The 281,469-nt window shown below is 51.4% G+C and overlaps 6 protein-coding genes and 7 long non-coding RNA genes across 14 annotated transcripts; 2 read left to right on the top strand and 11 right to left on the bottom strand.

Moving 5' to 3' along the window:
- Positions 1-9,766: 9,766 nt before the first annotated feature.
- Positions 9,767-10,567, bottom strand: LOC135307095 (uncharacterized). The gene is made up of 3 exons (XR_010367829.1): positions 10,495-10,567; positions 10,309-10,407; positions 9,767-9,865 (listed from the first exon to the last, which is right to left on the bottom strand). It is a non-coding gene; the product is annotated as an uncharacterized LOC135307095 (long non-coding RNA).
- A 4,005-nt stretch (positions 10,568-14,572) lies between these two features.
- On the bottom strand, positions 14,573-18,874 carry LOC135307583 (uncharacterized). The gene is made up of 2 exons (XM_064431992.1): positions 17,477-18,874; positions 14,573-14,809 (listed from the first exon to the last, which is right to left on the bottom strand). The coding sequence occupies exons 1-2, from the start codon at positions 18,524-18,526 to the stop codon at positions 14,774-14,776; spliced, it is 1,086 nt and encodes a 361-aa protein (XP_064288062.1). The 5' UTR covers positions 18,527-18,874; the 3' UTR covers positions 14,573-14,773.
- Positions 18,875-19,585: 711 nt separating this feature from the next.
- LOC135307094 (uncharacterized) lies at positions 19,586-20,898 on the bottom strand. The gene is made up of 5 exons (XR_010367828.1): positions 20,824-20,898; positions 20,635-20,736; positions 20,089-20,205; positions 19,703-19,774; positions 19,586-19,614 (listed from the first exon to the last, which is right to left on the bottom strand). It is a non-coding gene; the product is annotated as an uncharacterized LOC135307094 (long non-coding RNA).
- An 82,871-nt stretch (positions 20,899-103,769) lies between these two features.
- Positions 103,770-104,766, bottom strand: LOC135307513 (uncharacterized). Its single transcript, XR_010368256.1, has 3 exons — positions 104,657-104,766; positions 103,932-104,003; positions 103,770-103,843 (listed from the first exon to the last, which is right to left on the bottom strand). It is a non-coding gene; the product is annotated as an uncharacterized LOC135307513 (long non-coding RNA).
- Positions 104,767-118,118: 13,352 nt separating this feature from the next.
- On the bottom strand, positions 118,119-126,018 carry LOC135307582 (EF-hand and coiled-coil domain-containing protein 1-like). The gene is made up of 3 exons (XM_064431991.1): positions 125,482-126,018; positions 124,894-125,004; positions 118,119-119,254 (listed from the first exon to the last, which is right to left on the bottom strand). The coding sequence occupies exons 1-3, from the start codon at positions 126,001-126,003 to the stop codon at positions 118,844-118,846; spliced, it is 1,044 nt and encodes a 347-aa protein (XP_064288061.1). The 5' UTR covers positions 126,004-126,018; the 3' UTR covers positions 118,119-118,843.
- A 1,646-nt stretch (positions 126,019-127,664) lies between these two features.
- LOC135308317 (uncharacterized) lies at positions 127,665-130,983 on the bottom strand. The gene is made up of 6 exons (XM_064433257.1): positions 130,843-130,983; positions 130,415-130,486; positions 129,715-129,813; positions 129,173-129,286; positions 128,438-128,612; positions 127,665-127,911 (listed from the first exon to the last, which is right to left on the bottom strand). The coding sequence occupies exons 1-6, from the start codon at positions 130,937-130,939 to the stop codon at positions 127,665-127,667; spliced, it is 804 nt and encodes a 267-aa protein (XP_064289327.1). The 5' UTR covers positions 130,940-130,983.
- Positions 130,984-143,933: 12,950 nt separating this feature from the next.
- LOC135307581 (complex I assembly factor ACAD9, mitochondrial-like) lies at positions 143,934-154,904 on the bottom strand. Its single transcript, XM_064431990.1, has 15 exons — positions 154,803-154,904; positions 153,990-154,090; positions 153,251-153,329; positions 152,170-152,344; positions 151,498-151,571; positions 150,202-150,277; positions 149,442-149,512; positions 148,992-149,111; positions 148,238-148,366; positions 147,405-147,484; positions 146,789-146,915; positions 146,008-146,085; positions 145,393-145,521; positions 144,579-144,651; positions 143,934-144,128 (listed from the first exon to the last, which is right to left on the bottom strand). Exons 1-15 carry the CDS (start codon positions 154,884-154,886, stop codon positions 144,028-144,030), a joined length of 1,497 nt encoding a protein of 498 aa, XP_064288060.1. The 5' UTR covers positions 154,887-154,904; the 3' UTR covers positions 143,934-144,027.
- A 4,671-nt stretch (positions 154,905-159,575) lies between these two features.
- Positions 159,576-160,839, top strand: LOC135307093 (uncharacterized). The gene is made up of 2 exons (XR_010367827.1): positions 159,576-159,800; positions 160,569-160,839. It is a non-coding gene; the product is annotated as an uncharacterized LOC135307093 (long non-coding RNA).
- Positions 160,840-165,480: 4,641 nt separating this feature from the next.
- Positions 165,481-173,205, bottom strand: LOC135307579 (histidine-rich glycoprotein-like). The gene is made up of 2 exons (XM_064431988.1): positions 172,859-173,205; positions 165,481-171,455 (listed from the first exon to the last, which is right to left on the bottom strand). Exons 1-2 carry the CDS (start codon positions 172,919-172,921, stop codon positions 171,003-171,005), a joined length of 516 nt encoding a protein of 171 aa, XP_064288058.1. The 5' UTR covers positions 172,922-173,205; the 3' UTR covers positions 165,481-171,002.
- A 5,763-nt stretch (positions 173,206-178,968) lies between these two features.
- LOC135307580 (IQ motif and SEC7 domain-containing protein 1-like) lies at positions 178,969-274,834 on the bottom strand. Of its 2 annotated transcripts, none has more exons than XM_064431989.1 (3): positions 274,756-274,834; positions 180,066-180,227; positions 178,969-179,237 (listed from the first exon to the last, which is right to left on the bottom strand). In XM_064431989.1, exons 1-3 carry the CDS (start codon positions 274,784-274,786, stop codon positions 178,984-178,986), a joined length of 447 nt encoding a protein of 148 aa, XP_064288059.1. In that variant the 5' UTR covers positions 274,787-274,834; the 3' UTR covers positions 178,969-178,983. The 2 variants fall into 2 exon arrangements, 1 of the variants encoding a protein (XP_064288059.1); XR_010368305.1 differs by lacking the exon at positions 274,756-274,834 and adding an exon at positions 183,737-184,714 and having other exon boundaries at positions 179,057-179,237.
- LOC135307587 (uncharacterized) lies at positions 190,339-190,860 on the bottom strand. Its single transcript, XR_010368307.1, has 3 exons — positions 190,799-190,860; positions 190,525-190,596; positions 190,339-190,437 (listed from the first exon to the last, which is right to left on the bottom strand). It is a non-coding gene; the product is annotated as an uncharacterized LOC135307587 (long non-coding RNA).
- Positions 194,855-195,945, bottom strand: LOC135307277 (uncharacterized). The gene is made up of 4 exons (XR_010367981.1): positions 195,884-195,945; positions 195,611-195,682; positions 195,422-195,523; positions 194,855-194,962 (listed from the first exon to the last, which is right to left on the bottom strand). It is a non-coding gene; the product is annotated as an uncharacterized LOC135307277 (long non-coding RNA).
- Positions 247,812-250,125, top strand: LOC135307092 (uncharacterized). The gene is made up of 3 exons (XR_010367826.1): positions 247,812-248,576; positions 249,149-249,319; positions 249,850-250,125. It is a non-coding gene; the product is annotated as an uncharacterized LOC135307092 (long non-coding RNA).
- Positions 274,835-281,469: the final 6,635 nt, after the last annotated feature.

Below are 281,469 nucleotides of genomic sequence, written 5' to 3'. Positions count from 1 at the left end.
CCATTGGATTTCCCTGCTTTCAGTTGCAATAAGTTCATATAAGGGCTTAACAAACAGTCCATAGTAACAGATCCATAACCTGCACCACCTCGTCATTGCCAGGAAAGTTCCTAGTTCTTTTGCAGTCTGAGGTTTTGGGGTCTGGCATATTGCCTCCTTCTGGCTTTGGCCCAGGGTACATTGTCCAGTACTGACTTTGTATCCCAGATAAATTAATGTCTGTTTTACTGCTTGAGCCTTTTTCTTTGATACCCGGCACCCTTGGAGTCCCAGAAAGTTCAAGAGGCTTACTGTCCAGGCCACGCATGCTTCACTTGTCCGTGTGGCTATGAGGATGTCATCTTTGTAGCAGCTTCGCTTCCTCTGGAGGGGCTTCCCAGGCCTCTAATTCCTTTGCAAGTTGTTCTCCAAACAAAGTGGGTGAGTTTTTAAATCTCTGTGGGGGTACTGTCCATGTAAGTTGAATTCTTTGCCCACTTTTAGGACTTTCCCATTCAAATGCAAAAATTTTCTGGCTGGCTAGGTGGATAGGAAGGCAAAAGAAGGCATCTTTTAAACCTGAAACGGTAAACCAAGTTAGTTCAGGTGTTAAGCAATTTAATATCGTGTAGGGATTGGCCACCACAGGATACAGATCCTCAGTTATCTTGTTCATGGCTTGCAGATCGTGTACTAACCTGTATGACTCATCAGGTTTGCTGGCTGGTAGGATAGGGGCATTAAAATCAGATTGACATTCTTTTAATAATCCTAGATGCAAAAACTTCTCAATTACTGGGCTAATTCCTTCCTTATCTTCCTTCCTCAGAGGATACTGTTTAACTCTGCCAGGTTGCATTCCCTCTTCTAGTCTGATCTGAACAGGCGGAGCATTTTTTGCTCTCCCTGATACATCAGAGGCCCATACCCCAGGGAACACCTGATTCATTACGTCTTCATCGATTTCAGTTTCCCTTGTGACTTGACTAGTGGTTAATATCAAACTCAATATTTCTACATACTTTTGATCATTTCCCTCCAGAGTAATTTCCCCATTTTTGAACGCAATAGTTGGCTGTCATTGTCCCAGCAAATCTCTGTGCAGAAGTTGCTCAGGGGAGTTGGGCATATATAGAATTTTGTAGATCCCCCACTGCTTTCCCAGTTTGTATTTTAGTGGCCTAAAGACAAATGCCTTTTCAGTTTGGCCAGTCGCTCCCGTAACTGTAGCATAATCATCGCCTACGGGCATCAAGGCTGTATTTAGAACTGAGTACCTTGCCCCAGGAAGGTACTCGCTTCTAAAGGTTGACTAGGAATTTCCCTTCATTTTCCATTTCTCCCAGCTTTAGTTTTACAACCAGAGAGCCTGCTGGGGTAGTCTCCTCCAGTCCCCCCTAATCCTCTTGCACATGGGCAACCACCCCTCCTCTCCTTTGATTCCCTTCACCATTCTCTTTCTGCTCTGGACAGTCCTTCTTCCAATGGCTCTGTTTCTTACAGTTTGCACATTGATTTCTGCCGGATCGAGGAGGGCCTTGCCTGGGTGCTCCCTGCCCGCTTTCACGTCTTTCTTTCCGTTCCTCCTGCACTATTGCTATTAAGTTTTTCATCCCTTGTTTATCCCCTTCTTCTCTGTTGCTAAAGACTCTCCAAGCCTCCACCAATAAAGTTTCTAAATTCCGTATATCTTCTTCTCAGACTTTTTAGAGTTTGCACCAAATATCCCCCTTGGACTGTCCCAAAAATAGATTAATTACTTGTTGTATCCCTCTCGGGTTTCCTGCAGTCAGGATGACCCCCCCCGAGAGTTCTTTTTTCCCAGCCCGACGGTGGAAGAAAGAGTCGGAATTCTTCAGCTCTGGTTCACAAGGTTGTTTATTGTCTCTTATCTAAACCATTCTTTTTCAGACCTGCAGAGGTCTGATCTGCAGGTCTGTCATGGGCACGCTGCCCGCCCCTGGGCTGGTATCTACATTTTATACGAGGAATTACATGTACTTTATTTGTCATTATTTTCCAATACCTATCACCTCTGTTAGACTGTCTACTTCTAGTCTAAACCAATCCAAATGTGCCACCATCACCAAGAAGATGGAAGCTAGGAAGAAGAAGGAAGAAAAATAGGACAACGCCCAAATCCCTCCATCTTGCCTCCTAGACCCCCTCTAGTAAAATCCCTGAAATTCCACTTTTCACCCTAGGATTAATTCATTATCACTCCACTTAAACTTCTGTGACTTGTGATTCTTCACACAAGGTTGGTAATTTGCTCCATGGGTTAAGATCAAAATCCCAAGTGTCTCTGGCTTCCTGCCAGGATTCCCCAGCCCTCTGCCAGGGGCACGTGTCATCCAGGGCACCCAGAGGGGTGTCCTGGGTTCCAGCATATCCCCAGATCAGATGCAGGGTCCAGTGGTGCATAGCGTCGCATTGTGTTTCTCAGGTGGTCTAGGAACTCTCTGGGGGATTCTGAGGGTGCCTGTTTAATAGCATATAAAGCTGACCAATTTATAGTTTCAAGTGTTGCTCTTTCCACTCCCAATAGAAGCCAATCCTGATAATTTTTTAGCCTCTGTCTTTGTACTGGTTGGTTCAGGTTCCAGCCTGGGTCCTGAAGTGGAAAATGTTCCTTTAGGTCCACTAGTTGTTGTCTAAAGTGATCTGCTCCCTGGTTCCTGGCTGTCTTTAAAACCATCTAGCTTTCTGTTTCAGTGAATGTGTTTAATAACAATTGAATATCACCCCAGTCTGGATTGTGCTGCTTCATAATGTATCCTAGATGTTTAGCAATGTTTATTGGGTCATTTTGGTAATTTCCTGCAATCCTTTTCCTAGCTTCCAAATCAAGGGTGGAGAAGGGCACCTTAACTAATATCTTTTCTCTGCCTGGTTTTACTGTCACCTGCAAAGGGGCCTGCAGTATTTGTCCTCTGGTTCGGGATGCTATTGGGCTGCCTGGAGGGGTTGGAGCTGGTGTCTTCTCCAAAGGAGGAGGAGTAGGAGTAGGAGGAATAGTGGAAGAGGTTGACTAGCTGGTGTAGGTGGTGTAGAAGGTGTAGGTGGTGTAGATGGAGCCCCGCCCAAGTCTCCACCACTTCCTCCCTGCCCTCCCAAGTGAGGGCTAAATAGGTCAGCTAGGTCTTGTTCTTGTTCCTCTAGTGCTGTGCGATAAACTTTATCTGTCCTGCTGCATCTCTGTCTTATGCTACAGGCCGAGCAGCCCCATTTGAGTTCTCCCATTTTGCTTCTGTTTTCTCTTTCAAGAGCCAAAACGAGGGGGTCAGAGGGGGCTCTGATGCCACAGTCCCTTTGCCAATCAGGGTTATTTTGGAGGGAGGAAAAACATATCACAATAAGAAACCTCCTTCCATTTCCTTCCCTCTATGGAAACAACATTAGCTGTAACAGGGTATTCTATTCCAATGTACCTGTAGGAGGCCACCTTGCCCCATCCTCCAGGTGATATAATTGCCACCAATGGGAGCAATATATAATTAGGCTTTTTTAAAATTTTGCCTGCCCCCTTTGCCTGCTATTTCTCTCCAGTGTGCTAAGACACACCCTAATGGGCTGGCTTTAGGTACTTCCTTACTCTGCCTCGTTCCCATGATGTCTTTTTAGAGCAAGCTTTAGTTTACTCATTTCCAAATGTCCAGATGTGAGTCTCAAATCAAAACTCCTTTTTTCCCCTTCTTCTGAGTTATTTTTAAAAAGTAATAATTAATCAAATAATCAATGTACAGAAATATTTATAACCCATTTAACAATCAATAATACTTCAAATAATTAAATGTTATTAACATTAAATAGAAATTAATTTAATAATTAATATATAACAATCCACCATTAACTTTTACTTGTTTGTTGTTTTCTTAGTCTCACACAAAGTTACAAACTCCTAAGGGTACAATCCAAACCACTGGGGAGAAAAGAAAAGAAAAAAAATTCCTTAATCCTTCCTTTTGATACAGCTGTGCCACTCCTTTATCCTTTCCCAGTCCTCTTCAAAGATGTCTTCCCATGTCTCAGGGTCTAGGTGACTTTTTCCATAGATTAAATTCACTATTTCACACCTTGCATGTACCTCTTGGTTATAGTATCTTGGCAGTTCAGGGGTACATGCACGGCATGCAGGTCTCTGTCTATATGAAACACAATACCACCTCCTCTGACACTTTCTGCACTGAAGGAGAACCCAAGCTGTGTGCCAGTCTGGCTCCCAGTGAAAAGCTGTCAGTCTGCACACAAAACAGGGAATCACCCCTTCAAGCCCCCAGGTCAAGGCGTTTCTAAGCACTCTTTCAGCTGCGGGGTGTTCCCAGTCAAAGGCTCGATAGCAACGTGTTGAACGGCAGTATATTCCTCCCAAGAACACTCTGTCTCTCCCTCCGTCCTCCCATTCTATGACTACCCAGCACCTGATGGATGAAGAGACTGACTGGGTTCAAGCTGAAACCACCTGCGTAGAGCATGTCTCGGAGGCCGGGCTCTCCCAGCCCAGGCTTGAAGTTAGGCAGCCACCGTGGGCAAATCACCTCTGGCTTGCGTTATGAATAAAAAGTTATCTATTTTTTTTCAGATTGCAGAGTTAAAACAAGTTGGACCAGTTGCTGTTAAGTTAGCTTCATTGTTAAGAGTTCTTCTTCAATTACCTGTTAATGGTTGGTGATTAACCATTGTCCCCCTGAGGCTTGCCAGGGAGGGACGCCGGGACCCTACGAGTACCAGGAGAATGGGAGTGGCATCAGAGCGAGTATGCAGATGGCAAATGCATTGCACCAAATTTTGCAGTTTTCCATGAAAACCCCTAAAAACAATGAGCCAACATAGAACTATGGGTACGTAGGTGATGTCTAAGGATGGGAGCATAGTCCAGTGCCTGCTTGGATCCTTTTTGCTTCTCACCCTAACCGGAAAGAATGTTGACTAGAGAGAGGAACCAAGGTGATGGACCAAAAAGGTGGAATCTCCTAATCTCTCATGAGGATGGAATCCCCAGCTCTGCCTGCAGACCAGCAGACAAAGCTGCATCACCCTCCTCCTCTGTGCCACTTCTGGGAGCAACGGCGGCGTGGGCATGATCCGTCGATTGCTCTCAACCTGAGCTGATCCTTTTAAATAACGGCGTTAAAGAGGAGAAAGATCTCCTGCCCATTTATTTCAGCTTGTAGGAAAAAAAAAAAAAAAAACCACAAAAAGCAGCAAAACCCTTAATGCAAAGGCTCTCCTAGTAACAGCTGTCAAGACTGAAGGGCAGTGTTATCGCACTGCAAACACTTAACTCTTAGCCCAGGCGGGCTTGCTGGCTGCCTTCAGGTGGTTCCTGCCCCTTACCAACCAGCGGCGCTTGCTTGCAAATGCCGACTTGTACCGTGCTCCTGCTAGCTGTGCTATCAGCTAGCGGTGTTCAAAGCAACCCTACAAACCGCGGCTGATGCCCCGAGTGCCTGCCAGCCGTGCTGTCGGCCCGCTGCGCCGAGAGCAATTTGGCAAGGCCCGGCTCATGGCCCTGCACCGTGCTGGCCCCGCTCGTTAGAGCCGCCCTGCACCACGCATGTGCTGCCGGCAAGGGGCTGCCTGCGCTGGGCATGCGCTGCTTGCTCTCCCAGGCGCTGCCGGCTGGCGGCCGCTGTCCCGGCTTTGCGCCGCCTCTGCCCGCCGCGCCGACCTGCGCCACGCTCACGGCGACCCGGCGCCCTTGAAATGTTCTTTGAAAAACCACAGTTACCAGAGAAACTAAACCAAGACCTCACTCCCCGCAGCGTGTATCACCGTTCACTCACACCCACACACACACACAAGCACGCCCGTCCAGACGTGATAACCATACACAATCACAGTTCAAACCAACGCTCCGCCAGCTGCTCTGTCAGCTGGGGACCCCCCACCACCGGCCTCTCCCCGGCAGACGATTGCTTGCAAACTGCTTGTGCAAAACTGCACACAAAGGCGTCTCTTGTGCGACTTATCAGTAGCCAACCCTAGAAAAAGGAAAGGAATACATACCACTTCTGTCCATCAGCTTGGAGACAGAGGAGCTCCTTAGTCTAGGTTTCCTGAATTCCCTGGTCTTCTCCTGGTCTTATGAGTAAAAAAGTTATCTGTAGCTATGATATTTTATTAAAAATCCTTTTCTAGGATTTTTCCCCTCCTGAGGAGCTGAGGGCCCCAGGAAAGAAATGCAAACAATAACTATCTGCTGCTGTGGAATGCAACAGGTGCATCTTCCATTGCTCCATGTGGATTGTTTTCACTTGATGACCAATCACAGCCAACTGTGTTGAGCCTGTGAGCAGTCACAAGATTTTTGTTATGCATTCCATTCTGTTCTTCTTCTTTGTAGCCTTCTGGTCATTTTTTCCTCTCTGTTGTTTTAGTACAGTTTTACTGTAGTATTTTAATAGAATATATAATAAATCAGCCTTCTGAAATGGAGTCAAGCCTCGTGTCTCCACACCTGGGGTGTTCGCCCCAGCAAATTATGCATTTTTTTTAAGGCTGCAAAGTTAAACAGGTTGGGCCAGTTGTTGTGAGTTGAAATGTTGACTATTTGTTGTTGATAGCTTCATGTAGCAATCACCTCTTGTTAATAGTTTTTCTTCAATTACCTGTTAATGGTTAGAAATCAAGCGCAATTGTCCCCCTGCTGCTTCCCCAGAGCCTGCAGATAGCAGGGTGGGGGGGTGACATCAGAGCTAGTATGCAGATGAGAATGCATTTCACCAAAGTTTGCAATTTTCCAGGAAAAAAACTCCTAAAAACAACAAGCCAACATGGAATTATGAAACCTAAGTAATGTCTAAAGGTGAGGAACTTAATCCTTAGTATCTGCTAAAATCCTTTTCACTTTTCACCCTAACCTGAAAGGATGTCAGCTAGAAAGAGGATCTGGAATGTTAGACCAAAAAAGCAGAATTCCCACTACTCCCTCGAGGACGGAAGCCCCAGCTCTGCCTGCATACCAGCGGACACAGCTGCATCATCCTCTTCCTCCGTGCCACTCCTGGGAGCAGCGGGGGTGCGGGTGACCTGTCGTTTCCCACAACCTGAGCTGAATTTTTTTAATAAAGGCATTAAAAAGGAGAAAGATCTCCGGCCCTATTTATGACACTGGTATTGTCCTTCATAGCAAGAAGCTTCAGAAATTTGCATTTTCCTATGCCCTTTGTACCATGGCAGAGGTTTCTTAAGTAAAAGGTTAAAATTCAACACATAATTCTACAATTTAATATTTAAATGCTTAGTCCATATATTGCTAACTTAATTGAACCCGCCCAAAAACCTCCATTTCATCAGCAGGCCCGGCCTGGCTTCTGCCTGCCCACACCGTAGGCATCCACGGCTCCTCCTGGGCATGGAGCTCAGTCAGTGCTGGTGCTGGGTGGGCTTTGCTGCTGCTGCCACCTGGACACTGGGGTGACCACTTGTCCTGGGTTGCAGTGTAAAGATGTATTCTAATGCCATCCTCAAGAGCTGCTGAAACCAGGAGGGGCATTGTTTCTTCCTTATCTCCTGTTAATGGGCCCATCAATGTCTTGCCACATGACTTAGAGATAACTCCCTCCCAGAGCCATTTCTGTTTAATGGCTAATCAAGGACCCACAGCATGAGGCAGAATGATATCAGCCCACTGTGAGATGCTCTGCCCACGGGGGAGGAGCTAAGCATCCCCAGCTGGATATAATCTGGGTTTTGGGACACAACAAGCAGTCTTTCCACTGGATTCCCAGAGGAACCGCCGCCCTTACCCACTGCTTTTCCAGAGGATGAGAGCTACCAGATTGTTTCTACAGGATCACCACTTCCACAAATCCATTTCGTCTGGACTGCTACCACCACCCTAACTAGCAGGGTGTCAGCAGGCTGTATTCTGAGCCTGTCAGTGGTTTTTTTTTTGTATCATTGCATGTGTTTTGATTTTTTTCCCTTTTTCTAATAAATTGTATTTCTGACTTGGAGTCTCTCGCTGGTTTTGCTTTCCAACCAGAACAAAGATCCTTCTCTTTATTTAAACAGAAGAATGGGCCATTGCCTACCCTGCAAGCGGGGGGGGTGGGGTGGGGTGGGGTGGGGTGTCACCTTCAGTGATTCCTAGAGGGCAAGGCCGGGGGGCTCAGGGGCAGAGGAAGGGATGTGTTTGTCTGAGGAGGGGCTGGAAGGTGCTGGGCTGGTCCTAGGGTCCCTAGAGGTACTTGAGTTGGCTGGGATGGGACAGATGGAGAGAAAAAAAGGGATGAAGGCAGCTTGGGGAGGCCCATGGGGAGAGCAGGTGGCAGTGGGATCTACGGGGCAATAAGAGGCTTCCTCATAGACGTTTGTTCTGGGGTCCTCTTCACAGAACACTTGAGAGGGCTGTCCGGGCCGTTCCTGCTGCTGGAGGAGCTGCTCACGCTGTCTGGGTGTCAGGTGCAGCCACCGTCTTCCAACTCCTGTCCCGAGGTGCTCCTGTGCAGAGAGGAGGTGGCTGAGGCCCCAGCTGCCAGTGGCGCACAGGGACCCTCATGCACAGCAGGGCCCAGAGCTGGCAAGGCTCCCCAGCATGGCTGGAGCTGCTGGCACAGCTGGGCCCAGCTGGACAGCTGCCCCTCAAGGCCCCGGCCAGCAGGGCACGGCTCTGGGCAGGGTCCCTGGCCAGGAGCGGGCCCCAGAGCACCTCTGCCTTTCAAGGGCAACCTCGGCCCTGCTCTTTCTCCTCCCCACCTGCCTCTGCCTCTGCCCCGTGCCCCTGGGGCTGCTCTTGACCAGGCAGCCTCAGTGGGAGCCAGCACTGGCTGCAGCCCCAGCGGGGCCCCCAGGACAAGGCCCAGCAATTGAGAGGCCAATGGAAGCACTGGGCAGCAGCAGAACCCTCAGCAGAGTTATTTGGACAATCATGGGCTGGCCACAACTCCACTGCAGCCTCAATGGGAATGCTCCCTGTCCATGCTGGACTTTGAAAAGAAGCTGTTGGAGGGGGCGGGCAATAAAACACTCACTGTTTTCTGTTCCAGGAATACCAGAATCCAAAGCAGCAGAATAGGAAGACAAGCTCGAAATAAAGCATGCCTGCCAGAAACACTAGCCAGCAGTCGGTTCCCTGACAGAAGCCCCTTCCGAGGCCATCCTGGGCATCGGGAACAGGTCTTGTGGTGCCGGCTGCATCTGTGGGAGCGATGGGGAGCGTGAGCCCGTGCTGTGCTGCACTGCTGAGCTGGCAGCACGGTGAATACGGGCAGGACGTTCTCTGTTTCCCCCAGAGCTGGGGCCTGCAGGCACCTTGCCGGCCCTTGGCACAGGCTGTGCCAGCCAACAAAGCCCAGCAGGCCGGGAGGAGAGCCCGGGGGCAGCGCAGCTGCTTGGGCAGTGGCTGCTGCCAGGGACAGGGGCCAAAGCCATCCCTGAGCAGCCACTGCCAGCCCTGGCACTCCCTGCCCCGTGACAGCTCCCCCAGCCCCAGGGGACAGGCTCAGGCCCTGTCAGGACCCAGCGCAGCCCCTGCCCAGTCGGGAGCCAGGGCTGGCTCTGGCCCTGGGCTGGTGGCAGGGCTCCCGCTCGGGGCTGCTCCTGTGCCTTGGGCCTCTGGGCACTCAGGGCCAGCTCCGCAGCGGCTGCAGCGCCAGGGACGTTGCTGCACCAGTCCCATTTCCTCGGGGCTCTGAACCAGCTCCAGAGGCCTGGAAGCCGAGGCGCCTCCAGCTTTGGCTGCTGCCAGGCCGGGCAAGGGCAGGCCCTGGGGGAAGAGCTGCTGCCACACAGCCCCGGCCAGGGCTGAGCCTGGCACAGCAATTACCTGCTGTGCCTGTGCCCGTGTCTGGCATCGCCTTCCTTCCTGCAGCAGGGGCTGCCAATGAGCCACTGCTTCTCCCTGAGTGTTCCTCCTCCTGAACAGCCTTTTGGTCCATCACTTGAAAAAGGAAAAAAGAGACAACTGGATCAAATGGAAACATTCCCACTGGGGATGTGTCATCTTCATCAGGAAATGCTTGTCAAAGTCACGGGTAAAGATCAGGAAAAAGCCCAGGTAATTGGGGCTAGGCCAGTGCACTCCCATGAGCAAACAGCTACACCACCTGATCTTCTCAGAGACTGGGAAATGGCAGGGGATCTCAGGCCCACAGTACAGTTGAGGCACCCTATCAGCTGATGCTAAATTCCATCCTGCAGAGGCTGGGCAGAAGCTGCAGCCAGGCCAGGATGGGAAACAGCCCTGCAAGACGTCAAAGCAGCAGCGGGGCAGCGAGGCTGTCATGGATCCCTTCCCACTGTGGTGGGCACGGCGTGTCCAGATGTGCAGCCAAAGCCCCCAGCTGCTGAGTCCCAGGGGAAGCATGAGGGAAATGCACCCACCTTGTCCTCCGGGTGCTTCCTTCTGTGTTTCTCTCAGGAATTCATCTGCCTCATGAGACATTTTGGCTGCAGTATCTTGGGTCTTCCCTTTTGGAGGACCTTAAGAAAAAGTAGTTCCATTTCCCAGGAATGGGTCCCACAAAAGCGGGGCTCAGCCTGTGTGGTTAGCAGGGACACACTACTCACCCCTGCCATGGGAGCTGGGTTGGGGCCAAGCATCCAGCCCTGGAGCTTGAGAAGTCCTCCCTGCAGACACACCTGTAACTCAACAGCCACAGAAGCTTCTGCCATCTCTGCTGATCTGTACGGGCACCACTGAGCCGCAGGAGCGGTGAGGGAATCACACAGGGCGAGGGCACACACGTGCATGGTTCTGTGCTGGCACCTGCAGCGCTGCCTCCCTGGCCCAGCTTTGGGCTCTGAGCTGGCAGCTCTCCCAGGGGAAAGGCCTTGACCTACCCTCAGCATCTCCCACAGCCTCAGTCCTGGATGTGGGGCCTTCACCGGCAGGTTCAGCTGCAAAGAAAGGCAGGAGAGAAGAGCTCCTGTGGCACTGCAGGAGATCCTCAGGCTGCCCACAAGGCTCAGGGGCACAGCCCTGGGCCCGGCCCCTTCCCTCTCTGCTCTTCTCTGTGATTGCACAGAGCACATGGAAGGACACACTGGCATTGCACACTGGAGGAAGATTGAAAGCTAAATGCTCCTTCCTCCCACTGACAGTGATACTGTGCGACTCCTCAGGGATCCAGAAGGGAGCAGGGCAAGATTTTCAGAATCCTTCAGCCCTTAAATAATGTTAAGGGAAATGGCTTATGAGTGAGCTCTTGTCACATTGATCCTGATTATTCTGTCAAGAAAGGCACACGGAGGAATAGCCTCCAGCATCCTCCAGGAATTTCAAGCCATTTTCCAGCAGGGCTTCCAAAAAATCCAAGACATGATTCCAGTCTTGAAGGGATCAGAGATCAGAACGATATCAGTGGCATTCTGGGATCCCGTTCTGGCACAGGGAAATGGGCACTGCCAGGGTGTCGGGTAAGACCGTGGGAGCCAGATGGGAATAGACATGGCCAAAGGTGCACAGGGGCCTGGGGAGCTCTGGGCTGGCTCCTGGTCACTCTCCACACTCTTTCCCTGCCCTCAGCAACATCCCTGGGAGGGGTGGCTAGAGCACCACAGGGCCCCGGGGCTCTCTTCTTCACATACAAAAGAAATCCTCGCAAAAGCCCTGGGGAAAACTGCAGCAGGCAGTGCCACAGCTATCCATCCCTCCGTCCCTCTGTCCCTCCTGCCCTCCTTCTGCTGGGACAGCTCCCAGATCCCAAGGGCAAACAGCCAGGCCCTCTTAGGACACACTGGAGCCTTGCTCTCCCCCTCTGTCCTTTCCCCACCATGGGCACCCCGTGCAGTCGCTGCCAGGATTCAGGACATGTCTCCCATGGAGGGACCCCAGCAGGACTGCTCAGGACCCGAGTGCCCTGAGCCTGCTCGGGATAATTCCCCTGGGCTGTGCCTGACTTGTCCAGGCTGTGCCCGCACTGCCAAGCAGCAGAGAGGGCAGCTCAAGCCTCAGCAGGGCTCAGGCCCAGAGGCACGGCAATTACCTCCTGTGCCTGTGCCTGGCATGGCCTCCCTTCCTGCAGCAGAGGCTGGCACGGAACCACTGCTTCCTCCGGCAAATGCTTCCTTCTGCACAGGCTCTCCTTTCATTTCTGGAGAATGGAAAAGAGACAGCTGGATCAGATGAAAATATTCCTGACTGGGAATGGGGAAGGTGATAACTTCAGGAAGCATCACTTGTGAATGGAATGCATAAGGATCAGAAAACACCCAGGATTTTGGGACAACCCAAGGCTGCTTCCTTCCCCAAACAGCCCCAACATCTGATCTGCCTGGACACCAGGAAATTGCAGGGGATCTGAGGGTGGGCATGGCCTGTGGTGCAATTGGGGCTGCCTGTCAGCTGATGCCAAATGCCTTCCTGCAGAGGCTGGGCAGAAGCTGCAGCCAGGCCAGGCTGGCAAACAGCCCTGCAGGGCGTGAAAGCAGCAGCAGGGCAGCAAGGCTGCCATGGATCCCTTCCTGCTGTGCCGGGCACGACGTGTCCAGATGTGCAGCCAAAGCCCCCCGCTGCTGAGTCCCAGGGGAAGCATGAGGGAAATGCACCCACCTTGTCTTCTCTGCAGACATTCCTTCAGCATTTGCCACATGACTTCTAATGGGTCCTGGAATTTCTTGCCTGCCATGTCTTTGGTCTCTCCTGTCGGAGGACCTTAAGAGAAAGTAGTTCCATTTCCCAGGAATGGATCCCACAAAAGCAGGGCTCAGCTTGTGGGGTCAGCAGGGACACACTACTCACCCCTGCCATGGGAGCTGGCCTTTTGTGCAGCATCTGAGGTAGGAGTTTGCCGGGGTCGGCTGTTGCTTGTCTCTGCCCCAGCACGGGAAAAAGTGGTTCTGGGTAGGCCGCGCTCTCGAAGAAGGAGTCTGGACTCTTGCTTTCGGTCTTCAGTCGAGTTTATTATTTCTTATCTACAAAGATTTTCTGTCTGTCCAGCCGAGGTCTGTTCGGCAGGACAGCCAAAGGCACTCTCCCCCGCCCACGAGGCGGTTGTCTCTTTTATAATGAAAATTACGTATTCGATATTTACCTTTACTTCCCAATACTTTCTGCCCTTGTTGGCAAGTGTACTCTTTCTATGAACCAATCCACACATGCCAACATCATCCTGAACATGGATGCCAAGGAGAAGAAAGAAGAAGGACAGGGCACGCCCAAATTCCTCCATCTTGGGACTCCTGATCCATGTACAGAATTCTAGACCCCCCTGTACAATACATAAAACCCCCCTGTACAGTGCATTCTAACTTAAGTTCTAACAAGTGAATAACATCCCCTCTCTATTTAGACATGAAATTTTCTCATCTCCTCACCTTCAGGTGTCATTTCTTTAAAAGGATCAAAGTCAAGCCACCAGGTACTTTTGGCAACATTCCAGGGCCTCCGAGCCCCCCAAGGGTTGTCTCGGTAGCTCTGGACATCCGGAGTGATGTACTGAGCTCCCACATCTCCCCCTTCTGTTTGCACCAAAAGCACCCTCTTTACAACTCGACTCATGACACCCCGCACACACAAAAGAATGCATGGAATTACAATCAAGAGGACTATGAGAATCACCAAAATTTGAAACCCTATCTTTAAAATTTCTTTTTTCCCAAAGGTGAAAGATCAAAAAACTTTGCCATGTCCTCAATCCAAGATCCAGTGATTTCGCCAAGTTTCTTCACACTCTCCTCTATTTTTTCAATATTTTCATGAATTGACCCGGAATGGTCGGAGAGATTCATACAGCACATTCCTTCAAATTCTTTGCACCCATGGCCGTGAGCAAGCAAAAGATAATCGATTGCTGCTCTGTTTTGCAGAGTTGCCTGTCTTACACTGTTCATGTCTTGCAACATGTCACTCAGTGCAAGAGAGACTGATCGAGCATGCTTGCTCAGCCAACAACCCATACGATCCAATTGAGTCAAAGCAATTCCTGATGCTGCCTGAGGTGAGAAAATTGCTATCGCAATTCTCCTTGCCTTGCTCCAAGTGTAAACCCTGTCATCACAATTCTCATCGAAATACTGTAAAGATCTTTTTTCTTTATGTTTTTGTTCTCTCTGCATCTTTAAATCTGGCGTCAGCATTGAAATTCTTCCAATGCTGCATGGACCTCCCTTGGCATTCGCAGGAATACCATGCCAAATCCTGTCTCCACAAATCAAAAAGAATCCCCTTGGCAGTTGCACTGGGACTTGGAGTGACCCTTTGTCTGTCACCATGGTGTTGTTGCACCAGGCTGACGCATTTCTGTAGAATTCATGACTGGGAGTAACATCAATAGTTTTGTTTGGCTTTGCTGTACCTGAAATTTCCAATTTCATGCATACATTCATTGTCATGGACCCGAAAATCTCCAATTCCTGAGGTTCAGAAGAAGCCACAGGAAGAGAATGTGTCCAAGTATACCATTCATTCACAGGATCTTTAACGACCTGTGAGATCTCGATTGCAGTGTGTCCTGGAATTGGCCATTCACTCACTGGCAATCCAATCATGCATGCTGAAAATGGCCTCCCTGGTCTGGAGTGCGTCAGGCAAATGCTATCTAAATTTGCTGCCTGGGCTAAAGCTTCCCAAACATTTTTCTTTGGTTGATTGACTGGTAAATTTGCTTTGTTTTTCAAAACCATTGGCAATGAGACAAAACACATGAACATTGCAAAGTTTATCACCCCACCTTTCTGACTAAATATCACCATTTTCCACCTAAAGTTTTTCAGAAAACCCCCAAAGTCTTTTATTCTTCTGTTTTTTCTAGATTATTGCTTGTAGTTTGAGTCTCCTCCTCTGTCTGAGTACTTGTCTCTCTGTTTCCGGGATCTGTGTTCTTTTGTTCTTGCGTTCGAAATGGCTTCACGTGTCGTGCCGACACCCACTTCGGACCTTGCTCTGTGGAAACACAAGCGAAACCCTTGCCCCAAGTGATTAGTTTGAAAGGACCTTCTATCTGTCCTGATTCTGGGTTTCTGACCAAAACTAAAGGATTCTCCCTTAATCTTGCCTGTGAACTGTTTGAGAAATGTCTCAAGATTGGAGGATTGGGTTCTGAGGATGAACTATTTAGAAAATTCAACACATACAATGTGAAATGGGCATTGTCAACCTGTCTGCTCGAGCATTCCCCTCTGCTAAAAATCCTGGAAGTGTTGTGTGAGCTCTGATGTGTGTGATAAAATATTCATGTTCCCTATTTTCCAACAAAGTTTTCATGCTCACCAAATGTGAATACAATACTTCATTGTTGGCCTCTTTCAAGAGTGAACCTTCCAAGCGTCTGACTACCCCCGCGACATATGCGGAATCCGTAATCAAATTGAGAGGTTGTTCAACCAACTGAAATGCTCGAGTGACTGCTGCCAATTCCACAATTTGTGGAGAACCCTGAATCATCCTCACATCCGAGTCCCATTTCCCTGTTTCTGAGTTCACCCATGTGATCATTGACTTGTGTGTCTTCCCTGAGCCATCAGTGAATACTGTGATCCCGTCCAGAGGTTCTTCACTTATTCTTGGCTTTGCCCTGTAACATATTTGCGACTGCAGCACTCTGTGTTGTGGAAAATGAATTGTGCAAGTTCCTGGGAAAGCTAACAATGCAATTATTAAATCTTTTGATTTCTGCATCGCCCATTTAAAATTATCTTTTTTCAATGGTACATGAATGATTGAAAATTCTCGTCTTGCCATTGTCAACAATCTTGTTCTCCCCTTGATGATGATTTGCGCCATCATTTCTAGATCTGTAAGAATTGTTTTTGAAGGCCTGTGTCACTGTCCTCTTGGTGGATTGTTTTTCTTTTTGATGATTGCAAGAATTTCATTCTGCTGTTGAAATATTTTGTCCAGCATCTCTTCTTTTGATCGTTTTCCCGAGTGTTCTCTCAGCTGGCTTTCCCACTCTCCTCTCAATTCATCTCTCACGATCGACGCAACATGCTGAGGTGTTCCCACCTTGCTGCATGCTTCCACCATCTCTGCCAAGGATGGTCTTCCTGGCATTGCAGTGATGACTCGTTGGCAATCCGGGTTGGCATTGCCGAATGCGAGACTTTCCAAGAGTGGTCGCTTCGCAGCTTCAATGGTCACCTGCCGATCCACCGCTTGCGTGAGTCGATCTATGAATGATGAATATGGTTCTGTGGGACCTTGCCTGATGGTTGAAAATGGGACATCTGGAACTCCTGCTGGAGCGATCTGCAAGATCGCTTTCCGCGCCGCTTCCTTGATGTCATTCAACACTCGCCTTGGAAGACGTACCGCTTGTTCTGCTGGATTGTCATCTGGAGGATCTCCTGCCAACTGTGCTTCAGTGAGGTTTGCGTTTGGCCCGCCTTGATAATTGTTCCTCAACTCTGTGAGATATCTTCGCCATCTTCTTTCCCAGATGAGATTCTGCGTGTCTGTGAGGAGCATTGACACAAGGCTTCGAATATCAAATGGCGTCAGGTCATACATGTTAAATGTCCCCCTCAGGAGCTGTTTAAAGTATGGTGAATCCAGTCCATTGCGTTGAACAGCTCTCGCTAAGTCTTTGATCACATCGTGATTCAATCTTTCCCATCTTGGATTCTGCCCCTGCGCATCATATGTCACTGGCATTGTAAGATCTCCTGATCCTTGCAGCAAAGCTTCTTCTGTCAGTTCCTTTTTGACTTGTTTCCAATCCACCATTTTCATTGGTTGTTCCTCTTCTTCCTGTAGAAATTCTTTTGGCAATTGCATGCACAGTGGAGTCTTTGATGTCAGCAGTGATTGTTTTTCAAACAGTCTTTGACTCGAGGTCTTTGGCCTCGCTCCTGGACTTAAATAAGGAATTTGAAACTCTTGTGTCTGCATCCTTTCCATCGCATCAAATGATGGCATATATCCTCTTCTTGCTTCTGCTGCTGAAAACATCCATGCCGGAATTCCCTCTGATGCTGCGATTCGTATCACGTCTTCTTCTTGCCCTTGATCCTCGTATAATGTATCTTTAAGTTCTAACTGTGGTACTGTTTTCTTTAACGTTGCCTTCCCTTTATACGTTGTTGGAAAAAACTGCTGCATGGTTGCAGTCCTGCCACGAGATAACGTTGTGGCTCTGCCCTGCATTTCGGTCATCCCCCCACTGGGTTGCCTGGACAGGTGCGATGACGTCACGAGCTCGATCGGCTCTTCAGCCGTATCGATTGGCTGCAGCAGTTGTGTTTGTGGAACCTGAGCCTGCACGGATTTTGACTGAGCCAGCAATGGAGGTTGAACACCTGAGCACCGCCCTGAGATGGGAGTGGTCTGAACCACAGGGGTTGGGATCGAGGAAACTGGAACCGGAGAAGGGGTGGAGCCCCGGGATACGGAGCCCCGAGATCGGCCCCTCCTCGCCTGGGACGTCACCGAGGATCGGACCCGCCCCCGACCGCGCTCCGTCCGCATTTTTCGCGTGTGCGCTTTTTCGGGAATGCTTTCCGTCTCCCCTGGACTGACGTCACTGTCTCCGCCCCGCTCCCCTTCTGATGTCTCCTCCCCAGTGTCTGTCCCCGACTCCTCCCTCTCTGATGCTGTGTCCATACCCCGTACCCGTGTGTACGATCCCTGCTTCGCCCGTGCCCGTGTTTGCTCCGCGATGCGAGCTGACCGCCGCGGTTCGACTTCCGGGTCCTGCGTCACCGCCGTGCGTCCCCTACGTCTACTTACGGGTGCTGCTCGGAGTTCCGCGGCTGCTCCGAGCTTGTTCCCCGCGTCTGACGTGGACGCTGTGATTTGGGAGCCCTTCCCGGATGTCCCGCGTGTCTCGCCCCCCGCGTGCGTCTTTGGCACGGCGCCCGCCAAGGCCGCCACCCCCGGTGTGGGTCCCCCAAAACCCGTGCCAAAACTCGTGTTCCCCACCGCTTCCGCGCCCCCCCCGCCGGTCGCGACCGCCGCCGTCGCCGCCACGCCGCCGCGAGAAAGCGTTTCCCCATCCCCCTTCAATCCCCCGCGGACCCCCCTTCCTGATTCTTCCGCCTCCCCCGCCCCTTCGTTCCCCGAGATCCGAAATTCAGGAACAATCGTCCCCGACCCCTCGATCTCGCTGGGTGAAGATCTTAGCTGTTCTGGGGTTGGGATTGTATTCGCGTCTGAATCGGAGCCTGAACCTCCCTCAGTTTCTGGGGTCTCAGGGCGTTTTGGAGGTCTCCTGGGACTTTGGGATGACAGGGCTGAAAGCAGTGCCTTTTCCCCTTGCTCCTCTCCCTCGGGAGCTGTCCCCCCCGGGCCAATTGGAACCAGAGCCAATCTCTGCACCGAGCCATGCTCTGTTTTCCCCGCCCTTGTGGGAGTTGTGGAACCTAATTCCCTGGCTGATCTCCGACACCTTGCAGAGATAGCCTCTAACATAATTCTTGCTGGAGATAACAGCTTGAAAGCCGTCTCTTCCTTTCTAGCAGCTAAAAAATATAAATGTCTGTTAACTTCTTGCCAAAAGCCCACCTCAAACAACACATGTGTTTCTGCAAACGGATAATTATATCTGACCCACAATAATAACTCTTTGAGCTCCTTTTTAGAAACCCCCTCTGCGTACGCTTCTGTCACGCCTTGTAAGGCTGACAATGTTTCTATTTGTTCCTGTGTGAGTGTGTTCCCCATGTTTCTTAATTTTGACCTTCTCACCGAATTTGTGTCGTCAGAGCAGTCTGGATGCTCCCGGTTCCCGTCCAGCAGGTCACAGGAGATGGATTCGGAGGCGCCTTTCCGATTCCGATCCGGGCTGTTCTGATACGAGGTTTCTTCGGGAGAAGTGGAGTGCGGTGTTCTCTCTTTGGCTGCTGCTTCTTCAGACTCTTCTGGCTGCCTTCCCAAGGAGTTATCAGTGTTCTCCTGGGAATGAGTCCAGCTCCGGGAACTGCCCGCCTGGGAGCTGCCCGCTCGGGTGCTGCCCACCTGGGTGTTCTCTTTGCAGCTCACTCTTCGGCTCTCCGCTTGAGCTGTCGCTCTTCGTGCTCACCTTCGGGCCCCCCTTCGTGCCCACCCAGGGACGCCAGATGCCGGGGTCGGCTGTTGCTTGTCTCTGCCCCAGCACGGGAAAAAGTGGTTCTGGGTAGGCCGCGCTCTCGAAGAAGGAGTCTGGACTCTTGCTTTCGGTCTTCAGTCGAGTTTATTATTTCTTATCTACAAAGATTTTCTGTCTGTCCAGCCGAGGTCTGTTCGGCAGGACAGCCAAAGGCACTCTCCCCCGCCCACGAGGCGGTTGTCTCTTTTATAATGAAAATTACGTATTCGATATTTACCTTTACTTCCCAATACTTTCTGCCCTTGTTGGCAAGTGTACTCTTTCTATGAACCAATCCACACATGCCAACATCATCCTGAACATGGATGCCAAGGAGAAGAAAGAAGAAGGACAGGGCACGCCCAAATTCCTCCATCTTGGGACTCCTGATCCATGTACAGAATTCTAGACCCCCCTGTACAATACATAAAACCCCCCTGTACAGTGCATTCTAACTTAAGTTCTAACAAGTGAATAACATCCCCTCTCTATTTAGACATGAAATTTTCTCATCTCCTCACCTTCAGGTGTCATTTCTTTAAAAGGATCAAAGTCAAGCCACCAGGTACTTTTGGCAACATTCCAGGGCCTCCGAGCCCCCCAAGGGTTGTCTCGGTAGCTCTGGACATCCGGAGTGATGTACTGAGCTCCCACAGAGTTGGTGAAGGCGTCCCTGCAGACACGCCTGTAACACAACAGCCACAGAAGCTTCTGTCACCTGGTTCTTACCAATCAGTCAAACATTACGCCTTGGTGGGACAGTGAGAACATACCTGCAGAATGCTCGGAGGGCTTCACAACTTCAGTTTGCCAGGCTAATGAAGAATCCTTCCCAGCATCCCAGTCTGGAAACAAACCAAGATGAGAACTGTTTCCATTGTGTGCTAGGGCTGGCTCTGGCCCTGGGCTGGCGGCAGGGCTCCCGCTCGGGGCTGCTCCTGTGCCTTGGGCCTCTGGGCACTCAGGGCCAGCTCCGCAGCAGCTGCAGCGCCAGGGACGTTGCTGCACCAGTCCCATTTCCCCGGGGCTCTGAACGAGCTCCAGAGGCCTGGAAGCCGAGGCGCCTCCAGCTTTGGCTGCTGATGGGGAAGGGCAGGCCCTGGGAGAAGAGCTGCTGCCACACAACCCCGGCCAGGCCTGAGCCCGGCACAGCAATTACCTGCTGTGCCTGTGCCCGTGTCTGGAATCGCCTTCCTTCCTGCAGCAGGGGCTGGCACCGAAGATGGAGTGCTTCCTTCAAGAAATGCCACCTTCCACTGAAGCACTATGTCCATCTCTTGAGAAAGGAAGGGAGACAGCTGCATCAGATGGAGCTGTTCCCCACTTGGGTGGTGGCATCAGAGGTAATATTTGTGAAATTTATGGAGCAGGAAAATGGCCAGGTTACAGTGGCATGATGAGAGCACTTGCAGCTCCAAACAGACACCCTTTTCCTAATCTGCAGGGCTGGATATTGTGGGGGATTTCAGGGTGTGTTACAGTTTGGGCTGCCTGTCAGCTGATGCCAAGTGCCTTCCTGCAGAGGCTGGGCAGAAGCTGCAGCCAGGCCAGGCTGGGAAACAGCCCTGCAGGGCGTGAAAGCAGCAGCGGGGCAGCGAGGCTGCCATGGATCCCTTCCCGCTGTGCCGGGCACGGCATGTCCAGATGTGCAGCCAAAGCCCCCGGCTGCTGAGTCCCAGGGGAAGCATGAGGGAAATGCACCCACCTTCTCTTGTCTGCAGGGGTTCCTTCAGCTCTTGCCTCATCTGTTTGAATGGTTCCAGGGATATCTTATCTGTTGTGTCTTGGATTTTACCTGTTGGAGTACCTTAGAGAAAAATATTTCCATTTCCCTGGAATGGATCCCAGAAAAGGAAGTCTCAGCCTGTGGGGTCATCAGGGACACACTACTCACTCCTGTGATGGGAGCTGGGCTTGAGTGCAACATCCAAGGTAGGAGCTGGATAAATCCTCCCTGTAGAGACATCTGTAACACAACAGCCACAGAAGCTTCTGTCACCTGGTTCCTGCCCGCTTGTCTACAATTCTTCCTTGGTGGCACACTGAGAACATACCTGCAGGAGGCTCCAAAGGCTTCAAAACTTTATTCATCCAAGCTGATGGAGAAGCCCTCCCAGACACCTCATCTAGAACGGATCACAGATGAGAACATTTTCCAGAGTGTGCTGGGATCCCCTTCTGGCACAGGGAACTGGGCACTGCCAGGGGTTCGGCTAAGGCCATGGGAGCCAGATATGAATGGACACGGCCAAAGCTGTTGGGGCCTGGGGAGCTCTGGGCTGGCTCCTGATTACCCTCCACACTCTTTCCCTGCCCTCAGCAACATCCCTGGGAGGGGTGGCTAGAGCACCACAGGGCCCCGGGGTTCTCTCCCTCAGACACAGAGGAAATCCTCTCTAAAACCCCGGGGAAAACTGCAGCAGGCAGTGACATAGGTATCCATCCCTCCCTCCCTCCCTCCCTCCCTCTGTCCCTCCTGCCCTCCTTCTGCTGGGACACCCCCCAGATCCCAAGGGCAAACAGCCAGGCCCTCTCAGGACACACTGGAGCCTTGCTCTCCCCCTCTGTCCTTTCCCCACCGTGACCAACCCGTGCAGTCGCTGCCAGGTTTCAGGACATGTCTCCCAAGGAGGGACCCCAGCAGGACTGCTCAGTTACCCGAGTGCCCTGAGCCTGCTCAGGATAATTCCCCTGGGCTGTGCCGCTCTAGTCCAGGCTGTGCCCGCACTGCCAAACAGCAGAGAGGGCAGCTCAAGCCTCAGCAGGGCTCAGGCCCAGAGGCACAGCAATTACCTCCTGTGCCTGTGCCTGGCATGGCCTCCCTTCCTGGAGCTGAGGCTGGCACGGAACCACTGCTTCCTCCGGGAAATGCTTCTTTCTCCACAGGCTCTCCTTTCATTTCTGGAGAATGGAAAAGAGACAGCTGGATCAGATGGAAACATTCCTCACTGGGAATGGGCCATGGATCCCATCCCTCTGTGCCGGGAACCATGCGTTCAGATGTGCAGCCAAAGCCCCCGGCTGCTGAGTCCCAGGGGAAGCATGAGGCAAATGCACCCACCTTGTCCTCCCTGCAGCATTTTCTTCAGCACTTGCCTCGTCTGTTTGGATGGTTCCAGGGATATCTTGTCTCTTGTGTTTTGGATCTTCCCTATCGGAGAACCTTAGAGAAAAATACTTCCATTTCCCAGGAATGCATTCCACAAAAGCAGGGCTCAACTTGTGGTGTCAGCAGGGACACACTACTCACCCCTGCTATGGGAGCTGGTCTTGTCAGCAATAACTACCAAAGGACGTATGAATCTCCTCCCTGCAGACACACCTGTAACTCAACAGCCACAGAAGCTTCTGCCATCTCTGCTGATCTGCACGGGCACCACTGAGCCGCAGGAGCGGTGAGGGGATCGTGCAGGGCGAGGGCACACACATGCATGGTTCTGTGCTGGCACCTGCAGCGCTGCCTCCCTGGCCCAGCTTTGGGCTCTGAGCTGGCAGCTCTCCCAGGGGAAAGGCCTTGACCTACCCTCAGCATCTCCCACAGCCTCAGTCCTGGATGTGGTGCCTTCACCAGCAGGTTCAGCTGCAAAGAAAGGCAGGAGAGAAGAGCTCCTGTGGCACTGCAGGAGATCCTCAGGCTGCCCACAAGGCTCAGCCCCGGGGCACAGCCCTAGGCCCGGCCCCTTCCCTCTCTGCTCTTCTCTGTGACTGCACAGAGCACACGGAAGGACACACTGGCATTGCACACGGGAGGAAGATGGACAGCTAAATGCTCCTTCCTCCCAATGACAGTGATCCTGTGGGACCCCTCAGGGATCCAGAAGGGAGCAGGGCAAGGTTTCCGGATTCTTTCAACCTTAAGTTTATGTTAAGGGAATTGGTTAATAAGTGAGCTTTTGTTGAACTGATCCTGATTATTCTCTCAGGAAAGGCAGAATGAAAACTTACCTCCAGCATCCTCCAGGAACTTCAAACCATGCTTCATGAGGACTTCCTGAAAACCCATGTCACGATTCCAGGCTAGAAGGGAGCAGAGATGAGAACCATTTCCATGATGTGCTGGGATCCCCTTCTGCCACAGGGAACTGGGCAATGCAGGGCTGTTGGGTAAGGCTGTGGGAGCCAGATGAGAATGGACATGGCCAAAGCTGCACAGGGGCCTGGGGAACACTGGGCTGGCTCCTGGTCACTCTCCAACCTCATTGCAGGCCCTGTGCATCCCTGGAAGGGTGGCTGGAGTAGCCCAGGGCCCGTGGGGTCTCTCTCCCTCCCACAGAGGAAACCCTCCCTAAAGCCCGGGGCAAAACCATCCCCAGCGCTTCCCAGGGAGCAGGGAGCGCTGTTCCGGGAAAGGGCAGCCAGGCTGCCGGCTCACCTGCTCGCCGCGGCTGCAGCGGAGCAGCCTGGGCAGCCCTGGCAGGCAGGGCCACGGCCAGGAGCAGCAGGAGTAGGAGGCGCAGAGCAAGGGCCATGCTGCCTTGTCCTCCGCCAGTCCCGCAGCTCCTGCTGCCACCGCTGTCCTGTCACCACTGTCCCAACGTCAGCACCGCTGCTGCCACCGCCGCTGCTGCCGCAACAGTTGTGCTCAGGGACTGACTGCTGGCTCCTTGTGCTGCTGTGCAACCACGGGGCTGTGGCACCTCTGGCACCTCTGTGACCTCAGGGCCTGCTGAGAGCTCAGCCTGCTGTGACCCCGGAGCCCTGCTGTGACCTCATGGCCTCAGCTGTACCCCCAGAGTGTGCGCCCGTCTGCATGAATGGACTGCCCTGACTGTAAATGTTTTGCTTCATCAAAGGGCCATTGCTCAGCAAAACCTTTCTTTTGCCTGCTGACATTGCTGGTCAGGCTGCGTCCCTCAAGATGCTCTTGATTGTTGCAGTTCAAATTTATTTTATTGATTTCATTTTAAGTCTTGTTTAAGGGCTCTGTTGTGCCCCCGTTTTTTTCCTGAGTTGGTTCACCTGTGGGTTTTACCCTCCCTCCAAACTGTCCCTGGTGTCCTTCCCCACCCCTTGTTCCAGCTCTTTCCCTGCCTCTCAAGGCAACCCAGCCCCTTGGTTCCCCAACCTTTGGGCCAATCTCTGACTGCAACTCCCCTTTGGAATTCCCCTACTCCTGGAAGCCCCATTGGCCCTTGTGACCCATCCTCTCCACCCTCCTACCCCAATTGGCCCCAGACACTTGATGTAATCCCCTCACTCCTCTCCTGAGCATTCCCTATTGGTTCATTGTTTGCATCCACCCCATGACTTGTATGTGTACAAAACCCCTTGGGCAGTACAGCTAGGGGCTTTTCATCCTGTTCTCTTCACCTGGACTAAGCTGTTCCTTGAAGAACCTGAAGACGGGACGCCTCCTCCTTTCTCCTGTGCCTCGTCCCTGTCGTGGCTTGTGTCTGGCACTGGAGAGCAAGTGGCACTAAAGGTTCTGCCTCTGGTAAATGCCCATAGCGAGGCAGTTCCCGACTCCTGCCGTAGTGCCGGAGTTGTAAGAGCTAGCCCAGGTTCCAGCACTCACTTCACTAATGTACCGAATGCCCCTTCTTCAGTGCCTGCTCTGGTGCTCTGCCATCTCACACAGCAGAGTGTGATTCACATACTGCAGCCCAGAGGTAGGTTGTTGCAACATTGAAATGGGTGTGGTTGGCAGGATGGCTGGGCATAAATCACTACAGAACTAAAGCAAATGTGTGCACTGTCCCAGGCTGGACTTGAATAGGCACAGGAATTGTGGAAAGATGAGGACAAGATAGCAGAGAACAATGGAAACACCAGCTGAAAAGGAGGACATGCTGAAGGAGTTATTTGTGCACATTTGGGGGTATATTTTCCTTGGGTGCAAAGCAAAATCAAAAGCTTCTAAATGCCCAAAAGATGAGAACTGTGTGTGGTAAATAGATATGATTCATGCTGACAAAATTGAAACAGTAATCAATATTGATAATTAATATTTGGAAATAAAAAACCAGTTAAAGGAGTCATGCCAAGCAAGAAAGGGAGAGGAGGGGTCCACCCCCAACCTTCTCCTGCAGATGTTCAGAACAGGAGGAAGCAAGAGATAACTATGACTAAATTTTGTTGGAAGAGAGGAGAATTTGGTTAGACACCAGGCAAATGTTGATTATATGAGATTCACTGCTTTAATGTTAGAACACAGTATTGGTTTATACTGTAGCAGCTTGGTGCGCATGTGTAATCCAAAAGGTGAACTCCAGGACTCCATGGAGGAAGAGGAGAGGCCTTCCTCAAAGAAGATCCCCAAAGAGTGGTACAACTTACTTAAAGAAGTGTGGAGCATGCGTGGGGAAGGTGATGATGAGGGCAGTGATACAAGTGTGACGAATCGAAAATGGGAGGAGATGGTAATGACATGCAGCATAAAAAGGGGAATTTGGGCTTGACACGCTAGTACGTGAGGTGACGGGGGTCCAAAAGCCCTGCACCCGTACCCCACGCATACCCCGCGAGGTTATTTTTGATTATACGCTATTATCAGAAACAAATTATTCATAATTTAAAGCAAATTATATTGTCAATATTTTGAGTGTATTCAATTGTATATATATTAAGCTACATAATTAAAATTGCTGTTACATTTCATTTTGTTTGGGTTTGTTCTTTCCGTTTTTTTGATTGGATAATTGGGCAAATATAACATGTGGAATGTCCTCCACAGCAGAGTGTCAGACCTCTGGATCTTTTTAAACAATTTTATCAAGGTGGAGCTGTGGCGGCTTCAGCTGGTGCCTCTGGGGGACCTTGAACAAAGAACCCCTGAGCTTTTCTACCCTCCCAGGTGAAGTGTGATAATCTCAGGTCTTCCTGCTGTGTCCGAGTGCCGGGCCACTGGCTGGCACCACAGGTCCCCAGACCCTCTGCTGAGGCATCCCTCTCCTACAGTCAAGTTTAGTCTGTCACATTTGGCTTTTCTCTCTGATCCACCACCAGGACCAAAGATCACATGGTCCTGAGGATGTAAAAATGCCTGTTCCTTCTGGAACATTGCTGTTGTGTGACAGCCGTGCAGGCAGAGCGGGCAGCTGTAGGGATACTGACTCGTTTCCCTGGTGCCAGCCGTGCTGCATCCATCGAGCTGCTGGGTGTTGGTGCTCGCTGGGACGCGGCCCGGCCCGGCACCACGGGAGTTAGGAAGGGTCTTGAAGGAATCCCCACGCGTTAAAGCAGACGATTTAGCCTGGGATTTTAAGTTGTTTCTCAGTTAACCTTGTAAAAGGCCAAAACAAGTCTCCTATGAATTCTGTCCCTGTCAAGGTCAGTTCTGCCCCGAAAGCCCGTCAGCATTCTCAGGGCAGTGGCAGGAGCCGGGTGCTGGCCCGGAGCCCCGCTGGCCGGGGAGAGCGCGGCCCAGAGCGAGCCCCTGCTGCCCGGGATGGCCACAGGCCCGGGGGAGCCAGGCAGGCAACGCCAGGGCCCTGTCCAGGGCTCCTGGGGCTCCTCTGGCATCTGTTCCGTCCCCTCAGGTGCTGAGCGGTGCCCGTCCCGCGGAGCTGTCTGTGCCCGGCCCCAAAAGAGGCAGGGCCGGGGCTGTGGCCCCTGGGCTGGCGGTGCCGCCTGCCCAGCGCTCAGCACTGCCCGTGCCGTGCCGGTGCAGCGTGACCCGGCGGGGCAGCTCCGCCTCGGCGCCTCGCCACCGCCATCCCGGCACGGCGGCTGGCCCTGGGCCGCGGCAGCCCCGAGCCGCACGGGCCCGGGAGGGACTGTTGGAGGTCCCCGTCCCCTGCATGCCTCAGCAGACACTCCAGCCCCACTGCATGCAGCAGGAGGGACACAAAGCACCTGCACGCTTACGAGAGTCCACAGCCCTTTCTACATGTGAAATGAGACCCCAGAACCATGACATGTGCCTCAGGAGAGATCCCAGCACCCTGCACACCTTGGGAGAGATCCCAAACCCTCTGCATGCCTCACACAGGATTCCAAATCCCTTGCATGACTTGAAGTGGACCCCAGTGCCCTCCATGCCTCAGAGGAAACCTAAAATATCCCTGGGTGTGCCGCAAGGGACCCCATCCCCTCATGCACCTTAGGGGGACTCCAAAGCCCCCACATGCCTTACAGGGAAGTCCAGGCCAGCTACGCCGAGTGTTTTGACCTGGAAATCAAGCCTGGTTGCACCTGGGTTGTTGTGTCTCTGGGGCTGCTCACCAGCTCTGTCGAACCCCAAGGCCACACAGCCCTTCCCTTCCCTTCCCTTCCCTTCCCTTCCCTTCCCTTCCCTTCCCTTCCCTTCCCTTCCCTTCCCTTCCCTTCCCTTCCCTTCCCTTCCCTTCCCTTCCCTTCCCTTCCCTTCCCTTCCCTTCCCTTCCCTTCCTTCTGGCCCTGGCTGAGAGCAGCAGACCCTGTGCAGCACCCTGCATTGGTGATGGCCCATCAATTAGGTCCTATCAAGTGTGTGTTAATTAGGGAGGAGCTTTGTTTTGCCTGCTGACATTGCTGGTCAGGCTGTGTCCCTGGAGATACTCTTGATGGCTTCCCTCTTTTCCTGGGCATGGCACTGGAGGAGGTCTGGGCCCAGATGATCCCACGGAAGGAAATGTCCCTCAGCCCAGGGACGCTCAGCATGGGCTGCCCCATCCCCTCGGGGCCCCACCGCTGGTCACAGTGAAGCCATCTGCAGAATAAATAGACTCCACTGTCGCCCTGGTTTTTAATGTTCTTCTAAGCCTTCTGATGTTTACATTCTTGTAGCAAACTTTCCCAAACACTTTATGTAAATAACTTATTGTTTTGCATTCTTTTCTGCAGAGGAGAAATTTGATGGACTGTTGGTTTGTCCAGTGTCATTGGAGAGGTGGCACTTTCACCCTCCAATCCACTGTCACTTTTGGAAATCTGTAAATGTTGGAGTCAGAAATTCAACTGCCTTCTTTTTTACCTTGGAGAGATGCGTGTCTGCGTTGTTTTATTTCATGTCCTACAGCGGCACTCCACAACCTGATGTAGTTGTGAAGTGGGTATGCGTGTCAGGGCCTGGCACAAGCGAGACGGCTCTCGTGAAAACTTGTGCCCCGAGCCCTGGACTGAGCCACATCTTTGTTCACAAACATGTTCCATATGCAATACCTTACACAATCTCGTCATGCACATTCAACCCCTGGCCCCGCCTGTCCTCCCCTCACATGGCGATTAGATCCACGGCCTTCTGGGCACGTGTTGTTTCCTGTGGTGGTCACACTGGGGTCATTGGTGGTCTCTGAGGTCGAAGGCTGTGGTCTTGCTCATGACTGAACTTTTGAACTTTTCTCCTTTGTGCATGCACTGTGGTCCCCTGGTGCTTATCTGAGTAGGTCTGTTGGTTTGGATCAGCTTGGAGACAGAGGAGCTCCTTAGTCTAGGCTTCCTGCATTCCCTGGTCTTCTCCTGGTGTTATGAGTAAAACAGTTATCTGTAGCTATGATATTTTATTAAAAATCCTTTCCTGGGATTTTTCCCCTCATGAGGAGCTGAGGGCCTCAGGAAAGAAATGTAAACAATAACTGTCTGCTGCTGTGGAATGCAACAGGTGCATCTTCCATTGCTCCATGTGGATTGTTTTCACTTGATGACCAATCACAGCCAACTGTGTTGAGCCTGTGAGCGGCCCAAAACCTCCATTTCATCAGCAGCCCCGGCCTGGCTTCTGCCTGCCCACACCGTGGGCATCCACAGCTCCTCCTGGGCATGGAGCTCAGTCAGTGCTGGGGCTGGGTGGGCTTTGCTGCTGCTGCCACCTGGACACTGGGGTGACCGCTTGTCCTGGGTTGCAGTGTAAAGATGTATTCTAATGCCATCCTCAAGAGCTGCTGAAACCAGGAGGGGCATTGTTTCTTCCTTATCTCCTGTTAATGGGCCCATCAATGTCTTGCCACATGACTCAGAGATAACTCCCTCCCAGAGCCATTTCTGTTTAATGGCTAATCAAGGACCCACAGCATGAGGCAGAATGATACCAGCCCACTGTGAGATGCTCTGCCCATGGGGGAGGAGCTAAGCATCCCCAGCTGGATATAATCTGGGTTTTGGGACACAACAAGCAGTCTTTCCACTGGATTCCCAGAGGAACCGCCGCCCTTACCCACTGCTTTTCCAGAGGATGAGAGCTACCAGATTGTTTCTACAGGATCACCACTTCCACAAGTCCATTTCATCTGGACTGCTACCACCACCCTAACTAGCAGGGTGTCAGCAGGCTGTATTCTGAGCCTGTCAGTGGTTTTTCTTTTGTATCATTGCATGTATTTTGGGATTTTTTCCCTTTTCCTAATAAATTGTATTTCTGACTTGGAGTCTCTCACTGGTTTTGCTTTCAAACCACAACACAGATCCTTCTCTTTATTTCAACAGAGGAATGGGCCATTGCCTACTCTGCAAGCGGGGGGGGAGGGTGGGGTGGGGTGGGGTGTCACCTTCAGTGCTGCCTAGAGGGCAAGGCCAGGGGGCTCAGGGGCAGAGGAAGGGATGTGTTTGTCTGAGGAGGGGCTGGAAGGTGCTGGGCTGGTCCTGGGGTCTCTAGAGGAACTCGGGTTGGCTGGGATGGGACAGATGGAGAGAAAAAAAGGGATGAAGGCAGCTTGGGGAGGCCCATGGGGAGAGCAGGTGGCAGTGGGATCTACGGGGCAATAAGAGGCTTCCTCATAGACGGTTGTTCTGGGGTCCTCTTCACAGAACACTTGAGAGGGCTGTCCGGGCCGTTCCTGCTGCTGGAGGAGCTGCTCACGCTGTCTGGGTGTCAGGTGCAGCCACCGTCTTCCAACTCCTGTCCCGAGGTGCTCCTGTGAAGAGAGGAGGAGGCTGAGGCCCCAGCTGCCAGTGGCACACAGGGACCCTCGTGCACAGCAGGGCCCAGAGCTGGCAAGGCTCCCCAGCACGGCTGGAGCTGCTGGCACAGCCGGGCCCAGCTGGACAGCTGCCCCTCAAGGCCCCGGAAAGCAGGGACGGCTCTGGGCAGGGTCCCTGGCCAGGAGCGGGCCCCAGAGCGCCTCTGCCTTTCAAGGGCAACCTCGGCCCTGCTCTTTCTCCTCCCCACCTGCCTCTGCCTCTGCCCCGTGCCCCTGGGGCTGCTCTTGGCCAGGCAGCCTCAGTGGGAGCCAGCTCTGGCTGCAGCCCCAGCGGGGCCCCCAGGACAAGGCCCAGCAATTGAGGGGCCAATGGAAGCACTGAGCAGCAGCAGAACCCTCAGCAGAGTTATTTGGACAATCATGGACTGGCCACAACTCCACTGCAGCCTCAATGGGAATGTTCCCTGACCATGTTAGACTTTCAAAAGAAGCTGTTTGAGGGGGAGAGCAACAAAACACTCACTGTTTTCTGTTCCAGGAATACCAGATTCCAAAGCAGCACAACATGAAAACAAGCTCCAAACAAAGCACGCCTGCCAGTAACCCTAGCCAGCAGCCGGTTCCCTGACAGAAGCCCCTTCCGAGGCCATCCTGGGCATTGCGAACAGGTCTTGTGGTGCCGGCTGCATCTGTGGGAGCGATGGGGAGCGTGAGCCCGTGCTGTGCTGCACTGCTGAGCTGGCAGCACGGTGGATATGGGCAGGACGTACTCTGTTTCCCCCAGAGCTGGGGCCTGCAGGCACCTTGCCGGCCCTTGGCACAGGCTGCGCCAGCCAACAAAGCCCAGCAGGCCGGGAGGAGAGCCCGGGGGCAGCGCAGCTGCTTGGGCAGTGGCTGCTGCCAGGGACACGGGCCAAAGCCATCCCTGAGCAGCCACTGCCACCCCTGGCCCTCCCTGCCCCGTGACAGCTCCCCCAGCCCCAGGGGACAGGCTCAGGCCCTGTCAGGAGCCTGTCGGGAGCCAGGGCTGGCTCTGGCCCTGGGCTGGCGGCAGGGCTCCCGCTCGGGGCTGCTCCTGTGCCTTGGGTCTCTGGGCACTCAGGGCCAGCTCCGCAGCAGCTGCAGCGCCAGGGACGTTGCTGCACCAGTCCCGTTTCCCCGGGGCTCTGAACCAGCTCCAGAGGCCTGGAAGCTGAGGCGCCTCCAGCTTTGGCTGCTGCCGGGCCGGGCAAGGGCAGGCCCTGGGAGAAGAGCTGCTGCCACACAGCCCCGGCCAGGGCTGAGCCTGGCACAGCAATTACCTGCTGTGCCTGTGCCCGTGTCTGGCTTTGCCTTCCTTCCTGCAGCAGGGGCTGGCACCGAAGATGGAGTGCTTCCTTCAAGAAATACCACCTTCCACTGAAGCACTATGTCTATCTCTTGACAAAGGAAGGGAGACAGCTGCATCAGATGGAGCTGTTTCCCACTTGGGTGGTGGCATCAGAGGTAATATTTGTGAAAGTTATGGAGCAGGAAAATGGCCAGGTTACAGTGGCATGATGAGAGCACTTCCACCTCCAAACAGCCACCCTTTTCCTAATCTGCAGGGCTGGATATAGTGGGGGATCTCAGGGTGTGTTACAGTTTGGGCATGGCCTGTCAGCTGATGCCAAATAACTTCCTACAGAGGCTGGGCAGAAGCTGCAGCCAGGCCAGGCTGGCAAACAGCCCTGCAGGGCGTGAAAGCAGCAGCGGGGCAGCAAGGCTGCCATGGATCCCTTCCCGCTGTGCCGGGCACGGCGTGTCCAGATGTGCAGCCAAAGCCCCCGGCTGCTGACTCCCAGGAGAAGCATGAGGGAAATGCACCCACCTTCTCTTGTCTGCAGGGGTTCCTTCAGCTCTTGCCTCATCTGTTTGGATGGTTCCAGGGATATCTTATCTGTTGTATCTTGGATTTTCCCTGTTGGAGTACCTTAGAGAAAAATATTTCCATTTCCCAGGAATGGATCCCAGAAAAGCAGGGTTCAGCCTGTGGGGTCAGCAGGGACACACTACTCACCCCTGAGATGGGAGCTGGGCTTGAGTGCAGCATCCAAGGTAGGAGCTGGAGAAGTCTTCCCTGTAGACACATCTGTAACACAACAGCCACAGAAGCTTCCGTCACCTGGTGCCTGCCCGCTTGTCTACAATTCTTCCTTGGTGGCACACTGAGAACATACCTGCAGGAGGCTCCAAGGGCTTCAAAACTTTATTCATCCAAGCTGATGGAGAAGCCTTCCCAGCACCCTCATCTACAATGCAGCACAGATGAGAACATTTTCCAGTGTGTGATGGGATCTCTTTCTGCCACAGGGAACTGGGCACTGCCAGGGAGTCGGGTAAGGCCATGGGAGCCAGATGTGAATAGACATGGCCAAAGCTGCCCAGGAGCCTGGGGAGCTCTGGGCTGGCTCCTGGTCACTCTCCACACTCTTTCCCTGCCCTCAGCAACATCCCTGGGAGGGGTGGCTGCAGCAGTGCAGGGACCTGGAACTCTCCCCCTTACACACAGAAGAAATCCTCCCTAAAGCATGGGGGAAAACTGCAGCAGGCAGTGCCACAGCTATCCATCCTGCCCTCCCTCTGTCCCTCCTGCCCTCCTTCTGTGGGGAAACCCCCCAGATCCCAAGGGGAAAAAACCAGGCCCTCTCAGGACACACTGGAGCCTTGCTCTCCCCCTCTGTCCTTTCCCCACCGTGGGCACCCCGTGCAGTCACTCCCAGGTTTCAGGACATGTCTCCCATGGAGGGACCCCAGCAGGACTGCTCAGTGCCCTGCGCCTGCTCGGGATAATTCCCCTGGGCTGTGCCGCTCTAGTCCAGGCTGTGCCCGCACTGCCAAACAGCAGAGAGGGCAGCTCAAGCCTCAGCAGGGCTCAGGCCCAGAGGCACAGCAATTACCTCCTGTGCCTGTGCCTGGCATGGCCTCCCTTCCTGGAGCTGAGGCTGGCATGCAACCACTGCTTCGTCCGGGAAATGCTTCTTTCTCCACAGGCTCTCCTTTCATTTCTGGAGAATGGAAAAGAGACAGCTGGATCAGATGAAAACATTCCTGACTGGGAATGGGGAAGGGGACAATTTCAGGAGGCATCACTTGTGAAAGGAATGCACAAGGATCAGAAAACACCCAGGATTTTGGGACAACCCAAGGCTGCTTCCTTCCCCAAACAGCCCCAACATCTGATCTGCCTGGACACCAGGAAATTGCAGGGGATCTGAGGGTGGGCATGGCCTGTGGTGCAATTGGGGCTGTCTGCCAGCTGATGCCAAATGCCTTCCTGCAGAGGCTGGGCAGAAGCTGCAGCCAGGCCAGGCTGGGAAACAGCCCTGCAGGGCATGAAAGCAGCAGCGGGGCAGCAAGGCTGCCATGGATCCCTTCCTACTGTGCCGGGCACGGCGTGTCCAGATGTGCAGCCAAAGCCCCCGGCTACTGAGTCCCAGGAGCAGCATGAGGGAAATGCACCCACCTTGTCTTCTCTGCAGACGTTCCTTCAGCATTTGCCACATGATTTCTAATGGGTCCTGGAATTTCCTGCCTGCCATGTCTTTGGTCTTTCCTGTCAGAGGACCTTAAGAGAAAGTAGTTCCATTTCCCAGGAATGGACCCCACAAAAGCAGGGCTCAGCCTGAGGGGTCAGCAGGGACACACTACTCACCCCTGCCATGGGAGCTGGCCTTTTGTGCAGCATCCAAGGTAGGAGTTGGTGAGGTCGTCCCTGCAGACACGCCTGTAACACAACAGCCACAGAAGCTTCTGTCACCTGCTTCTTACCAGTCAGTCAAACATTACGCCTTGGTGGGACAGTGAGAACATACCTGCAGAATGCTCAGAGGGCTTCACAACTTCAGAGCGCCAGGCTAATGGAGAATCCTTCCCAGCATCCCAGTCTGGAAGCAAACCAAGATGAGAACTGTTTCCATTGTGTGCCAGGGCTGGCTCTGGCCCTGGGCTGGCGGCAGGGCTCCCGCTCGGGGCTGCTCCTGTGCCTTGGGCGTCTGGGCACTCAGGGCCAGCTCCGCAGCAGCTGCAGCGCCAGGGACGTTGCTACACCAGTCCCGTTTCCCCGGGGCTCTGAACCAGCTCCAGAGGCCTGGAAGCCGAGGCGCCTCCAGCTTTGGCTGCTGCCGGGCCGGGCAAGGGCAGGCCCTGGGGGAAGAGCTGCTGCCACACAGCCCCGGCCAGGCCTGAGCCCGGCACAGCAATTACCTGCTGTGCCTGTGCCCGTGTCTGGCTTTGCCTTCCTTCCTGCAGCAGGGGCTGGCACCGAAGATGGAGTGCTTCCTTCAAGAAATACCACCTTCCACTGAAACACTATGTCCATCTCTTGACAAAGGAAGGGAGACAGCTGCATCAGATGGAGCTGTTTCCCACTTGGGTGGTGGCATCAGAGGTAATATTTGTGAAATTTATGGAGCAGGAAAATGGCCAGGTTACAGTGGCATGATGAAAGCACTTCCACCACCAAACAGCCACCCTTTTCCTAATCTGCAGGGCTGGATATAGTGGGGGATCTCAGGGTGTGTTACAGTTTGGGCATGGCCTGTCAGCTGATGCCAAATAACTTCCGGCAGAGGCTGGGCAGAAGCTGCAGCCAGGCCAGGCTGGCAAACAGCCCTGCAGGGCGTGAAAGCAGCAGCGGGGCAGCGAGGCTGCCATGGATCCCTTCCCACTGTGCCGGGCATGGCGTGTCCAGATGTGCAGCCAAAGCCCCCGGCTGCTGAATCCCAGGAGCAGCATGAGGGAAATGCACCCACCTTGTCTTCTCTGCAGACATTCCTTCAGCTCTTGCCTCATCTGTTTGGATGGTTCCAGGGATATCTTATCTGTTGTATCTTGGATTTTCCCTGTTGGAGTACCTTAGAGAAAAATATTTCCATTTCCCAGGAATGGATCCCAGAAAAGCAGGGTTCAGCCTGTGGGGTCAGCAGGGACACACTACTCACCCCTGAGATGGGAGCTGGGCTTGAGTGCAGCATCCAAGGTAGCAGCTGGAGAAGCTGGAGAAGTCTTCCCTGTAGACACATCTGTAACACAACAGCCACAGAAGCTTCTGTCACCTGGTGCCTGCCCGCTTGTCTACAATTCTTCCTTGGTGGCACACTGAGAACATACCTGCAGGAGGCTCCAAGGGCTTCAAAACTTTATTCATCCAAGCTGATGGAGAAGCCTTCCCAGCACCCTCATCTACAATGCAGCACAGATGAGAACATTTTCCAGTGTGTGATGGGATCTCTTTCTGCCACAGGGAACTGGGCACTGCCAGGGAGTCGGGTAAGGCCATGGGAGCCAGATGTGAATAGACATGGCCAAAGCTGCCCAGGAGCCTGGGGAGCTCTGGGCTGGCTCCTGGTCACTCTCCACACTCTTTCCCTGCCCTCAGCAACATCCCTGGGAGGGGTGGCTGCAGCAGTGCAGGGACCTGGAACTCTCCCCCTCACACACAGAAGAAATCCTCCCTAAAGCATGGGGGAAAACTGCAGCAGGCAGTGCCACAGCTATCCATGCTGCCCTCCCTCTGTCCCTCCTGCCCTCCTTCTGTGGGGAAACCCCCCAGATCCCAAGGGGAAAAAACCAGGCCCTCTCAGGACACACTGCAGCCTTGCTCTCCCCCTCTGTCCTTTCCCCACCGTGGGCACCCCGTGCAGTCGCTGTCAGGTTTCAGGACATGTCTCCCATGGAGGGACCCCAGCAGGACTGCTCAGTGCCCCGCGCCTGCTCGGGATAATTCCCCTGGGCTGTGCCGCTCTAGTCCAGGCTGTGCCCGCACTGCCAAACAGCAGAGAGGGCAGCTCAAGCCTCAGCAGGGCTCAGGCCCAGAGGCACAGCAATTACCTCCTGTGCCTGTGCCTGGCATGGCCTCCCTTCCTGGAGCTGAGGCTGGCATGCAACCACTGCTTCGTCCGGGAAATGCTTCTTTCTCCACAGGCTCTCCTTTCATTTCTGGAGAATGGAAAAGAGACAGCTGCATCAGATGAAAACATTCCTGACTGGGAATGGGGAAGGGGACAATTTCAGGAGGCATCACTTGTGAAAGGAATGCACAAGGATCAGAAAACACCCAGGATTTTGGGACAACCCAAGGCTGCTTCCTTCCCCAAACAGCCCCAACATCTGATCTGCCTGGACACCAGGAAATTGCAGGGGATCTGAGGGTGGGCATGGCCTGTGGTGCAATTGGGGCTGTCTGCCAGCTGATGCCAAATGCCTTCCTGCAGAGGCTGGGCAGAAGCTGCAGCCAGGCCAGGCTGGGAAACAGCCCTGCAGGGCGTGAAAGCAGCAGCGGGGCAGCAAGGCTGCCATGGATCCCTTCCTACTGTGCCGGGCACGGCGTGTCCAGATGTGCAGCCAAAGCCCCCGGCTGCTGAGTCCCAGGAGCAGCATGAGGGAAATGCACCCACCTTGTCTTCTCTGCAGACGTTCCTTCAGCATTTGCCACATGATTTCTAATGGGTCCTGGAATTTCCTGCCTGCCATGTCTTTGGTCTTTCCTGTCAGAGGACCTTAAGAGAAAGTAGTTCCATTTCCCAGGAATGGACCCCACAAAAGCAGGGCTCAGCCTGAGGGGTCAGCAGGGACACACTACTCACCCCTGCCATGGGAGCTGGCCTTTTGTGCAGCATCCAAGGTAGGAGTTGGTGAGGTCGTCCCTGCAGACACGCCTGTAACACAACAGCCACAGAAGCTTCTGTCACCTGGTTCTTACCAGTCAGTCAAACATTACGCCTTGGTGGGACAGTGAGAACATACCTGCAGAATGCTCAGAGGGCTTCACAACTTCAGAGTGCCAGGCTAATGGAGAATCCTTCCCAGCATCCCAGTCTGGAAGCAAACCAAGATGAGAACTGTTTCCATTGTGTGCCAGGGCTGGCTCTGGCCCTGGGCTGGCGGCAGGGCTCCCGCTCGGGGCTGCTCCTGTGCCTTGGGCCTCTGGGCACTCAGGGCCAGCTCCGCAGCAGCTGCAGCGCCAGGGACGTTGCTGCACCAGTCCCGTTTCCCCGGGGCTCTGAACCAGCTCCAGAGGCCTGGAAGCCGAGGCGCCTCCAGCTTTGGCTGCTGCCGGGCCGGGCAAGGGCAGGCCCTGGGGGAAGAGCTGCTGCCACACAGCCCCGGCCAGGCCTGAGCCCGGCACAGCAATTACCTGCTGTGCCTGTGCCCGTGTCTGGCTTTGCCTTCCTTCCTGCAGCAGGGGCTGGCACCGAAGATGGAGTGCTTCCTTCAAGAAATACCACCTTCCACTGAAGCACTATGTCCATCTCTTGACAAAGGAAGGGAGACAGCTGCATCAGATGGAGCTGTTTCCCACTTGGGTGGTGGCATCAGAGGTAATATTTGTGAAATTTATGGAGCAGGAAAATGGCCAGGTTACAGTGGCATGATGAAAGCACTTCCACCACCAAACAGCCACCCTTTTCCTAATCTGCAGGGCTGGATATAGTGGGGGATCTCCGGGTGTGTTACAGTTTGGGCATGGCCTGTCAGCTGATGCCAAATAACTTCCGGCAGAGGCTGGGCAGAAGCTGCAGCCAGGCCAGGCTGGCAAACAGCCCTGCAGGGCGTGAAAGCAGCAGCGGGGCAGCGAGGCTGCCATGGATCCCTTCCCACTGTGCCGGGCACGGCGTGTCCAGATGTGCAGCCAAAGCCCCCGGCTGCTGAATCCCAGGAGCAGCATGAGGGAAATGCACCCACCTTGTCTTCTCTGCAGACATTCCTTCAGCTCTTGCCTCATCTGTTTGGATGGTTCCAGGGATATCTTATCTGTTGTATCTTGGATTTTCCCTGTTGGAGTACCTTAGAGAAAAATATTTCCATTTCCCAGGAATGGATCCCAGAAAAGCAGGGTTCAGCCTGTGGGGTCAGCAGGGACACACTACTCACCCCTGAGATGGGAGCTGGGCTTGAGTGCAGCATCCAAGGTAGCAGCTGGAGAAGCTGGAGAAGTCTTCCCTGTAGACACATCTGTAACACAACAGCCACAGAAGCTTCTGTCACCTGGTGCCGGCCCGCTTGTCTACAATTCTTCCTTGGTGGCACACTGAGAACATACCTGCAGGAGGCTCCAAGGGCTTCAAAACTTTATTCATCCAAGCTGATGGAGAAGCCTTCTCAGCACCCTCATCTACAATGCAGCACAGATGAGAACATTTTCCAGTGTGTGCTGGGATCTCTTTCTGCCACAGGGAACTGGGCACTGCCAGGGAGTCGGGTAAGGCCATGGGAGCCAGATGTGAATAGACATGGCCAAAGCTGCCCAGGGGCCTGGGGAGCTCTGGGCTGCCTCCTGGTCACTCTCCACACTCTTTCCCTGCCCTCAGCAACATCCCTGGGAGGGGTGGCTGCAGCAGTGCAGGGACCTGGAACTCTCCCCCTCACACACAGAAGAAATCCTCCCTAAAGCATGGGGGAAAACTGCAGCAGGCAGTGCCGCAGCTATCCATCCTGGCCTCCCTCTGTCCCTCCTGCCCTCCTTCTGTGGGGAAACCCCCCAGATCCCAAGGGCAAACAGCCAGGCCCTCTCAGGACACACTGGAGCCTTGCTCTCCCCCTCTGTCCTTTCCCCACCGTGGGCACCCCGTGCAGTCACTCCCAGGTTTCAGGACATGTCTCCCATGGAGGGACCCCAGCAGGACTGCTCAGTGCCCTGAGCCTGCTCGGGATAATTCCCCTGGGCTGTGCTGCTCTAGTCCAGGCTGTGCCCGCACTGCCAAACAGCAGAGAGGGCAGCTCAAGCCTCAGCAGGGCTCAGGCCCAGAGGCACAGCAATTACCTCCTGTGCCTGTGCCTGGCATGGCCTCCCTTCCTGGAGCTGAGGCTGGCATGCAACCACTGCTTCCTCCGGGAAATGCTTCTTTCTCCGCAGGCTCTCCTTTCATTTCTGGAGAATGGAAAAGAGACAGCTGGATCAGATGAAAACATTCCTGACTGGGAATGGGGAAGGGGACAATTTCAGGAGGCATCACTTGTGAAAGGAATGCATAAGGATCAGAAAACACCCAGGATATTGGGACAGCCCAAGGCTGCTTCCTTCCCCAAACAGCCCCAACATCTGATCTGCCTGGACACCAGGAAATTGCAGGGGATCTGAGGGTGGGCATGGCCTGTGGTGCATTTGGGGCTGTCTGCCAGCTGATGCCAAATGCCTTCCTGCAGAGGCTGGGCAGAAGCTGCAGCCAGGCCAGGCTGGCAAACAGCCCTGCAGGGCGTGAAAGCAGCAGCGGGGCAGCGAGGCTGCCATGGATCCCTTCCTGCTGTGCCGGGCACGGCGTGTCCAGATGTGCAGCCAAAGCCCCCGGCTGCTGAGTCCCAGGAGCAGCATGAGGGAAATGCACCCACCTTGTCTTCTCTGCAGACATTCCTTCAGCATTTGCCACATGATTTCTAATGGGTCCTGGAATTTCCTGCCTGCCATGTCTTTGGTCTTTCCTGTCAGAGGACCTTAAGAGAAAGTAGTTCCATTTCCCAGGAATGGACCCCACAAAAGCAGGGCTCAGCCTGAGGGGTCAGCAGGGACACACTACTCACCCCTGCCATGGGAGCTGGCCTTTTGTGCAGCATCCAAGGTAGGAGTTGGTGAGGTCGTCCCTGCAGACACGCCTGTAACACAACAGCCACAGAAGCTTCTGTCACCTGGTTCTTAACAGTCAGTCAAACATTACGCCTTGGTGGGACAGTGAGAACATACCTGCAGAATGCTCAGAGGGCTTCACAACTTCAGAGCGCCAGGCTAATGGAGAATCCTTCCCAGCATCCCAGTCTGGAAGCAAACCAAGATGAGAACTGTTTCCATTGTGTGCAAGGGCTGGCTCTGGCCCCGGGCTGGCGGCAGGGCTCCCGCTCGGGGCTGCTCCTGTGCCTTGGGCCTCTGGGCACTCAGGGCCAGCTCCGCAGCAGCTGCAGCGCCAGGGACGTTGCTGCACCAGTCCCGTTTCCCCGGGGCTCTGAACCAGCTCCAGAGGCCTGGAAGCCGAGGCGCCTCCAGCTTTGGCTGCTGCCGGGCCGGGCAAGGGCAGGCCCTGGGGGAAGAGCTGCTGCCACACAGCCCCGGCCAGGCCTGAGCCCGGCACAGCAATTACCTGCTGTGCCTGTGCCCGTGTCTGCCATCGCCTTCCTTCCTGCAGCAGGGGCTGGCACCGAAGATGGAGTGCTTCCTTCAAGAAATACCACCTTCCACTGAAGCACTATGTCCATCTCTTGACAAAGGAAGGGAGACAGCTGCATCAGATGGAGCTGTTTCCCACTTGGGTGGTGGCATCAGAGGTAATATTTGTGAAATTTATGGAGCAGGAAAATGGCCAGGTTACAGTGGCATGATGAGAGCACTTCCACCTCCAAACAGCCACCCTTTTCCTAATCTGCAGGGCTGGATATAGTGGGGGATCTCAGGGTGTGTTACAGTTTGGGCATGGCCTGTCAGCTGATGCCAAATAACTTCCGGCAGAGGCTGGGCAGAAGCTGCAGCCAGGCCAGGCTGGGAAACAGCCCTGCAGGGCGTGAACGCAGCAACGGGGCAGCGAGGCTGCCATGGATCCCTTCCCACTGTGCCGGGCACGGCGTGTCCAGATGTGCAGCCAAAGCCCCCGGCTGCTGACTCCCAGGGGAAGCATGAGGGAAATGCACCCACCTTCTCTTGTCTGCAGGGGTTCCTTCAGCTCTTGCCTCATCTGTTTGGATGGTTCCAGGGATATCTTATCTGTTGTATCTTGGATTTTCCCTGTTGGAGTACCTTAGAGAAAAATATTTCCATTTCCCAGGAATGGATCCCAGAAAAGCAGGGCTAAGCCTGTGGGGTCAGCAGGGACACACTACTCACCCCTGAGATGGGAGCTGGGCTTGAGTGCAGCATCCAAGGTAGCAGCTGGAGAAGCTGGAGAAGTCTTCCCTGTAGACACATCTGTAACACAACAGCCACAGAAGCTTCCGTCACCTGGTGCCTGCCCGCTTGTCTACAATTCTTCCTTGGTGGCACGCTGAGAACATACCTGCAGGAGGCTCCAAGGGCTTCAAAACTTTCTTCATCCAAGCTGATGGAGAAGCCTTCCCAGCACCCTCATCTACAATGCAGCACAGATGAGAACATTTTCCAGTGTGTGATGGGATCTCTTTCTGCCACAGGGAACTGGGCACTGCCAGGGAGTCGGGTAAGGCCATGGGAGCCAGATGTGAATAGACATGGCCAAAGCTGCCCAGGGGCCTGGGGAGCTCTGGGCTGGCTCCTGGTCACTCTCCACACTCTTTCCCTGCCCTCAGCAACATCCCTGGGAGGGGTGGCTGCAGCAGTCAGTGCAGGGACCTGGAACTCTCCCCCTCACACACAGAAGAAATCCTCCCTAAAGCATGGGGGAAAACTGCAGCAGGCAGTGCCACAGCTATCCATGCTGCCCTCCCTCTGTCCCTCCTGCCCTCCTTCTGTGGGGAAACCCCCCAGATCCCAAGGGGAAAAAACCAGGCCCTCTCAGGACACACTGGAGCCTTGCTCTCCCCCTCTGTCCTTTCCCCACCGTGGGCACCCCGTGCAGTCACTCCCAGGTTTCAGGACATGTCTCCCATGGAGGGACCCCAGCAGGACTGCTCAGTGCCCTGAGCCTGCTCGGGATAATTCCCCTGGGCTGTGCCGCTCTAGTCCAGGCTGTGCCCGCACTGCCAAACAGCAGAGAGGGCAGCTCAAGCCTCAGCAGGGCTCAGGCCCAGAGGCACAGCAATTACCTCCTGTGCCTGTGCCTGGCATGGCCTCCCTTCCTGGAGCTGAGGCTGGCATGCAACCACTGCTTCCTCCGGGAAATGCTTCTTTCTCCACAGGCTCTCCTTTCATTTCTGGAGAATGGAAAAGAGACAGCTGGATCAGATGAAAACATTCCTGACTGGGAATGGGGAAGGGGACAATTTCAGGAGGCATCACTTGTGAAAGGAATGCACAAGGATCAGAAAACACCCAGGATTTTGGGACAACCCAAGGCTGCTTCCTTCCCCAAACAGCCCCAACATCTGATCTGCCTGGACACCAGGAAATTGCAGGGGATCTGAGGGTGGGCATGGCCTGTGGTGCAATTGGGGCTGTCTGCCAGCTGATGCCAAATGCCTTCCTGCAGAGGCTAGGCAGAAGCTGCAGCCAGGCCAGGCTGGGAAACAGCCCTGCAGGGCATGAAAGCAGCAGCGGGGCAGCAAGGCTGCCATGGATCCCTTCCTACTGTGCCGGGCACGGCGTGTCCAGATGTGCAGCCAAAGCCCCCGGCTGCTGAGTCCCAGGAGCAGCATGAGGGAAATGCACCCACCTTGTCTTCTCTGCAGACGTTCCTTCAGCATTTGCCACATGATTTCTAATGGGTCCTGGAATTTCCTGCCTGCCATGTCTTTGGTCTTTCCTGTCAGAGGACCTTAAGAGAAAGTAGTTCCATTTCCCAGGAATGGACCCCACAAAAGCAGGGCTCAGCCTGAGGGGTCAGCAGGGACACACCACTCACCCCTGCCATGGGAGCTGGCCTTTTGTGCAGCATCCAAGGTAGGAGTTGGTGAGGTCGTCCCTGCAGACACGCCTGTAACACAAAAGCCACAGAAGCTTCTGTCACCTGCTTCTTACCAGTCAGTCAAACATTACGCCTTGGTGGGACAGTGAGAACATACCTGCAGAATGCTCAGAGGGCTTCACAACTTCAGAGTGCCAGGCTAATGGAGAATCCTTCCCAGCATCCCAGTCTGGAAGCAAACCAAGATGAGAACTGTTTCCATTGTGTGCCAGGGCTGGCTCTGGCCCTGGGCTGGCGGCAGGGCTCCCGCTCGGGGCTGCTCCTGTGCCTTGGGCCTCTGGGCACTCAGGGCCAGCTCCGCAGCAGCTGCAGCGCCAGGGACGTTGCTGCACCAGTCCCGTTTCCCCGGGGCTCTGAACCAGCTCCAGAGGCCTGGAAGCTGAGGCGCCTCCAGCTTTGGCTGCTGCCGGGCCGGGCAAGGGCAGGCCCTGGGGGAAGAGCTGCTGCCACACAGCCCCGGCCAGGCCTGAGCCCGGCACAGCAATTACCTGCTGTGCCTGTGCCCGTGTCTGGCTTTGCCTTCCTTCCTGCAGCAGGGTCTGGCACCGAAGATGGAGTGCTTCCTTCAAGAAATACCACCTTCCACTGAAGCACTATGTCCATCTCTTGACAAAGGAAGGGAGACAGCTGCATCAGATGGAGCTGTTTCCCACTTGGGTGGTGGCATCAGAGGTAATATTTGTGAAATTTATGGAGCAGGAAAATGGCCAGGTTACAGTGGCATGATGAAAGCACTTCCACCACCAAACAGCCACCCTTTTCCTAATCTGCAGGGCTGGATATAGTGGGGGATCTCCGGGTGTGTTACAGTTTGGGCATGGCCTGTCAGCTGATGCCAAATAACTTCCGGCAGAGGCTGGGCAGAAGCTGCAGCCAGGCCAGGCTGGGAAACAGCCCTGCAGGGCGTGAAAGCAGCAGCGGGGCAGCGAGGCTGCCATGGATCCCTTCCCACTGTGCCGGGCACGGCGTGTCCAGATGTGCAGCCAAAGCCCCCGGCTGCTGAATCCCAGGAGCAGCATGAGGGAAATGCACCCACCTTGTCTTCTCTGCAGACATTCCTTCAGCTCTTGCCTCATCTGTTTGGATGGTTCCAGGGATATCTTATCTGTTGCATCTTAGATTTTCCCTGTTGGAGTACCTTAGAGAAAAATATTTCCATTTCCCAGGAATGGATCCCAGAAAAGCAGGGTTCAGCCTGTGGGGTCAGCAGGGACACACTACTCACCCCTGAGATGGGAGCTGGGCTTGAGTGCAGCATCCAAGGTAGCAGCTGGAGAAGCTGGAGAAGTCTTCCCTGTAGACACATCTGTAACACAACAGCCACAGAAGCTTCCGTCACCTGGTGCCTGCCTGCTTGTCTACAATTCTTCCTTGGTGGCACGCTGAGAACATACCTGCAGGAGGCTCCAAGGGCTTCAAAACTTTATTCATCCAAGCTGATGGAGAAGCCTTCCCAGCACCCTCATCTACAATGCAGCACAGATGAGAACATTTTCCAGTGTGTGATGGGATCTCTTTCTGCCACAGGGAACTGGGCACTGCCAGGGAGTCGGGTAAGGCCATGGGAGCCAGATGTGAATAGACATGGCCAAAGCTGCCCAGGGGCCTGGGGAGCTCTGGGCTGGCTCCTGGTCACTCTCCACACTCTTTCCCTGCCCTCAGCAACATCCCTGGGAGGGGTGGCTGCAGCAGTGCAGGGACCTGGAACTCTCCCCCTCACACACAGAAGAAATCCTCCCTAAAGCATGGGGGAAAACTGCAGCAGGCAGTGCCACAGCTATCCATGCTGCCCTCCCTCTGTCCCTCCTGCCCTCCTTCTGTGGGGAAACCCCCCAGATCCCAAGGGGAAAAAACCAGGCCCTCTCAGGACACACTGCAGCCTTGCTCTCCCCCTCTGTCCTTTCCCCACCGTGGGCACCCCGTGCAGTCGCTGTCAGGTTTCAGGACATGTCTCCCATGGAGGGACCCCAGCAGGACTGCTCAGTGCCCTGCGCCTGCTCGGGATAATTCCCCTGGGCTGTGCCGCTCTAGTCCAGGCTGTGCCCGCACTGCCAAACAGCAGAGAGGGCAGCTCAAGCCTCAGCAGGGCTCAGGCCCAGAGGCACAGCAATTACCTCCTGTGCCTGTGCCTGGCATGGCCTCCCTTCCTGGAGCTGAGGCTGGCATGCAACCACTGCTTCCTCCGGGAAATGCTTCTTTCTCCACAGGCTCTCCTTTCATTTCTGGAGAATGGAAAAGAGACAGCTGGATCAGATGAAAACATTCCTGACTGGGAATGGGGAAGGGGACAATTTCAGGAGGCATCACTTGTGAAAGGAATGCACAAGGATCAGAAAACACCCAGGATTTTGGGACAACCCAAGGCTGCTTCCTTCCCCAAACAGCCCCAACATCTGATCTGCCTGGACACCAGGAAATTGCAGGGGATCTGAGGGTGGGCATGGCCTGTGGTGCAATTGGGGCTGTCTGCCAGCTGATGCCAAATGCCTTCCTGCAGAGGCTGGGCAGAAGCTGCAGCCAGGCCAGGCTGGCAAACAGCCCTGCAGGGCGTGAAAGCAGCAGCGGGGCAGCAAGGCTGCCATGGATCCCTTCCTACTGTGCCGGGCACGGCGTGTCCAGATGTGCAGCCAAAGCCCCCGGCTGCTGAGTCCCAGGAGCAGCATGAGGGAAATGCACCCACCTTGTCTTCTCTGCAGACGTTCCTTCAGCATTTGCCACATGATTTCTAATGGGTCCTGGAATTTCCTGCCTGCCATGTCTTTGGTCTTTCCTGTCAGAGGACCTTAAGAGAAAGTAGTTCCATTTCCCAGGAATGGACCCCACAAAAGCAGGGCTCAGCCTGAGGGGTCAGCAGGGACACACTACTCACCCCTGCCATGGGAGCTGGCCTTTTGTGCAGCATCCAAGGTAGGAGTTGGTGAGGTCGTCCCTGCAGACACGCCTGTAACACAACAGCCACAGAAGCTTCTGTCACCTGCTTCTTACCAGTCAGTCAAACATTACGCCTTGGTGGGACAGTGAGAACATACCTGCAGAATGCTCAGAGGGCTTCACAACTTCAGAGTGCCAGGCTAATGGAGAATCCTTCCCAGCATCCCAGTCTGGAAGCAAACCAAGATGAGAACTGTTTCCATTGTGTGCCAGGGCTGGCTCTGGCCCTGGGCTGGCGGCAGGGATCCCGCTCGGGGCTGCTCCTGTGCCTTGGGCCTCTGGGCACTCAGGGCCAGCTCCGCAGCAGCTGCAGCGCCAGGGACGTTGCTGCACCAGTCCCGTTTCCCCGGGGCTCTGAACCAGCTCCAGAGGCCTGGAAGCCGAGGCGCCTCCAGCTTTGGCTGCTGCCGGGCCGGGCAAGGGCAGGCCCTGGGGGAAGAGCTGCTGCCACACAGCCCCGGCCAGGCCTGAGCCCGGCACAGCAATTACCTGCTGTGCCTGTGCCCGTGTCTGGCTTTGCCTTCCTTCCTGCAGCAGGGTCTGGCACCGAAGATGGAGTGCTTCCTTCAAGAAATACCACCTTCCACTGAAGCACTATGTCCATCTCTTGACAAAGGAAGGGAGACAGCTGCATCAGATGGAGCTGTTTCCCACTTGGGTGGTGGCATCAGAGGTAATATTTGTGAAATTTATGGAGCAGGAAAATGGCCAGGTTACAGTGGCATGATGAAAGCACTTCCACCACCAAACAGCCACCCTTTTCCTAATCTGCAGGGCTGGATATAGTGGGGGATCTCCGGGTGTGTTACAGTTTGGGCATGGCCTGTCAGCTGATGCCAAATAACTTCCTGCAGAGGCTAGGCAGAAGCTGCAGCAAGGCCAGGCTGGGAAACAGCCCTGCAGGGCGTGAAAGCAGCAGCGGGGCAGCGAGGCTGCCATGGATCCCTTCCCACTGTGCCGGGCACGGCGTGTCCAGATGTGCAGCCAAAGCCCCCGGCTGCTGAATCCCAGGAGCAGCATGAGGGAAATGCACCCACCTTGTCTTCTCTGCAGACATTCCTTCAGCTCTTGCCTCATCTGTTTGGATGGTTCCAGGGATATCTTATCTGTTGTATCTTGGATTTTCCCTGTTGGAGTACCTTAGAGAAAAATATTTCCATTTCCCAGGAATGGATCCCAGAAAAGCAGGGCTCAGCCTGTGGGGTCAGCAGGGACACACTACTCACCCCTGAGATGGGAGCTGGGCTTGAGTGCAGCATCCAAGGTAGCAGCTGGAGAAGCTGGAGAAGTCTTCCCTGTAGACACATCTGTAACACAACAGCCACAGAAGCTTCTGTCACCTGGTGCCTGCCTGCTTGTCTACAATTCTTCCTTGGTGGCACACTGAGAACATACCTGCAGGAGGCTCCAAGGGCTTCACAACTTTATTCATCCAAGCTGATGGAGAAGCCTTCCCAGCACCCTCATCTACAATGCAGCACAGATGAGAACATTTTCCAGTGTGTGCTGGGATCTCTTTCTGCCACAGGGAACTGGGCACTGCCAGGGAGTCGGGTAAGGCCATGGGAGCCAGATGTGAACAGACATGGCCAAAGCTGCCCAGGGGCCTGGGGAGCTCTGGGCTGGCTCCTGGTCACTCTCCACACTCTTCCCCTGCCCTCAGCAACATCCCTGGGAGGGGTGGCTGCAGCAGTGCAGGGACCTGGGACTCTCCCCCTCACACACAGAAGAAATCCTCCCTAAAGCATGGGGGAAAACTGCAGCAGGCAGTGCCACAGCTATCCATCCTGCCCTCCCTCTGTCCCTCCTGCCCTCCTTCTGTGGGGAAACCCCCCAGATCCCAAGGGCAAACAGCCAGGCCCTCTCAGGACACACTGGAGCCTTGCTCTCCCCCTCTGTCCTTTCCCCACCGTGGGCACCCCGTGCAGTCGCTCCCAGGTTTCAGGACATGTCTCCCATGGAGGGACCCCAGCAGGACTGCTCAGTGCCCTGAGCCTGCTCGGGATAATTCCCCTGGGCTGTGCCGCTCTAGTCCAGGCTGTGCCCGCACTGCCAAACAGCAGAGAGGACAGCTCAAGCCTCAGCAGGGCTCAGGCCCAGAGGCACAGCAATTACCTCCTGTGCCTGTGCCTGGCATGGCCTCCCTTCCTGGAGCTGAGGCTGGCATGCAACCACTGCTTCCTCCGGGAAATGCTTCTTTCTCCGCAGGCTCTCCTTTCATTTCTAGAGAATGGAAAAGAGACAGCTGGATCAGATGAAAACATTCCTGACTGGGAATGGGGAAGGGGACAATTTCAGGAGGCATCACTTGCGAAAGGAATGCATAAGGATCAGAAAACACCCAGGATTTTGGGACAACCCAAGGCTGCTTCCTTCCCCAAACAGCCCCAACATCTGATCTGCCTGGACACCAGGAAATTGCAGGGCATCTGAGGGTGGGCATGGCCTGTGGTGCATTTGGGGCTGTCTGCCAGCTGATGCCAAATGCCTTCCTGCAGAGGCTGGGCAGAAGCTGCAGCCAGGCCAGGCTGGCAAACAGCCCTGCAGGGCGTGAAAGCAGCAGCGGGGCAGCGAGGCTGCCATGGATCCCTTCCTGCTGTGCCGGGCACGGCGTGTCCAGATGTGCAGCCAAAGCCCCTGGCTGCTGAATCCCAGGAGCAGCATGAGGGAAATGCACCCACCTTGTCTTCTCTGCAGACATTCCTTCAGCATTTGCCACATGATTTCTAATGGGTCCTGGAATTTCCTGCCTGCCATGTCTTTGGTCTCTCCTGTCGGAGGACCTTAAAAGAAAGTAGTTCCATTTCCCAGGAATGGACCCCACAAAAGCAGGGCTCAGCCTGAGGGGTCAGCAGGGACACACTACTCACCCCTGCCATGGGAGCTGGCCTTTTGTGCAGCATCCAAGTAGGAGTTGGTGAGGTCGTCCCTGCAGACACGCCTGTAACACAACAGCCACAGAAGCTTCTGTCACCTGGTTCTTACCAGTCAGTCAAACATTACGCCTTGGTGGGACAGTGAGAACATACCTGCAGAATGCTCAGAGGGCTTCACAACTTCAGAGCGCCAGGCTAATGGAGAATCCTTCCCAGCATCCCAGTCTGGAAGCAAACCAAGATGAGAACTGTTTCCATTGTGTGCCAGGGCTGGCTCTGGCCCTGGGCTGGCGGCAGGGCTCCCGCTCGGGGCTGCTCCTGTGCCTTGGGCCTCTGGGCACTCAGGGCCAGCTCCGCAGCAGCTGCAGCGCCAGGGACGTTGCTGCACCAGTCCCGTTTTCCCGGGGCTCTGAACCAGCTCCAGAGGCCTGGAAGCCGAGGCGCCTCCAGCTTTGGCTGCTGCTGGGCCGGGCAAGGGCAGGCCCTGGGGGAAGAGCTGCTGCCACACAGCCCCGGCCAGGCCTGAGCCCGGCACAGCAATTACCTGCTGTGCCTGTGCCCGTGTCTGCCATCGCCTTCCTTCCTGCAGCAGGGGCTGGCACCGAAGATGGAGTGCTTCCTTCAAGAAATGCCACCTTCCACTGAAGCACTATGTCCATCTCTTGACAAAGGAAGGGAGACAGCTGCATCAGATGGGGCTGTTCCCCACTTGGCCGGTGGCATCAGAGGTAATATTTGTGAAATTTATGGAGCAGGAAAATGGCCAGGTTACAGTGGCATGATGAGAGCACTTCCACCACCAAACAGCCACCCTTTTCCTAATCTGCAGGGCTGGATATAGTGGGGGATCTCAGGGTGTGTTACAGTTTGGGCATGGCCTGTCAGCTGATGCCAAATGCCTTCCTGCAGAGGCTAGGCAGAAGCTGCAGCAAGGCCAGGCTGGGAAACAGCCCTGCAGGGCGTGAAAGCAGCAGCGGGGCAGCGAGGCTGCCATGGATCCCTTCCTGCTGTGCCGGGCATGGCGTGTCCAGAAGTGCAGCCAAAGCCCCCGGCTGCTGAGTCCCAGGGGAAGCATGAGGGAAATGCACCCACCTTCTCTTGTCGGCAGGGGTTCCTTCAGCTCTTGCCTCATCTGTTTGGATGGTTCCAGGGATATCTTATCTGTTGTATCTTGGATTTTCCCTGTTGGAGTACCTTAGAGAAAAATATTTCCATTTCCCAGGAATGGATCCCAGAAAAGCAGGGCTCAGCCTGTGGGCTCAGCAGGGACACACTACTCACCCCTGAGATGGGAGCTGGGCTTGAGTGCAGCATCCAAGGTAGCAGCTGGAGAAACTGGAGAAGTCTTCCCTGTAGACACATCTGTAACACAACAGCCACAGAAGCTTCTGTCACCTGGTGCCTGCCCGCTTGTCTACAATTCTTCCTTGGTGGCACACTGAGAACATACCTGCAGGAGGCTCCAAGGGCTTCAAAACTTTCTTCATCCAAGCTGATGGAGAAGCCTTCCCAGCACCCTCATCTACAATGCAGCACAGATGAGAACATTTTCCAGTGTGTGCTGGGATCTCTTTCTGCCACAGGGAACTGGGCACTGCCAGGGAGTCGGCTAAGGCCATGGGAGCCAGATGTGAATAGACATGGCCAAAGCTGCCCAGGGGCCTGGGGAGCTCTGGGCTGGCTCCTGGTCACTCTCCACACTCTTTCCCTGCCCTCAGCAACATCCCTGGGAGGGGTGGCTGCAGCAGTGCAGGGACCTGGGACTCTCCCCCTCACACACAGAAGAAATCCTCCCTAAAGCATGGGGGAAAACTGCAGCAGGCAGTGCCACAGCTATCCATCCTGCCGTCCCTCTGTCCCTCCTGCCCTCCTTCTGTGGGGAAACCCCCCAGATCCCAAGGGCAAACAGCCAGGCCCTCTCAGGACACACTGGAGCCTTGCTCTCCCCCTCTGTCCTTTCCCCACCGTGGGCACCCCGTGCAGTCGCTGTCAGGTTTCAGGACATGTCTCCCATGGAGGGACCCCAGCAGGACTGCTCAGTGCCCTGAGCCTGCTCGGGATAATTCCCCTGGGCTGTGCCGCTCTAGTCCAGGCTGTGCCCGCACTGCCAAACAGCAGAGAGGGCAGCTCAAGCCTCAGCAGGGCTCAGGCCCAGAGGCACAGCAATTACCTCCTGTGCCTATGCCTGGCATGGCCTCCCTTCCTGGAGCTGAGGCTGGCATGCAACCACTGCTTCCTCCGGGAAATGCTTCTTTCTCCGCAGGCTCTCCTTTCATTTCTAGAGAATGGAAAAGAGACAGCTGGATCAGATGAAAACATTCCTGACTGGGAATGGGGAAGGGGACAATTTCAGGAGGCATCACTTGCGAAAGGAATGCATAAGGATCAGAAAACACCCAGGATTTTGGGACAACCCAAGGCTGCTTCCTTCCCCAAACAGCCCCAACATCTGATCTGCCTGGACACCAGGAAATTGCAGGGCATCTGAGGGTGGGCATGGCCTGTGGTGCATTTGGGGCTGTCTGCCAGCTGATGCCAAATGCCTTCCTGCAGAGGCTGGGCAGAAGCTGCAGCCAGGCCAGGCTGGGAAACAGCCCTGCAGGGCGTGAAAGCAGCAGCGGGGCAGCGAGGCTGCCATGGATCCCTTCCTGCTGTGCCGGGCACGGCGTGTCCAGATGTGCAGCCAAAGCCCCTGGCTGCTGAGTCCCAGGAGCAGCATGAGGGAAATGCACCCACCTTGTCTTCTCTGCAGACATTCCTTCAGCATTTGCCACATGATTTCTAATGGGTCCTGGAATTTCCTGCCTGCCATGTCTTTGGTCTCTCCTGTCGGAGGACCTTAAAAGAAAGTAGTTCCATTTCCCAGGAATGGACCCCACAAAAGCAGGGCTCAGCCTGAGGGGTCAGCAGGGACACACTACTCACCCCTGCCATGGGAGCTGGGCTTTTGTGCAGCATCCAAGTAGGAGTTGGTGAGGTCGTCCCTGCAGACACGCCTGTAACACAACAGCCACAGAAGCTTCTGTCACCTGGTTCTTACCAGTCAGTCAAACATTACGCCTTGGTGGGACAGTGAGAACATACCTGCAGAATGCTCAGAGGGCTTCACAACTTCAGAGCGCCAGGCTAATGGAGAATCCTTCCCAGCGTCCCAGTCTGGAAGCAAACCAAGATGAGAACTCTTTCCATTGTGTGCCAGGGCTGGCTCTGGCCCTGGGCTGGCGGCAGGGCTCCCGCTCGGGGCTGCTCCTGTGCCTTGGGCCTCTGGGCACTCAGGGCCAGCTCTGCAGCAGCTGCAGCGCCAGGGACGTTGCTGCACCAGTCCCGTTTTCCCGGGGCTCTGAACCAGCTCCAGAGGCCTGGAAGCAGCCGAGGCGCCTCCAGCTTTGGCTGCTGCTGGGCCGGGCAAGGGCAGGCCCTGGGGGAAGAGCTGCTGCCACACAGCCCCGGCCAGGCCTGAGCCCGGCACAGCAATTACCTGCTGTGCCTGTGCCCGTGTCTGGCTTTGCCTTCCTTCCTGCAGCAGGGGCTGGCACCGAAGATGGAGTGCTTCCTTCAAGAAATGCCACCTTCCACTGAAGCACTATGTCCATCTCTTGACAAAGGAAGGGAGACAGCTGCATCAGATGGGGCTGTTCCCCACTTGGCCGGTGGCATCAGAGGTAATATTTGTGAAATTTATGGAGCAGGAAAATGGCCAGGTTACAGTGGCATGATGAGAGCACTTCCACCACCAAACAGCCACCCTTTTCCTAAGCTGCAGGGCTGGATATAGTGGGGGATCTCAGGGTGTGTTACAGTTTGGGCATGGCCTGTCAGCTGATGCCAAATGCCTTCCTGCAGAGGCTAGGCAGAAGCTGCAGCAAGGCCAGGCTGGGAAACAGCCCTGCAGGGCGTGAAAGCAGCAGCGGGGCAGCGAGGCTGCCATGGATCCCTTCGTGCTGTGCCGGGCATGGCGTGTCCAGAAGTGCAGCCAAAGCCCCCGGCTGCTGAGTCCCAGGGGAAGCATGAGGGAAATGCACCCACCTTCTCTTGTCTGCAGGGGTTCCTTCAGCTCTTGCCTCATCTGTTTGGATGGTTCCAGGGATATCTTATCTGTTGTATCTTGGATTTTCCCTGTTGGAGTACCTTAGAGAAAAATATTTCCATTTCCAAGAAATGGATCCCAGAAAAGCAGGGCTCAGCCTGTGGGGTCAGCAGGGACACACTACTCACCCCTGAGATGGGAGCTGGGCTTGAGTGCAGCATCCAAGGTAGCAGCTGGAGAAGCTGGAGAAGTCTTCCCTGTAGACACATCTGTAACACAACAGCCACAGAAGCTTCTGTCACCTGGTGCCTGCCCGCTTGTCTACAATTCTTCCTTGGTGGCACACTGAGAACATACCTGCAGGAGGCTCCAAGGGCTTCAAAACTTTCTTCATCCAAGCTGATGGAGAAGCCTTCCCAGCACCCTCATCTACAATGCAGCACAGATGAGAACATTTTCCAGTGTGTGCTGGGATCTCTTTCTGCCACAGGGAACTGGGCACTGCCAGGGAGTCGGCTAAGGCCATGGGAGCCAGATGTGAATAGACACGGCCAAAGCTGCCCAGGGGCCTGGGGAGCTCTGGGCTGGCTCCTGGTCACTCTCCACACTCTTTCCCTGCCCTCAGCAACATCCCTGGGAGGGGTGGCTGCAGCAGTGCAGGGACCTGGGACTCTCCCCCTCACACACAGAAGAAATCCTCCCTAAAGCATGGGGGAAAACTGCAGCAGGCAGTGCCACAGCTATCCATCCTGCCCTCCCTCTGTCCCTCCTGCCCTCCTTCTGTGGGGAAACCCCCCAGATCCCAAGGGCAAACAGCCAGGCCCTCTCAGGACACACTGGAGCCTTGCTCTCCCCCTCTGTCCTTTCCCCACCGTGGGCACCCCGTGCAGTCACTCCCAGGTTTCAGGACATGTCTCCCATGGAGGGACCCCAGCAGGACTGCTCAGTACCCGAGTGCCGTGAGCCTGCTCGGGATAATTCCCCTGGGCTGTGCTGCTCTAGTCCAGGTTGTGCCCGCACTGCCAAACAGCAGAGAGGGCAGCTCAAGCCTCAGCAGGGCTCAGGCCCAGAGGCACAGCAATTACCTCCTGTGCCTGTGCCTGGCATGGCCTCCCTTCCTGGAGCTGAGGCTGGCATGCAACCACTGCTTCCTCCGGGAAATGCTTCTTTCTCCGCAGGCTCTCCTTTCATTTCTGGAGAATGGAAAAGAGACAGCTGCATCAGATGAAAACATTCCTGACTGGGAATGGGGAAGGGGACAATTTCAGGAGGCATCACTTGTGAAAGGAATGCATAAGGATCAGAAAACACCCAGGATTTTGGGACAACCCAAGGCTGCTTCCTTCCCCAAACAGCCCCAACATCTGATCTGCCTGGACACCAGGAAATTGCAGGGCATCTGAGGGTGGGCATGGCCTGTGGTGCATTTGGGGCTGTCTGCCAGCTGATGCCAAATGCCTTCCTGCAGAGGCTGGGCAGAAGCTGCAGCCAGGCCAGGCTGGGAAACAGCCCTGCAGGGCGTGAAAGCAGCAGCGGGGCAGCAAGGCTGCCATGGATCCCTTCCTGCTGTGCCGGGCACGGCGTGTCCAGATGTGCAGCCAAAGCCCCCGGCTACTGAGTCCCAGGGGAAGCATGAGGGAAATGCACCCACCTTGTCTTCTCTGCAGACGTTCCTTCAGCATTTGCCACATGATTTCTAATGGGTCCCGGAATTTCCTGCCTGCCATGTCTTTGGTCTCTCCTGTCGGAGGACCTTAAAAGAAAGTAGTTCCATTTCCCAGGAATGGACCCCACAAAAGCAGGGCTCAGCCTGAGGGGTCAGCAGGGACACACTACTCACCCCTGCCATGGGAGCTGGCCTTTTGTGCAGCATCCAAGGTAGGAGTTGGTGAGGTCGTCCCTGCAGACACGCCTGTAACACAACAGCCACAGAAGCTTCTGTCACCTGGTTCTTACCAGTCAGTCAAACATTACGCCTTGGTGGGACAGTGAGAACATACCTGCAGAATGCTCAGAGGGCTTCACAACTTCAGAGCGCCAGGCTAATGGAGAATCCTTCCCAGCGTCCCAGTCTGGAAGCAAACCAAGATGAGAACTCTTTCCATTGTGTGCCAGGGCTGGCTCTGGCCCTGGGCTGGCGGCAGGGCTCCCGCTCGGGGCTGCTCCTGTGCCTTGGGCCTCTGGGCACTCAGGGCCAGCTCCGCAGCAGCTGCAGCGCCAGGGACGTTGCTGCACCAGTCCCGTTTTCCCGGGGCTCTGAACCAGCTCCAGAGGCCTGGAAGCAGCCGAGGCGCCTCCAGCTTTGGCTGCTGCTGGGCCGGGCAAGGGCAGGCCCTGGGGGAAGAGCTGCTGCCACACAGCCCCGGCCAGGCCTGAGCCCGGCACAGCAATTACCTGCTGTGCCTGTGCCCGTGTCTGCCATCGCCTTCCTTCCTGCAGCAGGGGCTGGCACCGAAGATGGAGTGCTTCCTTCAAGAAATGCCACCTTCCACTGAAGCACTATGTCCATCTCTTGACAAAGGAAGGGAGACAGCTGCATCAGATGGGGCTGTTCCCCACTTGGCCGGTGGCATCAGAGGTAATATTTGTGAAATTTATGGAGCAGGAAAATGGCCAGGTTACAGTGGCATGATGAGAGCACTTCCACCACCAAACAGCCACCCTTTTCCTAAGCTGCAGGGCTGGATATAGTGGGGGATCTCAGGGTGTGTTACAGTTTGGGCATGGCCTGTCAGCTGATGCCAAATGCCTTCCTGCAGAGGCTAGGCAGAAGCTGCAGCAAGGCCAGGCTGGGAAACAGCCCTGCAGGGCGTGAAAGCAGCAGCGGGGCAGCGAGGCTGCCATGGATCCCTTCCTGCTGTGCCGGGCATGGCGTGTCCAGAAGTGCAGCCAAAGCCCCCGGCTGCTGAGTCCCAGGGGAAGCATGAGGGAAATGCACCCACCTTCTCTTGTCTGCAGGGGTTCCTTCAGCTCTTGCCTCATCTGTTTGGATGGTTCCAGGGATATCTTATCTGTTGTATCTTGGATTTTCCCTGTTGGAGTACCTTAGAGAAAAATATTTCCATTTCCCAGGAATGGATCCCAGAAAAGCAGGGCTCAGCCTGTGGGGTCAGCAGGGACACACTACTCACCCCTGAGATGGGAGCTGGGCTTGAGTGCAGCATCCAAGGTAGCAGCTGGAGAAGCTGGAGAAGTCTTCCCTGTAGACACATCTGTAACACAACAGCCACAGAAGCTTCTGTCACCTGGTGCCTGCCCGCTTGTCTACAATTCTTCCTTGGTGGCACACTGAGAACATACCTGCAGGAGGCTCCAAGGGCTTCAAAACTTTCTTCATCCAAGCTGATGGAGAAGCCTTCCCAGCACCCTCATCTACAATGCAGCACAGATGAGAACATTTTCCAGTGTGTGCTGGGATCTCTTTCTGCCACAGGGAACTGGGCACTGCCAGGGAGTCGGCTAAGGCCATGGGAGCCAGATGTGAATAGACACGGCCAAAGCTGCCCAGGGGCCTGGGGAGCTCTGGGCTGGCTCCTGGTCACTCTCCACACTCTTTCCCTGCCCTCAGCAACATCCCTGGGAGGGGTGGCTGCAGCAGTGCAGGGACCTGGGACTCTCCCCCTCACACACAGAAGAAATCCTCCCTAAAGCATGGGGGAAAACTGCAGCAGGCAGTGCCACAGCTATCCATCCTGCCCTCCCTCTGTCCCTCCTGCCCTCCTTCTGTGGGGAAACCCCCCAGATCCCAAGGGCAAACAGCCAGGCCCTCTCAGGACACACTGGAGCCTTGCTCTCCCCCTCTGTCCTTTCCCCACCGTGGGCACCCCGTGCAGTCACTCCCAGGTTTCAGGACATGTCTCCCATGGAGGGACCCCAGCAGGACTGCTCAGTACCCGAGTGCCGTGAGCCTGCTCGGGATAATTCCCCTGGGCTGTGCTGCTCTAGTCCAGGTTGTGCCCGCACTGCCAAACAGCAGAGAGGGCAGCTCAAGCCTCAGCAGGGCTCAGGCCCAGAGGCACAGCAATTACCTCCTGTGCCTGTGCCTGGCATGGCCTCCCTTCCTGGAGCTGAGGCTGGCATGCAACCACTGCTTCCTCCGGGAAATGCTTCTTTCTCCGCAGGCTCTCCTTTCATTTCTGGAGAATGGAAAAGAGACAGCTGCATCAGATGAAAACATTCCTGACTGGGAATGGGGAAGGGGACAATTTCAGGAGGCATCACTTGTGAAAGGAATGCATAAGGATCAGAAAACACCCAGGATTTTGGGACAACCCAAGGCTGCTTCCTTCCCCAAACAGCCCCAACATCTGATCTGCCTGGACACCAGGAAATTGCAGGGCATCTGAGGGTGGGCATGGCCTGTGGTGCATTTGGGGCTGTCTGCCAGCTGATGCCAAATGCCTTCCTGCAGAGGCTGGGCAGAAGCTGCAGCCAGGCCAGGCTGGGAAACAGCCCTGCAGGGCGTGAAAGCAGCAGCGGGGCAGCAAGGCTGCCATGGATCCCTTCCTGCTGTGCCGGGCACGGCGTGTCCAGATGTGCAGCCAAAGCCCCCGGCTACTGAGTCCCAGGGGAAGCATGAGGGAAATGCACCCACCTTGTCTTCTCTGCAGACGTTCCTTCAGCATTTGCCACATGATTTCTAATGGGTCCCGGAATTTCCTGCCTGCCATGTCTTTGGTCTCTCCTGTCGGAGGACCTTAAAAGAAAGTAGTTCCATTTCCCAGGAATGGACCCCACAAAAGCAGGGCTCAGCCTGAGGGGTCAGCAGGGACACACTACTCACCCCTGCCATGGGAGCTGGCCTTTTGTGCAGCATCCAAGGTAGGAGTTGGTGAGGTCGTCCCTGCAGACACGCCTGTAACACAACAGCCACAGAAGCTTCTGTCACCTGGTTCTTACCAGTCAGTCAAACATTACGCCTTGGTGGGACAGTGAGAACATACCTGCAGAATGCTCAGAGTGCTTCACAACTTCAGAGCGCCAGGCTAATGGAGAATCCTTCCCAGCATCCCAGTCTGGAAGCAAACCAAGATGAGAACTGTTTCCATTGTGTGCCAGGGCTGGCTCTGGCCCTGGGCTGGCGGCAGGGCTCCCGCTCGGGGCTGCTCCTGTGCCTTGGGCCTCTGGGCACTCAGGGCCAGCTCCGCAGCAGCTGCAGCGCCAGGGACGTTGCTGCACCAGTCCCGTTTTCCCGGGGCTCTGAACCAGCTCCAGAGGCCTGGAAGCCGAGGCACCTCCAGCTTTGGCTGCTGCCGGGCCGGGCAAGGGCAGGCCCTGGGGGAAGAGCTGCTGCCACACAGCCCCGGCCAGGCCTGAGCCTGGCACAGCAATTACCTGCTGTGCCTGTGCCCGTGTCTGGCTTTGCCTTCCTTCCTGCAGCAGGGGCTGGCACCGAAGATGGAGTGCTTCCTTCAAGAAATGCCACCTTCCACTGAAGCACTATGTCCATCTCTTGACAAAGGAAGGGAGACAGCTGCATCAGATGGGGCTGTTCCCCACTTGGCCGGTGGAATCAGAGGTAATATTTGTGAAATTTATGGAGCAGGAAAATGGCCAGGTTACAGTGGCATGATGAGAGCACTTCCACCACCAAACAGCCACCCTTTTCCTAATCTGCAGGGCTGGATATAGTGGGGGATCTCAGGGTGTGTTACAGTTTGGGCATGGCCTGTCAGCTGATGCCAAATAACTTCCTACAGAGGCTGGGCAGAAGCTGCAGCCAGGCCAGGCTGGGAAACAGCCCTGCAGGGCGTGAAAGCAGCAGCGGGGCAGCGAGGCTGCCATGGATCCCTTCCCACTGTGCCGGGCATGGCGTGTCCAGATGTGCAGCCAAAGCCCCCGGCTGCTGACTCCCAGGGGAAGCATGAGGGAAATGCACCCACCTTCTCTTGTCTGCAGGGGTTCCTTCAGCTCTTGCCTCATCTGTTTGGATGGTTCCAGGGATATCTTATCTGTTGTATCTTGGATTTTCCCTGTTGGAGTACCTTAGAGAAAAATATTTCCATTTCCCAGGAATGGATCCCAGAAAAGCAGGGTTCAGCCTGTGGGGTCAGCAGGGACACACTACTCACCCCTGAGATGGGAGCTGGGCTTGAGTGCAGCATCCAAGGTAGCAGCTGGAGAAACTGGAGAAGTCTTCCCTGTAGACACATCTGTAACACAACAGCCACAGAAGCTTCTGTCACCTGGTGCCTGCCCGCTTGTCTACAATTCTTCCTTGGTGGCACACTGAGAACATACCTGCAGGAGGCTCCAAGGGCTTCAAAACTTTATTCATCCAAGCTGATGGAGAAGCCTTCCCAGCACCCTCATCTACAATGCAGCACAGATGAGAACATTTTCCAGTGTGTGCTGGGATCTCTTTCTGCCACAGGGAACTGGGCACTGCCAGGGAGTCGGGTAAGGCCATGGGAGCCAGATGTGAATAGACATGGCCAAAGCTGCCCAGGGGCCTGGGGAGCTCTGGGCTGGCTCCTGGTCACTCTCCACACTCTTCCCCTGCCCTCAGCAACATCCCTGGGAGGGGTGGCTGCAGCAGTGCAGGGACCTGGAACTCTCCCCCTCACACACAGAAGAAATCCTCCCTAAAGCATGGGGGAAAACTGCAGCAGGCAGTGCCACAGCTATCCATCCTGCCCTCCCTCTGTCCCTCCTGCCCTCCTTCTGTGGGGAAACCCCCCAGATCCCAAGGGCAAACAGCCAGGCCCTCTCAGGACACACTGGAGCCTTGCTCTCCCCCTCTGTCCTTTCCCCACCGTGGGCACCCCGTGCAGTCACTCCCAGGTTTCAGGACATGTCTCCCATGGAGGGACCCCAGCCGGACTGCTCAGTGCCCTGAGCCTGCTCGGGATAATTCCCCTGGGCTGTGCTGCTCTAGTCCAGGCTGTGCCCGCACTGCCAAACAGCAGAGAGGGCAGCTCAAGCCTCAGCAGGGCTCAGGCCCAGAGGCACAGCAATTACCTCCTGTGCCTGTGCCTGGCATGGCCTCCCTTCCTGGAGCTGAGGCTGGCATGCAACCACTGCTTCCTCCGGGAAATGCTTCTTTCTCCGCAGGCTCTCCTTTCATTTCTAGAGAATGGAAAAGAGACAGCTGGATCAGATGAAAACATTCCTGACTGGGAATGGGGAAGGGGACAATTTCAGGAGGCATCACTTGCGAAAGGAATGCATAAGGATCAGAAAACACCCAGGATTTTGGGACAACCCAAGGCTGCTTCCTTCCCCAAACAACCCCAACATCTGATCTGCCTGGACACCAGGAAATTGCAGGGGATCTGAGGGTGGGCATGGCCTGTGGTGCATTTGGGGCTGTCTGCCAGCTGATGCCAAATGCCTTCCTGCAGAGGCTGGGCAGAAGCTGCAGCCAGGCCAGGCTGGCAAACAGCCCTGCAGGGCGTGAAAGCAGCAGCGGGGCAGCGAGGCTGCCATGGATCCCTTCCTGCTGTGCCGGGCACGGCGTGTCCAGATGTGCAGCCAAAGCCCCTGGCTGCTGAGTCCCAGGAGCAGCATGAGGGAAATGCACCCACCTTGTCTTCTCTGCAGACATTCCTTCAGCATTTGCCACATGATTTCTAATGGGTCCTGGAATTTCCTGCCTGCCATGTCTTTGGTCTCTCCTGTCGGAGGACCTTAAAAGAAAGTAGTTCCATTTCCCAGGAATGGACCCCACAAAAGCAGGGCTCAGCCTGAGGGGTCAGCAGGGACACACTACTCACCCCTGCCATGGGAGCTGGGCTTTTGTGCAGCATCCAAGTAGGAGTTGGTGAGGTCGTCCCTGCAGACACGCCTGTAACACAACAGCCACAGAAGCTTCTGTCACCTGGTTCTTACCAGTCAGTCAAACATTACGCCTTGGTGGGACAGTGAGAACATACCTGCAGAATGCTCAGAGGGCTTCACAACTTCAGAGCGCCAGGCTAATGGAGAATCCTTCCCAGCATCCCAGTCTGGAAGCAAACCAAGATGAGAACTCTTTCCATTGTGTGCCAGGGCTGGCTCTGGCCCTGGGCTGGCGGCAGGGCTCCCGCTCGGGGCTGCTCCTGTGCCTTGGGCCTCTGGGCACTCAGGGCCAGCTCCGCAGCAGCTGCAGCGCCAGGGACGTTGCTGCACCAGTCCCGTTTTCCCGGGGCTCTGAACCAGCTCCAGAGGCCTGGAAGCCGAGGCGCCTCCAGCTTTGGCTGCTGCTGGGCCGGGCAAGGGCAGGCCCTGGGGGAAGAGCTGCTGCCACACAGCCCCGGCCAGGCCTGAGCCCGGCACAGCAATTACCTGCTGTGCCTGTGCCCGTGTCTGCCATCGCCTTCCTTCCTGCAGCAGGGGCTGGCACCGAAGATGGAGTGCTTCCTTCAAGAAATGCCACCTTCCACTGAAGCACTATGTCCATCTCTTGACAAAGGAAGGGAGACAGCTGCATCAGATGGGGCTGTTCCCCACTTGGCCGGTGGCATCAGAGGTAATATTTGTGAAATTTATGGAGCAGGAAAATGGCCAGGTTACAGTGGCATGATGAGAGCACTTCCACCTCCAAACAGCCACCCTTTTCCTAAGCTGCAGGGCTGGATATAGTGGGGGATCTCAGGGTGTGTTACAGTTTGGGCATGGCCTGTCAGCTGATGCCAAATGCCTTCCTGCAGAGGCTAGGCAGAAGCTGCAGCAAGGCCAGGCTGGGAAACAGCCCTGCAGGGCGTGAAAGCAGCAGCGGGGCAGCGAGGCTGCCATGGATCCCTTCCTGCTGTGCCGGGCATGGCGTGTCCAGAAGTGCAGCCAAAGCCCCCGGCTGCTGAGTCCCAGGGGAAGCATGAGGGAAATGCACCCACCTTCTCTTGTCTGCAGGGGTTCCTTCAGCTCTTGCCTCATCTGTTTGGATGGTTCCAGGGATATCTTATCTGTTGTATCTTGGATTTTCCCTGTTGGAGTACCTTAGAGAAAAATATTTCCATTTCCCAGGAATGGATCCCAGAAAAGCAGGGCTCAGCCTGTGGGCTCAGCAGGGACACACTACTCACCCCTGAGATGGGAGCTGGGCTTGAGTGCAGCATCCAAGGTAGCAGCTGGAGAAACTGGAGAAGTCTTCCCTGTAGACACATCTGTAACACAACAGCCACAGAAGCTTCTGTCACCTGGTGCCTGCCCGCTTGTCTACAATTCTTCCTTGGTGGCACGCTGAGAACATACCTGCAGGAGGCTCCAAGGGCTTCAAAACTTTCTTCATCCAAGCTGATGGAGAAGCCTTCCCAGCACCCTCATCTACAATGCAGCACAGATGAGAACATTTTCCAGTGTGTGCTGGGATCTCTTTCTGCCACAGGGAACTGGGCACTGCCAGGGAGTCGGCTAAGGCCATGGGAGCCAGATGTGAATAGACATGGCCAAAGCTGCCCAGGGGCCTGGGGAGCTCTGGGCTGGCTCCTGGTCACTCTCCACACTCTTTCCCTGCCCTCAGCAACATCCCTGGGAGGGGTGGCTGCAGCAGTGCAGGGACCTGGGACTCTCCCCCTCACACACAGAAGAAATCCTCCCTAAAGCATGGGGGAAAACTGCAGCAGGCAGTGCCACAGCTATCCATCCTGCCCTCCCTCTGTCCCTCCTGCCCTCCTTCTGTGGGGAAACCCCCCAGATCCCAAGGGCAAACAGCCAGGCCCTCTCAGGACACACTGGAGCCTTGCTCTCCCCCTCTGTCCTTTCCCCACCGTGGGCACCCAGTGCAGTCACTCCCAGGTTTCAGGACATGTCTCCCATGGAGGGACCCCAGCAGGACTGCTCAGTGCCCTGAGCCTGCTCGGGATAATTCCCCTGGGCTGTGCCGCTCTAGTCCAGGCTGTGCCCGCACTGCCAAACAGCAGAGAGGGCAGCTCAAGCCTCAGCAGGGCTCAGGCCCAGAGGCACAGCAATTACCTCCTGTGCCTGTGCCTGGCATGGCCTCCCTTCCTGGAGCTGAGGCTGGCATGCAACCACTGCTTCCTCCGGGAAATGCTTCTTTCTCCGCAGGCTCTCCTTTCATTTCTGGAGAATGGAAAAGAGACAGCTGCATCAGATGAAAACATTCCTGACTGGGAATGGGGAAGGGGACAATTTCAGGAGGCATCACTTGTGAAAGGAATGCATAAGGATCAGAAAACACCCAGGATTTTGGGACAACCCAAGGCTGCTTCCTTCCCCAAACAGCCCCAACATCTGATCTGCCTGGACACCAGGAAATTGCAGGGCATCTGAGGGTGGGCATGGCCTGTGGTGCATTTGGGGCTGTCTGCCAGCTGATGCCAAATGCCTTCCTGCAGAGACTGGGCAGAAGCTGCAGCCAGGCCAGGCTGGCAAACAGCCCTGCAGGGCGTGAAAGCAGCAGCGGGGCAGCGAGGCTGCCATGGATCCCTTCCTGCTGTGCCGGGCACGGCGTGTCCAGATGTGCAGCCAAAGCCCCCGGCTGCTGAGTCCCAGGAGCAGCATGAGGGAAATGCACCCACCTTGTCCTCTCTGCAGACGTTCCTTCAGCATTTGCCACATGATTTCTAATGGGTCCTGGAATTTCCTGCCTGCCATGTCTTTGGTCTCTCCTGTCAGAGGACCTTAAGAGAAAGTAGTTCCATTTCCCAGCAATGGACCCCACAAAAGCAGGGCTCAGCCTGAGGGGTCAGCAGGGACACACTACTCACCCCTGCCATGGGAGCTGGCCTTTTGTGCAGCATCCAAGGTAGGAGTTGGTGAGGTCGTCCCTGCAGACACGCCTGTAACACAACAGCCACAGAAGCTTCTGTCACCTGCTTCTTACCAGTCAGTCAAACATTACGCCTTGGTGGGACAGTGAGAACATACCTGCAGAATGCTCAGAGGGCTTCACAACTTCAGAGCGCCAGGCTAATGGAGAATCCTTCCCAGCATCCCAGTCTGGAAGCAAACCTAGATGAGAACTGTTTCCATTGTGTGCCAGGGCTGGCTCTGGCCCTGGGCTGGCGGCAGGGCTCCCGCTCGGGGCTGCTCCTGTGCCTTGGGCCTCTGGGCACTCAGGGCCAGCTCCGCAGCAGCTGCAGCGCCAGGGACGTTGCTGCACCAGTCCCGTTTCCCCGGGGCTCTGAACCAGCTCCAGAGGCCTGGAAGCCGAGGCGCCTCCAGCTTTGGCTGCTGCCGGGCCGGGCAAGGGCAGGCCCTGGGGGAAGAGCTGCTGCCACACAGCCCCGGCCAGGCCTGAGCCCGGCACAGCAATTACCTGCTGTGCCTGTGCCCGTGTCTGCCATCGCCTTCCTTCCTGCAGCAGGGGCTGGCACCGAAGATGGAGTGCTTCCTTCAAGAAATGCCACCTTCCACTGAAGCACTATGTCCATCTCTTGACAAAGGAAGGGAGACAGCTGCATCAGATGGGGCTGTTCCCCACTTGGGTGGTGGCATCAGAGGTAATATTTGTGAAATTTATGGAGCAGGAAAATGGCCAGGTTACAGTGGCATGATGAGAGCACTTCCACCACCAAACAGCCACCCTTTTCCTAAGCTGCAGGGCTGGATATAGTGGGGGATCTCAGGGTGTGTTACAGTTTGGGCATGGCCTGTCAGCTGATGCCAAATGCCTTCCTGCAGAGGCTAGGCAGAAGCTGCAGCAAGGCCAGGCTGGGAAACAGCCCTGCAGGGCGTGAAAGCAGCAGCGGGGCAGCGAGGCTGCCATGGATCCCTTCGTGCTGTGCCGGGCATGGCGTGTCCAGAAGTGCAGCCAAAGCCCCCGGCTGCTGAGTCCCAGGGGAAGCATGAGGGAAATGCACCCACCTTCTCTTGTCTGCAGGGGTTCCTTCAGCTCTTGCCTCATCTGTTTGGATGGTTCCAGGGATATCTTATCTGTTGTATCTTGGATTTTCCCTGTTGGAGTACCTTAGAGAAAAATATTTCCATTTCCCAGGAATGGATCCCAGAAAAGCAGGGCTCAGCCTGTCGGGTCAGCAGGGACACACTACTCACCCCTGTGATGGGAGCTGGGCTTGAGTGCAGCATCCAAGGTAGCAGCTGGAGAAGCTGGAGAAGTCTTCCCTGCAGACACATCTGTAACACAACAGCCACAGAAGCTTCTGTCACCTGGTGCCTGCCCGCTTGTCTACAATTCTTCCTTGGTGGCACACTGAGAACATACCTGCAGGAGGCTCCAAGGGCTTCAAAACTTTATTCATCCAAGCTGATGGAGAAGCCTTCCCAGCACCCTCATCTACAATGCAGCACAGATGAGAACATTTTCCAGTGTGTGCTGGGATCTCTTTCTGCCACAGGGAACTGGGCACTGCCAGGGAGTCGGGTAAGGCCATGGGAGCCAGATGTGAATAGACATGGCCAAAGCTGCCCAGGGGCCTGGGGAGCTCTGGGCTGGCTCCTGGTCACTCTCCACACTCTTTCCCTGCCCTCAGCAACATCCCTGGGAGGGGTGGCTGCAGCAGTGCAGGGACCTGGGACTCTCCCCCTCACACACAGAAGAAATCCTCCCTAAAGCATGGGGGAAAACTGCAGCAGGCAGTGCCACAGCTATCCATCCTGCCCTCCCTCTGTCCCTCCTGCCCTCCTTCTGTGGGGAAACCCCCCAGATCCCAAGGGCAAACAGCCAGGCCCTCTCAGGACACACTGGAGCCTTGCTCTCCCCCTCTGTCCTTTCCCCACCGTGGGCACCCCGTGCAGTCGCTCCCAGGTTTCAGGACATGTCTCCCATGGAGGGATCCCAGCAGGACTGCTCAGTGCCCTGAGCCTGCTCGGGATAATTCCCCTGGGCTGTGCTGCTCTAGTCCAGGCTGTGCCCGCACTGCCAAACAGCAGAGAGGGCAGCTCAAGCCTCAGCAGGGCTCAGGCCCAGAGGCACAGCAATTACCTCCTGTGCCTGTGCCTGGCATGGCCTCCCTTCCTGGAGCTGAGGCTGGCATGCAACCACTGCTTCCTCCGGGAAATGCCTCTTTCTCCGCAGGCTCTCCTTTCATTTCTGGAGAATGGAAAAGAGACAGCTGCATCAGATGAAAACATTCCTGACTGGGAATGGGGAAGGGGACAATTTCAGGAGGCATCACTTGTGAAAGGAATGCATAAGGATCAGAAAACACCCAGGATTTTGGGACAACCCAAGGCTGCTTCCTTCCCCAAACAGCCCCAACATCTGATCTGCCTGGACACCAGGAAATTGCAGGGCATCTGAGGGTGGGCATGGCCTGTGGTGCATTTGGGGCTGTCTGCCAGCTGATGCCAAATGCCTTCCTGCAGAGACTGGGCAGAAGCTGCAGCCAGGCCAGGCTGGCAAACAGCCCTGCAGGGCGTGAAAGCAGCAGCGGGGCAGCGAGGCTGCCATGGATCCCTTCCTGCTGTGCCGGGCACGGCGTGTCCAGATGTGCAGCCAAAGCCCCCGGCTGCTGAGTCCCAGGAGCAGCATGAGGGAAATGCACCCACCTTGTCTTCTCTGCAGACGTTCCTTCAGCATTTGCCACATGATTTCTAATGGGTCCTGGAATTTCCTGCCTGCCATGTCTTTGGTCTCTCCTGTCAGAGGACCTTAAGAGAAAGTAGTTCCATTTCCCAGCAATGGACCCCACAAAAGCAGGGCTCAGCCTGAGGGGTCAGCAGGGACACACTACTCACCCCTGCCATGGGAGCTGGCCTTTTGTGCAGCATCCAAGGTAGGAGTTGGTGAGGTCGTCCCTGCAGACACGCCTGTAACACAACAGCCACAGAAGCTTCTGTCACCTCGTTCTTACCAGTCAGTCAAACATTACGCCTTGGTGGGACAGTGAGAACATACCTGCAGAATGCTCAGAGGGCTTCACAACTTCAGAGCGCCAGGCTAATGGAGAATCCTTCCCAGCATCCCAGTCTGGAAGCAAACCAAGATGAGAACTGTTTCCATTGTGTGCCAGGGCTGGCTCTGGCCCTGGGCTGGCGGCAGGGCTCCCGCTCGGGGCTGCTCCTGTGCCTTGGGCCTCTGGGCACTCAGGGCCAGCTCCGCAGCAGCTGCAGCGCCAGGGATGTTGCTGCACCAGTCCTGTTTCCCCGGGACTCTGAACCAGCTCCAGAGGCCTGGAAGCCGAGGCGCCTCCAGCTTTGGCTGCTGCCGGGCCGGGCAAGGGCAGGCCCTGGGGGAAGAGCTGCTGCCACACAGCCCCGGCCAGGCCTGAGCCCGGCACAGCAATTACCTGCTGTGCCTGTGCCCGTGTCTGCCATCGCCTTCCTTCCTGCAGCAGGGGCTGGCACCGAAGATGGAGTGCTTCCTTCAAGAAATGCCACCTTCCACTGAAGCACTATGTCCATCTCTTGACAAAGGAAGGGAGACAGCTGCATCAGATGGGGCTGTTCCCCACTTGGGCGGTGGCATCAGAGGTAATATTTGTGAATTTTTGGAGCAGGAAAATGGCCAGGTTACAGTGGCATGATGAGAGCACTTCCACCACCAAACAGCCACCCTTTTCCTAAGCTGCAGGGCTGGATATAGTGGGGGATCTCAGGGTGTGTTACAGTTTGGGCATGGCCTGTCAGCTGATGCCAAATGCCTTCCTGCAGAGGCTAGGCAGAAGCTGCAGCCAGGCCAGGCTGGGAAACAGCCCTGCAGGGCGTGAAAGCAGCAGCGGGGCAGCAATGCTGCCATGGATCCCTTCCCACTGTGCCGGGCACGGCGTGTCCAGATGTGCAGCCAAAGCCCCCGGCTGCTGAGTCCCAGGGGAAGCATGAGGGAAATGCACCCACCTTCTCTTGTCTGCAGGGGTTCCTTCAGCTCTTGCCTCATCTGTTTGGATGGTTCCAGGGATATCTTATCTGTTGTATCTTGGATTTTCCCTGTTGGAGTACCTTAGAGAAAAATATTTCCATTTCCCAGGAATGGATCCCAGAAAAGCAGGGCTCAGCCTGTCGGGTCAGCAGGGACACACTACTCACCCCTGAGATGGGAGCTGGGCTTGAGTGCAGCATCCAAGGTAGCAGCTGGAGAAGCTGGAGAAGTCTTCCCTGCAGACACATCTGTAACACAACAGCCACAGAAGCTTCTGTCACCTGGTGCCTGCCCGCTTGTCTACAATTCTTCCTTGGTGGCACACTGAGAACATACCTGCAGGAGGCTCCAAGGGCTTCAAAACTTTATTCATCCAAGCTGATGGAGAAGCCTTCCCAGCACCCTCATCTACAATGCAGCACAGATGAGAACATTTTCCAGTGTGTGCTGGGATCTCTTTCTGCCACAGGGAACTGGGCACTGCCAGGGAGTCGGGTAAGGCCATGGGAGCCAGATGTGAATAGACATGGCCAAAGCTGCCCAGGGGCCTGGGGAGCTCTGGGCTGGCTCCTGGTCACTCTCCACACTCTTTCCCTGCCCTCAGCAACATCCCTGGGAGGGGTGGCTGCAGCAGTGCAGGGACCTGGGACTCTCCCCCTCACACACAGAAGAAATCCTCCCTAAAGCATGGGGGAAAACTGCAGCAGGCAGTGCCACAGCTATCCATCCTGCCCTCCCTCTGTCCCTCCTGCCCTCCTTCTGTGGGGAAACCCCCCAGATCCCAAGGGCAAACAGCCAGGCCCTCTCAGGACACACTGGAGCCTTGCTCTCCCCCTCTGTCCTTTCCCCACCGTGGGCACCCCGTGCAGTCGCTCCCAGGTTTCAGGACATGTCTCCCATGGAGGGACCCCAGCAGGACTGCTCAGTGCCCTGAGCCTGCTCGGGATAATTCCCCTGGGCTGTGCTGCTCTAGTCCAGGCTGTGCCCGCACTGCCAAACAGCAGAGAGGGCAGCTCAAGCCTCAGCAGGGCTCAGGCCCAGAGGCACAGCAATTACCTCCTGTGCCTGTGCCTGGCATGGCCTCCCTTCCTGGAGCTGAGGCTGGCATGCAACCACTGCTTCCTCCGGGAAATGCCTCTTTCTCCGCAGGCTCTCCTTTCATTTCTGGAGAATGGAAAAGAGACAGCTGCATCAGATGAAAACATTCCTGACTGGGAATGGGGAAGGGGACAATTTCAGGAGGCATCACTTGTGAAAGGAATGCATAAGGATCAGAAAACACCCAGGATTTTGGGACAACCCAAGGCTGCTTCCTTCCCCAAACAGCCCCAACATCTGATCTGCCTGGACACCAGGAAATTGCAGGGCATCTGAGGGTGGGCATGGCCTGTGGTGCATTTGGGGCTGTCTGCCAGCTGATGCCAAATGCCTTCCTGCAGAGACTGGGCAGAAGCTGCAGCCAGGCCAGGCTGGCAAACAGCCCTGCAGGGCGTGAAAGCAGCAGCGGGGCAGCGAGGCTGCCATGGATCCCTTCCTGCTGTGCCGGGCACGGCGTGTCCAGATGTGCAGCCAAAGCCCCCGGCTGCTGAGTCCCAGGAGCAGCATGAGGGAAATGCACCCACCTTGTCCTCTCTGCAGACGTTCCTTCAGCATTTGCCACATGATTTCTAATGGGTCCTGGAATTTCCTGCCTGCCATGTCTTTGGTCTCTCCTGTCAGAGGACCTTAAGAGAAAGTAGTTCCATTTCCCAGCAATGGACCCCACAAAAGCAGGGCTCAGCCTGAGGGGTCAGCAGGGACACACTACTCACCCCTGCCATGGGAGCTGGCCTTTTGTGCAGCATCCAAGGTAGGAGTTGGTGAGGTCGTCCCTGCAGACACGCCTGTAACACAACAGCCACAGAAGCTTCTGTCACCTGCTTCTTACCAGTCAGTCAAACATTACGCCTTGGTGGGACAGTGAGAACATACCTGCAGAATGCTCAGAGGGCTTCACAACTTCAGAGCGCCAGGCTAATGGAGAATCCTTCCCAGCATCCCAGTCTGGAAGCAAACCTAGATGAGAACTGTTTCCATTGTGTGCCAGGGCTGGCTCTGGCCCTGGGCTGGCGGCAGGGCTCCCGCTCGGGGCTGCTCCTGTGCCTTGGGCCTCTGGGCACTCAGGGCCAGCTCCGCAGCAGCTGCAGCGCCAGGGACGTTGCTGCACCAGTCCCGTTTCCCCGGGGCTCTGAACCAGCTCCAGAGGCCTGGAAGCCGAGGCGCCTCCAGCTTTGGCTGCTGCCGGGCCGGGCAAGGGCAGGCCCTGGGGGAAGAGCTGCTGCCACACAGCCCCGGCCAGGCCTGAGCCCGGCACAGCAATTACCTGCTGTGCCTGTGCCCGTGTCTGCCATCGCCTTCCTTCCTGCAGCAGGGGCTGGCACCGAAGATGGAGTGCTTCCTTCAAGAAATGCCACCTTCCACTGAAGCACTATGTCCATCTCTTGACAAAGGAAGGGAGACAGCTGCATCAGATGGGGCTGTTCCCCACTTGGGTGGTGGCATCAGAGGTAATATTTGTGAAATTTATGGAGCAGGAAAATGGCCAGGTTACAGTGGCATGATGAGAGCACTTCCACCACCAAACAGCCACCCTTTTCCTAAGCTGCAGGGCTGGATATAGTGGGGGATCTCAGGGTGTGTTACAGTTTGGGCATGGCCTGTCAGCTGATGCCAAATGCCTTCCTGCAGAGGCTAGGCAGAAGCTGCAGCAAGGCCAGGCTGGGAAACAGCCCTGCAGGGCGTGAAAGCAGCAGCGGGGCAGCGAGGCTGCCATGGATCCCTTCGTGCTGTGCCGGGCATGGCGTGTCCAGAAGTGCAGCCAAAGCCCCCGGCTGCTGAGTCCCAGGGGAAGCATGAGGGAAATGCACCCACCTTCTCTTGTCTGCAGGGGTTCCTTCAGCTCTTGCCTCATCTGTTTGGATGGTTCCAGGGATATCTTATCTGTTGTATCTTGGATTTTCCCTGTTGGAGTACCTTAGAGAAAAATATTTCCATTTCCCAGGAATGGATCCCAGAAAAGCAGGGCTCAGCCTGTCGGGTCAGCAGGGACACACTACTCACCCCTGTGATGGGAGCTGGGCTTGAGTGCAGCATCCAAGGTAGCAGCTGGAGAAGCTGGAGAAGTCTTCCCTGCAGACACATCTGTAACACAACAGCCACAGAAGCTTCTGTCACCTGGTGCCTGCCCGCTTGTCTACAATTCTTCCTTGGTGGCACACTGAGAACATACCTGCAGGAGGCTCCAAGGGCTTCAAAACTTTATTCATCCAAGCTGATGGAGAAGCCTTCCCAGCACCCTCATCTACAATGCAGCACAGATGAGAACATTTTCCAGTGTGTGCTGGGATCTCTTTCTGCCACAGGGAACTGGGCACTGCCAGGGAGTCGGGTAAGGCCATGGGAGCCAGATGTGAATAGACATGGCCAAAGCTGCCCAGGGGCCTGGGGAGCTCTGGGCTGGCTCCTGGTCACTCTCCACACTCTTTCCCTGCCCTCAGCAACATCCCTGGGAGGGGTGGCTGCAGCAGTGCAGGGACCTGGGACTCTCCCCCTCACACACAGAAGAAATCCTCCCTAAAGCATGGGGGAAAACTGCAGCAGGCAGTGCCACAGCTATCCATCCTGCCCTCCCTCTGTCCCTCCTGCCCTCCTTCTGTGGGGAAACCCCCCAGATCCCAAGGGCAAACAGCCAGGCCCTCTCAGGACACACTGGAGCCTTGCTCTCCCCCTCTGTCCTTTCCCCACCGTGGGCACCCCGTGCAGTCGCTCCCAGGTTTCAGGACATGTCTCCCATGGAGGGATCCCAGCAGGACTGCTCAGTGCCCTGAGCCTGCTCGGGATAATTCCCCTGGGCTGTGCTGCTCTAGTCCAGGCTGTGCCCGCACTGCCAAACAGCAGAGAGGGCAGCTCAAGCCTCAGCAGGGCTCAGGCCCAGAGGCACAGCAATTACCTCCTGTGCCTGTGCCTGGCATGGCCTCCCTTCCTGGAGCTGAGGCTGGCATGCAACCACTGCTTCCTCCGGGAAATGCCTCTTTCTCCGCAGGCTCTCCTTTCATTTCTGGAGAATGGAAAAGAGACAGCTGCATCAGATGAAAACATTCCTGACTGGGAATGGGGAAGGGGACAATTTCAGGAGGCATCACTTGTGAAAGGAATGCATAAGGATCAGAAAACACCCAGGATTTTGGGACAACCCAAGGCTGCTTCCTTCCCCAAACAGCCCCAACATCTGATCTGCCTGGACACCAGGAAATTGCAGGGCATCTGAGGGTGGGCATGGCCTGTGGTGCATTTGGGGCTGTCTGCCAGCTGATGCCAAATGCCTTCCTGCAGAGACTGGGCAGAAGCTGCAGCCAGGCCAGGCTGGCAAACAGCCCTGCAGGGCGTGAAAGCAGCAGCGGGGCAGCGAGGCTGCCATGGATCCCTTCCTGCTGTGCCGGGCACGGCGTGTCCAGATGTGCAGCCAAAGCCCCCGGCTGCTGAGTCCCAGGAGCAGCATGAGGGAAATGCACCCACCTTGTCTTCTCTGCAGACGTTCCTTCAGCATTTGCCACATGATTTCTAATGGGTCCTGGAATTTCCTGCCTGCCATGTCTTTGGTCTCTCCTGTCAGAGGACCTTAAGAGAAAGTAGTTCCATTTCCCAGCAATGGACCCCACAAAAGCAGGGCTCAGCCTGAGGGGTCAGCAGGGACACACTACTCACCCCTGCCATGGGAGCTGGCCTTTTGTGCAGCATCCAAGGTAGGAGTTGGTGAGGTCGTCCCTGCAGACACGCCTGTAACACAACAGCCACAGAAGCTTCTGTCACCTCGTTCTTACCAGTCAGTCAAACATTACGCCTTGGTGGGACAGTGAGAACATACCTGCAGAATGCTCAGAGGGCTTCACAACTTCAGAGCGCCAGGCTAATGGAGAATCCTTCCCAGCATCCCAGTCTGGAAGCAAACCAAGATGAGAACTGTTTCCATTGTGTGCCAGGGCTGGCTCTGGCCCTGGGCTGGCGGCAGGGCTCCCGCTCGGGGCTGCTCCTGTGCCTTGGGCCTCTGGGCACTCAGGGCCAGCTCCGCAGCAGCTGCAGCGCCAGGGATGTTGCTGCACCAGTCCTGTTTCCCCGGGACTCTGAACCAGCTCCAGAGGCCTGGAAGCCGAGGCGCCTCCAGCTTTGGCTGCTGCCGGGCCGGGCAAGGGCAGGCCCTGGGGGAAGAGCTGCTGCCACACAGCCCCGGCCAGGCCTGAGCCCGGCACAGCAATTACCTGCTGTGCCTGTGCCCGTGTCTGCCATCGCCTTCCTTCCTGCAGCAGGGGCTGGCACCGAAGATGGAGTGCTTCCTTCAAGAAATGCCACCTTCCACTGAAGCACTATGTCCATCTCTTGACAAAGGAAGGGAGACAGCTGCATCAGATGGGGCTGTTCCCCACTTGGGCGGTGGCATCAGAGGTAATATTTGTGAATTTTTGGAGCAGGAAAATGGCCAGGTTACAGTGGCATGATGAGAGCACTTCCACCACCAAACAGCCACCCTTTTCCTAAGCTGCAGGGCTGGATATAGTGGGGGATCTCAGGGTGTGTTACAGTTTGGGCATGGCCTGTCAGCTGATGCCAAATGCCTTCCTGCAGAGGCTAGGCAGAAGCTGCAGCCAGGCCAGGCTGGGAAACAGCCCTGCAGGGCGTGAAAGCAGCAGCGGGGCAGCAATGCTGCCATGGATCCCTTCCCACTGTGCCGGGCACGGCGTGTCCAGATGTGCAGCCAAAGCCCCCGGCTGCTGAGTCCCAGGGGAAGCATGAGGGAAATGCACCCACCTTCTCTTGTCTGCAGGGGTTCCTTCAGCTCTTGCCTCATCTGTTTGGATGGTTCCAGGGATATCTTATCTGTTGTATCTTGGATTTTCCCTGTTGGAGTACCTTAGAGAAAAATATTTCCATTTCCCAGGAATGGATCCCAGAAAAGCAGGGCTCAGCCTGTCGGGTCAGCAGGGACACACTACTCACCCCTGAGATGGGAGCTGGGCTTGAGTGCAGCATCCAAGGTAGCAGCTGGAGAAGCTGGAGAAGTCTTCCCTGCAGACACATCTGTAACACAACAGCCACAGAAGCTTCTGTCACCTGGTGCCTGCCCGCTTGTCTACAATTCTTCCTTGGTGGCACACTGAGAACATACCTGCAGGAGGCTCCAAGGGCTTCAAAACTTTATTCATCCAAGCTGATGGAGAAGCCTTCCCAGCACCCTCATCTACAATGCAGCACAGATGAGAACATTTTCCAGTGTGTGCTGGGATCTCTTTCTGCCACAGGGAACTGGGCACTGCCAGGGAGTCGGGTAAGGCCATGGGAGCCAGATGTGAATAGACATGGCCAAAGCTGCCCAGGGGCCTGGGGAGCTCTGGGCTGGCTCCTGGTCACTCTCCACACTCTTTCCCTGCCCTCAGCAACATCCCTGGGAGGGGTGGCTGCAGCAGTGCAGGGACCTGGGACTCTCCCCCTCACACACAGAAGAAATCCTCCCTAAAGCATGGGGGAAAACTGCAGCAGGCAGTGCCACAGCTATCCATCCTGCCCTCCCTCTGTCCCTCCTGCCCTCCTTCTGTGGGGAAACCCCCCAGATCCCAAGGGCAAACAGCCAGGCCCTCTCAGGACACACTGGAGCCTTGCTCTCCCCCTCTGTCCTTTCCCCACCGTGGGCACCCCGTGCAGTCGCTCCCAGGTTTCAGGACATGTCTCCCATGGAGGGACCCCAGCAGGACTGCTCAGTGCCCTGAGCCTGCTCGGGATAATTCCCCTGGGCTGTGCTGCTCTAGTCCAGGCTGTGCCCGCACTGCCAAACAGCAGAGAGGGCAGCTCAAGCCTCAGCAGGGCTCAGGCCCAGAGGCACAGCAATTACCTCCTGTGCCTGTGCCTGGCATGGCCTCCCTTCCTGGAGCTGAGGCTGGCATGCAACCACTGCTTCCTCCGGGAAATGCCTCTTTCTCCGCAGGCTCTCCTTTCATTTCTGGAGAATGGAAAAGAGACAGCTGCATCAGATGAAAACATTCCTGACTGGGAATGGGGAAGGGGACAATTTCAGGAGGCATCACTTGTGAAAGGAATGCATAAGGATCAGAAAACACCCAGGATTTTGGGACAACCCAAGGCTGCTTCCTTCCCCAAACAGCCCCAACATCTGATCTGCCTGGACACCAGGAAATTGCAGGGCATCTGAGGGTGGGCATGGCCTGTGGTGCATTTGGGGCTGTCTGCCAGCTGATGCCAAATGCCTTCCTGCAGAGACTGGGCAGAAGCTGCAGCCAGGCCAGGCTGGCAAACAGCCCTGCAGGGCGTGAAAGCAGCAGCGGGGCAGCGAGGCTGCCATGGATCCCTTCCTGCTGTGCCGGGCACGGCGTGTCCAGATGTGCAGCCAAAGCCCCCGGCTGCTGAGTCCCAGGAGCAGCATGAGGGAAATGCACCCACCTTGTCTTCTCTGCAGACGTTCCTTCAGCATTTGCCACATGATTTCTAATGGGTCCTGGAATTTCCTGCCTGCCATGTCTTTGGTCTCTCCTGTCAGAGGACCTTAAGAGAAAGTAGTTCCATTTCCCAGCAATGGACCCCACAAAAGCAGGGCTCAGCCTGAGGGGTCAGCAGGGACACACTACTCACCCCTGCCATGGGAGCTGGCCTTTTGTGCAGCATCCAAGGTAGGAGTTGGTGAGGTCGTCCCTGCAGACACGCCTGTAACACAACAGCCACAGAAGCTTCTGTCACCTCGTTCTTACCAGTCAGTCAAACATTACGCCTTGGTGGGACAGTGAGAACATACCTGCAGAATGCTCAGAGGGCTTCACAACTTCAGAGCGCCAGGCTAATGGAGAATCCTTCCCAGCATCCCAGTCTGGAAGCAAACCAAGATGAGAACTGTTTCCATTGTGTGCCAGGGCTGGCTCTGGCCCTGGGCTGGCGGCAGGGCTCCCGCTCGGGGCTGCTCCTGTGCCTTGGGCCTCTGGGCACTCAGGGCCAGCTCCGCAGCAGCTGCAGCGCCAGGGATGTTGCTGCACCAGTCCTGTTTCCCCGGGACTCTGAACCAGCTCCAGAGGCCTGGAAGCCGAGGCGCCTCCAGCTTTGGCTGCTGCCGGGCCGGGCAAGGGCAGGCCCTGGGGGAAGAGCTGCTGCCACACAGCCCCGGCCAGGCCTGAGCCCGGCACAGCAATTACCTGCTGTGCCTGTGCCCGTGTCTGCCATCGCCTTCCTTCCTGCAGCAGGGGCTGGCACCGAAGATGGAGTGCTTCCTTCAAGAAATGCCACCTTCCACTGAAGCACTATGTCCATCTCTTGACAAAGGAAGGGAGACAGCTGCATCAGATGGGGCTGTTCCCCACTTGGGCGGTGGCATCAGAGGTAATATTTGTGAATTTTTGGAGCAGGAAAATGGCCAGGTTACAGTGGCATGATGAGAGCACTTCCACCACCAAACAGCCACCCTTTTCCTAAGCTGCAGGGCTGGATATAGTGGGGGATCTCAGGGTGTGTTACAGTTTGGGCATGGCCTGTCAGCTGATGCCAAATGCCTTCCTGCAGAGGCTAGGCAGAAGCTGCAGCAAGGCCAGGCTGGGAAACAGCCCTGCAGGGCGTGAAAGCAGCAGCGGGGCAGCGAGGCTGCCATGGATCCCTTCCTGCTGTGCCGGGCATGGCGTGTCCAGAAGTGCAGCCAAAGCCCCCGGCTGCTGACTCCCAGGGGAAGCATGAGGGAAATGCACCCACCTTCTCTTGTCTGCAGGGGTTCCTTCAGCTCTTGCCTCATCTGTTTGGATGGTTCCAGGGATATCTTATCTGTTGTATCTTGGATTTTCCCTGTTGGAGTACCTTAGAGAAAAATATTTCCATTTCCCAGGATTGGATCCCAGAAAAGCAGGGCTCAGCCTGTGGGGTCAGCAGGGACACACTACTCACTCCTGAGATGGGAGCTGGGCTTGAGTGCAGCATCCAAGGTAGCAGCTGGAGAAGCTGGAGAAGTCTTCCCTGTAGACACATCTGTAACACAACAGCCACAGAAGCTTCTGTCACCTGGTGCCTGCCCGCTTGTCTACAATTCTTCCTTGGTGACACACCGAGAACATACCTGCAGGAGGCTCCAAGGGCTTCAAAACTTTCTTCATCCAAGCTGATGGAGAAGCCTTCCCAGCACCCTCATCTACAATGCAGCACAGATGAGAACATTTTCCAGTGTGTGCTGGGATCTCTTTCTGCCACAGGGAACTGGGCACTGCCAGGGAGTCGGGTAAGGCCATGGGAGCCAGATGTGAATAGACATGGCCAAAGCTGCCCAGGGGCCTGGGGAGCTCTGGGCTGGCTCCTGGTCACTCTCCACACTCTTTCCCTGCCCTCAGCAACATCCCTGGGAGGGGTGGCTGCAGCAGTGCAGGGACCTGGGACTCTCCCCCTCCCACACAGAAGAAATCCTCCCTAAAGCATGGGGGAAAACTGCAGCAGGCAGTGCCACAGCTATCCATCCTGCCCTCCCTCTGTCCCTCCTGCCCTCCTTCTGTGGGGAAACCCCCCAGATCCCAAGGGCAAACAGCCAGGCCCTCTCAGGACACACTGGAGCCTTGCTCTCCCCCTCTGTCCTTTCCCCACCGTGGGCACCCCGTGCAGTCGCTCCCAGGTTTCAGGACATGTCTCCCATGGAGGGACCCCAGCAGGACTGCTCAGTGCCCTGAGCCTGCTCGGGATAATTCCCCTGGGCTGTGCTGCTCTAGTCCAGGCTGTGCCCGCACTGCCAAACAGCAGAGAGGGCAGCTCAAGCCTCAGCAGGGCTCAGGCCCAGAGGCACAGCAATTACCTCCTGTGCCTGTGCCTGGCATGGCCTCCCTTCCTGGAGCTGAGGCTGGCATGCAACCACTGCTTCCTCCGGGAAATGCTTCTTTCTCCGCAGGCTCTCCTTTCATTTCTGGAGAATGGAAAAGAGACAGCTGCATCAGATGAAAACATTCCTGACTGGGAATGGGGAAGGGGACAATTTCAGGAGGCATCACTTGTGAAAGGAATGCATAAGGATCAGAAAACACCCAGGATTTTGGGACAACCCAAGGCTGCTTCCTTCCCCAAACAGCCCCAACATCTGATCTGCCTGGACACCAGGAAATTGCAGGGCATCTGAGGGTGGGCATGGCCTGTGGTGCATTTGGGGCTGTCTGCCAGCTGATGCCAAATGCCTTCCTGCAGAGACTGGGCAGAAGCTGCAGCCAGGCCAGGCTGGGAAACAGCCCTGCAGGGCGTGAAAGCAGCAGCGGGGCAGCGAGGCTGCCATGGATCCCTTCCTGCTGTGCCGGGCACGGCGTGTCCAGATGTGCAGCCAAAGCCCCCGGCTGCTGAGTCCCAGGAGCAGCATGAGGGAAATGCACCCACCTTGTCTTCTCTGCAGACATTCCTTCAGCATTTGCCACATGATTTCTAATGGGTCCTGGAATTTCCTGCCTGCCATGTCTTTGGTCTCTCCTGTCAGAGGACCTTAAGAGAAAGTAGTTCCATTTCCCAGCAATGGACCCCACAAAAGCAGGGCTCAGCCTGAGGGGTCAGCAGGGACACACTACTCACCCCTGCCATGGGAGCTGGCCTTTTGTGCAGCATCCAAGGTAGGAGTTGGTGAGGTCGTCCCTGCAGACACGCCTGTAACACAACAGCCACAGAAGCTTCTGTCACCTCGTTCTTACCAGTCAGTCAAACATTACGCCTTGGTGGGACAGTGAGAACATACCTGCAGAATGCTCAGAGGGCTTCACAACTTCAGAGCGCCAGGCTAATGGAGAATCCTTCCCAGCATCCCAGTCTGGAAGCAAACCTAGATGAGAACTGTTTCCATTGTGTGCCAGGGCTGGCTCTGGCCCTGGGCTGGCGGCAGGGCTCCCGCTCGGGGCTGCTCCTGTGCCTTGGGCCTCTGGGCACTCAGGGCCAGCTCCGCAGCAGCTGCAGCGCCAGGGACGTTGCTGCACCAGTCCCGTTTCCCCGGGGCTCTGAACCAGCTCCAGAGGCCTGGGGGCCCAGGCGCCTCCAGCTTTGGCTGCTGCCGGGCCGGGCAAGGGCAGACCCTGGGGGAAGAGCTGCTGCCACACAGCCCCGGCCAGGCCTGAGCCCGGCACAGCAATTACCTGCTGTGCCTGTGCCCGTGTCTGCCATCGCCTTCCTTCCTGCAGCAGGGGCTGGCACCGAAGATGGAGTGCTTCCTTCAAGAAATGCCACCTTCCACTGAAGCACTATGTCCATCTCTTGACAAAGGAAGGGAGACAGCTGCATCAGATGGGGCTGTTCCCCACTTGGGCGGTGGCATCAGAGGTAATATTTGTGAAATTTATGGAGCAGGAAAATGGCCAGGTTACAGTGGCATGATGAGAGCACTTCCACCACCAAACAGCCACCCTTTTCCTAAGCTGCAGGGCTGGATATAGTGGGGGATCTCAGGGTGTGTTACAGTTTGGGCATGGCCTGTCAGCTGATGCCAAATGCCTTCCTGCAGAGGCTAGGCAGAAGCTGCAGCAAGGCCAGGCTGGGAAACAGCCCTGCAGGGCGTGAAAGCAGCAGCGGGGCAGCGAGGCTGCCATGGATCCCTTCCTGCTGTGCCGGGCATGGCGTGTCCAGAAGTGCAGCCAAAGCCCCCGGCTGCTGACTCCCAGGGGAAGCATGAGGGAAATGCACCCACCTTCTCTTGTCTGCAGGGGTTCCTTCAGCTCTTGCCTCATCTGTTTGGATGGTTCCAGGGATATCTTATCTGTTGTATCTTGGATTTTCCCTGTTGGAGTACCTTAGAGAAAAATATTTCCATTTCCCAGGATTGGATCCCAGAAAAGCAGGGCTCAGCCTGTGGGGTCAGCAGGGACACACTACTCACTCCTGAGATGGGAGCTGGGCTTGAGTGCAGCATCCAAGGTAGCAGCTGGAGAAGCTGGAGAAGTCTTCCCTGTAGACACATCTGTAACACAACAGCCACAGAAGCTTCTGTCACCTGGTGCCTGCCCGCTTGTCTACAATTCTTCCTTGGTGACACACCGAGAACATACCTGCAGGAGGCTCCAAGGGCTTCAAAACTTTCTTCATCCAAGCTGATGGAGAAGCCTTCCCAGCACCCTCATCTACAATGCAGCACAGATGAGAACATTTTCCAGTGTGTGCTGGGATCTCTTTCTGCCACAGGGAACTGGGCACTGCCAGGGAGTCGGCTAAGGCCATGGGAGCCAGATGTGAATAGACATGGCCAAAGCTGCCCAGGGGCCTGGGGAGCTCTGGGCTGGCTCCTGGTCACTCTCCACACTCTTTCCCTGCCCTCAGCAACATCCCTGGGAGGGGTGGCTGCAGCAGTGCAGGGACCTGGGACTCTCCCCCTCACACACAGAAGAAATCCTCCCTAAAGCATGGGGGAAAACTGCAGCAGGCAGTGCCACAGCTATCCATCCTGCCCTCCCTCTGTCCCTCCTGCCCTCCTTCTGTGGGGAAACCCCCCAGATCCCAAGGGCAAACAGCCAGGCCCTCTCAGGACACACTGCAGCCTTGCTCTCCCCCTCTGTCCTTTCCCCACCGTGGGCACCCCGTGCAGTCGCTCCCAGGTTTCAGGACATGTCTCCCATGGAGGGACCCCAGCAGGACTGCTCAGTGCCCTGAGCCTGCTCGGGATAATTCCCCTGGGCTGTGCTGCTCTAGTCCAGGCTGTGCCCGCACTGCCAAACAGCAGAGAGGGCAGCTCAAGCCTCAGCAGGGCTCAGGCCCAGAGGCACAGCAATTACCTCCTGTGCCTGTGCCTGGCATGGCCTCCCTTCCTGGAGCTGAGGCTGGCATGCAACCACTGCTTCCTCCGGGAAATGCTTCTTTCTCCGCAGGCTCTCCTTTCATTTCTGGAGAATGGAAAAGAGACAGCTGCATCAGATGAAAACATTCCTGACTGGGAATGGGGAAGGGGACAATTTCAGGAGGCATCACTTGTGAAAGGAATGCATAAGGATCAGAAAACACCCAGGATTTTGGGACAACCCAAGGCTGCTTCCTTCCCCAAACAGCCCCAACATCTGATCTGCCTGGACACCAGGAAATTGCAGGGCATCTGAGGGTGGGCATGGCCTGTGGTGCATTTGGGGCTGTCTGCCAGCTGATGCCAAATGCCTTCCTGCAGAGACTGGGCAGAAGCTGCAGCCAGGCCAGGCTGGGAAACAGCCCTGCAGGGCGTGAAAGCAGCAGCGGGGCAGCGAGGCTGCCATGGATCCCTTCCTGCTGTGCCGGGCACGGCGTGTCCAGATGTGCAGCCAAAGCCCCCGGCTGCTGAGTCCCAGGAGCAGCATGAGGGAAATGCACCCACCTTGTCTTCTCTGCAGACATTCCTTCAGCATTTGCCACATGATTTCTAATGGGTCCTGGAATTTCCTGCCTGCCATGTCTTTGGTCTTTCCTGTCAGAGGACCTTAAGAGAAAGTAGTTCCATTTCCCAGCAATGGACCCCACAAAAGCAGGGCTCAGCCTGAGGGGTCAGCAGGGACACACTACTCACCCCTGCCATGGGAGCTGGCCTTTTGTGCAGCATCCAAGGTAGGAGTTGGTGAGGTCGTCCCTGCAGACACGCCTGTAACACAACAGCCACAGAAGCTTCTGTCACCTCGTTCTTACCAGTCAGTCAAACATTACGCCTTGGTGGGACAGTGAGAACATACCTGCAGAATGCTCAGAGGGCTTCACAACTTCAGAGCGCCAGGCTAATGGAGAATCCTTCCCAGCATCCCAGTCTGGAAGCAAACCTAGATGAGAACTCTTTCCATTGTGTGCCAGGGCTGGCTCTGGCCCTGGGCTGGCGGCAGGGCTCCCGCTCGGGGCTGCTCCTGTGCCTTGGGCCTCTGGGCACTCAGGGCCAGCTCCGCAGCAGCTGCAGCGCCAGGGACGTTGCTGCACCAGTCCCGTTTCCCCGGGGCTCTGAACCAGCTCCAGAGGCCTGGGGGCCCAGGCGCCTCCAGCTTTGGCTGCTGCCGGGCCGGGCAAGGGCAGACCCTGGGGGAAGAGCTGCTGCCACACAGCCCCGGCCAGGCCTGAGCCCGGCACAGCAATTACCTGCTGTGCCTGTGCCCGTGTCTGCCATCGCCTTCCTTCCTGCAGCAGGGGCTGGCACCGAAGATGGAGTGCTTCCTTCAAGAAATGCCACCTTCCACTGAAGCACTATGTCCATCTCTTGACAAAGGAAGGGAGACAGCTGCATCAGATGGGGCTGTTCCCCACTTGGGCGGTGGCATCAGAGGTAATATTTGTGAAATTTATGGAGCAGGAAAATGGCCAGGTTACAGTGGCATGATGAGAGCACTTCCACCACCAAACAGCCACCCTTTTCCTAAGCTGCAGGGCTGGATATAGTGGGGGATCTCAGGGTGTGTTACAGTTTGGGCATGGCCTGTCAGCTGATGCCAAATGCCTTCCTGCAGAGGCTAGGCAGAAGCTGCAGCCAGGCCAGGCTGGGAAACAGCCCTGCAGGGCGTGAAAGCAGCAGCGGGGCAGCAATGCTGCCATGGATCCCTTCCCACTGTGCCGGGCACGGCGTGTCCAGATGTGCAGCCAAAGCCCCCGGCTGCTGAGTCCCAGGGGAAGCATGAGGGAAATGCACCCACCTTCTCTTGTCTGCAGGGGTTCCTTCAGCTCTTGCCTCATCTGTTTGGATGGTTCCAGGGATATCTTATCTGTTGTATCTTGGATTTTCCCTGTTGGAGTACCTTAGAGAAAAATATTTCCATTTCCCAGGAATGGATCCCAGAAAAGCAGGGCTCAGCCTGTCGGGTCAGCAGGGACACACTACTCACCCCTGAGATGGGAGCTGGGCTTGAGTGCAGCATCCAAGGTAGCAGCTGGAGAAGCTGGAGAAGTCTTCCCTGCAGACACATCTGTAACACAACAGCCACAGAAGCTTCTGTCACCTGGTGCCTGCCCGCTTGTCTACAATTCTTCCTTGGTGGCACACTGAGAACATACCTGCAGGAGGCTCCAAGGGCTTCAAAACTTTATTCATCCAAGCTGATGGAGAAGCCTTCCCAGCACCCTCATCTACAATGCAGCACAGATGAGAACATTTTCCAGTGTGTGCTGGGATCTCTTTCTGCCACAGGGAACTGGGCACTGCCAGGGAGTCGGCTAAGGCCATGGGAGCCAGATGTGAATAGACATGGCCAAAGCTGCCCAGGGGCCTGGGGAGCTCTGGGCTGGCTCCTGGTCACTCTCCACACTCTTTCCCTGCCCTCAGCAACATCCCTGGGAGGGGTGGCTGCAGCAGTGCAGGGACCTGGGACTCTCCCCCTCACACACAGAAGAAATCCTCCCTAAAGCATGGGGGAAAACTGCAGCAGGCAGTGCCACAGCTATCCATCCTGCCCTCCCTCTGTCCCTCCTGCCCTCCTTCTGTGGGGAAACCCCCCAGATCCCAAGGGCAAACAGCCAGGCCCTCTCAGGACACACTGGAGCCTTGCTCTCCCCCTCTGTCCTTTCCCCACCGTGGGCACCCCGTGCAGTCGCTCCCAGGTTTCAGGACATGTCTCCCATGGAGGGACCCCAGCAGGACTGCTCAGTGCCCTGAGCCTGCTCGGGATAATTCCCCTGGGCTGTGCTGCTCTAGTCCAGGCTGTGCCCGCACTGCCAAACAGCAGAGAGGGCAGCTCAAGCCTCAGCAGGGCTCAGGCCCAGAGGCACAGCAATTACCTCCTGTGCCTGTGCCTGGCATGGCCTCCCTTCCTGGAGCTGAGGCTGGCATGCAACCACTGCTTCCTCCGGGAAATGCTTCTTTCTCCGCAGGCTCTCCTTTCATTTCTGGAGAATGGAAAAGAGACAGCTGCATCAGATTAAAACATTCCTGACTGGGAATGGGGAAGGGGACAATTTCAGGAGGCATCACTTGTGAAAGGAATGCATAAGGATCAGAAAACACCCAGGATTTTGGGACAACCCAAGGCTGCTTCCTTCCCCAAACAGCCCCAACATCTGATCTGCCTGGACACCAGGAAATTGCAGGGCATCTGAGGGTGGGCATGGCCTGTGGTGCATTTGGGGCTGTCTGCCAGCTGATGCCAAATGCCTTCCTGCAGAGACTGGGCAGAAGCTGCAGCCAGGCCAGGCTGGCAAACAGCCCTGCAGGGCGTGAAAGCAGCAGCGGGGCAGCGAGGCTGCCATGGATCCCTTCCTGCTGTGCCGGGCACGGCGTGTCCAGATGTGCAGCCAAAGCCCCCGGCTGCTGAGTCCCAGGAGCAGCATGAGGGAAATGCACCCACCTTGTCTTCTCTGCAGACGTTCCTTCAGCATTTGCCACATGATTTCTAATGGGTCCTGGAATTTCCTGCCTGCCATGTCTTTGGTCTCTCCTGTCAGAGGACCTTAAGAGAAAGTAGTTCCATTTCCCAGCAATGGACCCCACAAAAGCAGGGCTCAGCCTGAGGGGTCAGCAGGGACACACTACTCACCCCTGCCATGGGAGCTGGCCTTTTGTGCAGCATCCAAGGTAGGAGTTGGTGAGGTCGTCCCTGCAGACACGCCTGTAACACAACAGCCACAGAAGCTTCTGTCACCTCGTTCTTACCAGTCAGTCAAACATTACGCCTTGGTGGGACAGTGAGAACATACCTGCAGAATGCTCAGAGGGCTTCACAACTTCAGAGCGCCAGGCTAATGGAGAATCCTTCCCAGCATCCCAGTCTGGAAGCAAACCAAGATGAGAACTGTTTCCATTGTGTGCCAGGGCTGGCTCTGGCCCTGGGCTGGCGGCAGGGCTCCCGCTCGGGGCTGCTCCTGTGCCTTGGGCCTCTGGGCACTCAGGGCCAGCTCCGCAGCAGCTGCAGCGCCAGGGATGTTGCTGCACCAGTCCTGTTTCCCCGGGACTCTGAACCAGCTCCAGAGGCCTGGAAGCCGAGGCGCCTCCAGCTTTGGCTGCTGCCGGGCCGGGCAAGGGCAGGCCCTGGGGGAAGAGCTGCTGCCACACAGCCCCGGCCAGGCCTGAGCCCGGCACAGCAATTACCTGCTGTGCCTGTGCCCGTGTCTGCCATCGCCTTCCTTCCTGCAGCAGGGGCTGGCACCGAAGATGGAGTGCTTCCTTCAAGAAATGCCACCTTCCACTGAAGCACTATGTCCATCTCTTGACAAAGGAAGGGAGACAGCTGCATCAGATGGGGCTGTTCCCCACTTGGGCGGTGGCATCAGAGGTAATATTTGTGAATTTTTGGAGCAGGAAAATGGCCAGGTTACAGTGGCATGATGAGAGCACTTCCACCACCAAACAGCCACCCTTTTCCTAAGCTGCAGGGCTGGATATAGTGGGGGATCTCAGGGTGTGTTACAGTTTGGGCATGGCCTGTCAGCTGATGCCAAATGCCTTCCTGCAGAGGCTAGGCAGAAGCTGCAGCAAGGCCAGGCTGGGAAACAGCCCTGCAGGGCGTGAAAGCAGCAGCGGGGCAGCGAGGCTGCCATGGATCCCTTCCTGCTGTGCCGGGCATGGCGTGTCCAGAAGTGCAGCCAAAGCCCCCGGCTGCTGACTCCCAGGGGAAGCATGAGGGAAATGCACCCACCTTCTCTTGTCTGCAGGGGTTCCTTCAGCTCTTGCCTCATCTGTTTGGATGGTTCCAGGGATATCTTATCTGTTGTATCTTGGATTTTCCCTGTTGGAGTACCTTAGAGAAAAATATTTCCATTTCCCAGGATTGGATCCCAGAAAAGCAGGGCTCAGCCTGTGGGGTCAGCAGGGACACACTACTCACTCCTGAGATGGGAGCTGGGCTTGAGTGCAGCATCCAAGGTAGCAGCTGGAGAAGCTGGAGAAGTCTTCCCTGTAGACACATCTGTAACACAACAGCCACAGAAGCTTCTGTCACCTGGTGCCTGCCCGCTTGTCTACAATTCTTCCTTGGTGACACACCGAGAACATACCTGCAGGAGGCTCCAAGGGCTTCAAAACTTTCTTCATCCAAGCTGATGGAGAAGCCTTCCCAGCACCCTCATCTACAATGCAGCACAGATGAGAACATTTTCCAGTGTGTGCTGGGATCTCTTTCTGCCACAGGGAACTGGGCACTGCCAGGGAGTCGGGTAAGGCCATGGGAGCCAGATGTGAATAGACATGGCCAAAGCTGCCCAGGGGCCTGGGGAGCTCTGGGCTGGCTCCTGGTCACTCTCCACACTCTTTCCCTGCCCTCAGCAACATCCCTGGGAGGGGTGGCTGCAGCAGTGCAGGGACCTGGGACTCTCCCCCTCCCACACAGAAGAAATCCTCCCTAAAGCATGGGGGAAAACTGCAGCAGGCAGTGCCACAGCTATCCATCCTGCCCTCCCTCTGTCCCTCCTGCCCTCCTTCTGTGGGGAAACCCCCCAGATCCCAAGGGCAAACAGCCAGGCCCTCTCAGGACACACTGGAGCCTTGCTCTCCCCCTCTGTCCTTTCCCCACCGTGGGCACCCCGTGCAGTCGCTCCCAGGTTTCAGGACATGTCTCCCATGGAGGGACCCCAGCAGGACTGCTCAGTGCCCTGAGCCTGCTCGGGATAATTCCCCTGGGCTGTGCTGCTCTAGTCCAGGCTGTGCCCGCACTGCCAAACAGCAGAGAGGGCAGCTCAAGCCTCAGCAGGGCTCAGGCCCAGAGGCACAGCAATTACCTCCTGTGCCTGTGCCTGGCATGGCCTCCCTTCCTGGAGCTGAGGCTGGCATGCAACCACTGCTTCCTCCGGGAAATGCTTCTTTCTCCGCAGGCTCTCCTTTCATTTCTGGAGAATGGAAAAGAGACAGCTGCATCAGATGAAAACATTCCTGACTGGGAATGGGGAAGGGGACAATTTCAGGAGGCATCACTTGTGAAAGGAATGCATAAGGATCAGAAAACACCCAGGATTTTGGGACAACCCAAGGCTGCTTCCTTCCCCAAACAGCCCCAACATCTGATCTGCCTGGACACCAGGAAATTGCAGGGCATCTGAGGGTGGGCATGGCCTGTGGTGCATTTGGGGCTGTCTGCCAGCTGATGCCAAATGCCTTCCTGCAGAGACTGGGCAGAAGCTGCAGCCAGGCCAGGCTGGGAAACAGCCCTGCAGGGCGTGAAAGCAGCAGCGGGGCAGCGAGGCTGCCATGGATCCCTTCCTGCTGTGCCGGGCACGGCGTGTCCAGATGTGCAGCCAAAGCCCCCGGCTGCTGAGTCCCAGGAGCAGCATGAGGGAAATGCACCCACCTTGTCTTCTCTGCAGACATTCCTTCAGCATTTGCCACATGATTTCTAATGGGTCCTGGAATTTCCTGCCTGCCATGTCTTTGGTCTCTCCTGTCAGAGGACCTTAAGAGAAAGTAGTTCCATTTCCCAGCAATGGACCCCACAAAAGCAGGGCTCAGCCTGAGGGGTCAGCAGGGACACACTACTCACCCCTGCCATGGGAGCTGGCCTTTTGTGCAGCATCCAAGGTAGGAGTTGGTGAGGTCGTCCCTGCAGACACGCCTGTAACACAACAGCCACAGAAGCTTCTGTCACCTCGTTCTTACCAGTCAGTCAAACATTACGCCTTGGTGGGACAGTGAGAACATACCTGCAGAATGCTCAGAGGGCTTCACAACTTCAGAGCGCCAGGCTAATGGAGAATCCTTCCCAGCATCCCAGTCTGGAAGCAAACCTAGATGAGAACTGTTTCCATTGTGTGCCAGGGCTGGCTCTGGCCCTGGGCTGGCGGCAGGGCTCCCGCTCGGGGCTGCTCCTGTGCCTTGGGCCTCTGGGCACTCAGGGCCAGCTCCGCAGCAGCTGCAGCGCCAGGGACGTTGCTGCACCAGTCCCGTTTCCCCGGGGCTCTGAACCAGCTCCAGAGGCCTGGGGGCCCAGGCGCCTCCAGCTTTGGCTGCTGCCGGGCCGGGCAAGGGCAGACCCTGGGGGAAGAGCTGCTGCCACACAGCCCCGGCCAGGCCTGAGCCCGGCACAGCAATTACCTGCTGTGCCTGTGCCCGTGTCTGCCATCGCCTTCCTTCCTGCAGCAGGGGCTGGCACCGAAGATGGAGTGCTTCCTTCAAGAAATGCCACCTTCCACTGAAGCACTATGTCCATCTCTTGACAAAGGAAGGGAGACAGCTGCATCAGATGGGGCTGTTCCCCACTTGGGCGGTGGCATCAGAGGTAATATTTGTGAAATTTATGGAGCAGGAAAATGGCCAGGTTACAGTGGCATGATGAGAGCACTTCCACCACCAAACAGCCACCCTTTTCCTAAGCTGCAGGGCTGGATATAGTGGGGGATCTCAGGGTGTGTTACAGTTTGGGCATGGCCTGTCAGCTGATGCCAAATGCCTTCCTGCAGAGGCTAGGCAGAAGCTGCAGCAAGGCCAGGCTGGGAAACAGCCCTGCAGGGCGTGAAAGCAGCAGCGGGGCAGCGAGGCTGCCATGGATCCCTTCCTGCTGTGCCGGGCATGGCGTGTCCAGAAGTGCAGCCAAAGCCCCCGGCTGCTGACTCCCAGGGGAAGCATGAGGGAAATGCACCCACCTTCTCTTGTCTGCAGGGGTTCCTTCAGCTCTTGCCTCATCTGTTTGGATGGTTCCAGGGATATCTTATCTGTTGTATCTTGGATTTTCCCTGTTGGAGTACCTTAGAGAAAAATATTTCCATTTCCCAGGATTGGATCCCAGAAAAGCAGGGCTCAGCCTGTGGGGTCAGCAGGGACACACTACTCACTCCTGAGATGGGAGCTGGGCTTGAGTGCAGCATCCAAGGTAGCAGCTGGAGAAGCTGGAGAAGTCTTCCCTGTAGACACATCTGTAACACAACAGCCACAGAAGCTTCTGTCACCTGGTGCCTGCCCGCTTGTCTACAATTCTTCCTTGGTGACACACCGAGAACATACCTGCAGGAGGCTCCAAGGGCTTCAAAACTTTCTTCATCCAAGCTGATGGAGAAGCCTTCCCAGCACCCTCATCTACAATGCAGCACAGATGAGAACATTTTCCAGTGTGTGCTGGGATCTCTTTCTGCCACAGGGAACTGGGCACTGCCAGGGAGTCGGCTAAGGCCATGGGAGCCAGATGTGAATAGACATGGCCAAAGCTGCCCAGGGGCCTGGGGAGCTCTGGGCTGGCTCCTGGTCACTCTCCACACTCTTTCCCTGCCCTCAGCAACATCCCTGGGAGGGGTGGCTGCAGCAGTGCAGGGACCTGGGACTCTCCCCCTCACACACAGAAGAAATCCTCCCTAAAGCATGGGGGAAAACTGCAGCAGGCAGTGCCACAGCTATCCATCCTGCCCTCCCTCTGTCCCTCCTGCCCTCCTTCTGTGGGGAAACCCCCCAGATCCCAAGGGCAAACAGCCAGGCCCTCTCAGGACACACTGGAGCCTTGCTCTCCCCCTCTGTCCTTTCCCCACCGTGGGCACCCCGTGCAGTCGCTCCCAGGTTTCAGGACATGTCTCCCATGGAGGGACCCCAGCAGGACTGCTCAGTGCCCTGAGCCTGCTCGGGATAATTCCCCTGGGCTGTGCTGCTCTAGTCCAGGCTGTGCCCGCACTGCCAAACAGCAGAGAGGGCAGCTCAAGCCTCAGCAGGGCTCAGGCCCAGAGGCACAGCAATTACCTCCTGTGCCTGTGCCTGGCATGGCCTCCCTTCCTGGAGCTGAGGCTGGCATGCAACCACTGCTTCCTCCGGGAAATGCCTCTTTCTCCGCAGGCTCTCCTTTCATTTCTGGAGAATGGAAAAGAGACAGCTGCATCAGATGAAAACATTCCTGACTGGGAATGGGGAAGGGGACAATTTCAGGAGGCATCACTTGTGAAAGGAATGCATAAGGATCAGAAAACACCCAGGATTTTGGGACAACCCAAGGCTGCTTCCTTCCCCAAACAGCCCCAACATCTGATCTGCCTGGACACCAGGAAATTGCAGGGCATCTGAGGGTGGGCATGGCCTGTGGTGCATTTGGGGCTGTCTGCCAGCTGATGCCAAATGCCTTCCTGCAGAGACTGGGCAGAAGCTGCAGCCAGGCCAGGCTGGCAAACAGCCCTGCAGGGCGTGAAAGCAGCAGCGGGGCAGCGAGGCTGCCATGGATCCCTTCCTGCTGTGCCGGGCACGGCGTGTCCAGATGTGCAGCCAAAGCCCCCGGCTGCTGAGTCCCAGGAGCAGCATGAGGGAAATGCACCCACCTTGTCTTCTCTGCAGACGTTCCTTCAGCATTTGCCACATGATTTCTAATGGGTCCTGGAATTTCCTGCCTGCCATGTCTTTGGTCTCTCCTGTCAGAGGACCTTAAGAGAAAGTAGTTCCATTTCCCAGCAATGGACCCCACAAAAGCAGGGCTCAGCCTGAGGGGTCAGCAGGGACACACTACTCACCCCTGCCATGGGAGCTGGCCTTTTGTGCAGCATCCAAGGTAGGAGTTGGTGAGGTCGTCCCTGCAGACACGCCTGTAACACAACAGCCACAGAAGCTTCTGTCACCTCGTTCTTACCAGTCAGTCAAACATTACGCCTTGGTGGGACAGTGAGAACATACCTGCAGAATGCTCAGAGGGCTTCACAACTTCAGAGCGCCAGGCTAATGGAGAATCCTTCCCAGCATCCCAGTCTGGAAGCAAACCTAGATGAGAACTGTTTCCATTGTGTGCCAGGGCTGGCTCTGGCCCTGGGCTGGCGGCAGGGCTCCCGCTCGGGGCTGCTCCTGTGCCTTGGGCCTCTGGGCACTCAGGGCCAGCTCCGCAGCAGCTGCAGCGCCAGGGACGTTGCTGCACCAGTCCCGTTTCCCCGGGGCTCTGAACCAGCTCCAGAGGCCTGGGGGCCCAGGCGCCTCCAGCTTTGGCTGCTGCCGGGCCGGGCAAGGGCAGACCCTGGGGGAAGAGCTGCTGCCACACAGCCCCGGCCAGGCCTGAGCCCGGCACAGCAATTACCTGCTGTGCCTGTGCCCGTGTCTGCCATCGCCTTCCTTCCTGCAGCAGGGGCTGGCACCGAAGATGGAGTGCTTCCTTCAAGAAATGCCACCTTCCACTGAAGCACTATGTCCATCTCTTGACAAAGGAAGGGAGACAGCTGCATCAGATGGGGCTGTTCCCCACTTGGGCGGTGGCATCAGAGGTAATATTTGTGAAATTTATGGAGCAGGAAAATGGCCAGGTTACAGTGGCATGATGAGAGCACTTCCACCACCAAACAGCCACCCTTTTCCTAAGCTGCAGGGCTGGATATAGTGGGGGATCTCAGGGTGTGTTACAGTTTGGGCATGGCCTGTCAGCTGATGCCAAATGCCTTCCTGCAGAGGCTAGGCAGAAGCTGCAGCAAGGCCAGGCTGGGAAACAGCCCTGCAGGGCGTGAAAGCAGCAGCGGGGCAGCGAGGCTGCCATGGATCCCTTCCTGCTGTGCCGGGCATGGCGTGTCCAGAAGTGCAGCCAAAGCCCCCGGCTGCTGACTCCCAGGGGAAGCATGAGGGAAATGCACCCACCTTCTCTTGTCTGCAGGGGTTCCTTCAGCTCTTGCCTCATCTGTTTGGATGGTTCCAGGGATATCTTATCTGTTGTATCTTGGATTTTCCCTGTTGGAGTACCTTAGAGAAAAATATTTCCATTTCCCAGGATTGGATCCCAGAAAAGCAGGGCTCAGCCTGTGGGGTCAGCAGGGACACACTACTCACTCCTGAGATGGGAGCTGGGCTTGAGTGCAGCATCCAAGGTAGCAGCTGGAGAAGCTGGAGAAGTCTTCCCTGTAGACACATCTGTAACACAACAGCCACAGAAGCTTCTGTCACCTGGTGCCTGCCCGCTTGTCTACAATTCTTCCTTGGTGACACACCGAGAACATACCTGCAGGAGGCTCCAAGGGCTTCAAAACTTTCTTCATCCAAGCTGATGGAGAAGCCTTCCCAGCACCCTCATCTACAATGCAGCACAGATGAGAACATTTTCCAGTGTGTGCTGGGATCTCTTTCTGCCACAGGGAACTGGGCACTGCCAGGGAGTCGGGTAAGGCCATGGGAGCCAGATGTGAATAGACATGGCCAAAGCTGCCCAGGGGCCTGGGGAGCTCTGGGCTGGCTCCTGGTCACTCTCCACACTCTTTCCCTGCCCTCAGCAACATCCCTGGGAGGGGTGGCTGCAGCAGTGCAGGGACCTGGGACTCTCCCCCTCACACACAGAAGAAATCCTCCCTAAAGCATGGGGGAAAACTGCAGCAGGCAGTGCCACAGCTATCCATCCTGCCCTCCCTCTGTCCCTCCTGCCCTCCTTCTGTGGGGAAACCCCCCAGATCCCAAGGGCAAACAGCCAGGCCCTCTCAGGACACACTGGAGCCTTGCTCTCCCCCTCTGTCCTTTCCCCACCGTGGGCACCCCGTGCAGTCGCTCCCAGGTTTCAGGACATGTCTCCCATGGAGGGACCCCAGCAGGACTGCTCAGTGCCCTGAGCCTGCTCGGGATAATTCCCCTGGGCTGTGCTGCTCTAGTCCAGGCTGTGCCCGCACTGCCAAACAGCAGAGAGGGCAGCTCAAGCCTCAGCAGGGCTCAGGCCCAGAGGCACAGCAATTACCTCCTGTGCCTGTGCCTGGCATGGCCTCCCTTCCTGGAGCTGAGGCTGGCATGCAACCACTGCTTCCTCCGGGAAATGCCTCTTTCTCCGCAGGCTCTCCTTTCATTTCTGGAGAATGGAAAAGAGACAGCTGCATCAGATGAAAACATTCCTGACTGGGAATGGGGAAGGGGACAATTTCAGGAGGCATCACTTGTGAAAGGAATGCATAAGGATCAGAAAACACCCAGGATTTTGGGACAACCCAAGGCTGCTTCCTTCCCCAAACAGCCCCAACATCTGATCTGCCTGGACACCAGGAAATTGCAGGGCATCTGAGGGTGGGCATGGCCTGTGGTGCATTTGGGGCTGTCTGCCAGCTGATGCCAAATGCCTTCCTGCAGAGACTGGGCAGAAGCTGCAGCCAGGCCAGGCTGGCAAACAGCCCTGCAGGGCGTGAAAGCAGCAGCGGGGCAGCGAGGCTGCCATGGATCCCTTCCTGCTGTGCCGGGCACGGCGTGTCCAGATGTGCAGCCAAAGCCCCCGGCTGCTGAGTCCCAGGAGCAGCATGAGGGAAATGCACCCACCTTGTCTTCTCTGCAGACGTTCCTTCAGCATTTGCCACATGATTTCTAATGGGTCCTGGAATTTCCTGCCTGCCATGTCTTTGGTCTCTCCTGTCAGAGGACCTTAAGAGAAAGTAGTTCCATTTCCCAGCAATGGACCCCACAAAAGCAGGGCTCAGCCTGAGGGGTCAGCAGGGACACACTACTCACCCCTGCCATGGGAGCTGGCCTTTTGTGCAGCATCCAAGGTAGGAGTTGGTGAGGTCGTCCCTGCAGACACGCCTGTAACACAACAGCCACAGAAGCTTCTGTCACCTCGTTCTTACCAGTCAGTCAAACATTACGCCTTGGTGGGACAGTGAGAACATACCTGCAGAATGCTCAGAGGGCTTCACAACTTCAGAGCGCCAGGCTAATGGAGAATCCTTCCCAGCATCCCAGTCTGGAAGCAAACCAAGATGAGAACTGTTTCCATTGTGTGCCAGGGCTGGCTCTGGCCCTGGGCTGGCGGCAGGGCTCCCGCTCGGGGCTGCTCCTGTGCCTTGGGCCTCTGGGCACTCAGGGCCAGCTCCGCAGCAGCTGCAGCGCCAGGGACGTTGCTGCACCAGTCCTGTTTCCCCGGGACTCTGAACCAGCTCCAGAGGCCTGGAAGCCGAGGCGCCTCCAGCTTTGGCTGCTGCCGGGCCGGGCAAGGGCAGGCCCTGGGGGAAGAGCTGCTGCCACACAGCCCCGGCCAGGCCTGAGCCCGGCACAGCAATTACCTGCTGTGCCTGTGCCCGTGTCTGCCATCGCCTTCCTTCCTGCAGCAGGGGCTGGCACCGAAGATGGAGTGCTTCCTTCAAGAAATGCCACCTTCCACTGAAGCACTATGTCCATCTCTTGACAAAGGAAGGGAGACAGCTGCATCAGATGGGGCTGTTCCCCACTTGGGCGGTGGCATCAGAGGTAATATTTGTGAATTTTTGGAGCAGGAAAATGGCCAGGTTACAGTGGCATGATGAGAGCACTTCCACCACCAAACAGCCACCCTTTTCCTAAGCTGCAGGGCTGGATATAGTGGGGGATCTCAGGGTGTGTTACAGTTTGGGCATGGCCTGTCAGCTGATGCCAAATGCCTTCCTGCAGAGGCTAGGCAGAAGCTGCAGCAAGGCCAGGCTGGGAAACAGCCCTGCAGGGCGTGAAAGCAGCAGCGGGGCAGCGAGGCTGCCATGGATCCCTTCCTGCTGTGCCGGGCATGGCGTGTCCAGAAGTGCAGCCAAAGCCCCCGGCTGCTGACTCCCAGGGGAAGCATGAGGGAAATGCACCCACCTTCTCTTGTCTGCAGGGGTTCCTTCAGCTCTTGCCTCATCTGTTTGGATGGTTCCAGGGATATCTTATCTGTTGTATCTTGGATTTTCCCTGTTGGAGTACCTTAGAGAAAAATATTTCCATTTCCCAGGATTGGATCCCAGAAAAGCAGGGCTCAGCCTGTGGGGTCAGCAGGGACACACTACTCACTCCTGAGATGGGAGCTGGGCTTGAGTGCAGCATCCAAGGTAGCAGCTGGAGAAGCTGGAGAAGTCTTCCCTGTAGACACATCTGTAACACAACAGCCACAGAAGCTTCTGTCACCTGGTGCCTGCCCGCTTGTCTACAATTCTTCCTTGGTGACACACCGAGAACATACCTGCAGGAGGCTCCAAGGGCTTCAAAACTTTCTTCATCCAAGCTGATGGAGAAGCCTTCCCAGCACCCTCATCTACAATGCAGCACAGATGAGAACATTTTCCAGTGTGTGCTGGGATCTCTTTCTGCCACAGGGAACTGGGCACTGCCAGGGAGTCGGGTAAGGCCATGGGAGCCAGATGTGAATAGACATGGCCAAAGCTGCCCAGGGGCCTGGGGAGCTCTGGGCTGGCTCCTGGTCACTCTCCACACTCTTTCCCTGCCCTCAGCAACATCCCTGGGAGGGGTGGCTGCAGCAGTGCAGGGACCTGGGACTCTCCCCCTCCCACACAGAAGAAATCCTCCCTAAAGCATGGGGGAAAACTGCAGCAGGCAGTGCCACAGCTATCCATCCTGCCCTCCCTCTGTCCCTCCTGCCCTCCTTCTGTGGGGAAACCCCCCAGATCCCAAGGGCAAACAGCCAGGCCCTCTCAGGACACACTGGAGCCTTGCTCTCCCCCTCTGTCCTTTCCCCACCGTGGGCACCCCGTGCAGTCGCTCCCAGGTTTCAGGACATGTCTCCCATGGAGGGACCCCAGCAGGACTGCTCAGTGCCCTGAGCCTGCTCGGGATAATTCCCCTGGGCTGTGCTGCTCTAGTCCAGGCTGTGCCCGCACTGCCAAACAGCAGAGAGGGCAGCTCAAGCCTCAGCAGGGCTCAGGCCCAGAGGCACAGCAATTACCTCCTGTGCCTGTGCCTGGCATGGCCTCCCTTCCTGGAGCTGAGGCTGGCATGCAACCACTGCTTCCTCCGGGAAATGCTTCTTTCTCCGCAGGCTCTCCTTTCATTTCTGGAGAATGGAAAAGAGACAGCTGCATCAGATGAAAACATTCCTGACTGGGAATGGGGAAGGGGACAATTTCAGGAGGCATCACTTGTGAAAGGAATGCATAAGGATCAGAAAACACCCAGGATTTTGGGACAACCCAAGGCTGCTTCCTTCCCCAAACAGCCCCAACATCTGATCTGCCTGGACACCAGGAAATTGCAGGGCATCTGAGGGTGGGCATGGCCTGTGGTGCATTTGGGGCTGTCTGCCAGCTGATGCCAAATGCCTTCCTGCAGAGACTGGGCAGAAGCTGCAGCCAGGCCAGGCTGGGAAACAGCCCTGCAGGGCGTGAAAGCAGCAGCGGGGCAGCGAGGCTGCCATGGATCCCTTCCTGCTGTGCCGGGCACGGCGTGTCCAGATGTGCAGCCAAAGCCCCCGGCTGCTGAGTCCCAGGAGCAGCATGAGGGAAATGCACCCACCTTGTCTTCTCTGCAGACATTCCTTCAGCATTTGCCACATGATTTCTAATGGGTCCTGGAATTTCCTGCCTGCCATGTCTTTGGTCTTTCCTGTCAGAGGACCTTAAGAGAAAGTAGTTCCATTTCCCAGCAATGGACCCCACAAAAGCAGGGCTCAGCCTGAGGGGTCAGCAGGGACACACTACTCACCCCTGCCATGGGAGCTGGCCTTTTGTGCAGCATCCAAGGTAGGAGTTGGTGAGGTCGTCCCTGCAGACACGCCTGTAACACAACAGCCACAGAAGCTTCTGTCACCTCGTTCTTACCAGTCAGTCAAACATTACGCCTTGGTGGGACAGTGAGAACATACCTGCAGAATGCTCAGAGGGCTTCACAACTTCAGAGCGCCAGGCTAATGGAGAATCCTTCCCAGCATCCCAGTCTGGAAGCAAACCTAGATGAGAACTCTTTCCATTGTGTGCCAGGGCTGGCTCTGGCCCTGGGCTGGCGGCAGGGCTCCCGCTCGGGGCTGCTCCTGTGCCTTGGGCCTCTGGGCACTCAGGGCCAGCTCCGCAGCAGCTGCAGCGCCAGGGACGTTGCTGCACCAGTCCCGTTTCCCCGGGGCTCTGAACCAGCTCCAGAGGCCTGGGGGCCCAGGCGCCTCCAGCTTTGGCTGCTGCCGGGCCGGGCAAGGGCAGACCCTGGGGGAAGAGCTGCTGCCACACAGCCCCGGCCAGGCCTGAGCCCGGCACAGCAATTACCTGCTGTGCCTGTGCCCGTGTCTGCCATCGCCTTCCTTCCTGCAGCAGGGGCTGGCACCGAAGATGGAGTGCTTCCTTCAAGAAATGCCACCTTCCACTGAAGCACTATGTCCATCTCTTGACAAAGGAAGGGAGACAGCTGCATCAGATGGGGCTGTTCCCCACTTGGGCGGTGGCATCAGAGGTAATATTTGTGAAATTTATGGAGCAGGAAAATGGCCAGGTTACAGTGGCATGATGAGAGCACTTCCACCACCAAACAGCCACCCTTTTCCTAAGCTGCAGGGCTGGATATAGTGGGGGATCTCAGGGTGTGTTACAGTTTGGGCATGGCCTGTCAGCTGATGCCAAATGCCTTCCTGCAGAGGCTAGGCAGAAGCTGCAGCCAGGCCAGGCTGGGAAACAGCCCTGCAGGGCGTGAAAGCAGCAGCGGGGCAGCAAGGCTGCCATGGATCCCTTCCTGCTGTGCCGGGCATGGCGTGTCCAGATGTGCAGCCAAAGCCCCCGGCTGCTGACTCCCAGGGGAAGCATGAGGGAAATGCACCCACCTTCTCTTGTCGGCAGGGGTTCCTTCAGCTCTTGCCTCATCTGTTTGGATGGTTCCAGGGATATCTTATCTGTTGTATCTTGGATTTTCCCTGTTGGAGTACCTTAGAGAAAAATATTTCCATTTCTCAGGAATGGATCCCAGAAAAGCAGGGCTCAGCCTGTGGGCTCAGCAGGGACACACTACTCACCCCTGAGATGGGAGCTGGGCTTGAGTGCAGCATCCAAGGTAGCAGCTGGAGAAGCTGGAGAAGTCTTCCCTGTAGACACATCTGTAACACAACAGCCACAGAAGCTTCTGTCACCTGGTGCCTGCCCGCTTGTCTACAATTCTTCCTTGGTGACACACCGAGAACATACCTGCAGGAGGCTCCAAGGGCTTCAAAACTTTCTTCATCCAAGCTGATGGAGAAGCCTTCCCAGCACCCTCATCTACAATGCAGCACAGATGAGAACATTTTCCAGTGTGTGCTGGGATCTCTTTCTGCCACAGGGAACTGGGCACTGCCAGGGAGTCGGGTAAGGCCATGGGAGCCAGATGTGAATAGACATGGCCAAAGCTGCCCAGGGGCCTGGGGAGCTCTGGGCTGGCTCCTGGTCACTCTCCACACTCTTTCCCTGCCCTCAGCAACATCCCTGGGAGGGGTGGCTGCAGCAGTGCAGGGACCTGGGACTCTCCCCCTCCCACACAGAAGAAATCCTCCCTAAAGCATGGGGGAAAACTGCAGCAGGCAGTGCCACAGCTATCCATCCTGCCCTCCCTCTGTCCCTCCTGCCCTCCTTCTGTGGGGAAACCCCCCAGATCCCAAGGGCAAACAGCCAGGCCCTCTCAGGACACACTGGAGCCTTGCTCTCCCCCTCTGTCCTTTCCCCACCGTGGGCACCCCGTGCAGTCGCTCCCAGGTTTCAGGACATGTCTCCCATGGAGGGACCCCAGCAGGACTGCTCAGTGCCCTGAGCCTGCTCGGGATAATTCCCCTGGGCTGTGCTGCTCTAGTCCAGGCTGTGCCCGCACTGCCAAACAGCAGAGAGGGCAGCTCAAGCCTCAGCAGGGCTCAGGCCCAGAGGCACAGCAATTACCTCCTGTGCCTGTGCCTGGCATGGCCTCCCTTCCTGGAGCTGAGGCTGGCATGCAACCACTGCTTCCTCCGGGAAATGCTTCTTTCTCCGCAGGCTCTCCTTTCATTTCTGGAGAATGGAAAAGAGACAGCTGCATCAGATGAAAACATTCCTGACTGGGAATGGGGAAGGGGACAATTTCAGGAGGCATCACTTGTGAAAGGAATGCATAAGGATCAGAAAACACCCAGGATTTTGGGACAACCCAAGGCTGCTTCCTTCCCCAAACAGCCCCAACATCTGAACTGCCTGGACACCAGGAAATTGCAGGGCATCTGAGGGTGGGCATGGCCTGTGGTGCATTTGGGGCTGTCTGCCAGCTGATGCCAAATGCCTTCCTGCAGAGACTGGGCAGAAGCTGCAGCCAGGCCAGGCTGAGAAACAGCCCTGCAGGGCGTGAAAGCAGCAGCGGGGCAGCGAGGCTGCCATGGATCCCTTCCTGCTGTGCCGGGCACGGCGTGTCCAGATGTGCAGCCAAAGCCCCCGGCTGCTGAGTCCCAGGAGCAGCATGAGGGAAATGCACCCACCTTGTCCTCTCTGCAGACGTTCCTTCAGCATTTGCCACATGATTTCTAATGGGTCCTGGAATTTCCTGCCTGCCATGTCTTTGGTCTCTCCTGTCGGAGGACCTTAAAAGAAAGTAGTTCCATTTCCCAGCAATGGACCCCACAAAAGCAGGGCTCAGCCTGAGGGGTCAGCAGGGACACACTACTCACCCCTGCCATGGGAGCTGGCCTTTTGTGCAGCATCCAAGGTAGGAGTTGGTGAGGTCGTCCCTGCAGACACGCCTGTAACACAACAGCCACAGAAGCTTCTGTCACCTGGTTCTTACCAGTCAGTCAAACATTACGCCTTGGTGGGACAGTGAGAACATACCTGCAGAATGCTCAGAGGGCTTCACAACTTCAGAGCGCCATGCTAATGGAGAATCCTTCCCAGCATCCCAGTCTGGAAGCAAACCAAGATGAGAACTGTTTCCATTGTGTGCCAGGGCTGGCTCTGGCCCTGGGCTGGCGGCAGGGCTCCCGCTCGGGGCTGCTCCTGTGCCTTGGGCCTCTGGGCACTCAGGGCCAGCTCCGCAGCAGCTGCAGCGCCAGGGACGTTGCTGCACCAGTCCCGTTTTCCCGGGGCTCTGAACCAGCTCCAGAGGCCTGGAAGCCGAGGCGCCTCCAGCTTTGGCTGCTGCCGGGCCGGGCAAGGGCAGGCCCTGGGGGAAGAGCTGCTGCCACACAGCCCCGGCCAGGCCTGAGCCCGGCACAGCAATTACCTGCTGTGCCTGTGCCCGTGTCTGCCATCGCCTTCCTTCCTGCAGCAGGGGCTGGCACCGAAGATGGAGTGCTTCCTTCAAGAAATGCCACCTTCCACTGAAGCACTATGTCCATCTCTTGACAAAGGAAGGGAGACAGCTGCATCAGATGGAGCTGTTTCCCACTTGGGTGGTGGCATCAGAGGTAATATTTGTGAAATTTATGGAGCAGGAAAATGGCCAGGTTACAGTGGCATGATGTGAGCACTTCCACCACCAAACAGCCACCCTTTTCCTAATCTGCAGGGCTGGATATAGTGGGGGATCTCAGGGTGTGTTACAGTTTGGGCATGGCCTGTCAGCTGATGCCCAATAACTTCCGGCAGAGGCTGGGCATAAGCTGCAGCCAGGCCAGGCTGGGAAACAGCCCTGCAGGGCGTGAAAGCAGCAGCGGGGCAGCAAGGCTGCCATGGATCCCTTCCTGCTGTGCCGGGCATGGCGTGTCCAGATGTGCAGCCAAAGCCCCCGGCTGCTGACTCCCAGGGGAAGCATGAGGGAAATGCACCCACCTTCTCTTGTCGGCAGGGGTTCCTTCAGCTCTTGCCTCATCTGTTTGGATGGTTCCAGGGATATCTTATCTGTTGTATCTTGGATTTTCCCTGTTGGAGTACCTTAGAGAAAAATATTTCCATTTCCCAGGATTGGATCCCAGAAAAGCAGGGCTCAGCCTGTGGGGTCAGCAGGGACACACTACTCACTCCTGAGATGGGAGCTGGGCTTGAGTGCAGCATCCAAGGTAGCAGCTGGAGAAGCTGGAGAAGTCTTCCCTGTAGACACATCTGTAACACAACAGCCACAGAAGCTTCTGTCACCTGGTGCCTGCCCGCTTGTCTACAATTCTTCCTTGGTGACACACCGAGAACATACCTGCAGGAGGCTCCAAGGGCTTCAAAACTTTCTTCATCCAAGCTGATGGAGAAGCCTTCCCAGCACCCTCATCTACAATGCAGCACAGATGAGAACATTTTCCAGTGTGTGCTGGGATCTCTTTCTGCCACAGGGAACTGGGCACTGCCAGGGAGTCGGCTAAGGCCATGGGAGCCAGATGTGAATAGACATGGCCAAAGCTGCCCAGGGGCCTGGGGAGCTCTGGGCTGGCTCCTGGTCACTCTCCACACTCTTTCCCTGCCCTCAGCAACATCCCTGGGAGGGGTGGCTGCAGCAGTGCAGGGACCTGGGACTCTCCCCCTCCCACACAGAAGAAATCCTCCCTAAAGCATGGGGGAAAACTGCAGCAGGCAGTGCCACAGCTATCCATCCTGCCCTCCCTCTGTCCCTCCTGCCCTCCTTCTGTGGGGAAACCCCCCAGATCCCAAGGGCAAACAGCCAGGCCCTCTCAGGACACACTGGAGCCTTGCTCTCCCCCTCTGTCCTTTCCCCACCGTGGGCACCCCGTGCAGTCGCTCCCAGGTTTCAGGACATGTCTCCCATGGAGGGACCCCAGCAGGACTGCTCAGTGCCCTGAGCCTGCTCGGGATAATTCCCCTGGGCTGTGCTGCTCTAGTCCAGGCTGTGCCCGCACTGCCAAACAGCAGAGAGGGCAGCTCAAGCCTCAGCAGGGCTCAGGCCCAGAGGCACAGCAATTACCTCCTGTGCCTGTGCCTGGCATGGCCTCCCTTCCTGGAGCTGAGGCTGGCATGCAACCACTGCTTCCTCCGGGAAATGCTTCTTTCTCCGCAGGCTCTCCTTTCATTTCTGGAGAATGGAAAAGAGACAGCTGCATCAGATTAAAACATTCCTGACTGGGAATGGGGAAGGGGACAATTTCAGGAGGCATCACTTGTGAAAGGAATGCATAAGGATCAGAAAACACCCAGGATTTTGGGACAACCCAAGGCTGCTTCCTTCCCCAAACAGCCCCAACATCTGAACTGCCTGGACACCAGGAAATTGCAGGGCATCTGAGGGTGGGCATGGCCTGTGGTGCATTTGGGGCTGTCTGCCAGCTGATGCCAAATGCCTTCCTGCAGAGACTGGGCAGAAGCTGCAGCCAGGCCAGGCTGGGAAACAGCCCTGCAGGGCGTGAAAGCAGCAGCGGGGCAGCGAGGCTGCCATGGATCCCTTCCTGCTGTGCCGGGCACGGCATGTCCAGATGTGCAGCCAAAGCCCCCGGCTGCTGAGTCCCAGGAGCAGCATGAGGGAAATGCACCCACCTTGTCCTCTCTGCAGACGTTCCTTCAGCATTTGCCACATGATTTCTAATGGGTCCTGGAATTTCCTGCCTGCCATGTCTTTGGTCTCTCCTGTCGGAGGACCTTAAAAGAAAGTAGTTCCATTTCCCAGCAATGGACCCCACAAAAGCAGGGCTCAGCCTGAGGGGTCAGCAGGGACACACTACTCACCCCTGCCATGGGAGCTGGCCTTTTGTGCAGCATCCAAGGTAGGAGTTGGTGAGGTCGTCCCTGCAGACACGCCTGTAACACAACAGCCACAGAAGCTTCTGTCACCTGGTTCTTACCAGTCAGTCAAACATTACGCCTTGGTGGGACAGTGAGAACATACCTGCAGAATGCTCAGAGGGCTTCACAACTTCAGAGCGCCAGGCTAATGGAGAATCCTTCCCAGCATCCCAGTCTGGAAGCAAACCAAGATGAGAACTGTTTCCATTGTGTGCCAGGGCTGGCTCTGGCCCTGGGCTGGCGGCAGGGCTCCCGCTCGGGGCTGCTCCTGTGCCTTGGGCCTCTGGGCACTCAGGGCCAGCTCCGCAGCAGCTGCAGCGCCAGGGACGTTGCTGCACCAGTCCCGTTTTCCCGGGGCTCTGAACCAGCTCCAGAGGCCTGGAAGCCGAGGCGCCTCCAGCTTTGGCTGCTGCCGGGCCGGGCAAGGGCAGGCCCTGGGGGAAGAGCTGCTGCCACACAGCCCCGGCCAGGCCTGAGCCCGGCACAGCAATTACCTGCTGTGCCTGTGCCCGTGTCTGGCATCGCCTTCCTTCCTGCAGCAGGGGCTGGCACCGAAGATGGAGTGCTTCCTTCAAGAAATGCCACCTTCCACTGAAGCACTATGTCCATCTCTTGACAAAGGAAGGGAGACAGCTGCATCAGATGGAGCTGTTTCCCACTTGGGTGGTGGCATCAGAGGTAATATTTGTGAAATTTATGGAGCAGGAAAATGGCCAGGTTACAGTGGCATGATGTGAGCACTTCCACCACCAAACAGCCACCCTTTTCCTAATCTGCAGGGCTGGATATAGTGGGGGATCTCAGGGTGTGTTACAGTTTGGGCATGGCCTGTCAGCTGATGCCCAATAACTTCCGGCAGAGGCTGGGCATAAGCTGCAGCCAGGCCAGGCTGGGAAACAGCCCTGCAGGGCGTGAAAGCAGCAGCGGGGCAGCAAGGCTGCCATGGATCCCTTCCTGCTGTGCCGGGCATGGCGTGTCCAGATGTGCAGCCAAAGCCCCCGGCTGCTGACTCCCAGGGGAAGCATGAGGGAAATGCACCCACCTTCTCTTGTCGGCAGGGGTTCCTTCAGCTCTTGCCTCATCTGTTTGGATGGTTCCAGGGATATCTTATCTGTTGTATCTTGGATTTTCCCTGTTGGAGTACCTTAGAGAAAAATATTTCCATTTCTCAGGAATGGATCCCAGAAAAGCAGGGCTCAGCCTGTGGGCTCAGCAGGGACACACTACTCACCCCTGAGATGGGAGCTGGGCTTGAGTGCAGCATCCAAGGTAGCAGCTGGAGAAGCTGGAGAAGTCTTCCCTGTAGACACGTCTGTAACACAACAGCCACAGAAGCTTCTGTCACCTGGTGCCTGCCCGCTTGTCTACAATTCTTCCTTGGTGGCACACTGAGAACATACCTGCAGGAGGCTCCAAGGGCTTCAAAACTTTATTCATCCAAGCTGATGGAGAAGCCTTCCCAGCACCCTCATCTACAATGCAGCACAGATGAGAACATTTTCCAGTGCGTGCTGGGATCTCTTTCTGCCACAGGGAACTGGGCACTGCCAGGGAGTCGGCTAAGGCCATGGGAGCCAGATGTGAATAGACATGGCCAAAGCTGCCCAGGGGCCTGGGGAGCTCTGCGCTGGCTCCTGGTCACTCTCCACACTCTTTCCCTGCCCTCAGCAACATCCCTGGGAGGGGTGGCTGCAGCAGTGCAGGGACCTGGGACTCTCCCCCTCACACACAGAAGAAATCCTCCCTAAAGCATGGGGGAAAACTGCAGCAGGCAGTGCCACAGCTATCCATCCTGCCCTCCCTCTGGCCCTCCTGCCCTCCTTCTGTGGGGAAACCCCCCAGATCCCAAGGGCAAACAGCCAGGCCCTCTCAGGACACACTGGAGCCTTGCTCTCCCCCTCTGTCCTTTCCCCACCGTGGGCACCCCGTGCAGTCACTCCCAGGTTTCAGGACATGTCTCCCATGGAGGGACCCCAGCAGGACTGCTCAGGACCCAAGTACCCTGAGACTGCTCGGGATAATTCCCCTGGGCTGTGCCGCTCTAGTCCAGGCTGTGCCCGCACTGCCAAACAGCAGAGAGGGCAGCTCAAGCCTCAGCAGGGCTCAGGCCCAGAGGCATAGCAATTACCTCCTGTGCCTATGCCTGGCATGGCCTCCCTTCCTGGAGCTGAGGCTGGCATGCAACCACTGCTTCCTCCGGGAAATGCTTCTTTCTCCGCAGGCTCTCCTTTCATTTCTGGAGAATGGAAAAGAGACAGCTGCATCAGATGAAAACATTCCTGACTGGGAATGGGGAAGGGGACAATTTCAGGAGGCATCACTTGTGAAAGGAATGCATAAGGATCAGAAAACACCCAGGATTTTGGGACAACCCAAGGCTGCTTCCTTCCCCAAACAGCCTCAACATCTGATCTGCCTAGACACCAGGAAATTGCAGGGCATCTGAGGGTGGGCATGGCCTGTGGTGCAATTGGGGCTGTCTGCCAGCTGATGCCAAATGCCTTCCTGCAGAGGCTGGGCAGAAGCTGCAGCCAGGCCAGGCTGGCAAACAGCCCTGCAGGGCGTGAAAGCAGCAGCGGGGCAGCGAGGCTGCCATGGATCCCTGCCTGCTGTGCCGGGCATGGCGTGTCCAGATATGCAGCCAAAGCCCCCGGCTGCTGACTCCCAGGGGAAGCATGAGGGAAATGCACCCACCTTCTCTTGTCTGCAGGGGTTCCTTCAGCTCTTGCCTCATCTGTTTGGATGGTTCCAGGGATATCTTATCTGTTGTATCTTGGATTTTCCCTGTTGGAGTACCTTAGAGAAAAATATTTCCATTTCCCAGGAATGGATCCCAGAAAAGCAGGGTTCAGCCTGTGGGGTCAGCAGGGACACACTACTCACCACTGTGACGGGAGCTGGGCTTGAGTGTAACATCCACGGTAGGAGCTGGAGAAGTCTTCCCTGTAGACACATCTGTAACACAACAGCCACAGAAGCTTCTGTCACCTGGTTCCTGCCCGCTTGACTACAATTCTTCCTTGGTGGCACACTGAGAACATACCTGCAGGAGGCTCCAAGGGCTTCAAAATTTTATTCATCCAAGCTGATGGAGAAGCCTTCCCAGACACCTCATCTGGAACGGAACACAGATGAGAACACTTTTGCAGGGTGTGCTGGGATCCCCTTCTGCCACAGGGAACTGGGCACTACAAGGGGGTCGGCTAAGGCCGTGGGAGCCAGATGAGAATAGACATGGCCAAAGCTGCACAGGGGCCTGGGGAGCTCTGGGCTGGCTCCTCATCACTCTCCACCCTCTTTCCCTGCCCTCAGCAACATCCCTGGGAGGGGTGTCTGGAGCAGCGCAGGGCCTCCGGGTTCTCTCCCTCAGACACAGAGGAAATCCTCTCTAAAACCCCGGGGAAAACTGCAGCAGGCAGTGACATACGTATCCATCCCTCCCTCTGTCCCTCCTGCCCTCCTTCTGCTGGGACAGCTCCCAGATCCCAAGGGCAAACAGCCAGGCCCTTTCAGGACACACTGGAGCCTTGCTCTCCCCCTCTATCCTTTCCCCACCGTGGGCACCCCGTGCAGTCGCTGCCAGGTTTCAGGACATGTCTCCCACGGAGGGACCCCAGCAGGACTGCTCAGTACCTGAGTGCCCTGAGCCTGCTTGGGATAATACCTCTGGGCTGTGCCTGACTTGTCCAGGCTGTCCCTGCACTGCCAGGCAGCAGCGAGAGCAGCTCAAGCCTCAGCAGGGCTCAGGCCCAGAGGCACAGCAATTACCTCCTGTGCCTGTGCCTGGCATCGCCTCTCTTCCTGCAGCAGAGGCTGGCATGGAACCACTGCTTCCTCTGGGAAATGCCGCCTTATGCCCAGCCTCTGCATCCACTTCTGGAGAAGGAAGAGGGACAGCTGGATCAGGTGGGGCTGTTCCCCACTGGGGAGGTGGCGCCTTCAGGAGGGAATGATTGTCAAAGACATGGCTAAGAATCAGGAAATCCCTATAAACATTTTGGGAAGGCCAGGGCCCTCCCTTCCCCAAACTGGTGCCGTTTCTGTTCTACCCGGCGACTGGAATATTTCAGGGGATCTCAGGCCTGTGGTGCAATTAGGCGGCCTGTCAGCTGATGCCAAATGCCTTCTTGCAGGGGCTGGGCAGAAGCTGCAGCCAGGCCAGGCTGGGAAACAGCCCTGCAAGACGTCAAAGCAGCAGCAGGGCAGCGAGGCTGCCATGGATCCCTTCCTGCTGTGCCAGGCACAGCGTGTCCAGATGTGCAGCCAAAGCCCCCAGATGCTGAGACCCAGGGGAAGCATGAGGGAAATGCACCCACCTTCTCCTGCCTGCTGCATTTCCTTCAGCATTTGCCTCATGTTTTCGGATGGATCATGGGGTTTCTGGTGTCCTGTAGCTTGGTCCTTCCCCCTCGGAAGACCTTAGAGCAACAGAATTCCATTTCCCAGGAACAGATCCCACAAAAGTAGGGCTCAGCCTGTGGGGTCAGCAGGGACACACTACTCACCCCTGCGATGGTTGCCAGGCTTCTCTGTAGGAATCAGCAAAGGAGCTGGAGAAGTCCTCCCTGCAGACACACCTGTAACTCAACAGCCACAGAAGCTTCTGCCATCTCTGCTGATCTGCACGGGTACCACTGAGCCGAAGGAGCGGTGAGGGAATCACACAGGGCGAGGGCACACACGTGCATGGTTCTGTGCTGGCACCTGCAGCGCTGCCCCCCTGGCCCAGCTTTGGGCTCTGAGCTGGCAGCTCTCCCAGGGGAAAGGCCTTGACCTACCCTCAGCATCTCCCACAGCCTCAGTCCTGGACGTGGCTTGGGAAGCTGCACCACCTTCACCAGCAGGTTCAGCTGCAAAGAAAGGCAGGACAGAAGACCTGTAAATCCACCAACAAAAACACCAGCCAAACCTCACTAAAAAGTCACCACTACTTCTTGAAGTAAAATAGACTGATGCATGTTAATACCTAAGCTTGTAAGCTGTAAAACCCATTGTTATGAGAAGTAAAATATTTTATTTTAAACTGTATTATTCATGAGGTTGTTTTAAGTGAACTGAATATTTAAGGTGTGATATGCAAATTTATTTCAAAAAATAAAATATTTTAGTGCTTTTGTTATAACAGACAAAAGAAATAGAAGTAAAAGCTAATGAAACACTGTAAAGAATATATTAGAACAATAATATGATTCGTGAAAAATCTGAAAAAAATTAAGTATATAAGATACAAACCAGATTTAAGTTCCAAGAAACACTAAAAGTAACATTAAATCAGATAGGATATAACAAAAGCCGTTAGATATTTAATAAGGATCAAATTAAAATAAAGGAAAAAAGCCAAGTAGAGCTGAAAGAAAGAGAAGTGTACAGACTAATTACAACTTTAGAGATAAAATGTCAAAGAAACAAAACTATAACAATTAGAAATAAGCAGGTGCTATCCTAAATCCTGAAAAACAATTTAAAAGGCTCTTATAAATCTTATGAAGTAAATACTGAGAATGAGACGAAGGACACCAGTGACTAGATCCCAAGGTGTAAGCTCTGCTACCAAGAAGATACACATCTTGGCCCTTTGGCTGCAACCCAAAGGGGCTTTGAGAGAGCTAGAGAGTTAAAACTGCAGAGGATTATTGTCACTGTATTAGTTATCCAAGCCCAAAAAGAATGAGCCATATGCACACTACCAAGTTAGTGTAGTACGCTATAATTTTAACAAATTCAGAAGGTGCACTATGAGTAGTAAAAGACTGCAATAAAGAAAATGTGAAATACAGCAAAAAGAATAAAATGGCAAAATTTGTAAGCAATATATTAAAACTTTTTGCTCTGCAAGAGATAGAGAAGAAATAAATCCTGAGAGTAGAATAAAGCAAATTGCTCAAGAATTAGAAAACAAGAACATGAGACAGTTATAAAGACACATTTTAGCAGGCAACATAAGAAAACATGAAAAACTTATTTTACAAATATTACCAGCCTTAAACGACTATGGAGTCAAAATATATCTAAATTACAATAAGCACATGCATTGATATAAAAAAATATAATTGACAATCCAAAGAAAAGAAATTAAAGATTTAGAATAATCTACCTTATGAGAAGAGCTGTTAATTTTAGACCCTGACTAGTAGTATGAAAGTGTAGTTGTCAAGTTTTATAAATACTAAACATAAAATTAGAAAATAAGTAAGCTTTGTCAAAGTGTATCCTAAAAGTACAAATTTAATAAATTAATAGAGAAAGGGAGGGATTCTGATAGATTGTATGCACAAATTCATGCTGAGACTACAGTAATCTCGCCTAATGAAAATGCTAGCATAACAAAGGAGGGTTCAGGGCAATCAACATGCACCAAAATCCTAGCCTGAATATTCGTCCCCAGAAATGCTGATTCCAGAAGATTATTTCTCTGACCAAACCTCAGCAATGTGCATTCGATTTGCATCATCTATAAGATAAATGTGTGCCTCCTAGAATGCATATTGCAGGAGATTTTCCTCTAACAAAGTGAATTTTTTACCAGTTTTGGGGAAACTCTCAGCAAGAGCTGCAGCAAGAAAGGAAAAAATACATGAATATGCAAAAAGGATAAAAACAACCATAAGAAAGCAGAAAAACTGCTGCCCTCCACACCGCTTGGAGCTTGGAAATGGACAAAAAAGACTTTGAGAGAGCTGTCCCTTCGTGATGCACAGGGGAGAGAAATGCCCCACCTGTCTCACCTGACGCTGTCAGCCTGGTTCAGGGCCAATCTGATATTTGCTTCTAGATTTTCTACGACTGAATTTTAATTATGGAATAAATTCTCCTTATTAATCAAAAAAAGCTAATTCATTTAAAACATCCGGGACTCCTGGAACGCTCATCAGGCAACCCAAAATATCCCTTTGTGCCTCTTCAGGTCCAGGCCCAGATGATGCCAAAGAAGGAAATGTGCCCTCAGCCCAGGGACGCTCAGCATGGGCTCCCCCATCCCCTCGGGGCCCCGCCGCTGGGCACAGCAGCCCCTGCCTGGCTCCTGCCTGCCCACACTGTGGCCATCCACGGCTGCTCCTGGGCATGGAGCTCAGCCAGTGCTGGTGCCGGGTGGGCTTTGCTGGTGCTACCACCAGGACAATGTGGTCACAGCTGCATCTCTCTACTGCAACAGAAGAGCTGATTTGGGAAGTGCTGTGCTGCCCCATTTCTTCAGCCCCACTAGCTGCCCACACCCACAGTGGCACTGGGCCGCCCCCAGAAAACTGTCGAATCTGGGCTGTGGCTGCAGGGCACAGCTGCTCTACAGCACAGGTGGACTGCCTTGGGGGTAGGACTGCCCTGAGGGTAGGGACAAGGAACGGGGTGAGGTCTGCTCTATGTTTTCCAAAGGTGATTACTCTACAGACCATCAGGGGCAGGCCAACACTGCACTAAAAGCATACACCAACTTACAAACAATGCAGGGTCCCAGGGCAGGATACAATCTTTAGCCAATTGGGAGAAACTGAGGGTGGAACACCAGGCGGGGAATACAAGGTTTAAACCAATTGGGGATTACAGGGGAGGGGAAGAACTTAAACAAACCAATGGGGTTCCGAAGGATACAAAATTGATAGGGAAGTTTCTAGAGCAAAGGGCAGGCTTGGAGAGGGACTGACATGCAATGGGAGGAGTGAAAAAAAGGGCAGGTCTTTGGAGAGATGGACAAGTGGGGCAACACCAACATCACAGGGGGGAAAGGAGGAACCCATTGGTAATAAAATATGCTATAACAATAGAAAATAAGGGGAGGGGTATAAAACTGACTTCTAGGACTGAATTACAGTCAAAAATTTTGTTATATTTCTCCAATTACTGTATCATGAAAGAAAACCAAGCAAATTAAATGTTGCAGCAATTTTAATGAAGTAGCTGAAAAGTATATGAAATTGAATCCACTCAAAATATTGACAATATAATTTGGTTATAATAAGGGATAATTTGGCTCTTATAATAGCACATAAGGAAAAATAATCGTGCGGGGTACACGAGGGGTACGGAGGGCAGGGCTTGATCCCTGTCCCCTCACATACAAATTGCCAAGCCTAAAATTCTCCTTTTTACACTGTACATCATCACCATCTCCTCCCATTTTCAATTTGTCACACTTGTATCTCCACCTTCATTATCAGTTTTACCACGCATGCTCCACCGTTTTTTAGGTGGTTGCACTGTTCTTTGGGGTCATCTCTGATGAAGGCCTCTCCTCTTCCTCGATGTCCTTTGATTCACCTTTTGGATTACACATGCGCACCAAGCTGGTATAATGTAAGTCAAAGCTAATATCATACAAGCCAATACTATGTTCTAGCATCAAAGCAATAAATCTCCTATAATTAACATTTTCCTGGATGTCCAACCAAACTTTCCTCTCTTCTAACTAAATTCAGTAATACTTATCTCTTGCTTCTTCCTGTTCTGAACATCTGCAGGAGAAGGGGGGGAGCCCCTCCTCTCCCTTTCTTCCTTGGCATTACACCTTCTAACTGTTCTACTGTTTCCAAATATTAATTATTATATCAATATTGATTACTTTACAATTTTATCAGCAGGAATCACACCTATTTATTACAACATGAACTGCAATGGAGAAGCTCTGAGTCAAGGCTCGGATGAGCTCTTCAAATAATTTCCTGGCAGAAACAGATAGCCAAACTTGCCCTTATCACATGCAAACAGAGGGTTCCAAAAATAGCAACACCTTCCGAGGCCCTTCTGGGCATTGGGAACACATGTTGTGGTGCCGGCTGCATCTGTGGGAGCAATGGGGAGCGTGAGCCCGTGCTGTGCTGCACTGCTGAGCTGGCAGCACGGTGAATACGGGCAGGACGTTCTCTGTTTCCCCCAGAGCTGGGGCCTGCAGGCACCTTGCCGCCCCTTGGCACAGGCTGTGCCAGCCAACAAAGCCCAGCAGGCCGGGAGGAGAGCCCGGGGGCAGCGCAGCTGCTTGGGCAGTGGCTGCTGCCAGGGACACGGGCCAAAGCCATCCCTGAGCAGCCACTGCCACCCCTGGCCCTCCCTGCCCCGTGACAGCTCCCCCAGCCCCAGGGGACAGGCTCAGGCCCTCTCAGGAAACACTGGAGCCATCACCTGCTGTGCCAGTGCCTGGAACTGCCTGTTCTCCTGCAGAAGAGGCTGCCACTTAGCCGCTGCTTCATCCTGGAACAGCCACCTTCTCTGTCAGCTTTTGGGTCATCGCTGGAGAAAGAAAAGGGACAGATGGATCAGATGGGACAGTTCCCCATGGGGAGGTGTCGTCTTCAGAAGCTAACACTGGTGAAAGTCATGGACAAGGATGAGGAAATCAGATGAGCTTTTGGGATTGGACAGGCCCCTCCCTTCTCCAAAGCACCACCTCTCGTGATCTGCCTGGAGACTGGGAAATTGCAGGATAACTCAGGGTGGACATGGCCCATGGTGCAGTTTGGGCTCCCTGGCAGGAGATGCCAAATGCCTTCCTGCAGAGGCTGGGCAGAAGCTGCAGCCAGGCCAGGCTGGGAAACAGCCCTGCAGGGCGTCAAAGCAGCAACAGCAGCAGCGGGGCAGCGAGGCTGCCATGGATCCCTTCCCGCTGTGCCGCGCACGGCGTGTCCAGATGTGCAGCCAAAGCCCCCAGCTGCTGAGTCCCAGGGGCAGCATGAGGGAAATGCACTCACCATGGCACCTCTCCAGATCACTCAGCATCTTGTGCAGAGATTTGGCTGCCTCCAGAGACTTGCTGTCTCCTGTGTCTTGGTTCTTCCATCTAGGGGGACCTTAATGGAAAGTGATTCAATTTCTCATTCAGGCCTGAGTGGCAGTGAGGGCACCTGGGTGACTGGTGCCCTCCAAGGCACTCCCTCAGCTCTGCCTCCCACTCAGGAGCACAGGTGGTTTCTCAGTGAGCTTTGCTGGGGTGGTATGTGCAAAGTGGTGAAGTATTGGTGGATCAGGCTCTGATGTTGTACAGTTCAAGAAGCTGATGACATAGAGAGCCTTGCAAAGTCTTTCAACTGGAGAAATGATTTTTGTTTCTCTCTATTGCTGATTGAGGACTCTTTTGAGGGTTTGATGCGTCCTTTCTAGGATGGATTGTCCTGTGGGGTTTGCAGGTATACCTGTCTTATGTTCTATTCCCCAGTCACTGAAGAACTCTTTCAACTTGTGAGAGGTATAGGCAGGTCCATTGTCTGTTTTGATCTCCTTTGGTACTCCCAGGGTAGCAAAGGCCAGGAAAAAATGTATTATGGTGTGCTGCGCAGTTTTTCCTGGTTGTGTTGATCCAAGTACTGCTCCTGAAAATGTATCGACTGATACATGCAAGTATTTTGACCTTCCAAAAGGTGCAAAGTGGGTTACATCTGTCTGCCACAGCTGGCAGCTGTTTAAACCTGTTTAAACTCCCGTCCCCATAGATGGTATCTGGTAGTTTTGACAGTTCGGGCATGTGGCAACAATAGCTCCTGCTTGATCTTTTGAATGCTTGAACATTCTGATAAGGGCAGGCACATTCTGATGAAAAAACGCATGTGACAACTTTGCCTGGGCACAGATGTTAGGGACATTAGCAGTCTCTATTGCCATGGCTAAGGTGTCTGCTTTCCTGTTCCCTTCTGTAATGAAACCTGGGAGGTCAGTGTGTGACCTCATGTGCATTATATGGTAAGGTTGTTTTCTGTGGGAAATTAAGCGTTTTAATGTAGAAATCAATTGGTATAACTTTGGATTGGAAACCTCTTTGAGAAGAGCATGTTCTGCTCTCATAGCTATGCCAGCAACATAAGCTGAATCTTATGTGACCAGATTAAAAGGTTCGTTTTTTAATTTCTCAAAGGCTCTGATAACAGCTGCTAATTCTGCAATCTGTGGAGAGCGCTCCACTATTTCCGTGTCAGATTCCCAGTTTTGGGTCTTAGGGTCTTTCCATGTCATTACTGACTTGTGGGATGACCCTGAGCCATCTGTAAAGATGGTTAGAGCTTTGAGAGGTGTTCTCCTTTGGATTAATTTTGTGGTCAGATGAAATGTTACATCACAATTAAAAAGCTTATGTTTTGGGATATGTATGGAAATTTGGCCTGTATAGCTGTCTAAGGCATACTGGAGATTTTCATTGGTCTGGAGCAAATGTTCCAGGTCCCCAGTGGTCACTGGCAAATATATGCATGTGAACTCACACCCTGCAAGGGAGTGGAGGCGAGTTCTAGCCTTTTTTATTAAATGTGCCATAATTTCTTGGAAGGTGGTAATTGTCTTTGTGGGTTGGTTATTTGTAAAGATCCATTCCAGTATTAGTAAAGGGTCTCGAAGTTGAGTGTCCCATTGGAAGATCAGTCCATAGAACCAAGGTGCTTTTCCCAGAATGACGAACTGGAAAGGCAGGCTGGGCTCAAAGCGATGGGCTTTGCGTGAAGACAGGGCTTCTTGGACCTTGGTGATGGCATCTCGGGCCTCTGGTGTTAGAGTGCATGGAGAGTCCAGATCCTCCTTGCCCCAAAGAAGGTTGAACAGTGGAGCGAGGTCCTCTGTTGTAATTCCTAGCAGTGGACATACCCAGCTGATGGATCCGCAAAGACTGTGTAAGTCTCTCAGAGTTCTTGGGTTGTCTCGGATGGCGAGCTGCTGGGGTACGATGGTCCTTTCCCGGATCTGGAGTCCAAGGTAAGTCCATGGATTGGTGTACTGTATTTTGTCCTCACGGATCTCGAATCCTGCCTTTTCTATGGTTTCAATAGTCCTTTTAACTGCTTTGTCCAAGTACGTTTTTTCTGGTGCACAGACCAGGATATCGTGTATATAGTGATGGATGATTGCGTCTGGGAATAGGTTCCGAACAGGAGACAGGATGTGAGCAACATACCACTGGCATAGAGTGGGACTGCACTTGAGACCTATAGGAAGAAAAAGCCAATGATATCTTTTGAGTGGAGCCTCTCTGTTAAGAGAGGGGACGGAGAAGGCAAACCGTGGGGCGTCCTGGGGATGCAGCGGGATGCTGAAGAAACAGTCTTTAATATCAATGATAGCAAGTGTCCAGTCTCTAGGCAGCATCGATGGTGAGGGCAGGCCAGGCTGGAGGGGACCCATGTCCTCGATGACCTCATTGATTTTGCAAAGATTGTGGAGGAGCCTCCACCTGTCCATTCCAGGCTTTTGTAGTACGAAGACTGGAGAATTCCAAGGGCTGGTGGTCTCTACGATGTGGCCTTTGGCGAGCTGTTCATCCACAAGGGCATGTAGTGCGCGCAGTTTGACTTTAGAGAGGGGCCACTGCTCGATCCAGATCGGGTTATGGCATTTCCAGGTGAGACGAGGAGTGTCTGGCAGTGCGCGCTCCTCAGTGGCCCCAGTTAGAAATCCGGACTGGGAATATACATAGGGAAGCACCCCACTGACATAAAATGTCCCGTCCGTACAAGGTGAGGGGGGCCCTTACCACGAATGGGTGGATGGTTGCCAACTTGCCTTCAGGCCCTTCGACAAGGATGTAGTTCTTGCTCCGCATGGAAACTGTAGCTCCACCGATCCCTGTAATCATGCCTGCCACAGGTTGTAGTTCCCAGTGTGCTGGCCATTCTGAGCGGGTGATGATGGACACGTCTGCACTGGTGTCCAGCATCCCTGGTAGGTGGATCTTTTCTCCTCTGCAGGTAACACTGCACTCGATGACAGGCTTACTCGGTCCCACAGCTTGTGTCCACATTGCTGTGGGGTTTAGAGGAAGCTGTTCCCTGTGATTCTTAGGGAGTAAAAAGGCTTGTGCGAACGGAGTACCCTTTGGAAGAAAAAATGGTAAGTCTGTGCAGCACATCTGGACAGAGATTTCTTGTCCCGAGTACACTGTTTGTACTTCTGGAACAACAAATACTTCCTTTGGGCTACGGAGAGTATCACCTATAATTAGGATGTTAGAAGGACCACCTTTTGGCCCACGTTTGCCTGTGGGAACACGATAAACATTGTCATTTTTAAAGTCAATGGACATAGCAGTTACCAGTAGCTGGCGGGTTCCCCTCGGTATTGCTCTGTGTGTTGGGTCCTCCTCATGTGGTCTGGAATCTCCTGGGATGGTGCGTGACTGGCTGTGGATGGCCTTTGATTTGGTGTCCTTGCCTGGGGCCCCACCACGCTCCACTGGAAGTTTCCCGGACGCGGCTGATAGTACTGCTGATTCTGGGAACTTTGGTAGAAATTGCGAGGGTACCTGGTAGGTGACCTCTCTGGACAGTCCTTTATAAAATGTCCAAAGTCTCTGCAGTGGTAGCAGCGGACCTGGTCTTTAGAAGCTATTGCTGCATATGCACCAGAAACTCCTTCTGCAACACCCTTAGTAACTGCTTGGGCCACTGTATCTTCAGTGGACAGGTGGCGTGTGCAGTTTTCCAGCATTTGCTCTATGGTAGGTTCTGTGTCTAAGGGTAAGACTCTCAGAATTGCTTTACATTTTTCTTTTGAATTACTCATGGCAAGCTTACACAACAGTTCTTTCCTTGCCTCTGTGCTCTCTATCTGTTTTTCCAGAGCATCCTTAATTCTATCCACAAATTTGATAAAGCTTTCATCTATTCCTTGTTTAATACTAGAAAAGTGTTGGGTAGAAATAGAGTCATCAGGGGTAAGAAGTAAGGAGGTTTCTGCTGCAATAACCATGTCTTGTAGTGTTGTCTTAGGTAAGGTATCAGCTTGGTGAGAGGGTTTCTGCAAATCCCCTTCACCAGCCAGCTGTTCGACTGTAAAGTTTGACTTATCAGCATCAGCAGCATAGTTATCTGATAATGTTTTTAATTGCTTTTTCCAATGCCTTTCCCAAAGCATGTACTCGGCAGGAGAAAGAAGGCACTGGGCAATATTTTTAATATCGCGGGGTACCAGAACATGTGCTGAGAACGTAGCTTCTAGGAAATTTCTAAAAATATGTGAACTTCTACCATGTTCTTTTGTACAAGTTCTTTATTTGTAATAGGTTCCCATGTCTTTCTAGTAGTAGCACTGCCCCTTTTTTCCTTTTTATAATCTACTGGAAAGGCAGTAATTCTCTGAGCCAAAACGGAAACAGGCGCAGTTGCACTCGGAGATAACGCAGAGCAAGGTTGCTCGCAGGATGCCGCGGGCTGCACAGTGGAATTCACGTCCAAGGGGGACAGGGGGACACAGGCAGGAGCCTCGGGCACGGCAGGGGTGGGGGAGGCGGCACAAGGGGAGGGGGGACGGCAGGACACTAGGAACCAGGGGAAGAGTGGAGGGTGAAGGAATGTTATCAGCACGATTAGCATTTGATGGAAAGGGTTCTGGTGAAACAGATAAGTTAGCACTTTGTTCATAAAAGGTTTGCACTGAAGTTACAGGTTTTTTGTTAGTTTTTTCTATGGCTTTGGTTATAATGTGAAATATAGGGATAAACTGAGTTACAGAAAAATCTTGGTTAGTTTGAAACTTATATATCGTGGTCCCAATTGTATCCCAAAAGGAGTCTAAAGTGGTAGTGTGTGTGTTAGTATCTGGAAAGTGGGAAAGAATCCATTTTATAAATTTTTTCAGGTTAGTTTTTGAAAGGTTACCTTTAGAAAAAGAAAAGTTGTTAGAAGACAGGATTTCTAGGATTAGTAAATATAAATCTCTCTCGTTCTGGGATCGTTTTAACGTACTGAGCTTTGATCCCATGTTCCCTTTCCCTGACAGCAGAAAAAAAGAGAAAAAAATAAAAGAAAAAAAAAAAACAAACCAAAAAAAAGGACCCAAGGAAAAAGTTTTTTGCGTGCAAGAAAGGCTGTTTTAAAACGTACACTTCTTCAGCCAGATGTGGGTCAAAGGTCTGCCAGCAGGTAGTCTGCTGAATCCGTCTCCTCGAGCACTTTTTGTGCCCAGATGTCAGCGGTTTGAGGGTCGACTGACAGCCTTTCAGAAGAGTCCTGCTAAAACGGAGGGCTTCTTCTTCCAGGACGTCTGGTGAGCAAAGGCAGTGACAATTTCAAGAAGAAATGCTGCTCCTCTGAAATGCCAGGTCCAGCATTCAGTTTGGGTGCCAGTTTATCACGGCAGTTTCCCACCAGGCTGATGCCCAGCAGGGTGCCGGAGCCAGGATAACTCAGTGGAGGCTCAAGCAGCCTAGGCAAGCTATAGTGATTTTCAGCTCTTGGTGATTATCAGCTCAGTGATTTCAGCTTGTGGCTTGCTAGGTGCTGCAGCAGCAGATGCAGGGAGAGAGAGGAGAAGGCCGTCTGGGGATCCACAGGATTCTTTATGCAGGTGTGCCACGAAGGTTCCCAGTGACAGCTCTTCTGCCGAACCAGGCAGAATCAGGGGTTTTTATACCCTACAGGGGTTTTGAAAACTGTCCAATAGAAAGGGTCAGGGGAAAGTGACCTATGGGCTTACAGAGAGATAAGCAGGGTCGGAAAGGCGGAAGAGAGGGGCTGCTAGGGTCCAGTCATGCTGACCTGGCATTTCCTAGCTCAGGCGTCTGACCGCCAAGGAGGCCGTGCAGGCCCTGGGCCTGCTACACTGACCCACAGGGTGTCAGGTCCTGCTCTGACTCTGGCTGTGGGTTTTGGGTTTTTTTCGTTTGTACTGTTGCATTTGTATTTTCAGTTTTCCTAGTAAAGAACTGTTATTCCTATTCCCATATCTTTAACTGAGAACTTTTTAATTTCAAAATTACAACAGTTTGAAGGGAGGGGGTTGACATTGTCCATTTCATGGAAGGCTCCTGCCTTCCTTAGCAAAAGCTGTCTTTTCCCACCAAGACACCTCCAATGCTGTTACAGAGAAAAAGAATATGGACACTTTATTAAGTAATCAATTTCTAAGCCACCTCCAATCTAGTATAGAAAACAAAGCCAACTCATATTTGGCAAGAACAATTCATGTCAAACCAATCTAGTTTCCTTTTCTGACAGGGCAAATGGCTCAATGGGTGAAAGAAGCAGTAGATGTGGCATTTGTACTGTAGTAATATTTTAATGTGTGGTATTTTTAGAAACAACACTTAAAAATCATAGGATTCCATTAGAACATGGAAGATGTCACCTTGTGCTGCAGCAGAACTTAAAGCGGGGGAAAAAGGGAGTTTAGGGAATAGTGACCAATGATTTGTCCTGTGAGAATAAATCTCTGGGCACTGCATAAAAATGGACTTGCCTGACTTCCTAAACTCTCCTGTCATCAGGCACTGGCAATTACACACTCTTGATACAACACCAATGGTAAGTGTACAATTTCTTGTGATGTCTTTTTGCCCTGAAATGAATTGAACTCAAGCTTTTCAGGAAGGAGTTTATTGAAATGTACCTTTAAAGTTGAGCTGACTCACTAACTTGACAGGGATTAAAAAGTAAAAGCTGAAAGATAGTCCAGACACAAACCTGGCACACGCATCAGAGTAGGAAGATCAGGATGGGCACCTGAAGAAAAGAACTATGAACTATTTGGTCAACTAGGCTGGTTTAGGAACCCAGTGATGTGACAGGGGCAGTTCAAACCCTGGCATAGGAACCTGTGCTCTCAGAAGAAGTTCATGTTTAAGTCATACAGATTGCAGGAATATGAGTCTGGAATATGAAATCAGGAATAGGTGATTATAATTACACACTCCAATTTAGGACAACATTTAATCACTTGCAGGTACTTAAGCACTTTCTTGACTAAATGCAAACTGTTGTTTCCTGCATTAGGGATTATAACTTCAGGTCATGGCTGGGATTTCAGATCTAAGTGATAGCAAGTAGGTCTCAGATGAAGGTCTAGAAGAGGGATTTAGATGCTAAAAGAGCTTTTAAAATCTGAGCCTAAAAGGAGAAAGCATTTCCTTGATAAATATGAAACTATAAACATGAGCAGTGTGTAAAGCTTACAGGTTGGACTCTTTCTTGAATATGATCCTCTCTGGAAGAAAGTGGACTTTAGCTGGAGGAAACCTGTGGCTCACCAAGCCAGTTAATGGAGATTCTCAGAAGAGATATCTCCAATTGGCAATGCTTCCTGCAGAACACCCAAATCCCCCCCATTCCTCTCCAGCCCTACCTTGCAGCATTAGTTCTGGCCAAATCCAGACCCTGCTCACAAACTCTGTGTGGCACCTGGCAAGGGGGAAAACTGTTCACTGGAGTGGTGACTGAAACGCAGCCAGACTTTAACAGGGCGGGTAACAGCAACTGAAACCCAGCCAGACTTAAGCAACAGGACAAGTGACACTCTTGCCAAGTGACAGAACCCTGTGGGTTCCCAGCTGTCCCTCCCTCTCCCCGCCTCAGCCAACCCATCTCTTCCCCTCAACAAAAGCAACAAGAGCAGTGGACTATTACATTTGTGACCAACTTTCTGACTTCTGCAAGCATTTATTTATGCTATTGCAAAGTGGGGTTTAGTTGGCTAGTGGTTTTTGTTTCAGATTCCCACTCTATTATCTTGTGGGTTTAGGAACGTTTCAGCTTCTCTCCTCTATCACCTGTTCTGTCAGTGAAGAAGCAATGAAGTCACAGCAAGTTTCAACCCACTGGCCAGAAGTTGTCCTTGTGTGCTTTTCCCCAATTCCTAGGACAAGCTGAAGAGCTTTTATATGAAATGGAGACCCAGCCATCTGATTACAGCTGGCTTGGGATGGGACCTAAGGACCAGGAAAAGCAGCAAAAAAAAGTAAGTGTGCTGGAAATGGTTTCTGAAGGACTGTCAGCAATTTGTTTTGAGGCTTTCTTGAAGCATTACCATGCTGAGTTCTGTCGTTGTGTGTCTGAAGAGTAACTTCAGCTCTCTGTAGATCCGCACCCTGACTTTTGCCTGGAAGACTCCCACATCTCCTAAAGACCCCTACCAAGAAAATGCATGAGCAGCTTCTCATTTCCCTCTGGCCAGATTTCACAAGGTGTTTTGGAGACATCTAATAAGCCCCAGCCAGAGATTCTCAAACTCACTTGTGCCCCAAGCCAGTGATTTTATAGGCACTTTTTGTCAGACTCCAACCTACCTGTAGTGCTGCAGTTGTGATTCCAGCTGCTGGATGTGTATTTGCAGATGTGGCACCTCGTTAGCTCTCACTTCCAGCTCCTTCACTTTGCCAAGACTGTTCAGGACAGCCTGTCTGGCCTCTTCCACCTTCCTCCTCATCTCTGCCTGCTCCCTCTTCAGGTGACGGTTGCAATCTTCCAGGCTGACCAGAGCTTCCTGAGAGCTCTCCAGCTCCTTCTCCAGCTCCTGACTGAACCTGATGGCTTCTTCAACCTGCCCATCCCTGGAGCTCCGGATGAGCTCCATTTCCTCCAGGACACTTTGGAGGTACTTGGACTGGGAGTGCTTCTGTGTTAACGCTCTCTTCCTCCCTGTGAAGCAGGATCCTTCTTCTCTATGGCTGGCACGGCTCTTCCGCAGTCCCACCTGTAATGACCAGGAGCACAAAGCAGGGAGAAATTGATGGGGTTTACTGAAGACTGAAAGTGGCTGGACTGCGCTTTGTTTTTGTTTTGTTTTGTTTTGTTTTTTTTTAATCACATAGAGTTGATCAGCAACTAAAGCTACTTGACCTCTGCCAGATACAGAGACAAGAAAACAATCTCTGGAAAGTATTTTTTAATACCTAGCTATGCATTTAATTTTCAAACTACACACTATCATGTTATTGCACAAGTTTCTGTATAGCTTTAATGTCATTACTGTGGTGTCTACTCAGGAGTTAAGTAGTCTTCTGAAAAAGATATTTCCAATGAAGTTGTGTTCATGAGAAAAGAGCAGGGAGCAGCTGGGGGTGTTCTGGAGCTCTCCTCTTTGTCGTTTTCATTCTTCCTGGGACCTCTGACTGGTGACTTGGTGATGGAGAAGGAAGACTCGCTCACCATATGATGATCGACAAGTCTCGTCTTTATTCCCGAATCACCGATTATTATACACCCTTTAATTAGCTCATGCATAGTGCAAAATCCCAGCTCACCATTGGCTAACTAGCTATCAGCTAACTACGCGCTGTTTTTGGTATAACTATCACCACTTTCCCAGGCTATCCCGCTCCACCACCTGTGTCTGTGCATTACTTCATCCGTGGGCCAAGGACACAGTTTAATTAGAATGGCAACTCCCCTCATTTTCTATCTTGGTCAAATTAATCTCACTGTGAGCTTTAGCTCGGAGCCAGCTTGTTACAAAGCTCTCAACATTTCCCCCGTTTTCTTTTTGGGCTAGAAGTGTTGTTTTCCAAGCCTTTTCTATCGTCTGACTCACCATTCTTTGTATGCAATTAAGCAAGCATGGTAATACAAGCATTAACAATACTATCACACCTAATATCCCTATAGCATACATGATCATTGTTCTCAGCCAAGGGCCCAGTCCCAGGCTCTTTAACCATCCTTCTAATCCCAATCCATCATCCTCTTTCAGGGCGTGTAACCCTTTCTGGAGCTCTTTAATTTTTGCATGTATTGATACAGAATGATCCGATAAATTCATACAACACATACCCTCAAATTCCTCACAACCATGGCCTTGAGCTAATAATAAGAAATCGATTGCTGCTCTATTTTGCAATACTGCGTGATTTACACTTTGTACATCTTGAGACAGCATGTCCAATACCTGGGAGGTGGCGTTCAGTTCGTCTTTGGCCCAGCAGCCTAATTGCTTGGCCAAATTCATGGCCTTATTCGCTGCCCCTCCAGGTGTAACTGTGGCTACTACTACCTGTTTCAGCTCGCTCCAGAATGCGGGTTGCCCTATTTGGCAGTCCCTCTGGAGCGAAAAGAAGAGGACTTAAGTTGCTTGATGCAGTCGTCTAGTGCCTCCTCAACTCCACAGTTTTTTTAATCGGTCCAACAGTGGATGTCTGTGTGAGGGGCACAAGCTTTCGACAGCGCGAAGCTTTTATGTGAGTACGTACTTGCTTTTCTACTCGCTCACACAAGGTCTTAAGTTGCCAAGTAACATATGTCAAAATAATTTGCTCCAGGGCTTCATATAAGCCTAACGATCCTCCCAAATCAAGCCCTGTAAAATCCCTTAGTGCTCGCTGCCACGAGTTCTGCAAGTTCCAGGAGAATGGGCAGCTTGGGCACCAGTTCTGCCGAACGGTCGATTGCTCCAACCAAAACACCTTATTACAGCCTCCACAGTCTAGCGCGATCCATGCAGCACATTTATTGTCCCCACAGTCCAAGCATGGCTGTGATGCAATCATTTCAATTTTCAGTCTCACAGTTCTCTGTTGCTGTAGCGGTGGAGAGAGCCACTCCAATACCCTGAGCTCCCCTGTTTTCTTTTCAAGCAGAGACAGGGCACCTGTTAAAACACAAACAAATCCCACGTCCCTGCAGGACTGAAGAATCTTCTCAAAATCTTGGAGGTGAAAAATGGGTCCTGGTTTCATTTTGCAATGTTACATAAAGAAATGTTAAAATAAAATAATTAGGAATTAATTTAGATAATACACACAATCAACAACACATACAAAATCAAAAAATTACTAAACACTACAACACTGAACTCTTATCCCAGAGTCTGCGACAGCTGACAAACCTTAAAATGACAGAGAATTGGAGAAATCATGTCCGGATTCATGTTTCTCCAAATCACCTCTGAAAATGGCTCAGCCGTCATAGATGGTCAAATTGCCAAGTCAAAAGGACTTGAATACATTTTGATGCAGAAAACATCTGGGTTGATTGTCAGTCACTCCATCCAAATAGAGCTAGAGCTTGGCCAGAGCCCAAACTCTAATTGGTGAGTGTCACTTAACACATTTTTTAAACAGGGCTTTTAAAAACAACTGTTATAAACAAGAAACCTTAGGGTTACAAACCAGTTCAAACCAGCAAATAATTGAATCCTTCTGAAGTTTCTGTCAAGACAGAGATTTTCCAAACACAGCAAACTTCTTGAATTCTCTGCTGGAGTATTCCTGTAATAATAATTAAAAGAACTACAAAACTGGCAATTTGGATAAAAACCTTCAGAAACATCTAAATAGTTAGGAAATAAAAAGACAGGATCCTGAAGAGACACGTGTCTTGCAGGTGATCACACACAAAAAAATAGAAAAACACATGAAAGGAAAACACATAAAAGGAAAACACATGAAAGTCGGCTGCAAATGTTACAATATACTAACAACAATTTTCATCACAAAAATCTGAAAACTCCCTAACAAGAAGTGCTTGAAGGGGTTAAGACAACCTTTTCAAAGTATTCATTTAGTATTAACAACAATCACCATTTATCAGCATTACCTACAAAAACTAAAAATAACAAAGATTATAAACTTAGTATCAATAATTCTTAAAACTTTGAATCTTGGATAGATATTTTAAAACAAAACTGAAAAAGATGACAGATAATTTTAAACACAAATAATTTCACTTAAAATAAGGATAGTACAAAACAATTAGCACATTTACATCCATTTATCTAATGCCATCTCTTAATGAATAGAAGAGAGCAAAGACCATAAAGACCATAGTATACAGAAATATTACAGTTTAAATCCTCTCACATGTAGTCCAAACAGAAACTAGGAAGTTTACTTAGACTCTGCCCCCCTAAAAGGTTGTTCTCACCTCAGGCAAGGGAAAGGTAATAAAGTCATCAAACTTAAAGCCATCAAACCCAAATACTCAATCACTTTTAGAAAAGCAAACACATTTACAAAAAAACTGGTAAACAAACTGTAAAATCTATGGAACAGTTGGGTGAAATGCCCCGTATAACATCTGGATGAAGCACTGTGTGAATTTTCAGAAGTTTTCTATCCTGATCTTGAAGGAAAAAATTCCTGACCTGTTTTTTCTTAGACACTTGTTTGAATTGCTGCGATGGGCTGGCTGCTGTGGTTGCTAGGCAGCTGTGACAGGGCGGTGCCCTGAGGAATGTCTGCCCGCGCCCGTCTCCTGCCTGCTCCGGCAGAGCCTCAGTCTGCGCTATCCTGGGGGTGCGGAAAGGAACGCTCTCGCCCGGACCCGCGCAGTCCCGATCTCCTTTGGGCTCCGCTCTGCCTGGATTTCTGCTCGGGCTGGTTCCCCCTGGCTCTGCGCCAGCACCCGCAGCCAGCGGGAGCACGTCCCACACCGCTGGTGCTTTTGTGCGCTTGCAAAAAGTGAAAAAGCTCTCCTAGCTCCAGCTTTCGGGTTTTGCGTTACTGGTGCACGTCCGCCGCTGCTACGATTGGCACTGCGCTTATCGCTGTCGCGTCTCGCTTTGGCCAGCTTGGCCCTGGCCGGCACTTCCCTCACAATCTGTGTGCTTTCCCCACGGACAGCTGCCGTGTGGGTTTTTGTCACCGTGCGCGCCACTGGACCCGCGGTGCACGTAACCACCGCCGGCACCGAGCACGCTGCCTCCGCAGCGCTCGGTCCGCTCTGCCGCCGCACTGCTGGGACCGCCGCTACCATACGCGTTTTCGCCGCCGTGTCTGCCCCAGGCTCTCCCGCGGTGCGCGTAACCGGCCTCCTGGTCCCGAACTTACGCCACTCTGTTAACTCATGTAGTGCACAAGGATCTTGAGAAACTCCTTGTGCACAACCGGAAGCTAACAACTGTGGGAGCTCTTTCTGCAAGTCTATGTCCCTAATCTGCTGCTTTTTTTAAAAAGCAAATAAATAAATCATATGCTGCTTGCCTTTCCATTTCTAATCAGCGCTGTTGCAAGGCTTACAGGCTTCGGGAGCACGTAGGCTGAGACTGTCTGTACAGCTCCCAGGGCCGCAAACTCGCAGTGGTTCGTTTGCCGTCCCCCCCCTTGCTTCAGAAGGACCCGCTCCTAGTTCCCCATCCGTGGCAGCCGTGTCCGTCCGTAGTCGTCTTACGGGCTGACGTCGGGGTCAGGCATTTGATGGAGAAGGAAGACTCGCTCACCATATGATGATCGACAAGTCTCGTCTTTATTCCCGAATCACCGATTATTATACACCCTTTAATTAGCTCATGCATAGTGCAAAATCCCAGCTCACCATTGGCTAACTAGCTATCAGCTAACTACGCGCTGTTTTTGGTATAACTATCACCACTTTCCCAGGCTATCCCGCTCCACCACCTGTGTCTGTGCATTACTTCATCCGTGGGCCAAGGACACAGTTTAATTAGAATGGCAACTCCCCTCATTTTCTATCTTGGTCAAATTAATCTCACTGTGAGCTTTAGCTCGGAGCCAGCTTGTTACAAAGCTCTCAACAACTTGGTGTTTGCTGCTGATTTCCTTTCCTATTTTCAGATGAAAATGGTAGAAGTGCTGACCTGCCTTGCTGGACATTGTGAAGACAACAGTCATCTACTGCAAGTGGAAGTGTCACAGGTGGAGCAGAGTTCTGTGAGTGCTGTGTTAGTATCAAATCACACCTGGCCAGACCTGCCAGAACAATGGCTCCATGCTGCCCTTCCCTGCTCTGCCTGTTCCACGCTATTTCATGCCAGCGGAATTTAACTGCTGTTAAGTGTGTATGTGTGTCAGTCGTGCCAGAACAGCAGAACCAGCAGAAACCAGCCCTGGAATAATGGGGCTCTGCAGAGGAGCCCCAGACTATTCATCAGCCTACCTGCAGAACTGGCTCCAACTCTGGACTCTCGTGACCACACTCTGAAGAAAACAGCCTTCTAGTATTTCTCATAGGCACTTCTGGCTGAGACACTGCTTGTACTTGTGCAGGTAGCAATCCAAAAGTTCTTTCTCGCCTCAGGAAAAACCCTGCAGCGGTGCACACCCAGCATATGGTATCGGCACATCTTGACTGCACGTGTAGTAGAAGAAGCAGCAGCATTGTACGCGTGGGTCTGTAAAGCTGAACTCCCCTACACTTCTAACAGAGTGCTCATCACAACGATATTTAATGGTACGCTGGTGCCATACATTTCTCCTTAAAGCCTCCCCATAACTAAACTTTGCTAAAAAGTTACTGCCGAGGATGAACGAGCAACTTGGGTCTCAGTCTGGCAGTGGAGGGGTTATAAACGCTGACCGTCCGAGAGCAGCATCTCTCCTGAAGCCCTCGGGGCCAGCCGAGCCTCCCCGGGAGGCCGGTGCAGAAGCAGCCCGGACTCACCTGCAGCGCCAGGCACCACGCATCGCTGCTCTGCAGGGCGGCGCGCATGTCCTCCACCAGCTCCCGCAGGCTGCCGTTCTCCTCCTCCAGCTTGGCGAGGCGGTCCTTGGCCTGTGTTGTATTGTGCTTTTTGTTTTATTAGTAGGTTTATGGTTTGATTTGTGGTTTGGTGGTTTTCCTTGGTGCTGTTTTCTTTGTCTCCACCTTTTCCCAGTTACTTTGTCGGCTAGATTCTAGTTTCTATTTCTCCAAACTTTAGCTGTTTTTTGAAACCGTTTTTCCTCCCTTGGAAGTTTATTGGTTCACTATTGTTATCCCCGCCTAGGTTTTTACTCCCAACTCTCCTGATTTGTTGAAAGTTACACCTTTCCCTGACCTTCCCCCACATATAAGTCTTTGTTTGCCCCTTAATCAGGGTCCCAGGAGAGGAACAGGGGAAGTTTACCATCAAATAAAGTTTCCCTGGGACCCGTGTGTGCTGCCTGTGTTTCATATTGCGCCGAAACAATTGACAGCTGGGATTCAATGGAGCTCCAGGGGGAACCTGCCGATCCCCTCTCTCTTGTCGGGGAAAGACAAGCGGCAGGCCTGCTCCAGCGCCACGATCTCCTCGTAGCACTCTCGGGAGCAGGGCTCCGGCGGCCGCCGCTCAGCGCTGCCTGCGGCTCCGCTGCCGGCGGGGTCGGCGCGGCGGCGGCGGGGACTGCGCAGGCGGATCTGGGTCTCGATGTGCTCGCTCTCCCGGCTCAGCGGCAGCCGCGGCCCCGCGCGGCTGCTGAAGTGGCCACAGAGCCGCGCGTGGAACTGGCGGAAGGTGAGCTCGGCCGAGAGCCCGTCCCACAGCCCCGTGCACTCCTCGGGCTCTGCCGCCTCCTCCAGCCCCAGCACCTGGCACAGCGTGTGGAAGTCCTCGCCGGGGATGCGGCCCGCCCCGGCGCAGTCCAGGTGGTGGAAGATCTCCTGCAGGTACTGGTCCAGGCCAGTGGCCAGCACAACGATCTCGTTCTCCACGCCGCGGTCCAGCCTGTAGTGGTAGGCGAGGGCGCTGACCAGCCACTGCATGCGCCGGGCCGGCTGCCCGTAGGGGTCCCAGCCCTCAGGCGGCTCCATCGCGCCCGCCCGGCCCGCGGCGCTGCCCGAGCATCCCGAGCGCCTGGCTCGCCCTGCAGCCAAGCCGCGTCCGCCTTTGTCCGGCACAAAAAGGGATTCCGGCACAGCGGCCAGGTGCCACCCTGCTCCGCTTGTCTGCCAAGCCTGCGCCCCAAGTGTGCTGCTCCTTTCTTAACTCATTTCTCCCTTCTGCTTTCTCTTTAACACAAGCGGCACAACAACATCGCACAATCCGCTTTGACAAGCAGCGCTTGTGAACGAGTGAGTGGTGCTTGCACTAAATTAAAAGCCCAACGTGCGTGAAAGCTGAGCTTCTGTTCGCTCAGACCTCCTTACCTGTGTAGATGACGTGACTTTATGGTGTTGCTGTGTGGGTTTTAAGAGGTCTGGGATAGAGGTGAGGAAGCGTTAAACTCCTTCAAAGGAGCTGCCCAAAGCAGTGCCTTCAGTCCCTCTTTGCCTGGGGAGTAGGACCGGTGCTGTTGAACGCAGGCAGCAGCACGAGCAGGGCTCCTGCACCAGCAGGGACATGCCACGAGCCAGCAGGGACCGTGGCACCAGAGGGGACCGTGGCACCAGCCGTGCCCAAGGTCTGAACGGGGTGGCAAAGTCAGGTGCTGCTAACAGGCTGCATTAACAGCCCAGGCAAGGCGTGGTGAGCATCCACCAGTACTTTGGGAGCCATCCAAGGAGTCCTATCAAGAGCAAATTGTTCTAATATTCTCTAGGACAAAAAAGGAGCAAACCAATCTGGCTGATATGTGAGGAAAGAGAATTCAAGTTCATTTAAAGCACTGCTCAGTTCAGGGCTGACTTTCTTTTGAGTGAACTGATGCTAAGAAATATTTTCTCACATATGGTGGGGCTTCTATGCCAACATGCTTTGATGAGAAATTTCTGACCACATTTCTTTTGGTCTTTAAGATAAGTCAAGAACCTGCGTAGCTTTGTTGAGGAATGGAGAACTGTTTGTAGCTCAGGAAGAGGCTAACATTTTAGCACAGGAGGAAGGTAAGGCAAAGGTTTAGAAGCTTTCCCCTCCTGGAGGGACACACTTTGAGAGGAGTCTGTGAGGAGAAGTCCTCTCAGCCACTGCCAGGGCTGTCTGCCTCCTCTGCAGGCTCAGGATTCTGGGAGTTCCACGAGCCTCAGCTGCCAGTGAATTTTCCTCTGAATATTTCTTGTTGTGCAGTACACAGGGAGTGTACTATATTTTGTGTTAGATTTCCTTCTGGGCTTTGAGTTGAATCTCACTAATTGTGCTGATTTTTACATCCAGATGAACTTTCTATGGATAGGAAGGAAAAGGGAAGAAGTACCATGGAAAATTAATTGCTCAAAATGTGAGTGGCCCAACCACATTAAAAAGTAAATCTAAACTGAAGTATTTTTCATTTTTTTCCCCCGGTAGGTGGGGCAAAACATGCAGTGCAAATAAAGTCTATAAGAGATGCAACAAGCTGCCAAGTGTATGACAATCAAAGTGGCAAATGAGGAGACAGGGTATGGGAAGAATCTTCAGCCCTTCCTGTTGAAGATCCAAGAGTATGAAAACAGACTCTGGTTATTGCTCATAGGTAACATGTGTTATTTGTAAAGGAGAGCAGGTGCCCCAAGCTGTTGGTGGCCCAAGCCCTGCCATGGCTGGCCCAGTTCCAGTCCTAGCTGGACCAGGGCGGTGGGCTGGGGAGGGGAGGAGGTGGGGGGATCTCGGGAGACTTCTGCTTCACGGCCGGGATGGGGGGCCGTGGGGGAGGCACGGAGGGCTGGTAGTCTGCTTTCTTGGGCAGCTGCTGCTGCTGCAGAGGCCATGTCTGATAGTTGCAAAACTCGAAGCTCTCTGGGCTCCCTGGGGGCCAAGGAGAGTCACACCTTCTCGGCTGGGATGCTGGAGCTGCGGCAGCGCGACTGCAGAGAGAGGAGGAGGCTGAGGCCCTGGCTGCCAGTGGCACACAGGGACCCTCGTGCACAGCAGGGCCCAGAGCTGGCACGGCTCCCCAGCACAGCTGGAGCTGCTGGCACAGCTGGGCCCAGCTGGACAGCTGCCCCTCAAGGCCCCGGCCAGCAGGGCACGGCTCTGGGCAGGGTCCCTGGCCAGGAGGGGGCCCCAGAGCGCCTCTGCCTTTCAAGGGCAACCTTGGCCCTGCTCTTTCTCCTCCCCACCTCCCTCTGCCTCTGCCCCGTGCCCCTGGGGCTGCTCTTGGCCAGGCAGCCTCAGTGGGAGCCAGCACTGGCTGCTGCCCCAGCAGGGCCCCCAGGACAAGGCCCAGCAACAGAGAGGCCAATGGAAGCACTGGACAGCAGCAGAAGCCTCAGCAGAGTTATTTGGAGAACCATGGACTGGCCACAACTCCACTGCAGACTCTCTGGGAATGTTCCTTCACTCTGAGCAGCATTTAAAGAAGCTGGAGGCGAGAGATCAGCAACAACTTACTGTTTCTTTTCCTTCCACCACCGGAACCCAGCATAGCACAGCACCATGGAAAGTGGCACTGTGAACAGTGTCACCACCGTGCCTATCATGCAGGACCTGCGCACATCCTGAGGGCAGACAATTCTTCGGTTGTTCTGTGGATTCTGGGCATTTGTGTCTGACTTGCCAAGAACTTCTGTGGGAGCAATGGGGAGCGTGAGCCCGTGCTGTGCTGCACTGCTGAGCTGGCAGCACGGTGGATACGGGCAGGACGTTCTCTGTTTCCCCCAGAGCTGGGGCCTGCAGGCACCTTGCCGGCCCTTGGCACAGGCTGTGCCAGCCAACAAAGCCCAGCAGGCCGGGAGGAGAGCCCGGGGGCAGCGCAGGGCCAAAGCCATCCCTGAGCAGCCACTGCCAGCCCTGGCCCTCCCTGCCCCATGACAGCTCCCCCAGCCCCAGGGGACAGGCTCAGGCCCTGTCAGGACCCAGCGCAGCCCCTGCTCACTCGGGAGCCAGGGCTGGCTCTGGCCCCGGGCTGGCGGCAGGGCTCCCGCTCGGGGCTGCTCCTGTGCCTTGGGCCTCTGGGCACTCAGGGCCAGCTCCGCAGCAGCTGCAGCGCCAGGGACGTTGCTGCAGCAGTCCCGTTTCCCCGGGACTCTGAACCAGCTCCAGAGGCCTGGAAGCCATGGGCAGGCCCTGGGGGAAGAGCTGCTGCCACACAGCCCTGCCCAGGGCTGAGCCCAGTACAGCAATTACCTCCTATGCCTTTGCCCATGTCTGGCAACTCCTCCTTTCCTCCATCAGGGACTGACACAGAGCCATTGCTTCCAGTATGATGTGGCGCCATCTGCACGGACTTTTGCTCCATTGCTGTGGAAAGGAAAAAGTACAGCTGGACCAGATGGAACCATTCAGCATTGCGGAGGGTGGCATCATCAGGAATCAGTACTTGTGAAGTCATGGATAATGCTCAGGAAGATGGCCAGGTTGTTAGGTCTGGGCCAGGGCCCTCCCTCCTCCATGGAGCTGCCCCTCCACATGTGCTCAGAGACTGGGAAATTGCAAGGGATCTCAGGGTGGGCATGGCCCATGGTGCAGTTTGGGTTGCCTGCCAGCAGATGCCAAATGCCTTCCTGCAGGGGCTGGGCAGAAGCTGCAGCCAAGCCAGGCTGGGAAACAGCCCTGCAGGGCGTGAAAGCAGCAGCGGGGCAGTGAGGCTGCCATGGATTCCTTCCCGCTGTGTTTCCAAAGCCCCCGGCTTCTGAGACACAGGGGTAGGCTGAGGGAAATGCACCCACCACGGCGTCTCTCCAGGTCACTCAGCATCTCATCCAGATGTTTGGCTGCTTCTAATTTCTTCTTGCCTGCCATCTCTTCCTTCTTCATTGCAGGAGGACCTTAATGGAAAATTGCTCCATTTCTCTTTCAGGCCTGAGTGGCAGTGAGGGCACCTGGGTGATTGATGCCCTCCAAGGCACTCCCTCAGCTCTGCCTTCCACTCAGGAGCAGCGGCAGGGGGAACATGTGCCTGCAGTGGCCCCACACTGGGATGGAAGGAGCCCCTTGCAGGGCAGTCTTGGCAGAAAGGACTCCCTGGAGCGGCCAGCAGCTCTAAACCCAGCCATGGGCAGGGCCAGGGCTTGGCAGTGGCAGCAGGAGCAGCTCAGGCTCCCCGGGGCTGGCAAAGGAGCTGCCAAAGGCTCAGCTCCGGGGCTCAGCCCTGGGCCCGGCCCCTTCCCTCTCTGCTCTTCTCCCTGGCTGCACAGAGCACACGGAAGGACACACTGGCATTGCACACAGGAGGAAGATGGACAGCTAAATGCTCCTTCCTCCCACAGATTGCAATCCTGTGAGATGACTCATGGTTCGAGAAAGGAGCATAGCCAGATTTCCAGATACTTTAAATCAAGAGATTATGTTAAGGGAAATGGCACATGAGGGAGCTCTTGCCACTTGGACACCAATTATTTTGTCAGGAAAGACACATGAAGAACTTGCCTCCACCATGCTCTGGAGTCTTCCAACTGTTATGCACTAGCTTTTCCATATAAGCCATGTCACGATCCCAATCTAGAAGGGAGCAAAGATCAGAAAATTTCCATGGTGTGCTGGGATTCCCCTCTCCCTTAAAGAACTGGGCACTGCAAGGGGGTCCAGTAAGGCCTTGGCTGCCAGATGTCAATGGACAAGGCCAAAGCTGCACAGGGGCCTGGGGAGCTCTGGACTGGCTCTGGCCACTCTCCACCCTCTTTGCAGGCCCTGTGCAACATCCCTGGAGTGGTGGCTGGAGCAGCCCCAGGCCCGTGGCAGCTCTGTCCCTGCCACAGAGGAAAACCTCTTTAAAGCCCTAGGCAAAACCATCCCCAGCGCTTCCCAGGGAGCAGGGAGCGCTGTTGTGGGAAAGGGCAGCCAGGCTGCCGGCTCACCTGCTCGCCACACTTGGAGTGGAGCCGCCTGTGCAGCCCAGGCAGTCAGGGCCTCGGCCAGGAGCAGCAGGAGTAGGAGTCGCAGAGCAAGGGCCATGGTGCCTTGCCCTCTGCCAGTCCCACAGCTCTTGCTGCCACCACTGTCCTGACACCACTGTGCCAATGTCAGCACCACTGCTGCCACCGCTGCTGCTGCCGCAACAGTTGTGCTCCAGGACTGACTGCTGGCTCCTTGTGCTGCTGTGCAACCGCGGGGCTCTGGGACCTCTGTGATCTCAGAGCCTGCTTGTGACCTCATGGCCAGGGTGGAGCTGTGTGGAGTCGGTTCTGCTTTCTTCGGAAGGGAGCTCATCCTGCCCAGCTGCTCTGCCCAAGGGCTGTGACACAGTCCCAGCTCAGCTGATCTCACAGGTTGGGACATGAAGGGATGGAGAGCAGCTCTGCTGAGAAGGACTTGGGGGTACTGCTAGATGAGAGGTTGGACATGAGCCAGCCATGTGCATCCAAGGGAGAGTGCCCAGCAGGTTGAAGGAGGTGACTCCCCACTCTGCTCTGGTGGGACCCCACCTGGAGTACTGTGGAAGAGGTTTTACAGTGACCTCTGTGAGCCATCGAGAAGTTAGGTAGGAGGATCCATGTTTACAACTAAAAGAATTTTCTAGTAATTTTCTATGTCATTGATCATAGAAACCAAGAAAGAAAGGATAAATAAGAGAAACCTGCAACTCCCTATTCCAATGAGCATTTTGCTTGTCTCTTGTGACCAATGAGTAAAGTATAAACTTAAGAGCTTTGTAAAAATGCAGAAAAAGCATGCAGGCTAGAATAAAAACAGGGTTTGAAGTCTTCTGGAAATGGACTGTGTTGCTTTGTAGTGTCTCGGTCTCTACCACGACAGAGTACTGCATCCTGCTCTGGGTCCCCAAGACAGGAAGGACATGGACCTGTTGGATCAAATCCAGAGGAGGGACAAAATGCTCTGAGGGCTGGAGCCCTTCTGCTTTGGAGACAGGCTGGGAGAGCTGGCAGTGTTCAGCCTGGAAGAGAGAAGACTCCAGGGACACCTGATTGCTGCCTTTCAGGGCCTTCTGGGGGCTTGTAAAGAGATGGGACAGAATTTTAACAGAGCCTTTCATGACCAGACCGAGGGGGAATGGTTTTAATCTGAAAGATGGTCAATTCAGACTAGATGAAAGAAACACATTTTTTACACTGTTTGTTATGAAAACCTGGCACAGGTTGCCCAGAGAGGTGGACATCCATCCCTGCAGACATTCAAGCTCCTGCTCTGAGCAACCTGACCTAGTTCAAGGTGTCCCTGCTCACTCCAGGCCATTGGGACTAGATGGCCTTTAAATGTCCCTTCCTACCCAAGCCATTCTGTGCTCCTGTGCACCATCAAAGCAGTGCTGCATTAGTGCTGGGCTGATTATGCTGGCACCTGTATTTTGGTACTTGTGCCATTTAGCAATTGGCCACGAGAGGATTGATGGGCTGGGCAGTGAAGTCTGCAAATAACACACAGTGTGCTCAAGGAGAAACAGGAGAGGAACAGGGCTTCCAGTTCAGATAAATGTCAGCATTTTGCTGCCCATTCCTGGTTAGAGAAATAAAGGAATGTCCTGAAGATTCCTTCATGTGGGTGCATTATTGGCCATATCAGTACTTGTGTTCTGTAAAACAGGTAAGGTGTTACAGCTTCTTGCCCCATTTATCCCTGGATAAACCCCAAATACTGCATTGCTCCTTGTATACTTTCTTCCAAGTCAGGGCAAATTTTGTTCATTACTGAGTGGGACATATTCATCTGTTCACAAGCAAATTCCTCTTGCCACTCACACAACGGCAAGACTGCTTTGTTGATTTGCTCTAATCAGACTGTAATTAAGGCCTACCTCTCACTAGAATTAAAGCTGATGCATTGGGAGGCAAAGTGTTGAGTCATTTCTCCTGGAGTCTGGCACTGTAGAGAGTTGTTCTGTAAGTAAATGACATTTGAAGATAGGTGTAATCTACCATACTTCTGGCATACTAGAAGTGAGAAAACAGCTTTTGAAACAGGATTTTATCCTTTCTTCCTCCTCCTCCTCCCAGGAATTTTAATCGCTGAGGTCTAAGCTCTTCAGCTGCCTCACAAACATTGTTTTAATTCAGGCAGGTATCCATGCATTGAGCCACAAATCAGGACCGTGGTGTGAACCTTGAAGCAATGTAGGTTTATAGCACTGAAAATAGTAACCCATTACCCAGGTTAAGCCAAGCATTTCCCAAATAACTCCACATGTCCTCAGAAATGTTTCAAAAGGGATCACTGTTATAGGTGGGAGTGGGAAGAAAGAGTGTCCTCAAAATTAAAAATACAGCTTTCTGAGATCTTTATATTTCTATAAAAAGAGAGTCCAAATTGTTCTTCTACGGAACATTAACTATGAAGTGAATGACAGATTGTCAAAATAATTCCTTGGGGAACCAAAAAAAAACATAAATAAAAACAAGTTTACATGTAGATAATAAGTAAACCATCATGCTGAGGAAAAACCCAGACCTGCAAAAACTAAAATGAATTAGGCTGTATCGTCTGTCTCAATACAAAAAAAACCAAATACTGAAAAGAATCAGAGATCCTCAAGGGCATTACTAAATATAGAAACTTCCAGGTACTGGGAAAAATGAAGGAAACTGTAGTGTGCAATTCACAGATGTAACCTCGAATTTATTGGTGGATTTGTTGCAAAATTTCTGAGAGCAGAGTGGAAAAGCATATAGGCTGATCAGACCACGTGTGGGCATTTACAGCAGTCTGAGGGATTTACAACTGGAGGGAGGAAAAGCAGCACACAATTCCTAGGACAATCTCTTTGCTGGCTGTGGACTTTTTGACAGTCTGTCCCCTGGGGCTGGGGGAGCTGTCACGGGGCCGGGAGCGCCAGGGGTGGCAGTGGCTGCTCAGGGATGGCTTTGGCCCCTGTCCCTGGCAGCAGCCACTGCCCAAGCAGCTGCGCTGCCCCCAGGCTCTCCTCCCGGCCTGCTGGGCTTTGTTGGCTGGCGCAGCCTGTGCCAAGGGCCGGCAAGGTGCCTGCAGGCCCCAGCTCTGGGGGAAACAAAGAACGTCCTGCCCGTATCCACCGTGCTGCCAGCTCAGCAGTGCAGCACAGCACGGGCTCACGCTCCCCATCACTCCCACAGATGCAGCCGGCACCACAACACGTGTTCCCGATGCCCAAAAGGGCCTCAGAATGGGTTGCTGTTGGGGAACCCTTTATTTCCATGTGATAAGGGCAAGTTGGGCCATTTGTTTCTGCCAGGAAATAATTTGGAAGTGCTCAACTGAACCTTGAATCAGAGCTTCCCCACTGCAGTTCATGTCTTTGATTGTAATTCAGTCCTAACAGACAGTTTTATAAACCCCTCCCCTTATTTTGTATTGTTATAGCATATTTTATTACTAATGGGTTGGTCCTTTCCCACTGTGTTGTTGGTTTTGCCCCACTCGTCCATCTCTCCAAAGACCTGCCCTTTTGTTCACTGTTCCTCCTCCCATTGCATGTCAGTCCCTCTCCCAGCCTGCCCCTTGCTCTAGAAACTTCCCTATCAATTTTGTATCCTTCGGAACCCCATTGGTTTGTTTAAGTTCTTCCCCTCCCCTGTAATCCCCAATTGGTTTAAACCTTGTATTCCCCGCCTGGTGTTCCACCCTCAGTTTCTCCCAATTGGCTAAAGATTGGATCCTCCCCTGGGACCCTGCCAAGTTTGTAGGTTGGTGTATGCCTTTAGTGCAGTGTTGGCCTGCCCCTGATGGTCTGTAGAATAATCACCTTAGGAAAACATAGAGCAGACCTCACCCCGTTCCTTGTCCCTACCCTCAGGGCAGTCCTACCCCCAAGGCAGTCCAGCTGTGCTGTAGAGCAGCTGTGCCCTGCAGCCACAGCCCAGATTCGACAGTTTTCTGGGGGCGGCCCAGTGCCACTGTGGGTGTGGGCAGCTAGTGGGGCTGAAGAAATGGGGCAACACAGCACTTCCCAAATCAGCTCTTCTGCTGCAATAAAGAGATGGAGCTGTGACCCAGTGTCCTGGTGGTAGCAGCAGCAAAGCCCACCCGGCAGCAGCAGTGGCTGAGCTCCATGCCCAGGAGCAGCCATGGGTGGCCATGGTGTGGGCAGGCAGGAGCCAGGCAGGGGCTGCTGTGCCCAGCGGCGGGGCCCCGAGGGGATGGGGGAGCCCATGCTGAGCGTCCCTGGGCTGAGGGCACATTTCCTTCTGTGGGATCATCTGGGCCTGTTCTTCCTCCAGGGGCATGCCCAGGAAAAGAGGGAAACCACCTAGAAAGTGCTTGCCTTGAGATCAATGGAATGAGGCTGGACTCTGAAGGAAGTCCTTCATAGCCTGAGGGGTGAGCTCAGAGCCCGACAGAGACTGAACCTGTGGCACTCCCAGATCTCTTATGAGCAGAGAGGCCATTTGCCCCCAAGCCTCATCTGTTCCCCCAGGGACACATGGTGAGCACACACAGAAGGTGGCTCAGCCCTGTTGCTGCTCCCTGAGTGTTATGTTTGGCTCCCTCTAAAGGCACACAGCAGCTTTGGATCATCTCTGTGCTGTGCAAGGGGCTGGGGGCCCCCAAAAATTGTGCAGGGAATTTATTGTATGTGGAAAGGTGTGCAGGGGCCGAGGGACACCTGTAAATTGAGCAGGGTTCTGGGGTCTCCTGTGAGGCACACAGGGGGATTTTAGGGTGGCGGAGGATACCCATAAGATGTGCAGTGGGTTTGGGTGTCCCCTAAAGTGTGCAGCTCCCCTGATGGCCTGTGTTGCATTACTTTTGTAAGCTATGGCATCAAGACCTCCACTTTTGAAATAGGGGTCAAAGGCCAGCACAGCGCACAGCACGGACTTGGTGGGAGCGGGGCAGGGCTGGGGCTGCCTGCAATAGTGGGAATGGCCAACGTGAGATGAATTTTGGATGTGACATTGCTTTGGCATGTAGAACCATGAAATGTCTCACGTGTCCAATATTGTATAGCTCGCTTCTTGTGAAAAAGAGCTAGATTGCACATAGCTACCAGCAGGGACACACTCTCTTTGCTGGAAGGGCACCTCTTGAGATCCATTCCCACAAAAACCTGCCCCGGCCATGAGGTCACAGCACGGCTCTGGGGTCACAGCAGGCTGAGGACACAGCAGGCCCTGAGGTCACAGAGGTGCCAGAGGTGCCAGAGCCCCGTGGTTGCACAGCAGCACAAGGACCCAGCAGTCAGTCCCTGAGCACAACTGTTGCGGCAGCAGCGGCGGTGGCAGCAGCGGTGCTGACATTGGAACAGCGGTGACAGGACAGCGGTGGCAGCAAGAGCTGTGGGACTGGCAGAGGGCAAGGCACCATGGCCCTTGCTCTGCGCCTCCTACTCCTGCTGCTCCTGGCCGTGGCCCTGCCTGCCAGGGCTGCCCAGGCTGCTCCGCTGCAAGCGCTGCTGCGCTGCGAGCAGGTGAGCCGGCAGCCTGGCTGCCCTTTCCCGGGACAGCGCTCCCTGCTCCCCGGGAAGCGCTGGGGATGGTTTTGCCCAGGGCTTTGGGGAGGGTTTCCTCTGTGGGAGGGAGAGAGCCCCCACGGGCCCTGGACAGCTCCAGCCACCCTTCCAGGGATGTTGCACAGCGCCTGCAAAGAGAGTGGAGAGTGACCAGAGCCAGTCCAGAGCTCCCCAGGCCCCTGTGCAGCTTTGGCCTTGTCCACTGACATCTGGCAGCCAAGACCTTACCCGACCCCCTTGCAGTGCCCAGTTCCCTAAAGCAGAGGGGGATCCCAGCACACCATGGAAATGGGTTCTGATCTGATCTGTGCTCCCCTCTAGACGAGCATGCTAGGAAGGCTTCTCCAGCAGCTTGGCTCCATGAAGACTTCCAGCCTCTTAAGCCTCCTGAAGGTATGTTGTCAATGTTCCTAAAAGAATAATCATTGACAGCCTGGTAGGCACCAGGTGACAGGAGCTCCTGTGGCTGTTGAGTTACAGGTGTGTCTGCAGCAAAGACTTTTCAGGCTCCTTTCCTGGTTGCTGCACACAAGCCCCACTCCCATGGCAGGGGTGAGTAGTGTGTGCCTGCTGACCCCATAGGCTGAGCCCTGGTTCTGTGGGATCCTTCCCGGGGAAAATGCAAATACTTCTCTTAAGGTCCTCCAAGAGGGAGGAACAAACCTATAGGAGACAGGAAGTCCCTGGAGGCATCCAAACACATGAATAGGGTCCTGAGTGATGTGGACAGGCAGCGTGGTGGGTGCATTTCCCTCATGCTTCCCCTGGGACTCATCACCCGCGGGCTTTGGCTGCACATCTGGACACTTCGTGCCCGGCACAGTGGGAAGGGATCCATGGCAGCCTCGCTGCCCCGCTGCTGCTGCTGCTTTCACGCCCTGCAGGGCTGTTTCCCAGCCTGGCCTGGCTGCAGCTTCTGCCCAGCCTCTGCAGGAAGGCATTTGGCATCAGCTGACTGGCTGCCCAACCTGCACCATGGGCCATGCCCACCCTGAGATCCCTTGCAACTTCCCGGTCACAGGGCATTTCCAGAGGGGTGGTGATTTGGAAGAGGGAGGGCCCTGGTCCCGCTCCAAAGCTTGGATGACTTCCTGAACCTTATTAATATCTTCAACTAGCATTGCCTCCTGAAGATGCCACCTTCCCATTGGGGAACAGCCCCACCTGATTCATCTGTCCCTTTTCCTTTCTACAGAGATGGAAGCAAAGCCTGTGGTGAAGATTGAGTTTCCCGGAGGAAGCAGTGGCTCATTGGCAGCCTCTGCTGCAGGAAGGGAGGCGATGCCAGGCACAGGCCCAGGAGGTAATTGCTGTGCCTCTGAGCCTGAGCCCTGCTGAGGCTTCAGCTGCCCTCTCTGCTGCCTGGCAGTGCAGGCACAGCCCCGACAAGACTGGCACAGCCCAGGGGAATTATCCCGAACAGGCTCAGGGCACTCGGGTACTGAGCAGTCCTGCTGGGGTCCCTGCGTGGGAAACACTTCCTGAAACCTGGGAGCGACTGCACGGAGTGCGCATGGTGGGGAAAGGACAGAGGGGGAGAGCAAGGCTCCAGTGTGTCCTGAGAGAGCCTGGATATGTGCCCTTGGGCTGCGGAAGCTGTCCCAGCAGAAGGAGCGACGGAGGTTGGGAGGGACACTTGTGGCACTGCCTGCTGCAGTTTCCCCCAAGGATTTAGTGCGGATTTCCTCTGTGGGAGGGAGAGAGCCCCCACGGGCTCTGGGCTCCTCCAGCCACCACTCCAGAGATGTTGCACAGGGCCTGCAAAGAGGGTGGAGAGTGACCAGAGCCAGTCCAGAGCTCCCCATGCCCCTGTGCAGCTTTGGCCTTGTCCATTGATATCTGGCTCCCACGGCCTTACCCGACCCCCTTGCAGTGCCCAGTTCCCTAAAGCAGAGGGGGATCCCAGCACACCATGGAAATGGGTCTGATCAGATCTGTGCTCCCCTCTAGACGAGCATGCTAGGAAGGCTTCTCCAGCAGCTTGGCTCCATGAAGACTTCCAGCCTCTTAAGCCTCCTGAAGGTATGTTGTCAATGTTCCTAAAAGAATAATCATTGACAGCCTGGTAGGCACCAGGTGACAGGAGCTCCTGTGGCTGTTGAGTTACAGGTGTGTCTGCAAGAAAGTCTTTTCAGGCTCCTTTCCTGGTTGCTGCACACAAGCCCCACTCCCATGGCAGGGGTGAGTAGTGTGTGCCTGCTGACCTCACAGGCTGCGCCCTTGTTCTGTGGGATCCATTCACCTGAAATGCAAATACTTCTCTTAAGGTCCTCCGAGAAGGAGGAACAAACCTAGAGGAGACAGGAAGTCCCTGGAGGCATCCAAACACATGCACAGGATCGGGAGTGACCTGGAGAGACAACGTGGTGGGTGCATTTCCCTCATGCTTCCCCGGGGACTCAGCAGCCGGGGGCTTTGGCTGCACATCTGGACACTTCGTGCCCGGCACAGCAGGAAGGGATCCATGGCAGCCTCGCTGCCCCGCTGCTGCTGCTGCTTTCATGCCCTGCAGGGCTGTTTCCCAGCCTGGCCTGGCTGCAGCTTCTGCCCAGCCTCTGCAGGAAGGCATTTGGCATCAGCTGACAGGCAGCCCAAACTGCACCATGGGCCATGCCCACCCTGACATCCCCTGCAATTTCCCAGTCTCTGAGCACATCTGGAGGGGCAGCTCCTTGGAGGAGGGAGGGCCCTGGAGCGGCCCCAATAACCTGGTCTTTCTCCTGAATCTTGTCCATTACTGAGACAAGCATTGCCTCCTGAAGATGCCACATTCCCATTGGTGAACAGCCTCACCTGATGGAGCATTCCCTTCTCCTTTCTGCAGAGATGGAAGGAGAGCCTGTGCTGAAGGCAGCATTTCCCAGAGGAAGCAGTGGCTCCATGGCAGCCTCTGCTGCAGGAAGGGAGGCGCTGCCAGGCACAGGCCCAGGAGGTAATTGCTGTGCCTCTGGGCCTGAGCCCTGCTGAGGCTTGAGCTGCCCTCTCTGCTGTCTGGCAGTGCGGGCACACAGCATTACCTGACCCCCTTGCAGTGCTCGGTTCCCTATACAAGGGGATCCCAGCACAGCATGGAACAGTTCCCATCTGTGCTCCTTTCTAGACTGGGAACGTGACTTCCGTCATTTGTTAAAGCACAGTTTAAGGATCTTGGAGCTTGGTGGTGGTAGGTTATCAGCAACCCTTTGCTAACAGAGCAATCACTATCCAAGTGTAATCATTGTCCAGAGTAATATTCCTTTGTGATTTCCCTTAAGATCCTCCAAAGTTTGATGGATTCTGGAAATCCTGGCCTCCAAATTTGTACTCTTGTACCCAACAATGATCTCACAGGATTGCTGCCCGTGGGAGGAAGGAGCATTTAGCTGTCCATCTTCCTCCCGTGGGCAATGCCAGTGTGTCCTTCCATGTGCTCTGTGCAGCCAGGGAGAAGAGCAGAGAGGGAAGGGGCCGGGCCCAGGGCTGTGCCCCGGGGCTGAGCCTTTGGCAGCTCCTTTGCCAGCCCCAGGGAGCCTGAGCTGCTCCTGCTGCCACTGCCAAGCCCTGGCCCTGCCCATGGCTGGCTTTAGAGCTGCTGGCAGCTCCAGGGAGTCCTTTCTGCCCTGACTGCCCTGCAAGGGGCTCCTTCCATCCCAGTGTGGGGCCACTGCAGGCACAAGGTCCCCCTGCTCCTGAGTGGGAGGCAGAGCTGAGGGAGTGCCTTGGAGGGCACCAAGAACCCAGGTGCCCTCATTGCCACTTGGGCCTGAAGGAGAACCTTCAGCAGGGTCAAAGGAACTGTTCTGTCCTGCCTTTCTTTGCAGATGACCCTGATGATGATCCTGATGATGAAGATGAGCCTGTTGACAAAGATGATCCTGTGGACGAAGACTATCCTGTGAATGGAGACGATCTGGATTCCCAACGCATACCCATTACTGAGCCTCTGGGAGATGCTGAGGGTAGGTCAAGGCCTTTCCCCTGGGAGAGCTGCCAGCTCAGAGCCCAAAGCTGGGCCAGGGGGGCATCGCTGCAGGTGCCAGCACAGAACGATGCACGTGTGTGCCCTCACCCTGCGCGATCCCCTCACCGCTCCTGCGGCTCAGTGGTGCCCGTGCAGATCAGCAGAGATGGCAGAAGCTTCTGTGGCTGTTGTATTACAGATGTGTCTGCAGGGAGGACTTTGGTGGATGTTGCACGCAGGCCCAGCTCCCATGGCAGGGGTGAGTAGCGTGTGCCTGCTGACCCCACAGGCTGAGCCCTCGTTTTGTGGGATCCATTCCTGGGAAACAGAAATATTTCTCTTAAGGTCCTCCAAGAAGGAAGAAGAAACCTATAGGAGCTAGTACATCCCTGGAGGAATCCAAACATCTGGAAAAACTCCTGAGTGGTGTGGACAGCCAGCGTGGTGGGTGCATTTCCCTCAGCCTTCCCCTGGGACTCAGCAGCCGGGGGCATTGGCTGCACATCTGGACACGCCATGGCAGGCACAGTGGGAAGGCATCCATGCATCACAGGCCATGCACACCCTAAGATCCCCTGCAATTTCCCAGTCTCTGAGCACATCTGGAGGGGCCGCTCTGTGCAGGAGGGAGGGCCCTGGAGCAGCTCCAAAACGCTGGCCATTTTCCTTCTCCTTATCCATGTCTTCAACAAGTGTTGCCTGGAGCAGAATGGCACAGCACAGAGGAATTACGGTGTGCAGGCTCAGGGGTTCGGGTACTGAGCAGGCCTGTGCCCAAGGGCAGCAAAGTGCCTGCAGGCCCCAGCTCTGGGGGAAACAGAGAACATCCTGCCCGTAACCACAGTGCTGCCAGCTCAGCAGTGCAGCACAGCACGGGCTCACGCTCCCCATTGCTCCCACAGATGCAGCCAGCACCTCAACACATTCTGACATCATCTGGAAAAGCATGAGAAGAGTTTTCTGCTGGGGAACACCTTGTTTGATTAAGTTGATGGCCATTGTGGCTGGTGCGGCACTGTGCCTGATGATGTGCTGTGCAGCAATCTGGTATTGCTGGAAGAGAAAATGGTGAGTGTTTTGCGATTCTCTGCCTCAAACAGCTTCCTTTAAATGCTGCTCATAGTCAGGGAACATTCCCAGAGAGTCTCCAGTGGAGCTGTGGCCAGTCCATGATTCTACAAATAGCTCTGCGGAGCTTCCATTGGCCTCTCAATTGCTGGGCCTTGTCCTGGGGGCCCCGCTGGGGCAGCAGCCAGTGCTGGCTCCCACTGAGGCTGCCTGGCCAAGAGCAGCCCCAGGGGCACGGGGCAGAGGCAGAGGGAGGTGGGGAGGAGAAAGAGCAGGGCCGAGGTTGCCCTTGAAAGGCAGAGGCGCTCTGGGGCCCGCTCCTGGCCAGGCACCCTGCCCAGAGCCGTGCCCTGCTGGCCGGGGCCTTGAGGGGCAGCTGTCCAGCTGGGCCCAGCTGTGCCAGCAGCTCCAGCCGTGCTGGGGAGCCTTGCCAGCTCTGGGCCCTGCTGTGCACGAGGCTCCCTGTGTGCCACTGGCAGCTGGGGCCTCAGCCTGCTCCTCTCTCCACAGGTGCTCCTGTGCATCTTCAGAAAATGATCCTAAAAATAGAGACAACGACAACTTGACAATTTATCCCAGCTCTTCACTTCTGCCCCTATCTGCCCTGCCGTGGCTGCACCACCATAATGAAGGCATCCCCAAATCCACCCCTCCTCAACGAGACCCTCTGCCCCGGAGTCCCCTGGTCCTGTTCCCCGGCCAGGACTGAAGGTGGGCAGCCCTTGTCTGGCAGGGCAGGGCTTGGCCCCTATTTTATGTTTAAATAAAGAAATAGAGTTTTCACAGCTATGTCCATGTGGTAGCACCAGCAAAGCCCCCCCGCACCAGCACTGACTGAGCTCCATGCCCAGGAGCAGCCGTGGATGGCCACGGTGTGGGCAGGCAGGAGCCAGGCAGGGGCTGCTGTGCCCAGTGCAGGGCCCCGAGGGGAAGGGGGAGCCCATGCTGAGCGTCCCTGGGCTGAGGGCAAATTTCCTTCCGGGGGATCATCTGGGCCTGGACCTGAAGAGGCACAAAGGGATATTTTGGGGTCCCTGCAGAGGCGTGCAGGGATCCCTCATGAGGCACAAAGGAGTATTGATGGCCTCTCCTAAGGTGTGCAGGGATCCCTCATGCGGTGGGCAGTAGGGTTAAATTTGAGGGGGTTTTTTACTCTTCTCAGCACAGCACAGGGACACTTGGCCGAGGTTTTGCCAAGCTGGGAGAAAGCCTCTTGCAAAGGCTTGGGCCCAGCCTGTGGGCACAGCGGGCGGGCGCAGCCCATCCCCTGGGCCAGTCTGGGCTGCTCAGGCCGGGCCGGGCCGGGCCAGGCTCGGGCCCCGGCAGGGAAGGGCTGCGGCCCTGGGCTCTGCTGAGGCTGCTGAGCTCCGGCCTGCCCTGTGCTGCAGCCCAACACATTGACAGCCATGGCCGTGCCCTGGGCCACCGCAGGCACCCGGGGCTACAGCTGAGGCCGCGCCTTCTCCCACTGAAGGGAGGCTGGCTCTGTTCCCTCGCAGGGCACAGCTTAGCTCCCAGCACCTTTGGGAACCTGCCTGCCGGGGAAGTGCCGAGGGGCAGAGTGTTCCAACCCTTCTCACTGGGAAGTGTGTCTGATTTTTTTCCCTCTAAATTTGTGTCCTGGCAGAGGTTTAAGTTTGCTTGCTCTCAGTAGGGCGCTTTTCTTCTTGGCAGTCAGTGGGGCTTCAATGCAGCCAGGGTTGAAGGAGGATCTCTGGCCGCTTGGGCTGTGGTTGTGGGACTGGCTTCATCCTTCCTTTGGCTGTGATTTGCACTGGTGCTTGTGCAGGCATTTTACAGTAACTGGCTTCAGTTCTTTCCTCTTGCCCCCAAAAACCGAGAATAAACCTGTTTAGCACCAATGTTTGGGCTCCCAAACAGAACTGTTCTCATTCTACGAGTGTCACAGACACATTTTATGAAAAATCCTTTTTCCAGGGTCTTTTCTCCTGTGAAGCTGGGAAGCTTCAGCTTCTCCATGTTTTGTTGCTTTGGAATGTGATTTGGAGAATTGTTACCCAGCATGTGAAATTGTTTTTACTTGATGAGCAATGACAGCCACCTGTGTTAAAGCTGTGAACAGTCACAAGATTTGTTATTCATTCCTTTGCTTTCCCTTCCAGCTTTTTGATGAATTCTTTCTCTCTATTTAGTATAGTTGTAGTGTAGTACTTTAATATAATATCCTCATATATCAGCCTTCTGAAACATGGAGTCAAGATTCTCATCTCTTCCCTCATCCTGGAATCCTCAAACACAGGTATACCCAAGTCTTTCAGGCTTGCTCAGTGAATGAGCAGCTGATTGAAGTACAAAAATACTGAGAAACCCACAGTCCCTTCCTAGGAAGAAACATCTCCCCATCTAAACCTCACCTGTCTTTATCCAGTTACAGGGGAAACAGACATATATATATATATATATATATATATATATATATATATATGTATGTCTGTAATAAAATAACTTCAGCTTTAAATGAAATCTCTGTATTTATCCTTTTCCTATGAAATTTTGGTTAGAAAGAAGTTTTATTTTACACAGTTACATTTAGTCAGGACATTAAAAAACAGATGCTTTTAAGATGCCAAATACTGGAACTGCAGCAAATTCCTCCCTGACTGACATTCATGTGTGCCTGCTCTCAGGGAGGAATCAGAAGGTCCTGTCCAGAGGGTGAGAGCAGATGTATGCCCTCTTCTCCAGGATCTGCTTTGCAGCTTTTTTAATGGAATCATCCAGGTTTTCATCAGCATCTGTGGAGAAAGAGAGAAAAGTCAACTAAGGGACCACAAAGAGCTGTTGTAAATTTCTTTCAAGAAGTGTTTTTGAACACAAATGCAAGAGTGTGAGGGCCAGGAAGAAATTGAACATTTTCTTCTGAAAAAGATTGGTTATTACAGACTGAGCTTCAGAGAGCCAATGCCCAACTGGTCAGTACTTCCCAAAGAGTCCAAATCCCTCATTTCTAGCAGCTACTTGTCAGAAGTATATACATGAAATGTAGATATTATATTCCTCAATAAGGAACGCTGGCAGTTGGCTTTAGCTATGAAGTGAAGAGACTCTTTTCAACAGGTTCCAGCTCTGCTGCTTGTTTCAATTAAAAGCGGAGCCAAACTCTTCTGTTGGTCACATCAAACTCACCTTTTTTTGATTACAGTCTGAAAGACAGAAGAGCGTAAGAACTATTTTATAGTACTTACATTTTTCTAATTGAGCCATGGCATAATTATTCTTGAAATAGGCTTCTGTGCAGAAGATATTTGTAAGAAGCACCTGGAAAAGGAGTAAAACTGAGTTTAAAAATAGTGAATGAATTTCATAACAAAAACCATGTAGTAAGAATACAGTAATTGAAACATCTCAAAGCTCTTTGATGATGGTGCCCTGAACCCCAGTCATGTGCAGTGCAGCCTCAGCTGTCCCTTTGAGGCCAGAGAACTGCCAAGGCTCAGGGCTGGGATGAGCCTTCACCCAAAAGCTACTCCAAGACTGATTGGGAATCAATCCAGAGCAGGGCTCACACAAAGAGCAAGGTCTCAAGGCCAAAGCCAAACCTTCATCATGTTGGATTTGTTTTCACACTGATCTGGAGCAAATTTTTCTTGTGCTGCAACACCACTGTTACCATGAAACTTTACATGAGCTACTAAATAAGCACTGTCCTTTCCTGTCCTGAGCTGTGCTGCCCAAATACTGTTGTGCTTATGTGTTTTTATTAATGATTATATGGAAAGAGCTTGGGAAGAACTGCATGGTGTTAACAGATTTGAGAGAACGTGCAGAGTTGTGGTGAGGTTCTAAATGTCTGTGTATGTGTTAAAGAAGTATTTTAAACATGTTGAAAGTGTGCAGCTCAACAAGCAGAGCCCCTGAGAGGCTCCTGCACTCTGGCAGGTTTAGCCACGTTCTGCTGCACTTTTATGGGAGAGTTTGCTGTAATTCCCCAGAGATGCAGCCTGCCTGCTGCCAGGAGCACAGCCTGAGTGGGAATGGTTGGTGCTGAGGGACACTCACCTCGTGGTCATGGTTCCTGAGCCCGATGCTGATGGAGCGGCTGGCCCGGGAGATGGCTGCAGTCATTGCATACAAATTAATCACCACATCTGCCACTCTCTTCAGCACCAGCTGCTCATCCACTATTGTCTGGGAGAGAGAAAATCATTATCTGCTTGTGGTTTGTCAATTTAAAACTTTAACCAAATATCACTGTCCATACTTCATGTTTAGGTCCAGCTTTATTTCGCATAAACCGGTTCTAGCCTAGGTCAGAAATTATCATTGTTAGTTTTGGGTTTACTAAGCTGCACCTTTTAAATTCTACTTGTAAAATTGTAATATTGATGTATGCCTTAAACCACTTTGTTAAATGCCTGTAGCAGCAGGATTTGTGCTTACACAAGAGGAAAACAACCAACTCACTGAGGGTGCTGGTACTTTGGTTTTGGTTCTAACAATGTAACTTGCCCATTACACTGAGTACCTAATGTCAGTGTGTTTTCTCACACCCAGTGAGAAGGTGTCATGTGAAGGAAGTGCTGGTCCTGCCACACTCAGTCCCCTGCAGGTTCCAGTGGGGCCCTGAGCATAAACTATTCAGTAACAAAGACAACAGACAAAATAAATAGTTACCTTGCCAAACCTACTTAGCAGGCCCCTGACTGTAGTTCCAAAATAATAAACGTTTTCTTCAAGTTTCTTGGCATTCTCCTATAAAACAAAACACAAAATAGAACAATTTGAGTAGTCTTATAACAGAAAAGCAACATACCCCCACCCCCTTTAAAGAGGATACTGGATTTTCTCTTTTTTAACATTCATCCACCTTGCTGCTAAAAGCCAGACAGGCACATTTCTTTCTCTCAAAGATCCATTACAATTTTCTGGAGTTTACTCTCAGTAACTTTTAGTATAGGCTTATGATAACAAAAGTAACTAACAGAACGCCCCATGAAAAATATACCTTATCTTTTTCCTATTAACAGAACATTCATTTTTGGTCATAAAAACCTTTTCCTAAGTGATTAAGCAAGTATGTGTATGTGTAATTCACAGTCATTCTGACCTGAAACTCTGTTCCAATTAAACAGGAAAAACTCCTGTTTTGTAACTAACCTTATAACAAAGGGCAGCTATTAAAAACGCTTTCATATGGTGAAGGCTCAATTTATACAAATTATCCAAATGGATCTAAAACTGGATTTGGTATAAACACAGGCTTAGAGCAGCCTTCATCCTCCCTTGATACCTGGACAATAACTGTAACTTCTTACCCTGTCATGGTGCCAACATCTGCTTACCCTGGAAAATCTCACTGCCCCTAGGTATACATTTTGGTTTGCAAAAACAGGAGATGAAATTGTGGCAAGCAGCAAAGGGAACAAACACAAGAGCTCAGCAGAGAGGCCCTTACCTGGAGGCTGGGATGCACCACCCCACTGTCACCTACAAGCCCCAGATCCACCTTCCTGCCCAGGGTGTCCTGTAACCTGGTCAGGAACTCCCCCAGCGCCACTCCCACGTTTCCTTTCTTGATTGCTCTGAAATGTTGGGGAAAGAATGGCTGTTAAAAGAAATTCCAAGAGGTTCAGACACAACCAGTTGGAATTCCAAATACTTTAGCACCAAGTCCTGATCCACTGCTGTGAAGTCTGGAGAACAACTGTGGAGCCTTAAGAGTCATCAGCTGCTCTCCAAGACACCCACAAGGAATTCCAGAGACCAGTACTCAATATCCACAATGCAGCTGTTGTGTCAATACAACTTCATTCAGATACAAAATATTAATTACTGGTCTTGAAAGAAATAATTACAGCTTGTGTAAAAGTCCAAGATAAAATGCATTAAATACTACAATTCCTAAATCTATGAACCATCCCATTAAAAACACAGAGTCCCTGTAACAGTGAACTTTTACAGACAATAAATAGAAATACTGCAGGTATTCCCTGCAGTTTGTCCTCTTATCTATAAAGTTATCTGATTCTGTTTAGTTTATTTAAAACTATTAAGAATAAATAAGAACATACTTAATTTTGTCAGTTAAGATCTTCCCTGCATGCTGCATCCCTGTCAGTGCAATGTACATTCTCAGGATTTCATTGGTGCCCTGGAAAAAGCAGAAGAGAAAGTGAGAAGGTGGGTAACCAGAGTTTACAATAGTGTTTTCCAAGCAGGTCTGTTGTGCCCCTGTGCTCTTCCCACTGCTCCAGTATCACATGATGACTCTCCCCACACATAAACTGCCGCCTTTTGCTTTATCTCAGTTTTAATTCTGATTTCATGGGGCATTGCAGAAGTTGAGCCCCTCATCATTAAACACACAAATATACCCCAATGTAAAAGAAAACAGACAAAATGCATTTTGATTAAAAATGCTCTGCACTGTTCCAGTGAAGGAATATTTGAATAGTTGTAGAACTGCTCAAAATGAGCTGAGTTAAAATCAAGTCTGACAGTGACTCTGATGTGCACATGATGGGTCACTGACAATCCAGCTCGGAAAGAGAACAAGCTTGAGAACCAACCTTTCTTTTAATTTAAATAGCCATCAATAAGTTAATTAAATGTCTAAGTTGATCTTTTATGAGTTTCTCTGCTTCTCTCGTGAGAAGCACACAAGAGGAAAGGTTACTGCTGTAACTCACACTGTGGTCAGTCTGTAAAAGCCATCATAGCTTATTTTATTATAGGGAACTACTATTGATATTCCAAAGAAAACAAGGTTAGTCCTGCAGTTTTACTGTTAGAGACTTTGCAGCTGAAGGAACAAGATCCTGGTCAATCAAACCTTCAGGTTTCTACTCCCCTTTATAGGAGGTGTGAACTGCAGTTTGCAGAAAAAGGGGATCCTGGTACTTGCCTCAAAGATGAGCAGGATCCTGGTGTCTCTGAGGTAGCGTTCATAAGGATAATCCTTCATGTAGCCAAGGCCTCCAAGGATCTGCAGAGCCTCACTCACACATGCCCAGGCACCTTCAGAGCTGAACACCTGCCATGGAACAGGGTTTGATCAGCAGAGAGTAGATAATAAATCAGCAATAAACACAGGATGCCCTGCTCTGGGGTTGTATCCACAGGACACTGCTGCAGCGTTTTCTGTGTGTTACACCGGTCCTGGAGCAGTATCCCTGTGGCTCAGGGGTTTGTCAAATTTAGTGATGCAATGCACAGGGCACTCTCCACATTCCAGGGACAGGGGCAGCCCCACACAGGGAGAGCAGCTGCAGCTGCTTGGCTGGAGCCCAGAGCAGGAGTTTTCTGCAGTGACCATGAGGGACACCCTGACAGCCACAGCCTGGATATTCCACAGGGTTTGTTGTGCCATCAGCTCCCTGGGAAAGCTGGCACAGCAGCAGCTTGGCCAGGATGGCAGCTGGAGTGTGACTGAGTGTCCCAGTGCTCATGTGAGGCCTCCTCAGACGCCAGCTCAGCGGCTGTGACATTCTCAACCTGTTCCCTGCTGGTTTTATTTTGCACGAGTCTGAGCTTGTGGGGTACAGACAGAACAGTATCTGTCATTCCACCTGGCTGCAGTGCTTCTCTCCTCTAAATGCAGCCCTGAGTTCTCAGCCCTCTGCAGGCTGAACACTGAGCCTTTTCCCAGCCCTGGTTACCTTGACCATGGCAGCCTCGACGGAGCAGTCAGGGAAGCCTGGCCTGTCCATCATCCCTGCAGTCAGGTAAGCCATGCTCTCCATCACGTAGGCTTTCACAGCCATCAAACAAAACTTCTCCTGCCACACAGCAACAGGAGGAATCGTACAGAAATTCAGATGCAAAAGTCCACAATCAACCCTCAAACTTAAAAAGACCTGCAGTTCTTATATGTTTTACATCATCAAATTAATCAATCAATAAAAAGTACCACTTTGAAACAACAATAAATAAAAAATACCTTTATACATTTATCATTCTGGACATTTAAAAGATCAGTGTACAGAAGTCAGCACCAGGTTCACACAAATTTCTAGCAAATCCTTTAAACCAGTACAGCCAAAATACACCCAATGCAATCTATGTCCTGGCACTTCACACAGAGATTTAGGTGTTTCATGTTTTGTTACCTGAATTAATCCAAACTGGCTGAGTTTCTTATTGAATTGTTTCCTGGTGCAAGCATACTCTGATGTCAGTTCTTCAAAGAAAGAAAAACAAGTCATTCTCAGAAGGGCTGTGACAGACCATTCCAGCAGCTGGTGTCCTTCCCTGGGCGGTGACATTCCAGTCTGTGCCCAGGAGCCCCCTGGCTGTTCCAGAAGCAGCACTTTGTGAAAATCACCCTCACACTGATGTTGTTGACCAAGTGTGGGACCAGCCTGTCAAAGGCTTTTGAACCAGAGGTATGAACCTGTACTCTTAAGAGAAGTGATCAGGTTTGGTGCTAACTGGTTAGAGAGACTTCTGTTACTGTTTTGGCTAATAATTGGCAGAAAGCAGTTTTAGCCCTAGTTACTGTGTGCAGCTTTGAGCCAGTTATTCAGGTGGGAGGTTCCAGGGGAGATTACACCTTCTAAAATCAATAGTACAGAGGTTTTTTTGTTGGGAATAACATTTTACCTCAGGGAAGTCCAACAGAGGCAATAACCTCCCACTCTATGAACTGAATCTACACTGTACAAAAGGAAAAAGACCTTTATTTCAAAACCTCTGCAAGCAGGCTTTTAATTTAATTTTTCAAAACCATATTTTCGTGTTTTAAAGATATCAAAGCCTGTTATGACAAGGTCAAGACTCCTGCTCCCACTCTGAATGTCTTGCATGATCTGCCTCAGGCAGAGCAGTTTCTGCTGGCACCCAGCCATGCAGAGCTCCCAATTCACCCACCTATCAACTTCTTAATCATTCCAGCAGATGCACTGCCCATGCTAAATCTTCCACTGTTGAGGATATTCATGGCAACCTGTGAAGAAACAGATGGGGTTTAGGCCACATTCTCCTTAGGTCACTGCTTCCTGCTTCTGTGTTCCCTGGATTTCACTCCTCACTGGGACACACTGCCAGTCCTGGAGAGTGCCCTCACATCAGCCACCACAGCTCTCAGCATCCCAAGGAAAATGCTTCAAAACTGGGCTTTTCCTGCCACCCATTACATCCAATTTTGTATCTGAAGTAGATGATCCGGTGACTTGGAAATAATCTCTAATTAGACGAAGGTAAAATGTAGATAAAAATGCATTTATCTGCAGCTGGTAAACAACATTCCAGCTGGACAGCACGGCTCCAGTTTATCAGATGAAGAAAACCACAGTATTTCTCCTTGCAGCTGACCTGTGATGGCTGCTCTCTGCCTCAGGTGGCTTTCAGCAACACATCACAGAAGGGATAAGAAAGGAGGTATAGAAATGAAATACAGACCAATAACGTAAAAAAAATAGATTTTGGAGTCTGGTGTCTGTAGTGTTGTTTCTCAACATGGGTGACTCATGTCAAAGCCTGTTAGGAAAGAAGTCACTGTCCTACATTTTAACTTGTCAGGAAGGCACCATAACAATCTTCTTTTAATCTCTAATACATTAAGGAAAATAATTTCTTTTAGCACTTAGGCCTGGACTTGCCTGCTACAGCAGGAATAAGAAATGGAGAAGGAGTAAGAGCAGGTTAGCAACTCCCCAGGTCACACTCTCAGAGAAAGGTTACACAGCAAGGCTACCTGTGGTTTTCTCTCCTGGGGTCCTGCCAGCATTCCCTGTGCAACAGGGCAGCCCTGGAGAAGCACCTGACAGCCAGGGCACCTTGGAGCTGGGCATGCCTCCAGCACTCCCTGTGACATCCACACAGCCTGTGCCAGGGTGTCTCCCTTCCCACATTCTGCTCTGGAACCAGCAGAGGACATGTCCTCCATTCAGGGCAGAAGGGCAGCTGAAGTCACTCCCTCTTCTGAGGGGACACCACAACAAACAACCAAAAGCCCAACAAGAAGAGAAGAAACACAGAAATCTGAGATGATGGCACACTGTGCACTGTCCAGTGACACCAATTTACAGATCAATGGGGGAATCTCTCCTCCTGTACCCTAGAGTGTGGCAGTGCTCACACCACCCACAAGGAAACTTCAGCACGGGGGGAAACAGCCTCCTTCAGACTTCTATAAATCACCAGTAGTTATTCTCCACTGCTTACCTTAAATCCCCCTCCAACTTCTCCAATTACATTCTCTATAGGCACTTTGGTGTTTTCAAAATGTACTTCACAGGCTGAAACACAGAATTAACACTTGATCAAATATGACACAGAAATACTTAAAAGACATTCAGGAACTTAAGTCACTATTTGTAGCAGGAAATGAAGTCTTCCTAATGCATTGTTTATGACAGAATTATACATGCTTCGCCAAAGAAGTGAGAATTTGGGAAAAGGCTGTAGTTGACATCAGTTATTGATGTAAAATATTTAAAATATTATGAATATACACTGTGTAAACAGAGAACTACAGTTTGGTCTTTATTTCTAGTTCTAAGGAACTGACTGAACAGTCACCAAGATGGTGAAAAGATGCAATCATTACAAAGCTTAGAAGAGCTGAAGAACGTGGACTTCTAGATTAAACCTATTGGCCACTGAGTCTCCTGAATGATTTCTTTCACTGCACAGTGAATGAACTCCACAAATTGGATTTCTTATTTCAGACCCTGCGTCAGGAAGGGCTCCTGGGAAAAGCCAGCTAAAGAAACATGAAACTTATACTGTAACATGGAATACGTATTGATTTGCCCCTGAATTCAGATGATCCAACCAAAATAAAACCTTAAACTATGAAAACAAGTTCTGCTAACAGTTTTAGGTGGCTCTTACTGTTGGAGCCTCGAATGCCCAGTTTATCCTCGGGTTTCCCATGGGTGACGCCCCCGAAGTCCCGCTCCACGATGAAAGCAGTGATTTTATCCTTCACCTGCCCGTCCTTGTCCACAATCTCTGTCCTGGCAAACACTGTGAAAATACTGGCCAGGCCACCATTGGAGATCCAGACCTGTTTTGAGAGAGGGAAGATGTGTAAGAAAGGTAAATGTGCTGATTTTGTGGGCACAGCCCTCCAGGGTTTTGTAACAGGCTGGGAAAAGAACAGAGTGCTGAAAAATTGCTGTTCCTTCCCTTCAGTTCTAATGAGGGTCTGCTCCCAGGGTGAGCACATTTCTGAGGAGAGCTGACCACATGTGCTCAGTTTAGAGCAACTTTAAAACCAGAATGTAGTATCAATATGCATTAAATTAAAATCCACAGTGCATTTCCACAAAAGCCGGTCCATCCTGCTGCTGCTGGCACCTGAGAGATACAGGGGCAATGCAGACTGGACAAACCCTGTGGCCAAAAATTAACTCTGATGAGAAATTCTCTGATCAGCCTCTCCCCCAGGGTGGGTCTCTTCACACCACAAATGGATCAACAACTACAGACCAAGTCTGCAACGCATCCAATACTGCTGAAACCAGGACATCTCTGATTTCTTCAAGACTGGCTTTTGTCACGGTTTCTTTTAACAGAAAGGTTCCAGGCAGACCTATTTCTAATTAAATATCAAGTTGTATTTTAAAATCTAGCCTGCAGAATGAAGAGATGTCAAATACAGGTTCAGGTTTCCTTTTACCTAAGCCGTCATGGAAGGGGCTGATTTACTAAGAAACCAACCCGCCCTGAAGCTGAACACACAAATGGCCAACAGAGAAAGAACCCAGGGTAGTTTTCCATTTTCCTTACCAGGAGTTTAATGCAGTAATTCTCTAACAATAATTTTCTAGTCCCTTTGTGCCTAATCTTTTTGACAGGGTCATTCTCCTCTAGCTTGGAAACCTCCCAGTTCCAGACTGATGCAAAAGACAAGAACACTTCCTACATTTGTAAGAAACCCCTTTCCTGTTCCCAGTCTGTGAGTAGGTACCTTGGAGCCATTTAACAGGAAGTGTTTCCCATCTTCACTCAGGGTTGCCCTTGTCTGGATGGATGCAGCATCACTCCCACTAGAAAACAAACAAGTTACTAATGTTTAAAGAAGTAAACATGCTTTAAAAAAACAAAACTGCATATTCCCCCTCTTCCTATTCTGTAAAAAGGAGGGGGTCTCAAATAGCAGTATATAAATTTTAGGTTTTAACTAACAAGGAAGCTCACTAGATTGAACAGTTCTAAAAGTTACCTGAGGGGACATTTCTTCTCATTACCATGTTATCAGGATTATAACCTGACCAGACTGTGTAGAATGCCACAAAAGCAACATTTTGGAGCTACACTTTGAGCTATGTGAACACACAATGAGCCTCTCACTTAAGTGACAACAAAAATTCTTCCTTTTAGTTTTGGTAGCTCCTTCAAAACAGGCTTTTATATTTTGAATAAGAACTGAAAGCATCCCAGAACAGTCACAGCACATTATTTCTGACGTAGCACAAAGCATCCTTTCAAGTAAATGAATTCCTGGGATGAGAACAAGAATCAAGGATTTCATGGACACTGCCAAAAGCAGCATGCTGGGGAAAGAGTAATTGGAGTGTTCCTTGAAATACCAAAACTAAGCCACAGATGTATATACTGAAGCCATGGGCCCCAGATAAAGAAGCCTGAAGGTATGAAGCAATGCAGCTAAGGCAGTGAGCCCCTGTGGGGCTGTGGGGCAGCAGCACCTGCCGGGCTCGGTGAGGCAGAAGGCAGCAATGTGCTCCCCCGAGGCCAGGCGGGGCAGGTACTTGGCCTTCTGCTCCTCGGTGCCAGCAATGAGGATCCCCTGCAGAAACAAGCACAGGAAACTTTGCAGCATCACCCTGTGGGAAAAGAGAGGGAGCTGACAAGCTCCAGCATGTTTAGAAAGCTTCATCTGCAAGTTTTATGGCATAGAAAGAGACAGTTTAATCAACAAGACTGTATTATTTGTCAGTCATTAAAATATTTTTTCATTAGCATTCTCTGCTCAATTCGACAAGGAATCTTCTCTTGCTATAACAAACTGAGTGTGGTTTCAAGCTTCTTTCTGCCATCAACCCAGCACTAAAAAGGTAAATACCTATGGCTATATTCAAGTTCAAAACTGACACACTTTCTCTCAGATGAGTTATCTCCTCTAGGCCCCCCAACATGCAGCCCCAGCCAGCCAAAGTTCCTCTTTTCTGAATTCTTTCCTTCCTCATCACCTGAGCCCCCCTGATACTGCTTCAATTCTATTTATTCTAGGTACTTTAGACAAGTTTAGCCAATTTAAAAAAAACCAACTTGGACTCATTCACCTAAGAACAATTATCCTAATAGTAACTTCCTTGTGTACTTCCTATGCAGCCTTTCTGTCTCACACTGAACCAGTGGCAGAGGCTGCTGCAGACACCAACAACCTGATTTATGCTTTGCCAGTAATTCTGATTTGCTCCCCCTAAGCCCCACATTTTTCACTTCACCTTTCCCATGCAATCTGTGCAGAAGCCCTGGCCCCAGAGCAGCAGCATTACCTTCAGCCCAATGGCCTGGTGAGCTGCCAGGGTCACTGCAATGGAGCCATCCAGGGAGCTGATTTCTCCCAGACGTGCATACATGGTGTTTGACAGGCCCAGCCCACCTGGAACAGGCACCAGGTTTTATTTCAGTACATTTTTTGTGCCACTTCCCCACTCCCCCAAAAATCCATTTCAAGTACAGAAATACAGGAATGTAGCAGCTTTAACTGGAGAGGTACAAAAGCGGCACAAAATGCACCCCTAGATGTTCTTCTGTGGCATTTACTCACCATATTCCTCTGGAATCTGCATGCCAAAGAGACCCAGGTCCTTCAGTCCTTGTAAGGTTTCGGGTGGGATTTTTGCATCTTGATCGATTTTCTTCGAGTCCACTACAAATAGAGAATTTTTTCTCATTTAACACTGTGTTTCTCAGTGCCCAGAGCAGCTGGGAGGCTACAGGATTCCCCCACCAGGGCCACAGTCACTCATGACCCTTCTCATTCCCAGCTTCACAAGAATTTCTTCTTTCTAGCTGCAGCCTGACCATCCTGTTTGTCCTCACCACATATTCAGGAAAAAGACTTGGAAATGGGAAAAATGCAGCATTTATTTAATTTTCTCAAACATTTCTACTGGTTCTGCATGCCAGCAGATTCCAAGACTGGAATAAGCAAAGTATTTTCAGGATTTTCTATCTGAACTAAGTCTAGGTCGTGAATACAAGAAAAAAAAAAGTGCATAAATGAGGAAATTAGAAAATCTTGTTCTTAGGAGATTTTAAGATTCTTGGGGGATTAAGAGAGCTGTTCTGTACCATGGCAGTGAAAACAAACAGGAATCATACTTTCTCCAGACTCCATAATTTGACCCTTTTATTCCTTCCCTAAACATCAGGCTGTTTACTCCATGAACCATGTTCCCCCCCACAGAGCAAAGAGTTAAAAAATGTAATTTGAATAAATCCTTTATTTACTGTCAGTGAGCAACACTACAATTTTACAGTTAAAATCACCTGGATCTTGCCAATTGTGATGTGTGACAATCACTGGCTTCTCCAAACTCCTACAGAGTTTGGAAAACCTCTGTCAATGGGAAGGCTGAGACAGTGCTGTTTAACTGCCCCAGAAATTGCTGTCTGTGCAAACCACTATTCTGCAATTGCTCTGGAATTGGCTTATCCAAGGCAGCACGAATGGAAGAACACCCTGCAATGCTCTCTGGAATGCAGACGGGTAATAAGGCCTTTCCCAAATGGAATTATTACTCTAATACTGAAAAAACAGAAATGCTTTTGATTTTTCATAACTCCTCAACGAGCCAGCATTTCTGAGTATCTCTGCTGCATTTTGCCACGGTCAGTTTTAGCAGAGTAGGACAGCTATAAAGTTCTAGGAACTAGAACTAGGAAAAAAAAATCACAATGTATGAAGTAGTTAGAAGCACAATTCAGCTGAGCTAAAACCAATTTCAAATCCTATCTTTATCCCAGAATTCTTTTACATCCTTGGTTTTTCCCCTGTTTTGGAGATTTAATTCTTCTGATCAGCACCCAAATACTTCCCAAAAAAGCCACAAATGGACATGCTACAGAATCAGCATCACTGTGTGAGCAGCAATAAATGCATAAACTAAATTAAATGTTTGAAACACCTTATGGAACTGCTATAGTGAAATAATTTTGTAATCACTAAATCACTTGCATGGATAAAAACACAATAATATACCTTCTTCATTGAAGAACTTTTCAACAGGTCCCACAAACTGGTTGATTTCTGCCAGTTCTTCATTGCTAATTTCTGGGTAAGGAAAAACTTCTTCCTAAAATAGGAGAATAGGAGAATTATTTAATAATTTTTAATACACGAACCATGCAGTTAAAATAAAAATCATGGGAGATATGCCTTGCAAAGACTCTAAAACACTGTGCAAATTAAGAATTGTGGAAAATGTCCCGAAACAGAAATAGGGCTCCACAGGACCCAACTTTATTTCACATCAAAACCAGACCAGAGGGTGTTAACTGAACAACAGAAACATGAGGGAGAAATCAAGAGATCTTTTAAGAACCACGAGGATGCAAAAGTTCTTCATCACCCATGAGTTTTAACCCTATTCAGGGACTGATAAAAATGAGTTTGATGTTTCCAAAGCTCAGCCCATGAGCACTGTCCCTTGCGAACACCCAGCACATTTCACCTGCTAATGCCTCGAGGACAAAGGTGAGTGAGCCCCACCACTCCTTATCATCCCCAGGGTGTTCTGGCCATGAACTGGAAGCAGCACAGCCTGACAGGTTGGAATTGGTAAAAAATACAAACAAGGAACACAAGGAGTGGGAGGCTACGTGAGAAGAACACTTCTGATTTTTACTGCCTTTCCCCTTTTAAACAGAAGAATTTATCTCTGTCCACACAAATCTGTTCATGGTACTCTGAGCAATATATCAGCATCAAAAATTCAGGACCTGTGAAATGTTAGAGGTTTTCAGAAAGCTGCTGTGTTGAAACTTGAGGGAAGAAACACCCGAGACACATCTGTAGAGGGGTTTAACACAGTGGAGCCTGAGTGCTGCCTGTTTTAACACCTTATCTGACAAGCTCCATTGCAGGAGACTTTATTGCTCAACTTATTTCAGTGGATTTGAGTTATTCCTTCTTTCCGTTTACTTCACCCTGCAATCTCTGATAAATGCACACTCTAAGCCCTGCAGTAACAAACTCTGCTTAATACAGCGTTCCATCTCAGATTTTAACTTCTTTGTCCAGTGGCATCTCAAGGCACCACAAGAACACCAATCTTTCCTACCAAAACTGTAGGCAGAGATTTACATGAAGCCTCCATCCTTGAAGAACAACCAGAGGACGAAGCGATCCAAGTTCAGCGGCATGCCCAGAGGGGGAGCACGGCGACAGGCAGCGCCCAGGGGACCCGCGGGGCTGGCAGGCACAGGGGCTCTCGGCGTTGTTTGGGTCACTCTGAGCCCCATCGCCTGTTCTGTGTGCAAAGGCTCCCTTCAGTTACCCGGCTGCAGCTGAGGGACACACAGAGCCAGGGCAGGGAGCTCCGCAGGGCTGGACCCGGGGGCTGCGGGGCAGCCGGGCCGGGCCGGGCCCTGCCGAGGGCTCACAGCAACGCCCGCAGCCCGGGCTGGGATGAGCAGCTGGGAAAGGCCCTGGCGCTGCTGCGGACGAGCCCCCGGTGCGTGCCAGCCCCGCTGTCCGCCGGTGAAAGGGCAGCGACCCCCGGGCGCGGCCGGCCCCCACCGCCCCCCGCGGACCCACCTTGCGCAGCGTGCCGAGGAACAGCTCCTTGGCGAAGGCGCGGCGGGGCGCGGCCGTGCGCAGGCCGCGGGGCCGGCCCGGGGCTGGGGCTGGAGCTGGGGCCGGGGCCGGGCGGAGCGCAGGGCCCGCAGCAGCAGCAGCACCGCGCTCATGGCCGCGCTCGGCGCTCCGCTGACGGCACCGCCGAGCGCCCGGCCCCGCCGGGGCGGGGCACGGCCCGCAGCCCCACAGCCCCGCGGCCTCACCGCCTCACGGGGCGGCGCTTCGCTCGCAGGAGCCGCGGGGATGTGCTCCATCCGGGTGACCTGCGGCGGGCACGGCCCCACAGCCCCGCGGCCTCACCGCCTCACGGGGCGGCGCTTCGCTCGCAGGGCCCGCAGTAACGCCGCTCACGGCTTCCTCACGGCTTCCTCACGGCTTCCTCACGGCTTCCTCACGGCTTCCCTGGTGCCCTCCCCTCCCCGGCCCGGCAGCTCTTGCCCGAGCCGCACGGTCCCGCCGAGAAGCAGCTCTTGGTGCAGCCTTTGAATCGCCCTCATGAAGCGAAAGCAGCGGCGCAGGCCAGCCCGCGAGCAGCACCGCAGGCAGGGATCGCTGCTTCCCCTCCTGGAGCTGCGGGACACGCTGGGCTGCAGCGTGGAAATCGCCCCCGAATCTCCTAAATCCAAGCCTGACTCCCCCTCCTCCGTGTGTCGGGAGCCGTGGCAGGATGGTGTGGGCAGCTCCAACCTCCCCTGAGCGGCCCCGCACTCCTGCAGCCCTTCCCGCACATAAATAAGTGTCAAAGACCTGTCTGCTCGCTGTGCCCTGCGAGAGCGCTGCCCTGCACCGAGCATCCCCCTCCTCCTTCACTTCCCCTGCCATCCCTCTGGCAGCGGGTTTTGTCTTTTTTTAAAAACCCAGGTGCCAAACCTGTGTGAAATTACTGATATTCACTGAAATCTGGCTGAGAAGCACTCAGTACGGGAGGTCACGGTCAGTTTTGTGGCACCATCACCCCACAGCCGCTGCCTCACCTGCAGGTGGCTGGGGCTGCTCACCGACACAGAAGGGCTGTTAAAGGCGTGTTGAGCTTCATTTACTCAAGGGTAGAATTAATTTGTTTGAACTGTTTCTTTCAGATAAAATAAGCCCTTTAAAGGCTGCCGCTACTCTGTCATTTTAGGCATGTCCATGTCCACCTGCCTTGACTTTGCTTTGGTCTGTGTGGAACTGCAGAATGTGACAAAGTGGCATTTGGAAAAAGAACAAGTAAACACAGGCTTAATGAACTCACTTATTTTGCTTCCTGTACTTATGACTCATAAAATGAAAATCCTTTAATGTTGTAACCCAAATAAATTGCCATGTTGGTTGCCTCTCGACTGTACTGCAAGTAGGGAACAAGAAGGGCTGAGAGTGAGGGATCAGGAAAAGGTAAGGATGTGCTCAGCTCTGATTAAGTAACATTATCCTGCTTCTTTTGGTTTTGAAAGGTGGAAGAGCAAGAGGTGATGTCTAATGCTCCCGGGCAGCAAACAATGGGTGGGGAACGCTGAGCTGGGTGCAGCACTTGGCAGTCTTTGGGGTGCAGTGATGAGGTGCCAGTGCTTGATGGTATGGATAGAAGGGAACACGCCTCAGCCTTGTGACACGTGGGGTTAATGGGGCAGAGCCACACCATGTCCCTCTGAGGGGACCTGGGTGGCACTGCCACAGCAGTGTCACATCCCAGCTCTGGGCAGGAGAGGTAAAAAATGATTAAAAAATTAGTTTTTTATCTTCCTGGGCAGGAGAGGTGCAGGTCCCACAACACCTGCCAGACTGAGTATCAGGAATGAAAGGGTTAAACTGAGGCCACCCTCTCCTGAGACAAGTCAGGCAGGTTCTGGTGATGTAGGGGTGATGTGGCAGCTTGAAAGAAAGGATAAACAGAGCGTGGTACAAACTGCTTGAAGAAAATGATCCAAAGAGTGAAAACAAGGCTGGGCAGTTGGGAAGCACAGGGAAAAGATGCCTCATCATGAAGTCCACAAGAACTGAGGCAGCAGCCAGCACACCCCACCCTGTGTGTTCACTCAGCAAGCATGAGGATGGCATTGTGGGGATATCCTGAATAAATAAACACCTGGGGTTTTCCAGTCACAGGGGGTGATATCACACCCACAGCACGAAACTGCAGGTGGACCATCACTGGCACAGAGAATGCTCTGTCCCTGCGCTGGCACCAGTGGTGCCACACCACAGATCTTCTCCCATCCAGTGCTGTGTGTAACCACAGCTGAAATCACACTGCTGGCAGCTGCAGTTCTCTGCAGAATCCCTCCACCCTGACCTGACACATCTTCAAACTGCCTTGCACAGAAGTGCACCATCTACTAAAAAAAAAGTTAAAACAGTATTTTTCTCTTTTGCTTCAGCAATATGCCCAACCTTTTCCTTTCCCCACTTTTATTTATGACTCCTCTCTGCTGTCTCTGCCACTGAGATATTCATCCACGTGTTCCCATCATTTCAGGTTCCCTTCCTGGGCCATCCAATCCCTCAGCTGTTACAGCTCCTCATAACCCACATTTTGTGAACAACCACAACTCCCACAGTGATGTCCATTTCAGCCCATTCCACACAGAAGCGGAAAAATTTCTTCCTGAGAAGGAATTAATGCAAGAGAAGTGGAGATCAGTAAATGACTACAATAAAAATACCCTTCAGCTTTCCTTTTTATTCTTCCATATTTTTCCAGCAGCTGCTTAAAAACTGGTATTCAGCAATAAAATGACCTGATAACATTTAGGTCTTTGAGACATAGATATTTTATTTACTGAAAAAGTGTTACTAAACCACTTTACAAAAACATTCACCAGGCTTTGCAGCATTTCCAGGAAAATGCATACAATTCCTCCTCTCTTTATGCAATCATTGTTTGCTCCTGTTCAAGCTGACAGATGGTATGAAAGTTTTGCACTTGACATCCATAATTGTCTTTCCCACAGGCGTGTGCTCATCGATGATGTGCTCATTGCATCACCTCCTGACTTGGAACATTTTTTTAAAAAGCTGTTTCACATATGAAATCCTGGGAAAGGTGAGGGCAGGAACGGGTATTTCCACTTTTGCTCCTGGTTGTGGGCTGTGCAAGTGATGTGATGTGTTTGAAACCCAGATGTTAACATGGTCACTGTATAAATACATCAATAAATTCGTCCAGGCTCTTGTCCATTCACACTGACTGGACTGTGGCCATCTAAGAAACCACCTGAAAAATAAAGACACATTCTGTTAGTCAAAGGGACTCTCACAACGTCAGGTGGCACTTGCAGGGAAATTGTCCATCAGCTCTGCCATGTTAGATTAAAAGGAAGCACTAAATTGCCTCATGTTTTGAAGTATTTTATATTTTATTTCACGCTATAATTTTTTTTAACAGCCAAATAAGATTTAGTTTCTCAAGCAAGGGAAAATGTGCCAGAGAGTGTATTGAAATCAAGTTTCTGGCTCAGCGAGGGGAGGTGACCTGAGCTCAGTGCAGGAAAGAAGCTGTTGCTGTGGGACTGCACCCAAGGAGCTGTGGGCCAGCCTGGAGAGTGCTGCCTTTATGTCACACCCAGGGGACAGTGATGAGTGAGAGGCCAAGGCTGGCTATAAAAAGACCTTGCAGCAACTAGTTAAAGCACATCTTGGCACTATTAATGGATACAGAAGGGACATGGGTCAAGAAGCTCTTTGCCAAAATAACCTTCATTGCACTGTAATGTCAGAGACAAGGGAAGAGCTCCATGAACTCAAGAACATTTCATTAATAATTATTAGTACAATATTAATAAACTATTATTTACATTATTTATATCAAATAATTTAAGTATTTCTATTAAATAATTTATTTATATATTTATGTTAAATATTTCTATTATTAATTTAATTTATTATTTATTTATTAGTTCAATGAGGCATCTGTTTCTCCCTTTTCTCATCTGGGAAGAGAAACAGATGACCCAAAATGCCAGTGCTTTTTCACCAGCTTTTTTTCAAAGGCATTTCAAATTCCTGCAGTCAGAGGAATTGCTGAGGACATGTCCCCTGTGGTTCACTACTAATATATAGACAGGTTGGGTTTGTGGGGTTTTTTTGTTTTTGTTTTTGGTTTTTTTTTGTTTTTGTTTTTTTTTTGTGTTTTTTTTTCTTTGGTTTTTTTTGTTTTGTTTTGTATGTTTTTTGTTGTTGTTGTTGTTATTGTTTGTTTGGGGTTTTTGTGGGTTTTTTTGCATGAAGCTATGCTGGCAGTCTGGAAATTTGTGAGGAGGGTAATGGAATATTGCAACAGCCCAGGAAACTGCATATTGTACTAGTAGAAAAAAAATAGGAAGAGCAGAAACAAAGTTTCCTCCTCCTTTAGGCACAAAATACACAAACAAAAGATTTTGAAAATGTACAGATTGGCATAGCAGAGGAGTTAGCACATAATCAAGGACATTTTTAAAACCTGCTGAAATGCCATGAAAATTCAGGGCTATAAACACGTGGGATGCTCCAAGTCTGAATTGGAATATTCAGCACATTCGTCACTGGGCTGGAAAATGTTGCTGCTCTTCCAATTTCAGGGGTTGAAGGACAACAGAAGCATCTCAAACTCTGCTGATTGCAGGGGTGTGTTTGGTTGGTTGGTTTTTTGGGGTTTGGTTGGGGTTTTTTTGGATGTTATTTTTAATTACAGCAGAGTCATTTTTTGGAGCCTGGTGTAAGGGCTGAGGCAGAATCAGAGACACGAGACTACCAGAAAGATGGCAAGGACAATATACAGGATGAATCATTAAATAAAAATGTTCTTCCTTGTTGGAGATGGGCATAAAGAAATATTAGCCAGCAAGTGAAGGAATATCAGCCAAGAGAACACAGGGAGCTGGTGGAGGGGGAAGATGCTCAGGGGGTGGGCACCTCCCTTCAGGGCCCCACACTCAGCTGAGCTCTGCTCCTATAAAAAATCACTACAAAGTCAGACTGGCAATGGTTAAATGAACTAATTTCCAGCCTTGGTTCACTCTGATCCCACTGCTGAGTCACAGAACTCCTGCACCGTCCCTGCTTCTCCCACTTCCCTGGACACTCACCCAGGGCCCATCTCCTCATCAGAAACCAGGCACTGTGCTGTGGCAGAGCTGAGAAACTGCAGAGAAAAGACATTTCCATCATGCCCTCCTAATATTTCATTTGCCTTGGAATGAATTTCCTCTGCTCATCTTGTTAAAGACAGATTATTTTTGCTTTGCTCATTACACAGACCTGTCTAAAGCACTGTGTCCAAGGATGAAAAATAAATGAAAGCTCCAGTGGTGCCGTTACCCAGCAGAGCTGATGGATTGAACTCTCCTGTGGCTGCTTTCAGCTGCTGTGTCTCGTGAACCATGCTGCTAATTTCACATCTCAGTTACTGCAAAAATGCTAAATAAAGGTTTTGTTGTTGTTTTTTTTTCCATTTTATCCCTAAAAATGTGTGATTATTCACATGGCAAAAATGATAAATCTAAAGATTTGAAAAAGTGAAGAAGTGATGGCTTCAAGTCAGCATCATGCACACACAACTTTCATTTAAGTCTTGCTTAGCTGAGGAAGTACTTCCAGCAGAAATATTAATTTAAGATTTTCCTAACTTTCATGACCAGCCTCATCCTGAAGTTGATTTACTTTTGCTGAGTAATACAGGATTTGTCTTTAATTCTTGAAATAATAGGAAACAGAAAGAAGGCTTACTTAAAAAAACTACACCTAAAATGAATTTTTTGTGTGGTTCAGATATTTCTATTAAATTGGTTGTGCTATGTTCCCTTCCAGGAATTTTACATCAACAAAATATGGCACCAAAATCACTAAGCAGGGTAAAAATCCAGAAAGATTCCTTTGGAAAAGGTATATTTAATGCAGCTGTAACACAGGGTGGAGATGAATAAAACACTACACAACTATTAAAATAAATATATGCTAAAATACCATACCTGTTTTTATGAAACTCTGAATCAAAATCAATCATTAAGGCCAACTGGAAAAAAACAAAGTTAAATAGAATTCATTGATTGTTAAGTCAACAAAAATCTGAAGAAAGATACAGATAAAACATTTGAAGATCTTTATTTTGTTTTTCTGTCCTTTTAATCTTGCATTTCTTTATTTCAACAACAAAAAAAAAAAAAGGCAAAAATTCTTGGGAAAGAACCTGTTTTTAAAAAGTTGCTATCTAGAAGAGCTTGAGAAGTTGTTTATTGGATGACGACTCATTCCCACAATCTGTGAGTGCACTGCCACGTGCAAACCTCTTGTCTTCTCAAAATCTGCTAAAGTTCTACAAATCCTAATTTCTAAACCAGGAATAGAAGCATCAGTGAAGAACAGCTCTACAAATTCTTCTACTTCCACTAGAGGATGTTTCACTGGTCACCTTCAAAGGGCTCCCACAGCTCAGAGTGGCACAGAGGATGATGGTAAGTGGGTACTTACCTACCAAAAAAAAAAATTGGTGAAGATGCGCATCCTGAAATTACAGCCCTCCAGAAAGAGGTCATAGTTGACTATTCCCACAAAATAATTCAAGAATGTCCTAAAATTTGTAGAAAACAGAAGCAAACATAGTGTTTAGTTTAACTGACAGCTGAGCATTAGCTTGGCCAGGCTTTCCAGAACACACTACAATCTCCTGGAAAGGCTGGAAATGCACCAAGTTCAGGGCACAATGGAATATCCACAGGTGATTGTCAAAATGTAACTGCAATTCAAACTCTGGGAAGGTCACGTGTGGCAAAGGATCCTTCAGGGCTGGAAACTGAGACACACAAACAGAGGACAAGGAGTAACTGGGCAGTACTTACTCGGTGCTGGGCTGAGGGGTCCGGGGCTCCCTGCCCGTGGCCACGAGGCACTGCCAGCTCCTGGGGGTTCCACGGAGCAGCCCAGGACTTGACCCTGGAAAGGACAAACGGGGCCCTGCCCAGGCAGGGCACAAGTGCCCTGGACAGGAGCTCCTGAGGCTGCGTGGGGTCAGCTGGACACACAGCCCCTGGGACAGAAGGTCTCAAAGCTGCCAGCACTCTCCGGGGCTCGAGGGGTTTAGGAATTGTCCACCAGGACCTCTGCCGTGCTTCCCTGTCTGCACATCTGGGTGCTGGAGTCACTCTCTCCCTGGCTGCACATCTGGCTGTTGGATTCATTGCTCTTTAGTGACTCTAGAACTCAATTTATTTCAGCACTACCCCACCAAGCTGAGTGAGGACGGGTCACAGACTCCACTCACCACCTCCTCCACCTGATCCTCAGTTCCTGGCCCCTCTGAAGTGAGCAGCACAAATCCCACTGCCTCAGCAGGGCCAGGATACCATTGGAAGGAATTTCCTTCATTTCAAATATGAAGAGTTGAAGCTCTTGGATTGCATTAAATGAGAAACAAAGAGTTTTAAATGATTTATTTGATTTCTCCACATGATCACAGTTATAGTTTTACATCAATAGGGTCTGTTACTACTTACAAACAGAATGCATATTAAAATGAAAGCACTCCTTTCTTCCCCAGAGTTACAAAAGGGGTCTCGAGCCTCCCCAGAACAGAAGCTTCTTGTAAGCATAATGATTTTTGAAGTCTTTAAGAGTCTGCATTCAAGACCTAATTCTAACAGTTTAATACAACTCAAAGCTGATTTAAGTTCCTAGCAGGAGATAGGCAACCTCAAAGTGACTGCAGACTTATAGTAATGCTAATTTACACACTATGTACAATTTAGATAATTCTCTATTCCCCCTACTGGTCCCATTTTCACCACCCCCTTTTCTCTTTTCCAAATTGAATCTTGTTATTGGTTCCACTTTTCTTTGAAATATATACACGAGAATCCATTTTTCAGTCAAGAAGTGCGATGGTATTTTACAAGGGAACAGCAAAATGCATGCTTAACTGCAGAAAACACACAGCTTCATATGGAACAGCAAGTCAACATCTAGAGATTCAGTGTTTAAATATCTGCTGACTGTCTTTCAGCTCATTTTATCAAGAAACAAGAGGCTTCTGCTGCATGCAGTACATGATGGGAAAATCATTCTACACTGTATGTTAGACTCTTTTTTTTAGCAATACAAGGCGCACATTATATTAGGATGAACTTTGATTTTTTGTTTCTTTACATTGTTTTACATTTCATTCTTAACTTAAAAAAATAAAAACCCCAAATATATATTTGATTGTTGTCCCAGAAAAGATTTTTTTTGTTGTTGCCACACCTTCATTCTTTACGTTTCCCTTTCATTTGTCCAAATCAGCATTACTGCTTTGCCACATCGTTTATGGGAAGAGAGAATCACGGTCAGTCTATGCAGTTCTGTACCAGTTTGTAATTGGCAATGGTATCTGATAAAAAACCCTCTCCATTCTACTCCTGTCTGCAGGCTGAAGAATTCATTTTAATTCATTTTCTTAACCCCAGGCAGTGTTAAGTGCTGGAATTCTCCTATTCTAGGCACGACCCACACTGCTCTAAGCAACTGTTGATCAAGGATGGAGTCAGAGAGGTTTTACTATGACCCTATACAAGCAGCAAAGGTCTGGAGACTTGTGCTGACACCAAGACACTTTTGTTTGGTTGGAGTACATAGAAACACATAGTCTAAGAAACAAAACAGAACAAAACTAGGGAAAAAAAAAAAGTAAAGTCCACTGTTTCTCCTCCTTGGCTTGAAAGAGCAAGAACAGAGTTTCCAAATCCCGTGCTCTCAGGTTACCAGTTTTGGTTTCTAACCAGCCTCCAAGTGATCTGTGATTTCACACTCCCTGCAGGCCCAGGGCAGGCACATTCTCCTCCCCAGTGTCCATGGAACCATGTGGAAATGTTTCTGTGCATGCACGTTTGTGACATCTCCTCAACACTTTGGTTCACAAATGCATTGACTGCACATGGAAAATCAGTGGGCAGGCATTAAACTGTGGCTCACTGTTTAAGCACAGAATATATGTAACTCTAATTTAAATGAATGAAAGGGTTTTTTAAACACAAAGCAAATGCAGATCTGGGAGATTTAACACCTTCAGCGTTAATCAACACAGTGAGTCAGATTTTCCTCTCCACTGCTACTGCATATTCTGCCTTTATTCCATCTACAGAATTTTACTTCCATTATGCCTCTGCATCTGAAACAAGTACAGACTCCATCACCCAGTGAAGAGGAGCTTTCTTACCTCTGTTTTAATTAAAAGATGCAGTTTCTCAGAGATGTTTGCACCTAAATGGTTCTTCATCTTTTCTGGAACAACCTATAAATTACAGTTAGACTCTACTATTGGTACAGATGTATGAAGAAAAGTCTACATATTGAAACATGTTATCACTTTACTTCAACTAATATCAACAGTAACACTGATATATTTTGCAATTATACAATATGTAGAGTGTAGCCTCACACTAATAACATTAGATGACATGCAGACAGTTCTACTTTCCCTTATAAGAACAGTATATATTTTTTAAACTGCAAGGAACAGAGCCTCAGGGGACCCAGGTGAGCCCTCTTAAGGTAAGCCGCAGAATTTAGAATAGAATGAGTGACACAGAAAAAGAATAATAATCACTTGTTTTCTTTTCATGGAGATCATTCTAAAGAGAAGGAGCAGAAGGGGAAAACATATTGCACATGTGTGAAACAAACGTGGACTGCTGGAAACAAAAGGCTAAACTCTAGATTGCTGTATTTGCTCTCTGTGGAGGTGAACAAAGTGCTCAGTTTGCAGTTCTGCTGGTATTGTGGTATCCATGGTATGAAAGGGAAAAAATGACTGAACCTCTCCCATCCTCCCCACGCTAGAGATGCCATGAGCAAGCCAACAGGACAAGTCACTCTGTTGCTCCCATGTCCTCCCGATTTGGGACGCTTTTATTACTGTTTGTTTTCTGTTCCACAGAAACCCGACTGGTTGGAGCTGTGATTACTTTTACCCATCTCTCACTGGAACTTTTTGCTCATCCTCTTCAAGGTTTGCTTTTAGGCTGGTACAGTTTTGCAGTTGTGATTCCTTTGTCTCTACTGTTTAGGTGTTAAGTCCTTGCAGTGGCTCAAAGTGCTGAAACTACAAAGTAGGTGCCATGGATAGCTTTGTACAGGATTTCGGGATACAAATTGTAGAGAAATTTGCAAATTGTTTGGTTACAACACATAAGCAACAACAGCACAGCCTATTTTTATGTGATGTCTTGCAACTAACTGGACTATGGAAGTGAAGGTTTGAGCATAAACTCAGCCTGCTGAGTGCTGGGTGTTTCAAACTAACAAATGTGATGAGTAAAAATGGTAAAGCCACTTCATTGCTAGCACATGGCTACATGGAATTACAGATTTTGAAATTTTTTTAATATATATATATATATGTCGTGGTTTGGCCCGGAAATGTGTTTTTGGAAAAGTCTAAGTCGGGCCAATCAGTGGCCAAATTCAAAATTGGCATGTGATATGGCCACTGAGAATCTGGATACGCCTCTGAGAACACACGGGGGTTAAAAGCAGGAGATTCCCAGAGAACTTCCTCTTTGGGAATCCGGCGTTGGTGAGTAAGGTCCGACCTCTCCCCTGCCCAGCTGCGTCTGGGTGGGGCAGGGGGAGGCCATGACAGGGAGGAGGCCGGGAGCCCCAAAAGGTGCAGAGGTGGAGGAAAACATGCAGGGGTTGATGAGAATTGAGATGTCTGGGCAGCCCCCCCCCGGAGAGAGAGACAGAAATTGTGCTGGCAACTCAGCCGGCCAGAAGCGGGGGATGCGTCGAGAGAAGGTGCCCGGCAGATGTGGGAGTCCTTGGGCAGGCAGAGTTGAAGATTTTAACCCCTTTGTAGACTAATAGAAACCTTACAAATACTGAATCCTCCTGAATCAAGATGAGGTGAGAGAGAGATGAGAGATGGGCAAGCGTGAGGAAAGCTGGAAGAGAGAAGAATCCTGAGTGAAAGAGATGATGGAGTGGCCTTGGGCTGGACTCTTTCTTGTATAGCCATGGACAGACCCGTGTTTTTTCCCTGTGACCCAGAGACTGTATTTAGGGGGAGGCAACACCCGGGAGTCAAGAGTGAAGCAGCGGCGTGAACAGAGACGGCTGAAGGGGGTGTGAGATGCCCTCTGTCTCCACGGAGAGGAAGATCTCTGTTCATGAGGCCCCTCGGCCCCAGGGGGTGAAATTTGGGGGGGACTGGTGTCCCAAGAGTTGAGAGACTGCTGCTTCTGGAAGTGGGTGGAGCATCTTTAAACGGGGAGCCCTAAAAGCAGTCCTGGCCCGTGTCCAGTGGTGAGAGCACTGGACATGGCGGGGAGAAGTCACGAGGGCCGATGTTCTTTGGGTGGGGCCATGGGTGACACGGAAGCACAGGAGGTTTCAATTGTGCTTCCGGAAAAAGCCCATGAGGCAAGGGGGGACTCCTCTCTCCCTGATGAATTTGAAGGTTGATAATTTGAGGGGTGGTGGATCTCTGGAGAAAAGGGAGGGGGAGGAGGAAGGTATCTGGAAGGTGTTCATTCTTAGTTTAGTATGTGTTCCTTTCTAAATTTGTAATAAATAAAGTGTTATGTTTTTTTCCCCTCCATCCCCGAATGAGAGCCTGCTTTGTTCTGTTCCCGAGTCACATCTCACAGCCACCATTTTAAAAATATACCCTTCATGGGGGCCCTAGCATTGTGCCAAGGTCAAACTATGACAATATATAAAAAAACCCTATACTAAATTCTAAAGCAAACCTTCAAGTTTTAGAGCACTTCCACTGGAAACACTCTGGACTAGAATTCAGCTTCGCTGGAGGTAAAAATGAGCAATTATGGTAAACAGGAACCAAAGTAGCTGAGAAGGATGGAGGTTTGCCATTTTCATGTTTGAGATGAATGTTTTTGCAGTGTTTACATGCACCTGGCGGAACTCTTCCCATGTGCTCGTTCAATCCATATGCTTACAAAAGAAATGTGGATCATGTAAATTCACAGTTATCACAGCCTTTAAAGTGTCTAAGAACTTGTGTGACCAATGCTCGGAGGTGCCCCCTGGTAGGTGGGCACCCTCCATTGCTACGGAATAATTACTGCATCTTAACGAGTTTGCTTACCTGAAATAGCAGAGCAGCTCTAATACTGATTACGTATGATATCATCGTGTTAATAAAATAAGGATTTATACAAAGCAGTATTGGACTATAACATTTAAATGCTATGTTACTTGGCACATTTAGTAATGATTGCTTAGAAATCTGAACAAGTCCAGGGGACTTGTGATGAAAATACTGAAATGTTTGAAATTGGTTTCTAACGTTTAATGGTTTTGGTCTACTTTCATATGCTATTCATCTATTATACTGTCCTATCAAGTAAGTGGAATTCCTTGTAAAGTCTATATTGCTAGTTTTGTGGACTGAAAAAATTTCTTTCCAAGCACAAATGTTAACTATACAGTATATATATATATATATATATATATATATATTTATATTTATATTTATATTTATATGTATATATTTATATTATATAAAGTTTACTTACGTACTTTCATCAACCATATCAGGTCTACTTATTTTTTTTGCCCATTGAGAGTAAAAGAGCAAGAATGCAACACTTGGTTCTGTCTGACTTTTTTCCCTGTTTTTTTTCCATAGGCTAGCTTTTCATTATGTGTGTAAAATTGTCCAGGGGTTTGGTGTAAAAGGTAGCTTTCCTCAGATTCAGCAAGCAGCACGTTGTCAAGGCAAGTTTGGAAATAAGAACTAACCAGATGGTGGTGAACATCTATCCAGTAGATAAGTAAAACCAGTATAGCCTGGGCTAACTGGAATTATTTTATTTAGTAACAGCAAGCCTTTAAGCTCATTAAATGGCCTGGGTAAAAACTGACGGTGTGATTTTGTTGCTTCCTCTAAGTGCCTTTGCAGCTGGGTTTGGAACTAGAGTCACGAGGAGGGTCTTTAGGCCTAGACTATGGTGCTGATGCCGCTGTGTTTGGGCTTGGTGCTGGCGGCGGCGGGCGGCGGGGGCGGCCCGTGGTGGTGCGGGCCGTGGTGCGGGCCGTGGTGCGGGGCGTGCGGCAGGTAGGGGCCGTGCCCGTGGCCGTGCCCGTGCTGGTGGTACTGGTGCGGGTGCGGGTGCGGGTGCGGGGGCGGGTGGTAGTGGTGGTGGTGGTGGTAGGGCGGCGGGTTCTGGTGGCAGAACTGCGCGTGGTGCGGGTGCGGCGCGGCGGCCGCGCCCTCCGCGTGGTGCGGGGTCTGCGCGGCCGCGTGGCTCTGCGAGGGGGGCTTGCCCCTCTTGCTACCGAACAGGGACCCTAGGAGTGAGGAGGAGTTGGGCATAGTCTGGTGAGGGCGAGATGGACACTCTCGGGTTGATGTAGCTCTTCGGCGCATGTGAGGACTGCTAATGATGGACCCCTAAAAAGAAATTAATAGAAAATAAAAATTAAAAAAAATATATCTTGAAATGTTCGGAAAGGGAAAAAAAAATTAAAAAATAATAAAAAAGAAAAAGTTCACACTGACCCACAAACTCCTCCTTTAGGGTTAACATGGGTGGATTATGTTAGAGAGCTCTAGGGGAAATTTTATCTCCACCTTCCCTAAGTGGCCAGTGGGGCACTCATGCCCTTCTTAGAGGATGTTAAGCATTGGGTGATTTTCTCTCAATATTTTGACATAAAGTGATATGACTTCAAATTAAAAAAAAAAATGTCACGGAAATGTAACATGATATAAGACCTACGAGTGTGTTTTTAAAGGAAAAATACATTTTAAAATACTGCAAAAAATACCATACTTGCTTTTTTACCACAAAAAAAAAGCGCTAGATTAAATGCAACCTAAATAGTTAAACATACAGCAGCAAATATTACAGTTACAGCTCAGATTTTAAAATGGTATTTAAATATTTATTTATAGCAGTTTTCCACTACTATATATGACAGTGCTGCTTCTCAGGCCTACCTCTGCATTTTGTGTTAAATGGAACCATACCATTTTTGCCACTAACATTTCTATGTGCTTATATTTTTCTGACCTATGGTCCAACATTCTCTATTATTTAGCCTGGAATTTAGTTGCTGAAGTTGAGGGTTTGTATTTTTAAAGAGTTATGGGACACAAGAGTAGTTAGGCAAAGTATGCTAGATTTAAACTGTAATCTACCTAAAGCAAACACACAAAAAAAAAAAAAAAAAAAAAAAAAAAAAAAAAAAAAAAAAAAAATCTGCAAGCTGAATTCAGAGACATGAACAGTATATATAAATGGTTTGAAGATGAATGAAATCTCATGAAATCCACATTGAATTCACCTATCTGAATAATTTTTTTTGTCCTCCCATGCCCTATCTGTGCAATTCCATGGTGTCATGACTGCATACATTTCGCAATTGAACTCGAAAATAAGCAATGGGGATGGTTGAGCATGACAGTCAATAGTTGTAGCTAAATATCAAACAGCAAGAACAGTGTACTTGGTAACAAAGAGCAAGGTGGGCTTTTAAGCTGGGACCAGACTGAAATGGTGGCAAAAGGACACATCATATCCATTTCACCATGCTGGCAGGAACAAAGGGAACAAGGTTAGCTCAAACCAAAAATGGCATTGCTCTAAAACAAGCTGTCAGTGCTTTGTAAGCTGGAAGAATACAGAGTGAATAGCCTAGGCATGCATTTTACTCGTGGCAGGCAGGTTATATATATGTGTATATATATATATGTTAGAAGAAAAAAGAGCAAAAAAATATGTATGTATATAAAAGAAAGGTTTGAAATGCACATCATCACATCCAGCTAGACATCAGGAACTTCCTACTTACTTCCATATTGCTGTCTAGCGATCCTGCACTGCTGCGTCGCCCACGCTTGCCTGCCCAGGACATGCAACAGCAGAGATTAGAGACTGCGACACGACCGGCGCCAGGAGCCGCGGCCCCACAGCCCCACAGCTTCAGGGCCAGCAGGGACAGCAACTCCCTGCACCTGCCTGCGTTTCTAGGGGATCAGTGGAAATTTGGAGAGCTGCTGGTGCTGGGGATCGGCTCACACGAGCGGGGGGTGATTATTTTGTTGGTAATTTGCACAACTTTTGAAGTAGAGGTGTTTGGGCAGCTGGGTTTAGTGCTGCGCTTGTGATGCTGAGCAGCAATGATTTTAAAGGGTTTGGTTTACTGGAAGCTAATCGGCCATGGAGGTTTTGTTTTCTTTAAATATTGAGATATAATTGTGGGGTGGCATTAACTTAAATGCAAAATTTAACGTTGAAATATTCTGAACTTCAGTGTGGGGCACTGTGAGGGCCATCGGTTTTATCAATTAATCAGTTTTATCACTTCATCGGTTTTATCATTTTATCGAATTTATAATTTCAATTTCAGCTTTGAACCTCAGTGGATTTCATACAATATTCTTTCATGAGGTTTAAAAAAAAACTAAACTTAATTTTTGATCAGCAAATCTGGAATCTGTCTTGACATTATGGCTAGATTTTGTTTGTTTAGCTGTGCAGTGCTTTATCTTTAAGCATGTTGGATTTGTACTCCAACAGTCTCAAACTGCAAAAACTTTTGCCTAAACCCACACGTGAAACTCCAGACAGTTTGCCTAAAGAGCCAGAAGACCTCAGTGGCTGGATAGGACACAGGATCTCAGATTTTCTTTCTCACTTCACAGCAGAGAAAATAGCATCTGGCTGCAGTGGAAATAGAGATTTTTAGAAGATAACTTGTGGAGCTTTGCTTTGCAAAGTTTCAGAATACTTTCCTGGCAGGGTGCAGAAACAAAGCTGAGCTTTGAGGAGCCCTCCTGGTGCTCAGAGCTTCCCTAAAATCTGCAGGGCTTTCGAAACCAAAGCTTTCTCAGCACTCTCTCCTTGTTTTCCTGCAAGGCCAAATATCAGTCTCCACCCTGCATTGGCTGCATTCAGAGTTTTCTACACTGAGAGGTAGTTTTGGCAGAGAATGTGAGGATTTCAGCATCACTTAACCAATTAATGATGTACCCTCATCACAGACACCCCAAAAGCACCTGTGATCAGAACTAGAGAGCAGTGGAACTGCTCATAGGGCAATTCAGACTACCCAAAGGATCAGGATGACCAAAAACTACCACCTGCTGGATTTATAAGCATAGTATTGACCTGGTTGGTCACAGAACACTGCCCTGAAACAAGTTTCTTGTAAGAGCTACAGTTCCAGGCTACTGGAACATTCTCCCCTCTTAAAAAGAGTTGCTCCCCAGTACAACCCCTCTGCAGTGACATTAAATTGAGGGGAAGGCGTTTGTGGTCAAGGTGTTGTGTTTGACTTGAGAAATTCATTGGGATTTGGAACAATTTCCCTGGATGGGCTCTTTGTCAAAAGCTCACTGCTTCATCTCCTGCTGCAGTTTTAGCCTCAGCCAAACTCTACTATCTTATGAGTCCCCCAAGAAAAACTGGGTTTGTTCATCCCTTATGTTGACTCCTAGTCAGGTTTGATATTTTTCTGCTCTGATAACGGGATTAGTACTGATTAACACTCCAACCCCTCTTGCTTGCTGATGCAAACACACTGCGGCAGCCACCTCGGAACTTAGCAGTCAGGGTTGCAAATAAGACTGAGAGCTGACACGGGGCATTAAACGTGGCCAAAAATGAAGGAAAACACAACAATCCAATGCCTTTTGCATATGGCAGGAGTCACAGTCTGATCAAATAACCACGGACACAGTAAATACGGACAGCGAGCGACAGATGGAATTTTGCTCAGAATAACTCCAGGGCAAAGTAGTACTTGCAAAGCCAAGAACAAACAGAAAAATCCACCTTAAATGCCTGTAATTTCCCTCAGATAGGCACTACTGCCGTACAGAGGCTTAGTTCTTTTTCTTAAAAACAAATTGATCCCGATTCTGTGCTGACATGCAGTGTGGTGGGTTTACTCAGTAAATCCCCTGGAGAATTCCCCCTGCCAATGTGTGTTTATTCCAGACTGTTCCCTGGTCTTTGGGATAGCATCCCATCGCAGAAATGCCTCCCTGGAGCTCCAGCCTTCACATGCATCTCAGGGAAATTCTAAACTAGAACTGCACCCAAGCATGTACTGGCAGGATAATTAGTAGCTGTGGTACAAAGCAAGGTGGTATTTATCAAATCTGAAGATTAGTTTTGCTTAATATATTAAGCTTACTTTAATATTTTAAGGCTGTTAGAGTGGACTTTAATTTATAAAAATAAATTTTCAATTAATTTAACCTTATCTGTTAGATATGAATATTCCTTGCAAGAAATATCTTGAACTTACACAAGTGTATGCCTCATATATGAACATGCACTATATAGGGCCAAGAACATTTCAAATTTATAGTAGAGATATGAAGTGATTACAAGATTTTTACAAACTTAACCATGCCAAAAGAATATTGAGCTTCATTAATAAAGGCCACTGCACCTTGCAGAATGGATGTGTGCAGGACACATCACAGGATGTGTGGTGATCTCACAGTTTAGGCTACAGATCAGCTCAGTACATGGAAATATTTCTCACTCCTGCTCTGTAGTTCTTGAAACTCTTCTGGGCCAGTGAGATAACTGATAGCTAAAGACTATCAATGATTTGATATTATGATTTAGTATTATGATTTGGCTTTGAGTGTCTTGGGGGAGAAAGCTTGGAAAAAAGTTTTAAGTTAAATTACTCTCTCCAATGACTGGAGAGACCACTTTTGAGGGGGAAAGTACTGTTTGCCACCTTTACATTTTCAGCTTGTTTCTGTGTGAAACAGGTACAATCTTAAGATTTCACACTGAAACAGAACTATTTTAATCCTGGAAATACCTTTGGTTTTGTTTTGATTTTGCAGTAATCTTTTTTGGCCTGTGGCTGTTTTAGACAAGCCCAGCTCTCAGTAACAGGAACCACTGCACCACCCTCACCTGGTCAGTACTACCTGGCTGTGCCAGTTGTGGAGTACTGGGGCAAACAAGAAAACTGCAATTTTTAAACCAGTTCAGTGTGTAAATACTACTCCCACCTTACAGATTAGTGATGTGGGAATAAAGTTTGAATTCCTCTGTAAACTCAATGTAAAAGCACTGGGTCCCCCAGCAATTCAAAGTGGCTGGAATTCAAATTGAAGAACCTAAAATCAGTGCAATGGGACTGTTTCTGGGAGAAACAGAATGGGAAACACAGCCAGTCCAACTCTTTCTGCTCTGCTTTAGTGACCAAATCATTCTTCCTGTGGAACAGTGGCCATGAGGGGACATCACACTTTTCCTATCTTTCTGTAAACTCATAAAACTCAGCTTTAGATTCATTAAAATTTGCCTGGCTCTAATATTTTTGTATAAATTAAGAATTTCAAGGTCTGGAAAAAATAAATTCAGTTCTTCCAGCTCAAGAATGTGCAATAAAAATTATGCATTTATCTTTAGAGAAAAATAAAGCCCTAAATATTTTTGACATATTCGCATCTTGGAACACTTGGATGTCACATTCTGTTTTATATTCCATGGAAAGAACTGTCAAGGCACAAGGAACAACAGCATCTCCCAGTGAAGAGATCCTCAGCACACCCTTCCCACAGCTGGGAGTTGAGCTGCTGTGGCCAAGGCATGGAAACACTCTCAGGAAAGGATACCTGATGGACACATCCTGCTTTTCTGTGCATGCCCAGCCTAGGAGGCAGAATCAGTCAGGGTATTTGCTAGATCTCAGAAGCTGCTGAATTGTCACTCAGAGAAATTTAGTAATTTCCACAGCCTCCATTTACTGGGATGTCTGGGGGACAGCAATGGATTTTTTTCCTAAATAGTTCTGTCAAGTACCTGTGCAGCCAAATGCTGTTCAGTCACATTTCCCTTCACTGAATAAACAGTTAAAATTTTGAGTTTGCAATGTTCACTGGACATTTACCTGCCTTCCCGCATAAATATGAAATCAGGCCATTTTCTCTTGTTTGTTAGATTTATTTTTGATTCAAGGTAGAAAGGTCTCTCTAAAAATCTACTTTCCTACAGGCCCACACACTCCTGTTCCTCCTCCTTGTTCATCCTGTGCTTCATCCACAGAAGGATTTGAGGGAACCTAACTCAGGCCTGTTTTAGAGAAGCAATTTAATATGGGATAATCACTGAGGGGCAGTATCTTCCTAACTGAAAGAGATTTCTTTGCTTTTCTGTGGATCACTTCTCCCACATTAAAAATAAAATTAGCCTCACATGCAAGCTATTCCCTGAGAGAAGGCAGAATGATATGGATCATCTCCCTTAAGTCATTCCACCAAATAACAAAGCAAATAACAGGCTGGTTGTTTCTCAAGTCAGTTGCACTGCACAAGACCAAACAGAAGCTCTCCATAATTCTCAGTTATTTCAGGTTAAAATTAAGTTTAGTTGGGTTTAACAAACTCATTGATAAACCCTGCAGTCTGTGAGTGATTTCTACTTTTTGTCATGGAAAAAGGTTATTTTCAGTAAGAAGCATGCCAGTTGTAGGCATGCCCTGTGAAATGTGTTTGTGATTACAAATGTTGGTTTGTTGAATTAAACCCATAATATGAATTCAAATACATGGCAGTGTTTGAAAGAGAGGGATGAGTAATTCTAATGGAATGAAAAAATTAATCAGAAATCACATTTAGGGGTACAGATACCCACTGAACTCACATATTAACAATATGGTAGTTCTCATTCTAATGAAATAAAACCAAAACAACAGAAAAATATGAAGTATCTTCATCTGAGATATAAGAGTGGTGAAGACTAGGGCTTGATCTAAAATCCGCTGGAGCCAAGCAAGCACCAATAGTCAACTTCAGCCTGATTTTGGATCAAGGGCCTAAGTCTTTTTAATGAAGCACATGGAGATGTGAGTATGAAAGCCTAAACAGAGAAGAAAAGAATTGAAAGAGCTCACTCTCTACATATTTGTATGCACATACATATACCCACAAAACACAGGCTATCATTTCAGTTTACAACAATTTTATTTATTGCAGCATAGCTAATGTCTCCTCTTTAGTTAAAAAAAAAAGGAAATAGGTAAGTAGTGTCTACTACCAAAGATATACAGAATATTGAAATTATGACTACACTGGACATCATCACTGCAATTGAAAGAACAAAGCAGAGTATGCAACACAGCCTATGAACTAAAAACCAAATAACTAAAAAAAATAGAGTTGCTACTATCTATGGAAGTACTTTCTGAATAGTGGACATGGTGTTCAGATAAGAGTTCTTGTCAGTGACAGGAATCTTTAACACTGAAAGATTACATGGCTATGCCAGGTGTGAGGCAAACCATCAAATAAAAACATGCCCAACTTCCCCTGGCTTGCTTTGGCTAACAAATTGTATCACCACTGCTTTCCAGTCTTTAACCAGTTAATAAAACTTAAGACACATCAGTGGCTTTGTGGGTTATCAGCATCCTTGTCCAATAGGGCTTCTTTGGTTCTGTTGCAAAGAGTACTTCACAACAACCTCTTTTTGCAAGAATTAGGAACTGTGTCTGAGTTACAGAACCAGAAAAGAGCATCAGGGGCACACTGGTGTTACACAGCTCTAGAGAGAATTTAGTAGGGCTTCACTCAGTTTCATTCATCGAGGTGGTGACACAGGTACACTTGAGCACAGAGTACACAGAAAGCGCTCGTCACACAGAGACCAGGAGCTTTCCTTCCCTTTCCAGGCCTAGTCTATGAGGGGGAAAAAGCAAAGGCAATGAAAAAAAAAGAAAGGAAAACCAAGTGAATTGCTCCTAGCACAAGTCAGTCACTTCTGTTTTATTAAAAACTTACAATTTTTCCTCTGTCTTCACTGTCCTTTAAAAGTTTCTATAGCAACCTACAACGGCTTTAATACTTTCAAACAGCAGCCGCTTAACAGAACAAAGGTAAAAAAAAAACAACCCAAAACAAACAGAAATTAACCACGAGCCGAGGAGGGGGGAGTAAGGAGCTACTTGGAAGTGTAAGATTCCACCACTGCTATTTGTGGAGGCATGCAGCGAGCCGGGGAGGAGAGGCAGCTCTTACCTGCTTCGGACACGTCGCGCAGGGAGGAGCTGAGCGCGCTCCGCTTCAGCCCCTCGCCGCCGGCGTAGCTGTCGTCCAGGCACGCCCGGGGCAGGGTCCCGTTCCCGGAGTCCTTCTTCAGGCTGGAGCACTGCGACATGCTGGGACGCACCACCCCCTTCTGCTTCTCCAGCTCGGCTGCAACACACACGGGGGCTTTTACAGGGGTGTTTGTGGGCATGAAACAACCCAGAACGTCCCACAGGGAGTTTCACCCCTCTACCCACAGCTGGATTTCTCTTTTGGGAAAATGGGATAAAATTTCATCTTCAAACACTCACGGGACTACCAGCAAAATGTATCGGTTTGGACCATGACTTCCTTACTGACCACAGGAATTGCAACCCGGAAATGAAGAAAAATTCAATGAAGCTTATTGGAAGAGCCATCATTGGGAATTTCAGTGTGAGGTAAATTGCCCTTAAAATTCCTGCTGTAATTTGTGATACAAATCACAGAGCCAGCTCTCCTCTGTCCACATTATCCCTAAAATTCTTACAGGAATTTATAGTACAAATCACGGATCCATCTTTCTTCTCCACATTATCCCTAAAAATTCCTGCAGTAATTTATACTACAAATCACAGACCCAGCTCTCTTCTGTCCAAATTATCCCTAAAGTTCTTCCTGTAATTTATGCTACAAATCACAGACCCAGCTCTCCTCTGCCCATTGTTATTTGCAGCTTGTCCAAGATGAATTCCACTGCAGCTACACTGCAGTAAATAGTAGTCAATGAACTCAGCCGGGGCTTAAGGCATTATTGGCTTTTTCCTTCTTCTCAAGATAAAGTCACAGAAAAACCCACATTATTTTGAACTTTTACAGAGTTCTAATGTGTTATACTCTTATACTTTTTATTAATGGTAATTTTTAATTTAAAATTTAAATTTCCCAAGGGTAATATTACTTTTTATTATTTTGATTAGCTGGAAAATGCTCCATTATATGTACCTTTGTACTTACACTCTATTCTGTGCTTTTCCATTTCTTGAACTTCTGCAATTGATTCCCTCAAATCATCTGTAAACTTCTTCCTGTCCTGAGGATTTGGTGCATTGAAATTTATGAGTACTTTGATATCTGCTCCTGGAACAGCTGACGTGAGCCGAATGCCATTGGGATAATCTGGAAGAAAAAGGCAAGAAAAACTAAGCTCTGATTAATACAATTACTTTTCTTTTAATAAAAATACCCACAAAACCGGAAAGCTTTTAGTAATATTACCACAGAGGATACAAAGTCAGAGAAATAAAAGTCTGACAGCATAAAATTAGAATAAAAATCCCTAAGGTACATTGGAACAGCCTAACTGTCAAATACTGAACGAATACTGAGAGATATCTCTATGTAGCTGCTGCCCTTAAGGCACAATATGCAATATATATCAAAAACAGTAGGGAAAAAAAAATCTAAGGGGATATTTTTTTTTCATGGAACAGATCCCATGATCACCTTATCCACTTGTGACCAAAGTTTTGCTGAGTGTAAAGGCTACTTGAAGACATTTCAAATGCTACAAATTATCTTTTAACTCACCATTTGCGGGTGAGTTGACACACAAACAGGTACAGATTTAGTATTTCCTATTGGATTGTTCTCCCTGTACATGCTACTTTCCTTTTTTTCTTTAAAATGAAATTAAAAGTATCTGTGAAATCACATACTGAAGAAGTAAAAGGACTGATTTGGTTTTTTCACCCTTCTTTTGACCCATATTATGGACTTTTAATAAAAGGCAGATGTTTCAGGAAACTGTCTTTGCCTCTTTTCTAGGTGTACTTCTGAAGTTTTAACAGCTGGTCAAAAATACCTCCTGGTTGAGACAGAATGTTCATTTACAGAAAGATACTCAGAATGAAAATATGTTCTGTGTTGAGAGCTTTGTAACAAGCTAGCTCCGAGCTAAAGCTCACAGTGAGATTAATTTGACCAAGATAGAAAATGAGGGGAGTTGCCTTCCAATTAAACTGTGTCCTTGGCCTGCGGATGAAGTAATGCACCGAGCAGGTGGTGGAGAAAAACAGCCTGGGAAAGTAATAAGTAGTTATACCAAAATAGCACGTAAATAGCTGATAGCTAGTTAGCCAATGGTGAGCTGGGATTTTGCACTATGCATGAGCTAATTAAAAGGTGTATAATAATCCGTAATTCGGGAATAAAGACGAGACTTGTCGATCATCATATGGCGAGCAAGTCTTCCTTCTCCATCAAATGGTGACCCCGACGTCGACGACTACGGACAGACACGGCTGCCACGGATGGGGAAGTAGGAGCGGGTCCTTCTGAAGCAAGGGGGGGACGGCAAACGACCACTGCGGGTCGCGGCCGTAGGAGCTATAAATATAGTCCTAGCCTACGTGCTGCCGAAGTCTGTAAGCCTTGCAACAGCGCTGATTAGAAATGGAAAGGCAAGCAGCATATGATTTATTTATTTGCTTTTTAAAAAAGCGGCAGATTAAAGACATGGACTTGCAGAGAGAGCTCCCACAGTTGTTAGATTACGGGTACGCTACAGGGTTGTTTTTCAACCCCCATACAGTCCATGAGCTAACAGAGTGGCGTAAGTTCGGGACCAGGAGGGCGGTTACGCGCACCGCGGGACAGCCCGGGGCAGACGCGGAGGCGAAAACGCGTATGCCGGCGGCGCTCCCGGTGCTGCAGTGGCGGAATGGACCGAGCGCTGCGGAGGCGGCGTACTCGGTGCCGGCGGTGGTTACGCGCACCGCGGGTCCAGTGACACGCGCGGTGACAAAAACTCGCACGGCAGCTGTCCGTGGGGAAAGCGCACAGATCGTGAGGGAAGTGCCGGCCAGGGCCAAGCCGGCCAAAGCGAGACGCGGCAGCCGAATAGGTGCTAGCGGCGGCGGACGCGCACCAGTAACGCGAAACCCGAAAGCTGGAGCTAGGAGGGCTTTTTCACTTTTTGCAAGCGCACAAAAGCACCAGCGGTGTGGGACATTCTCCCGCTGGCTGCGGGTGCTGGCGCAGAGCCAGGGGGAACCAGCCCGAGCAGAGATCCAGGCAGAGCGGAGCCCAAAGGAGATCGGGGCCGCGCGGGTCCGGGCGAGAGCGTTCCTTTCCGCACCCCCGGGATAGCGCAGACTGAGGCTGTGCCGGAGCACACAGGAGACGGGCGCGGGCAGACATTCCTCAAAGCACCGCCCTGTCACAGCTGCCTAGCAACCACAGCAGACAGCCCATCGCAGCAATTCAAACAAGTGTCTGAGAAAAAACAGGTCAGGAATTTCCTTCAAGATCAGGATAGAAAACTTCTGAAAATTCACACAGTGCTTCATCCAGATGTTATACGGGGCATTTCACCCAACTGTTCCACAGACTTTACGGTTTGTTTACCAGTTTTTTTTGTAAATGTGTTTGCTTTTCTAAAAGTGATTGAGTATTTGGGTTTGATGGCTTTGAGTTTGATGACTTCATTTCCTTTCCCTTGCCTGAGGCGAGAACAACCTTTTAGGGGGGCAGAGTCTAAGTAAACTTCCTAGTTTCTGTTTGGACTACATATGAGAAGATTTAAACTGTAATATTTCTGTATACTATGGGCTTTATAGTCTTTGCTTTCTTCTATTCATTAAGAGATGGCATTAGATAAATGGATGTAAATGTGCTAATTATTTTGACTATCCTTAATTTAAGTGAAATTATTTGTGTTTAAGATTATCTGTCATCTTTTTCAGTTTTGTTTTAAAATATCTATCCAAGATTCAAAGTTTTAAGAATTATTGATATTAAGTTTATAATCTTTGTTATTTTTAGTTTTTGTAAGTAATGCTGATAGATAGTGACTGTTGTTAATACCAGATGAATACTTTAGGAAGGTTGTCTTAACCCCTTCAAGCACTTCTTGTTAAGGAGTTTTCAGATTTTTGTGATAAGAATTATTATTAAGATATTGTTGCAGTATTTACAGCCAGCTTTCATGTGTTTTTCTATTTTTTTGTGTGATCACCTACAAGACACGTGTCTCTTTAAGATCCTGTCTTTTTATTTCCTAACTATTTTGATGTTTCTGAGGGTTTTTATCCAAATTGCCAGTTTTGTAGTTCTTTTAATTATTATTACAGGAATACTCCGGCAGAGAATTCAAGAAGTTTGCTGTGTTTGGAAAATCTCTGTCTTGACAGAAACTTCAGAAGGATTCAATTATTTGCTGGTTTGATTGGTTTGTAACCCTAAGGTTTCTTGTTTATAACAGTTGTTTTTAAAAGCCCTGTTTAAAAAATGTGTTAAGTGACACTCACCAATTAGAGTTTGGGCTCTGGCCAAGCTCTAGCTCTATTTGGATGGAGTGACTGACAATCAACCCAGATGTTTTCTGCATCAAAAAGTATTCAAGTCCTTTTGACTTGGCAATTTGACCATCTATGACAGCTGAGCCATTTTCAGAGGTGATTTGGAGAAACATGAATCCGGACATGGTTTCTCCAATTCTCTGTCATTTTAAGGTTTGTCAGCTGTTGCAGACTCTGGGATAAGAGTTCGGTGTTACAGTGTTTAGTAATTTTTTTATTTTGTATGTGTTGTTGACTGTGTGTATTATCTAAATTAATTCCTAATTACTTTTATTTTAACATTTCTTTATGTAACATTGCAAAATGAAACCAGGACCCATTTTTCACCTCCAAGATTTTGAGAAGATTCTTCAGTCCTGCAGGGATGTGGGATTTGTTTGTGTTTTAACAGGTGCCCTGTCTCAGCTTGAAAAGAAAACGGGGGAGCTCAGGGTATTGGAGTGGCTCTCTCCACCGCTACAGCAACAGAAAACTGTGAGACTGAAAATTGAAATGATTGCATCCCTCATAAAGAAAGGACGTTTTAGGGCAATCCAAGTTACAGGAGCAGAGCCTTCAACAATACGATTGCCCATTAAAAAGGACACGCTTGACTGGTATTTGGTGAACTCTGGGGAGCTCCAGGAAGCCCTTTTAGGAGCTGGAGCTGTCGTGGAGACTGGGAAAATGCATCCTAGTCCCCTCCAGTGGATGACAGAATGGGACTGGATAACAAAGCCCATTCAGAGTCTGTCACCATTAAGGGGGGCTATCACGGCCTTTACGGACGCTGGTAAAAAGTCCAGGAGAGCAGCCGTGACATGGAAACAGCAAAGACAGTGGTGACAACATTTGTTAGATGCAGATGCCAGGGACAGTCTACAGACATTGGAACTTTTAGCTGTAGTATGGTCAATGATGAATTTAAAAGGTCCTTTGAATATTGTGACTGACTCCCTTTATGTAGCAGGAGTAGCTGCCAGGCTACTATACTGGGGGAGGGGATATCTTTGTGTTTCCTCTCCAACAGGACCCTTGTGGATCCCCGCGAAGTGGACTCGAGCTGTACCAGATGTTGAGGACTGTCGCGGCCTTGTCACCGGAGGACAAAGAGAGGGTGCACAACAAACTGACGCTGATATTGCGACCCTATTTGCAACACCTTAAGCCCTACTCTAACGATGCGCGATGTGCCTGTGTTCATCTTCCTGACGATTGGATCGAGTGGTGTCAGGACCTTACGGTAGAAGTAAAAGCCCCTCAATCACAGCCATGCTTGGACTGTGGGGACAATAAATGTGCTGCATGGATCGTGCTAGACTGTGGAGGCTGTAATAAGGTGTTTTGGTTGGAGCAATCGACCGTTCGGCAGAACTGGTGCCCAAGCTGCCGATTCTCCTGGAACTTGCAGAACACGTGGCAGCAAGCACTAAGGGATTTTACAGGGCTTGATTTGAGAGGATCGTTAGACTTGTATGAAGCCCCGGAGCAAATTATTTTGGCATATGTTACTTGGCAACTTAAGACCTTGTGTGAGCGAGTAGAAAAGCAAGTGCGTACTCACATAATAGCTTCGCGCTGTCGAAAGCTTGTGCCCCTCACACAGACATCCACTGTAGGACCGATTAAAAAAGACTGTGGGGTTGAGGAGGCACTAGACGACTGCATCAAGCAACTTAAGTCCTGTTCTCTTCGCTCCAGAGGGACTGCCAAATAGGGCAACCCACATTCTGGAGCAAGCTGAAACAGGTAGGAGTAGCTACACTTTAACCTGGAGGGGCAGCTAATAAGGCCATGAATTTGGCCAAGCAATTAGGCTGCTGGGCCAAAGACGAACTGAACGCCACCTCCCAGGTAGTGGACATGCTGTCTCAAGATGTACAAAGTGTAAATCATGCAGTATTGCAGAATAGAGCAGCAATCGATTTCTTATTATTAGCTCAAGGCCATGGTTGTGAAGAATTTGAGAGTATGTGTTGTATGAATTTATCAGATCATTCTGTATCAATATGCTATAGAGATATTGTGTGATAGTATTGCTAATGCTTGTATTACCATGCTTGCTTAATTGCATACAAAGAATGGTGAGTCAGATGATGGAAAGGGCTTGGAAAACAACACTTCCGGCTCAAAAAGAAAACGGGGGAAATGTTGAGAGCTTTGTAACAAGCTGGCTCCGAGCTAAAGCTCACAGTGAGATTAATTTGACCGAGATAGAGAATGAGGGGAGTTGCCATTCCAATTAAACTGTGTGTCCTTGGCCCACGGATGAAGAAATGCACAGACACAGGTGGTGGAGCGGGATAGCCTGGGAAAGTGGTGATAGTTATACCAAAAACAGCACGTAGATAGCTGATAGCTAGTTAGCCAATGGTGAGCTGGGATTTTGCACTATGCATGAGCTAATTAAAGGGTGTATAATAATCAGTGATTCGGGAATAAAGACGAGACTTGTCGATCATCATATTGTGAGCGAGTCTTCCTTCTCCATCAGGCACGCGTTGTTTCCTGTGGTGGTCACACTGGGGTCTTTGGTGGTCTCTGAGGCTGAAGGCTGTGGTCTTCCTCATGACTGAACTTTTGAACTTTTCTCTATTGTGCGTGCACTGTGGTCCCCTGGTGCTTATCTGAGTACGTCTGTTGGTTTGGATCAGCTTGGAGACAGAGGAGCTCCTTAGTCTAGGCTTCTTGCATTCCCTGGTCTTCTCCTGTTATGAGTAAAACACTCATCTGTAGCTATGATATTTTATTAAAAATCCTTTCCTAGGATTTTTCCCCTCCTGAGGAGCTGAGGGCCTCAGGAAAGAAATGTAAACAATAACTATCTGCTGCTGTGGAATGCAACAGGTGCATCTTCCATTGGTCCATGTGGATTGTTTTCACTTGATGACCAATCACAGCCAACTGTGTTGAGCCTGTGAGCAGTCACAAGATTTTTGTTATGCATTCCATTCTATTCTTCTTCTTTGTAGCCTTCTGGTCATTTTTTCCTCTCTGTTCTTTTAGTATAGTTTTAACGTAGTATTTTAATAGAATATATAATAAATCAGCCTTCTGAAATGGAGTCAAGCCTCGTGTCTCCACACCTGGGGTGTTCGCCCCAACAGATTATCCATTTTTTTTAAGGCTGCAAAGTTAAACAGGTTGGGCCAGTTGCTGAGAGTTGAAATGTTGACTATTTGTTGTTGCAAGCTTCATGTTGCAATCACCTCTTGTTAATAGTTTTTCTTCAATTACCTGTTAATGGTTAGAAATCAAGCGCAATTGTCCCCCTGCTGCTTCCCCAGAGCCTGCAGGTAGCAGGGTGGGGGTGGTGACATCAGAGCTAGTATGCAGATGAGAATGCATTTCACCAAATTTTTCAATTTTCCAGGAAAAAACCCCTAAAAACATTGAGCCGACATAAAATTAAGAAACCTAAGTAAGGTCTAAAGGTGAGGAACTTAATCCAGTATGTGCTAAGATCCTTTTTACTCCTCACCCTAACCTGAAAGGATGTCAGCTAGAAAGAGGACCTGGAATGTTAGACCAAAGAAGCAGAATTCCCACTACTCCCTCGAGGATGGAAGCCCCAGCTCTCCCTGCATACCAGCGGACACAGCTGCATCATCATCCTCCTCCTCCGTGCCACTCCTGGGAGCAGCAGGGGTGCGGGTGACCTGTCGTTTCTCCCCAACCTGAGCTGAATGTTTTTAATAAAGGCATTAAAAAGGAGAAAGATCTCCTGCCCTATTTATGACACTGGTATTGTCCTTCATAGCAAGAAGCTTCAGAAATTTGCATTTTCCTATGCCCTTTGTACCTTGGCAGAAGGTTCTTAAGTAAAAGGTTAAAATTCAACACATAATTCTACAATTTAAAATTTAAATGCTTAGTCCATATATTGCTAACTTAATTGAACCCGCCCAAAAACCTCCATTTCAACAGCAGCCCCTGCCTGGCTTCTGCCTGCCCACACCGTGGGCATCCACGGCTCCTCCTGGGCATGGAGCTCAGTCAGTGCTGGTGCTGGGTGGGCTTTGCTGCTGCTGCCACCTGGACACTGGGGTGACCGCTTGTCCTGGGTTGCAGTGTAAAGATGTATTCTAATGCCATCCTCAAGAGCTGCTGAAACCAGGAGGGGCATTGTTTCTTCCTCATCTCCTGTTAATGGGCCCATCAATGTCTTGCCACATGACTCAGAGATAACTCCCTCCCAGAGCCATTTCTGTTTAATGGCTAATCAAGGACCCACAGCATGAGGCAGAATGATATCACCCCACTGTGAGATGCTCTGCCCTTGGTGGAGGAGCTAAGCATCCCCAGCTGGATATAATCTGGGTTTTGGGACACAACAAGCAGTCTTTCCACTGGATTCCCAGAGGAACCGCCGCCCTTACCCACTGCTTTTCCAGAGGATGAGAGCTACCAGATTGTTTCTACAGGATCACCACTTCCACAAGTCCATTTCATCTGGACTGCTACCACCACCCTAACTAGCAGGGTGTCAGCAGGCTGTATTCTGAGCCTGTCAGTGGTTTTTCTTTTGTATTATTGTATGTGTTTTGATTTTTTTCCCTTTTTCTAATAAATTGTATTTCTGACTTGGAGTCTCTCACTGGTTTTGCTTTCCAACCAGAACAAAGATCCTTCTCTTTATTTCAACAGAAGAATAGGTCATTGCCTACCCTGCAAGCGGGGGGTTGGGGGGGTGGGGTGGGGGGGGTGTCACCTTCAGTGATTCCTAGAGGGAAAGGCCAGGGGGCTCAGGGGCAGAGGGAGAGATGTGTTGGTCTCAGGAAGGGCTGGAGGGTGCTGGGCTGGTCCTGGGGTCCCTAGAGGTACTCGGGTTGGCTGGGATGGGACAGACAAAGATAAAAAAAGGGATGAAGGCAGCTTGGGGAGGCCCATGGGGAGAGCAGGTGGCAGTGGGATCTACAGGGTAAAAGGAGGTTCCCTCGTAGACTGTTGTTCTGGGGTCCTCTTCACAGAAGACTTGAGAGGGCTGTCCGGGCCGTTACTGCTGCTGGAGGAGCTGCCCACGCTGTCTGGGTGTGAGGTGCAGCCACCGTCTTCCAACTCCTGTCCCGAGGTGCTCCTGTGCAGAGAGGAGGTGGCTGAGGCCCCAGCTGCCAGTGGCACACAGGGACCCTCGTGCACAGCAGGGCCCAGAGCTGGCAAGGCTCCCCAGCACGGCTGGAGCTGCTGGCACAGCTGGGCCCAGCTGGACAGCTGCCCCTCAAGGCCCCGGCCAGCAGGGCACGGCTCTGGGCAGGGTCCCTGGCCAGGAGCGGGCCCCAGAGCGCCTCTGCCTTTCAAGGGCAACCTCGGCCCTGCTCTTTCTCCTCCCCACCTCCCTCTGCCTCTGCCCCGTGCCCCTGGGGCTACTCTTGACCAGGCAGCCTCAGTGGGAGCCAGCCCTGGCTGCAGCCCCAGCGGGGCCCCCAGGACAAGGCCCAGCAATTGAGAGGCCACTGGAAGCACTGGGCAGCAGCAGAACCCTCAGCAGAGTTATTTGGACAATCATGGACTGGCCACATCTCCACTGCAGCCTCAATGGGAATGTTCCCTGTCCACGTTAGACTTTGAAAAGAAGCTGTTGGAGGGGGCAGGCAATAAAACACTCACTGTTTTCTGTTCCAGGAATACCAGATTCCAATGCAGAACAACATGAAGACAAGCTCCAAATAAAGCATGCCTGCCACACACCCTAGCCAGCAGCCGGTTCCCTGACAGAAACCCCTGCTGAGGCCATCCTGGGCATTGGGAACAGGTCTTGTGGTGCCGGCTGCATCTGTGGAAGCAATGGGGAGCGTGAGCCCGTGCTGTGCTGCACTGCTGAGCTGGCAGCACGGTGGATACGGGCAGGACGTTCTCTGTTTCCCCAGAGCTGGGGCCTGCAGGCACCTTGCCGGCCCTTGGCACAGGCTGTGCCAGCCAACAAAGCCCAGCAGGCCGGGAGGAGAGCCCGGGGGCAGCGCAGCTGCTTGGGCAGTGGCTGCTGCCAGGGACATGGGCCAAAGCGTTCCCTGAGCAGCCACTGCCACCCCTGGCCCTCCCTGCCCCGAGACAGCTCCCCCAGCCCCAGGGGACAGGCTCAGGCCCTGTCAGGACCCAGCGCAGCCCCTGCCCAGTCGGGAGCCAGGGCTGGCTCTGGCCCTGGGCTGGCGGCAGGGCTCCCGCTCGGGGCTGCTCCTGTGCCTTGGGCCTCTGGGCACTCAGGGCCAGCTCCGCAGCAGATGCAGCGCCAGGGACGTTGCTGCACCAGTCCCGTTTCCCCGGGGCTCTGAACCAGCTCCAGAGGCCTGGAAGCCGAGGCGCCTCCAGCTTTGGCTGCTGCCGGGATGGGGAGGGGCAGGCCCTGGGGGAAGAGCTGCTGCCACACAGCCCCGGCCAGGGCTGAGCCCGGCACAGCAATTACCTGCTGTGCCTGTGCCCGTGTCTGGCATCGCCTTCCTTCCTGCAGCTAGGGCTGCCAATGAGCCACTGCTTCTCCCTGGGTGCTCCTCCTTCTGCACAGCCTTTTGGTCCATCACTTGAAAAAGGGACAACTGGATCAAATGGAAACACTCCCCACTGGGGAGGTGGCACCTTCATGAGGCAATGCTTGTCTAAGTCACAGGTAAAGATCAGGAAAAAGCCCAGGTAATTGGGGCTGGGCCAGTGCACTCCCTTATGCAAACAGCTGCACCTCCTGATCTTCTCAGAGACTGGGAAATGGCAGGGGAACTCAGGCCCACGGTACAGCTGGGGCACCCTATCTGCTAATGCCAAATTCCATCCTGCAGAGGCTGGGGAGGAATTGCAGCAAGGCCAGGCTGGGAAACAGCCCTGCAGGGCGTGAAAGCAGCAGCGGGGCAGCGAGGCTGCCATGGATGCCTTCCTGCTGTGCCGGGCACGGCGTGTCCAGATGTGCAGCCAAAGCCCCCGGCTGCTGAGTCCCAGGGGAAGCACGAGGGAAACGCACCCACCTTGTCCTCGGGCTGCTTCCTTCTGTGTTTGTCTCAGGAATTCATCTGCCTCATGAGACGTTTTGGCTGCAGTATCTTGGGTCTTTCCTTTTGGAGGACCTTAAGAGAAAGTAGTTCCATTTCCCAGGAATGGATCCCACAAAAGCGGGGGTCAGCCTGTGGGGTCAGCAGGGACACACTACTCACCCCTGTAATGGGAGCTGGGTTGGAGCCAAGCATCCAGCCCTGGAGCTTGAGAAGTCCTCCCTGCAGACACACCTGTAACTCAACAGCCACAGAAGCTTCTGCCATCTCTGCTGATCTGCACGGGCACCACTGAGCCGCAGCAGTGGTGAGGGGATTGCACAGGGCGAGGGCACACACGTGCATGGTTCTGTGCTGGCACCTGCAGCGCTGCCTCCCTGGCCCAGCTTTGGGCTCTGAGCTGGCAGCTCTCCCAGGGGGAAAGGCCTTGACCTACCCTCAGCATCTCCCAGAGCCTCAGTCCTGGATGTGGGGCCTTTGCCGGTAGGTTCAGCTGCAAAGAAAGGCAGGACAGAAGAGCTCCTGTGGCACTGCAGGAGATCCTCAGGCTGCCCACAAGGCTCAGCCCCGGGGCACAGCCCTGGGCCCAGCCCCTTCCCTCTCTGCTCTTCTCTTTGACTGCACAGAGCACACGGAAGGACACACTGGCACAGCACACGGGAGGAGGACTGAAAGATCAATGCTCCTTCGTCCCACTGACAGCGATCCTGAGGGATCCCTCAGGGATCCAGAAGGGAGAAGGGAAAGATTCTCAGAATCCTTCAGCCTTTACATAATGTTAAGGGAAATGGTTTATAAATGAGCTTTTGTTGCATTGATCCTGATTATTCACTCAGGAAGGGCAGAATGAAAACTTGCCTCCAGCATCCTCCAGGAACTTCAAACCATCCTTCATCAGGACTTCCTGAAAACCCATGTCACGATTCCAGTCTAAAAGGGAGCAGAGATCAGAACCGTATCTGTGGCATGCTGGGATGCCCGAATGCTACAGGGAAAAGGGCACTGCAAGGGGGTCGGCTAAGGCCGTGGGAGCCAGATGGAATGGACATGGCCAAAGCTGCACAGGGGCCTGGGGAGCTCTGGGCTGGCTCCTGATCACTCTCCACACTCTTTCCCTGCCCTCAGCAACATCCCTGGGAGGGGTGGCTGGAGTAGCCCAGGGCCCTGGGGCTCTCTCCCTCAAACTCACAGAATATCCTCCCTAAAGCATGGGGGAAAACTGCAGCAGGCAGTGCCACAGCTATCCCTCCCTCCTACACTCCCACCTGCCCTCCTTCTGCTGGGACAGCTCCCAGATCCCAAGGGCAAACAGCCAGGCCCTCTCAGGACACACTGGAGCCTTGCTCTCCCCCTCTGTCCTTTCCCCACCGTGGGCACCCCGTGCAGTCACTGCCAGGTTTCAGGACATGTCTCCCATGGAGGGACCCCAGCAGGACTGCTCAGTACCCGAGTGCCCTGAGCCTGCTCGGGATAATTCCCCTGGGCTGTGCCGCTCTAGTCCAGGCTGTGCCCGCACTGCCAAACAGCAGAGAGGGCAGCTCAAGCCTCAGCAGGGCTCAGGCCCAGAGGCACAGCAATTACCTCCTGTGCCTGTGCCTGGCATGGCCTCCCTTCCTGGAGCAGAGGCTGGCACGGAACCACTGCTTCCTCCGGGAAATGCTTCCTTCTGCACAGGCTCTCCGTTCATTTCTGGAAAATGGAAAAGAGACAGCTGGATCAGATGAAAACATTCCTGACTGGGAATGGGGAAGGTGAGGCATCACTTATGAAAGGAATGGATAAGGATCAGAAAACACCCAGGATTTTGGGACAACCCAAGGCTGCTTCCTTCCCCAAACAGCCCCAACATCTGATCTGCCTGGACACCAGGAAATTGCTGGGGATCTGAGGGAGGGCATGGACTGTGGTGAAACTGGGGCTGCCAGTCAGCTGATGCCAAATGCCTTCCGGCAGAGGCTGGGCAGAAGCTGCAGCCAGGCCAGGCTGGGAAACAGCCCTGCAGGGCGTGAAAGCAGCAGCGGGGCAGCGAGGCTGCCATGGATCCCTTCCTGCTGTGCCGGGCACGGCGTGTCCAGATGTGCAGCCAAAGCCCCTGGCTGCTGAGTCCCAGGGGAAGGATGAGGGAAATGCACCCACCTTGCCTTCTCTGCAGACATTCCTTCAGCATTTGCCACATGATTTTTAATGGGTCCTGGAATTTCTTGCCTGCCATGTCTTTGGTCTCTCCTGTCCGAGGACCTTAAGAGGAAGTAGTTCCATTTCCCAGCAATGGACCCCACAAAAGCAGAGCTCAGCCAGAGGGGTCAGCAGGGACACACTACTCACTTCTGTGATGGGAGCTGGCCTTTTGTGCAGCATCCAAGGTAGGAGTTGGTGCAGTCGTTGGTCCAGATATATCTGTAACACAACAGCCACAGAAGCTTCTGTCATCTGGTCCTGACCAGTCAGTCAAACATTACGCCTTGGTGGGACAGTGAGAACATACCTGCAGAATGCTCGGAGGGCTTCACAACTTCAGAGCGCCAGGCTAATGGAGAATCCTTCCCAGCCTCCCAGTCTGGAAGCAAACCAAGATGAGAACTGTTTCCATTGTGTGCCAGGGCTGGCTCTGGCCCTGGGCTGGCGGCAGGGCTCCCGCTCGGGGCTGCTCCTGTGCCTTGGCCTCTGGGCACTCAGGGTCAGCTCTGCAGCAGCTGCAGCACCAGGGACGTTGCTGCACCAGTCCCGTTTCCCCGGGACTCTGAACCAGCTCCAGAGGCCTGGAAGACGAGGCGCCTCCAGCTTTGGCTGCTGCCGGGCCGGGCAAGGGCAGGCCCTGGGGGAAGAGCTGCTGCCACACAGCCCCGGCCAGGGCTGAGCCCGGCACAGCAAGTACCTGCTGTGCCTGTGCCCGTGTCTGGCTTTGCCTGCTTTCCTGCAGCAGGGGCCGGAACCGAAGATGGAGTGCTTCCTTTAAGAAATGCCACCTTCCACTGAAGCACTATGTCCATCTCTTGACAAAGGAAGGGAGACAGCTGCATCAGATGGAGCTGTTCCCCACTTGGGCGGTGGCATCAGAGGTAATATTTGTGAAATTTATGGAGCAGGCAAATGGCCCGATTACAGTAGCGTGATGTGAGCACTTCCACCACCAAACAGCCACCCTTTTCCTAATCTGCAGGGCTGGATATAGTGGGGGATCTCAGGGTGTGTTACAGTTTGGGCTGCCTGTCAGCTGATGCCTTCCGGCAGAGGCTGGGCAGAAGCTGCAGCCAGGCCAGGCTGGGAAACAGCCCTGCAGGGCGTGAAAGCAGCAGCGGGGCAGCGAGGCTGCCATGGATCCCTTCCTGCTGTGCCGGGCATGGCGTGTCCAGATGTGCAGCCAAAGACCCCGGCTGCTGAGTCCCAGTGGAAGCATGAGAGAAATGCACCCACCTTCTCTTGTCTGCAGGGGTTCCTTCAGCTCTTTCCTCATCTCTTTGGATGGTTGCAGGGACATCTTATCTGTTGTATCTTGGATTTTCCCTGTTAGAGTAACTTAGACAAAAATATTTCCATTTCCCAGCAATGGATCGTACAAAAGCAAGGCTCAGCCTTTGAGGTCAGCAGGGACACACTACTCACCACTGTGATGGTAGCTGGGCTTGCGTATAGCATCCAAGGTAGGAGATGGAGAAGCTGGAGAAGTCCTCCCTGTAGACACATCTGTAACACAAAAGCCACAGAAGCTTCTGTCACCTGCTTCCTGCCCGCTTGTCTACAATTCTTCCTTGGTGGCACACTGAGAACATACCTGCAGGAGGCTCCAAGGGCTTCAAAACTTTATTCATCCAAGCTGATGGAGAAGCCTTCCCAGCACCCTCATCTACAATGCAGCACAGATGAGAACACTTTCCAGGGTGTGCTGGGATCCCCTTCTGCCACAGGGAACTGTGCACTGCCAGGGGGTCGGCTAAGGCCGTGGGAGCCAGATGTGAATAGACATGGCCAAAGGTGCACAGGGGCCTGGGGAGATCTGGGCTGGCTCCTGGTCACTCTCCACACTCTTTCCCCGCCCTCAGCAACATCCCAGGGAGGGGTAGCTGGAGCAGCGCAAGGCCCTGGGGCTCTCTCCCTCAGACACAGAGGAAATCCTCCCTAAATCCCTGAGGCAAACTGCAGCAGGCAGTGCCACAGTTATGCCTCCCTACCTCCTTCTGTCGCTCCTGCCCTCCTTCTGTGGGGAAACACCCCAGATCCCAAGGGCAATCAGCCAGGCCCTCTCAGGACACACTGGAGCCTTGCTCTCCCCCTCTGTCCTTTCCCCACCGTGGGCACCCCGTGCAGTCACTGCCAGGTTTCAGGACATGTCTCCCATGGAGGGGCCCCAGCAGGACTGCTCAGTGCCCTGAGCCTGCTCGGGATAATTCCCCTGGGCTGTGCCGCTCTAGTCCAGGCTGTGCCCACACTGCCAAGCAGCAGAGAGGGCAGCTCAAGCCTCAGCAGGGCTCAGGCCCAGAGGCACAGCAATTACCTCCTGTGTCTGTGCCTGGCATGGCCTCCCTTCCTTCAGCAGAGGCTGGCATGGAGCCCCTGCTTCCTCCGGGAAATGCTTCTTTCTCCACAGGCTCTCCTTTGATTTCTGGAGAATGCAAAAAGAGACAGATGGATCAGATGGAAACATTCCTGACTGGGAATGGGGAAGGTGACAATTTCAGGAGGCATCACTTGTGAAAGGAATGCATAAGGATCAGAAAACACCCAGGATTTTGGGACAACCCAAGGCTGCTTCCTTCCCCAAACAGCCCCAACATCTGATCTGCCTGGACACCAGGAAATTGCAGGGGATCTGAGGGTGGGCATGGACTGTGGTGCAACTGGGGCTGCCAGTCAGCTGATGCCAAATGCCTTCCTGCAGAGGCTGGGCAGAAGCTGCAGCCAGGCCAGGCTGGGAAACAGCCCTGCAGGGCGTGAAAGCAGCAGCGGGGCAGCGAGGCTGCCATGGATCCCTTCCTGCTGTGCCGGGCACGGCGTGTCCAGATGTGCAGCCAAAGCCCCCGGCTGCTGAGACCCAGGGGAAGCATGAGGGAAATGCACCCACCTTGCCTTCTCTGCAGACGTTCCTTCAGCATTTGCCACATGATTTCTAATGGGTCCAGGAATTTCTTGTCTGCCATGTCTTTGATCTCTTCTGGTGGAGGACCTTAAGAGAAAGTAGTTCCATTTCCCAGCAGTGGATCCCACAAAATCAGGTCTCAGCCTTTGGGTTCAGCAGGGACACACTACTCACCCCTGCCATGCAGAGTGGTCTTGTTGGCAATAACCACCAATGTACGTATGAATCTCCTCCCTGTAGACACACCTGTAACTCAACAGCCACAGAAGCTTCTGCCATCTCTGCTGATCTGCACGGGCACCACTGAGCCGCAGGAGCGGTGAGGGGATCGTGCAGGGCACGGGCACACACGTGCATGGTTCTGTGCTGGCACCTGCAGCGCTGCCTCCCTGGCCCAGCTTTGGGCTCTGAGCTGGCAGCTCTCCCAGGGGAAAGGCCTTGACCTACCCTCAGCATCTCCCAGAGCCTCAGTCCTGGATGTGGCGCCTTCACCGGCAGGTTCAGCTGCAAAGAAAGGCAGGACAGAAGAGCTCCTGTGGCACTGCAGGAGATCCTCAGGCTGCCCACAAGGCTCAGCCCCGGGGCACAGCCCTGGGCCCGGCCCGGCCCCTTCCCTCTCTGCTCTTCTCTGTGGCTGCACAGAGCACACGGAAGGACACACTGGCATTGCACACGGGAGGAAGATTGAAAGCTAAATGCTCCTTCCTCCCAATGACAGTGATCCTGTGGGAGCCCTCAGGGCTCCAGAAGGGAGCAGGGCAAGGTTTCCAGATTCTTTCAACCTTAAGATTATGTTAAGGGAAATGGTTTGTAAGTGAGCTTTTGTTGCATTAATCCTGATTATTCACTCAGGAAAGACAGAATGAAAACTTGCCTCCAGCATCCTCAAAGAACTTCAAACCATCCTTCATCAGGACTTCCTGAAAACCCATGTCACTATTCCAGTCTAGAAGGGAGCAGAGATCAGAACCATTTCCATGGTGTGCTAGGATCCCCTTCTGCCACAGGGAACTGGGCAATGCAGTGGTGTTGGGTAAGGCTGTGGGAGCCAGATGTGAATGGAGATGGCCAAAGCTGCACAGGGGCCTGGGGAGCTCTGGGCTGGCTCCTGGTCACTCTCCAACCTCTTTGCAGGCCCTTTGCAACATCTCTGGAGGGGTGGCTGGAGTAGCCCAGGGCCCGTGGGGTCTCTCTCCCTCCCACAGAGGAAACCCTCCCTAAAGCCTGGGGCAAAACCATCCCCAGCGCTTCCCAGGGAGCAGGGAGCGCTGTCCCGGGAAAGGGCAGCCAGGCTGCCGGCTCACCTGCTCGCCGCGCTTGCAGCGGAGCAGCCTGGGCAGCCCTGGCAGGCAGGGCCACGGCCAGGAGCAGCAGGAGTAGGAGGCGCAGAGCAAGGGCCATGGTGCCTTGTCCTCCGCCAGTCCCGCAGCTCTTGCTGCCACCGCTGTCCCGACACCGCTGTCCCAACGTCAGCACCGCTGCTGCCACCGCCGCTGCTGCCGCAACAGTTGTGCTCAGGGACTGACTGCTGGCTCCTTGTGCTGCTGTGCAACCACGGGGCTCTGGCACCTCTGGCACCTCTGTGACCTCAGGGCCTGCTGAGAGCTCAGCCTGCTGTGACCCCAGAGCCCTGCTGTGACCTCATGGCCTCAGCTGTACCCCCAGAGTGTGCGCCCGTCTGCATGAATGGACTGCCCTGATTGTAAATGTTTTGCTTCATCAAAGGGCCATTGCTCAGCAAAACCTTTCTTTTGCCTGCTGACATTGCTGGTCAGGCTGCGTCCCTCAAGATGCTCTTGATTGTTGCAGTTCAAATTTATTTTATTGATTTCATTTTAAGTGTTGTTTAAGGGCTCTGTTGTGCCCCCATTTTTTTCCTGAGTTGGTTTACCTGTGGGTTTTACCCTCCCTCCAAACTGTCCCTCGTGTCCTTCCCCACCCCTTGTTCCAGCTCTTTCCCTGCCTGTCAAGGCAACCCAGCCCCTTGGTTCCCCAACCTTTGGGCCAATCCCTGACTGCAACTCCCCTTTGGCATTCCCCTACTCCTGGGAGCCCCACTGGCCCTTGTGACCCATCCTCTCCACCCTCCTACCCCAATTGGCCCCAGACACTTGATGTAATCCCCTCACTCCTCTCCTGAGCATTCCCTATTGGTTCATTGTTTGCATCCACCCCATGACTTGTATGTGTACAAAACCCCTTGGGCAGTACAGCTAGGGGCTTTTCATCCTGTTCTCTTCGCCTGGACTAAGCTGTTCCTTGCAGAACCTGAAGACAGGGAGCCTCCTCCTTTCTCCTGTGCTTCGTCCCTGTCGTGGCTTGTGTCTGGCACTGGAGAGCAAGTGGCACTAAAGGCTCTGCCTCTGGTAAATGCCCATAGCGAGGCAGTTCCCGACTCCTGCCGTAGTGCCGGAGTTGTAAGAGCTAGCCCAGGTTCCAGCACTCACTTCACTAATGTACCGAATGCCCCTTCTTCAGTGCCTGCTCTGGTGCTCTGCCATCTCACACAGCAGAGTGTGATTCACATAGTGCAGCCCAGAGTTAGGTTGTTGCAACATTGAAATGGGTGTGGTTGGCAGGATGGCTGGGCATAAATCACTACAGAACTAAAGCATATGCGTGCACTGTGCCAGGCTGGACTTGAATAGACACAGGAATTGTGGAAAGATGAGGACAAGATAGCAGAGAACAATGGAAAAACCAGCTGAAAAGGAGGACATGCTAAAGGAGTTATTTGTGCACATTTGGGGCTATATTTTTCTTGGGTGCAAAGCAAAGTGAAAAGCTCCTAAATGCCCAACAGATGAGAACTGTGTGTGGTAAATAGGTATGATTCATGATGATTGATTCACAAAATGGAAACAGTAATCAATACTGATACAGTAATTAATATTTGGAAATAATAAAACAGTTAAAGGTCTAATGCCAAGCAAGAAAAGGAGAGGAGGGGTTATCCCTCTCCCCACCGTTCTCCGGCAGCTGTTCAGAACAGGAAGAAGCAAGAGATAACAATGACTAAATGTAGTTGGAAGAGAGGAGAATTTGGTTGGACACCAGGCAAATGTTGATTATATGAGATTCACTGCTTTAATGTTAGAACACAGTATTGGCTTATACTGTAGCAGCTTGGTGCTCATGTGTAATCCAAAAGGTGAACTACAGGACATGGAGGAAGAGGAGAGGCCTTCCTCAAAGAAGATCCCCAAAGAGTGGTGCAACTTACTTAAAGAAGTGTGGAGCATGAGTGGTAAAGGTGATGATGAGGGCAGTGATACAAGTGTGATGAATTGAAAATGGGAGGAGATGGTAATGGCCAAATACAGCATAAAAAGGGGAATGTTGGCTTGACAAGCTTGTACGTGAGGTGACGGGGGGTCCAAAAGCCCTGCACTCCGTACCCCACGCATACCCCGCGAGGTTATTTTTGCCTATACGCTATTATCAGGAGGAAATTATTCGTTATTTACAGCAAATGATACTGTCAATATTTTAAGTGTATTCAATTGTATATATATTAAGCTACATAATTCAAATTGCTGTTTTATTTAATTTTGTTTGGTTGGTTTTTTTTTGTGTTTTTTTTTTTTAATTGGAAAATTGGGCAAATATGACCTGTGGAATGTCCTCCACAGCAGAGTGTCAGACCTCTGGATCTTTTTAAACACTTTTATCAAGATGGAACTGTGGCAGCTTCAGCTGGTGCCTCTGGAGGACCTTGAACAAAGAACCCCTGAGCTTTTCTACCCTCCCAGGTGAAGTGTGATAGTCTGGGGTCTTCCTGCTGTGTCCGAGTGCCGGGCCACTGGCTGGCACCACAGGTCCCCAGACCCTCTGCTGAGGCATCCCTCTCTTAGAGTCAAGTTTAGTCTGTCACATTTGGCTTTTCTCTCTGATCCACCACCAGGACCAAAGATCACACGGTCGTGAGGATGTAAAAATGCCTGTTCCTTCTGGAACATTGCTGTTGTGTGACAGCCGTGCAGGCAGAGCGGGCAGCTGTAGGGATACTGACTCGTTTCCCTGGTGCCAGCCGTGCTGCATCCATCGAGCTGCTGGGTGTTGGTGCTCACTGGGACGCGGCCCGGCCCGGCACCACGGGAGTTAGGAAGGGTCTTGAAGGAATCCCCACGCGTTAAAGCAGACAATTTAGCCGGGGATTTTAAGTTGTTTCTCAGTTAACCTTGTAAAAGGCCAAAACAAGTCTCCTATGAATTCTGTCCCTGTCAAGTTCAGTTCCGCCCCGAAAGCCCCTCAGCATTCTCAGGGCAGTGGCAGGAGCCGGGTGCTGGCCCGGAGCCCTGCTGTCCGGGGAGAGCATGGCCCAGAGCGAGCCCCTGCTGCCCGGGATGGCCACAGGCCCGGGGGAGCTGGGCGGGCAACGCCAGGGCCCTGTCCAGGGCTCCTGGGGCTCCTCTGGCATCTGTTCCGTCCCCTCAGGCGCTGAGCGGTGCCCGTCCCGCGGGGCTGTCTGTGCCCGGCCCCAAAAGAGGCAGGGCCAAGGCTGTGGCCCCTGGGCTGGCGGTGCCGCCTGCCCGGCGCTCAGCACTGCCCGTGCCGTGCCGATGCAGCGTGACCCGGCGGGGCAGCTCCGCCTTGGCGCCTCGCCACCGCCATCCCGGCACGGCGGCTGGCCCTGGGCCGCAGCAGCCCCGAGCCGCACGGGCCCGGGAGGGACTGCCGGAGCTCCCCGTCCCCTGCGTGCCTCAGCAGACACTCCAGCCCCACTGCGTGCAGCAGGAGGGACACAAAGCACCTGCACGCTTACGAGAGTCCACAGCCCTTTCTACATGTGAAATGAGACCCCAGAACCGTGACATTTGCCTCAGGAGAGATCCCAGCACCCTGCACACCTTGGGAGAGATCCCAAACCCTCTGCATGCCTCACACAGGATTCCAAATCCCTTGCATGACTTGAAGTGGACCCCAGTGGCCTCCATGCCTCAGAGGAAACCTAAAATATTCCTGGGTGTGTCACAAGGGACCCCAGCCCCTCATGCACCTTAGGGGGACTCCAAAGCCCCCATGTGCCCTACAGGGAAGTCCAGGCCAGCTACGCCGAGTGTTTTGACCTGGAAAACAAGCCTGGTTTCACCTGGGTTGTTGTGTCTCTGGGTCTGCTCACCAGCCCTGTCGGACCCTGAGGCTACACAGCCCTCTCCTCTCCTCTCCTCCCCTCTCCTCCCCTCCCCTCCCCTCTCCTCTCCTCCCCTCTCCTCCCCTCCCCTCCCCTCTCCTCTCCTCTCCTCCCCTCCCCTCCCCTCCCCTCCCCTCCCCTCCCCTCCCCTCCCCTCCCCTCCCCTCCCCTCCCCTCCCCTCCCCTCCCCTCCCCTCCCCTCCCCTCCCCTCCCCTCCCCTCCCCTCCCCTCCCCTCCCCTCCCCTCCCCTCCCCTCCCCTCCCCTCCCCTCCCCTTCCCTCCCCTTCCCTCCCCTTCCCTCCCCTCCCCTCCCCTCCCCTCCCCTCCCCTTCCCTTCCCTTCCCTTCCCTTCCCTTCCCTTCCCTTCCCTCCCCTCCCCTTCCCTTCCCTTCCCTTCCCTTCCCTTCCCTTCCCTTCCCTTCCCTTCCCTTCCCTTCCCTTCCCTTCCCTTCCCTTCCCTTCCCTTCCCTTCCCTTCCCTTCCCTTCCCTTCCCTTCCCTTCCCTTCCCTTCCCTTCCCTTCCCTTCCCTTCCCTTCCCTTCCCTTCCCTTCCCTTCCCTTCCCTTCCCTTCCCTTCCCTTCCCTTCCCTTCCCTTCCCTTCCCTTCCCTTCCCTTCCCTTCCCTTCCATCTGGCCCTGGCTGAGAGCAGCAGACCCTGTGCAGCACCCTGCATTGGTGATGGCCCATCAATTAGGTCCTATCCAGTGTGTGTTAATTAGGGAGGAGCTTTGTTTTGCCTGCTGACATTGCTGGTCAGGCTGTGTCCCTGGAGATGCTCTTGATGGCTTCCCTCTTTTCCTGGGCATGGCACTGGAGGAGGTCTGGGCCCAGATGATCCCACGGAAGGAAATGTCCCTCAGCCCAGGGACGCTCAGCATGGGCTGCCCCATCCCCTCGGGGCCCCACCGCTGCTCACAGTGAAGCGATCTGCAGAATAAATAGACTCCACTGTCACCCTGGTTTTTAATGTTCTGTCCTGGATTAGGGTAAATCTGGGAGAAAACCTCCAAAGGGGCCCTCCCAGAAAGCAACCCCACATGGCCCCTTCCCCCCAGCGGGTCGGGAAGGATTCCTTGGAGAGAAGTGGAAAGAACCTGTTTATTTCACAGGCAAAACACCCCCAGCACACAAAATGAACAATACCAGATGACAATGCTTTCACCCATCTGAAAAGGATGACAAATTCAGAAAGTCTTTCCTGGCAGTGGTGGCTCTGCTGTCGCTCCCTCCGGCGCTGGGGATAGCTGCTGCAGCCACAGGATGCAAACTCTCGGTGTTTCCCAGGTCCCAGTCCGGAGCAGGTGTGAGTGGTTCCAAAAAGGGAAAGGAAAAACAGTCCAGGGAAAAATCCGGACTGCTTAGCTAAACTAACAAGCAGAAGCCAAAAAGCAAAAGCAAAGCGGGAGCACAGCAGAAGCAAGAGCAAAGCAAGCAACAGAAAGCAAAGCAAATAGCAAAAGCTGCACTATGAACTGCGCCGTCTGTCTGTCCTGCCAGCCGTGGGGGAGCAGGCTGATAACAAACCAAAACAAACCTTGCTCTTCAGGGCCAGTCGTGAAGGCACAGTACGTAATATCCAGCATTAACAGAACACACGACTGGGGATGCAAGCATCATAACCTCACCCTAGGACAAGTTCTTCTAAGCCTTCTGATGTTTACATTCTTGTAGCAAACTTTCTCACGCACTTTATGCAAATAACGTATTGTTATGCATTCTTTTCTGCAAGAGGAGAAATTTGATGGACTGTTGGTTTGTCCAGTGTCATTGGAGAGGTGGCACTTTCACCCTCCAATCCACTGTCACTTTTGGAAATCTGTAAATGTTGGAGTCAGAAATTCAACTCCCCTCTTTTTTACCTTGGAGAGATGCGTGTCTGTGTTGTTTTATTTCATGTCCTATAGTGACACTCCACAACCTGATGTATTTATGAAGTGGGTATGCGTGTCAGGGCCTGGCACAGGCGAGATGGCTCTCGTGAAAACTTGTGCCCCGAGCCCTGGACTGAGCCACATCTTTGTTCACAAACATGTTCCATATGCAAGACATTACACAATCTCTTCATGCATATTCAACCCCTGGCCCCGCCTGTCCTCCCCTCACATGGCGATGAGATCCATGCCCTTCTGGGCACACGTTGTTTCCTGTGGTGGTCACACTGGGGTCTTTGGTGGTCTCTGAGGCCGAAAGCTGTGGTCTTCCTCATGACTGAACTTTTGAACTTTTCTCCTTTCTGCGTGCACTGTGGTCCCCTGGTGCTTATCTGAGTACGTCTGTTGGTTGGATCAGCTTGGAGACAGAGGAGCTCCTTAGTCTAGTCTTCTTGCATTCCCTGGTCTTCTCCTGGTGTTATGAGTAAAAAAGTTATCTGTAGCTATGATATTTTATTAAAAATCCTTTCCTGGGATTTTTCCCCTCCTGAGGAGCTGAGGGCCTCAGGAAAGAAATGTAAACAATAACTATCTGCTGCAGTGGAATGCAACAGGTGCATCTTCCATTGGTCCATGTGGATTGTTTTCACTTGATGACCAATCACAGCCAACTGTGTTGAGCCTGTGAGCAGTCACAAGATTTTTGTTATGCATTCTATTCTATTCTATTCTATTCTATTCTATTCTATTCTTCTTCTTTGTAGCCTTCTGGTCATTTTTTCCTCTCTGTTGTTTTTGTATAGTTTTACTGTAGTATTTTAATAGAATATATAATAAATCAGCCTTCTGAAATGGAGTCAAGCCTCGTGTCTCCACACCTGGTGTGTTCGCCCCAACAAATTATCCATTTTTTTTAAGGCTGCAAAGTTAAACCGGTTGGGCCAGTTGCTGAGAGTTGAAATGTTGACTATTTGTTGTTGATAGCTTCATGTTGCAATCACCTCTTGTTAATAGTTTTTCTTCAATTACCTGTCAATGGTTAGAAATCAAGCGCAGTTGTCCCCCTGCTGCTTCCCAGGAGCCTGAAGGTTGCAGGGGGAGGTGACATCAGAGCTGGTATGCAGATGAGAATGCATTTCACCAAATTTTGCAATTTTCCAGGAAAAAAAACCCTAAAAACAAGAAGCCAACATGGAATTATTAAACCTAAGTAATGTCTAAAAGTGAGGAACTTAATCCTTAGTATCTGCTAAGATCCTTTTTACTTTTCACCCTAACCTGAAAGGATGTCAGCTAGAAAGAGGACCTGTAATGTTAGAACAAAAAAGCGGAATTCCCACTACTCCCTCGAGGACGGAAGCCCCAGCTCTCCCTGCATACCAGCGGACACAGCTGCATCATCCTCCTCCTCCGTGCCACTCCTGGGAGCAGCGGGGGTGCGGGCGACCTGTTGTTTCTCCCCAACCTGAGCTGAATGTTTTTAATAAAGGCATTAAAAAGGAGAAAGATCTCCTGCCCTGTTTATGACACTGGTATTGTCCTTCATAGCAAGAAGCTTCAGAAATTTGCATTTTCCTATGCCCTTTGTACCTTGGCAGAGTTTTCTTAAGTAAAAGGTTAAAATTCAACATATAATTCTACAATTTAAAATTTAAATGCTTAGTCCATATATTGCTAACTTAATTGAACCCCCCAAAACCTCCATTTCAACAGCAGTCCCTGCCTGGCTTCTGCCTGCCCACACCGTGGGCATCCACGGCTCCTCCTGGGCATGGAGCTCAGTCAGTGCTGGTGCTGGGTGGGCTTTGCTGCTGCTGCCACCTGGACAATGGGGTGACCGCTTGTCCTAGGTTACAGTATAAACATGTATTCCATTCCCATCCTCAAGAGCTGCTGAAACCAGGAGCCTTATCTCCTGTTAATCAACAAGATCACCGCTCTGTCTCCACCTACCAAGGAGAAGAAAACACAAGTTTTCCTAGGTGCCGTAGGCTTTTGGAGAATGCACATTCCCGAGGACAGGCAGATTGTGAGCCCTCTCTACCTTGTCACCCACAAGAAGAACGATTTCCACTGGTGTCCTGAACAGCAACAAGTCCTTGCCCAGATTAAGCAGGCAATCGCTCATGCGGTAGCTCTTGGCCCAGTCAGGATGGGACCAGAGGTGAAGACTGTGCTCTACTCTGCAGCTGGGAACCATGGTTTGTCCTGGAGTCTTTGGCAGAGGTGCCTGGTGAGACTCAAGGCTGACCACTAGGATTCTGGAGATGGAGTTATGAAGGCTCTGAAGTAAACTACATTCCCAGAGAGAAGGAAATCTTGGCTGCCTATGAAGGAGTTCAAGCTGCCTCAGAAGTAACTGGCACCAAAACGCAGCTGCTTCTGGCACCCCAGCTACCAGTGCTGGGCTGGAGGTTAAAGGAAATGTTCCCTCCACACATCACGCCACTGACACCACATGGAGCAAATGGATTGCCCTCATCACGCAGCGCACCCAGATTGGAAATGCGAATGGCCCTGGCATTTGGGAAATTCTATCAAACTGGCCTGAAGGGGAGACTTTTGGATTGTCTTCTGAAGAAGAAGAGGAGCAAGTGGCATGTGCCAAGGAAGCCCCACCATATAGTGAGCTACCGGAGCCTATCAGACAATATGCCCTCTTCTGTAATGGTTCCTGCTGAATTATAGGCACTAACTGGAAATGGAAAGCTGCAGCGTGGAACCCCACAGGACAAGTTGCACAAGCTACTGAGGGACAAGCTGGATCAAGTCAGGTTGCACAGCTTAAAGCCGTCCAGCTGGCTTTGGCTATTGCCAAACGAGAGAAGTGGCTGAGGCTCTATCTCTACGCCGATTCATGGATGGCAGCTAATGCTCTGTGGGGATGGCTGCATTGCTGGAAAAAGGCCAACTGGCAGCGCAGAGGGAAACCCATCTGGGCCACCAAGATTTGGCAGGACATTGCCACCCGAGTAGAGAGGCTGACCGTGAGATTCGACATGTGGATGTGCATGTACCCGAGAGTCGGGCTAATGAAGAGCATCACAACAACAAACAGGTGGACCAAGCTGCCAAGGTGAAAGTATCACAGGTGGATCTAGACTGGCAGCACAAGGGAGAATCATTCCTAGCTCTCTCGTTGGGCCCACGGTGCCTCTGGTCGTCAGGGGAGAGATGCAACATAGCGACGGGCCCGTGACCGAGGGGTGGGCCTTGCTATGGACAACATCTCACAGGTCATCCACAACTGCGAGAGCTGCGCTGCAATCAAACAGGCCAAGCGGGTGAAGCCTCTGTGGTACGGTGGGCGATGGTTGAAGTACAGGTATGGGGAAGCCTGGCAAACTGACCTCACCACGCTTCCCCAAACCCGCCAAGGCAAGCGCTACATGCTGACCATGGTAGAACCTACCACAGAGTGGTTGGAAACCTACCCTGTGCCTCATGCTACTGCCTGGAACACCATCTTGGGCCTAGAAAAGCAAATCCTGTGGAGACAAGGCACCCCTGAGAGAATTGAGTCAGACAATGGAATTCATTTCAAGAACAGCCTTATCAACACCTGGGCCAGAGAACATGGCATTGAAAGGACATATCATATCCCCTATCACACACCAGCTGCCGGGAAAGTTGAATGATGCAACGCACTACTTAAGACTATCCTGAAGGCACTTGGTGGAGGAACCTTCAGGAACTGGGAACTGAACTTAGCAAAAGCCATCTGGATGGTCAAAACCTGAGGACCTATCAATCCTGGTGCTGCCCAGTCTGAACCCCTGCACACAGGGGATGGAGACAAAGTTCCTGTGATACACATGAAAGGTATTTTAGGAAAGACTGTTTGGATTAATCCCACCACAAGCAGGGGCAAACCCATCTGTGGGTATTTTTGCTCAAGGACCTGGTTGCACTGGCTAGGTAATGCAGAAGGACAAGGAAAGTTGTTGTGTACCACAAGGAAATCTAACCTAATTTTAAGCAAGAATTGTGTGTAAAGTTTCATTTTATATAATATATATAGATAGATAGATACATATATATAGTAAGAGGATATTGGCTTGGGTATAGATGGTAATAGAATAAGGGTTAGATTATGTCCTAGGTTATAATATAAAATTATGTTCTATTCCCAACCTCAAGAGCTGCTGAAACCAGGAGAGGCATTGTTTCTTCCTTATCTCCTGTTAATGGGTCCATCAATGTCTTGCCACATGACTCAGAGATAACTCCCTCCCAGAGCCATTTCTGTTTCATGGCTAATCAAGGACCCACAGCATGAGGCAGAATGATATCAGCCCACTGTGAGATGCTCTGCCCATGGGGGAGGAGCTAAGCATCCCCAGCTGGATATAATCTGGGTTTTGGAACACAACAAGCAGTCTTTCCACTGGATTCCCAGAGGAACCGCGGCCCTTACCCACTGCTTTTCCAGAGGATGAAAGCTACCAGATTGTTTCTACAGGATCACCACTTCCACAAGTCCATTTCATCTGGACTGCTACCACCACCCTAACTAGCAGGGTGTCAGCAGGCTGTATTCTGAGCCTGTCAGTGGTTTTTCTTTTGTATTATTGCATGAATTTTGTTTTTTTTTTTCCCTTTTTCTAATAAATTGTATTTCTGACTTGGAGTCTCTCACTGGTTTTGCTTTGAAACCACAACACAGATCCTTCTCTTTATTTCAACAGAAGAATGGGCCGCTGCCTACCCTGCAACTGGGAGTGGGGAGGGTGGGGGGCGGTGGGGTGGGGTGTCGCCTTCAGTGATTCCTAGAGGGCAAGGTCAGGGGTCTCAGAGGCAGAGGAAGGGATGTGTTGGTCTCCGGAGGGGCTGGAAGGTGCTGGGATGGTCCTGGGGTCCCTAGAGGAACTCGAGTTGGCTGGGATGGGACAGACGGAGAGAAAAAAAGGGATGAAGGCAGCTTGGGGAGGCCCATGGGGAGAGCAGGTGGCAGTGGGATCTACAGGGTAAAAGGAGGTTCCCTCGTAGTTGGTTGTTCTGGGGTCCTCTTCACAGAAGACTTGAGAGGGCTGTCCAGACCGTCCCTGCTGCTGGAGGAGCTGCTCACGCTGGCTGGGTGTGAGGTGCAGCCACCGTCTTCCAACTCCTGTCCCGAGGTGCTCCTGTGCAGAGAGGAGGTGGCTGAGGCCCCAGCTGCCAGTGGCACACAGGGAGCCTCCTGCACAGCAGGGCCCAGAGCTGGCAAGGCTCCCCAGCACGGCTGGAGCTGCTGGCACAGCTGGGCCCAGCTGGACAGCTGCCCCTCAAGGCCCCGGCCAGCAGGGCACGACTCTGGGCAGGGTCCCTGGCCAGGAGCGGGCCCCAGAGCGCCTCTGCCTTTCAAGGGCAACCTTGGCCCTGCTCTTTCTCCTCCCCACCTCCCTCTGCCTCTGCCCTGTGCCCCTGGGGCTGCTCTTGGCCAGGCAGCCTCAGTGGGAGCCAGCACTGGCTGCAGCCCCAGCGGGGCCCCCAGGACAAGGCCCAGCAATTGAGAGGCCAATGGAAGCACTGGGCAGCAGCAGAACCCTCAGCAGAGATATCTGGACAACCAGGGACTGGCCACAGCTCCACTGCAAACTCTCTGGGAATATTCCCTGACTATGAGCAGCCTTTAAAGGAAGCTGCTTGAGACAGAGAATCGCGAAACACTCACCGTTTTCTCTTCGAGCAATACCAGATTCTGGCATAGCACATCATCAGGGACAGTGCTGCAGGTGCCACAATGGCCATCAACGTAATCAAAAAGGATGTTTCCGATCTGAAAGTTCTTCTCATGCTTTTCCAATCTGTTGAGTTCTCGGCTGCATCTGTTGGAGCAATGGGGAGCGTGAGCCCGTGCTGTGCTGCACTGCTGAAATGCAGCGTGGTGCATACGGGCAGGACGTCCTCACTCCCTGTTTCCCCCAGAGCTGGGGCCTGCAGGCATTTTGCTGCCCCTTGGCACAGGACTGCTCAGTACCCAAACCCCTGACCCTGCATGCTATAATTCCTCTGTGCTGTGCCCTTCTGTTCCAGGTAACACTTGTCAAAGACATGGATAAGGACAAGGAAAATGGCCAGGATTTTGGAGCTGCTCCAGGGCCCTCTCTCCTGCAAAGAGCAGGCCCCTCCAGATATGCTCAGAGACTGGGAAATTGCAGGGGGATCTTAGGGTGTGCATGGACTGTGGTGCATGGATGACTTCCCGCTGTGCCGGGCACGGCGTGTCCAGATGTGCAGCCAAAGTCCCCGGTTACTCTGTCCCAGGGGAAGGCTGAGGGAAATGCACCCACCACGCTGGCTGTCCACGCCACTCTGTTTTTGTTCCAGATGTTTGGAAATGTCCAGGGACTTACGAGCTCCTGTAGGTTTCTTCTTCCTTCTTGGAGGACCTTAAGAGAAATATTTCCGTTTCCCAGGAATGGATCCCACAAAACGAAGTCCCAGCCTGTGGGGACAGCAGGGACACACTACTCACCCCTGCGATGGGAGTGGGGCTTGTGTGCAACATCCACCAAAGTCCTCCCTGCAGACACACCTGAAACTCAACAGCCACAGAAGCTTCTGCCATCTCTGCTGATCTGCACGGGCACCACTGAGCCGCAGGAGCGGTGAGGGGATCGCGCAGGGCGAGGGCACACACGTGCCTGGTTCTGTGCTGGCACCTGCAGTGATGCCCCCCTGGCCAAGCTTTGGGCTCTGAGCTGGCAGCTCTCCCAGGGAAAAGGCCTTGACCTACCCTCAGCATCTCCCAGAGGCTCAGTAATGGGTACACATTGGGAATCCAGATTATCTTCATCAAACGTATTATCTTCGTCATCAGGATTGTCTTCATCATCAGGTTCACCTGCAAAGGACGGACAGAACAGCTCCTGTGACACTGTTGAAGATTCTCCTTCAGGCCCGAGTGGCAGTAAGGGCACCTGGGTGATTGGTGCCCTCCAAGGCACTCCCTCAGCTCTGCCTCCCACTCAGGAGCAGGGGCATGGGGAGCACGTGCCTGCAGTGGCCCCACACTGGCATGGAAGGAGCCCCTTGCAGGGCAGTTGGGGCAGAAAGGACTCCCTGGAGCTGCCAGCAGCTCTAAAGCCAGCCCCAGGCAGGGGGTGTGGCAGTGGCAGCAGGAGCAGCTCAGGCTCCCTGGGGCTGGCAAAGGAGCTGCCAAAGGCTCAGCCCCGGGGCACAGCCCTGGGCCCGGCCCCTTCCCTCTCTGCCCTTCTCCCTGGCTGCACAGAGCACATGGAAGGACACCCTGGCATTGCACACGGGAGGAAGATGGACAGCTAAACGCTCCTTCCTCCCACTGACAGCAATCCTGTGGGATCACTGTAGGGTACAAGAGTAGAAATTTGGAGGCCAGGATTTCCAGAATCCATCAAACTTCGGAGGATCTTAAGGGAAATGACAGAGGAATATCACTCTGGACAATGATTACACTTGGACAATGATTGCTCTGTTAGCAAAGAGTTGCTGAAAACCTACCATCACCAAGCTCCAACATCCTTAAACTGTGCTTTAACAGCGTTTCCCAGTGATGGAAGTCACGTTCCCAGTCTAGAAAGGAGCACAGATGGGAACTGTTCCATGCTGTGCTGGGATCCCCTTGTATAGGGAACCAAGCACTGCAAGGGGGTCAGGTAATGCTGTGTGCCTGCACTGCCAAGCAGCAGAGAGGGCAGCTGAAGCCTCAGCAGGGCTCAGGCCCAGAGGCACAGCAATTACCTCCGGGGCCTTTGCCTGGCATCGCCTCCCTTCCTGGGGCAGAGGCTGCCATGGAGCCACTGCTTCCTCCGGGAAATGCAGCTGTCAGCACACTCTCTCCTTCCATGTCTGCAGAAAGGAAAAAGGACAGCTGAATCAGGTGGGTTTGTTTCCCAATGGGAATGTGGCATTCTCAGGAGGCAATGCTTGTTTAAGTAATGGATAAGATTAAGGAGAAAGACCAGGGCCCTTCCTCCTCCAAAGAACTGCCCCTCCAGATGCGCTCACAGACTGGGAAAGTGCAGGGGATCTCAGGGTGGGCATGGCCCATGGTGCAGTTTGGGCTCCCTGGCAGCTGATGCCAAATGCCTTCCTGCAGAGGCTGGGCAGAAGCTGCAGCCAGGCCAGGCTGGGAAACAGCCCTGCAGGGCATGAAAGCAGCAGCAGCAGCAGCAGCAGTGGGGCAGCGAGGCTGCCATGGATCCCTTCCCACTGTGCCGGGCACGGCGTGTCCAGATGTGCAGCCAAAGCCCCCGGCTGCTGAGTCCCAGGGGAAGCATGAGGGAAATGCACCCACCACGTTGTCTCTCCAGGTCACTCCAGATCCTGTGCATGTGTTTGGATGCCTCCAGGGACTTCCTGTCTCCTCCAGGTTTGTTCCTCCTTCTCGGAGGACCTTAATAAAAGCATTTGCATTTCAGGTGAATGGATCCCACTGAACCAGGGCTCAGCCTGCGGGGTCAGCAGTCACACACTACTCACCCCTGCCATGGGAGCGGGGCTTGTGTGCAGCAACCAGGAAAGGAGCCTGAAAAGTCTTTCCTGCAGACACACCTGAAACTCAACAGCCACAGAAGCTCCTGTCACCTGATTCCTGCAAGGTTCTCAATGATTATTCTTTTACCAACATTGAAAACATACCTGGTGGAGGGTTAAGACCCTGGAAATCATCATTAAGCCAAGCTGCTGGAGAAGCCTTCCTAGCATGCTCATCTAGAGGGGAGCACAGATCAGATCAGACCCATTTCCATGGTGTGCTGGGATCCTCCTCTGCCTTAGAGAACTGGGCACTGCAAGGGGGTCGGGTAAGGCCTTGGCTGCCAGTTGTCAGTGGACAAGGCCAAAGCAGCACACGGGCCTGGGGAGCTCTGGACTGGCTCTGGTCACTCTCCACCCACTTTGCAGGCCCTGTGCAACATCCCTGGAGTGGTGGCTGGAGGAGCCCAGGGACCATGGGGGCTCTCTCCCTCCCACAGAGGAAACCCTCCCCAAAGCCCTGGGCAAAACCATCCCCAGCGCTTCCCGGGGAGCAGGGAGCGCTGTGCCGGGAAAGGGGATCCAGGCTGCCGGCTCACCTGCTCGCCACACTTGGAGTGGAGCAGCCTGTGCAGCCCTGGCAGGCAGGGCCACGGCCAGGAGGAGCAGGAGGAAGAGGTGCAGAGCAAGGGCCATGGTGCCTTGCCCTCTGCCAGTCCCGCAGCTCTTGCTGCCACCTCTGTCCTGACACCGCTGTCCCAATGTCAGCACCGCTGCTGCCACCGCTGCTGCTGCCGCCGCAACAGTTGTGCTCAGGGACTGACTGCTGGCTCCTTGTGCTGCTCTGCAACCACGGGGCTCTGGCACCTCTGTGATCTCAGAGCCTTCTGTGACCTCATGGCCAGGGTGGAGATCTTTGGAGTGGGTTCTGCTTTCTTCGGAAGGGAGCTCATCCTGCCCAGCTGCTCTGCCCAAGGGCTGTGACACAGTCCCAGCTCAGCTGATCTCACAGGCTGGGACATGAAGGGATGCAGAGCAGCTCTGCCGAGAAGGACTTGGGGTTGCTGCTAGAAGAGAGGCTGGACATGAGCCAGCCATGTGCATCCAAAGGAGAGTGCCCAGCAGGTTGAAGGAGGTGACTCCCCCCCTCTGCTCTGGTGGGACCCCACCTGGAGTACTGTGGAAGACGTTTTACAGTGACCTCTGTGAGCCATCGAGAAGTTAGGTAGGAGGATCCATGTTTACAACTAAAATAGTTTTCTAGCAATTTTCTATGTCATTGATCATAGAAACCAAGAAAGAAAGGATAAATAAAAGAAACCTGCAACTCCCTATTCCAATGAGTATTTTGCTTGTATCTCGCGACCAATGAGTAAAGTATAAAGTTAAGAGCTTTGTAAAAATGCAGAAAAAGCATGCAGGCTAGAATAAAAACAGGGTTTGAAGCCTTCTGGAAATGGACTGTGTTGCTTTGTAGTGTCTCAGTCTCTACCACGACAGAGTACTGCATCCTGCTCTGGGTCCCCAAGACAGGAAGGACACGGTCCTGTTGGATCTAGTCCAGAGGAGGGACAAAAAGCTCTGAGGGCTGGAGCCCTTCTGCTTTGGAGACAGGCTGGGAGAGCTGGCAGTGTTCAGCCTGGAAGAGAGAAGACTCCAGGGACACCTGATTGCTGCCTTTCAGGGCCTTATGGGGGCTTGTAAAGAGATGGGGACAGAATTTTTAATAGAGTCTTTTGTGACCAAACCGAGGGGGAATGGTTTTAATCTAAAAGATGGTAAATTCAGACTAGATGAAAGAAACACATTTTTTACACTGTTTGTTATGAAACCCTGGCACAGGTTACCCAGAGAGGCGGACATCCATCCCTGCAGACATTCAAGCTCCTGCTCTGAGCAACCTGACCTAGTTCAAGGTGTCCCTGCTCACTGCAGGCCATTGGGACTAGATGGCCTTTAAATGTCCCTTCCTACCCAAGCCATTCTGTGCTCCTGTGCACCATCAAAGCAGTGCTGCATTAGTGCTGGGCTGATTATGCTGGCACCTGTATTTTGGTACTTGTGCCATTTAGCAATTGGCCACGAGAGGATTGATGGGCTGGGCAGTGAAGTCTGCAAATAACACACAGTGTGCTCAAGGAGAAAAAGGAGAGGAACACGGCTTCCAGTTCAGATAAATGCCAGCATTTTGCTTCCCATTCCTGGTTAGAGAAATAAAGGAATGTCCTGAAGATCCCTTCATGTGGGTTCATTATTGGCCGTATCAGTACTTGTGTTCTGTAAAACAGGTTAAGTTGTTACAGCTTCTTGCCCCATTTATCCCTGGATAAACCCCAAATACTGCATTGCTCCTTGTCTACTTTCTTCCAAGTCAGGGCAAATTTTGTTCATTACTTAGTGGGACATAGTCATCTGTTCACAAGCAAATTCCTCTTGCCATTCACACAATGGCTAGACTGCTTTGTTGATTTGCTCCAATTGGACTGTAATTAAGGCCTACCTTTCACTAGAATTAAAGCTGATGCATTGGGAGGCAAAGTGTTCAGTCATTTCTCCTGGAGTCTGACACTGTAGAGAGCTGTTCTGTAACCAAATGACATTTGAAGACAGGTGTAGTCTACCATACTTCTGGCATACTAAAAGTGAGAAAAAACCCTTTGAATCAGGATTTTATCCTTTCTTCCTCCACCTCCTCCTCCCAGGAATTTTAATCTCTGGAGTCTAAGTTCTTCAGCTGCCTCACAAACATTCTTTTAATTCAGACAGGCGTCCATGCATTGAGCCACAAATCAGGACCGTGGTGTGAACCTTGAAGCAATGTAGGTTTATAGCACTGAAAATAATAATCCAATACCCAGGTTAAGCCAGGCCTATTGGTTATTTCCCAAATAACTCTACCTATCCTCAGTGATGTTTCAAAAACGATCATTGTGAAGGCTAGGAGCGGGGAGAGAGAATGTTATCAAAATTAAAAATAGAGCTTTCTGAGATCTTTATTTTCCTATAAAAAGAGAGTCCAAACTATTCATCTATGGAACATTAAGTAAGAAGTGAACAAAAGACTGTCAAAATAATTGCTTGGGGAACAAATAACCCATAAATAAAAACAAGCTTAAATGTAGATAATAAGTAAACCATCATGCAAAGAAAAAAAACAGACCTGCCAAAACTAAAACCAATAAGGCTGTTTCATCTGTCTCAATTAAAAAAAAAAACAAACAAACAAACAAAAAAAAAAAACCAAAAAAAAAACCCCCTGAAAATAATTAGAGATTCTCAAGGGCGTTACTATATACAGAAACTTCCTGGTATTGGGAAAAACATGAAGGAAAGTGTAGCATGCAATTCACAGATGTAACCTAGAATTTGTTAGGGAGGGCCAGGGGTGGCAGTGGCTGCTCAGGGGTGGCTTTGGCCCATGTCCCTGGCAGCAGCCACTGCCCAAGCAGCTGTGCTGCCCCCGGGCTCTCCTCCCGGCCTGCTGGGCTTTGTTGGCTGGCACAGCCTGTGCCAAGGGCTGGCAAGGTGCCTGCAGGCCCCAGCTCTGGGGGAAACAGAGAACGTCCTGCCCGTATCCAGCGTGCTGCCAGCTCAGCAGTGCAGCACAGCACGGGCTCACGCTCCCCATCGCTCCCACAGATGCAGCCAGCATCACAAGACCTGTTCCCAATGCCCAGGATGGCCTCGGAAGGGGTTTCTGTCAGGGAACAGGCTGCTGGCTAGGGTTACTGCCAGGCGTGCTTTCTTTGGAGCTTGTCTTCATGTTGTGCTGCTTTGGAATTGGGTATTCCTGGAACAGAAAACAGTGAGTGTTTTGTTGCTCTCCCCCTCAAACAGCTTCTTTTGAAAGTCTAATGTGGTCGGGGAACATTCCCATTGAGGCTGCAGTGGGGTTGTGGCCAGTCCATGGTTGTCCAAATAACTCTGCTGAGGGTTCTGCTGCTGCCCAGTGCTTCCACTGGCCTCTCAATTGCTGGGCCTTGTCCTGGGGGCCCCGCTGGGGCTGCAGCCAGAGCTGGCTCCCACTGAGGCTGCCTGGCCAAGAGCAGCCCCAGGGGCTCGGGGCAGAGGCAGAGGGAGGTGGGGAGGAGAAAGGGCAGGGCCGAGGTTGCCCTTGAAAGGCAGAGGCGCTCTGGGGCCCGCTCCTGGCCAGGGACCCTGCCCAGAGCCGTGCCCTGCTGGCCGGGGCCTTGAGGGGCAGCTGTCCAGCTGGGCCCAGCTGTGCCAGCAGCTCCAGCCGTGCTGGGGAGCCTTGCCAGCTCGGGCCCTGCTGTGCACGAGGGTCCCTGTGTGCCACTGGCAGCTGGGGCCTCAGCCACCTCCTCTCTCCACAGGAGCACCTCTCCCACTTCACAAGACCGGCCTAATACCTCAGCCATGGAGAACTTGGCCTGTCATCATGCATCTCCGTGCCAGTGTCCGTTGTCCTTACCACAGGTGTATTACCAGCTTGTAGCTGGAAGTATGCTACAACCACTGTCTAGAACAGATCCGTCTCTCCCTGAAGGGAATGACCTAGCTGCCCATCCAGGACAGGAGGTGCAGCCCTCTAGCCAGGGAATGGATTATTCAAAAAGTTATATTTACTTGTAAAAATTTTAGATGTTTATTAAAAACCTTATTAGAAATATAACAGGACACTGAATAAAGACAATGTTACTGTGCCGGGAGTAGAGGATTTTTCCCACCACATTCTCATGCACGCAATGGAGATCTCACCTTTTAACTCTTTTGCCCTTCTTAAAGTTCTGTCTATCGACTCCTTCTTTGATGTCCAGTGCTGGAGTTTACTTCCTTACATCTCGATTGGAGGTCAGGTGCTGCTCTCGTAGCAAGGTGACCCTCTTAAATGTCTCAAACTCAGGTAATCCCAAGATAACAACACAACAGGGGGTAAAACATATCTATATATATATAAAACTTCTCTTAACATATATGCATGATATTTATCCTTTAATTGTGAGAGTCAACTGTCGCATTATTCATCTATCACAGGCTTGAGTCCAGGTTCAGCTCAGGTGTCTGTGTGCTACCACCAGCACTGGCGGAGCTGCTCGTCTGGGCACAGCCAGGCATGGGCAGGCAGCAGCTGGGCATGGGGCTCATCAGACCAACAGCACCCTCATGTTATCTTTGTCTTTCATTTTAAAACATTTAGATATATTTTTCCTTTGTAGCATTGAGAAGAGTTTTTCATAGAATACGGACACCAGATATTTGTTCCCCTTTCCTCCAACAGTTCTGCATTTGACAAAGTAGTTTTACAGTTAAGGAAACCTAGAATCTTCTGACACTTGGGCAATAAAAGTAAAATTGCCTTTAATTCTTAATGTTTAGTCTTACACAGCCCAGACAAGACCAGCACAGCTCAGGGGAATTATCCCAAGCAGGCTCAGGGCACTCGGGTTCTGAGCAGTCCTGCTGGGGTCCTTCCATGGGGGACACATCCTGAAACCTGGGGAGTGACTGCATGGGGTGCCCATGGTGGGGAAAGGACAGAGAGGGAGAGCAAGGCTCCAGTGTGTCCTTAGTGGGCCTGAGCCTGTCCCCTGGGGCTGGGGGAGCTGTCACGGGGCAGGGAGGGCCAGGGGTGGCAGTGGCTGCTCAGGGATGGCTTTGGCCCATGACCCTGGCAGCAGCCGCTGCCCAAGCAGCTGCGCTGCCCCCGGGCTCTCCTCCCGGCCTGCTGGGCTTTGTTGGCTGGCACAGCCTGTGCCAAGGGCCGGCAAGGTGCCTGCAGGCCCCAGCTCTGGGGGAAACAGAGAACGTCCTGCCCGTATTCACCGTGCTGCCAGCTCAGCAGTGCAGCACAGCACGGGCTCACGCTCCCCATTGCTCCCACAGATGCAGCCGGCACCACAACACGTCTTCCCCATGCCCAGAAGGGAATTGGTTTCTGCCAGGGAACACACTGCTGGCTAGAGTTAATGACAAGCCAGGCTTTTCTATGGCATGCCGGGCATTGGGCATGCCATATAAAAGCCTGTAAGGATGGCAGTAGGCCAGGGTCCCTCATGTGGCACACCAGCTGGAGGGGGGGTTTTGTAGGTGTTGGGTTTTGCAGGAAGGCATGCAGGGCTTTGCGTCCTTTGTAGAGTGGTGCATGGGGCTGGGGTTCCTCGTGAGGTTCTCAGGGGATTTGAGATCTCTTCTGTGGCATACAGGGGACTGGAGACATCCGTAAGGCTGGCAGGGGCTTGAGTACCTTGTGATTAACGTGGCGGTTTAGTGCTTGCCGTCAAGGCCTGGAGAGGAGCTGAGTCCTTCCTAAGGTGGGCAGGAGGCTGTGGTCTTTTGTGAGGCACACAAGGCTGCCCTGGGGTCTCTGCATTGGTGAACACTGATTCTCTGCGAGGCACAGTGGGATATTTTGGGGTCTCTGCTGAGGGGTGCAGGGATCCCTCAGGAGGCATAAAGGAGTCTTGATGGTCTCTACTAAGGTGTGCAGGGATCCCTCATGAGATGTGCAGCGGGGTTTTTCAGTCTCCTCAGCGCAGCAAAGGGCCACTCTGGGTGGAGGCTGTGCAAAGTGGGCAGAAAGCTTCCTGCCAAGCCTTGCGGCCGGCGGGCGGGCGGAGCCCATCCTTGGGGGTCGGGCGGGGCCTCTGGAGCCGCCGCGCCCTTGTCGGGCAGGTCCCGGCCCCGGCGGGGAAGGGCCGCGGCCCCGGGCTCCGGCGGTGCTGCCGAGCAGCAGCGGAGGCACAAGGGCCCCGCTCCGGCCTGGCCCTGTGCTGCAGCCGAGCACAGGGACAGCCACGGCCGCTCCCTGCGCCACAGGCAGCACCGGGGCTGCAGCTGAGGCCGTGCCTGCTCCCACTGAGGAAGGAGCTCCTTGCAATGCCCACTTCCCTAAAGCACGTGGGCAAGCCAGCACAGCATGGAAACGCTTCTGAACTGTGCTCCCATGGACACTGGGATTGAGAGATGGATTGACTGGAAGTCCTGGTCCGTCACTGTGTGGAGATCACGCTGCATGCTGGAGGCAACTTCTCGATGCCCCTTTGCTGAGAGAACAATCACGGATTAGCAGTTGTGGCCAAGAGCAGCCCCAGGGGCTCGGGGCAGAGGCAGAGGGAGGTGGGGAGGAGAAAGAGCAGGGCCGAGATTGCCCTTGAAAGGCAGAGGTGCTCTGGGGCCCGCTCCTGGCCAGGGACCCTGCCCAGAGCCGTGCCCTGCTGGCCGGGGCCTTGAGGGGCAGCTGTCCAGCTGGGCCCAGCTGTGCCAGCAGCTCCAGCCGTGCTGGGGAGCCTTGCCAGCTCTGGGCCCTGCTGTGCAGGAGGGTCCCTGTGTGCCACTGGCAGCTGGGGCCTCAGCCACCTCCTCTCTCCACAGGAGCGTCTCTGCAGCTTCACAAGACCGGCCAAAGAGTTCCATCAGGGAGACATGTACCTGCACCTGCGCCTCTCATCAGCCATCCCTAAGCCATGTCCAACATCCCTGCCACAGCTGCATTATCAGCTTGTTGCTAGGGACATAGTGCCACCACCCTGAACAGGAGCCTCTGTCCCCAAAGTGCTGGCCCTGGTGTCTTTTGCAGTGAGCAAGGGAGTGAGGGAAGCCATGACAAACATTAGCAATGTCCGTTGCTTTTACTGTGGCCAACTTGGACATTTCCAGAAAGACTGTCCTCACCTTCCTGTTGGGCAATTTATTAACTATGTTCCACCTCCTAGGCCTCCTCCTTTCCAACAGCCCTATCGGCCCACATACAACTTTCAGCAGCAATATTATGAGCCGACCCAGGGAAATGCTTAGCAGAGCATGGGGCCACGCCGCGTGACAACAGCAAATTACCGGCCTTGCCTGCAAAGCCCACCTCAGCTGCCAGCCATCCAGGAGTCCCCCGCCCCAACAGGCTCCTCGCAGAGGACCGCAGTCATGAGGACGGACTCCAGTTGTTCCGCAGAACCGGAACTTTCCCCAAAGCCTCCGACCAATGTTAGTAAGTTCTGTCCATCTGCTTTTCCCCGACGAAGATCTAGTTTGAGTTCCAGCTGGGTACCTTGAGCCCCCTTTCCACCCTCAACCAACTACAGTCCTGCTGTTTGGGGACAGTGAACACACTCCAGATCAGGTAAGTATATTACCAGAAGTTGTGACTGTAAATCCAGGCAATGAAATTACTGTGTCAGTTGTTTGTTACAATCCACCATTTACATTGTTGAAATTTGTACCTTTTGCACAAATGTTAATTTTAACTGGCCAGGATTCAGAGGTTGAACCTGATTCAAATTTTGATGTATTTGCATGTCACTAGATTTGTAAAGACAAACCCCTGATTGATTCTTGTATTTCCAAAAATGGGAAATCCATTGAACTTCGTCTCATGGCTGACACAGGAGTGGACGTTACTATCCTCCCCAGGGCAAAGTGGCCCCGCGACTGGGCACTGGTGTCCCCTTGTGGCACAATCTCCGGTGTTGGTGGAGCTGTCAATTCCATGCAAAGTCCTCATCTTGTAAGCGTAGAGGGGCCTGAGGGGCAAGTCTCCACCATCTGACCATTTGTCGTGTCATCCAATATCTCCCTATTTGGCAGGGATGTTTTATCCCAGTGAGGTGCCTGCCTTTATATCCCTGACCCCAAGTGGGATTTTTGGCATGGGCCACTGCAGAGCGAATTTCCCCACCATTGAATTGGAAAACCGATGTTCCGATGTGGGTGGATCAGTGGCCCCTCCCATCAGACAAATTAAATGCGCTCATCGAATCAGTCAAGGAGCAAGAACAACTCGGGCAATTAGTTACATCAACTAGCCCGTGAAATACCTCAGATTTTGTCATCCGAAAGCTTGGCAAAAGCAGTTGGCGTCTGCTCCAAGACCTTCAAAAAATTAATGAGGTTATTGAGGATATGGTCCCCTTCAGCCTGGCCTCCCCTCCCCTTCTATGCTTCCCCACGATTGGCAGCTTGCTGTCCTTGCTATCAAGGACTGCTTCTTTAACATCCCACTTTACCCAGGAGATGCCCTCAGATTTGCATTTTCAGTACCATCTCTGAACAGAAGTGAGACTTTTAAAAGGTATCAATGGGTATCAATCCTCAAGAATTGAAAAACTGCCCCGTGTTATGCCAAATGTAGGTTGCTCAGGTTTTATCACCTGTCAGGAATCAGTTTCCTGAAGCTATCATAGTCCATTACATGGATGACATACTTATTTGTGCTGCCACCAAAAGTTACCTTAGTGCCGCTCTCGAAAAGACTGTTTCTACTATTGAGAAAGCAGGTTTTGTAATTGCTCAGGACAAAATACAAATGTCAGCACTGTGGACATACCTTGGGTATCTCATCACTGGGAGAACTGTAACACCACAGATTTTTTCTATAAATGAACAGCCACAGGCTCTAGAGCACATTCAACGCATTTGTGGGATCATCACTTGGGTCTGGCCTTTGCTCGGCTTGACAAGGCAAGAGCTGGCTCCACTGTTCTCCTTGCTGAAGAAAGACACCGACCCCACAGCCCCACAGACCCTGACACCAGAGGCAGAGGAAACATTGCAGAAAGTAGCAGAGGCAATGAGGACACGACAGGCTGAACAGGTCAGAAAAAACCTTCCGATTGAATTTGTCATCCTGGGAAAGTGCCCACACTTTCATGGGCTCCTATTTCAGTGGGACACAACACAGAAAGACCCACTCATCATACTCGAGTGGTTGTTTCTCCCACATCAGCCTGCGAAAACAGTGTATACACCATCAGAGTTGCTAGCAAAATTAATTGCCAAAAGTCACCATCGCCTCTGAAGCCCTGTAGGCTGTGATCCCTCATGCATTTACCTGCCTTTGAAGTTAGGTCAATTGGACGCCTTATTAAAAACAAATGAAAACATCCAAATTGCTTTAGATAGCTATCTCGGGAAAGTCTCAATTCACTACCCAAAGCACAAATTATTCAAAGATTCGTTCCATGTAGTTCCAAAAACTTTCCAAAGTCATCTTCCTATTAAAGGCGCTGTCACAGTGTTCACTGATGGGTCTGGCAGGTCCCACAGATCGGTATTTACCTGGAAAGACCTGAACACTCAAAAGTGGGAATCTGATGTTCAGACCATGGAAGGTTCCCCCAGATTGCGGAGCTTTTTGCAGTTGTGAGGGCCTTCAGGATATTCCAGCAACCATTTAACTTAGTGACTGATTCATCTTATGTTGCCGGGATAGTTGATGGAGCAGAGCATGCTCTGCTCAAAGACGTGCAAAACAAACAGCTGTTTTCCTTGCTTTCAGAATTCATCTGGCTCATCTCTCATGGAGAGCAACCCTATCATATTCTACATGTAAGATCCTACACCGACATGCCTGGCTTCCTTACTGAGGGGAACCAGAGGGCAGATGCATTGGCAATGACAGTCACCACCACAATTACTTCACCAACTTTACCTGACATTTTTAAACAAGCACAATTGAGCCTCATGTTTTACCACCAAAACGCGCCAGCCCTGGCACGTCAGTTGAAATTGTCACAAGAACAAGCCTGTGCCATTGTAGCCACATGTCCAAATTGCCAATCCCGTGCCCTTCCAACAGTATTAACAGGTATCAATCCTAGGGGACTGAATGCATTTGACCTGTGGCAGTCAGACATTACTCATTACCCACTTTTTGGGAAATTAAAATATATTCACGTATGTATACATACATTTTCTGGTGCAATCTTTGCATCTCTGCATGTAGGAGAGAAAGCCAAAGATGTCACCAAGCACTTTAACATGGCCTTTGCTACCCTAGGAGTTCCAAAAAAGATTAAGACAGATAATGAACCAAGTTACACCTCCAAAGCATTTCAAAATTTTCTCTCAGCTTGGGGAAATCACCATCACACCGGCATTCCTCGCAACCCTCAGGGACAATCAATAGAAGAAGGCACACACAAAGAAATTAACAACCTGTTAGGTTTACAAAAAGATTCTGCCCTTTTAATGACACCTCAAGAAAGACTCTGCAAAGCACTATATGTGCTCACTTTTCTTAACTGCCATTCAAAAGAGCCAAATCCTCCAATCCTTTGGCATTTGCATAACAACATATTTGCCCATCTCAAAGAACACCCACCTGTGCTCATCAGAGACCCTGAGTCCCACCAAATTAAAGGTCCTTTTCCACTAATAACCTGGGGCCAAGGGTACGTGTGTGTTTCAACAGAAACAGGGCCGAACTGGATTCCAGGCCACTTTGTCAAACCCTACCTGAATGCAAATCAGCCTGCTGACCCACCCAGGAAAAGCCAAGATGCATCTGATCAGCCAGACACCGCAGCAGATGCAGTCACTTGGAAGCGTCGGAACAAGAAGACCAGAATTCCCAACATTGTAGCACGAACTCTCATCACAAAAAAATATTTTCCACTGTCATACCTTGCTGCAGAACCCCTCCTTTCCTCCCCAACTATCCCTATCCCTTTTCCCACATACCTTGCCCCCAACCCATTCCACAAGTCCCCACGCCTCTCTTTCCTGCTTGTGTCCTACGATTATTAGAAAAGGGGGAGGGTGAGGAGAGTGACTGAAAGAGTGTACAGAAATTTAATGTCATATGTTTCTCTTGCTATTTGCTACAGCAAAATCACCCTGGAAGGCCACCCTGGAAAGAATGAAATTCAAACAAGTGCTTTTCACTGCAATCACCATTCTGCTCCATCCGTGAATAGCAGAAGGGTGGATGGTGCAACAACTGACAGAAAATGTATGGCAGAATCTGGCGAAAACTCTGAAACAAGATAAGATCTGCTTGCCAATGGGCAGCGTGGACAATCCTCTATCTACGTGCCTGGTGGGAATGCCTCTGTTGCAAAAAGATTATCCATATGCGGGGAAGAAACCAAATCCGGTTGACACCTGGGACACCTGGACAAAGATTTTACCACATGCCACACAAGAGCCCCAGGAGTTAGATCTCTTGGGCTCTGCTCCAGCTACATACTGTGTTAGGTTTTTCTATCTACAAAACACACCCATTTGGCATGACTCTGCAGTCTCAGGCACAGTAACTCAGAAAGATGTAACACCTAATAGCAGAAAGTATAATTCAGCCACATGGTGCAAGTATACCTATAGCACACCATCTGAGTCCAGTGATGTTCCCAGAGTGTCACCGAGAGGCGTGTTTCTTATCTGCGGCGACAGAGTGTGGGCAGGGATCCCATCAAAGATCAAAGGAGGTCCCTCCAGCCTCGAACAGCTGACTGTCCTCACCCCAAACACATCACAAATTATAAATTGGCAGAATCAAGAAGGATTGGCATCAAAAAGAGATCTTACAGTCAATTCGACCCAAATTGCGATGACAAAATTTACGATTGGAGCGAATCCAAAAGAGTCTCTGCATCCATTTTTCTACCTTGGTACGCAGCTGCAAAGGCTCTCGGTGAAATTTCCCACCTGGGGTGTTGGCTCAGCCGTCAGGCCAAAGCTGCCTCCGCAGCCCTGTCAGATCTGCTCACGGAAGAAGAAACCACCAGGCACGCCACCCTACAAAATACAGCTGACATTGATTTTCTCCTTCTTGCGCACGGTCACAGCTGTCAGGACTTTGCTGGTCTGTGCTGTTTTAATTTAACATCTAAAAGCACCTCCATACATGCCAGCATTCAGCAAATTCGAAACCAAGTGCAAGACCTCATGACGGAGACCAGAGACATCAATGTAGTAGGTAAAGCACTCACACAGTGGGGAATCCCCAGGTGGCTTGTATCAATTCTCAAAAATTTGGTGTGGATTTAAGTTGTCATTTTCATGATAATGGTTGCCCTGAGTTGTTTGAAAAGAGTAATAGAAAAGTCACTTGGAAAAATTTATTTAATAAAGAAAGAAGGGGGAGATGTGGGGGTCATGGGTGAGAAAGCTATCTCAGGAATGCCCTGGGAAAGCACCATTGTCTAAGTCAGGGAAAATTCATTCCTTTCCCATGGTTCGAATGCTGTACTCCCTTTCCCATCCCACTCATCCTGTACCCTTTGTATCTTTCATTAGTTACTCCTGTGAAAACTTTTCCCCTCCCATCCCCCTCCATGTAGCTGTGCACAAAATCTGTAACTTTCCCCAGAGATCTCGCACTCGCCCTGGTATCCCTCTGCTGGTGTTACCATCCCTGCTGTCCCTTCGACTCACTGTGTGTCCCTCAGCCTACCCTCCATGTTTTCCTATCCTTTTTGGACCCTGCAATAAATCAGTTGAAATTATCCAGGACTCAAGCTGCCCTCCTTCTATCTGGTGAAGAGAAACATCTAGCCTGGGTCGAGCGGGTGAAAATCCTGACCCCGGCAACCTTGTTCTTATCAATTTCTATGACATCACACACACAGTCCTTAAACACACACAGCCATCACCTATATACACTAGTACCGTTTCTTGGTTGGTATCTGGGTGGATCTCAAAGTGGCAAATGCCTTGGTCATTGTCAAGGCATATGTCTTGAGCACTAATCACATTACTGTCACAGATGAATCCCTGTTGTTCTTGAGCAATGTAATGTTCCAAGTTTACGGTTTGCCATCTCCCCTGGATTTTCCAAGCCCATACCCTGTATTCTGAGGGGTATAATGCTGGCTGCTTGTGACTGAGCCCTAAGGCAGCAATGGCGTGAATAGCGTGAACTGTGCCATTACACAGAGTGAGCACGAAGGCTGGAGCTGTATTAGTGGGGGGATTATATGTAAAATTACCATGGCCCACCAAGACTGGAAATCTTTCTCAATGTCTGTAGCACTGCCCCAGACCACCTTCAGCACTTCAGTGGGAAAGACTCCTTTACTTCCTTCTCTTATGATTAAAGCAGCTGTTGACTGTACCCATAATTGTGTTTGCATATAGCTGAGGGCTGAAGATATGTTATCCTGTGCCCCCATTAATGTGTCTGCTAGCAAGCTATGGTCTTGATCTTCAATTTCTCTCCATTTCGGCAGCACCCTCGAGACTTGCCATTGACTATTTCCCAATGCCAAAAGAGATGACTGTAAAGGCTGTTTTAATTTTATTGGATGGCTAGCTGCTACAGCTAATTTGTGCATTAATATTTCTGAGTCAATCCTATTCAAAACCCCTAGCCCAGTCCCTAACATCTTGGTTAAATCCCTTTGCATTCTGTCTCTGAAGTGCGCTTGTTTTTGTAGCCATCTTGTCCATCCCTCGAAGGATGACCTTATGAAGGGGGAACAAGGTGGCTGAACTGTCGAGATAGTAGTTTGCATTAACAGTTCGAAATGTCATAATCCTGGATTAAATAACTGTTGTTGTTGACCCGTATTCCTTATTATGTGTGGGCCAATTTCATAAACTCTAGGTTCAAGCTTAAATGGCGTATTTTGGGTTTGTGCTTGAGTGCTGGGGTGGGTTGTAACAGGCTTAGCTATAGCATTTATTTTAAATTTGAAAGACAGCCCAATAGTGTTGCAGGCCCAGAGGCAAACCATGTTGACAGTTTGTCTTAATGTGAAGTTGTGCCAACAGTCCAATTCATTTGGATGATTGCAAATCTTCCAGTGCTTATTTACACTGATTTGGGTTGCTTTACTATAGGTAGTCCCAATAATCATTCTACACTCTATCTTAATTACCTCCCCCATGGTCCCTTGAAGTCACCACAACCTCTGTTTCTGCCACTGCAGCGTTTTTTATATTTGCTTTTTGCACATGACCACAGTTGTTAGGTTTAAACCTTTTAAATGGGAAGGTTTTCCCATGGATCCGGTCTATTGAGTAAGGGCTTGGGACCAAGGCCATTCAGCATTGTTCTGGCTAGGAGTACTTTCTAATTTTTGGATTACAGCAATGATTGTAAACAACACTTCAGCACAAATCCCCACCCACCATGATGCATTCATTTTGTGCGGGTAAGTTTCAGTTTCAGTTTACCATCACCCGGTGTTATTCTCCAAGGGGCTTCTGGAGCTTTCTTAACACGGCTGTGGTGGATCCAAGCACTTTGTTCCTTAGTCTTGATTGCAGTGAAGGTAGTAAGGAGCACTTGGTATGGTCCCTCCCATTGTGGTTGCAGGGCCTTCTCTGTAAGAGACTTAACATATACATAGTCTCCAGCCTGCACATCATGTACTGATGCATCGAGCCCTGTACCCCGAGTACCGGGGGTACCTCCAGTCGGTCATGCTCCACTGGCTCCCCTTGGTTTCCACTGAGGAAGGAGGCTGGATTGACAATATTAGTCACCACAATGTCCACAGCATCTTGCTCCACCATAATAGCTTGGTATCTCAGAAATTGTTGTGGGAAAAGCCAATGTCCGCCTTTCACCTCCAGCACTGCAGACACCGTGTGAGACACTGGCACAGTCATTTTGTCGCCCAGGGTGAATTGACTTACCTCTTGGATATTCAGTACAACTCCTGCAGCAGCTCTGAGGCATCCAGGCCAGTCTTTAGCTGCTGCATCCAATTGCTTAGAGAAGTAAGCAACTGGTCTCTGGTATGGGCCAAGGTCCTGTGCTAATATTCCCAAGGCCATTCCTTGCTTCTCATTGGAGAACAAGACGAAAGGCTTACTCACGTCTGGCAATCCCAGAGCTGGAGCTGACATGAGGGCTTTCTTCAGCTGGTGGAAGGCCTGCATAGCTTCCTTTGTCCATTGTATTTCCCTGCTTTCAGTTGCAATAAGTTCATATAAGGGCTTAACAAACAGTCCATAGTAACAGATCCATAACCTGCACCACCTCGTCATCGCCAGGAAAGTTCCTAGTTCTTTTGCAGTCTGAAGTTTTGGGGTCTGGCATATTGCCTCCTTCCAGCTTTGGCCCAGGGTACATTGTCCAGTACTGACTTTGTATCCCAGATAAGTTAATATCTGTTTTACTGCTTGAGCCTTTTTCTTTGATACCCGGTACCCTTGGAGTCCCAGAAAGTTCAAGAGGCTTACCGTCCAGGCCACGCATGCTTCACTCGTCCGTGTGGCTATGAGGATGTCATCTTCGTAGCAGCTTTGCTTCCTCTGGAGGGGCTTCCCAGGCCTCTAATTCCTTTGAAAGTTGTTCTCCAAACAAAGTGGGTGAGTTTTTAAATGCCTGTGGGGGTACTGTCCATGTAAGTTGAATTCTTTGCCCACTTTTAGGACTTTCCCATTCAAATGCAAAAATTTTCTGGCTGGCTAGGTGGATAGGAAGGCAGAAGAAGGCGTCTTTTAAACCTGAAATGGTAAACCAAGTTAGTTCAGGTGTTAAGCAATTTAATATCATGTAGGGATTGGCCACCACAGGATACAGATCCTCAGTTACCTTGTTCATGGCTTGCAGATCGTGTACTAACCTGTATGACTCATCAGGTTTGCTGGCTGGTAGGATAGGGGCATTAAAATCAGATTGACATTCTTTTAATAATACTAAATGCAAAAAGTTCTCAATTACTGGGCTAATTCCTTCCTTATCTTCCTTCCTCAGGGGATACTGTTTAACTCTGACAGGTTGCATTCCCTCTTTTAGTCTGATCTGAACAGGCGGAGCATTTTTTGCTCTCCCTGATACATCAGAGGCCCATACCCCAGGGAACACCTGATTCTTTACGTCTTCATCGATTTCAGTTTCCCTTGTGACTTGACTAGTGGTTAATATCAAACTCAATATTTCTACATACTCTTGATCATTTCCCTCCAGAGTAATTTCCCCATTTTTGAATGCAATAGTTGGCGGTCATTGTCCCAGCAAATCTCTGTCCAGAAGTTGCTCAGGGGAGTTGGGCATATATAGAAATTTGTGGATCCCCCACTGTTTTCCCAGTTTGTATTTTAGTGGCCTAAAGAAAAATGCCTTTTCAGTTTGGCCAGTCGCTCCCGTAACTGTAGCATAATCATCCCCTACGGGCATCAAGGCTGTATTTAGAAGCGAGTACCTTGCCCCAGGAAGGTACTCGCTTTTAAAGGTTGACTAGGAATTTCCCTTCTTTTTCCATTTCTCCCAGCTTTAGTTTGACAACCAGAGAGCCTGCTGGGGTAGTCTCCTCCAGTCCCCCCTAATCGTCTTGCACATGGGCAACCACCCCTCCTCTCCTTTGATTCCCTTCACCATTCTCTTTCTGCTCTGGACAGTCCATCTTCCAATGGCTCTGTTTCTTACAGTTTGCACATTGATTTCTGCCGGATCGAGGAGGGCCTTGCCTGGGTGCTCCCTGCCCGCTTTCACGTCTTTCTTTCCATTCCTCCTGCACTATTGCTATTAAGTTTTTCATCCCTTGTTTATCCCCTTCTTCTCTGTTGCTAAAGACTCTCCAAGCCTCCACCAATAAAGTTTCTAAATTCCGTATATCTTCTTCTCAGACTTTTTAGAGTTTGCACCAAATATCCCCCTTGGACTGTCCCAAAAATAGATTAATTAGTTGTTGTATCCCTCTCGGGTTTCCTGCAGTCAGGATGACCCTCCCCGAGGGTTCTTTTTTCCCAGCCCGACGGTGGAAGAAAGAGTCGCAATTCTTCAGCTCTGGTTCACAAGGTTGTTTATTGTCTCTTATCTAAACCATTCTTTTTCAGAACTGCAGAGGTCTGATCTGCAGGTCTGTCATGGGCACGCTGCCCGCCCCTGGGCTGGTGTCTACATTTTATACGAGGAATTACATGTACTTTATTTGTCATTATTTTCCAATACCTATCACCTCTGTTAGACTGTCTACTTCTAGTCTAAACCAATCCAAATGTGCCACCATCACCAAGAAGATGGAAGCCAGGAAGAAGAAGGAAGAAATATAGGACAACGCCCAAATCCCTCCATCTTGCCTCCTAGACCCTCTCTAGTAAAATCCCTGAAATTCTACTTTTCACCCTAGGATTAATTCATTATCACTCTACTTAAACTTCCGTGACTTGTGATTCTTCATACAACGGTTGGTAATTTGTTCCCTGGGTTAAGATCAAAATCCCAAGTGTCTCTGGCTTCCTGCCAGGATTCCCCAGCCCTCTGCCAGGAGCACGTGTCATCCAGGGCACCCAGAGGGGTGTCCTGGGTTCCAGCATATCCCCAGATCAGATGCAGGGTCCAGTGGTGTATAGCGTCACATTGTGTTTCTCAGGTGGTCTAGGAACTCTCTGGGGGATTCTGAGGGTGCCTGTTTAATAGCATATAAAGCTGACCAATTTATAATTTCAGGCGTTGCTCTTTCCACTCCCAATATAAGCCAATCCTTATAATTTTTTAGCCTCTGTCTTTGCACTGGTTGGTTCAGGTTCCAGCCTGGGTCCTGAAGTGGAAAATGTTCCTTTAGATCCCCTGGTTGTTGTCTAAAGTGGTCTGCTACCTGGTTCCCGGCTGTCTTTAAAACCATCTAGCTTTCTGTTTCAGTGAATGTGTCTAATAACAATTGAATAGCACCCCAGTCTGGATTGTGCTGCTTCATAATGTATCCTAGACATTTAGCAATGTTTATTGGGTGATTTTGGTAATTTCCTGCAATCCTTTTCCAAGCTTCCAAATCAAGGGTGGAGAAGGGCACCTTAACTAATATCTTTTCTCTGCCTGGTTTTACTGTCACCTGCAAAGGGGCCTGCAGTATTTGTCCTCTGGTTCGGGATGCTATTGGGCTGCCTAGAGGGGTTGGAGCTGGTGTCTTCTCCAAAGGAGGAGGAGTAGGAGTAGGAGGAATAGTGGAAGAGGTTGACTAGCTGGTGTAGGTGGTGTAGAAGGTGTAGGTGGTGTAGATGGAGCCCCTCCCAAGTCTCTAGCCCTTCCCCCCTGCCCTCCCAAGTGAAGGCTAAATAGGTCAGCTAGATCTTGTTCTTGTTCCTCTAGTGCTGTGCGATAAACTTTATCTGTCCTGCTGCATCTCTGTCTTATGCTACAGGCCGAGCAGCCCCATTTCAGTTCTCCAATTTTGCTTCTGTTTTCTCCTTCAAGAGCCAAAACGAGGGGGTCAGAGGGGGCTCTGATGCCACAGTCCCTTTGCCAATCAGGGTTATTTTGGAGGGAGAAAAGCATATCACAATAAGAAACCTCCTCCCATTTCCTTCCCTCCACAGAAACAACATTAGCTGTAACAGGATATTATATCCCAATGTACCTGTAGGAGGCCACCTTGCCCCATCCTCCAGGTGATAGAATGGCCACCAATGGGAGCAATATATAATTAGGCTTTTTAAAATTTTGAGTGCCCCCTTTGCCTGCTATTTCTCTCCAATGTGCTAAGACACACCCTAATGGGCTGGCTTTAGGTACTTCCTTACTCTGCCTTGTTCCCATTATGTTATTTTAGAGCAAGCTTTAGCTTATTCAGTTCCGAATGTCCAGATGTAAGTCTCAAATCAAAACTCCTTTTTTTTCCCCCGTCTTCTGAGTTATTTTTAAAAAGTAATAATTAATCAAATAATCAATGTATAGAAATATTTATAACCAATTTAACAATCAATAATACTTTAATTAATTAAATGTTATTAACATTAAATACAACTTAATTTAATAATTAATATATAACAATCCACCATTAACTTTTACTTGTTTGTTGTTTTCTCAGTCCCACACAAAGTTACAAACTCTTACGGGTACAATCCAAACCACTGGGGAGAAAAAAAAAGGAAAAAATTCCTTAATTCTTCCTTTTGATACGGCTGTGCCACTCCTTTATCCTTTCCCAATCCTCTTCAAAGATGTCTTCCCATGTCTCAGGGTCTAGGTGACTTTTTCCACAGATTAAATTCACTATTTCACACCTTGCATGTACCTCTTGGTTATAGTATCTTGGCAGTTCAGGAGTACATGCATGGCATGCAGGTCTCTGTCTATATGAAACACAATACCACCTCCTCTGACACTTTCTGCACTGAAGGAGAACCCAAGCTGTGTGCCAGTCTGGCTCCCAGTGAAAAGCTGTCAGTCTGCACACAAAACAGGGAATCACCCCTTCAAGCCCCCAGGTCAAGGTGTTTCTAAGCACTCTTTCAGCTTAGAGTGGGTGTTCCCAGTCAAAGGCTCGATAGCAACGTGTTGAACTGCGGTATATCCCTCCCAAGAACACTCTGTCTCTCCCTCCATCCTCCCGTTCTATGACTACCCAGCCCCTGACGGATGAAGAGACTGACTGGGTTCAAGCTGCAACCACCTGTGTAGAGCATGTCACGGAGTCCGGGCTCTCCCAGCCCAGGCTTGAAGTTAGACAGCCACCGTGGGCAAATCACCTCTCGCTTGTAGAAAAAAAAAAAACAAACCCAAAACAACCCCAGCAAACCCCTTAATGCAAAGGCTCTCCTAGTAACAGCTGTCAAGACTGAAGGGCAGTGTTATCGCACTGCAAACACTTAACTCTTAGCCCAGGCGGGCTTGCTGGCTGCCTTCAGGTGGTTCCTGCCCCTTACCAACCAGCGGCGCTTGCTTGCAAATGCCGACTTGTGCCGTGCTCCTGCTAGCTGTGCTATCAGCTAGCGGTGTCCAAAGCAACCCTAGAAACCGCGGCTTATGCCCCGAGTGCCTGCCAGCCGTGCTGTCGGCCTGCTGCCCCGAGAGCAATTTGGTAAGCCCCGGCTCATGGCCCTGCACCGCGCTGGCCCCACTCGTTAGAGCCGCCCTGCACCACGCATGTGCTGCCGGCCAGGGGCTGCCTGCGCTGGGCATGCGCTGCTCGCTCTCCCAGGCGCTGCCGGCTGGCCGCCGCTGCCCCGGCTTTGCACCGCCTCTGCCCGCTGCGCCGACCTGCGCCACGCTCACGGCGACCCGGCGCCCTTGAAATGTTCTTTGAAAAACCACAGTTACTGAAATAAATGGGCAGGAGATCTTTCTCCTTTTTAATGGCTTTATTAAGAAGAATCAGCTCAGGTGGGGAGAAATCGACGGGTTGCGCCCTCGCCGCCGTTGCTCCCAGGCGTGGCACGAAGGAGGAGGATGATGCAGCTTTGTCCACTGGTCTGCAGACAGAACTGGGGACTCTGTCCTCACGGGAGACTCGTGGAGTCCTTGGTTTGTTTGTTTAAAAACCCGGGGGGTCTCTTTAATCAGTTTCTTTTCAGGTTAGGGTGAGAAAATAAAAAGGTCCAAGCAGGTACGGGACTATGCTCCCATCCTTAGACGTCACTTAAGTCACTTGTTGGCTCGTGATTTTAGGGGTTTTTCTTGTAAAAACTGTAAAACTGTAAAAACCCAAGGTGCACTGCATTTCTTATTTGCATACTGGCTCCGATGTCACTCCTATTTTCTTTACCTCGGAGGGGTCTGTCCTGGTGTCTTTTTTTTTGGTAAGTGGCCAGCATCAGGGAAACAATCAGTTAATCACTGGCCATTAACAGGTATTCGAAGAGCTTTTCTTTTGGCAGGGAACCTAAAGGAGTCTGACCGGTTTGACTTGCTTTTTTTTTTTTTTTTTTTTTTTTTTAACTCTGAAACTAAAAAAAATACAATTTTCTATTCATAACACTTACCAGAGAAACTAAACCAAGACCTCACTCCCCGCAGCGTGTTTCACCGTTCACTCACACCCACACACACACACAAGCACGCACGTCCGGACGTGATAACCATACACAATCACAGTTCAAACCAATGCTCCGCCAGCTGCTCTGTCAGCTGGGGACCCCCCACCACCGGCCTCTCCCTGGCAGACGATGGCTTGCAAACTGCTTGTGCAAAACTGCACACAAAGACGTCTCTTATGTGACTTATCAGTAGCCAACCCTAAAAAAAGTGAAAGGAATACATACCACTTCTGTCCATAGTCGCAATGCGCTGTGGTCTGCTCCGCGCAGTGTACAGCCGAGGCACCGAGTCTCTCCCGGGGAAGAGTCCTGTGGCACACCTGAGAGGGTCTGTGCCCAGCCGGACCAGCAGGAGAGCAGAGTTACTCCCATCTGGGTCGCCAAGTGAAGCGATATGCGGAATAAATAGACTCCACAACCGGATGTAGTTATGAAGTGGGTATGCGTGTCAGGGCCTGGCACAAGCGAGATGGCTCTCGTGAAAACTTGTGCCCCGAGCCCTGGTCCGAGCCACATCTTTGTTCACAAACATGTTCCATATGCAAGACATTACACAATCTCTTCATGCACATTCAACCCCTGGCCCCGCCTGTCCTCCCCTCACATGGCGATGAGATCCACACCCTCCTGGGCACACGTTGTTTCCTGTGGTGGTCACACTGGGGTCTTGGTGGTCTCTGAGGCCGAAGGCTGTGGTCTTCCTCATGACTGAACTTTTGAACTTCTCTCCTTTCTGCGTGCACTGTGGTCCCTTGGTGCTTATCTGAGTACGTCTGTTGGTTTGGATCAGCTTGGAGACAGTGGAGCTCCTTAGTCTAGGCTTCTTGCATTCCCTGGTCTTCTCCTGGTGTTATGAGTAAAACAGTTATCTGTAGCTATGATATTTTATTAAAAATCCTTTCCTGCGATTTTTCCCCTCCTGAGGAGCTGAGGGCCTCAGGAAAGAAATGTAAACAATAACTATCTGCTGCTGTGGAGTGCAACAGGTGCATCTTCCATTGGTCCATGTGGATTGTTTTCACTTGATGACCAATCACAGCCAACTGTGTTGAGCCTGTGAGCAGTCACAAGATTTTTGTTATGCATTCTATTCTATTCTATTCTATTCTATTCTATTCTATTCTATTCTATTCTATTCTATTCTATTCTATTCCATTCCATTCCATTCCATTCCATTCCATTCTATTCTTCTTTGTCGCCTTCTGATCATTTTTTCCTCTCTGTTCTTTTAGTATAGCTTTAATGTAGTATTTTTATAGAATGAACGAGAAAATAAATCAGCCTTCTGAAATGGAGTCAAGCCTCGTGTCTCCACACCTGGGGTGTTCACCCCCACAAATTATCCATTTTTTTTAAGGCTGCAAAGTTAAACAGGTTGGGCCAGTTTTTGGGAGTTGAAGTGTTGACTATTTGTTGTTGATAGCTTCATGTTGCAATCACCTCTTGTTAATAGTTTTTCTTCAATTACCTGTTAATGGTTAGAAATCAAGCGCAGTTGTCCCCCTGCTGCTTCCCAGGAGCCTGCAGGTAGCAGGGTGGGGGTGGTGACATCAGAGCTAGTATGCAGATGAGAATGCATTTCACCAAATTTTGCAATTTTCCAGGAAAAAAACTCCTAAAAACAACAAGTCAACATGGAATTATGAAACCTAAGGAATGTCTAAAGGTGAGGAACTTAATCCTTAGTATCTGCTAAGATCCTTTTTACTCCTCACCCTAACCTGAAAGGATGTCATCTAGGAAGAGGACCTGGAATGTTAGACCAAAGAAGCGGAATTCCCACTACTCCCTCGAGGATGGAAGCCCCAGCTCTGCCTGCATACCAGCGGACACAGCTGCAGCATCCTCCTCCTCCGTGCCACTCCTGGGAGCAGCGGGGGTGCGGGCGACCTGTCGTTTCCCACAACCTGAGCTGAATGTTTTTAATAAAGGCATTAAAAAGGAGAAAGATCTCCTGTCCTATTTATGACACTGGTATTGTCCTTCATAGCAAGAAGCTTCAGAAATTTGCATTTTCCTATGCCCTTTGTACCATGGCAGAGGTTTCTTAAGTAAAAGGTTAAAATTCAACACATAATTCTACAATTTAAAATTTAAATGCTTAGTGCATATTGCTAACTTAATTGAACCCCCCCAAAAACCTCCATTTCAACAGCAGCCCCTGCCTGGCTTCTGCCTGCCCACACCGTGGGCATCCACAGCTCCTCCTGGGCATGGAGCTCAGTCAGTGCTGGTGCTGGGTGGGCTTTGCTGCTGCTGCCACCTGGACACTGGGGTGACCACTTGTCCTAGGTTGCAGTGTAAAGATGTATTCTAATGCCATCCTCAAGAGCTGCTGAAACCAGGAGGGGCATTGTTTCTTCCTTATCTCCTGTTAATGGGCCCATCAATGTCTTGCCACATGACTCAGAAATAACTCCCTCCCAGAGCCATTTCTGTTTAATGGCTAATCAAGGACCCACAGCATGAGGCAGAATGATATCAGCCCACTGTGAGATGCTCTGCCCATGGGGGAGGAGCTAAGCATCCCCAGCTGGATATAATCTGGGTTTTGGGACACAACAAGCAGTCTTTCCACTGGATTCCCAGAGGAACCGTGGCCCTTACCCACTGCTTTTCCAGAGGATGAGAGCTACCAGATTGTTTCTAGAGGATCACCACTTCCACAAGTCCATTTCATCTGGACTGCTACCACCACCCTAACTAGCAGGGTGTCAGCAGGCTGTATTCTGACTCTGTCAGTGGTTTTTCTTTTGTATTATTGCATGTGTTTTGATTTTTTTCCCTTTTTCTAATAAATTGTATTTCTGACTTGGAGTCTCTCACTGGTTTTGCTTTCCAACCAGAACAAAGATCCTTCTCTTTATTTCAACAGAAGAATAGGCCATTGCCTAACCTGCAAGCCGGGGAGGTGGGGGGGGTGTCACCTTCAGTGATTCCTAGAGGGAAAGGCCAGGGGGCTCAGGTGCAGAGGGAGGGATGTGTTGATCTCAGGAAGGGCTGGAGGGTGCTGGGCTGGTCCTGGGGTCCTTAGAGGTACTCGAGTTGGCTGGGATGGGACAGACAAAGATAAAAAAAGGGATGAAGGCAGCTTGGGGAGGCCCATGGGGAGAGCAGGTGGAAGTGGCATCTACAGGGTAAAAGGAGGTTTGCTTGTAGACTGTTGTTCTGGGGTCCTCTTCGCAGAACACTTGAGAGGGCTGTCCGGGCCGTTCCTGCTGCTGGAGGAGCTGCCCACGCTTTCTGGGTGTGAGGTGCAGCCACCGTCTTCCAACTCCTGTCCCGAGGTGCTCCTGTGCAGAGAGGAGGTGGCTGAGGCCCCAGCTGCCAGTGGCACACAGGGACCCTCGTGCACAGCAGGGCCCCGAGCTGGCAAGGCTCCCCAGCACGGCTGGAGCTGCTGGCACAGCTGGGCCCAGCTGGACAGCTGCCCCTCAAGGCCCCGGCCAGCAGGGCACGGCTCTGGGCAGGGTCCCTGGCCAGGAGCGGGCCCCAGAGCGCCTCTGCCTTTCAAGGGCAACCTCGGCCTTGCTCTTTCTCCTCCCCACCTCCCTCTGCCTCTGCCCTGTGCCCCTGGGGCTGCTCTTGGCCAGGCAGCCTCAGTGGGAGCCAGCCCTGGCTGCAGCCCCAGCGGGCCCCCAGGACAAGGCCCAGCAATTGAGAGGCCAATGGAAGCACTGGGCAGCAGCAGAACCCTCAGCAGAGTTATTTGGACAATCATGGACTGGCCACAACCCCACTGCAGCCTCAATGGGAATGTTCCCTGTCCACGCTGGACTTTGAAAAGAAGCTGTTGGAGGGGGCAGGCAATAAAACACTCACTGTTTTCTGTTCCAGGAATACCAGATTCCAATGCAGAACAACATGAAGACAAGCTCCAAATACAGCACGCCTGCCAGAAACCCTAGCCAGCAGCCTGTTCCCTGACAGAAACCCCTTCCAAGGCCCTCCTGGGCATTGGGAACAGGTCTTGTGGTGCCAGCTGCATCTGTGGGAGCAATGGGGAGCGTGAGCCCGTGCTGTGCTGCACTGCTGAGCTGGCAGCACGGTGGATACGGGCAGGACGTTCTCTGTTTCCCCCAGAGCTGGGGCCTGCAGGCACCTTGCCGGCCCTTGGCACAGGCTGTGCCAGCCAACAAAGCCCAGCAGGCCGGGAGGAGAGCCCGGGGGCAGCGCAGCTGCTTGGGCAGTGGCTGCTGCCAGGGACACGGGCCAAAGCCATCCCTGAGCAGCCACTGCCAGCCCTGGCCCTCCCTGCCCCGTGACAGCTCCCCCAGCCCCAGGGGACAGGCTCAGGCCCTGTCAGGACCCAGCGCAGCCCCTGCCCAGTCGGGAGCCAGGGCTGGCTCTGGCCCTGGCTGGCGGCAGGGCTCCCGCTCGGGGCTGCTCCTGTGCCTTGGGCCTCTGGGCACTCAGGGCCAGCTCCGCAGCAGCTGCAGCGCCAGGGACGTTGCTGCACCAGTCCCGTTTCCCCGGGGCTCTGAACCAGCTCCAGAGGCCTGGAAGCCGAGGCGCCTCCAGCTTTGGCTGCTGCCGGGCCGGGCAAGGGCAGGCCCTGGGGGAAGAGCTGCTGCCACACAGCCCCGGCCAGGCCTGAGCCCGGCACAGCAATTACCTGCTGTGCCTGTGCCCGTGTCTGCCATCGCCTTACTTCCTGCAGCAGGGGCTGCCAGTGAGCCACTGCTTCTCCCTGGGTACTCCTCCTTCTGCACAGCCTTTTGGTCCATCACTTGAAAAAGGGAAAAAGGGACAACTGGATCAAATGGAAACACTCCCCACTGGGGAGGTGGCACCTTCATGAGGCAATGCTTGTCTAAGTCACAGGTAAAGATCAGGAAAAAGCCCAGGTAATTGGGGCTGGGCCAGTTCACTCCCTTGTGCAAACAGCTGCACCTCCTGATCTTCTCAGAGACTGGGAAATGGCAGGGCATCACAGGCCCACGGTACAGTTCGGGCACCCTATCAGATAATGCCAAATTCCATCCTGCAGAGGCTGGGCAGAAGCTGCAGCAAGGCCAGGTTGGGAAACAGCCCTGCAGGGCGTGAAAGCAGCAGCGGGTCAGCGAGGCTGCCATGGATCCCGTCCTGCTGTGCCGGGCACGGCATGTCCAGATGTGCAGCCAAAGGCCCCGGCTGCTGAGTCCCAGGGGCAGCATGAGGGAAATGCACCCACCTTATCCTCGGGGTGCTTCCTTCTGTGTTTGTCTCAGGAATTCATCTGCCTCATGAGACATTTTGGCTGCAGTATCTTGGGTCTTTCCTTTTGGAGGACCTTAAGAGAAAGTAGTTCCATTTCCCAGGAATGGATCCCACAAAAGCGGGGCTCAGCCTGTGGGATCAGCAGGGACACACTACTCACCCCTGCCATGGGAGCTGGGTTTGGGCCAAGCATCCAGCCCTGGAGCTTGAGAAGTCCTCCCCACGGACACACCTGTAACTCAAAAGCCACAGAAGCTTCTGCCATCTCTGCTGATCTGCACGGGCACCACTGAGCCGCAGGAGCAGCGATGCCTCCCTGGCCCAGCTTTGGGCTCTGAGCTGGCAGCTCTCCCAGGGGAAAGGCCTTGACCTACCCTCAGCATCTCCCAGAGCCTCAGTCCTGGATACGGGGCCTTCACCAGCAGGTTCAGCTGCAAGGAAAGGCAGGACAGAAGAGCTCCTGTGGCACTGCAGGAGATCCTCAGGCTGCCCACAAGGCTCAGCCCCGGGGCACAGCCCTGGGCCCGGCCCCTTCCCTCTCTGCTCTTCTCTTTGACTGCACAGAGCACACGGAAGGACACACTGGCACAGCACACGGGAGGAGGACTGAAAGCTAAATGCTCCTTCCTCCCACTGACAGCGATCCTGTGGGATCCCTCAGGGATGCAGAAGGGAGCAGGGAAAGATTCTCAGAATCCTTCAGCCCTTACATAATGTTAAGGGAAATGGTTTATAAATAAGCTTTTGTTGCATTGATCCTGATTATTCACTCAGGAAAGGCAGAATGAAAACTTGCTTCCAGCATCCTCCAGGAACTTCAAACCATCCTTCATCAGGACTTCCTGAAAACCCATGTCACGATTCCAGTCTAAAAGGGAGCAGAGATCAGAACCATATCTGTGGCATGCTGGGAACCCCTAATGCTACAGGCAAAAGGGCACTGCAAGGGGGTCGGGTAAGGCTATGGGACCCAGATGGGAATGGACATGGCCAAACCTGCCCAGGGGCCTGGGGAGCTCTGGGCTGGCTCCTGATCACTCTCCACACTCTTTCCCTGCCCTCAGCAACATCCCTGGGAGGGGTGGCTGGAGTAGCCCAGGGCCCTGGGGCTCTCTCCCTCAAACTCACAGAAAATCCTCCCTAAAGCCCTGGGGTAACTGCAGCAGGCAGTGCCACAGCTATCCATCCCTCCCTCCTACACTCCCTCCTGCCCTCCTTCTGCTGGGACAGCTCCCAGATCCCAAGGGCAAACAGCCAGGCCCTCTCAGGACACACTGGAGCCTTGCTCTCCCCCTCTGTCCTTTCCCCACCGTGGGCACCCAGTGCAGTCACTGCCAGGTTTCAGGACATGTCTCCCATGGAGGGACCCCAGCAGGACTGCTCAGGACCCGAGTGCCCTGAGCCTGCTCGGGATAATTCCCCTGGGCTGTGCCTCTCTAGTCCAGGCTGTGCCCGCACTGCCAAACAGCAGAGAGGGCAGCTCAAGCCTCAGCAGGGCTCAGGCCCAGAGGCACAGCAATTACCTCCTGTGCCTGTGCCTGGCATCGCCTCCCTTCCTGCAGCAGAGGCTGGCACGGAACCACTGCTTCCTCCGGGAAATGCTTCCTTCTGTACAGGCTCTCCTTTGATTTCGGAAAATGGAAAAGAGACAGCTGGATCAGATGGAAACATTCCTCACTGGGAATGGGGAAGGTGACAATTTCAGGAGGCATCACTTGTGAAAGGAATGCACAAGGATCAGAAAACACCCAGGATTTTGGGACAACCCAAGGCTGCTTCCTTCTTCAAACAGCCTCAACATCTGATCTGCCTGGACACCAGGAAATTGCAGGGGATTTGAGGGTGGGCATGTCCGGTGGTGCAGTTTGGGCTGTCTGTCAGCTGATGCCAAATGCCTTCCTGCAGAGGCTGGGCAGAACCTGCCGCAAGGCCAGGATGGGAAACAGCCCTGCAGGGCGTGAAAGCAGCAGCGGGGCAGCGAGGCTGCCATGGATCCCTTCCCGCAGTGCCGGGCACGGCGTGTCCAGATGTGCAGCCAAAGCCCCCAGATGCTGAGACCCAGGGGAAGCATGAGGGAAATGCACCCACCTTCTCCTGCCTTCTGCATTTCCTTCAGCATTTGCCTCATGTTTTCAGATGGATCAAGGGGTTTCTGGTGTCCTAAAGCTTTGTTCTTTCCCCTCGGAGGACCTTGGAGCAACAGAATTCCATTTCCCAGGAACAGATCCCACAAAAGCAGGGCTCAGCCTGTGGGGTCAGCAGGGACACACTACTCACCTCTGGGATGGGAGGCAGGCTTCCGTGTAAGAATCAGCAAAGGAGTTGGAGAAGTCCTCCCTGCAGACACACCTGTAACTCAACAGCCACAGAAGCTTCTGCCATCTCTGCTGATCTGCACGGGCACCACTGAGCTGCGGGCGTGGTGGGGGAATCACACAGGGCGAGGGCACACACGTGCATGGTTCTGTGCTGGCACCTGCAGCGATGCCCCCCTGGCCCAGCTTTGGGCTCTGAGCTGGCAGCTCTCCCAGGGGAAAGGCCTTGACCTACCCTCAGCATCTCGCAGAGCCTCAGTCCTGGACGTGGCTTGGGAAGCTGCACCACCTTCACCAGCAGGTTCAGCTGCAAAGAAAGGCAGGACAGAAGACCTGTAAATCCACCAACAGAAACACCAGCCAAACCTCACTAAAAAAGTCACCACTACTCCTTGAAGTAAAATAGACTGATGCATGTTCAGACCTAAACTTGTAAGCTGTAAAACCCATTGTTAGGAGAAGTAAAATATTTTATTTTAAACTGTATTATTCATGAGATTGTTTTAAGTGAACTGAATATTTAAGGTGTGATATGCAAATTTATTTCAAAAAATTAAATATTTTAGTGCTTTTGTTATAACAGACAAAAGAAATAGAAGTAAAAGCTAATGAAACACTGTAAAGAATATATTAGAACAATAATATGATTCGTGAAAAATCGGAAAAAAATTAAGTATATAAGATACAAACCAGATTTAAGTTCCAAGAAACACTAAAAGTAACATTAAATCAGATAGGATATAACAAAAGCCGTTAGATATTTAATAAGGATCAAATTAAAATAAAGGAAAAAAGCCAAGTATAGCTGAAAGAAAGAGAAGTGTACAGACTAATTACAATTTTAGAGCTAAAATGTCAAAGAAATAAAACTATAACAATTAGAAATAAGCAGATGCTATCCTAAATCCTGAAAAACAATTTAAAAGGCTCTTATAAATCTTATGAAGTAAATACTGAGAATGAGACGAAGGACACCAGTGACTAGATCCCAAGGTGTAAGCTCTGCTACCAAGAAGATACACATCTTGGCCCTTTGGCTGCAACCCAAAGGGGCTTTGAGAGAGCTAGAGTGTTAAAACTGCAGAGGATTATTGTCACTGTATCAGTCATCCAAGCCCAAAAAGAATGAGCCATATGCACACTCCCAAGTTAGTGTAGTACGCTATAATTTTAACAAATTCAGAATGTGCACTATGAGTAGTAAAAGACACTGCAATAAAGAAAATGTGAAATAGAGCAAAAAGAATAAAATGGCAAAATTTGTAAGCAATATATTAAAACTTTTTGTTCTGTAAGAGATAGAGAAGAAATAAATCCTGAGAGTAGAATAAAGCAAATTGCTCAAGAATTAGAAAACAAGAACATGAGACAGTTATAAAGACACATTTTAGCAGGCAACATAAGGAAACATGAAAAACTTATTTTACAAATATTACCAGCCTTAAACGACTATGGAGTCAAAATATATCTAAATTACAATAAGCACATGCATTGATATAAAAAAATATAATTGACAATCCAAAGAAAAGAAATTAAAGATTTAGAATAATCTACCTTATGAGAAGAGCTGTTAATTTTATACCCTGACTAGTAGTATAAAAGCGTAGTTGTTAAGTTTTATAAATACTAAACATAAAATTAGAAAATAAGTAAGCTTTGTCAAAGTGTATCCTAAAAGTACAAATTTAATAAATTAATAGAGAAAGGGAGGGATTCTGATAGATTGTATGCACAAATTCATGCTGAGACTACAGTAATCTCGCCTAATGAAAATCCTAGCATACCAAAAGAGGGTTCCGGGCAATCAACATGCACCAAAATCCTAGCCTGAATATTCGTCCCCAGAAATGCTGATTCCAGAAGATTATTTCTCTGACCAAACCTCAGCAATGTGCATTCGATTTGCATCATCTATAAGATAAATGTGTGCCTCCTAGAATGCATATTGCAGGAGATTTTCCTCTAACAAAGTGAATTTTTTACCAGTTTTGGGGAAACTCTCAGCAAGAGCTGCAGCAAGAAAGGAAAAAATACATGAATATGCAAAAAGGATAAAAACAACCATAAGAAAGCAGAAAAACTCCTGCCCTCCACACCGCTTGGAGCTTGGAAATGGACAAAAAAGACTTTGAGAGAGCTGTCCCTTCGTGATGCACAGGGGAGAGAAATGCCCCACCTGTCTCACCTGACGCTGTCAGCCTGCTTCAGGGCCAATCTGATATTTGCTTCTAGATTTTCTACGACTGAATTTTAATTATGGAATAAATTCTCCTTATTAATCAAAAAAAGCTAATTCATTTAAAACATGCGGGACTCCTGGAACCCTCATCAGGCAACCCAAAATATCCCTTTGTGCCTCTTCAGGTCCAGGCCCAGATGATCCCACAGAAGGAAATGTGCCCTCAGCCCAGGGATGCTCAGCATGGGCTCCCCCATCCTCTCGGGGCCCCGCCGCTGGGCACAGCAGCCCCTGCCTGGCTCCTGCCTGCCCACACCGTGGCCATCCACGGCTGCCCCTGGGCACGGAGCTCAGCCACTGCTGGTGCCGGGTGGGCTTTGCTGCTGCTACCACCCAGACATAACTGTGAAAACTCCAACTCTTTATTTGAATATAAAATGTGGGCCACGCCCTGCCCTGCCAGGCAAGGGCTGCCCACCTTCAGTCCTGGCCGGGGAACAGGACCAGGGGGCTCAGGGGCAGAGGTTCTCATTGAGGAGCGGTGGGTTTTGGGATGGCCTCGTGACACTGCTGCAGCCATGGCAGGGCAAATAGGGGCAGAAGTGGAGAGCTGAGGTCATGGCTCAAATTCTCGCTGCCTGCGTTGTTAGGCTGGTCTTCTGGAGATGGAGAGGAGCACCTGTGTAGAGAGGAGGTGGCTGAGGCCCCAGCTGCCAGTGGCACACAGGGACCCTCCTGCATAGCAGGGCCCAGAGCTGATTTGGGAAGTGCTGTGCTGCCCCATTTCTTCAGCCCCACTAGCTGCCCACACCCACAGTGGCACTGGGCTGCCCCCAGAAAACTGTCGAATCTGGGCTGTGGCTGCAGGGCACAGCTGCTCTACAGCACAGGTGGACTGCCTTGGGGGTAGGACTGCCCTGAGGGTAGGGACAAGGAACAGGGTGAGGTCTGCTCTATGTTTTCCTAAGGTGATTATTCTACAGACCATCAGGGGCAGGCCAACACTGCATTAAAGGCACACACCAACTTACAAACTTGGCAGGGTCCCAGGGGAGGATCCAATCTTTAGCCAATTGGGAGAAACTGAGGGTGGAACACCAGGCGGGGAATACAAGGTTTAAACCAATTGGGGATTACAGGGGAGGGGAAGAACTTAAACAAACCAATGGGGTTCCGAAGGATACAAAATTGATAGGAAAATTGCTAGAGCATGGGGCAGGCTTGGAGAGGGACTGACATGCAATGGGAGGAGGAACAGTGAACAAAAGGGCAGGTCTTTGGGGAGATGGACAAGTGGGGCAAAACCAACACATGGGGTAAAGGAGGAACCCATTGGTAATAAAATATGCTATAGCAATAGAAAATAAGGGGAGGGGTATAAAACTGACTGCTAGGACCGAATTACAATCAAAGACATGAACTGCAGTGCCGAAGCTCTGAGTTGAGGTTCAGTTGAGCACTTCCAAATGATTTCCTGGCAGAAACAGATAGCCAGACTTGCCCTTATCACATGCAAAGAGAGGGTTCCCCAACAGCAACCCATTCTGAGGCTCTTCTGGGAATGGGAAACACGTGTGGTGGGGTCGGCCGCATCTGTGGGAGCGATGGGGAGTGTGAGCCCGTGCTGTGCTGCACTGCTGAGCTGGCAGCACGGTGGATACGGGCAGGACATTCTCTGTTTCCCCCAGAGCTGGGGCCTGCAGGCACCTTGCCGGCCCTTGGCACAGGCTGTGCCAGCCAAGAAAGCCCAGCAGGCCGGGAGGAGAGCCCGGGGGCAGCGCAGCTGCTTGGGCAGTGGCTGCTGCCAGGGACACGGGCCAAAGCCATCCCTGAGCAGCCACTGCCACCCCTGGCCCTCCCTAACAAATTCTAGGTTACATCTGTGAATTGCATGCTACACTTTCCTTCATGTTTTTCCCAATACCAGGACGTTTCTATATATAGTAATGCCCTTGAGAATCTCTAATTATTTTCAGGGTTGTTTTTTTTTTTTTTTTTTTTTTTTTTTTTAATTGAGACAGATGAAACAGCCTTATTGGTTTTAGTTTTGGCAGGTCTGTTTTTTTTCTTTGCATGATGGTTTACTTATTATCTACATTTAAGCTTGTTTTTATTTATGGGTTTTTTGTTCCCCAAGCAATTATTTTGACAGTCTTTTGTTCACTTCTTACTTAATGTTCCATAGATGAATAGTTTGGACTCTCTTTTTGTAGGAATATAAAGATCTGAGAAAGCTCTATTTTTAATTTTGATAACATTCTCTCTCCCCGCTCCTAGCTTTCACAATGATCGTTTTTGAAACATCACTGAGGATAGGTAGAGTTATTTGAGACATAACCAATAGGCTTGGCTTAACCTGGGTATTGGATTATTATTTTCAGTGCTATAAACCTACATTGCTTCAAGGTTCACACCACGGTCCTGATTTGTGGCTCAATGCATGGATGCCTGCCTGAATTAAAAGAATGTTTGTGAGGCAGCTGAAGAGCTTAGACCTCAGCGATTAAAATTCCTGGGAGGAGGAGGTGGAGGAAGAAAGGATAAAATCCTGATTCAAAGGGTTTTTTCTCACTTCTAGTATGCCAGAAGTATGGTAGACTACACCTGTATTCAAATGGCATTTACTTACAGAACAACTCTATACAGTGTCAGACTCCAGGAGAAATGACTGAACACTTTGCTTCCCAATGCATCAGCTTTAATTCTAGTGAAAGGTAGGCCTTAATTACAGTCCAATTAGAGCAAATCAACAAAGCAGTCTAGCCATTGTGTGAATGGCAAAAGGAATTTTATTGTGAACAGATGAATATGTCCCACACAGTAATGAACAAAATTTGCCTTGACTTGGAAGAAAGTAGACAAGGAGCAATGCAGTATTTGGGGTTTATCCAGGGATAAATGGGGTAAGAAGCTGTAACAACTTAACCTGTTTTACAGAACACAAGTACTGATATGGCCAATAATGCACCCACATGAAGGGATCTTCAGGACATTCCTATATTTCTTAACTGGAAATGGGCAGCAAAATGCTGACATTTATCTGAAGTGGAAGCCGTGTTCCTCTCCTGTTTCTCCTTGAGCACACTGTGTGTTATTTGCAGACTTCACTGTCCAGCCCATCAATCCTCTCGTGGCCAATTGCTAAATGGCACAACGACCAAAATACAGGTGCCAGCACAATCAGCCCAGCACTAATGCAGCACTGCTTTGATGGTGCACAGGAGCACAGAATGGCTTGGGTTGGAAGGGACATTTAAAGGCCATCTAGTCCCAATGGCCTGCAGTGAGCAGGGACACCTTGAACTAGGTCAGGTTGCTCAGAGCAGGAGCTTGAATGTCTGCAGGGATGGATGTCCACCTGTCTGGGCAACCTCTGCCAAGGTTTCATCAGCAATAGTGTAAAATATGTGTTTCTTTCATCTAGTCTGAATTGACCATTTTTTAGATTAAAACCATTCCCCCTCGGTCTGGTCATGAAAGGCTCTACTAAAAATTCTGTCCCCATCTCTTTACAAGCCCCCAGAAGGCCCTGAAAGGCAGCAATCAGGTGTCCCTGGAGTCTTCTCTCTTCCAGGCTGAACACTGCCAGCTCTCCCAGCCTGTCTCCAAAGCAGAAGGGCTCCAGCCCTCAGAGCATTTAGTCCCTCCTCTGGACTAGATCCAACAGGACCGTGTCCTTCCTGTCTTGGGGACCCAGAGCAGGATGCAGTACTCTGTCGTGGGAGAGACCGAGACACTACAAAGCAACACAGTCCATTTCCAGAAGGCTTCAAACCCTGTTTTTATTCTAGCCTGCATGCTTTTTCTGCATTCTTACAAAGCTGTTATGTTTACACTTCATTCATTGGTCACAAGAGACAAGCAAAATGCTCATTGGAATAGGGAGTTGCAGGTTTCTCTTATTTATCCTTCTTTCTTGTGGTAATCGGCGGAAGAAATGCAGCACTCAATATGAGTGATCAGCAAATCTCAAAACTTTATTGATAGGCACATACATTTATATTGGTGTTAATGAGGCTAATACATATTGCAAAAAGCGAGCTCATTATTGGTTAGTTACTTATCAGCTAACTACGCCTACCTTATCATTCTTGAGGCTACTATGCTGCAGCTGTTTACATATTTTCTTCATGTTTCTAACTAACGAACCTCTCCCCCATCCTGATGTTGCACCAAGGGCACAGTGCCCTTGCCAGGTTTGGACACTGACTGCTGACTCCTATCCTCGTCTCCTTCATCCCTAACTAACGGTATTATGTCAGTGTGACCTTTGTTAGCTAGCCAGCTGTTCACAAAATCCTCCACACTTTCTTTCTTGGTTTCTATGATCAATGACATAGAAAATTACTAGAAAATTATTTTAGTTGTAAACATGGATCCTCCTACCTAACTTCTCGATGGTTCACAGAGGTCACTGTAAAACGTCTTCCACAGTACTCCAGGTGGGGTCCCACCAGAGCAGAGGGGGGGAGTCACCTCCTTCAACCTGCTGGGCACTCTCCTTTGGATGCACATGGCTGGCTCATGTCCAACCTCTCATCTAGCAGTACCCCCAAGTCCTTCTCGGCAGAGCTGCTCTCCATCCCTTCATGTCCCAACCTGTGAGATCAGCTGAGCTGGGACTGTGTCACAGCCCTTAGGCAGAGCAGCTGAGCAGGATGAGCTCCCTTCCAAAAAAAGCAGAACCCACTCCACACAACTCCACCCTGGCCATGAGGTCACAAGCAGGCTCTGAGATCACAGAGGTCCCAGAGCCCCGCGGTTGCACAGCAGCACAAGGAGCCAGCAGTCAGTCCCTGAGCACAACTGTTGCGGCGGCAGCAGCAGCGGTGGCAGCAGCGGTGCTGACATTGGGACAGCGGAGTCAGGACAGCGGTGGCAGCAAGAGCTGCGGGACTGGCAGAGGGCAAGGCACCATGGCCCTTGCTCTGCGCCTCCTACTCCTGCTCCTCCTGGCCGTGGCCCTGCCTGCCAGGGCTGCACAGGCGGCTCCACTCCAAGCGCGGCGAGCAGGTGAGCCGGCTGCCTGGCTGCCCTTTCCTGGGACAGCGCTCCCTGCTCCCTGGGAAGCGCTGGGGATGGTTTTGCCCAGGGCTTTAAAGAGGATTTCCTCTATGGCAGGGACAGAGCTGCCATGGGCCTGGGGCTGCTCCAGCCACCACCCCAGGGGTGTTGCACAGGGCCTGCAAAGAGGTTGGAGAGTGACCAGAGCCAGTCCAGAGCTCCCCAGGCCCCTGTGCAGCTTTGGCCTTGTCCACTGACATCTGGCAGCCAAGGCCTTACCCGACCCCCTTGCAGTGCCCAGTTCTCTAAGGGAGAGGGGAATCCCAGCACACCATGGAAATTTTCTGATCTTTGCTCCCTTCTAGATTGGGATCGTGATATGGCTTATATGGAAAAGCTAGTGCATAACAGTTGGAAGACTCCAAAGCATGGTGGAGGCAAGTTCTTCATGTGTCTTTCCTGACAAAATAATTGGTGTCCAAGTGGCAAGAGCTCCCTCATGTGCTATTTCCCTTAACATAATCTCTTGATTTAAAGTATCTGGAAATCTGGCTATGCTCCTTTCTCGAACCATGAATGATCTCACAGGATTGCAATCTGTGGGAGGAAGGAGCATTTAGCTGTCCATCTTTCTCCCGTGTGCCATGCCAGTGTGTCCTTCCGTGTGCTCTGTGCAGCCCGGCAGAAGAGCAGAGAGGGAAGGGGCCGGGCCCAGGGCTGAGCCCCGGAGCTGAGCCTTTGGCAGCTCCTTTGCCAGCCCCGGGGATCCTGAGCTGCTCCTGCTGCCACTGCTAAGCCCTGGCCCTGCCTGTGGCTCGGTTTAGAGCTGCTGGCAGCTCCAGGGAGTCCTTTCTGCCCCGAATGCCCGGCAAGGGGCTGCTTCCATCCCAGTGTAGGGCCACTGCAGGCACATGTTCCCCCTGCCCCTGCTCCTGAGTGGAAGGCAGAGCTGAGGGAGTACCTTGGAGGGCATCAATCACCCAGGTGCCCTCACTGCCACTCAGGCCTGAAAGAGAAATGGAGCAATTTTCCATTAAGGTCCTCCTACAATGAAGAAGGAAGAGATGGCAGGCCGTGGTGGGTACATTTCCCTCAACCTACCCCTGTGTCGCAGCAGCCGGGGGCTTTGGCAACACAGCGGGAAGGGATCCATGGCAGCCTCACTGCCCCGCTGCTGCTTTCACACCCTGCAGGGCTGTTTCCCAGCCTGGCTTGACTGCAGCTTCTGCCCAGCCCCTGCAGGAAGGCATTTGGCATGTGCTGCCAGGCAACCCAAACTGCACCATGGGCCATTCCCACCCAGAGATCCCTTGCAATTTCCCAGTCTCTGAGCACATGTGGAGGGGCAGCTCCATGGAGGAGGGAGGACCCTGGCCCAGACCTAACAACCTGGCCATCTTCCTGAGCATTATCCATGACTTCACAAGTACTGATTCCTGATGATGCAACCCTCCACAATGCTGAATGGTTCCATCTGGTCCAGCTGTACTTTTTCCTTTCCACAGCAATGGAGCAAAAGTCCATGCAGATGGCGCCATATCATACTGGAAGCAATGGCTCTGTGTCAGATTCTCATGGAGGAAAGGAGGAGTTGCCAGACATGAGCAAAGGCATAGGAGGTAAGTGCCGTGCTGGGCTCAGCCCTGGGCAGGGCTGTGTGGCAGCAGCTCTTCCCCCAGGGCCTGCCCTTGGCTTCCAGGCCTCTGGAGCTCGTTCAGAGCCCCAGGGAAATGGGACTGGTGCAGCAACGTCCCTGGCGCTGCAGCTGCTGCAGAGCTGGCCCTGAGTGCCCAGAGGCCCAAGGCACAGGAGCAGCCCCAGCCAGGGCCAGAGCCAGCCCTGGCTCCCGACTGGGCAGGGGCTGCGCTGGCTCCTGACAGGGCCTGAGCCTGTCCCCTGGGGCTGGGGGAGCTGTCACGGGGCAGGGAGGGCCAGGGCTGGCAGTGGCTGCTCAGGGATGGCTTTGGCCCGTGTCCCTGGCAGCAGCCACTGCCCAAGCAGCTGCGCTGCCCCCGGGCTCTCCTCCCGGCCTGCTGGGCTTTGTTGGCTGGCACAGCCTGTGCCAAGGGCCGGCAAGGTGCCTGCAGGCCCCAGCTCTGGGGGAAACAGAGAACGTCCTGCCCGTATCCACCGTGCTGCCAGCTCAGCAGTGCAGCACAGCACGGGCTCACACTCCCCATTGCTCCCACAGATGCAGCCGGCACCACAACACGTATTTCCAATGCCCAGGATGGCCTCGGAAGGGGTTTCTATCAGGAAACAGGCTACTGGCTAGCAATACTGGCATTTTTGCTTTGTTTGGAGCTTGTCTTCGTGTTGTGCTTGTTTGGAATCCGGTATTTGGAATCGGGAAGAGAAAACAGTGAGTGTTTTGTTGCTCTCCCCCTCCAACAGCTTCTTTTGAAAGTCTAACGTGGTCAGGGAACATTCCCATTGAGACTGCAGTGGGGTTGTGGCCAGTCCATGATTGTCCAAATAACTCTGCTGAGGGTTCTGCTGCTGCCCAGTGCTTCCATTGGCCTCTCAATTGCTGGGCCTTGTCCTGGGGGCCCCGCTGGGGCTGCAGCCAGAGCTGGCTCCCACTGAGGCTGCCTGGCCAAGAGCAGCCCCAGGGGCTCGGGGCAGAGGCAGAGGGAGTTGGGGAAGAGAAAGAGCAGGGCCGAGGTTGCCCTTGAAAGGCAGAGGTGCTCTGGGGCCCGCTCCTGGCCAGGGACCCTGCCCAGAGCCGTGCCCTGCTGGCCGGGGCCTTGAGGGGCAGCTGTCCAGCTGGGCCCAGCTGTGCCAGCAGCTCCAGCCGTGCTGGGGAGCCTTGCCAGCTCTGGGCCCTGCTGTGCACGAGGGTCCCTGTGTGCCACTGGCAGCTGGGGCCTCAGCCACCTCCTCTCTTCACAGATGCTCCTGTGCATCGTCAGCAGATGTGCCTAAGAACACAGGCAGCGGGAGGTTGACAGTTTATCCCAGCTCTCCACTTCTGCCCCTATCTGCCCTGCCATGGCTGCAGCAGCGTCAGGAGGCCGTCCCAAAACCCACCCCTCCACAACAAGACCCTCTGCCCCTCAGCCTCCTGGTCCTGTTCCCCGGCCAGGAATGAAGGTGGGCATCCCCTGTCTGCCAGGGCAGGGCTTGGCCCATATTTCATATTCAAATAAAAGAATAAAGTTTTCACAATTATGTCCGTGTGGTAACAGCAGCAAAGCCCACCCGGCACCAGCACTGGCTGAGCTCCATGCCCAGGAGCAGCCATGGATGGCCACGGTGTGGGCAGGCAGGAGCCAGGCAGGGGCTGCTGTGCCCAGCGGCGGGGCCCCGAGGGGATGGGGGAGCCCATGCTGAGCGTCCCTGGGCTGAGGGCACATTTCCTTCTGTGGCATCATCTGGGCCTGGACCTGAAGAGGCACACAGGGATATTTTGAGGTCCCTGCTGAGGGGTGCAGGGATCCCTCATGAGGCACAAAGGAGTATTGATGGCCTCTCCTAAGGGGTGCAGGGATCCCTCATGCGTTCGGCAGCAGGGTTAAATTTGAGGGGGTTTTTTACTCTTCTCAGCACAGCACAGGGACACTTGGCCGAGGTTTTGCCAAGCTGGGAGAAAGCCTCTTGCAAAGGCTTGGGCCCAGCCTGTGGGCACAGCGGGCGGGCGCAGCCCATCCCCTGGGCCAGGCCGGGCTGCTCAGGCCGGGCTGGGCCGGGCCAGGCTTGGGCCCCGGCAGGGAAGGGCCGCGGCCCTGGGCTCTGCTGAGGCTGCTGAGCTCCGGCCTGCCCTGTGCTGCAGCCCAACACATTGACAGCCATGGCCGTGCCCTGGGCCACCGCAGGCACCCGGGGCTACAGCTGAGGCCGCGCCTTCTGCCACTGAAGGGTGGCTGGCTCTATTCCCTCGGACGGCACAGCTTAGCTCCCAGCACCTTTGTGAACCTGCCTGCTGGGCAAGTGCTGGGAGCCAGAGAGTTCCAACCCTTCTCACTGGGAAGTGTGGCTGGTGGTGTGGGGGTTTTAACATTTTTTTCCCTCTAAATTTGTGTCCTGCCATAGGGTTAAGTTTGCTTGCTCTCAGTAGGGCGCTTTTCTTCTTGGCAGTCAGTGGGGTTTCAATGCAGCCAGGGTTGAAGGAGGATCTCTGGCCACTTGGGCTGTGGTTGTGGGACACCTTGGCTTCATCCTTCCTTTGTCTGTGATTTGCACTGGTGCTTATGCAGGCATTTTACAGTAAGTGGCTTCAGTTTGTTCCTCTTTGTACCAAAAACCAAGAATAAACCTCTTTAATACCACTGTAGTATTAAGAGGCAGGCCTTACTTTCTTGACTTGCTGGATGCACAGGCCATTGGCATCACAGGGCCTTCTTGGTGGGGTCTTCAGATACCCTGGTGGTCACTGAAGAAGGAAGCTGAATTTTCTGGGAAAAAGATAGTTTCCCATGTGTGGAAAAGAATAACCTGTCACTTCCCCATCCCTTTCTATACAAAGTGATACAGGCAAGTGCATTCATCTATCTCTATCTGCCTTGTCTATCTATCTATCTATCTATCTATCTATCTATCTATCTATCTATCTATCTATCTATCTACTATCTATCTATCATCTATCTATCTATCAACTATCTATCTTAATAATCTATTGTGGTGTTGCATTTTATTCAAATGGTATGCTCTGTCTCAAAAATGTAGCTCTTGAAAATATATGGTTTATTCCAAGCTGTGTTCCTCCCCTGAAGTCCCATGAATCTACAATCCCATTTGCCCAAACCTTATTTCGCACCTACACTGAATTTCCCTCTTAAGCTGTGCGAGGAAGACCAGATTCTCTCATGGCCCATCTCTCCCCTAGGCTCGCCCTCTCTCCCCCTCTCTTTCCCTTTCCCCCTTCTCCCTCTGAAACCATGTTACTCCTGGGGCTGGGTCCCCAATAAGCCCTCATCTAATCAGCACCCTCAGAAGCCGTGTGGAGTCTCCTTGCGTGCCTGCTGCTGCCAGCCAACTCACAGCCCAGGGGGCCCTCCGGGGACTCCCTGGGGAGCTCCCCTCAAAGGAACTGCTACAATCCATGAAATATTTCTATGCATGATATTTTGTTTATTGGTAAATTATGACACATCTTTTGAGAGCTGGAAAAGAATACCATCCATCTTTGATATAGAAAAGCTTGGGTGTAGGAGCAGAGATGATCTGTGATTTCCTTCTTGCTAGACATATGCTGGCTTGTTTAGATTGACTTTGAACTGAAATCCTACAAAGCTGGAAAATGACTGGTGGCCATCACTCTGATATCCTTAAAAGCCCTTTTTTCATTTTAATTTTTTTCATCTATGGTGGCTGGTAAATACCTTTCTTCCTTAAGCTATGTGCAGGCAATATTGGAGGTAGAAAATAACATAACACGGCATATTTTAGATACTTGATAGTTTCCTTGTGAAATTTTATGGCAGTATCTCCTGCCTCACAGCTAAAGCAGCAGGTCAGCTACTGAGCACAACTTACTGCATAGCTGCAGCTCATGTTTCTACAGTGGAAGTGGCTTTTTGTTCTTCTGCATGGGTATGAAACACTACCAATTGAAAGGTTGATTACAGAGCAAAGAGCCTTGTTTAGTGTAGCCTGGACTTTGGGAAGGTGGTATCTGTTAGATGAATACCCAGCAAACGACCTAAGTTATTTTTTGTGACTACTCCCTCGTGATTTTGGCCTGGCTTCTTTAGGAGATTCTGTTTTCATTTAGAAATGGCACAGTGGAGCCAGTGCTGCCTCAGGAGAGGTGGAGCTGGGACAAATGGCTCATTGATTTTGATCTCAACAAAAAGCCACCTGAGCTCCTCATGACAGCAACCCCACAGAATGGTAATGGATCCATTAAAACTAACTCATCACAGAGCTTTTAACTTGAGGCTCTGACTTATGTTGCTTGTTCAGTTCTGCCATGGAGGAAGGGAGTTTGTAGACAAAGAGGTTTAGCAAGGAGATCCATGTACAATAAAAGTGCTTCTATTTCAGCAAATGAAGTATCTTAGGATGTAAACCCTAATCCATACTCCAGTCTTATCCCTCCATTACCCAAATTCTTGGTCTTAATTCCTTAGTCAGTAGGAAAATATGACAGGGAAGTGTAGATCCTCCTTTCCTTCTTCAGCTGGACAGCTTGTAATCTCGTCTTCTCCCACAGACAGGAGCAGACAAATGGGAATCTTGTCATGAAATCATACATGGGCAAGTTTGCCCTGTGTTTGTTTTTGCCCTGAAGTAACTGAGATTCACCGGAATATTTACAAGCCATAAATGATGGATTTATTTGGGTTGCTAGAATCTTTCATATTTTATGACTTTTCTGCTGCACAAGAGCCTGGCACTTGCAGAACTCTTACCCCATGCACTTCCCCAGTGCTTCTTGCAGAGAAGCTTTGGGAAGCACTCAGGAAAAGTGCCATGTTCGTGTGCGGTTTGTGGAGCCCACAGGACAGGGAAATGTCTTTGCAGTGGGCACTGCCTTTTATTCCAAGGTGTAGAAGGATTCTTGGCTGAACAATGCCATGATATTCCCCTGTGGGAATTGGACAGCCCTGGTCTGCAGATTACAGAGTTACTCTGAAAACCATGTATCGTCCTCAAACAGGAACAAGATAGACCATGTGCTGTCCTCAAATACAACAAGGAAGAATGAGCATTGTGCCAGGATGAAACCAAATGCGCCAAGCACGTTGTGGGAGCTGCTAATTTGGCACACCTTAGCTAAAGATGCTTATAGTGTGACAACCAATCAGTAATTAAGATGTATGTGTGAATATAGCTACTTAACCAATGAGCATTAAGCATTAGTGGCAGGAGACAGTGTATAGAGGAGGATAACTATGTCAAAGTTGCTTAATAAAGGAGAACGACATGTAGCCACATTGGCTGTGAGTGTCATTACACAGCCGACTCTCCGTGGGACCCTCCTCACCAAGGAATTGTCATTGCTGTGGGCACTGGCTGTTATTCCAACACCTGTGTCATTTATTCTACTGGAATCCTTGTCAGAAAGGTTGTTCTTTGCCATTGAGATTTTTAGGTGACATTTTTGATCTCAAACAGCCCAAAGTTTTCCATCTCACAGGTTTCTGATGCTGGTTTTCCCTTTCCAGTCTGTTGTTGGCCAAGGAAGATGCTGCTTAGATTCTGCAGGCCCCCATACATGGATACTGTTATAGGTAAAAATCGATCCAGCCAATTTAATAAAAATAAAATATAAATTTATTCACAACCGATATGCAGCCACGACAGCCAACAATCAAGGACAGCACCGACCCCGGGATGGAAGCTGGGTGAACACAGATCCGCCTTCTATCGCACCCAATCCCCCCTGTTCACCAATGCCGCTTGGCAGAATCCCTTCTTATACTCTTTTTCTAGCCCGTGGCGGAGTCCCTTTGTCTTTCCTCAGGGTTCTTCACATTCATGATGCCTCTATTCTCCGTCCTGTGCTGGACAAAACCTTGTGCAGGAACTGATGTGTATCCACTCTTTGGTTACCGGAATCCCGTATGCAGATGTATGTCCTTGATGGTCCCCTCTAAGATGAACATCTCCATGGGCCATCATCGCTGGGCCTCCTCCTGTTCACACCAGTGAGAACGACAATCTCCTGTGCCGGCTGGGTTCACTTCTTATGTTAATGACACTCCTCCTACCCGACTGCCAGCTGCGGTTTCCTCACCCTGTGAAGCAATCCCCTCTTCCCTTGCTACTGTGATTTCAAGTTTTATATTTTATTCTTATATATATATATATATATATACACATATATATATAGTATGAGTATGAATTACCATTATATATATATCTATGTATCTATCTATCTAGCTATATATATATATATATATTCTATCAGCACGAATTACCATAATATATATAACAGGTACCAAGCTGAAAGTTCTCCAGTGCTCCACAGTAGTCCCGTTATGACAGGACGGCCAAGAGCAGCTCCATAAGCTCCAAGGGATTCTAACAGATGAATTTCTATCCCTCAGGAAGGCAGGGCTGGGTCTGAAGTAAAGGGTCTGACTCTGCACCCACTTTGCATTGCAGCAGCTGTCCCACACTTTGTGGAAGGCACATAACATGTGCCACTCTTAAATCAGCACTGGCTTAGTCAGTCTTATAAGCCTCTTAAAAAAACCTAGCCTGAGCAAATAATATTTGTGTTTTAGTTGCTTGGGGTGTTTTTGGGTTTTTTTGTTGTTTTTTTTTTTTTCCTTGGTTCTTTGCTTTGGTGCTCAGAGATCATGGAGGAAGAGGCAGATTTTCTGTTCAACTTGCCTGTCAGTATGCAAGGAGCAGGAAAAGAAGATCAGTGTTTCACCATCTGGTTAACGAGCTCTAAAAGCAATTGTGCTGTCCCTAATCAGGGGGTGGGGGCACTGCTAACAGCCTGGATTGCCCCCACCTCTGTTCCCCTCCTTACCAAAGTGCTGTGTAGATCCAGAGCCTTCTGTCTCGGCCTGATGGTGCAAAATTTCTCCCAATATCCATCCCTTCGCAAAAAAAAAGGCTTTGTGCTCATTAAGATGAAAAGCTGTATGGGTAGCCTGCAGCTAATGTTGTTTTGTTGCCTGTACCCCAGTCAGTGCTTGTTATGATTAGAAACTTGTATTTTTTTTAAGTTTCAGAGTTAACAACAAGTCAGACCATCAGACCTTTTTAGTTTCACTGCCAAAGAAAAGCTCTTCAATTACCTGTTAATGTCCGGTGATTAGCCATTGTTCCCCTGATGCTGGCTGCTTGCCAGGGACGGACACAGGGACAGACCCTCCAAGTATGAAGAGAATAGGAGTGACATCAGAGCCAGTATGCAGATGAGAAATGCATTGCGCCCCAAATTTTTACAGTTTTACAGTTTTTACAGGAAAACCCCCTAACACTACGAGCCAACAAGTGACCTAAGTGAAGTCTAAGGATAGGAGCATTGTCCCGGACCTGCTTGGATCCTTTTTGCTTCTCACCCTATCCTGAAAAGATGTTGATTAAAGAGAAGCCCCGGGGTGTTAGACAAAAAAGCCAGGAATCTGCTAATCTCCCGTGAGGATGGAATCCCCAGCTCTGTCTACAGACCAGTGGACAAAGCTGCATCACCCTCCTTCTCCGTGCCATGCCTGGGAGCAACGGCGGCGTGGGCGCAACCCGTCGATTTCTCCCCACCTGAGCTGATTCTTCTTAATAAAGGCATTAAAAGTAGAAAGATCTCCTGTCCATTTATTTCACTGCTCACATCTAAATGACTGACCAGCCCCAAGCTGCTCTTAAGACTGATTTGATCAAAGGCACTGAAGCTCTGTTGAGTGCAAATTCTTCAGGAAAACAAGCACAGGAACTTGGATAATGTTGCTGGAAAAAGCAGAGTGCAGAGTTGAACCTCTGAGGACACCTCCCTGCTGCCTCCCCCCACCCTTTTATTTTAAATTCATTTAATATTCTGAGTGTGAGCTCTTGCATGAAGTGGGTCCTCAGCAAGGAGCTGCTGGGCCTCCTGGCTGTGTCCCTTTGTGCTCCCAGTGCTTCTTGAAATAAATGGGGCAGGAGATCTTTCTCCTTTTTAATGCCTTTATTAAAAAGAATCAGCTCAGGTGGGGAGAAATCAAAAGGTCGCGCCCACGCCGCCGGTGCTCCCAGGCGTGGCACGGAGGAGGAGGATGATGCAGCTGTGTCCACTGGTCTGCAGGCAGAGCTGGGGATTCCGTCCTCACCAGAGATTAGGAGATTCCTATCTTTTTTGTCTAACACCCCGGGGCTTCTCTTTAATCAACATCTTTTCAGGTTAGGGTGAAAAACAAAAAGGATCCAAGCAGGCACTGGACTACGCTCCCATCCTTAGACATCACCTAGGTCCCCTAGTTCTATGTTGGCTCCTTGTTTTTAGGGGTTTTCCTGGAAAACTGCAAAATTTGGTGCAATGCATTTCTCATCTGCATACCAGCTCTGATGCCACTCCCATTCTCCTGGTACCTGCAGGGACCCTGTGTCACTCCCTGGCAAGCATCAGGGGGACAATGGTTAATCGCCAACCATCAAGAGGTAATTGAAGAAGAACTCTTAACAATAAAGCTAACTGAACAGCAACTGGTCCAACTTGTTTTAACTCTGCAACCTTAAAAACATAGATAACTTTTTATTCATAACACTTCTGGTCTGGTTTGGCTGGGAAACTTGTCCATCCTGCCTCTGTGGCTGCTCCCTGTCATTCCAATGCACAGCCCTTTCCCGCTGCTTGGCATTTACAAGCTCTGATTACTTCATTGGGTAACTTGCATCTTGCACTCCATGACATTAAATTGCGTTTACTCAGACTCTGCCCTATCCTGAGTTTCTGGAACACATTTCTAAGCCTTCCAGCTGTAGCCCAAGGGAAGCTGTTTCTGTCTTGCATAACAAAATTGGCAATTTTTTTGCAAAGACAGCCCGTTACAAAGGACTTGCTGTGTGCATTAACATCTGAGGGGCTGCTTTCAAAGACAGGCAAAAAACCCATGAACAAACAGCAAACCAACCAAACAACATATTTTTAAAAATTACTTTATTTTTACCTCTTATTTTTAATCTTTTCCAAACTGGCCTCCTTTTCCACTGCAGTGTTTTTCTTTGGACAGAAAAGCCCCCTTGCCAGATGATGCGACTTCACAGGAAAACAAAACTCACACACAATGCATATATGAAAGCTAAACGTAGAGATTCCCATTATCACAATCACCATCATTGATTTTCAGTGTATTTTGATGTCAGATTGTTTCCAGAAGGGTGAGAACAGTATCTCAGATCCCCTGGCTAGTTTGGTGTCATACCCACTTATTATCTCTCCTTTCTTATTATCTTTCCTTTCTGCACTTCTGTAGTTGCTCTGCCCATTTGTTGCTCTTGGATCTCTGCCTCCTTCACCTGATTTTTACCTTTTTCTGGATTTGTGGGGATTTTTCTGTTGGTTTTGGCTTTTTCTTGGTGGTTGTTTTGTTTACCTATTTTATTTGGTCACAGTTTTGCTATAGTTTTTTGTGGGTTTTTTTTAATCCACTCAACAGCAGAATCAGCTTGTGATTTCTATTATGAAGTTTTGATATACAGGTGTAGCACATTAAGGTTGTTTTTGTTTTTAAAGTCATCTCAGACACAGACCTGCAAGCTCCTGTGACTTTGAGAACTGAGTGCTCTCAGACAGCAAATTGTGTATGAATAGGATACTTGTAGTACCTATCTCCATTACACACAGCTGAATGTCAAGTGGTTGGAATTGTTATAGATAGAAATTGATCAAGCCAATTTAATAAGAATTAAAAAAGAAAAGAATGGAATGTATTGCATGACTGATATACAGTCTTGAGATCCACAATCAAAGGGACAGCGTTGAGCCTGGATGGACACTGGGTGAACACTGATCCGACCTCTATCGCATCAGGCCCGCTCTGTTCACTAAGGCAGTCTGGTACAGTCAGGTTTTATACCCTTTCTGTCGCTCGAGGCAGCGTCTCTCTTGTTCTTTTCATAGTCAAACACATTCATGATGTCCTCTTTCTACAAGTTGCACTGGACAATGTGGTTCCTGGCAAGCTGTGAATGCTGATGGTAGGGGGAACCTGGTATTGGGATACAAGTTCCCTGATAACTTCTGCTATCTTGATCTCAGAGCTTGAGGAGCGTTGACCGCCCAGGTGGCATTTGAGTAAGGATCCATCTCCTTCCCCAGATAGGCTCTTTTAATTGCAAGTTAGACCCCTCGTCACTGCTGTATGCAGTTTTGCAATGGCATGTGGCAGTCTCTAAACATGAAGCAATTCCTTGGCTTCCGCTGAAAATGCTTTTGAGTATTTCTTTTCAACATTATAACGTATCTTCCTCTCATATTCTACATAAGCACAAATTACCTGTATCACATATTACAATCCCTCCCCTTCTATATAAACACATTAATTCATGCTAGAGTCCTAATATCCTTTAATTCATTTAGTGAATTTTCCCTTAGCCCATGTAACTTCTTTAATATCTATGTGTGTTAGCTATTTTGTGTTTTTAGGAAATATAGTTACCTTTTTAATTTTCCCCAGCCTCTCTGTCTTTTTCCTATTTGTCCTGGGATATCTCCTGATATACTTTACAGACAGCCCTGTCTCCCTTCACTTGTTTTTCAAATGTTGCCAGGGCCTCAGCTGCTTTATTATCTTTTTCCTCTAATTTCATTATTTTAGACACTTGACTTACTTTTCCTGCAGCACATTCTAGGTCTATGGGCATGGCTGCTACTTACATACCTTACACAACTGAGTACAGCAGTCTAATAAAGCAAGGTATTAAAACAGGGTAGGAATATAACCCTGGCTACTGAACATAGTATAAAGAATACTACTTTCTTCCACCAGGCTCCTTCGAATAAGTGATCCCACCAGGATGCTTAGAGAATGGAATTCCATTTCTGAACTGGTACATGTGCTACCCTCTTAATTTCTGCTGCCAGACCTCAGATGGTTTCCCCATAATGGCCAATTTCTATGCAACATTCTGATTTGTTAAATTTTCCACAGATGCCCCCTTCTTCAGCTAACAAATAATCCAGGGCTATCTGATTTTGATATACAAAAACCCGCATTTGGGAATGCTGTCTAGATAACAATTCGAGGGCATCTGATGTATGTTTTGAAATTATCTCAACTACAGCCTGAAGTCATATTAGCCTGTTCAACAGAAAAATCAGGGTTCTGTACCCCCAGCTTCCATCTGGGGCTTACGTGGCAGGGCCATAATATTCTATTATTCCCTCAGCAGGCAACTCTTCCTCTCCCCATGTCTGGCTACCGTCCACCACATGGAATTTCTTCTTTATTTCTCTTTTTCCCCTACTTAAAGTTTCATATAAGGGTGCTCCCAATGAGCTACTTTCTGACATAGGGAGTGTGAACAAAACCTGATTTTTCCTAGGGTGCACGACCCTTTCCATTTCAGGGGTAATTTTTTGTATGCTTTTCTCCCACAGATCCAATATATACCATTTGGGGTTTTTCCAATTCCCCTCGGTATTTTCTGGCTCCCTTTGGGGAGTTCCAGTATCCCTTTAGGTCTCCCAAGGATTGGTAAGGATTAACTCCAGAGCCTTTGTTCCAGCAGAGCGCAATTATTTTGTTCCACTCACAAGTGGTCCCTTTTTCCCGGCTCCAATATCCAGCAGGAGGTTCTGGTTGCCAGGTCCTGCTTTTATTAGTTGAATTTACTGATAAGGTAGAGATAAATAAGGTATATCCCACTACCTTGTTATATTCTCTCCCTTCTTGGCTGATACAAACTATCCCAATTCCCCACTGGTCCAAGACCCACCTCTGGGGCCTCTGTATTGTTCTTGAAATCTCAGTGTTATCCCATTTTAGCAGCTGCTCTGGAGTTAAGCTCTCACCTTTCCAAGGCCATTTGTCCGCTGATTTAAGCCCTCTGCAAATCCAGCAATTTGATAAACCCAGTTCAGTAGCAATTTCTTGCATTAGATCTATAAATAAATTTCTCTCGGAAGCAGGCAGCCCCCAGCCAGTATACTGCTTTTCCAATTGGTTGTATTGTTCACTTAGAGTTCTTAGCCTTTCTTGCTCTATTCTCTTTTTCCTCATTTCTGATTCCTGTCTTTTCAATTCTTGGGCTACCTGTTTCATTTTCCCCTCTGGGTCTATACCATCCTTATTCTTTGAAAGGCAGAATGTTTTGTCAAACTGTAGACAGGCTCTGTCATCATGTTCCTTAAGGAGGTCAAGAAAGACCAGTTCATTTCTGAGGGATACCCTGCCTTCATATTTCAAGTTCTTTCCAATCCAATATGTTTTCCTCCCATTGCACACATCTCCAGTTGGCTATTATCATAACATAGTTTGTTAACCTGAAAGTAAGCTACAAATCCTGACTCTGATTTTCCTCCTACCCATACCGTGTGATTGCATTTGTTACAGATAGGAATAGACATCTGTTCAACATTCTGTTTATGTAGTCTATGTTCTGACTGCCTGTCCTTAGATTGCCTTTTGTGAATAACATATCATCTTTCCATTCAACTCACATATTGAGTGCCATTTATAAAGCAGAACCTGCTTTGCTTATTCATGTTGCAATTTCCTGGGGCTGGGTATGCCAGAGTCTCCGCTTCTCCTTGTCCTCCCCCGGACAATTTCCACACACTGCCCGCACCCCTTATCGAGACTTGACCCTTTCTGGCTGGGTGAATTCTCTTGGTGCAGGCTAATCAAGTGGCACGTGACTAGACTCAGGCTCATCAGAACTCCCCATATTTGTATCCCTCTGCCTCTGCCTGCACCCACTGGGTTGCCACCAACAGCGAGATAAGCCATCTTTTCAGCAGCAGGAATATTCTTCCAGGGTCCTGGACCGAACTGCATACATCCTCTTAAAGGAGCCCCACCTCACAAGTTTAATGGCATCAGCGCTGCAGGGAACTTTTTTTTAACCTCTGGCACTCAACCGTTATAATTTGAGCTCTGGAGTTTAATTTTCCTCCCACCCTGTTTTGAAACAGGTGAAACCATTCCCAGGAATCTAATTCTACCCAAAGCAGTAGCGAGCTCTAAGACACGGCTAGTCAGGTACAGTTTGTCCTCTAGGCACTTATCACACAAGCCCTTTGGTCGATATCCCCTTCTACAATGTACCACCCACACCTTGTTACAATATTCACACTTAAAATGCACAAATGGATAACATCTACACCTAGGAGTTGCACAACTTCTCTGATCCCGTTTGGTCATTTACTTGGCCGACATAAAGTTATCTTTAGGTCTCCAGGGGAAGTGGTAGCCTTCCACTCAGGCATCTCCTCCCGGTGCTCAATCTTTTTTACTCGAGACGCGTGGGTCCAGCCTTTCTCTGCTGTCCCGACGGCAGTGTCTGTGGTCAATAGGATGAGAAAAGGACCTTCCCAGTGAGGAGAGAGGGACCTCTCTCCATGTTTTTATGAGCATTCAATCCCTGGGCTGTAGCCTATGTACAGCAAACCCCAAGGGGGTGCCCTGAGTTATTATATCCTGCTTTCATAATTCCTGCAGATTCTTATCTCTATCAGGTATGGCTGTATCTGGCCATCCTCTTTTCTTGGGTGTCCTACCAGCATCCCATATTACATTTCAAAAGGTGACAGCCCTGTCTCTGAATGGGGCATGGTCCTGATGTTTAGCAAAGCTAAGGGGAGGCACTTTGACCAGGACATCTTGGTTTCAAGTATCAGCTTTGATAATTGAGCCTTCAGCATCTGGTTCATCCTTTCAACCTGTCCCAAACTCTGTGGGTGCCATGGAGTATGGTGTTCCCACCTGATCCCCAAGGCTCCTGCTAGTTGCTTAATGATTTTAGAATTTGATCTGAATCTATATATTTTGATCTGAATCTGTATATTTCACCAACCCATATCGAGATATGATTTCTTCTAGTAAAAATATTGATACTGCCTGAGTCATAGCCCTAGAGCTTGGAAAGGCCTTTATCCAATGGGTCATTTTGTCCGCTAGTACTAGTAAAAATTTGCATCTTCCTTCCTTAGGCAGTTCTGTAAAATCCACCTGAATCCTCTCCAAAGGACAGTATGCTGTTGGACGCCTTCCCAATGCTACCTGTCGTGCCCTGGCTCAATTAACTTTCTGGCAAACCATACATCCCTGTATTCCTTGTTTGGCTAATTCATAAATCCTCTTACATCCGAAAAATTTTAGAAACTGTTCTGCAAGGGCCTGAGAGCCCCAAAGCGTCTGCTGGTTTAATCTTTTCAATATCCTTCTGGTATAGTCTTTAGACAGTAATTCTCTCCCATCTGGTAATTTCCACTTACCTTCTTCTAATCTTCCCCCTATTTTCTCATACCCTTCAATTTCTTTGGGAGAAGGATACAGAGGATATTCCTGGGTACCGCTTTCTTCGATCTCTGGGGTACTTACCTGCAATAGAGCAGTGTTTTTCGCTTCCCTGCTAGATTATTCCCTCGGGTCCAGAACTGCATTCCTGCTTGGTGCCCTTTCACATGGACTATTGATATTGCCTCTGGCTCCCTGATGGCTTCTAAGATTTGCTTTATTAATTCTCCATGCACTAGTTCTCGTCCCTTGGTGTTAAGTAATCCTCGCTCCTCCCAAATTTTTCCGAAGGTATGGACTATCCCAAACGAGTGCTTAGAATCTGTGAAAACCGTTCCCTTTTTGCCTTTTAATTTCCATAGGGCTCTAATTACTGCATATAATTCACATGCTTCTGCTGACCAGCTAACACTCAGGGGTCCTGATTCTATTACTTCTCTGATCTTACCATCCACTACAGCATATCCAGATTTCCTATTCCCCTCTATGACTCTGGCTGAGCCGTCTACAAACCACTTCTCTCCCTCGTCTAATTCCTCTTCCTCTAGGTCAGGTCTTATCTTGGTCTGCAATTCCACCACCTCGACGCAATCATACGCTGGTTCCCCTGAGGCTTCCCTGAACAAGATTGTGCCAGATTTTTTGCAGTAGTCAGTTGTAGTTCAAGATCACGGGAGTGGATTAATATGGCTTCATATTTCAAAAGCCTGGCATCAGTGAGCCATTTCTCGACCTTTTGTTGCAATATGTTCCTCACACTATGAGGAGTGTATACCACTAGTGGGGCTCCAAAAGTTACCTTTTTCGCTTCCTCCACTAATAATGCCACAGCTACAATAGCTTGCAGACAGGTGGGCTACCACCGGGTCTAAAGGCTTAGATACATATCCTACTGGTTTCTTATCCCCTGCCCAATCCTGCATTAGTACCCCGTGAGCAGTATGGCTACTCATGTCCACAAACAAGTGAAATTGTCTTTTTATATCAGGCAAACTCAACACCGGAGCTGCCGTCAGGGTCTCTTTTATCTGCTTAAATCCTTCCTCATCCTGCTGTGTCCATTTCAGTCTATCAGTGGTCCATTTCTCATAGAAAAACTTCACCTTCTCACTATATCCCTCGATCCACTGCCTGCAATATCCTAAAAGTCCCAACAGTTGTCTGATTTCTCTCTTCGTCCACAGGGAGGGTAAAGCAACAATTCGTGCCACTCTTTCAGGACAACCAGCGTCCCAAGTATCTTACCTCGGGCTCAGTAAACTGTAGCTTGGAGTTTGAGACCTTTAATCCTTTGTCTCCTAAGAAACAATGAAATTGTGCTGGCCCTTACATCTTCCTCCTTAGGACCTGCTACCAGTAAGTCGTCTGCATACGGCAGTAGCTTGATACCCTCTGGCGGTACAAATTGGCTTAGAAATTGCTCAAGAGCCTGTCCAAATGAGTTTGGTGAATCCACGAACCTCTGAGGCAGATGTCCATCTGAGCTGTTGCTTCCTATTCGTCTCTGGATCCTCCCATTGAAATGCAAAATAGTCCCTACTTTCTTTAGCTAAAGGACGGGTCCAAAAAGCATCTTCTAAATCTATTACGCTATACCATGTACCCTCAGGAGAAATATTATTTAGCAGAGTGTAAGGATTGGAAACTGTGGGGAATAGCATTTTTGTCCTCCCATTCACAGCCCTCAAATCCTGTACTAATCTGTAATTTCCAACTGGTTTCCATACTGCCAGAATAGGAGTATTATGTCTAGACATGCACGGTTCTAGTGTTCCTTTTCTGATGAATTCCTCTATTATTGCTTTCAGCCCTTTTCTACCTTCCATAGGTATAGGGTATTTCTAATTCTAACTGGATCCTCTGGTCTTTCGATTTCAATACAAATTGGCTCCATATGCAGCCTCCCAGCCTCTCCTTGTGTATGCCGAACCTTTGAATTTATTTTGCTTTTGTCCTCAGTGGTTAGTTTATATAAACTTAGCATGAGTTGAGACTCCTGTGCAATTATACTTATCCCCAGGGCTACCATCAGATCCCTTCCTAGTAGGTTATAATCTGCCTCTTCCACCAGTAACATATTCCCGAAGCAAAACTTTGATTCTATCTTAACATTTTTAATCACAGGTACCTTAAAAAGGTCTCCCTTCAATCCGATCACCACCATGGTGTCTTTGCTTCTTATACATCCTGGTGGCAGCCGCTGAATGGTGCTCTGCTCTGCTCCTGAATCTACTAGAAAAGTTAATTCCTGTTTCGGGGTCTTGTCTTTAATTTTATTAAGGGCTCGTTGGATGTTCTGGACCCCAAATTAAAAAGCCCCTGACACCTCTAATCTTCCTGAAAGATTTTCTCATCCTTCACTCTTTTCTTGCATTCCCTCCGAAGGTGCTCCCTGGGCTTGCAGTAAAAGCGCTCGGGGTTGTACTTGTTACTGTTCGAGTGCCTTCTCTGAGGAAGGTTTGGCTTTCTCGGAGGCGGATGACTCTGTGTTGGTTTCATAGAGTCTTGAGTCCGTTCCTGCTTTTGGGCTTCCCTGATGGCGGCCACCAGTACTTTTGCCTGTGCTTTTTGTTGTTCCTCGTCTCTTCTCATATAAACCTTTAGAGCCTTCCTTAGTAATTTCTGTAATCCTTTTTCCTGCCAGCCTTCTATTTTCTCTAGTTTTCTCTATATATCCTCCCATGATTTTGCAACGAATTGTGTTTTTAGCATAACCTCCCTGACAGGGGAGTCCGGATCTGTCCCCGAATGCATTCAAAGTCCTTTCCTTAGTCTCTCTAGCCATTCTGTGGGTGTCTCATCTTTTCATTGGCATTCCCGGAATACCTTACTGATATTTTGTTCTTTTGGCACTGCTTTCCCTATACCCTGTATTACCATATTTCTCAGTTCTATCATTTTTGTTCAGTCCTCCTCATTCTGAGCATTCCATGATAGCCTCTGATCTGGCCACTTCTGGTTCCCCCATGTCCCTTGGGGATTCCTGTGATCCCAGTCTCATATCGCCACTTGTCTTATCATATCCCTTATGATAAGACAATGACCTTCGTATGCCGTTATATCATCGTAAGTGTATACGCTTGTCCCCAGGAATTCATCTAGCTTTCTGCTACTCCTATCGGATTGTCCATCAAACTCCCCATCTCTTTCTTGAAAGCCCTTACATCCTCAGTATTAATTGGTACATTTACGTACCAAATTATTCCTGGGGCAATGGGCATTTCTCTTAAAGAGATTCTGTTTGTCCTCCTCGCTCTCACTATCATCATTGGCCACCCTCCTTGTCTTGTGCCGTATTCGGCTGGCTAGAGGAGAACTGGTTTCCCCAGTATGACAGGCTTGCCACTTGCTTTCCACTGGCAGCAGTAGGGGGGGGGCTGAGCACTATCTTGTGGATACTATGGAGCCAAGCCTGTCCCTGTGGGAGCAGGACTTACGGCTGCTGCACTGGGAGCGGAGGTGCCTGTGCCTGTGTGGGTGGGTGTGAAGGATCCAAGGATGCAGGCAAAGGAACCTGAGCCTGCAGAGGATATGGAGGCGGAAGGTTATCTAAGGGCTCCCACATTTCTCCCTGAATCATGGCACTCCTGTAAGTTTTAACTGTGCTAGCATATTCCCATAGTTTGGCATAGCTCATCTCCTCACTTTCTGGCAGGTACTCATCGTACACGTAGTCGTGCAAAGCTCGGCAAGTCCACCTTTCGAAAGTGCCAAACATCAGCCACGTTAGGTGTCTTTTAATCTCTTTTCCTCCCCATACCTCAATTCAATAATGTATCATTCGTTCCTTGGATCTCATACTTCTCTTGAGGCAGTCCTCCCAGTGTTCTAACATCCACCCCAATGGACTATTTCTCGGAATTTCAGGTAAACCGTTCTCCTGTTCCTTTTTTGATTTACCCTGAGTTTTTCCCTGCGTCTTACTCTTTTTCTGCCCCACCTTCCTCGAGTCTATTTCTTTTAGTCTCTCCATACCGTGTTCCTGTGTTGTATTTCGATATGAGTCCTAAAGTTCTCCCTGAATCAGTACCGTACCTGTTTTTAATCCTAATTGAACGTTACCAGCCTGCTAGGCTCACAGTGTCGGTTTGCCGACTGGTAGAAGGCTCTCTTACCTGGACTTACTGAAGTCCTGGACCAAAAAAATTTACCAGCTTCCGAACGCCTGGGAACGTACCCTCCCTTTCTGGTCCGCCCGTGATCAAACCCCTGAACTCCCCTCCCCGGAGTTACAGGCTTTACGTGTGAAATGAGCTCCTCTGCTTCCCCCTTGACCGACCCCTTCCCTCGAGGGAGAGGGGAGCTGGGATCTTGGAGTTTGCACTCGCTTTGTGATAGTATCATGTCTCACACAGGCGCTCAATCACACCTCACTCAACCACATGATATGATTCTTTTTTCCGTGTGGATTCTTCGTGCACGTAGACTTCTATGAGTGAAAAAATGTTGCCGCAGCCTCGGAGACCCACCTCCAAATACCTGAGAGCTATTTTTGGGCCCCCTTTTTTTCTTTAAATCTCGTCCCAGATTGTATCTTTTAGCTTTTGGTTTGTCTGATTGGTCCTACAGGGCTTCCCAACCTTGTTGGGCCACTGAAATGACCAGGGCACATCCTGACCAGAGGAAGGGGGTCCCCAGAACCCCTAAATCAGATCATGTAGGGGTCACCAAGATTGTTGTAGATAAAAACTGATCAAACCAATTTAATAATAATAAATATATGTATATAATTTATTGTGCGACTGATATACAGTTTTGAGATCCACAATCAAAGGGACAGCATTGAGCCTGGATGGACACTGGGTGAACACTGATCCGACCTCTATCGCATCAGACCCGCTCTGTTCACTAAGGCAGTCTGGTACAGTCAGGTTTTATACCCTTTCTGTTGCTTGAGGCAGCGTCTCTCTTGTTCTTTTCATAGTCAAACATATTCATGATGTCCTCTTTCTCCAAGTTGCACTGGACAATGTGGTTCCTGGCAAGCTGTGAATGCTGAGAGTAGGGGGAACCTGGTATTGGGATGCAAGTTCCCTGATAACTTCTGCTATCTCAATCTCAGTGCTTGATGAGCGTTGACCGCCCAGGTGGCCTTTGAGAAATGATCCATCTCCTTCCCGAGCTAGGCTCTTTTAATTGCAAATTAGACCCCCTCCTTCCTGCTGTCTGCAGTTTTGCAATGACATGCAGCAGTCTCTAAGCATGAAGCAATTCCATGTGGATTTGAAAATGCTTTTGTGTATTTCTTTTAAACATTATAACATATCTTCCTCTCATATTCTACATAAGCACAAATTACCTATATCACATATTACAGAATGGTACCAATTCTAGCCTTTATTTTGCCTTCTTTTGCTGCCATGCACCAAATTGTGTCAGACTCATCAATGAACTGGGTTCTTCCAGGATGGGGTGTGCAAGGACGATCCCTCAGCTCATGTGTGGACCTGGTGTGCACCAGGCCAGAGACGTGACTGTCATCCATAGCCAGCCCCTGTCTGCCAAGAGAACAGGGAGCTGCAGCTCTGAGGAACTCCGGGGTGAGGCAGCAAACAGCCCAAATGCCTAGTTTATATCAGTTACTGGTCAGGAGTATTTACTGCTGAGAGATTTTTATTGTCCTGTCCAGAGCTGGAAAAAAAGAACCCTAGCAGTTTGCTTTAGCTGTGAAGAGACTCTTTTCAACAGGTTCCAGCTCTTCTGCTTGTCTAAATTAAAAGCAGAGCCAAACTCTTCTGTTGGTCACATCAAACCAACATAAGTTTCAGGAGTCTGTGGAAGACATAAGAGTGTCAACATTATTTCATTTTATAATACTTACAGTCTTCTAATTCAGTCATGAGATAATTAGGCCATCACTCACTATATCAAATAACTGGAAAAAGCACTGGAAAAGAAGTTTTTTTACAACTAAGTTTTAAAAACTAATGAATGAATTTCATAAAGAAAACCATGTAGTAAGAATACAGTAATTTAAACATCTCAAATCTCTTTGATAATGGAACCCCGAATCCCAGTCATGTGCAGTGCAGCCTCAGCTGTCCCTTTGAGGCCAGAGAACTGCCAAGGCTCAGGGCTGGGATGAGCCTTCACCCAAAACCAGTTCCAAGACTGATTTGGAATCAATCCAGAGCAAGGCCTACACAAAGAGGAAAGTCTCAAGGCCAAAGCCAAACCTTCATCATGTTGGATTTGTTTTCACACTGATCTGGAGCAAATTTGCTTGACCTGCAACACCACTCTTACTGTAAAACTTTACATGAGGTACTAAATAAGCACTGTCCTGTCCTGTCCTGAGCTGTGCTGCCCAAATACTGTGGAGAACTTGCTCTGCCTCTGCCCTGTGCCCCTGGGGCTTCTCTTGGCCAGGCAGCCTCAGTGGGAGCCAGCACTGGCTGCTGCCCCAGCGGGCCACCAGGACAAGGCCCAGTAATTAAGAGGCCAATGGAAGCACGGGGCAGCAGCAGAACCCTCAGCAGAGTTATTTGGACAACCATGGACTGGCCACAACTCCACTGCAGCATGACTCCCAGTCAGGCTACGTATGCAGGAGCAGAGTTATAAGAAAACTGTGGAGAAAAATCAACAACTGACCATCTGTTCTTGTACAGCTTGCGAATGCCAAGATAGCAGCCTATCAGCACAAGTGGCACAGTGAACACTGTCACCACCGTGCCTATCATGCATGTCCTGCGCACATCCTGGAGGCAGACAATTCTTGGGAAGCGCACTGGATCCGGGGCATATATTCCTGTTTCATTGATAACGTCTGTGGGAGCAATGGGGAGCGTGAGCCCGTGCTGTGCTGCACTGCTGAGCTGGCAGCACGGTGGATACGGGCAGGACGTTCTCTGTTTCCCCCAGAGCTGGGGCCTGCAGGCACCTTGCCGGCCCTTGGCACAGGCTGTGCCAGCCAACAAAGCCCAGCAGGCCGGGAGGAGAGCCCGGGGGCAGCGCAGCTGCTTGGGCAGCGGCTGCTGCCAGGGACAAGGGCCAAAGCCATCCCTGAGCAGCCACTGCCAGCCCTTGCACTCCCTGCCCCGTCACAGCTCCCCCAGCGCCAGGGGACAGGCTCAGGCCCTCTCAGGAGACACTGGAGGCATCACCTGCTGTGCCAGTGCCTGGAACTGCCTGTTCTCCTGCAGAAGAGGCTGCCACTGAGCCACTGCTTCCTCCTGGATCAGCCACCTTCTGTGCCAAGTTTTGGGTAATCGCTGGAGAAAGGAAAGGGACAGATGGATCAGATGGGACAGTTCCCCATTGGGGAGGTGTCATCTTCAGAAGCTAACACTGGTGAATGTCATGGACAAGGATGAGGAAATCAGATGAGCTTTTGGGATTGGACAGGCCCCTGCCTTCTCCAAAGCACCACCCCTCCTGATCTGCCTGGAGACTGGGAAATTGTAGAGGATCTCAGGGTGGGCATGGCCTATGGTGCAGTTTGGGCACCGTGTCAGCAGATGCCAAATGCCTTCCTGCAGAGGCTGGGCAGAAGCTGCAGCCAGGCCAGGCTGGGAAGCAGCCCTGCAGGGCGTGAAAGCAGCAGCGGGGCAGTGAGGCTGCCATGGATCCCTTCCCACTGTGCCGGGCACAGCGTGTCCAGATGTGCAGCCAAAGCCCCCGTCTGCTGAGTCCCAGGGGAAGCATGAGGGAAATGCACCCAGCACAGCATCTCTCCAGGTCACTCAGCATCTGGCCCAGATGTTTTGCTGACTCCAGGAACTTACTGTCTCCTCTTTGGTACTGCCTGTTGGAGGACCTTAAAAGTACTTCCAGTTTGTGTGGATGGATCCCACAAAAATAGGACTCAGCCTGCGGTGTCAGCAGGGACACACTACTCACCCCTGCCATGGGAGCGGGGATTGTGTGCAGCATCCAGCCCTGGGGCTTGAAAAGTCCTCCCTGCAGACACACCTGGAACTCAACAGCCAGAGAAGCTTCTGTCACCTTTTTCTTCCAGGATTACAATAATTATTCTCTGAGGGAAACTGGTGAACTAACCTGCAGAAATTCCCAAGGGCTCCAAATCATCTTCCATCCCCGCTCCTGGAGAAGCCATCCCAGCACCCTCACCTAGAAGGGAGCACAGATCAGAAGTGTTTCCATGGTGTACCGGAATTTCCTTCTGCCTTAGGGATCTGGGCACTGAAAGGGAGGGAATTGCACTGACCAAGGGAGGGAAATGCACTGACCATGGCGTCTCACCTGTGCACTCATCATCTGGTCCAGATGTTTGGCTGCCTCCAGGGATTTTTTGTCTTCTGTATCTTGGGTCTTGTCTCTTCGAGGACATTAGAGAAAGGTAGTTCCTCTTCATGAGGATGGGTCGGATAAGGCCATGGGAGCCAGATGTCAACGGCCATGACCAAAGCAGTACCAGGGGCTGGGGAGCTATGGCCTTGCCCCGGTCACTCTCCACACTATTTCCTAGCTCTGTGGAACATCCTTGGAGTGGAAACTGAGGAAGCCCCAGGCCCCTGGGGTCTCCCTCCCTCCCTCCCTCCCTCCCTCCCTCCCTCCCTCCCTCCCTCCCTCCCTCCCTCCCTCCCTCCCTCCCTCCCTCCCTCCCTCCCTCCCTCCCACAGAGGAACCCCTCCCCAAAGCCCTGGGCAAAACCATCCCCAGCGCTTCCCGGGGAGCAGGGAGCGCTGTCCCGGGAAAGGGCAGCCAGGCTGCCGGCTCACCTGCTCCCCGCGCTTGCAGTGGAGCAGCCTGGGCAGCCCTGGCAGGCAGGGCCACGGCCAGGAGCAGCAGGAGTAGGAGGCGCAGAGCAAGGGCCATGGTGCCTTGCCCTCTGCCAGTCCCGCAGCTCTTGCTGCCACCGCTGTCCCGACACCGCTGTCCCAACGTCAGCACCGCTGCTGCCACCGTCGCTGCTGCCGCAACAGTTGTGCTCAGGGACTGACTGCTGGCTCCTTGTGCTGCTGTGCAACCACGGGGCTCTGGGACCTCTGGCACCTCAGAGCCTGCTGTGAGCTCATGGCCAGGGTGCAGTTGTTTCGGGAGCTGGATCTGCCTTCTTCGGGAGTGAGCTCATCCTGCCCAGCTGCTCTGCCCAAGGGCTGTGACACAGTCCCAGCTCAGCTGATCTCACAGGCTGGGGCATGAAGGGATGGAGAGCAGCTCCAGCAAGGACTTGGGGTTGCTGCTAGAAGAGAGGCTGGACATGAGGCAGCCATGTGCATCCAAGGGAGAGTGCCCAGCAGGTTGAAGGAGGTGATTCCAGCTCTCTGCTCTGGTGAGACCCCACCTGGAGTACTGTGGAAGACGTTTTACAGTGACCTCTGTGACCCATCGAGAAGTTTGATAAGAGGATCCATGCTAACCCCTGAAAGAATTTTCTACCAAGGTTGTTGACATAGAAACCAAGAAAGAAAGAAGGATAAATAAGAGAAACCTGCAACTCCCTATTTCAATGAGTATTTTGTTTGTATCTCGTGACCAATAAGTAAAGTATAAACTTAAGAGCTTTGTAAGAATGGAGAAAAAGCATGCAGGCTAGAATAAAAACAGGGTTTGAAGCCTTCTGGAAATGGACTGTGTTGCCTTGTAGTGTCTCGATCTCTCCCACGACAGAGTACTGCATCCTGCTCTGGGTCCCCAAGAAAGGAAGGACATGGTCCTGTTGGATCTAGTCCAGAGGAGGGACAAAATGCTCTGAGGGCTGGAGCCCTTCTGCTTTGGAGACAGGCTGGGAGAGCTGGCAGTGTTCAGCCTGGAAGAGAGAAGACTCCAGGGACACCTGATTGCTGCCTTTCAGTGTCTTCTGGGGGCTTGTAAAGAGACGGGACTGAATTTTTAGTAAAGCCTTTTGTGACCATACAGAGAGGGAATGGTTTTAATCTAAAAGATGGTCAATTCAGACTAGATGAAACAAACACATTTTACACATTTGCTTTTGAAACCCTGGCACAGGTTGCCCAGAGAGGTGGACATCCATCCCTGCAGACATTCAAGCTCCTGCTCTGAGCAACCTGACCTAGTTCAAGGTGTCCCCTGCTCATTGCAGGGCATTGGGACAAGATGGCCTTTAAATGTCCCTTCCAACCCAAGCCATTCTGTGCTCCTGTGCACCATCAAAGCAGTGCTGCATTAGTGCTGGGCTGATTATGCTGGCACCTGTATTTTGGTACTTGTGCCATTTAGCAATTGGCCATGAGAGGATTGATGGGCTGGACAGTGAAGTCTGCAAATAACACTCAGTGTGCTCAAGGAGAAACAGGAGAGGAACACGGCTTCCAGTTCAGATAAATGCCAGCATTTTGCTGCCCATTCCTGGTTAGAGAAATAAAGGAATGTCCTGAAGATCCCTTCATGTGGGTTCATTATTGGCCATATCAGTACTTGTGTTCTGTAAAACAGGTAAGTTGTTACAGCTTCTTGCCCCATTTATCCCTGAATAAAACCCAAATACTGCATTGCTCCTTGTCTACTTTCTTCCAAGTCAGGGCAAATTTTGTTCATTACTGAGTGGGACATATTCATCTGTTCACAAGCAAATTCCTCTTGCCACTCTCACAATGGAAAGACTGCTTTGTTGATTTGCTCTAATCGGACTGTAATTAAGGCCTACCTCTCACTAGAATTAAAGCTGATGCATTGGGAGGCAAAGTGTTGAGTCATTTCTCCTGGAGTCTGACACTGTAGAGAGTTGTTCTGTAAGTAAATGCCATTTGAATACAGGTGTAGTCTACCATACTTCTGGCATACTAGAAGTGAGAAAAAACCCTTTGAATCAGGATTTTATCCTTTCTTCCTCCACCTCCTCCTCCCAGGAATTTTAATCGCTGAGGTCTAAGCTCTTCAGCTGCCTCACAAACATTCTTTTAATTCAGTCATGCATGCATTGAGCCACAAATCAGGACCGTGGTGTGAACCTTGAAGCAATGTAGGTTTATAGCACTGAAAATAATAATCCAATACCCAGGTTAAGCCAAGCCTATTGGTTATTTCCCAAATAACTCTGTCTATCCTCAGTGATGTTTCAAAAACGATCATTGTGAAAGCTAGGAGCGGGGAGAGAGAATGTTATCAAAATTAAAAATAGAGCTTTCTCAGATCTTCATATTACTATAAAAAGAGAGTCCAAACTATTCATCTATGGAACATTAAGTAAGAAGTGAACAAAAGACTGTCAAAATAATTGCTTGGGGAACAAATAACCCATAAATAAAAACAAGCTTAAATGTAGATAATAAGTAAACCATCATGCAAAGAAAAAAAACAGACCTGCCAAAACTAAGACCAATAAGGCTGTTTCATCTGTCTCAACTAAAAAAAAAAAAAAAAAAGAAAATAAAACCTTAAAATAATCAGAGATTCTCAAGGGCATTACTATACATAGAAACGTCCTGGTATTGGGAAAAACATGAAGGAAAGTGTAGCATGCAATTCACAGATGTAACCTAGAATTTGTTAGGGAGGGCCAGAGGTGGCAGTGGCTGCTCAGGGATGGCTTTGGCCCGTGTCCCTGGCAGCAGCCACTGCCCAAGCAGCTGCGCTGCCCCCGGGCTCTCCTCCCGGCCTGCTGGGCTTTGTTGGCTGGCACAGCCTGTGCCAAGGGGCGGCAAGGTGCCTGCAGGCCCCAGCTCTGGGGGAAACAGAGAACATCCTGCCCGTATCCACCGTGCTGCCAGCTCAGCAGTGCAGCACAGCACGGGCTCACGCTCCCCATTGCTCCCACAGATGCGGCCGACCCCTCAACACGTGTTTCCCATTCCCAGAAGAGCCTCAGAATGGGTTGCTGTTGGGGAACCCTCTGTTTGCATGTGATAAGGGCAAGTCTGGCTATCTGTTTCTGCCAGGAAATTATTTGGAAGTGCTCAACTGAACCTCAACTCAGAGTTTCGGCACTGCAGTTCATGTCTTTGATTGTAATTCGGTCCTAGCAGTCAGTTTTATACCTCTCCCCTTATTTTCTATTGTTATAGCATATTTTATTACCAAGGGCTTGCTCCTTTACCCCATGTGTTGGTTTTGCTCCACTTGTCCATTTCCCCAAAGACCTGCCCTTTTGTTCACTGTTCCTCCTCCCATTGCATGTCAGTCCCTCTCCAAGCTTGCCCCTTGCTCTAGAAATTTTCCTATCAATTTTGTATCCTTCGGAACCCCATTGGTTTGTTTAAGTTCTTCCCCTCCCCTGTAATCCCCAATTGGTTTAAACCTTGTATTCCCCGCCTGGTGTTCCACCCTCAGTTTCTCCCAATTGGCTAAAGATTGGATCCTCCCCTGGGACCCTGCCAAGTTTGGAAGGGTGTATGCCTTTAGTGCAGTGTTGGCCTGCCCCTGATGGTCTGTAGAATAATCACCTTCGGAAATCATAGAGCAGACCTCACCCCGTTCCTTGTCCCTACCCTCAGTGCAGTCCTACCCCCAAGGCAGTCCACCTGTGCTGTAGAGCAGCTGTGCCCTGCAGCCACAGCCCAGATTCGACAGTTTTCTGGGGGTGGCCCAGTGCCACTGTGGGTGTGGGCAGCTAGTGGGGCTGAAGAAATGGGGCAGCACAGCACTTCCCAAATCAGCTCTTCTGTTGCAGTAGAGAGATGCAGCTGTGACCAGATTGTCCTGGTGGTAGCACCAGCAAAGCCCACCTGGCAGCAGCACTGCCTGAGCTCCATGTCCAGGAGCAGCCGTGGATGGCCACGGTGTGGGCAGGCAGGAGCCAGGCAGGGGCTGCTGTGCCCAGCGGCAGGGCCCCGAGGGGATGGGGGAGCCCATGCTGAGTGTCCCTGGGCTGAGGGCACATTTCCTTCTGTGGGATCATCTGGGCCTGGACCTGAAGAGGCACAAAGGGATATTTTGGGGTCCCTGATGAGGGTTCCAGGAGTCCCGGATGTTTTAAATGAATTAGCTTTTTCTGATTAATAAGGAGAATTTATTCCATAATTAAAATTCAGTCGTAGAAAATCTAGAAGCAAATATCAGATTGGCCCTGAACCAGGCTGACAGCGTCAGGTGAGACAGGTGGGGCATTTCTCTCCCCTGTGCATCACGAAGGGACAGCTCTCTCAAAGTCTTTTTTGTCCATTTCCAAGCTCCAAGCGCTGTGGAGGGCAGCAGTTTTTCTGCTTTCTTATGGTTGTTTTTATCCTTTTTGCATATTCATGTATTTTTTCCTTTCTTGCTGCAGCTCTTGCTGAGAGTTTCCCCAAAACTGGTAAAAAATTCACTTGGTTAGAGGAAAATCTCCTGCAATATGCATTCTAGGAGGCACACATTTATCTTATAGATGATGCAAATCGAATGCACATTGCTGAGGTTTGGTCAGACAAATAATCTTCTGGAATCAGCATTTCTGGGGACGAATATTCAGGCTAGGATTTTGGTGCATGTTGATTGCCCTGAACCCTCTTTTGGTATGCTAGGATTTTCATTAGGCGAGATTACTGTAGTCTCAGCATGAATTTGTGCATACAATCTATCAGAATCCCTCCCTTTCTCTATTAATTTATTAAATTTGTACTTTTAGGATACACTTTGACAAAGCTTACTTATTTTCTAATTTTATATTTAGTATTTATAAAACTTGACAACTACGCTTTTATACTACTAGTCAGGGTATAAAATTAACAGCTCTTCTCATAAGGTAGATTATTCTAAATCTTTAATTTCTTTTCTTTGGATTGTCAATTATATTTTTTTATATCAATGCATGTGCTTATTGTACTTTAGATATATTTTGACTCCATAGTCGTTTATGGCTGGTAATATTTGTAAAATAAGTTTTTCATGTTTCCTTATGTTGCCTGCTAAAATGTGTCTTTATAACTGTCTCATGTTCTTGTTTTCTAATTCTTGAGCAATTTGCTTTATTCTACTCTCAGGATTTATTTCTTCTCTAGCTCTTCCAGAACAAAAAGTTTTAATATATTGCTTACAAATTTTGCCATTTTATTCTTTTTGCTCTATTTCACATTTTCTTTATTCCAGTGTCTTTTACTACTCATCGTGCACATTCTGAATTTGTTAAAATTATAGCGTACTACACTAACTTGGGAGTGTGCATATGGCTCATTCTTTTTGGGCTTGGATGACTGATACAGTGACAATAATCCTCTGCAGTTTTAACACTCTAGCTCTCTCAAAGCCCCTTTGGGTTGCAGCCAAAGGGCCAAGATGTGTATCTTCTTGGTAGCAGAGCTTACACCTTGGGATCTAGTCACTGGTGTCCTTCGTCTCATTCTCAGTATTTACTTCATAAGATTTATAAGAGCCTTTTAAATTGTTTTTCAGGATTTAGGATAGCATCTGCTTATTTCTAATTGTTATAGTTTTATTTCTTTGACATTTTAGCTGTAAAGTTGTAATTAGTCTGTACACTTCTCTTTCTTTCAGCTCTACTTGGCTTTTTTCCTTTATTTTAATTTGATCCTTATTAAATATCTAACGGCTTTTGTTATATCCTATCTGATTTAATGTTACTTTTAGTGTTTCTTGGAACTTAAATCTGGTTTGTATCTTATATACTTTTTTTTTTTCCGATTTTTCACGAATCATATTATTGTTCTAATATATTCTTTACAGTGTTTCATTAGCTTTTACTTCTATTAATTTTGTCTGTTATAACAAAAGCACTAAAATATTTTATTTTTTGAAATAAATTTGCATATCACACCTTAAATATTCAGTTCACTTAAAACAACCTCATGAATAATACAGTTTAAAATAAAATATTTTACTTCTCATAACAATGGGTTTTACAGCTTACAAGCTTAGGTATTAACATGCATCAGTCTATTTTACTTCAAGGAGTAGTGGTGACTTTTTAGTGAGGTTTGGCTGGTGTTTCTGCTGGTGGATTTACAGGTCTTCTGTCCTGCCTTTCTTTGCAGCTGAACCTGCTGGTGAAGGTGGTGCAGCTTCCCAAGCCACGTCCAGGACTGAGGCTGTGGGAGATGCTGAGGGTGGGTCAAGGCCTTTCCCCTGGGAGAGCTGCCAGCTCAGAGCCCAAAGCTGGGCCAGGGGGGCAGCGCTGCAGGTGCCAGCACAGAACCATGCACGTGTGTGCCCGCGCCCTGCACGATCCCCTCACCGCTGCTGCGGCTCAGTGGTGCCCGTGCAGATCAGCAGAGATGGCAGAAGCTTCTGTGGCTGTTGAGTTACAGGTGTGCCTGCAGGGAGGACTTCTCCAGCTCCTTTGCTGATTCCTACACAGAAGCCTGGCAACCATCGCAGGGGTGAGTAGTGTGTCCGTGCTGACCCCACAGGCTGAGCCTTGCTTTTGTAGGATCCATTCCTGGGAAATGGAATTCTGTTGCTCTAAGGTCCTCCGAGGGGGAAGGACCAAGCTACAGGACACCAGAAACCCCATGACGCATCCAAAAACATGAGTCAAATGCTGAAGGAAATGCAGCAGGCAGGAGAAGGTGGGTGCATTTCCCTCATGCTTCCCCTGGGTCTCAGCATCTGGGGGCTTTGGCTGCACTTCTGGACACGCCGTGCCTGGCACAGTGGGAAGGGATCCATGGCAGCTTCGCTGCCCCGCTGCTGCTTTCACGCCCTCCAGGGCTGCTTCCCAGCCTGGCCTGGCTGCAGCTTCTGCCCAGCCCCTGCAGGAAGGCATTTGGCATTAGCTGATAGGGCCGCCTAATTGCACCACAGGCCTGAAATCCCCTGCAATTTTCCAGTCGCCGGGTAGAATAGAAAGGGCACCAGTTTGGAGAAGGGAGGGCCCTGGCCTTCCCAAAATGTTTATAGAGATTTCCTGATTCTTAACCATGTCTTTGACAAGCATTCCCTCCTGAAGACGCCACCTCCCCAGTGGGGAACTGCCCCACCTGATCCAGCTGTCCCTCTTCCTTTCTCCAGAAGTGGATGCAGTGGCTGGGCATAAGGCGGCGTTTCCCGGAGGAAGCAGTGGTTCCGTGCCAGCCTCTGCTGCAGGAAGAGAGGCGATGCCAGGCACAGGCACAGGAGGTAATTGCTGTGCCTCTGGGCCTGAGCCCGGCTGAGGCTTGAGCTGCTCTCGCTGCGGCCTGGCAGTGCAAGGACAGCCTGGACTAGAGCGGCACAGCCCAGGGGAATTATCCCGAGCAGGCTCAGGGCACTCAGGTGCTGAGCAGTCCTGCTGGGGTCCCTCCATGGGAGACATGTCCTGAAACCTGGCAGTGACTGCATGGGGTGCCCATGGTGGGGAAAGGACAGAGGGGGAGAGCAAGGCTCCAGTGTGTCCTGAGAGGGCCTGGCTGTTTGCCCTTGGGATCTGGGAGCTGTCCCAGCAGAAGGAGGGCAGGAGGGAGTGTAGGAGGGAGGGATGGATAGCTGTGGCACTGCCTGCTGCAGTTTTCCCCAGGGCTTTAGGGAGGATTTTCTGTGAGTTTGAGGGAGAGAGCCCCAGGGCCCTGGGTTATTCCAGCCACCCCTCCCAGGGATGTTGCTGAGGGCAGGGAAAGAGTGTGGAGAGTGACCAGGAGCCAGCCCAGAGCTCCCCAGGCCCCTGGGCAGCTTTGGCCATGTCCATTCCCATCTGGGTCCCATAGCCTTACCCGACTCCCTTGCAGTGCCCTTTTGCCTGTAGCATTAGGGGTTCCCAGCATGGCACAGATATGGTTCTGATCTCTGCTCCCTTTTAGACTGGAATTGTGACATGGGTTTTCAGGAAGTCCTGATGAAGGATGGTTTGAAGTTCCTGGAGGATGCTGGAGGCAAGTTTTCATTCTGCCTTTCCTGAGTGAATAATCAGGATCAATGCAACAAAAGCTCATTTATAGACCCTTTCCCTTAACATTATGTAAGGGCTGAAGGATTCTGAGAATCTTTCCCTGCTCCCTTCTGGAGGCCTGAGGAATCCCACAGGATCGCTGTCAGTGGGAGGAAGGAGCATTGATCTTTCAGTCCTCCTCCCGTGTGCTGTGCCAGTGTGTCCTTCCGTGTGCTCTGTGTAGTCAAAGAGAAGAGCAGAGAGGGAAGGGGCCGGGCCCAGGGCTGTGCCCCGGGGCTGAGCCTTGTGGGCAGCCTGAGGATCTCCTGCAGTGCCACAGGAGCTCTTCTGTCCTGCCTTTCTTTGCAGCTGAACCTGCCGGTGAAGGCCCCACATCCAGGACTGAGGCTCTGGGAGATGCTGAGGGTAGGTCAAGGCCTTTCCCCTGGGAGAGCTGCCAGCTCAGAGCCCAAAGCTGGGCCAGGGGGGCATTGCTGCAGGTGCCAGCACAGAACCATGCACGTGTGTGCCCGCACCCTGCACGATCCCCTCACCGCTGCTGCGGCTCAGTGGTGCCCGTGCAGATCAGCAGAGATGGCAGAAGCTTCTGTGGCTGTTGAGTTACAGGTGTGTCTGCAGGGAGGATTTCTCAGGCTCCAGGGCTGGATGCTTGGCCCCAACCCAGCTCCCATGGCAGGGGTGAGTAGTGTGTCGCTTCTGACCTCACAGGCTGAGCCCTGCTTTTGTGGTATCCATTCCTGGGAAATGGAACTACTTTCTCTTAAGGTCCTCCAAAAGGAAAGACCCAAGATACTGCAGCCAAAACATCTCATGAGGCAGATGAATTCCTGAGACAAACACAGAAGCAAGCACCCCGAGGACAAGGTGGGTGCGTTTCCCTCATGCTCCCCCTGGGACTCAGCAGCCGGGGGCTTTGGCTGCACATCTGGACATGCCGTGCCCGGCACAGCAGGAAGGGATCCATGGCAGCCTCGCTGCCCCGCTGCTGCTTTGACGCCCTGCAGGGCTGTTTCCCAGCCTGGCCTTGCTGCAATTCCTCCCCAGCCTCTGCAGGATGGAATTTGGCATTAGCTGATAGGGTGCCCCAACTGTACTGTGGGCCTGAGATCCCCTGCCATTTCCCAGTCTCTGAGAAGATCAGGAGGTGCAGCTGTTTGCACAAGGGAGTGCACTGGCCCAGCCCCAGTTACCTGGGCTTTTTCCTGATCTTTACCTGTGACTTAGAAAAGCATTGCCTCATGAAGGTGCCACCTCCCCAGTGGGGAATATTTCCATTTGATCCAGTTGTCCCTTTTTTCCTTTTTCAAGTGATGGACCAAAAGGCTGTTCAGGAGGAGGAACACCCAGGGAGAAGCAGTGGCTCATTGGCAGCCCTAGCTGCAGGAAGGAAAGTGATGGCAGAGACGGGCACAGGCACAGCAGGTAATTGCTGTGCTGGGCTCAGCCCTGGCCGGGGCTGTGTGGCAGCAGCTCTTCCCCCAGGGCCTGCCCTTTCCTGGCCCGGCAGCAGCCAAAGCTGGAGGCGCCTCGGCTTCCAGGCCTCTGGAGCTGGTTCAGAGCCCCGGGGAAATGGGACTGGTGCAGCAACGTCCCTGGCGCTGCATCTGCTGTGGAGCTGGCCCTGAGTGCCCAGAGGCCCAAGGCACAGGAGCAGCCCCGAGCGGGAGCCCAGCCGCCAGCCCAGGGCCAGAGCCAGCCCTGACTCCCGACTGGGCAGGGGCTGGGCTGGGTCCTGACGGGGCCTGAGCCTGTCCCCTGGGGCTGGGGGAGCTGTCACTGGGCAGGGAGGGCCAGGGTTGGCAGTGGCTGCTCAGGGATGGCTTTGTCCCGTGTCCCTGGCAGCAGCCACTGCCCAAGCAGCTGCGCTGCCCCCGGGCTCTCCTCCCGGCCTGCTGGGCTTTGTTGGCTGGCACAGCCTGTGCCAAGGGGCGGCAAGGTGCCTGCAGGCCCCAGCTCTGGGGGAAACAGAGAACGTCCTGCCCGTATTCACCGTGCTGCCAGCTCAGCAGTGCAGCA

This window comes from Passer domesticus, chromosome 9, assembly GCF_036417665.1.
Source record: "Passer domesticus isolate bPasDom1 chromosome 9, bPasDom1.hap1, whole genome shotgun sequence".
NCBI classification, from domain to species: Eukaryota; Metazoa; Chordata; class Aves; order Passeriformes; family Passeridae; genus Passer; species Passer domesticus.
This window is presented reverse-complemented; position numbering and strand designations above follow the sequence as displayed.

What these genes read in the sequence shown, in the direction of transcription:
- LOC135307579 (XM_064431988.1), bottom strand. Translation starts at nt 172,921, where the DNA reads ATGTCCTGGGCAGGCAAGCGTGGGCGACGCAGCAGTGCAGGATCGCTA. An exon ending in CGCTAGACAGCAATATGGAA is followed by an intron (nt 171,456 to 172,858) that starts GTAAGTAGGAAG and finishes ATTTCTTTTTAG; the next exon opens with GGGTCCATCATTAGCAGTCC.
- LOC135307580 (XM_064431989.1), bottom strand. Translation starts at nt 274,786, where the DNA reads ATGGACAAGTGGAGCAAAACCAACACATGGG. An exon ending in GAGCAAAACCAACACATGGG is followed by an intron (nt 180,228 to 274,755) that starts GTAAAGGAGCAA and finishes TTTTTCTTCCAG; the next exon opens with ATTATCCCAATGGCATTCGG. An exon ending in GGAAAAGCACAGAATAGAGT is followed by an intron (nt 179,238 to 180,065) that starts GTAAGTACAAAG and finishes TGTGTGTTGCAG; the next exon opens with CCGAGCTGGAGAAGCAGAAG.
- LOC135307583 (XM_064431992.1), bottom strand. Translation starts at nt 18,526, where the DNA reads ATGGGGAACACACTCACACAGGAACAAATAGAAACATTGTCAGCCTTA. An exon ending in AGCAGGGATCGTACACACGG is followed by an intron (nt 14,810 to 17,476) that starts GTACGGGGTATG and finishes GTGTTTCCACAG; the next exon opens with AGCAAGGTCCGAAGTGGGTG.
- LOC135307581 (XM_064431990.1), bottom strand. Translation starts at nt 154,886, where the DNA reads ATGTATGCACGTCTGGGAGAAATCAGCTCCCTGGATGGCTCCATTGCA. An exon ending in TCCTGTTAAATGGCTCCAAG is followed by an intron (nt 152,345 to 153,250) that starts GTACCTACTCAC and finishes CTCTCAAAACAG; the next exon opens with GTCTGGATCTCCAATGGTGG. An exon ending in GCCAGTTTGGATTAATTCAG is followed by an intron (nt 149,112 to 149,441) that starts GTAACAAAACAT and finishes GCTGTGTGGCAG; the next exon opens with GAGAAGTTTTGTTTGATGGC.
- LOC135308317 (XM_064433257.1), bottom strand. Translation starts at nt 130,939, where the DNA reads ATGGCCCTTGCTCTGCGACTCCTACTCCTGCTGCTCCTGGCCGAGGCC. An exon ending in TGACCTGGAGAGACGCCGTG is followed by an intron (nt 129,287 to 129,714) that starts GTGGGTGCATTT and finishes TCCTTTCCACAG; the next exon opens with CAATGGAGCAAAAGTCCGTG. An exon ending in TGGTGGAAGGAAAAGAAACA is followed by an intron (nt 127,912 to 128,437) that starts GTAAGTTGTTGC and finishes CTCTCTCTGCAG; the next exon opens with TCGCGCTGCCGCAGCTCCAG.
- LOC135307582 (XM_064431991.1), bottom strand. Translation starts at nt 126,003, where the DNA reads ATGGAGCCGCCTGAGGGCTGGGACCCCTACGGGCAGCCGGCCCGGCGC. An exon ending in AGATCGTGGCGCTGGAGCAG is followed by an intron (nt 125,005 to 125,481) that starts GCCTGCCGCTTG and finishes AATACAACACAG; the next exon opens with GCCAAGGACCGCCTCGCCAA. An exon ending in CGTGGTGCCTGGCGCTGCAG is followed by an intron (nt 119,255 to 124,893) that starts GTGAGTCCGGGC and finishes TGGTCATTACAG; the next exon opens with GTGGGACTGCGGAAGAGCCG.